The sequence below is a fragment of the Pipistrellus kuhlii genome, unplaced genomic scaffold, assembly GCF_014108245.1.
Source record: "Pipistrellus kuhlii isolate mPipKuh1 unplaced genomic scaffold, mPipKuh1.p scaffold_m20_p_2, whole genome shotgun sequence".
Taxonomy (NCBI): Eukaryota; Metazoa; Chordata; class Mammalia; order Chiroptera; family Vespertilionidae; genus Pipistrellus; species Pipistrellus kuhlii.
The window spans coordinates 70262950-70524378 of record NW_023425515.1 but is presented as its reverse complement, the minus strand read 5'-3'; the positions used below and the strand labels follow the sequence as shown (position 1 = coordinate 70524378).

At 40.0% G+C, this 261429-nt stretch overlaps 2 protein-coding genes, 1 long non-coding RNA gene and 1 pseudogene across 14 annotated transcripts; 2 read left to right on the top strand and 2 right to left on the bottom strand.

Moving 5' to 3' along the window:
* Positions 1 to 57588: 57588 nt before the first annotated feature.
* Positions 57589 to 60005, top strand: LOC123652648. The gene is made up of 2 exons (XR_006742095.1): positions 57589 to 57678; positions 59834 to 60005. It is a non-coding gene; the product is annotated as an uncharacterized LOC123652648 (long non-coding RNA).
* Positions 60006 to 62092: 2087 nt separating this feature from the next.
* Positions 62093 to 151003, top strand: DCBLD2 (discoidin, CUB and LCCL domain containing 2). 2 transcript variants are annotated; one of them, XM_036448389.2, is made up of 16 exons: positions 62093 to 62779; positions 82697 to 82924; positions 107701 to 107838; positions 119338 to 119389; positions 120285 to 120357; positions 120658 to 120791; positions 122648 to 122688; positions 123735 to 123950; positions 124739 to 124863; positions 131217 to 131367; positions 132394 to 132480; positions 132629 to 132754; positions 136191 to 136284; positions 139975 to 140024; positions 143312 to 143501; positions 147519 to 147645. In XM_036448389.2, exons 1-15 carry the CDS (start codon positions 62569 to 62571, stop codon positions 143476 to 143478), a joined length of 1893 nt encoding a protein of 630 aa, XP_036304282.1. In that variant the 5' UTR covers positions 62093 to 62568; the 3' UTR covers positions 143479 to 143501; positions 147519 to 147645. The 2 variants fall into 2 exon arrangements, with proteins under 2 accessions (XP_036304282.1, XP_036304280.1); XM_036448387.2 differs by having other exon boundaries at positions 62108 to 62779; positions 143312 to 143449; positions 147519 to 151003.
* A 1922-nt stretch (positions 151004 to 152925) lies between these two features.
* On the bottom strand, positions 152926 to 235705 carry ST3GAL6 (ST3 beta-galactoside alpha-2,3-sialyltransferase 6). Of its 11 annotated transcripts, XM_045584023.1 has the most exons (13): positions 235587 to 235598; positions 235125 to 235425; positions 211449 to 211604; positions 189725 to 189824; positions 185268 to 185318; positions 182000 to 182077; positions 176240 to 176343; positions 175134 to 175197; positions 160486 to 160584; positions 159038 to 159224; positions 158792 to 158929; positions 155212 to 155364; positions 152926 to 153977 (listed from the first exon to the last, which is right to left on the bottom strand). In XM_045584023.1, exons 4-13 carry the CDS (start codon positions 189811 to 189813, stop codon positions 153891 to 153893), a joined length of 1050 nt encoding a protein of 349 aa, XP_045439979.1. In that variant the 5' UTR covers positions 189814 to 189824; positions 211449 to 211604; positions 235125 to 235425; positions 235587 to 235598; the 3' UTR covers positions 152926 to 153890. The 11 variants fall into 11 exon arrangements, with proteins under 11 accessions (XP_045439979.1, XP_045439980.1, XP_036304283.1 ...); XM_045584024.1 differs by lacking the exon at positions 235125 to 235425 and having other exon boundaries at positions 235568 to 235705; XM_036448390.2 differs by lacking the exon at positions 235587 to 235598 and having other exon boundaries at positions 160486 to 160581; positions 235125 to 235432.
* A 13032-nt stretch (positions 235706 to 248737) lies between these two features.
* Positions 248738 to 250291, bottom strand: LOC118722973 (annotated as a pseudogene).
* Between the last annotated feature and the right edge of the window lie 11138 nt (positions 250292 to 261429).

Genomic DNA, 261429 nt, shown 5'->3' with positions numbered 1-261429 from the left:
TATTGTCTTTGTGCAATGATGACCTCTGAGCCAGTGAAGTATAATAATATGCTCACAAGTCCTCAGCTCCCGACTGAGCCTCCCTGATGAGTATGCACTCCCACGTGCACACTCGGCAGGTAGTTCTTGCTCTGACCTCTATATCTTGTTCTCAAGTGAGATGTAAGAATTGTTGAATGCAGAGGTGTTAGTCACCTGGCTCAGAAGAGAGAGTGTGTGTGTGTGTGTGTGTGTGTGTGTGTGTGTGTGTTATCTCCCCTACTGCACACATCTTTCCATAGGCAGAACATAACAAATCCTATCTAATAAAGAGGGAATATGCAAATTGACCACCGTGTTATCACAAAGATGGCAACTCCCACAGCAGAGGCGGGGTTTCCGAAACACAAGATAACTGCATGCACAGTGGAGGCCGAGTTGCCATAATGAGCCTTAACAAGCAATCAGCAGGGACTTGAGGCTGTGTGGTGCTGGGCCAGGGCAGGGGACCTCAGGCTGAGTCCCCCACCTGGTGGGGCTTGACTGGGGACCTCAAGGTGCACCCCCCACCCCAGTGCTGGGCCAGGAAACCTCAGGCAGCTCCCCCAGCCCGAGGCTGTGTCCCCTGCCTGGCAGGGCTTGACAAGGGCTGGGCCAGCTAGGTCTGGATCTCGCCCAATGGGGTGGGGCCACCTGAGTTTGGGTTTTGCGTGATTTTGAGGCACCACCAGTGGGTGAGAACTTGACTCTGGGTCCCGCAGTGTGTCCCGGACTCTGATATGAGGAAGATTTTCATATACATTTTACTAATTTTCTTTCATCTCTGACACTTCTATTATAGAGAAAGGGCAAATAACAATATTAAAAATATTTTCTCTAATTCCCTTTTAATGTGCATGAATTTTATGCACTGGTCCACTAGTATGTTTATATTTTTCTATGAACAGGGGAAAAAACTTATCCAAATTTCTCAACCTCATGCCATTCTGTAGGTGGTTTAATCAAGCCCAACCTCCAACTCCAAGTCTTGCCCCCAGAAAGGTCCAATATCCATTATCCCTCTTTTTGTTGAGGGCAAAATGGCTCAATTACCGTATTTTTTGGACCATAAGACGCACTTTTTTCCCCCCAGAAGTGGGGGGAAAAAGTCCCTGCGTCTTATGGTCCAAATATAGTCTACACATATACTTTGAAAAAAAAATTTTTTTACTTGCCCGGCTCTGTGTGGTCTCTGTGTGCTTGCCCGGCTCTAAAATGGTTCTAAATGCTGCTGTTTACTTTACAGGGTTGATTACATGTGTTTATGACTGTGATGTTGGATTTTAATGCACATAAAATATTTTAGGACACTATTTGTTTCAGAATCTTTTTTTCTTCATTTCCCTTCTCTAAAAACTGGTGCGTCTTATGGTCCAGAGCGTCTTATGGTCCGAAAAATACGGTACCAGTTTTCTCCCTCTGATGCCTCTGGAATCTCTATTTCATAACCTTCAGAAAATGTCTCATCTAGAAAACCACCTTAACTTTCTTAGAGGATGAAAGGACCAGAGTAGAAATGATATGTTGTGTGGTTTATTGACATGTAATGCACAGAAAGTAAATGGTTAGAATAAATGATGTGTTGGGAATCCTGTCTTGCCTCCTCATATTTCTTTTGCAGAAACTGAGATCCCCAGGTCAATAGCAAGTTCTTTAGACACAGGAATAGTGCTGATGTTTTGAAAATTCTATTGTCATGTTCTCTAAGTAAGCATTCTGTTTTGAGACAGAAAGCTTACCTGTGAAAAGTCATTCTAAAATATGTATTCATTTTTTAAAATGAAACGACAAAGGAGGTTTGTTTTTTAACACCACACAATTAATAACCTCGGGGCTGCTATGAGAAAAGCAATGCCTTTGAGTGTGCCAATTGATATCAGTGACAAGCTGGAAGCAAAGGCAACAAAAAAAAATGAAGGCTGTGGGATCTGAAGAGGAAAGGGAAGTGAAGGGAAAGAAAGAGAAGAGATTAAAAGAAAATAAAAAGGGAGAGGGAAAAAAGGAAGCAATGAAAGGATGTAAATGTATCCACCATAAAAATATCCTTGGAAGTTTAAATAAGCAACTGTTCACAAAGAGAGGGAGGGCCTGACCCCTATGCACAGGAAACATGACACAGTTCTCAGACCTGTGTATAGATATGGCATTATTTTTCAGTTTAGACTAAGTCTAGAGATTTGTTTCTATAAATCTAAGTATATAAAGTCATTCCACTGTCACATTACAGTTCAAACACACACATACACACACACACACACACACACACACACAAGCACACAAAAGAAATAGTCATATGTACTTATCTTCCTTCCTGAATAGGAAAGAATAACTTCCTGGATAACTCAGTTCACAAAACATTATATGGGGTCTTAGTGAGCTAGTAGTTAGAGAGATACACAATACTAAAAAATTTTAAAAATCATAGAAAGGGTCTGCATAGCAGATATCATATGCAGGTAAAGTGCCAACAACAACAGTAGCACCAAAAGAGAAAACAGATACATGGAGAGAAGAATCAGGGTCATCCACTAAATTATTAGTGTCCCAAGAGGAAATATGTGGTGTGTCAAAATTGAATAATTTAACGAGAGTTTTTATGTATACAAAGCAACATTTGCAATGATGTGAATTATGGTAACCATACTTCTAAAAGTTAGTAATAGCCTAATACCCACACTATTATGAGGAGGAAAAAGTAGTACAGGAATTCAGAGTAGCCTTGAGAGAATCATGACTCTGTTGGAGGGACAGAGCAGCTGGAGGAAACCTTGCAGAAAGAGTTCCAGAGCCTTCCCTCCTTTCCTGCCTACAATCTACTGCCAGGGCTACCCACTGGCAAAACTCAACCAGAAAACAGTGGGCATGAGTCAGCCTGTCTGGGCAGAAATATAGGTAGAGAAGAATTGAGGGTAAATGGGGGGTGGGAATAGGGTCAATGGAAGAGATCTGATATGATCTTTTTTTAATATATGAAATTAAGAATAGCAGTGTGTAGCTCTATAAAGATAACTATTGACAAGGACCTTCTATTTAAAATCTTTGAGAAAATTTAAAAAGATATACTAAGATTTTTAAAAATATATATTTTGTTGACTTTTTTACAGAGAAGAAGGGAGAGGGTTAGAGAGTTGGAGACATCGATGAGAAAGAAACATTGATCAGCTGCCTCTTGCACACCCCCTACTGTGGAAGTGCCCACAACCAAGGTACATGCCCTTGACCAGAATTGAACCTGGGACCCTTCATTCCGCAGGCCGACATTCTATCCACTGAGCCAAACTGGTTAGGACTAAAAAAAAAAAATTTAATTGAAAAAATTAACCATTCCATTCCCATTAGGTAGATCATCAACATCAAGGGACACAAAAGTCATTGGATGGCTCAAATCTGTATGAAGAAGTACAGCTGACAGAGAAAAAAAAATCTGGGAAGCAACAGGTACCTACGAGTTTTATAAATTCCCTTTTGAGAAGAATGGAAAGTAAATAGTTTGTAAATGTAATTTTGCTTAAATTATCTGTTTAGTAAACTGCATAGAGTTCTCATAACTTTATATAGACTCAGCCCTTTCCCTATACAGGTGCCCATTTTTTTTGAAAGTTCCGGTTACACCACTTCACTGTTATGAAGGACCTGCATTAGTACTTGTTTCTGATAACAAAGAAATTTGAAGTCTTTTGCTTTTGTGAAAAAAAAAAGAAGGGGAGGGGGAGAGCAAAACTAGTTCAGCACTAGATTTGCAGTTAGTGGGTACAGGGATAGTGCGCAACCTGAGCCACCAGGGTGCTGCCACCAAGCTCCTTCCCAAGAACCACAGTCAGCATCCCAGCATCACACTGCCGCAGTTTCTGAACTGTGTCTGTGAGCATCTGGGCTTTGTCTCAATTGACTTTGTTTATCCTTTCGCAAGAAGTGTCCTAAGGTTTCAGAAAAGCCTAAGAGAGCTGGTAAAGGTTGTTATGCTTAGTGTAAAACTGGACATGATTCGGCATGAATTGGGTATGATTTTATAAGTTATTTGTGGAGTCTGAGAATGCTCAAAACATTTTCCATGTAAATTACTGGTAGTTGTGCCTTGGATGGTGTTGCTCAGTGCTTAGAGTGTTGGCCCATGCATCAAAGGGTCATGGGTTTGATTCCAGGTCAAGATCAAGGGCACATATCTGGGTTGCAAGTTCAGTTCCTGGCCCCAATCAGGGTACATGCAGGAGTTCTCTTTTACCTCTCTTTCGCGCTCTCTCTCTCTCTCTCTCTCTCTCTCTCTCTCTCTCTCTCTCTCCTTTCCTCTTCCTTCTTCTTGGCCTCCCTTCCACTCTCTCTAAAATCCAATAGAAAAAATATCCTTTGGTAAGCATTAATTTTTTTAATTAATGGTAGTTGGTTCTTTGCTTTATATCATTTCATCTTACAAAAGGTTGCAAAGGAATGCTCTACTTTCAAACAGCAGGGGAATGCTGTAAAGTTTGAAAGCTAAAACCTCTCTGGGCATATAAATGTGGATTGAGTAAATTCCATCATTAAATTGCAATAAACAGTTTTTACCCCAAATTGGCAAATAAAGGTCTATTCTCAAAAAAAAAAAAAAAAATGTTGTCTTAATATAAATATGGATTGAGTAAATTCCATCATTAAATTGCAATCAGCAATTTTATCCCAAATTGCCAAATAAAGTTCTGTTCTCAAAAAATGTTGCCTTAACAAGGTTTCTTCCTGGCTGGTTGTGTCAAACATTCTTTACAGAGAAGACAACTGTAGAGAATCAAAGTCAGCAATCAAATAAATCTGTCTTAAATGTTTCCTCAAATTTAAAAACACTTAATACAAAGAAGTAAACGTTGTTTTTTTAAAAAAGTGTTCTATGATAACAATACTTTTGGTCTCTATGGTGATCTTCAATAGTCTTTATACCCATTATATTTCATCTTTATTATAATATTTTTATTTTTCTAAGAATACTGTGGAAAATTCAGAACATATTAGCCATATTTTACAATTGAAAACATAAAACCCCCATAGCTAGTAAGTAGAAGAGACAGGTTTTTAAATCCAAATTTTCTGAATCCTAATCAAGTGAATTTCCCATTATATAATTCTACCTATAATTAAATCCAGAAGTACAATGAAGCCACTTTACTTATTTTCCAAGAATACTTTATAATTCATTGTACTTGATCATAATGAGTTTTCCTCAAAAAAGAAAAATGGAGGCAAGGAGGAAAGAGAGTGAGAAAGGAAAGGAATGTATAGGTTCGTACTTAAAGGACATAAAACTAAAATTCATTTTCAGAGAGAAAGCTTTACTTTGGAAGCAAAGTTAAAAATAGCCCCGGGTTGTCTTTCTCCATATTTTTCCCTGTAGCTTCAGGCTGTGAAGGCTACTGGCCTGAATACTGTTCTGGGAACTATCAGAAAATATGGTTGTAGTGCTTGGGAAAGTCCTTGCTAACAAGATATATAGAAACGAGGCACCCAAGAGAAACAGTACTAACACAAGAAGAGGCACTTTAAAAATCACTGTAATACACCAGACACTAATATAATACTGTATTTCAACTATAATTTAAAGTATATTTTTAGGCCCTGGCCATGTAGTTCAGTTGTTTAGAGCATCATCCTAATATGCTAAGATTGCAGATTTGATCCATAGTCAGGGCATATACAAGAATTAATGCAACCAATGAATCAATCTCTCTCTCTCTCTCTCTCTCTCTCTCTCTCTCTCTCTCTCTCTCTCTCTGTAAAAAGAATAATAAAATAAAGTGTTTAAAAGGGGGGAAAAGTTCTTCAACAGGCATTTGTTAAGCTCCTGTCATTAAGGAAACGATGATGAGAAAATACAGTATCAGTCAGCTTGGAATGAAATATATTTCAGTGATAAACAACCACCTGCTACCAGTGACTTAAAATTGAGCTTATTCTGAGCTTTCACTACATGGCTGTTGTGATTTGGTTGGGTCTCTGCTTTACATCAACCCTCACTCTCAGAACCAGGCTAATGAAAAACTATCTGGAACACTGCCGGTCGCTGAGACAGAGGAAACAAGAGCAGACAACAAAACTGCATACTGCTCTGAAGGAGTCCACCTGGAAGAAACACATATCCTTCCCTTCAATTTTATTGCCCAAAGCTCAAATTGCCAAAGCACATAGCCATTCAAACTCCAGGGAAATAGAGAAGCACAACATCCTGGGAAGGAGAACTGAAAATACTTGATGAACAGAACTAATGATTCCCAGTCACCTGCATACTCCTACAGTAGCTACCAGGGCCAGGGACAATTAGGGCTCACCAACTATTGCACAGACTTCATTATGTCCCCTCAGCCTCACTTGTAATTCAGTTAGTGCCTAATGACTAGTTAAGGCAAATGAGCCATGAATAGAAGTGATAGTTATAACTTCTAGGCCTAAGGAGTTGAGAATTAGTGTGCCATTCCACCTTTCTCTTCCTATGACAGGGAAACTTCCAAAACCAAGTGTTCCAGGTGGTCGTACAAGATTAGTGAAGTCTCCTTTAATAGTTCCCTAAGTGACTATGTGGAGGACCTCACCTCTGTCTACCAGCTCTTTCTGGATGTATAATGTGAATAGGATTAATCTTTAGTTATATAAGTGCTCAGATTTCAGAATGTCTGTAGTGATAGCTAGCATTAATTATCCCAATAGAGAAACTGATACCTGAAGGTAGGGTGGTGGTATAACAAAAACCTAAAATATGTGAACCTGTTAGTGGGTAATGAACAGCATAGAAACTGATACCAGAGGTTAAAAATATGTGGTTTGCAGTGGTAAAATAGTTAGTATAACTCTTTCTGGACAGCCACCCCCCTGAGTTAAAGTGGAGAGCTATCCCCTTCTTGGCTCTTGTCAATCTCAAAAAAGAAAAAAGAAAAAAGATTTCAGATGAGTGACAGCAGCATGGAAGCAAAGCAAGCGAGATTATTAAGGAAGCAAGGAAAACAAAATTTTTAAAACAACACTTGGCACATACTGCCAAGGGGCAACCTAACAAGTCTGAGCATGCCCCAATGGAGGTACAAGGAGTTTTATACCCTTCCTCCTACAGGTTTTAACATTTTCTGCCGGATATCTTGGATAGCAGTCTAGGTTTCAAAGACCCCTTCAGCATTGCTTTGGCTTATCTTAGAATGTTTGCACATACATCTGGTCATCTTGTTTGGCAAGTCCTAAAATAGCTGACTTCTTTGTTCAGTGGGTCAGATAAAACTCCTTTCTTTCCCCCTTCCCCTCCTCCTGCCCTAGCAGCTATCTTTCCTGCCTAGCATTCCCCAAGCGATATTTGTCCTTGGGTTTAGCTGGTGCAAATAGTATTAATGGGTATTTGTTCTATTTTTTTTCTCAGACCAGAGTGATTTAAGCTACATATTCTCTGGTTTGATGAAGATAAGGTTTTGTGATTCACAAGCTGGCTGCCCAAATTGTTTGGCCTTGTTTAATTTTCTTATCTCAGTTTCTCCATTCCACTAACCCAGGAATTTTCCTAGCTTCTTACTATCCTGCCACAGTACTATAGCATGCAGAGACTTGGAAGTCATTTCATATGGGTCTTTAGTCAGGAGTTTCATAATAAAATGGTGGGAAATAGAGCATTAGTATTGTGTGAAATAGAGCATATGTATTGGTGGCTTTTTGTTGCATTTACCAAAAAGAAGTAAACTCAAAAAAAAAATAACCATTTGAAAACAGCCTTAAAGAGAATTACTAGGGGCAGACAGAAATCTGAGGTCTCCCACATTGGAAAGTCAACTGCTTCTACACTTGCAAAGTAAGTAACAGAGCTAAAAAACGCTTTGAGTGACAAATATGGAATAAAAATTCTTGGCTGATGAAAGTGCTCCCAGGCAAAGTCAGATTAAAGTTGTAATTTTCCCATTTAAATTCAGTAGTCCTAAGTCATCTAGAGAAAGAAAGATGTTTACTGGAAGTAAATAAACCAGAAGACTACTTTGTTTTCTCCAATATATTTTATTAATTTTTTACAGAGAGGAAGGGAGAGGGATAGAGAGCCAGAAACATCAATGAGAGAGAAATATTGACCAGCTGCCTTCAGCACACCCCCCCCCCCCACTGGGGATATGCCTGCAACCAAAGTACATGCCCTTGAGTGGAATCGAACCTGGAACCCCTCAGTCCGCAGGCCAACGCTCAATCCACTGAGCCAAACTAGTTTTGGCAGAAGCCTACTTTTAAGGCAATGAAATGCCAAAGAATTAGGAACATGGACAAAAAAAAATTTTTTTTTGACTTAAAGCAGTTCTTCATAATACCAGAATGAGCTGAGAAAGCTATTCAAACCCCATTTCAGATGCATGAAGAATAAAGAGAAGGGACACATCCTATAAAGATCTGTAGACAAAGAGGTTCCTCAAAAAAAAAAAAAAAAAAAAAAAGGCATCACAACCCAATGAATTAAGGAATCTTTCTACTACTCACAAGGTCCACTCAGTGGGATTTCAAAACTGCCACATCTCAGTGCTTGATGATTGTCTTCATCCTCTCCTCCTCAAATCCCTGTGTGTTCTGCTGTTATAATGTTCTGTTCCCCCCCCCCCATTGTTATAATATTAGGGAATAGGGAGAGAATGAACAAACTGTTTTGTGATTTTTAAGTCTCCAAACAATAGCAGTCACATGTGGATCTGATGAGCAGACTTCATTATGACTGCACACACTCTGAGTCACCACTGAGGTGACACAGAGAAACAGCAAAAGTCTCCACATTTTAAATGCCTTGAGCTCTCTCACTGATAGAATTTAAAACATTTGTGTTTTGATTTTTAATGGTATTTTGAGAAACATTTAGAGACTAGAGGTCTGCTGCATGACATTCATGCACTGGGGCAGAGGTGGGGGGGTGGTCCCTCAGCTGGCCATCCTGTGCCCTTTCACAGTTCAAGAGATGTCCAACTCCTGGAAGTGGGCCTAAGCCATCAGTCAGACATCCTTAGCACACTGTCACAGAGGCCAGCCACTGTGCTCGCCAGCCGTCAGCCCAGCTTGAGCAGTGCCCCCCCTGTGGGAGCACACTGACCACCAGAAGGCAGTGCCTGCATTGAGCATCTGCCCCCTGATGGTCAGTGCACGTCATAATGACCAGTCATTCCTCAGATGGGTCTATTTGCATATTACCCTTTTATTATATAGGATGGTAGGGAACCAATGTGGATTACCCCTACTTTTGTGTCCCTGATCAAGAATGATGTTTCAAATCCCAGTCTCATGCTAGATGCACATTCCCCATTGTATTACATCCTTAGATAAGGGATAACTGAGTTAAGATTTTTTTGGTTACATATGACCACAACCCAACAAAAATTAAAAGGAAGTGAGTTGAATCCTCTGGTTAGGAAGCATACTGAAATAGGTCATGAAATTGGAAGCGAAGCCACAGAAACCAATCATTTACAGACTGAATCTGGGCCCCCCAGTGCCACTACAACCTTTGACATCTAGTTCTTATTTCCATTGGTCTCTGTTTCTGTTTACATGTTGACGTCTCTCTTTTCTACTTCATGCATGGTCTCTTCATGTATCAGAGAGGATGGCCACTGACAATCCTGCTCCATATCCTTACAGTTTATAAGTAAAGAAAAAGATTCCTTTCTACCTCCAACTGTAAAGGTCTGGAGAAGAATTCTGATTGGCCTGATTTGGTTGATAAGCATGCTCTTGTAAATAACTGTCCAGTTAGATGTGGTACTATGATTGACCCAGCCTGAGTCATGTGTTCAAACATGTACCTTGGAGAGAGAATAGAGGGCAATGTTCAATATATCAGGATCATATAAAGAAGAGAAGAATTCCACCCCCCTACCCCCAGAAAGGAAATGCTGTAGCAGTAAAAAGGAAGATGGAAAAGATAAGTTAACAGAAACAAGAGCTACCAGACTCCTGTATGATAAGGATTATCATGCAATGCCCACCATGAACTGTATTAAGAAACCATGCCTCTGAGGAGAGGTACAGACACTTTCATCCAGTAATGTCTGACTTTGGTCAGTTCTAATGGCTACCCAGAATCCCTGTCACGGTTTCCCTACATTGATCCATTCCACTCTTCTGTAGAATAAACAAATGCCCTGGGACAAGGAGTAAGATTATAGCTGCCTCCTCACTATTCTTACAAGCTTGGGAGAGACCTTAGATTAAGTTCACATGCTCTTTTCAGCACTGAAAGCCACAATATTTACATAAGTCTCATATACATTATGATTAAATGATTAAGTGCTTTACAATTACCAAACACTTTCTAATACCTCTACCAGATTAATGTTTCTATAGTACTACTTTGTGTCACCTCCTTGATTTAAAAAAAATTTTTATAGTTTCTCCTAAACCTCCCAAAAAACCACTAACTCTAGGTTTCTAAAGCTATAATCCAAGCCCCAAATACCTTTACAGTCTGATCTTTTACTACTCTATCCATTTAAAATAGATAATTCCCCATATCTAGCACACATAATTTTTTCATCCCTCCTTATTCATTTATTAAATTAATACATATTGGGGGTTTTTATATGCCAGGTACTGTGATAAGTACCAAGGATGCAGAGATGAATAAAACATGAACCCTGTCTTCAAAAAACACACTCTAACTATAGAAGAAATATACATTATAAATAATTATAATTCTCTGTGAAGCATGTTTTCAGTGAGGTATGAGGAAATTGCTTAACCAACTGATTATATGGAGAACTAAGAAAAATTTCCCCTTGAATATGGTATTTAACCTGGGTTTTGAAAGATAGATGTAAGTCTGCCAGGTGAAGGAGTAAGAAAGAGAATTCCAAGTAGAGAGAAAATTGTGTGTCACAGTCTAGCAATAAGAAGAGATGTAGTCTGTTCGGGAAAATACTAGTACAAGAAAAAGCTTCCTTAATTTACATCCACTAAAACATCAACCAGAACATCAAACCTCAGGGAAGGTAGGGGACAGTGGGGTTAGGGGGGAGATATCAACCAAAGGACTTATATGCAAGCATATAAGCCTAATCAATGGACACAGACAACTGGGTGGTGAAGGCATGAATGGAAAGTGGGGGGGTAATAGGGGAATGAGGACACATATGTAATACCTTAATCAATAAAGAAATTAAAAAAACGACACTGGAGATTAAACTGTGTCAACTACTGATGGGTAGAACATACTAATGCTTATACGCTAATAGGTTTATGTTATACTTATATTCTCATATTTACCCATGGAATTCTATAATTGCTGGTTGGGTTTTACATATATTAAGTGTAAGTGGCCTCTTACACAATTGAGTTAAGTGTTATGTAAACCAGAGTTTTTCAACTTCTGCACTATTGATATTTTGTATCAGATAACTCCTTGCTATGGGAAGCTGTCCTGTGCTTTGTAGGATATTTGGCAGTGCCCTTGACCTCTCCCATTAGATGTTAGGAGCATGCTCCCTTGAATTGTGATAACAAAAAATGTCTCTACAAATCGTTAAATGTCCCCTGGAGGGTACAAAATCTTAACTGTTAGAATTGGGCCAGATTATAAAAGACCTTGTATATAAACTTTATTTTTTAGATATGCAATGAAAAACATTTAATGTAGAGTAACATATTAGCAATATATTTCAGAGGATAAATTAGAAGAGGTGAGACTGAGGACAAGGAGACCTATTAAGGAGGTTATTGTCATAGGAAAGTAAGAAGAAATAAGAGAATTGATGAATACAGTGGCAGTGATTTAAGAGGCAAACTAAAGAGAGATTTTTTGTAAGCTAATAGATGTCTTTCACTCTACTTGTAATTTCCCTTCACTTTCTCTTTCTCACCTTGTGTTCACCTATTAAGCCCAAACCATCCTCAATATTCAGCTCAAATTTCATGTCCCCAAATCAAGCCATAGGGGGAAAAACAAGTGGGGGGAGGGGTGCCAATGAGAGAAAAAAAGGGGACATATGTAATATTTTCAACAATAAATATATTTTTAAAATAAAATAAATAGACCAGTATTCAGCACTACAAGAAGAAGAAGAAGAAGAAGAAGAAGAAGAAGAAGAAGAAGAAGAAGAAGGAGAAGAAGAAGAAGAAGAAGGAGAAGAAGAAGAAGGAGAAGAAGAAGAAGAAGGAGAAGAAGGAGAAGAAGAAGGAGAAGAAGAAAAGAAAAGAAAAGAAAAGAAAAGAAAAGAAAAGAAAAGAAAAGAAAAGAAAAGAAAAGAAAAGGTCCTCTTTTGAACCCTTTAACTCATTATTTCAGCTCTCTCAGGGTACTTTGTGGCATTTTTAGTTCAATGCCTAGATTCTAAACTAAATTTTAATTCTAGGTTATAAAATTCTTAAATACAGGACCCTGTTTTCTTCATATTTGCTTTCAATTTGGTGCCAAAACCATAATTTTCATATAGCATATAATGAATATTATTAAGTGAATTGATGCACTAGATTTGTGTGTGTCCTTTAAATTCTCCAAACTATAAGCATTGGGAGAGTCTGGGCTTAACTTAACCAGTTTGAACATATTTTATTGATTTTTTGCAGAGAGAAAGAGAGAGAGGGATAGAGAGTTAGAAACATTGATGAGAGAGATGCATCGATCAACTGCCTGACTCCTACATACCTCTTACTGGGGATGTGCCTATAACCAAGGTACATGCCCTTGACTGGAATCAAACCTGAGACCTTTCAATCTACAAGCTGACACTCTATCCACTGAGCCAAACCAGTAAGGGCAGTACTGCATTCTTTATATATCTGTTTCTCACAGTTTCTATCCACTCACATTACTGGAGAAAGTTCATATTCATCAATCTTATAGCTTTTTTAAATAAATCACTCCTTGCAGAATCTTAGCAAAAGAACATCTACATGCCTTAAAAACAAGCAAACAAACAAACACAGAAATAGTAACTAGAGTCTATATGGTATCAAAGTAGAGAAAAAGATACTGAACTATGGTACATGAGATATGAATGAGTATTAAGCAAACACCCACCTAGATTTTTCTCGTTAAGTCTATCTTCCTGCCCATGTAAGTCACCAAGACCATCCTTTCAACTATATTCTTATTCAGTTATTCATAGCTATCCTCTTAGTTTCCACCAACAACTGGCAGGAAATATTAATGGTGAACAAAGCTTTAATTACATATTAGGAAATCAGGTACCTGAAAGATATATATCTAGTGATAGGAGTTAGGACAGATATGTAAAATGAAACTGAGAACTCAGCCAAAATGAACCTCAGTTGTCTTTCTGAAATGAAATGAAATGAAATTGTCCTCATTGTTCAAATAGATATTTTAAAATATGTATTATGAGCTTTACACTCTATTGGCAAAGCAGGAAGTAAAAAAGGAACAAAAGTCAGAATCTCTGTTATTAAGGATTTTGCAGGCACACAGAAAACAGATACAACTCATATCAATGGTAGCAGGAGGAATAAGGGTGGGTAGCTCTCTTGGTTTTAGCTGCTTCAAGCTCCTATTTCAACTTATGAACCTATTTGAGGTGTTACATATGTTGTCTCTACCCCACACCAGGCAACCCCCACATCCTATTTGATTTTTACCAAATTAACTCCACTCACATCATGTGTTTTTTGCATGTTGTAGAGTATCCTATATAATAAAGAGGTAATACGCAAATTGACCTTCACACTCTCACAATATGGCTTCCTATGGCCAGGCCAGCAGTGGTGTTAGTGAGGGATGACTAAATGACTGAACAAGCAGGCTGTGTGGGGAAACCAGGCCAGCAGGGGTGTTAGTAAGGGATGACCAAACAATTGAACAGCAGGATGTGTGGGGCGACCAGGCAGTGGGAGGGCAGTTGGGAGTGACCAGGCCAGCAGGGGGAGTTGGAAACAACCAGGCTGGTGGGGAGGGGGGGGGGGCAGTTAGAGGCAAGTAAGCTGGCAAGGGGGGCAGTGGGAGGTACCAGGCCAGCAAAGGGGGGACCAGTTAGGAGCGACTAGGCCATCAGGGGGACAGTTAGAAACAACCAAGCCAGCAGGGGAGGACAGTTAGGGGTGACCTGGCCAGCATGGGAAGCCAATTAGGGGCAACCAGGCAGGCATGTAGGTGAACAATTAGGAGCCAACAGTCCTAGATTGTGAGAGGAATGTCCAACTGTCTGTTTAAGCCCTACTGGGATCGGGCCTAAACTGGCAGTCAGACATCCCCTGAGGGGTCCTGGATTGGAGAGGGTGCAGGCTGGGCTGAGGGACTCTCCCCTCCATGCATGAATTTCATGCACTGGGCCTCTAGTACTAGTATAATGTAGGGCCAATGATAAAAAAAAAAATGTATAATTGAATATCAAATACATTAGTATTTTAAAGTCCCTTGGCATTTTCATCAACTTTGCGTGTCTCTGATTCTAGTCTTCTCTTCAGCTTCTTGCTTAGCTGCTCTACCTTTATTCTTTCTTTCTCAAAGGCAAAAAGAAAGAAAAAAACAACTCAAGTTTATTTTTTTACTATATAAACTGTAACCAGGGCATTTCTGCCTTTTTATTCTGTCTTTTTCTTCCCAGCTCTACTCATGGTCCTCTTTTTCACATTCATGAAGATATTTTCTTAAACATCTACAATTATCTTCAATAAGTGAAGTTCTGATACAAGATATTGAGATGACTGTTGTTGTTTTTTTATCTGTTTACATCTTAATAAGCAGTATCAGTGGCAAACTAGTGATAATCAAATTAAAATTTCAGAACTGAGAGGAAAGAAGGATAAATGGATGGAACATTATTCCAGCCTGCAAGGAAGGGCAGTTGGGGGTGAACAGACTGGCAGGGGAAGGCAGTTAGAGGTGACCAGGCCTGCAGGGGAGGACAGTTAGGGGCAATCGGGCTGGCAGGGGAACAGTTAGATGTCGATCAGGTTGGCAGGAGAGTGGTTAGGAAGTGATCAGGCTGGCAGGCAGAAGTGGTTAGGGGCAATCAGGCAGGCAGGCAGGCAGGCGAGCAGTTGGGAGTCAGCAGTCCTGGATTGTGAGAGAGATGTCCGACTGTCCTTGAGGGGTCCCAGATTGAAGAGGGTGCAGGCTGGGCTGAGGGACACCTTCACCTGAGCATGAATTTCATGCACTGGGTCTCTTGTAATAATAATAATAATAATCAGTTGTTACTATTATTATTCATTGAAAACATCTAAGTGCCAGACACAGGACAGGTTTTTGGGACAGGATCATAAAACCAAGTTTGCCAAAACCACTAATTGAGACTTTAAAAAAGTAAGACTTTTTTTTTATAGAAGGATTATTATATGCCAAACCAAGCAGAGTAACCATGGGCTATTTGTAACCATAAACCCAGGCAGTTCCATTAGGCTGGCAATAGCAAGTTGTCAGAGAGGGGTTTCTTATACATGTATTAAGATCAGATAAAAACAATCTTAATTCTGTAATGACCACCATAAACATTTTTTTAACTAGGAAATTCTTCTTGAAGGAGATTATAGATTAGCAGATAAACCAAACTAAACAAGGTTAATTACTGAAGTCCTACGGTACCATGAAATGTTTTCTAAAGAGAAGCAAACCTATTTCTCTATCATTTGCTACTGCTTTCTAACCTAATTATAGCACTTTTGTTCAGATTATTCTGGACGCCTACAGTGTACATGATGGTGTACAAATTTCACCACTTCTCAGTATATTTACACAGTAGATTAACCTTTTCAGAAATTATAACACCAGGATTCTGGTAAGTACAAACTGAATGAATCCTAAGGAGAAGGCATGAAGGATCCCTTTGGATGAGTTCCATGACACCTGCCCATTACCTTTCTAAGTCCACCCCAGTTTGGGGGTATAAGATGATGGTTTTTATCCTGATATAGATTTATCCAAATTACTATTTGACTAGAACACAAGGTGTTATGTCACTGAGACAAAATGCATTGCAATATTGGGAATAAGGCATCCTCCAGAATTTGAACAATAAAAAATGGGATTTAATTCACAGGAAATATGCAAATAATTACATCTAATGGTCTTTTGATGATCATTCAGAGAGCAATTTTTTTAAATATGATTTTATTGATTTGAAAGAGAGAGGTATAGAGATATAGAAACATCGATAAGAGAGACACATCGATTGGCTGCCTCCTGTATGCCCCTCACTGGGGTTCAAGCCCACAACCTGGCCATGTGCCCGGACAGGGAATTGAATCAAGGACCTCTAGATTCATGTGTTGATACTCTGCCACGGAACCACACCAGCTGGACCTAGCAAGCAAGTCTCTTGATTGTTTTTATTTGAAAACAAAAGCAAATGTCTTTATAGTGCATGCAAATCTAATTGTAGGATTTTCAGTTTATTATATGAAAGAGAATTATGTGATTTAAAAGCTAAGTATTTTTTAGGGTTTTGAGTGATTACTATTCTAATGGTCAGACTCTAAGAAGAGGAAAACTCTGATATGTGAAATTTATTGAAATATCTTATTCACATTAAAAACTAATGCTGATAATACACAGACATTAATTTAAATACTTTATATGTATTAATGTAGTCAATCTTTCCAATAAAACTTCATAGTAGTACATTATAATTGAAAATAAGGCCCCCCTAGACTAAACATGAGAAATTAGGTCCACTGATTCTGAAAGAAATGGAGTCACAAGAAATTCACCAGGAAATTCAGGAATTGGATTGTTATAATGATGTTCCAGAATATGATGACATGATTGTCATTGAATAAATGAGTAAATTCTTGATACTGTAGGATTCACAGTTTGTATGGTTTGTGTTGACAACTACCATACCGTATTCAAGTAATAAATTTCCTTTATTTTCATTTAACAATAAATGTGTATTGTATTCTTCTTCATGGAAAAAGAAGACATCCCCTGAAAATAAGACCTAGCACATCTTTGGGAGCAAAAATTAATATAAGACACTGTCTTATTTTCAGGGAAACAGAGTATAATATGACTACTTTGGTTCATTTTCTGTTGTGAGATTTTATCATGAGACGAATTACCAATAAAAATTTTAGTTAACACTTTAGGAACGGCTTTTTGTCCAGTGCAATTAATTTTTCTAGGATATTTGCTTATTTCAGTCCAAGAATTAGCCTGAAAACTTGTCTACTATTTTACTGTCAAATTTATTACTCTAAAACAATCTTATTTTACCATGTGAATATTAGGGGAAAGGATTATTTGCCTCCTTGTGTAGGCCCTGTGCATTCCTGGTGGTAGGCTGGATTTAGATATCAAAAACTCACTCCCCACACCATGTTTACAAGACAACTCAAACTAGTCTTGTAGTGCAAGGGAAGCTGCTGTCAGCCAAGTCTCTGTCTTTTACCCGGGTCCAGATTTGAGCTGGGCATGGGAAGTTAAGCAGCCATGGGGGCAAGAAACTCACTCAGCAGGGGTGAGGGTTCAGGCCCCTGCAAAGTTGGGGGGAGGGGTGAGGATCCGTGCCCCACCTCAATTGACCCCCGAGTTCTCTCCTGATGGCCCCTCTTCGACTGTGCCTGTCTTAGGTTGTTTCTTCCCTGAGGATTCTTATCTGTCACTGGTTAGCCAGCCATCCTCTGGGGCCAATCAGGGTGATGTGAGGTTCAGTTCTGTCTCCTTGGTATCCTATACCCCCATGGCCTCCATGTCCAGCTCCTGCCTTAGGATCCCCTTGCCTGCTGGCAGGGACCCAGCACTGATCACATATCTTGGGGAACCCAGGTAACATACTGTTTCTTCAATTCAATCCATTATTCCAATAATATTTAATCAGGGGTTGTCAGGTGTATTGCTTCCCATTTGGTCATGATTATTATAAATGGTCTTGGTGCTATCCAATCAAGAAGTCCCCTGTATTAGTCTTCTTGAACTGCTATAACAAAATACCAGAGTGGTGGCTCAAACAACAAAATTAATTTTCTCCCAGTTCTGCGTATTCGAAGTCTAAGATCTGAAGGAACCATTAGGGTTGGTGTCCAGTGAGGCCTCTCTTCCTGTGTTCTTGCTGTGCCTTCAAGTGGCCTTTCTTCTGTGCAGATATAGAGAGAAAGAGAACTCTTTTGTCTCTTCCTCCTCTGCCTCTTCTTTTCTCCTTTTTCTTTTCCTTTTTTTTTTGTTTTTTTTTTTTTGTATTTGTATTTGTTTTTGTTTTTTGTTAATCCTCACCCAAGGATATTGTTTCATTGATTTTTAGGGAGAGTGGAAGAGAGAGAGAAAAACAAAAACATCAATAAGAGAGACACACATTGATTGGTTGCCTCCTGCATGTGCCCCAATGACCAGGGCCTGGGCAGGGAGGATCCTGCAACCGAGGTACATGCCCTTGACCAGAATCAAACCCAGGACCCTTAGTTCCAGTGTCTGAAGCTCTATCCACTGAGCCAAACTGGCTAGGGCCTCTTCCTCTTCTTACAAGAAGACTAGTCTTATGGGTTTAGGACTCCCCTTTGATCTTATTTAACCTTAATTGCCTTCTGAAATCCCTATCTCCAAATACAGTCATTTTAAGTGTTGAGGCTTCAGTATATGAATTGAAGTGGGAGAAACAATTAAGTCCATAATAGCTTCCTTCTACCAAATAAGCCTCTTGATATAAATGAAATCCCTCTATTTCTGGTGCTCCTCCTGGTCTACCCTTCAACATAATGTTATCATTTTAATCATTTATACCATCTATATATTATTCCCAACTTCCAAGTTTTTCACCTCTTGGAGTAATATAGTCAAAGGAGTTTTTATCATCATCATCATCAGAGTTTCCAAAGCTCAATGCACTTATGTACACACATACAGACATACACATGTACATATTCATAACCAGATTGAAATACAAAATGGGGCCCACTCACTTTAATATTCAAATAAAATGATTCTGAGTTCTCATCCCACTTGTTGCAAGAATGTCCCTTTTCTCCTCTCCAGATCTCCCTATTTGTTATAACTCTTCCACAATTTAAGAAGGTAAGCAACTCAGTTACTGTCACCTAGAGGAGAGAAATCAGAAAATATGAGCAGATAACTGAGGAGTTCCACTGCTTTGCTATTGGAACACAGGATTCTCCAGGTTTAGAGTGGAAGAAGTATCAGTTGAGCATTATTTATGATCAGGCTAATAATATTATACTATAGGTTGGAACTCTCAGTGTTTCAGCAATTTAGTTCCTAAAGCTCTTTCAGGTAAAACCCACAGACATGTTCCTTAATACTAATCTGCAGTGCCAGGGTGTTTGGCTCCAGAGGGGTCTTCACTACTACCCTGTTTCCCTGAAAATAAGACAATGTCTTATATTATTTTTTCCCCCCAAAGTTACACTAGGTCTTATTTTCAGGGGATGTCTTATCTTTTCCATGCGCTAGGTCTTATTTTCAGAGGATGTCTTATTTTCGGGGAAACACAGTAGGTCCACCCACTCTCTCCACCTCCATTGCCTAACTCCAAAAGTAGAGAGATTCCCTCTCATTTTTTTTGTGTTCCTATACCCATCTCTCTCTCTCTCTCTCTCTCTCTCTCTCTCTCTCTCTCTCTCTCTCTCTCTCTCTCTCTCTCTCTTATGATGGAATGACATTTATTTCATGGAAGAACTCTGTTATTAGATTCAATCCTTTTTTTAAATTTTTAAATATTTATTGTTAAAAGTATTACATATGTCCCATTTCTCACCCTTGATTTCTTCTAGCCTGCCCCCACCTTCTTCTCCAGGCCTTCGTCACCCTATTGTCTGTGTCCATGGATTATGCATATATGCATACAAGTTCTTTGGTTGATCACTTCCCACCCACCCACGTCCCACAACTTCCTTCTGAGATTCCAGAGTCTGTTCTATACTTCTATGTCTCTGGATCTATGTTTTTCATCAGTTTATGTTGTTCATAGATCTCACATATGAGTGAGATTATGTGATACTTATCTTTCTCTGACTGGTTTATTTCACTTAGCATAAGTAGAGAAAGATCTGTTATTATTAATAATACTTAAGAAATAAGAAAACTGGAGGTCACAGAAGTTAAATGACTCACATGAGGCCATAACACCAGTAAATGACAACCTAACCTTAAACATCGGACCTGTGACACCATATACACTGCTCTCTGCCACACTTCATATCTCTTTTTATTGTGGGGTCCGATGTCAGTCAATCCTTCTGTTAAGTCCTACCTTTTCTCAATAAAATCTCACTTTTTCCCTTGATATTATCCCACACCTCTATACTCTGTCACTGTTAATTTTGTGAATGTAGATGGTCGAATTAAAAATTTTAAATAATTAACTTCTAACAAAATAAAATTAGCTATCAAGATCATACTTAGAAAACACTCTACATTTGATGTTATTGTTGTATGTCAAGTTTCCAAAGTACCCAGCGGACCAGGTCTATATAGCCTCTGCAGCATCACTTACCAAAGCACCATTCCATTTTGCCTGCAAAGAGAAAAGAATCTGCACACCACATTTTTATCAGGGAAAGAGCCTTTCCAACATTTTATGTTGGCAATATGAAATGCTTTTGCATGTTACTGTGATATGCTGCCTCTGTCTCAAAGGGTATGTTATCAGCCCAAAGGAGAACCTTAGAGTTTCTACAATTACAATGACCATCTTTTTTTTTTTTTTTTTTGAGTCTAATCAAGAGCTTTTGTGATTTCCACATTTGTAAGTAAAAAAAAAAAAAAAAAAAAAAAAAAAAAAAGTCTTACAAAGATATAAACACTAGGCGATTTTTGACAAGAACCCTAGATAATTTGGCTACAGTAGTCCAAACAATTTCAGTAAAAAAAAGTTAGTCAACATTATAATGTAATCTTAGTAATGACTTATTTTTAAAATAAAGAGATATTTTCAATGTTTGGCATCTTGTTCAAATTTTGGCTAATTTGCACTTCCTTAATCATTTTGGTCTGCTTTTCAGAATTTGGCAGTAGTGGGGAGCAGTAGAATTCTTTCACAATTCACTTTCAGATAATCATCCCTACTCTAAACTGTTTATAAAAATGGAAAGCTGGAACATTAGTATTCAAAGAACCACACTGTATAAATGTGATACATATTTGTTTAATGTAGAGATCATCCAAATACCCACCTGACCAAAAGTATTTACTGTGAGTCTTTCCAGATTTTTTATACACACATTTTAATTTAATTCTACAAAATAATACGATAGTTCACATATTGTTTGGTAATTTATTTTATTTAATTTATTTTTGAGAGAGAGGAAGGGTATGAAAGAGAAACATCAGTTTGTTGCTCAACTTACTAATGCATCATTGATTAATTGATTTTTGTATGTGCCCTGACCAGGGATCAAATCCACAACATTGGCTCAGAGGGACAATGTTCTATCTAACTAAGCTGCCTGGCCAGGGCTCTGTTTGGTAATTTTTCATAATTAAAATAGCCCACTCAATTTTGGATTAAAACATTTTCTTCATAATTTTATAGATGAAGCAATCAGAGGTGCAGAGAACTTCTTACTTACTACCTGTTTAACTTTTAGCAGCTTAACTTCAATAATTTGTTTCAAGATTTAAAAGGATAATGCTACTTCCATACCACTATTTATATACTATTTTAGTCTTATATCTGTATTCTCTTTATGTCCTTGTGGGTGTCTAGCTAAAATTAACACATAATTCAGTCTTGGAAACATTTTTCTTCAACTCTGTAAGATCAAATATACCATATGAAAAATAATCTATTGTCTTATCTAATTTAACTTAATTATATTCAACAAGTATCTATTGCATGCTTACTATGTACTTAAGTCTGTATTAGATACTGTTACTACAATGTGAGCATTACTACCACGTTTTTATATATTTTAATACTTTTAATTATATTATCTAATTTATGCTTCTTATACTCCAATTTCAATACATTTTCTTTTTTATTTAAATTCTTTATTGTTGAAAGTATTACATACATCTCCTTTTTCCCCCATTGACCTCTCCCTGGCTGCCTTTTTCCCCCCACCACAAACACATGTCTATGTTCTTTGGTTATGCTTATATGCATGTATTCAAGTCCTTTGGTTGCTCTCTTACTTCCCCCATCGCCATCCCCACCGCACCATCACCCTCCTCTGGCTTCCCTTCAAGGTTCAATAATCTATTTAATGCTTCTCTGGATCTATTTTAGTTCATCAGTTTATGTTTATTATATTCCACAAATGAGATCATATGATAATTATCTTTCTGCGAATGGCTTATTTCACTTAGCATAATGCTCTCCAGGTCCATCTATGCTATTGCAGATGATGATTTCTTTCTTTTTTACAGCAGCATAGTATTCCATTCTAATATCACTGGTTTTTAATTCACTCATCTGCTGATAGGCACTTAGGCTATTTCCAAATCTTAGCTATTATAAATTGGGCTGCTATGAACATAGGGGTGCATATATCCTTTCTGCTGGTGTTTCTGATTTCTTGGGAAATATTTCTAGAAGTGGGATTACTGGGTCAAATGGGAGTTCCATTTTTAATTTTTTGAGGAAATTCCATACTGTTTTCCACAGTGGTTACACCAGTTTGCATTCCCATCAGCAGTGCAAGAGGATTCCTTTTTCTCTGCATCCTCGCCAGGACTTGTCTTTGTTAATTTGTTGATGATAGCCATTCTGACAAGTGTAAGATGGTACCTCATTGTTATTTTGATTTGTATCTCACAGGTGATTAGTGACTTTGAGCATGTTTTCATCTCTCTCTTGGTCTTTTGTATATCCACTTTCAAAAAATGTCTATTTAGGAGAAACCAAGATGGCAGCATAGGTAAACACCTAACTGCAGCCTCACACAACAATTTCAATAAAATACAACTAAAATACAAAATGGACATTACCCAGAACTATAGGAAAGTCGACTGACTGGAAATTCTACAACTAGAAGGAAAGAGAAAACCAGAAGGAAAATCAGAGGAGCTGTAAAAGCCTAAGGTACAGAGACATGGTGCGCACATGGGGAGAAGACGGAGCCGGAGAGGAGGGGCGGCTGAGTGCCTGGTTGGCATTTCCTAGAGGAAAGGAGACAAAAGTTCCAGACTGTGCTGAGCCCTAGTTCGATTGCACTGAACCCCAGTTCTAGGCCAGACCCTGGGGACCCAGGCTCATTCGGAGGGAGCCTGAGCTGTAAGGTGGAAACTCAGGGGAGTGGCAAAAGGAAGTCCCGGAGGCGCTCACATTGCGCGCAGAGAACGGACAGTTGACTGTGCTGCTGGATTGCCCTAGCGGGAAAGAGACAAAAGCTCCAGACTGCTCTGAACCCCACTTCCAACCCCACTTCCAACTGAACTGAACCCCAGTTCCGGGCTCATTGGGGGAGAGCCTAGACTGTTTGGTAGCGGGCGAAACTCAAGGGCACCTTTCTCTCAGAGGTGCTTGCAGGGAGTACAGAAGGAACCTGAGGAATCCTAAGACTCAGGAACCTCATAGGGCGGGGCTGATGGAAGCCAAGGCTGTAGGCTCCACCCTGAAACTCCGCCCCATCCAAGCTGAACACAGAGACTTTTAAGGCTACCAACTCAGGGAAGCTGCAAAAATGCCGAGACAAGGAAACAGATCACAAACAAAAGAAATGGAGGAAAAGAAGTGACTGGATAGAGTTCAAAACCACGCTTATAAAATTTTTCAAGAATTTCCTAGAAAAGACCAATAAAATAAATGAGACCTATGAGGATATGAAAAGGGATCAACTAGAAATAATAAGGGATTAAGTAGAAATAAAGAATACATTGTCTGAAATAAAAAATATTATACAGAGTCCTAAAAACAGAATGGAAGATTGTAAGAATCCAGTCAAAGATTTGGAACATAAAGAGCCAGAAGACACTCCTTCGCAGAAGCAAGAAAACAAGAGAATCCAGAAAGTTGAAGATAATGTAAGAAACCTCTGGGACAACTTCAAGCAAACCAACATAAGAATATGGGAGTCCCAGAAGATGACAGAGAGCAAGATACCAAAAACATACTGAAAGAAATTATGACAGAAAACTTCCCCCACCTGGTGAAAGAATTAGACTTACAAGTCCAGGAAGCACACAGAACCCCAAACAAAAGGAATCCAAAGAGGACCACACCAAGACACAACATAATTAAAATTCCAAGAGCAAAAGACAAAGAAAGAATATTAAAAGCAGCAAAAGAAAAGCAGGTAGTTACCTATAAAGGAGCACCCATACAATTGTCAGCTGATTTCTCAACAGAAACCATGCAGGACAGACGGGAATGGCAAGAAATATTCAAGGTGATGAATAACAAGAACCTACAGCCGAAAATACTCTACCCAGCAAAGCTATCACTCAGAATCAAAGGCCAGATAAAGAGCTTCACTAATAATAAAAAATAAAAATAAAAAAATAAAAAATAAAAAAGCTAAAGAAGTTCATCACCGCCAAACCAGAATTATATGAATTGCTAAAGGGGGTTCTTTAGAAAGAGGAAGAAAATAAAGATAAAAATTATGAACAACAAACACCTAACTATCAACAAGTGAATCTAAAAACCAAGGGAATTAAAAAATCTGATGAACAATATTAACTGGTGAATATAATAGAATCAGAGGTATGGAAGGGGAGTGAACTGATGATTCTCGGGGAAAAGGGGAATAGGGGGTGCGAGAAGAGACTGAACATAAACTGTGCACCTATGGATGAGGACAATGGGGAGTGGGGAAAGGGCAGAGGGTGGGGTGGGAACCTGGTGGAGGGGAGCAATCGAGGGGGGGGAAATGAGGAACATTTGTAATAATATGAACAATAAAGATTTATTTTTTTTAAATGTCTATTTAGGTGACTTACCCATTTTTTTTATTGGGTTGTTTATCTTCCTTTTGTATGAATTCCCTATAAATTTTGGAGATTAGGCTCTTATCTGAGATAACATTGGCAAATATCTACTCCCATGCAGTGGCATCTCTTGTTTTTTTGTTGATGGTCTCTTTTGCTGTGCAGAAACTTTTTATTTTGATGTAGTTTCATTTATTTTCTCCTTAGTTTCCATTGTCCTAGGGAGATGTATCAGTAAAAATATTGCTACAAGATATGTCTGGTAGCCTTACCTGGTTTGGCTCAGTGGATAGAGCGTTGGCCTGTGGACTGAAGGGACCCAAATTTTATTCCAGTCAAGGGCATGTGCCTTGGTTGTGGACACATCCCCAGTGGGGGGTGTGCAAGAGGCAGCTGATCAATATTTCCAACTCTCTATTCCTCTCCCTTCTTCTCTGTAAAAAATCAACTAAAAATTTATTTTTTTAAAAAAAGATATGTCTGGTATTTTGCTACTTATTGATTCTTCTAAGATTTTTATGGTTTCCTGTCTCACATTTTAAGTCTTTATATATTTTGAGTTTATTTTTGTGTATTTTTATAAACAAGGCATACAGCCTGGTGGCCATGAGTTTGACATACTTGCTATAGTCTAAGTTGGTGGTCTAGTTTCGTGGGGGTTTTTTTTGTTTTGTTTTGTTTTGTTTTTGCAGGTATCTGTCCAATTTTTACAACACTATTAATTGAAGAGACTGTCTTGACTCCATTGTATGCTCTTGCCTCCTTTGTCAAATATTAATTGAGCATACTGACTTGGGTCGAATTCTGGGTTCTCTGTTCTGTTCCATTATCTATATGTCGGCTCTTGTGCCAGTACCAGGCAATTATGAGAACAGTGGTTTTGTAATACAGTTTGATGTCTGGTATTGTGATCCCTTCAACTTTGTTCTTTTACTAACACATTTTAAAAACTGAGACAATATAACTGAAGTTGGGTTGTATAGATAATTAATACACCTCAGAAAGAATAATAACAGCATAAAATATTTTTAAACTTTTCCGTAAAACATCCCATTAACTCAGATTATAGCAATAGTCAATATAAAATTGACCAGTGTTCTTAGGTTTCTTTGTTTTGTTTTGTTTTCCATTTATAAATCATTTTTATTTTTCAATTATAGTTGGGATACATTATTAGATTAGTTTCAGGAGTACACCCCAGTTATTAGATATATATAACTTACTAATTGATCATCTTGATAAATCTATACTTACCTGACAGCATACATAATTATAGAATATTATTGTCTATATTCTGTAATAACCAATTTGTACTTCTTAATTCCTTCAACCATCCTCCCAATACTCCTCCCATCTGGCAACCATCAAAATGTTCTCTGTATCTATGAGTCTCTTTCTGTTCTGCTTGTTTGTTTATTGTTTTTTAATTCAGTTTTTGATAGATATGTATTTATTGCTATTTATTTTTCATATTTTTTTAATCTTTTTTCTTCTTCTTCTTAAAGAATACCCTTTCATATTTCATGTAATACTGGTTTTCTGTTGATGAATTCTTTTAGTTTTTTGTTGTCTGGGAAGCTGTTTATCTGTCCTTTGATTCTAAGTGATAGCTTTGCTGGGTAGAATAATCTTGGTCATAGGTATTTTGAATATTTCTTGACCTACATAATTTCTGTTGAGAAATCAGCTAACAGTCATATGGGGGCTTCCTTGTAGGTAACTAACTGCTCTCTGCTTCTTTTAAGATTCTCTCTTTGCCTTTAGCCTTTGGCATTTTAATTATGATGTGTCTTGGTGTGGACCTATTTGGGATCATTTAATTTGGAACTCTCTGCACTTTCTGAACTTGTATGTCCATTTCATTCACCAAGTTAGGTAAATTTTCTGTCAATATTTTAAAAATAAGTTTTCAATTTTTTGCTCTCTCTCTACTTCCCATACCCTGGTGATGCAAAGTTAATATGTTTGAAATTGTCCCAGAGGCTTATTATACTATCCTCATTTTTTTAATATTCTTTTTTATTTTGGCTTTTCAGTTTGGGTGTTTTTTGCTTCCTTATAGGCCAAATCACTGATTTGATTCCTATCTTCATCTATTCTACTGTTGATTCCTATAAATTATTTTCAATTTTTTCCTTCATTTCTGACTGATCCTTTTTTTTATGCTATTGAAGTTCTCACTAAATTCATTAAGCATTTTTATAACCAGTGTTGTGAACTCTGAATCTAGGAGACAGCCTCCATTTTGTTTAGTTCTTTTCCTGGAATTTTGTTTTGTTGTTTCATCTGGGACATGTTTCTTTGTCACCTCTTTTTGGCAGACTCCACGTGTTTGTTTCTATGTATAAGGTAGAGCTGCTATGTCTCTCAGGCTTGGAAGAGTAGCTTAATCTAGTGGGTATCCTGTAGGGTCCAGTTTCATAGTCTCTCCATTCACCTGAGTTGGGCACTCCATGTGTGCCCCATGTAGGCTGTGTACATTCTCATGTTGTAGTTCAGCCTTGATTACTGTTGGGACATGAATAGGAGAAATTTACCTCCAGGCTGATCAGCTGCAAGGACTGGATGTGACCACTGACCTCCAACCTCTGACCACTATGGAGGATCACCTGTGCAGGGACCCACACTGTAGGACTTACTTCAGTAGCTCTCTGGTGCTCTGTTCCCTACCAAGTCTGCCCCATGAGTGTGTCACTTGTGGAAGTAGTTGGGTAGTGATGCTTTGACATAGTCTAAAGCTATTTATTAGGTGTGCTGGCCTGGTGCCTCCAAGGAGGGGCAGGCTAAGGGAAGCTGCTGCTTGTGTTTTGCCCAGAGCCATCCAGCATAAGTACAGAATGTCTGCAGATGTCTGCTTGCTACTTGTGCTGGACTTGAAGGTGCCAAAGTGAAGCCAACCTATGAACTAAGGCCAGCTGTTGCTAGTGCTGGGGCTGAAGCCACTAAATGGGATTCACAGGGCATGCTGAGGCCAGGTGCTGCTTGTTTGAGAGATTTTAGGAAAATCTGAAGCATGAGTCAAGACAGGTCATTTGTATGGAAGAGCCTCTTGAAATAGCGTGGGTGAGCCTGACAGTTGGGTGGGGTGGAGCCTCTGGAAATCACCATGGTGGGGCAAATAATGTTGGCCAGGATCTCAGATATGGTGCCTGCCTGCCTGCCAACTCTATGGCAGGGAGGACTTAACAAAAATCCAATGGCCTCTGCCACCACTTTTATCTGAAAGAAAACTACCCCCCCAGCTCTCACCCTGATTCCAGACAAATTCAGTCCCTTGCCATATATCTATTTCTGGTGCCTTTCAAACTGCAGCCTCAGTGCTGGAGCTCAGAGGAAGTGAGTCCAAGTAAGTCTGTGCCCTTTAAGAGGAACTGCCTGAGACTCCAGAAGCCCTCAACTACAATTCTCTCTGGTTTTTACAGTCAGAAGTAATGGGGACTTTTCTTCCTGGCACTGGAACTTTAGGATTGGGGGCCTGTTGTGGGACTAGAACTCCTCACTTCTCAAGGAGGACCTCTGCAGCCAAGATATCCTCCCAATTTTTATCTGCCACACGTGGGTTTGGGACCAGCTTATTCTGTGTTTCTGCTCCTTCTACTACCGTAGTTTCAGTGTGGCTTCTTCTTTATTTTCCTAGTTCAGTGGTCGGCAAACTCATTAGTCAATAGAGTGGCAAACAGCGGCTCGCGAGCCACATGCAGCTCTTTGGCCCCTTGAGTGTGACTCTGCCATAAAATACCACTGTCTGGGCAAGTTTATTTTGAAGAAGAGGCGTTAAAAGAAGTTTAAGTTTAAAAAATTTGGCTCTCAAAAGAAATTCCAATTGTTGTACTATTGATATTTGACTCTGTTGTCTAATGAGTTTGCCAACCACTGCCCTAGTTCAGTGGTCGGCAAACACATTAGTCAACAGAGCAGCAAACTTTGGCTCTTGAGCCGCAATTTGCCCACCATTGCCCTCATTGTAGGACTTCCATTCAGCTAGATTTCAGGCAGTTCTGAATGATGGTAGTTCTGTAATTTAGTTGTAATTTTGACCTCCTAAAATTGATCAGTGTTTTATGTTTAACATCTATGAAAAAAAGTTTGCCAAGCAAATTCATGTCAATGGAATCCAATACATAAAAGCAGCAGCCTCTTAAGAAAGTTGTTTTAAGGAAGCACATGGTGGTGTCATTTGCAAAAACTAGTTGAAGCCTTTAGACTTCTTAATGTATCTGAGGAATTTTGTGGCTTCTATTTTTAACCACTGGCTTGCTTAACCTTCACAGAAGAATGGAATTGCAATCATTTCAGCATAATCTGTGTCAAAACCTTTTATATTATTTCTCCCCTGTTCTCCTTTCCCCTCTTTCCCTTGTATCCTTTTCTCACTTAGCAACAGTACAAAATCATAAGATTTTTACCATATTTACTTAGTAAGCACATTACTCTGTGTGAAGTACACTGGTCTATTCAGCAAATGCATTTTGAGAATGACTCATTCTGGGAGGTCATGAGGTTATACTAGAAATAGTGAATGAAATTCACAGAAAGATAATCTTAGCTTTAACATAAGACAAACTTTCTCATTGTCGGAGCTCTCCAAAAACAAAATCACCAGCACCAGTAGGGATTTTTTTTTTCCTTATGAGAGGTATTAAACTACTGGTGGGAACATTGAAAGGAGAATTTAAACCTCAGAAATGATTGTATTAAATTATTCTTAGAGCCAAGAATGTATAATGTGGATGAGGTTGATGACATAAGTGTGAGGAGGAGAAAAAGGAGAAAGTAATAGAGCAAAAATAATTCCATAACTCATATTAAGTAGCTATACTCTGTGCTGGATGTTATGCTCAAGAATAGTGATGAGCAGTAATATGAGAGCATTGAACTAGAATAAAATTTTTCTCAGTTTAAATAATTCTACTTAAAAGTCTATACTTCTAATAAATAAGGAGTAATATTGGTCCAATTTCTATTACACTGCATGTGTGTACATGTTTTGTTGATAGGCAAATGCAGATGCAAATCATTGCTAAGTGACTTTAGACAAATTCTTTGGACATTTATGCACTGACCTCAGAGTGTCACTATATTGTTAAATGAAAAATATTTAGCACAGAGCCTGGTACATAGCAGGTAAAACACTTAGTAGTGTCTCCACATAGAAAACATTTCATAGCTGAAATCGGTTTGGCTCAGTGGATAGAGCGTTGGCCTGCGGACTGAAAGGTACCAGGTTCGATGCTGGTCAGGGGGGTGTGCAAGAGGCAGCTGCTCGATGTTTCTAACTCTTTATTCTTCTCTCTTCCTCTATGTTAAAAATCAATAAAATATATTTTTAAAAATTAAAAAAGAAAACATTTCATAAATAATGTGCATTAAATTTTTTAAAGCTAATAAAAAATACCACGTGCCACACCTGAATTTCTACAGAAAGCAACTACTTTCTAATATTTTTTCACTTCAGAATTCTAATAATGAAACAATGGCTTCATGTTTATTTTATTTTACTAAACTGTTTCCACTGCAGGATAAATTATTTATATCATATTCTGTAGGTTCATTCAGGGATGCCTAATTCCTCTAAATTTAGCTGCTGGTCACTGATTAGTTTTCAAAGTGTTAACTTTCTTATTTAAAAAAAACACAAATAATATTTTCTTCTTAGCAATCTCCATGTGGCATTAAATCAAACATAAATTTTTCCATAAACTTCAAACTTTTGTCAGGTATACAGTAAAGAAAGATAGTCAATGCAATTTGGGATTTCCAGAACATTTATAGATTATTAGAAAAATAATCATTGGATAAAGTGCCGTTTATTCAGATTATACAGAAATGTTTCAAATTTCCCTTTCTTCTTTTCCTGTGCATTTAAGTTGGGGGTATTCATGCTGCAGGCATAAGTTTTTCTCATCTCAGTCATTAAAATTAGATGGATGCACCCAAGTTCAAGGATTCACTTCTGGATAAGAATGAACACCATTGATGTCAATTAATTCAGTCAACTTTGTTGGAGATGGAGACTAATTCATTTCAAGGCTTAATATGTTTTCCTTATAGAGGTTTGACTTATATTGACTTATATTATAATATTATAACTGCTAACTCCTCTTTTATCAATTTTAATAAATTGCAGAGGCAAGACCAAATGTTCCCACTGCAGCTCTCATTCACCAGAAGGCAACCTCCCTTGCTCAACCTCCCTTATTCACCACTAAGTTTTAGCCTGGGTCATTTTTCCTCATCCCTAAAAATCCAATTGGTCTATAGATATCTCCTATTAGAATTCATCTTGACTACTTATTGCATGTGACTCAGCTCCCAGGAGTCCAACACAAACCTGGGTGTGTGGGTGAATTGTTCAATAAATGAGAATTTATAATGAGAAAACCTTGTAGTAGCCACCACCATCTCCAATATAATCTGTAGCTCTCACCCTGACTAGCAAGGCACAAATGTTTTCATTTATCCTGGGTGAAATCAGCCTTAACTATTTGCAAGATGCGAGGGACAGGCTCCACTTTTGTAGAAATGATTCACATGCTTCTGTCATCTTGACTATGCATGTTACTCATCTGGTTTCCTTGGCAGCATTTCCCTAAATTAGCTAATTCATCAAGACAGTCACATTCAGATAGAGATTTTTTTTAAATTAGAAAATGTCTTACACCAGCTTTGTACGTAACTAACTAACTAGTTGGTCAGTGAGGTCAGCTCAGTTTAAATGTGTCAGTTCGCTTTGCACGCTGAGCAGAAAATTGAGAAATTTACTTCCATATTTTTATTATAAAAAAAAATCTCTACTATAAATCTACAATATGAGGGGTTGTATGGAAAAGTAATGCACATTTAAGTTACACAACAGTCTCTAAAAAAAAAAAAGAATGACTTAATGGCATTAAAATTGTAATTGGCTATCTCCAAAGGAACTGCAAGAATCACATTTTAAACAAGGAATGACAAACTGACATTTACTGTCGTGCACTCCAAAGCTGTTTAGTATGATGATAGGGTACATTGGCATGTAACATTCTTTTCACAGTTCATTATATGACTTAAAGTATAATGAAAACAAGATGGGATGTACAGCTATTTTGTGAGCAGAAAATTTTTCTTCAAGGAGAACAAATTGGTCAGAATATGTTGATATTGTTTTAGTCTTTTTTCATGTAGAGGAAAAATTTTATTTCAGGTAATGTCTCTGTGATTGACTCTGTATTTTAAGAATATTCCTTATGCTCGTGTTAAAAAACAGTGATGCAAATGAGTCACCAGTCGGTCCTCAACTTGCTGAATAAAAGTCTTACAAATTAACTTATTGTTTTAAGCTCAAAATCCTATCACTCTCAATTAAAATGATAATAGAAGGATAAGATTAAAATTACATTAATTTATAAACAAATACATATATATAAACTAAAAAAATAATATTCAATAGGTTTGTCCTGGTGAGTTGGCTCAGTAGGTTGTAGCATTGTCCTGTACAACAGAAGGTTGCCGGGTCAATTTCTAGTCATGGCACGTGTGATGCAGGTTTGCCCTGAATTGGGGCACATATGGGAGGCAACCAATTGACATCAATCTGTTTCTCTCTCATGTCAATGTTTCTCTGGCTTCTTTCCTCTCTCACTAAAACCAATAAAAATATCCTCAGGTGAGGATGGAGATATATATTATTTATATATATATATATATATATATATATATATATATATATATACACACACACACACACACACACACACACACACACACACACACACGCTAGAGGCCTGATGCACAAAATTTGTACAAGAGCAGGCCTTCCTTCCCCCTGCTACTGGCATCAGCTTCCCTCTGGCACCCAGGACCTGGGCTTCCCTCGCAGCCCCAGCTTTGTCCAGGAGGTCGCCCAGAAGGACTTCTGGTCTAATTACATATTATACTTTTATTATATACTAGAGGCCCAGTGAATGAAATTCATGCAAGGGGGGGAGGTGGCAGGGATCCCTCAGCCCAGCCTGCACCCTCTCCAATCCAGGATCCCTCAGGGGATGTCTGACTGCCAGTTTAGGCCCAATCCCGCAACTGGCAGTCAGACATCCCTCTCACAATCCAGGACTGCAGGTCACCACTAACCACCTCTGCCTACCAGTCTAATCACCCCTAACTGCTCCCCCCCTGCCAACCTCATCACCTCCTAACTGCTCCCCCCTGCTGGCGTGATCGCCCCCCCCTAATTGCTTACCACTGCTGGCCTGATCGTCCCTAATTGCCTGAGCCTTGGCCCTTGCCACCATGGCTTTGTCCAGAAAGATGTCTGGAAGACATCTAGTCTAATTAGTATATTATCCTTTTATTACTATATACACTGAATGGCTAATTATGGTTTTGGAACACATAATAATCTGGCCATTCAGTGTATATCATTATATATAATAAAAGGCTAATATGCAAATTGTCCCCTCAACCAGAAGTTCCACCAGCAGGAAGGCTGGCCAACCACCCATGTTCCCTCCCCCTGGCCAGACTGGCCAGACCCCACCCATGCACAAAATGCACAAATTCATGCAATATATATATATATATATATATATATATATATATATATATATTCAACTAGAGGCCTGGTGAATGAAATTTGTGCACCTGTGTGTGTGTGTGTGTGTGTGTGTGTGTGTGTGTGTATGTGCGCGCGTGTGGTCACCCATGTGTGTATGTCCCTCATCCCAGCCTGCACCCTCTCCAATCTGTGACATCCCTCTCACAATCCAGGACTGCTGGCTCCCAACTGCTTGCCTGCCTGCCTGCCTGATTGCCCCTAACCACTTCTGCCTACCAACCTGATACCCCAACCACTCCCCTGCCAGTCCAATTGCCCCTAACTGCCTTCTCTTGCAGTCCTAGTCCCCTCTAACTGCCCTCCCCTGTAAGCCTGGTCACCCCAACTAACCTTTTTTTCAGGCCTGGTCCCGCCCAATTGCCCTCCCCTATAATCCTGGTTCTCTCCCAATTGCCCTCCCCTACCAGCATGGTCACCCCTAACTGTTCTCCCCTGCAAGCCTGGTTTCATCCAACTACCCTCCTTTGCAGGCCTGGTTACCCCCACGCCCCAACTTTCCACACCTGCAGGCCTGGTTACCCCTCAACTTCTTCCCTTGTAGGCCTGGTCTCCCCAAACTGCTCTCCTCTGAAGGCCTGATACATCTCAACTGCCCTCCCCTGCTGGCCTGGTCCCCCCATAACTGCTCTCTCCTGCAGGCCTGGTCTCCCCCAATTGCCCTCTCCTACTGACCTGATCACCCACAATTGCCCTCCCCTACAGACCATCTTGTGGCTGCCATCTTGTGTCCACATGGGGGCAGCAATCTTGTATGTTGGGTGACAGTCAATTTGTATATTACTCTTTTATTAAATAGGATAGTTTTATTTAGTCCTAGTGTCGGTGTTTCATTTCCAGAGATCTGATAAAAAACTTAGCCAGGTATAACTAAAGAAAATATATCCCAATCCTTCGTGCATCTCTTTCTTTAAAATGGGGGAGGGGTGGCAGGAGAGGAAGAGAGAGAGAGAAACATTAATGATGAGAGAGAATCATTGATCGGCTGCCTCCTGCATGCCTCCCCCTAGGGATGGATCCCACAACCCTGGCTTGTGCCCTGACCAGGAATTGAACCCTGACCTCCTGGTTCATAAGTTGACCTTCAAAAGCTAAGCCACACAGTTCAGGCATTAATCTCTCTCTTAATTTTTATGATTGCTTATTTTCTCATGCTAGACTGAAAATCTAATAGCAGAATATCCTTGTCCTTCTCTGCACATGTTCAATGTTCTGATGTGAAGTACAAAAAATGTTTTCTATGCCTTCTGTTTCCAAACTGGTGCAGACATCACTGGCTCAATGTGACTTCCAATAGCCCTGTTAGCTATTCTGCCTGGCCATGACAGGTGAAATTTTACTCTTTCAATTTCTCACACCTACTTACATGTGGGTACAACTGTAGAATACTATTTTTAGTATTCTAGGAGGCATGTTAGGCTAGAAATTTCCCATTAGAATTCTCAAAAACATCATTTAAAACAACTTTTCATTTTTGGGGCAATAGATCCAGATATTTTAAAAAATACTGTCATCTACATTCTAATTTATTTTTTCCCTTAATAAATGTGATCACAGCAATAGAGTTTATAATAAAGTGCATTTTAAGTTATTCTTATAAACTTGTTTTTGGGTAAGTCCAGTCTATTGTTTAAAAAAAATGGGGAGATATTTAATTACTATAAAATATATAAAAATATTCTTGAAGATATAAAAACACTTTTAAGACAATAATGAATGTTATTTTTTTGAGAATCCAGCTTAGGTGAGGAACTATAAAGAATTTCTAAGGTCCCTTTCTACTCTAAAATTATATAATTCTAATTTATATTTTATCTCATTAAAAAAATCTTTATTCAGCTTTGCAAGTTTCTTAAATTCATTCTCAGCTTGCAATCTTCTCTGAGTTTCAAAATTCAGATTACCAGCAAGATGACAAGACCTAGATTCCTGTATTCTTCAAGGAAAGATTTCAATCAAGAGACAAAGTGCAACAAAGCAAGCACAAAGTTATTGGCCACAGCAAAAACACACTTAGGACAGTGAAACAAGGAAGGGCAGAGAAGAAGCAATGGGAGAGCCTAGGCTGGGCTGCTTTGGCTCATTGGGAAGTCAGACAAAAGGGGCCCTTAGAGACAGGTTCAGGGGTTAGCCCGGACAAGCTGCCACTGTCCTCTGCTCCCTTGGTTGCAAGTCTCATGGGGTCCAGTTTTGCCTCTTGCTAGGCACTCTGGGTATTCTTCCCTGGTGACCTTCTTTACCTGGCCCAATGTCCTTGCTCTGCGTATGTCTAACTGTCTATAACAGAATCATAAAAACAAAAAATAACTTTGCCATTCATAATATCCTGTCATTTCAGAGAAAAGAAAATTCCTGAAAAACAAAAACAACAAAAAAAAAAACACCCTAGAAATAATTCATTTAGTTTTCCCAAGATTCTCAGAACTGTGGCTGGTCAATGCCCAACAAGACTACTGTCACCTGCAATACACTTCCTAATCTTCATAAGACAGAGTGATGGTTGTCTGTCCATCCTCTGCTTAGAATGACTAAATGATAGACATGGGGCTGGCACCTCCTAAAATGAGCTTTAGACAACTTTAGTCCTTAGCACAGCCTTCTCACTTTGTCCCTGTACTATCACCTTACCTACTGGTTAGATCATCTTTGAACAGCTTTTTAAAACTTTATCTCTAGTTCTCAGCCTCATATTTTCCCCTAGACCCTGAAAATAGATTTGTTTTCTTGAATTTTGAACTCTGGAATTCTTATCTCTTCTGATAGTTTGGCTCTGTCTTATCTTACTACTCAAGGGAACAGCACTGACATTAGTCAGCTTGACTGACATCCCTTCAGAAGGCAGAACAATCCATCCTGTTTTATATTTGCTCCACACCAGGATTTGTGCTTCAGCCTCTTAACCATTTTCCTAATTTAAGGTTGTCCCTTTGCAAGTCATTCTCCATGTCATCGCTATTATCATTCTAAAACACTTTAACATATCCTTAAAGTCTCATAATTCCATGTTGCTTTAATATATAGCTTACATTCCTAAGATTAAAGTTATCTCACTACCTATCTAACTGTTCTCTACAATCTTTTGTTTCAGCCACAGCTGTTTCCAGAACATACCAAGCTGCTCCTACTTTAGTATGCCTGCTCCACCTCTCTCTTAATCTTATCCAGCATTCTGGTCCTAGCTCAAGCTTACCTCTTCATGAAACTTCTCATCAATAGCCCATGTTTTCCACCCCTGCTTGAATACATCTATCAAAGGGTTTAAAATGGTGTGATGTCTGTAGTATTCATTGTGACACTTAACTAAATAGAATTTCCTTATGTTGTTATACATGGCTATCCAATATGTAATGTGAATGACCAGTTTTCCTAACAGAGGTTCCATTGAGATAAGAATAATATCTTAAAATTATTTTAACTGTTCATAATTTTAACAAGTAAATATTGGTTGGGGGGAAAAAAAACACCCAGAAATTCAAATGTCTCTCAAGATTATTGTTCTAGTCATCTTTGGTTTAGGATAAAGAATGGACTATATTATAAAATGTTTTCTCTCCCCTATTTCTCAAATAATAAACTCTCAGATTTTTATTTATGGAAGCTGTAATCACAATTTTTGCTTGCAAACAACCAGATAAACTAATATCTCAATGTATCTGCTTAATTTATCTACAACTATATAAGTTGCATATCTTGCTCTGCTTTTACTTTTTTATCTGTAAAGTGGAAATACTAATAAATGGAACTACCTTTTTGGGTTGTATTGAGGATTAAATGACATACACATTAAGCAGCAATTATGTATAGTAAACACAGCATATGTGTTAGATATTATTGTTAATGATTTCACTATAGGCCAAGAATCAAACATGGAGGCAATATTTAGTCTTGATGTAATTCTTTCTGGAACAGACAGCTGCTATCAATATTTTTCATAGTGTAGTCTGATTCACAACTTTGGAGCAGACTGAAGATAATGAGCCTGATCCTTCTTTTGGTGACATAAAGGGAAAGAAGCAAATCCCCTTATCCACATAATTCCAAAGCACAGAGACAAAGGGGGAAAGCCAGGCTGAGAGCAGAGAAGGTGGTTGTCTGGCATTTTTTGGAGGTACCCCTCCCCATGATAAGTTGAAGCCTACACAGCAGAGCACTGAGTAAATAAAACATCAATAATTTGTGTTCCAGCCATCCAGTTTTATTGGGCTTTGTTTAACTAGATTGGCTGTTGGTTAGCATTTGTCTTGTAGCTGAACATTTATTTTCAATCATATACATTAAACTCAGAGTGAATGCTAAATACAGTAAAGACGAAGAGATTGATAGAGTTAGGATCAGCAGTTACAGCAGTTCTCAGGGTAGCTGGAATGTAGCCAAGAATGATATCTGTGAGAGTGGTTGAGTGCTGTCCAGGAACCCTGACATCTATTCAGTTGCATCATTTAATCTGTGGAGAGATTAGAGGAGGGCACATGGCTCTGTCCCCGGGTGCCAAAAGGAGAGAATTCTCTGGGAACATTGAAGCAGGAACTGTGCCTTACACGATGCTGCTACAATGGGAGCAAGTAAAACTTTGGATTTCACAGAAATCCGTCTGTTTTGGTGAACATCACGCCAAGAGCCTAAAGAAAACTAAGCCGTGACACCGAGGAAGCGCAATGAACTGCCTTTTGCCATCCCAGCCAAAATGGCTCAGCACCTGAAACAACGGGCAGTCGAACACCAGAATTGTTCATTCTGCCATCTGTCTGTCCAAAGAGAATGTGATCAGCCTACCCTGGAGGCATGGAATCCAGAACTCTATGTTTCCACAAAAAGCTTCTAAGTGATTGTGATGTGTACTCAAGTTTGAAACACATCATAGGAATGCCAGTTTCTCCTTGCCCTGCTCCACCTCCACCCCACAAGAGTATCAGCCTTAAACTGCCTAGGGAGATTAGATCCAGTTTATAATTTCAGTTGGCTCTATTTTATTAAAAGAATCACAAAAATAATATGACACGGTGTTTTAATCATTATTAAAATCTTCTAAAAGATCACTATTAAAATGTAAGTATTCTTTCCAATCAATTGAGTATTTCAATAAGTATCTGTTGCTTATAGCAACTTTATCTTCCAGCTAAGTTTTGAATTAAAGAAAAAGGTAATGATAATGAATTTATTCATTTGTATTGAGAAGTCCTAGCAATATGCCATTCCAGATGTGAAAGGAAGAGAAAAAAACAAAACAAAACAATACAAAAAAAAACCCTGTGTTCTCTCCTTTGCTTATCTGAAAGTAGCAATAATTCTCCAGAAATGTAAGCTTAAAGACAGTGGACAAAAGAACTATGTATACATAATATATTTTCACCTATATGGTAAAAGGAATGATGCATCAGTCAAAATAAATTCAGCTGTAGATAGATTAAACAAGTTAGAAATGTATTTGTCCCCCACATAAGTCTGGAGGCAGGCAGTCCAGAACTCACAGTGCAGTTCCTGGTGTCAGGGACTCGGGCTCTTTCTATCTTGTGACTGCACTACCTGTAGCTTTCACACTGTGGCAATCCTGGCCCAAAGTGATCCATCGGCCATGTCTACATTCTGAGCAGCAAGTATGAAGACAAGTAAGGGAAGGACATGCCCTGCACTTAGAGAAAACATTCCAGAAACTGCCCACACCATTACTTTAGGGCCCATTATTTTTATTTACACATACCATTATTTTTAGATCCCATTTTTAGAACTTAGTTATATTGCCACATTTGGCTGTAAGAGGTGGTGGAAGAAGAAATCATTATTCCAAGAAGCCTGGCAACTAAACCACAAGTGAGAATAAACAGTGCTGCAAAGGTGTCGGGAAATGGGCTTTTTCTTTTTACATTGCTGGTAGGAGTGTACATTGATATTCTGTACTGTTTCTATGAACAATTTGGCAATATGCATCAAACACTTTAAACGTGACCCCAACACTTTAAGGAAGTTGTTCTAAAATACATATATTACTATAATATTTACTATAGTGCTTTTGTTAATTGTGGTAAAATGCACATAAAATTTATCATCTTCACCATTTTAAGTATGCAGTTTAGTACTGTTAATCATTTCACATTGTTCTGCAAACAATCTCCAGAATGCTTTTCATTTTGCAAAACTAAAATTCTACTTATTAAACAACAACTACCCAGTCCCTGCCTCTATCCCACCCCACTCATACCTAGTCCCTGGCAACCATCATTCTACTTTCTGTCTCTATGAATTTGAATACTCCAGGTAGCTCATATAAGTAGATTCACACAATATTTCCTTTTGTGTCTGATTTATTTCACTTTAAGCTCAATGTTCTTAAGGCTTGCACATGTTGTAATATGTCAGAATTTCCTTTCTTTTTAAAACTGAATAATATTCCATTGTATGTGTATATCACATTTTGTTTATCCTTTCATCTGTTGATGGTCACTTAGGTTGTTCCACCTTTTGTATTCTTTGTTAACATGCCTGTTCAAATCTTTCGCCCATTTTTAATTGGGTTGTTTTCTTACTCTAGAGTTTTGAGAGTTCTTTATATAGTTTCAATGTTGGATATGTGATTTGCAAGTATTTTCTACAAGACTATATAAGCTTGTTTTTCATTCGCTTAACAATGACTTTCACAAAGAAAAAGGTTTTAATTTTGCAAAGTTTAATTTATCAATATTTTCATTGGGGGATCATGCTATCTGTGTCTTATCTAAAAATTCCTCAAAGTCATGATTTTTCTCTAATGTTTTCCTCTGAAAGTTTTAGAGTTTGTTATTGTATAAAGCATTTAAAATATTTCTTTATTGATTTCAGAGAGGAAAAGAGAGGGAGAGGGAGATAGAAATAACAATTGTGAGAGAGAATCATTGAGAATCCTACACCACCACCACCCCCTCCCCCTGCACTGGCGATGAAGCCCTGAAACCTAGGTATATGCCCTGACTGGGAATTGAACCTTGGCCTCCTTATTCATAGGTCAGCACTCAACCACCGACCAACACCAGCAAGACTTTAGCTGTCCAATTGTTATAATGCCAAATGTTGAAAAGACTATGCTTATTCCATTGAGTTACTTTTGCACCTTTATTAAAAATCAATCATTAATACATGTGTGGGTCTATTTCTGGCCTCTTCGTGATCTATGTGTCTATTCTTTTGTTAATATTACACAGTCTTTATTATTGTAAATTTATTATATGTCTTAGAATTAGGTAGTGTGAGTCTTCCACTTTATTTTTTTTTAATTGTTTGAGATATTCTACTTTCCCCCCTCTTCATATAAATGTTAAAACCAGCCTTTTGAAGTCTATAAAATTTCTGCTTTGGGTGGTGGACACATGGTGCAATATATAGATCTTGTAAAATAGAAACACACACCTGAAACCTATATGATCATGTTGAACAATGTCACCCCCCCAAAATTAAATTTTAAAAAACCCTTTTAGAATTTTTATTGGAATTGTGTTAAATCTACAGGTGAATTTGGGGAGAATGGATGTCTTAATTATGTTTTTTGTCAATCTACAAAACAATGTATTTCCATTTCATTAGTTTTGTAAAATAATTTTTTATCATTTTGTAGTTTTTAATATAAAGATCTTGCACATCTTTTTAGATTTATATACAAGCAGTTCTTTTTTCATAAGGCTGTCAAAATGTTATTTCCAATTGTTCGTAGCTCATAGATAGAAATACAATTGATATGTTGATATTGTATTTTTAGCCTGTAAACTTATTTAAGTCACTTAATACAGTGTTTCCCAACCTTCTCTCATGATGAGAATCACCTGGTGGAGTTGTTAAAACACAGATTCCTGAATCCCAACTAAGAAGTGCTAAACTAGAATTTTTGGGAACATATAGGTAAAATTGCATACCTAACTTAGTGCTCTGTATATAAAATCTGTCTTAGAGCACTAGTTAAGTATACAATTTTACCTATATGTTCCCAAAAATTCTAGTTTAGCACTTCTTAGTTGGGATTCAGGAATCTGTGTTTTAACAACTCCACCAGGTGATTCTCATCATGAGAGAAGGTTGGGAAACACTGACTTAATATATTCCAGGAACTGTTTTTATGTGTGTGTAATTTTCTACACAAATAATCATGTCATCTATAAATAGGGTGATTTTGTTTCTTAATATCCAATTTATATGCTTTTCATTGCTTTTACTTGTCTTATGGCACTTGCCAGAACTTTTAGGGCAACGTTGAATAGAAGAGTTGAGAGTAAACATTCTTTGTTTCACTGACTTTCTCTAATTTTTTTTTCAGCATTAAGTATTAAGTTAATTGTGACATTCTTATAGATGTCTTTTATCTGGAGGCTACGTCTAAGTTACCTTCTATTCTGAGTTTTGATTAATTTTATATTAAATAAATGTTAAATTTATCAAGTGTGTTTGGTTGGCCGGCATGGCTCAGTGGTTGAGCATCAACCTATGACCAAAGGTCATGGTTTAATTCCTATTAAAGCACATGCCTGGGTTGCAGACTGGATCCCAGTGTGGGGTGTGCAGGAGGCAGCCAATTAATGATTCTTTCTTGTCATTGATATTTCTATTTCTTTTTCATTCTCTTCCTCTCTGAAATCAATACAAATACATTTTCTGAAAAAATTATCAAATGTTTTTTTCTGCATCAACTGATATAATCATGTGATTTTTCCCTTTTTTGTCTGTGAATGTAATGAAACTTATTTATTGATTTTCAAAGACTGAACCAATATTGCATTCTTATAATGAATCCCATTTGATTATTATTTATTAACTTCTTTTGAATATTGCTGGATTTCCTAATATTTTATTAAGTATTTTTGTGTATATGTTCATAAAGGCTATTGGTAATAAGTTTTTTAAAATCTTGTAATGTCATTACTAGGTTTTGATATCAGGTTAGTACTAATCACATAAAATTAGTTGAAAAGTGTTTACTCTATTTTGGGGAGAAAGATGTATAGATTTGGCAATCATTCTTCTTTAACTGTTTGGGAGAATTTACCAATGAAATTATCCGAAACTGGAGATTGTTTTTTTTTAAATTATGAATTCAGTTAAAGGATTATTCAAATATCTATTTCATACTTGGCGAGTTGTGGTTTGTGCTTTTTGAAGAATTGGTTTAGTTCAATTAAGCTATGAAATTTATGTATGTAGAGTTGTTTGTAGTATTTTTTTACTACTCTTTGATGTCTGTGGGGTCTGTGATATCTTCTGTTTCATTCCCAATACTGAATAATTTTTTTATCTCTCTCTTTTTAATGCTGTTAGTTGTATTAGAGGTTTACCAATTTTATAGTTCTTTTCAGATAACCCATTCTTTGTCTCACTGACTTTATCTATTGTTTTTCTGCTTTCAAGTACATTGATTTCTGTTCTTTTCATTTCTCTGCTTAGTTTCAGGTTATCTTGTTATTCTTTTTCTACTTTAAGATGGGAGGTTAGGTTTTGATTTTAAAAAAATTTTCCTCCTAAAATTAGTATTTATCAATAGTGTTATAAACTTTCTCTCAGCTCTGTTTTATCTGCATCCTACAAATTTACATCTGCTGTATTTTCATTTTCATGAAGGTCAATATATTTTTTAATATCCTTTGAGATTTAGCAGCATGGAAGATGTTAGTTTCCAAGGCTATTTAGTCTACATTTATAATGATTTACACAATAAATAAAATTATAAAACATATTGACAACTATTTCTTGGTAATAAGATTATGTTTTCTTTAAAATTTAGTCATCTTCTATAATTATTACCATATAAATTATGAAAATAAAAATGGGTATTATATAACTTGAGATGTTAACCCATTTTAAATTGTAGTATTTGCAATACAAAATTATTTAACATACAAAAATATTAATTTCATACGGTTTAACCTAATAATTCTTATAATGTGATACATATAGTTCTCCTTTAATAACTGACTCTCAGCATTCCATTTTACGACTTAGCATAACAAAGAAAGCAAAAAACTGTGATGCAGATCAGTCAGCAATATGACTCAGGACCAAATGAGGTCATGGCTCCCCTATGTCTCTCAGAGAAGAGAATAAATTCTTGAGAGTGAGTTAAAGGAGAAAAATTAAGCCTTGACTGGCCAGTTAAAATTTTCTAGAGTGTTCAGAAGGTCATGGTGTCAGATGAGCAATGAGACAATGTCAAAAATGAGGCCTCTGGCAAAGGTTACACACTCCATTTCCAGTTGTAGATAAATCCATTTCTGTGGCTTACAGTATAGCATTAGGCAAATTGTTTTTTAACCTGAGTGTAAATTATGGATAATAATGCCTAACCTGTAGTGTTGTTGCAGAGATCTAAGTAGATAATATGTTGAGGACCTGGCACAATTAGAAGCCAGTATATTTTAGCTCCTTCTTCCTCAGTTTCTAAGGAAGTCACTGTTTTTTGAAAACCCTAGCATTAGGAGTATATGTCTCTAGTTCAAGCACACACTTTGGAACCACAGTGCCTGTGTCCAGACCTCATTAACCATTGAGACTGTTGGCAAATTACATAACCCCTCCATGCCTTGGTTTTCTTCCTATGAAAGGGTGTGGCAGTACTATGTACATCTTAGGGTTGTTGAGAAAATTAAATGAGCCAATATAGGTAATATGCTCAGAACACTGCCTGATATATAGCAAGCACTATATAAATGGTATTTTATTAGTAGTATCAGAAAGTGGATTGGGATTAAAGAAAATTTTATTTTGAAAAGAAATATATAAGTTCCAGAGGTGGAGGAAAAAGGAAAAGGAAAAGGGTGTGGGGAGAGAAATGAGAAGAGGAGAGAAAGAAAAAGAAGGGAAGGCAGGAAAAAGGAAAGGAAAGGAGGAGAAAGGGGAAAGGGGGGAAAATAAAAAAGAAAAATATTTTAAGGCATTCCATTTATTTTTCTAAAATGTTGGGAGAATAAATCTAACATTGTACCAGACAGGATGCTTGCTACATGACATGTCTCTGGTTATGAAATCTTAGAGTATTTTTATAATTTGTTTTTTTTTGTGGGGGGGAAGAAGCAGCAGGTAATGAGGAAAGGTGAGGGGGGAAAAAGGCTTGCACAATCAATGAGTGAGACTTCAGGTAAAATTGAGAACAAAAGGAGAGGGGGAAGCTGCTCTACAGCAATGTCACAGCCAGTGTGGGTTCTGCTTCAGAGAAGCGAAATCATGAGTGACAGATAATCACTTCATTTACTTCTTAGGTCTCTAGAGACAGTCCCTGATGCGGGAGTGTCTTTGAGGAGCTCCTTAGTGATTTTCCCCCTTAATGGATTGATGTATTTGTAGTACGCATTGTAAAAATTGGTTTTGCTTTGTCTCCCAGATGCATAACCTTTTGGTTTTCTTTTTAATAATTGTTGGCAACTAGCTTTGCATGACAGCACTGAACACAAATACCACTGATGATGATGAATGGATGTAGGAATGTGGGATGCATTGCACTGAAAGGGTAACACATTATGTCTATGTAATTGCTTCATCTCCCTTAGGATAGACAAAGTTCAAAGAAATGTGAACATAGATGACTCACAGACATGTTCTGTGGAGCTACCCAGAATTCTTTTCTCTAATTACATTGACCTTTTCTCCCTTCCTCACTCATCACATGTGCACTCGCTGTACAGGGCATCTTGACAGAGTGTTCAGCCACTTAACTTTCACACTTTTATTTATTGCAGCATCTTCCTGAAGACAGAGCACTTAAAAATACTAAAGTGGATGGAAAACATCTTTCAGTTGTGCTTTCACTTTTTTTGCAAATACGTGATAAGCAGTTTAGAAGTTTCACTTTTAACAGCATTCTTTCAAATTCCATGTTAATATTGCCATCGATATGTGCTAATATGAGTTTTGAGAAGGCTGTTCTAATTTGATATTTTCTAGTTAATAATTGTGTGGGAAACTGTCTTTTGGCTTTAAATTACCTTTGAAAAGCCAGATTCCTAAAACAGCTATCTTGGAATGGTATTTCAGTTAATATTATTTCCTTAAAAAATGTGGCATTAAACAAATGGTCATTCAGAAAAGTCCTAACACTTCTATTGCCTGAAGCTCAATGTAGCCCATCAAATAGTGAGACATCCCTGACTATTATATATAGAAGATTTGAACATTTAGATGGTTCTTCTTGGTTTTAAGCTGAAATATTAACCTGGTAACCTCACAGGCCATACCTTTTCCTTAGGCTATCTGGAGACTGCTACTACATTGCCCCTTTTGACAAGCTCCTGTTTCATTTCATAAGAAGTGGTAGAAATACTGAACATCATTTTGGCTAGTATCCTACACATCTTAGGTCTGATAATGTTGTTCGTGAACTCTGACACCAGACTTAGATGAAATATTTCAGCATAACCTATTGGTCAGAGTAACTAGATTTCAATGGAACATTTACCTCCTCTCCTGCTGAATGATACTTTTCTTTGTCATAAGTCTAGGGTTATGTTAACCTTTTTAGAAGCAGCTTCTTCCTATTCTAAAACAGATTATGACCAATGGAAAACCATCCTATCTAATAAAATAGTAATATGCAAATTAACCATTACTCTGTCAGAAATTTTGGAAGAAGCAGCTTCACAAAGAAATGTGGTGGGCTACAGACATAGCAGCATAGCAGATGTAGCCACGAGAGGGCCACAGATTTCCCTCCTCATCACATAAGTTTCCTATGGCTTAAAATGGTATAGAGTCTTGGAAAGTTTCCCTGGGCTTTGAGCAAAATGATGGGTTTTGGTGATAGTACTCTAGAGAGAAAGCAAGATGATGTGCCTATCCAGAATTCTGCAGTCTATCTGAGGGGGGTGCTGCATATTGGAAAGATGTAGGCTCTGAAGTTTGGATTAGGATTTAGCTGTGTCTTTGCAGATTGCACAAGCTGGTTTGATGCCTACAGATTATCCAGTTGTCAATGAAGTGAGAGTACTACAGTCACCCATCCCAGGCACTAAACAAAAGTGTTACCACTGGAGCTAAAGGCTACGAAGGAGGACCACTGATCAAAACCCAAAAAGCAATCAGCTCTCTCCCAGTGATGTGTCAAGGCACTTGCACAATAGACCCTCCCAATCACATTTTTTGTACACCTGAGTTTTTCTGATATATTGCAATTCCATAAAATTAATACACTGCATAATTAAAGACCTCACACATACACTCCCTACACATCACATCTTTTTATACAATAGTTCTCTTTTGATCCCTAACCACTATAGAAAGTTTCAAGGATATTCCTACAATTGTATCAGAGTGAAAAACACATATTACATAACCACTGTCAATAAAGAAAGGTATGAAAATACATCATGATCCAGTTATACTGCAGTGGTTTAAAATATTAAACAACTCATTTAAGTACTGCCTAGAACTCCTCTCCTTTTAACATAATATAAAGCACTGACTCTCAAACTTGAGGGTTCTTATATGTGTTCAGATATGATTGGTTAGAAATAACCACAAAAATATGTTCAAGATCCTTTAAATGAAAACATTTATTAGTTACAAGAGAGGAAGTGCAGATGTAGGCCAGGCTCAGGATATTGTTGAACCAGTGGCTCAACAATGTCATGAGAATTCCAGTCCTTTCTATCCTTCTGCTCTTCCTTTAATTCATCCTCTCATGGCTGTGAAAATTAGGTATTAGTTCCTACATGGCATCAAAATATCCCAGATTCTACAGTACAAATTAGTTGAGTAGGCATGCTGGTGGGCATTTTGTGTACATTAAAATTTTAAATCTTGACAACTTCATAGGGAAAGTATTATTTGCCTTGTTCTAAGATCACCCAGTCACTGTACAGAGAGGTTAGTTAGCAAGAGACAGAGTTGGGATTTGAAATCTGGTTTTCATTTAACTCTAGTTCGTATATTCTTTCCACAGCCCCACCACATCCCTTGACTTGCTGTGCTCCCTTTATGCCTTTCTCAGTCTCAGTTCTGGGCATGACAAGAAAAGACATCATCTTCCCAAAGAAGTCCTTATCAATTATCTCTTGGCATTTTAAATATTTCAGATCTCATATTTATATAAAGTCATGAAAATGTCAGCTTTTGATACAGATCTCATCCTTGAATTCATAATTACATAGGGGAGGAAGGAATTGCATTCTAGTTTAGTATTTGATGGTCTCAAAATAGGAAGATTTATTTCCCATCAGTCACAAAATTTAAATTTTGTTATTTTTCTTTACTGCTTCTGGAAAGGTCTTACTTTGACTCAATAATCTAAAAGATATGGCATGTGACTTTTTAATCCTCAACCAATGATACATTTTCTATTTTAGAGAAAGTGGCAGAAAAGGAGGGAAGGAGGGGAGATGGGGAGAGAGAGAAAGAGAGAGGGAGGAGGGGGGGGGAGAGAGAAAGAGAGAGAGAGAGAGAGAGAGAGAGAGAGAGAGAGAGAAACATTGATGTAAGAGAGAAACATGAATCAGTTGCCTCCTGTGCCCTGACCAAGGATCAAACCCACAACCTGGGTATGTGCCCTGTCTGGGAATTGAATCCACAACTTTGATGTATGGGACAATGCTCAAACCGGCTGAGCCAGTTGGCCAGGGCTAGCATGTGACTTTTAAGCAAAAGATACAATAATTTTCTACTCTTTTTAGTCATAACTCTCTTTGAAACTTTCCTTTGGTTTTTCTATTCTTTTCCATGCAGACCAGTCATCATCTCCACATTCCAATCAGAGGAGTGAATTCACAGAGAGAAACAATCTTTCTACAATGCTGTGATTATGAAGAGAGACGGAGCTCTCCTTTCAAAGCTGCTCCGTAAAGAATCATAATCACACTGTAGTTCTGTGATGTTGATAACAAAACCAAATATGTTCTTCTCCTTGGAGCAGAAAAGTATCGTGCTGTTTATGATGAGTAGAAATAACATCTACGGAACTGAATATGACACACATGTATGTAGGGATGAAATAGGAAACTGAAATGGGTGTATCCACAGTCCTGGAACTGGACTCCAATAGAATGACAAAGAAAAATAGGGACTTTGTAAGGAGCAGGAAAAGTATTTAGCAACTGGTATGACCCAGTCCTCTATCAGAGCAGAGCTCTAGAGGCTTCCAGGGTTACCAGTTTAGATGCTGGAAAGGAGGGAGGTCTGTAAAGTCCCAGGGCAGTGCCATGATGGTGAGGATACATTCAGGAACATTAGCACAATGGCTACCTACTTGCTAAAGGATATATTTCAAACTATGCCTTCCAAGTTTAAAGGTGTGAACCTGCTTCTGTCTTTAAAAGTATCACCTTGGAGAAAGAAGGGTAGGTGATCAGAAACCCCAGGGGGCCCAGGACAGCTCTAGTTTCTACCTGTTATTCTGGAGCCATTATCAATAGCCCCTTCTTAGATAATACTCTTAGGTCATTGTGCCCTTATAGTAGGATGACCACACAGTATGTTTTAACGTGTCCCTAATTAGACAATATATGATGTAGTCATCCTAAGAAAAGGACTCAAAGACAAGATATATTTCTGTTTGAAACAAAAAGACATAGTCAGGGAAAGACCTTGGCATCAGAAAGGAGGAGGAAAAAAATGGTAACACAGAGAAAATCTCCTCATTAATTGCCCAACAAAGACTATGGATATGTGATTGCCAATTTTTAAGGTAATCTAGGGAGTCAAGGACATGGACAAAGACAGCTCAGGATTACAAACCTGCCAAGATGTCCCGTTGCCAAGGCCCCAGGAAACGGAGGAAAGGCAGAATACTAGTACATTAGGGAAACTTGACAAGGGTGACCTCTTCATCCACAATAAGCAAAACAAAAGACAATCCAAAGAATGGCCTGGCTGCCTCGCATGGCCTTGGAGGTTGTGCACAGCCCAGCTATCAGAGCGCCATTCCACAGACCCTGAGGTGAATGCCACCCTCTAGGGTGGAACACTGCACAGTCTACACGCAGCTCTCACAAAAGTCCCATTATTCTAGCCTCTCTGTGCCCACACATTGGTCTAACTTTTTATATACACACATTTTATTAAAATTCTTTTCTGAAGTCTGTAGAGTCTGCTCAATCATTTGGATGATATCTTCAGGTTATATGCACAAAACTCCGTGGTATTAAGTAGTTGATAACCTTGAAAAAGAGTAATCTCTCCCCACCATCAAGGAACAATGTCATAGACTACACTTGAACAATAGGGAGATGACATGGCAAACAAAGACTCTTTAGGGATTCTCCCACACCATGGAACAATTCACAAAGTGCCACTCTTATCAGTTCATGGGCTCTACCACTTCCTTTTTGTAATTTTTTTTTTTCTTGACAAGGATTGCAATTCAAGATCATCACACATTATACAATGGGCAAGGGTAGTCAAAGAGATTGCATTTATTATAATTCTGATATCATTAAAATAGGCATCTTTCAAATCATCATGTAGAATAAAGATGTATTAATATATTCCATACTCTTCCACAGACGGGGGGGTACAAATAAAGAATTCATTTACATTAATACCCTAAAACTGCAATGTCTTCAAGTCCCTAATTTCATTGCTAGAACTAAAAGGAGTAATAAAAGTTTTTCTCTGACAGAAGGGCCTGAGGTGGCAGAATTAAAATGTAAATGAAGGATCTCAGTGATCTAAACGACATTTTGAAAATTGTTGGGAACTGAAAAAAAAAAATAGAATAGTTCACATGGTAGGTAGTAAGTAACTCTGAAGTTTATACCTTGCATGCTGCCATCTTCACACCATTAGTGCACACCATTCTCTGCTCTGATAGTGTCCTTACCTTTCAACCTACTAAAACCCTATCTATTCTTTAAGGCTTTCTCTATGTAGTGTTTGAGATTCCTCCAACAAAATTCAAGGTCTCCATTAATTACATCTACACCTGTTTCATAGTAGGCACTGGACTCCCCTTTGTATCATATATATTTATTGCTTATCCAGTCATCATAAAAAGCTTCTTGAACTTATTAGAAAGTCATCCCTAACTCATATTTACATCTATGGCATTGAGGACAATATTTTTGACATTTTAGAAATTAGTTATTATCTAATTAGATTAGGGAATAAGGAATAGCAGTCTATTGTAACTCTGTAGTCTGCATTCATGAAAGGGACCATATAACAATTTATAACAAACTAAAGGCCTTATGCACAAAATTTGTGCACTGGGGGAGTGGGGGGATGGGGGCTCAGCTTGGCCTGCATCCTAGTCTGGGACTTCTTAGGGGATGTCTGCCTGCCAGCTTAGGCCTGATCCCCTTGGAACTGGATCCCCTTGAGGATCAGGCCTAAGCCGGCACTCAGACATCCCTCTTGCAATACAGGATTCCTCACTTCTTACCACCTGCCTGCTCACTCCTTACCGCTTTGCTCACTGTTTCTTAGTGCTGCTGTGGAGGTGGGAGAGGCTCCTGCCACAGCCACTGCACTGGCCAGCCATGAGTCAGCTTCTGGCTGAGCGGTGCTCCCACTGTGGGAGTGCATTGAGCACCAGGGGGCAGCTCCTGCATTGAATATCTGCCCCCTGGTGGTCAGTGCACATCATAGCAACCAGTCATTCTGGTCATCCCACCATAACGGTCACTTAGTCTTTTATTATGTAGATATTTTCAATACAAAGTTCTCTTAGAATTTGTTGAATTATATTTTGTTTTAGTGGGATTTTGGTACTGCTGTACTTCATAAATACACATAAGGTTGCATTTGGCTCTAAATAACAAAACCTAACCATGTAGAATTAACTAAACAGAGGTTTATTTTTTATTTAACTAAATAGAGGTTTATTTTTTATTTTTATCCTGTAACATTGATCTTATGATATACTAGAGGCCCAGTGCATGAAATTCATGCATGGGGGGGGGGGAGGTGTCCCTCAGCCCAACCTGCACCCTCTCTAATCTAGGACCCCTTGAGGGATGTCCAACTGTCCATTTAGAGATCGGGCCTAAACAGGAGGTCAGACATCCCTCTCACAATCCAGGATTGCTGGCTCCCAACTGCCCTCCCCTGCAGGCCTGGTCCCCCACAACTGCCCTCCCCTACAGGCCTGGTCCCCCAAAACTGCCCTCCCCTACAGGCCTAGGTAATCCCCCCCAAACTGCCCTCCACTCTAGGCCTTGTCTCCCCCCTCACCCCCTGCAATTGCCCTCCATTGCCCACCTGGTCCCTCCCAACTGCCCTCCACTGCTGAACTGGTCTCCCCCAACTGCCCTCCTCTGCTGACCTGGTCTCCCCTAACTGCCCTCCCTGCTGGCCCAGTCACACCTAACTGCCCTCCCTTGCTGGCCTGGTCTCCCCCAACTGCCCTCCTCTGTTGGCCTGGTCACTCCCAAGTGCCCTCCTCTGCCTGCATGATCATCCCTAACTTCCCACAACTACCCTCCCCTGCTGGCTATTTTGTGATGGCCATCTTGCGTCCACATGGAGGCAGCCATCTTTGACCACATGGGGGCAACCATCTTGTGTCTTGATGTGATGGTCAATTTGCATATTACTCTTTTATTAGATAGGATGCTAGTGTGATACCTAGATTCTAAACAATAAGATAATTTTTCTGAGTCCTACAGACTCACAATTCTTTCATCCATACATTATTCATTCATCAAACCTTTATCGTAAACCTATCATGGTGCCTATTTACTGTCAGAGACACCAAAATTATGTAAAATAGTCCAAACTGTCTAACGAGAAAATAATTTAGGAATTTAGGATGTAAGCATGTACATAGGAAAACATTCACAGTTAAGTTCGGTCTTAAGATTCATTGATCTTAAAGCAATGGTCTGTGAATCACTTCACAAGATTATTTAGAAATCAAGCTCCTGAAAGAGATTCTCTAAAACCTTACACGTATGCTAAGACAACCCAACAGTGTCATTCTTCATAGGCTGTACCATGCTATTCACTCACGCTGTGGAGATGTATGGGCAGACTTAATGAAGTGAGATATAGAAAACCATGTTGAAAGCATGGAAGAGTAGGAGGAGATGGGGAAAAGCAGAGACATAAACATGATTTTTGACAGAGAAATTATCCTTTTTGGGGTTATGGTAGTGACAGGTTATTCTAAGATCCACCGGTGGTTGAGAAAAAATTCCATCAGACTCAGTTAATTTTATCACAATTCTTGCATGTTTCATTACAAAATTTCACATTGTTTGTGTTGCCGAACTGGCTCAGTAGAAACTCGCTTGCTACTTCTTAGGTTAGCTTGATACCAAGTCATACATGCTCTTGCCCAACTAGAAAGTACCTGTTAAAATACAAACAGGGCTTTGTGACTCCAGGGTTATGGGATGAAAGTGTCCGCTGACCAAGCCTGGCACACTGTGACTCAGAGCATGTCCAAGCCAAAATTTAAGCAGCATGAGAAGTAGTGGGTGGCAGAATGTTACAGAATCTCAGTGAAGTTTCAGAACATGAAGTTTCAGAACATATCTATTTTTTAGATATCCAATGTGACCTGGTTTTTGGAATTGTGAAAGCTGGATGATAAAAGGGCACTAGAATACTAGAGTTCAATATATAAGTAGTCAATTATTTGTATCCTCCAATTCCATCTTCAGTTCTGATTCTTAAATTCCAGCTCTTTTGTCTCAATTTAGAAAACTCTAGCCCTTGTCATTATTGGTACATACTTTCTTAATTCTTCTAAATAATTTTAACAACATTTTTTCAGGAAGGGAGGAGGGAATATATTTTATTTTATTTATTTTTTATTTGTTTTTATTGTTGAAAGTATTACAGATGCTTCTTTTTTCCCCCATTGATCCCCTCCACCCCCCACACGCCCCTTGCAGGCCTTCATCACACTGCTGTCTGTGTCCATGGGCTATGCATATATGCATATAAGTTCCCCAGTTAATTTCTTCCCACCCACTCCCAACCCCCACTTCTCTCTGAGATTTGCCAGTCTGTTCCATGCTTCTATGTCTCTGGATCTATTTTTTTCATCAGTTTATTTTGTTCATTAGATTCCAGATATGAGTGAGATCTTGTGATACTTGTCTTTCTCTTAGCCTAATACTCTCCAGGTTCCTCCAGCTATCTCGAAGGGTAAGAGATCTCTCTCTTAAAAAAAAAATAGATTTTATTGAGTTTTTACAAAGAGGAAGAGAGAGGGATAGAAAGCTAGAAATACTGATGAGAGAGAAACATTGATCAGCTGCCTCCTGCATACCCCCTACTAGGGATATGCCTGCAACCAAGGTACATGTCCTTGACTGGAATCAAACCCAGGACCCTTCAGTCTGTAGGCCGATGCTCTATCCACTGAGCCAACCAGTTTTGGCAGAGATCTCATTTTTACTACTGCATAGTATGCCATGGTGTAAATGTACCATAGCTTCTTTATCCACTCATCTACTGATGGGCACTTGGGCTATCTCCAGATCTTAGCTAATCAAAGTCACTAATCATCAGAGAGATGCAAAGTAAAATAATAATGAGGTATCACCTCATACCTGTTAGAATTGCTATCATCAACAAATCAAAAAGTGACAAGTGCTGGCGAGGATGTGGAGAAATAGGAACACTAGTACACTGCTGTTGGTAATGCAGACTGTGCAGTGACTATGGAAAAACAATTTGGAGTTTGCTCAAACAATGAAAAATTGAACTGCCATTTGACCCAATGATCCCTAGGATTTCTAGAAATATATCCTAAGAAACCTGAAACACCAATCAGAAAGAATATATGGACCCCTATGTTCATAGCGCAATTTTCAATAGCTAACATCTGGAATCCACATATTTTTAATTGGAAATTAATCTCTCAGATTCTCTAACTACATTAGACAAAGATGAGGAATAACAATACATTCTCTGAACACTAAATTTGATCCTATACAACTCTAAAACCTGAGCATGTGGCTCGATTGGTTGAAACACCTTCTGTGTAATGGAAGGTTGCAGGTTCAGTTCCTGGTCGGAGTACATGCCAAGGTTATGAATTTGATCCCCATCAAGATATGTATTGTAGGCAACAGATGGATGTTTCTCTCTCTCTTTCTCTCTCTTCCTCCCTCTCTAAAATTCAATAAAAGTTGTAACCTTTTAAAAAATATTCAAGGCTTGAATTTTTTTAATGAAATTTCAGAAAATGCAAAAAATAAAATGGACATTTGCTAGTATAGTTTTCAAACTAGCCATTTGTAGCAAATAAAAATTTTATGACAATAAACTAATGCACTTTATTAGGTACTTGTTACCTGCTGGTAGCAGACTTTGGAAAAAATCCAGGTCAGTGAGTAATGTAAGCAAAATTCCTAGAATAACACTGAGAAGGCAGTGTGGTCAAGTGGAGAAAACACAAGCTCTCACATTAGACAGGCCTGGAATCTCAACCTAGCTGAGTTCTGGCGAATCAGTGAACCAGTGTGAGTAATTATACTTACCTGACTGAGATGCCATGAGACATCAAAATTGACATATGCACAATGCCCAGCAGAGGCGGGTGCTCACTAAACATGAATTCCCTGCCCTTTCTCTTCGGGCCAGGTCCCTAAGCATGGGAGGTGACCCAGCGTTAGAGCCCATGTTTCTTCAGTTGTGAGAGAAAAACACCTCATGCCGGTCACAAACAGCCTTCTGAGGAATCTTGGTGACAGGAAATTGTGTGCAACTAATTCCTACAGCGAGAAAGCTGTACCCTCGGTGGCAGGCGGTCTGCTTGCTGAAGACAGAGGAGCCCATTAAGCAAGCGCCACATTTGACCTGTTCCCAGGGTTTAGACACTATCTGCGGCCTGGCTTGCTGCCCATTGCTCCTTGTGGCTGTGAATCAACATTGTGACAGAGAGGGCACTAGGTCAACGACATTCCAGTAATAGATCAAAGTGCTTCATTTAGACTCTTAGAGCAAACGAAAGAGAATATGGAAGATAAAGAGCTTAGGGTGGGTATAGACTTGGCAGAAACAGATACGTAAGGATTTTAAAAATATAAATCTGAAAAAGCCAAAGACATACAGTTTAATCATCAGAATGAAATCTTCTAACTCAATGGTTCTCAACATTTTTCCATTACTGAAAGGTCACAGGTTTCCATAAGGGGCTCTCGGAACTTCTCAAGCCCCATCTGGAGATTCTGTTGGTACTTCCCATCTAAGTAGAGTAACTCATTTTATTCCCTAGTCCAAAAAATTATGTGTCACAATTTTTATGCAGTTTGTTTTTAATTCAATTTGAAAACCGGATTGTGGGGGGAGGGATAGCATTTTTGGGGTAAGATGTAGATTTCTGAGCCTCTTTGAAAATTTTTCCCAAAGGACATTTTACAGTCTCAATGTATTTTCAGAAACAATTCATATTGTCTTCTCCTAAATACGGTTTTCTTATCATTTCTTATCTACATTAAGGCCATGAAGACAATTTTTAAAGAAAGCTATTTAGCAGCTACTAATTCTTTTACAAATGTTAGGTACCTCATGTACCATTTGGGTTGGGAAAATTAAGATGGGGGTCATTTAACATGATAAAATGGAATGAGTCCCACAATTATGAAAATAATGCCAGGACTGTGAAAAAATATTGGTAGGTCAAGAACAACTTAAATTATCTCCATATAGAATATACAGATATAAAGTTGGGAAATAGCCTTTAGAAGCAAGAATATAATTACAAATGTGGTTTGAGTATAATAGTTTAGCATATCTTCAAACATGGCTTGTTTCATTTTGTTTTCAATTAAGGTACAGATGGTGCTAAAAAACTTTGTTTTGGCCCATGCATAACTATTAATTCCTTTAAATGGATGGCTGCCATAAATATGAATGAATGGCTGTATGTTTGTTCACTTGAAGAGAATTTCAATGTTCTTATACACACTGTTGTAGTTATTATTAAAATCTAGGGGTTGATTCAGCATGGCTCTTTGGTGTGTATCATTTTGCAGTTGATTTAATTAATTGCATGTGTATTCAACTAACAATATCTAGAGTCGAATGGCTATATTTATGCTGTGATAATGAAATACTGCCTTTGTATTGGTGGTTTGTCAATAAAAGAATAATAGCAAATGACAGAAAGACTAAAGTGAATCCTGAGTTACTTTATGTCTGGTAATTGATTTTGGAGGAAATAAAACCACTTTTACTGTTTTAAATCATTAAATTTTGTCATTAGATGGGGCTAATATCTGGGTGTCTTCCAAATGAGTCTCAAATAAACAGGAAATTCGTGAATTTTTTGACTCAATAGTTTATATCTTTTATCAAGGACTTCTCTCACACTATATTTTAGTCAAGTTAGAAGTATCAAATTAACTAAATATAATCACAAAAAATGAATGGACATATCTTCAGATCTACAGATGAAAACTAAGCATTGATTTATAGAGATCACCAATAATGTTAGATATGTGATGACAAAATTGTCCTATTTATTCAAAATTCTAGGAGCACGAGGCATGTCTTTTAAGATTAAAGAAAAAGTGGGATCAGGAAAATAATATTCTCCTTTATTTTTTTTCCTAGGAGCTATCTTGGTCTGCAATAAATCCTTTAAATAAAAAACACCTCTCACATTTTCACTTTTGTGCAGTATGTTAACTATGAACAAAATTATAGCATATGTCAGTCAAATGTAAAGTATTATTTATATTGACATTAAAACCTGATTATTAATGCAGAAGCTCATGGAAAGTCAGATTAATCTGAACAACACATTATTTCCTTTTGGCCCACAATCTGTTGTTTCACAAGCCATGGTTAATAGAGTGTCAAAAATAAAAGAGTTTGTTTAACTAAATGTATAATATATTCTGCATCTCATTTACATCTTATTATGTTAAAAGGCAGGCTAATATTAGCTAGTCTATGACTGTAATATCAAGGAGATGATATTCTTCTTTGTTTTTTTGTGTGTGTTTTTTTTAACCTTAGGTATTCTTTTAAAATTTCTGAATTTTCAAAGCCTTGCTATTATTTAAAATATTAGTTTCCATTTTATTGATTTATTAAATTTAAAGGCTCTAAATTAACATTTAATTAAATGATTCAAAAGGAATCATTGAAAAATGTGATCTGCACATTTTAAAAAACCTCACCTTCTATTTCTTTTCTCTTGGTTCTTGGAAAATAAAAAGTGGAACTGTTTTTTACTTGTCCTTGCTTAATAGATGGGAGTTGCCTAAATGACTCCAAACCCCGGGATAAAAACCTAGTTTCTTGTCAAGAGGATGGGGAGTTGCATGGCAGTTTACATATTTCAAACCTCTGGTTCAGGAGTCAGGAGTCTCCTACTCTCTCTAGAGTGTTTGATGTCTGTTTTCATATCCCTTCCTCAGGATGCTGCCCTTTCCATGTAGAATCAGGAAAGTGGATACTGCTTGGCTGGTATGATTCTGCAGTTGAGCATGGATCTATGAACCAGAGGGTAATGGTTTGATTCTGGTCAGGGTACATGCCTTGGTTGCAGACTCCATCCCCAGTGTGGGGTGTGCAGGAGGCAGCTGATCAATGATTCTTACTTATCATTGATGTTTTGATGTTTCTTTCTCTCTCTCTCTCTCTCTCTCTCTCTCTCTCTCTCTCTCTCTCTCTCTCTCCCTCTTCCTCTCTGAAATCAATAAAAATAAAGCTGGACACCCACCTGATTGTCCCTCCCCACTTGCATGTTCCTTCTTCCCCAAAGTTTCACTGGATCAAGCCTGTGACATGGTAAACTTAATGGAGAGTTTGGAAGGAAGGCAGAGGAAGGTTACAGTATAGCCTATACAGCAAACAGAATTTATTTATTAGCTATCTTATCTAGACAGCGTCTTTGCATTTCAGTCACTGGGGAATTTTCACTCTTCCTCACCTCTCCACTGTTCCAGCCACTGTGCTGGCCAGCTCATCTTCTCTGACCTCCCACATCTCCTTCCTGATAATGTTACCTTCCTACTCCAAGGCTCTGTTTACTTCTTTCACAAAACAGAACTGGGCTCTTCATCTCACTCCAATTCATAAAGACAATTATGGGGGTACGGGATGTGAAGCACACTCTTCAAGGTGCACTTCTGTCCAGCACAATGTTCTCCCAGAGAGGAAACCTGTAGTCACAGCTTTTTTGTCTTCTCTCTCCATTAGGTTGCAGTTTAGGCATCAAGGACTTATAATTTGACTGTGAGATGAAAGGGAGCAGTGGACGGTGAAAATTTGGAAGAATTGTCAAAACTCAAAATCTATAACAAGATCCAACCATCTTCAGTTGTAGACAAACCAAGGCCTACGAGACTTGCAATTGGTTATACAGCACTTCCAAGTGGGAGTTGGATACAAGAGTCTGATCCGGGGCTGTTTCCATGATCTCATGAAACAACAACTGAATTTCTCAGAAGCCAAACAGCATCTCAGCGCTGTATATTTAATTCCTGATTGTGCTGCCAGCATAGGTCCCACAGGAAAGAACAGCAGGAGAAGCACACAGCCATTGCACACCTAAATAACATTATCTCAGATACTCTGGTATGTTTATTATTCATTTTTTAGTTCTCATGTATAATTAATTTTCTAATGGCTTGGCATGATGTTTATGTTATGGAGGGCAGTTTTTATGCTTTCACTCAAATCTCTTGCAGCCACCATCAGAGATAAAATACCAAGCTGAAGCCTTCTTGTTCTGACAAGTGAATTACTTAAACTTTATTTTATTATGTTCCTAAAGAAAAACAAGGGGAGGGAGGAGAGGAAGAAAGAGAAAAAGAAAGATGCTGTAGAAGGCAAATGGAAAATTACCAATGTCAGTCCTGTAGTTGAAATACGCCAAGAAAATGTACGTAATTTTCACTATCCACTAGTAGAAATGAAATGTCTTCGAAAATAAATTAGGTTCCCAACACATACGTCTTAAATTTGCTATAACAGAACCTAAAGAAATTGTTTATAAATGTTAAGAAAATATGAGTAATAAACCTGAGGGCTGGATTTGACTGAAATTACTAACTGAAACAAGTTTATAAGATAAACAGCAGATGTATCCAGAAAATGTTCACAGAAAGGAAGAAAGCCTCCCCAGGAGAATTCAGACATTTAGCAACAAACTTGGCTGTAAACATTTGTCCAAACAGTCAACAGGACAGAGAAAATGCTCCTGGGAGAACAAGAACCAGATTTCAGAGTCCTGGGCTTTGAAGTTGGAAATATTTCCCCAGATATGCCACATTCTTCTTTTTCTCCCACCCCAGTAGATCACTAAAGTAAATTATCATTTGTTCCCTCATTTTTTTATCCTGTCAAAATATACACTCACTGATAAAGCCCACCAATGATTCATTACACACCATCATCCCAAGGTTTCCAGTATAAATTCCATCTTAAATGAGCCTCTTCTGTTTTATTAATGTTTAACCGACATTTAACAGCAACGATAGTGCCAATGAATTTTACCGTATCTTACCATTAAAACTCAGATGCTTCTGTATGAAGCAAAGGCCACAGGGTCTTCTCCTCTATTCTCATTTTCTTAGTGGCGGCTGAGCTGAGATTCATTTAGAAGCAGAAATAATGGGATGTAAATATTCTTTTCATATTTCTCCTTTTCTTTACAGATCAATTCCAATTTCTCTAACCCTTCACTCTTTATCTATGAAGAAAGAAAATGAGGAAAAAGGAACACACAGAAAGTGGAAATGAAATTTAGATTGAGAACCTGTATTTATATTTATCATGGAGTTAACAAATGCATTAAAGTGATACACAGTTTAATTTCCTGGTATTTTATATATATATAAAATACGACTCACATGTTCCTTTCCTGAAGCTCTAATCTTCCCCAGAGCCTTCATCTGAAGCATTAATTCATTTACCAGCCAAGGAACAGAGCTGACTATGGCGACTGCTGCAAGTCCTAGCAGACGCAGCTCCAGCAAATTCACCTGTAATCGAGCTTCCTTTGCCTTTGGCCTGAGATCACCTCCTTACTTTGCCATCTTATTTGCTACAGCTGGAATTTTATACTTACCATAATGGACTTCTTAAAATCCTTCCAATGTGGTTTTGTGGCATCAGCCCTTATCTCCAACATGCAGCTGATTACGGATGGATTTATTTAAATGGTCACCTCCCTCTCAGAATGTAGGCTCCTCTGATTGAACTTTGTATGCCCACTACCTACATTAGGCCTAAAGCATAGTAGGATTTAGTAGGCATCCAAAAAATGCTCATATATATATTTGATTTCAGAGAGAGAAGGAGAGGGAGAGGGAGAGGGAGAAGGAGAGGGAAAGGGAGAGGGAGAGGGAGAGGGAGAGGGAGAGGGAGAGGGAGAGGGAGAGGGAGAGGGAGAGGGAGAGGGAGAGGGAGAGGGAGAAACAGACATGACTAAAGAGAATCATTGATCAATCAGCTGCCTCCTGCACACCCCCCATTGGGAGTTGAGTCCATAACCCTGGCATGTGCCCTGACCAGAATCAAACTGTGACCTCCTGGTTCATAGGTAGACACTCAAGCACTGAGCCACTCTGGTGGGGCTCCAATAAATACTTTTTAAATAAATTTGATAGTAAGGTTTAATACATGAGGGACTTGCAGTGAGTTGAAAAAGATGGCCTCGAAAGTCCTTTACAATTTTCAGATTTTGAGGATATCAGTCTCTTCCATAGTTTTGATTATTACATCTATTCATGAGTTTCCCTCATTCCTCTTCCTAAGCTTTAGACCAACATGTCCACCTGATTGCATAGCTTCGCATCAGTGGACAGGACATCTCAAATTCACTATGTCCAAAATTAACTCATTTCTCCACACAACCATCTCCACTTTTCCAGTTTTCTATATTTATTAATGACACCAGACTCCTTAGAGCCCATGTGGAAAACATCCAGGGTGGCACTTCTCTCTAAAAACCAGTCCCTTCAAAGTCGGGTGGATTCAGCTTTTCCCAAACCCAGTTCTTTTTGTGACTCTATTCTGCCAGTCTCCATCAAATTGTGTGTGACTGTAATTAGCACTTATTTCATTCTGACTTTCACGATGTATTTCCATCTCTGTCCCAACACCAGATCCTGGAATTTGTCTGTCATAGGCTGCAACTCCTACAAGGCATAACACAGGTTTTGCAGGTGCTCAACTCTAGAAGGGCTGAATGATTGTCAGCATGCTAGGTTTAAATTACTTGGGCGGCATAAATCTTGCTATATCCTTTGTTTGTTTTTTGTTTTCTCCCTAATATAATATAGTAAAAGGCATTGAAAACAGGGTGCATTCATCTATTATTGTTCCTGGGAGTGGTCCCAACAATTGGCAGTAGCTTCTATTTAATAAAAAAAAAAAAAAAAAAAAGTCGCTCTGTTTTTTATAAAAGAAATAAATGGAAAGTCAGAAAGAGGGAGGGAGGGAGAAAGGGAGGGAGGAAAGAAGGAAGGAAGGAAGGTAGGAAGGAAGGAGGGAAGATAGATCTTTAGACTCAGCTCCCAGCTAAAGCCATCCAGAATCCAGGTTTCCCACCCCTTCCAGTGGCCTGATGTGCGGCGAGGGAGGAGCAAAGAGCAGGCACAGCCCGAGGAGCCAGGAGAGCGGGCTGGGGGAAGTCCCGGAAGTCATTGACCAGAGCAGACGGCCACCCCAGAGGGATCTGCTGGGGCTGAGGTCCCAACAATAACAAATCTCAGGGTCTGGCGGGGGCCGCCGGGACCGGAGCTTGGGGGCGGAGCCCAGATCGGGGGAGGCGGGTGGGACGCTTCCCAAGGCCTCAGGGGATTGGAGGAGAGAGATGCGAGGCGGTGGAGCTCGAGGAGTGGATAGCGGAGCTGACTGGTCAACTGAGGGGAGAGCGCGTTGATTGGGTGGCGCGGGAGGGAGACGGACCAGAGCTAACGGCGGATTGGCCGTGGCGACCTAGGAGGCGTGTCCAGAGCGCGCCGGAGGGAGCGCGAGGGCTCGGTGGCCCGCCTGCCTGCCTGCCAGCCAGCCGGAGCGGCGGGAGAGCGCGGCGAGCAGGGCGCAGGGTTGAGGAACGCGGTGCGGGAGGCTCGCCGCCCGGCCCCGTCGCTGCTGTCCTCCGCGCCTCGAGCACTCGCTTCCTCCTCTCCTCTCCCTCCCCTGCATCCCGGCCCGGGGTCTCGGGCGGGGGGCACGGAGGGAAAGGACCTTCGAGGAAGCGAAAGCGGAGTGAGTGAGGGGCGGAGGGGGTCCCGGCGCGGAGCGAGGCGCCAGGCGCGCGCGGCTTCTTGTTCTCGCTCCGCAGCCGCTGCCGCCGCCTCCCTCCTCGCCGGGCGCCGCGGCCCCCGGGCGCGCGGGGCTCCCGGGGCGCCCGCACTATGCAGGCGGACTGCCGGCCGCCGCGATGGCGAGCCGGGCGGCGGTGAGCGCAGAGCGCAGCCCTGACCGGCCCCGAGTCCGGGCCGCGGCCGCCGCCCCCGCAGGGGCCGCGCTCCCCCGCTCCCGCTCCGGCCCGCGCCCTCCCCGGCCCGGCGCCGCCTCCTCCCCTATGCCTCCGCTCCTCCTGCTCCTGCTCGTCCTGCTCCTGCTGCTCGAGGACGCCCGAGCCCAGCAAGGTGAGCGGTTCCCGGGGAGCGCGCGGCGGCGCGGGGAGAGCCTGCGGGGCGCCGGGGCTGCGGGCCTGGAGCTTGGTCTGCCACAGGCCGGGGAGGTGCGGGGTGCCCTTCGGGGTGCGGGCAGTACGGGCCCGGCGCTTCCCACGTTGAGTTGCAAAGCTAGGATCAGCCTGTTGTCCCCCCAGCTTGGCGTAAGCTTTTACTTTTTTTTGGCCAGGCCATTCATTTTCCTGAAAAGAGGGGAGCGACACCCTGCTATCAAGGCCTCTTTTTTGGCATTGGATTCTTTTTCTAGGGAACATCTTTTGGGAGAGAGAAAAAAAAAATGTATTGGAGACGTGACGCCTAAAGTTAAGCTAAATGGATGCGTAGACAGTAGGAAGGCGAGGTTATAAAATAGCACCTTAAACCCGTTCAAGGCAAGTGGCGATAACTACTGAAGTTCTCAGGTTCATCAGCGAATGGCATTGATTCTGGTTATCTTTGGATCTTGGCTTTAGGAAGTGCACTTTACAATCCCTGATGGTGGTCTAGGATCTAGACTAGGGATTGCCTGGGTCAGACGCTGGCTCTCTGACCCGGTGCAACCTCCTAAATGGGACGCTCCACGTTAAGCTGGCCCAGAAAGGGACAAAACTTTTTTTTTTTTTTTTTATCTACAATCCTTGGAAAACCCTATTGAAGAAGCAAGCAAAATTGTTTATTGAGTAATCACGATGAAGGAAAGAGAATGTAGAGCTGATTTCTCCCTCCACCCTTTTTGTACTATTTTCGGGCAGTGAACCGTACTTTTTGATTCAGTTTGGCATCATTATTGAACCTATTTTCCATTGCATTTCCCAGTGAGAAGGATTGTTACTTACTTCTGGGAAGTTTGTTTTTTAATTGATCCCCACGTTTAAGTCCAGCTTACTGTTGCTCTCATAGGGTTTTCAGTAGAGCATGGAATCTTGGCCATAAGCCTGCCATTATGAGGATGCTGAGACTCTGACAGGCCCATGGGAATATACTATCTCTTAACTGTAAGGAAAAGAACATATTTGCTAAACTGACCTCTTAGATTTAGGCAGTTCTATGCAATGTAGATGTTTAGCATTCAGGCTTCAGTAAATTTTGAACATTGGCCCTTAGTAAGTTAGAGTGTGAAATTCTTCTTTTCATTGAAGTCTTAGAGCCTGTGCTTGTAGTTTCCTCCTAGTAGGGAAAAGCGCACACAACAAAAAACAGGCTTATATATGGCTAGCACTTACTGGGGCTTGCTTTGTCGCAGGCACAGTTCCAAGTAGTTTACATGTATTAACTCAATCCTTACCACAAAGGTTTGAAATAGGTATTGTTATCCCATTTCAAACATGGGAAACTGAGACCAAAAAATGTAAGGTACCTTGGTATAGGAAGGAATATAACTACCTAAGCAGAATGCTCTGTTTTGCTTATTTCCAAATCAAAGTGTATATAGCATGTTTTTTTTAAAAAATATTTGGACAATGTAGAATATTACATGTCTCCCCAGAAATGAGATGATTGCCTTGGGTTTTTAGAATTTCACAAGCCTGATCTAATTAAATGCGCAACATTACATTTTAAACAATATTTTATTTCAGTTCTTACCACTAGTTTAACAAATATATGTTTGTCTTTCACAGTGTTATATTTTTTTGAACATTTTTTTTTTTCCCCCAGAGAGGGAGAGAGAAATAGAAACACTAATGATGAGAGTCATTGATTGGCTGCCTCCTGCACGCCGGTTTGAGCTTGCACCCCAGGAATGGGCCTGCAACCTGGAACAGAACTGTGATCACCTGGTTCATAGGTCTGTGTGCAACCACTGAACCATACGGGCTGGGCTCACAGTATTATCCTATATCCTGTATCTAAAAGGCTGATATGCAAATTGTCTTCTCATGAGTTTGACTGAGAAACCAGGAATTCAATTGCTTGCTATGATGTGCATTGACCACCAGGGGTGACGTGGAACATGGGGGCAATCAGCAGAGGCGGGAGGGTGCTAAGGGAGTGAGGGACTAAGGAGGCGGGGAACCTGATTGGCCCTGATCACTGGCCAGGCCTAGGGATCCTACCTGTGCACGAATTTCATGCACTGGGCCTCTAGTCCTATATAATAAAACCCTAATATGCAAATTTACTGAACGATGGGACAACTTGTCACTGTGACGCTCAAGGACCACCAGGGTGCAGACACTCAGCACAAGAGCTGCCCCCTGGTGGTCAGTGCACTCCCTTGGGCCCATGGAGAGCACCGCTCAGCCAGAAGCTGGGCTCACAGCTGGCAAGCACAGTGGCTGTGGTGGGAGCCTCTTCTGTCTCTGGTGCAGGCAGGTGGTAAGGAGCAAGGGGTCTCGGACTGCAAGAGACCTGGATTGCAAGAGGGATGTCTGACTGCCGGCTTAGGCCTGGGATTGGGGCTAAGCCAGCAGGCAGACATTCCCTGAGGGGTCCCAGACTGGACTGAGAGAGGTCACAGGCTGTGCCGAGGACCCCTCCAGTGCACAAATGTGCCCCAGGCCTCTAGTCTTCTATAAACACCAATGCAGATTAAACTCAAATAGAAATGCTGTTGATAATTTAAAAGATCTACTTTCTAGTTCTTCAAAATTGAGGATACATACCTTTTTTTTCCTTAAAAATTTTATTTTTCAATTACAGTTGACATTCAATATTATTTTGTGTTAGCTTCAGGTGTACAGGGTAGTATTAGACACTTTTGTCCTTTACAAAGTAATTTTTCTGCCCTCCCATCTCCCCATATTTCCAGTACCCTATCTGCCACCATATATAGTTATTACAATATTTTTTACTCTGTTCTGTGCTCTGCATTCATGACTATTTTATAACTGCCAATTTGTACTTTGTAATCCCTTCATACTTGTTTCATAATTTAATGAAAATGGAATGATAGTACACAGTTTTGCAAAGGGGAAAGCATAACTTAACTCTAAATGATTATCATTGGTAAATTATCTGATAAAATAAGGACCAGTTAGGTATATATCACCTGAAGACTCAGGAATTGTGTGGGATTTCAACTCCCTGATTTTTAAAAATTGTATTTTCTTATCTAAAGGCCCTTGATACGGTCTGTGGTGGAATTGTTTTTAAACCTGTCTGTGTAGTCTAACAGATGTGCTTTTAGGGGGTCCACTGGTGTTCCCTGCATAACCTGAAAAGAAGGCAATTTCAGAATGAGAAGCAGTGCTTTAAAACGCTTACAGAATTTTTAACAATGGAAGTGTTTACAAAGTATTAGGAAAATACTGGAAGGAAATAAAATGGTAACAGTTTTCTTTTGCTAACACAGTTGTGGATAATTTCTTCTTTATGAGACTTCAGATTGCCTGCAGTTTGCATGTAATCAGAATTAAAAATATGCTATGTACAATGTTTTTGTTAGATTTTTTTTTTCTCAACCAGCCGAAGTAGAATGCATGTTATATGTAGAGTGGGGCAAAAGGTTTACAGTTGTTCGTATGGAAAATAATACAATAATTAATAAATTATAATACAAGAATAAAGCCGGTTTGGTGTACTCACAATTGTAAGCCCGCTTTTGCCTTAGCACCTATAAATGTGGAGGTAGAATTGCTTCAGGGATTTTTTGGTTTGTTTTATCTTTCAGACATCATTTTGAAATAGGGATCACCTTCATTTCAATTAATGCCATACATAGCTATCCCTCAGGTTTTCTGCTGACAGAATGATACTTCTTTTTATTTGGCTCAGTAAAACTGATCAGCCTTCAAAACAGCAGAGATGTATTTTGGCCAATCTCATGTCATTAACTTATTTATTCACATCTGTTTTACTATCATGGCGTTTTACTAGTAGATATGGGTTACAGTTGTGTATTTTTTATCTGTAAATTTCATATTATGTTCCTTTTCAAACTTTTTTTTACTGAAATTGTTTTATTTCCCTGTAGAATATACATCTTTGTAAAAACACTTAAATTGGTGAAACTGATGCTGATTGCATATTGGCTACTGTAATACATTTTCTTAATGTTAATAGAAAAGCGAGGGTCTCCTATGAATGATTTATGTCTCTGATTTACATTATGATTGTAAGACTTTGTGTCATCTCAGGAGCTCAGCTTCCTCATTTGTATCATGGGAAGGCTTACCTACCTTTGGGGTCAGGATATTATTTGAATGTGGAGAGAATTTTAAAATCCATTAGGGACTGACCTGCTTATTAATATTAATGTGCAGTGTTTATAAAGATACAGATTTTTGCTTGCTAATTTAATAAACCTAAAAAACAAATCAGGCTCTTTCATAAAAAGATTTCAGTTCCACAATAGTATTTGGAACTAATGTGTGTGTGGGGCATTATGATGCAGGGAAATATTTTTGAACAATATTTGTAAATTGTTTAAATTGAAAAGCACGTCTCCGTTTGCAAAGAACATTTGCAATTACTTTTGGTATTAACATTTTAAGTTAATTTAGAATTTCCCATTCTGTCTCTCGGTGTGATAAAACATTGATTCTTTATGTAGTTTTGTTCAGAGGCAAAAATCAAAGCATCTTTTTTTCTGCTATATTATTAATTTTGCACAGTGGATATTAGAAATATAGCACATATTCCACATATGTTAATGATCAGGTTAAAATCATTTTTTAAACTTATAAGTGAAAAATTAATTTTAAAATTGCAGGCTATAGAAAATCAATATAAAAAATCTTAAAATAGTGAAGTTTGTGTAAATGAAAGTACCAGTACTAGAGTTAAAATGACAAATTAATTTCCAGAAAGAATAATGGTATTTCAGTATGACGAGGAAAAGCTAGATTTACATAGAGGTAGATTTTAAATTTAAGGAATATATTTAATAAAGTGTACCTGGGGTATGAAAACTCAGGTGATAGTATTGGGCATTAACTGAATACATGCAAATAGGTAGTTTCTATTAGTTTCTATTTCCACTTCTTGATTAGTTAGAAGGGTGTGGAATGATGAAAAATTAGGAGGATTAGGAAGAGCTCTATAGAGATAATGATACTTGTTAAATGTGATTGTTGAAGTATGAAGTGGAGTGGACACTTTGGTAGTTTTTTAAAAATTCACTTTATTTTAGGACAACATTATGGCCTTAATACTTTGTTTTTAAAATAGTATGGAGGTAACAATGATTATTACTCAAAACCAGAAAAAAAAATAATTATCCATATTCTACTCCCTAATTTATTGACCAATACTTTTTATGTTCCTTTCTAATCCATATTCACGTACCTTCAAAATCTTACATGGATGTAATTTTAATACCTGTGTGTTATGTTCTGTAGACATAGCATATGAAAGTTAATTTATGCCCAGCTGGTGTGGCTAAGTGGTTCTGCATTGACCCATGAACAAGAGGTCACTAGATTCCTGTCAGGGTTGCTTGGGTGCTTGACCCCCAGTAGGGGGCCTGCAGGAGGCAGCTGATTGATGTTGTCTCCCTCTCATAGATGTTTCCATCTCTCTGTCTCTCTTCCTCACTCTCTAAAATCAGTAAAAACAAACAAAATTAATTCATAAGCTAATATGTAAGCGTACTTACAAAATACAAGACGAAAACTTAAAAATGTAAAAATTCCTTATAAGACATTTATTATTTATGAAGTAACTAGAGGCCTGGTGCACAAAATTCATGCACAAGCAGGGTCCCTAGGCCTGGCCGGCTAGGCCAGGGCCGATTGAGGCCTTCCTTCTGTGGGCCTGCCTTCGTTCTGTACCATCTCCTGGTGGTCAGCGCACATCATAGTGAGCGATCAAACTCTCGGTCTCTGGCTGGAACTCCCGAGGGGATGCTTCGCATATTAGCCATATATATATATATATATATATATATATATATATATATATATTTATATATATATAGATAGATTACTATATTGTTCAGAACTGCTATTACATGATTTTCTTTATCCCACTTGATTAAATTCTTCACTCAGGATAGCCTCTTTGAGAAAGTACAGTAAGTCCTTAATGATGTTGATAGATTCTGCAACTTTAAGTGAAATGATGTATTAACAAAGCCAATTTTACCACAGGCTAAATTGATATAGTGTTAAGCTTTGGCATATCATCAATTTAAAAACGATGTTGAAAGAAAAAATGTTATTTAATGACCTGCTGTATGTCAGTTCAAAAATTAGTTTAGAAACATACATCATGCTAATATTCTAGATTATGTGGATTAAAGCAATATAATCCATGAGGACAGAAAATGCCTGTAGTTATTCAAAATAAAGTAGTATTTAATTAATGCTGGTGTCTGTGAAGCAGGTGGTATAATGGGTGGTATTAAAAGGCTGCTAAAACTTCAGCTCAGTCTGAAGGCTGTGTAGTTGGAGAAAAATGTTAATTAGCTACTTGAACTCTGGGGAAGACCCCAAGGTGCAAGCTCCCTCCACTGCTTTCTAAGGGAGTGGGCCCATAGTTTCCTGCATAGCTTTTTCTGAGTAGGGTGCAGGCAAGTTTGCAGTCAAAACTGAATTGCTTAGAATCGAAGAGAAGATGCTGGTGCTCTTTATCATTCTCTCATTAAGAACTGTCAGCATGAAGGAATTTCAATTACGAGCTCCCAGGAGAGTGTTCACATATGCCAGTCCAGTCCAGGGACATTCAGAGAAGAGTAATAAACATTGTCATTGTTTTCAGAGAACCTGTAGTTTGGGAAATAATCTCCAGGTTGGAATATATATAGAAATGCTGTGGGTTTATGAGGGAAGGAGAGCTCTCACACCACCTAGGAAAGTAGGGGAAGCTTTGCTAATAAAGTAGTTTTAAGTGGCTGAGGTTTAAAGAATTGCTCAATTCCTAGTCCACAGTGATGGCAGACATTTGAAGAGTAAAGATCACATCATCAGAACAGCAGAAGGTCTGGAAGCAGGCCTCTGGTCTTGGACTGCTACTTTTTTCTTGAGCCCCATGTTCTGTACCCCTGCCCATGTTTGTGGGCTATGGTACTGCCTGCCCACTGTGGTACTGCCTGCCCACATGGAGCCAAGTTAATACAACCATAGTGTGGCTAGCAGCTCTTTTGTCACCTATAAGATAAATCTAGCTGAAACCGGTTTGGCTCAATGGATAGAGAGTCGGCTTGGGGACTGAAAGGTCCCAGGTTCGATTCCGGTCAAGGGCATGTACCTTGGTTGCGGGCACATCCCCAGTAGGGGGTGTGCAAGAGGCAGCTGATCGATGACTCTCTCTCATCGATGCTTCTAACTCTCTTATCTCCCTTCCTCTCTGTACAAAATCAATAAAATATATATTTTAAAAAAAGATAAATCTAAACCTCTGCATATTACAAATATGGGGTAGGCAAAAGTAGGTCTACAGTTGTTTGTATGGAAAATATTAAATAATAAACTTACACATGCTCACACCTGTAAACCTACTTTTGCCTACATCTGTATAAGTTTTTCAGTCTGGTCCCTCTGTTTCTCTTTAATTTATTAATCTCATGCCAGCAACCTTCATGCTTTATAGTTCAGGTGTAAGACTGAACTACTTTTTATTCTCCTTATATATAATTTTATACTTTTATTTTGCTTTGTTCCCCCTTCTGATCTATTTATATATGCCATTCTTTCTACTTGGAATGCCTTTGCTTTCCTTGTCTAGTTGATAAACTCTTAATCATCCTTCAGAGATCCTTCTTTGGTCTCATTCCTTCTGTAACGAGTTTTCTAACCATCACCAAACATGCATTTCACGATAGTACTTTCCAGTTATTTTTGTTCATTCATTGACACTATTTTAAATATTTGTTCCTGGTACAGAGTTTTATTCATTTTCTTATTTTTAATGATTAGTGTGATGTCTGTCATTCAAGAAATGTATATTAAAGGCCCATTTCTAGAATTAATCTGCTGCCCTAAGCACATGCCAATCCCCAATGTCTGCTTTCTCAGACCTAGGTATCTCAAGATTACTGGAGAAAGCCAAGAGTCCGTTGTGATTAGATAGGCCACAGATGAGGACTAGTAATCAGATCTCAAATGGGAATTACTGCTCAACAGCAGCATATGACTGTCCCACTTGTAGAGCTAAACTCCTCTTGCCCTTGGCCTCATCCTTGCACAGTAGATCGTTGTCTCCTGCCTCACCTCTCCTTCCTGAAACTGTATGCCACTTTTTCCATAGCACTGCTTCATCAGGGAATGTGTGTTGTGTTTTAGTATAATTTAAATTTCTGTGGTGCTTCTTATTCTATGCTTGGAACATGCTCAAAACACCACCTGCTTTTGTACATCTTTCTTTTGAGCTGTTTGCTTTCCAGGTACCTTATATCTCAGCTTTTTTTTCAGTGACAAGCTTTCTAAAAAGTAGGCTACACCAGTGCTGTACATTTGTTAGTGTCCGGCACACAGCAGGTATTTATTGATGACTTCCCTTTTAACCCTCGCAGGCTAGCTTTTGCTGTACTGTAACTGTCACTTAAACTGTCAGTTTTGTTTTTTTCTTTCTCTCCAAATCCTGAGAGCTTTGTCTGTCTTTACTATGTTTAGCATGGTGGACTTTGAAAGTATGGCGACTTTGGAGTCAGACACACCTGGATTTAAATACTAGACATGTCAACTTTGGGATTTACAGTACTTACTCTCAGTGTTAAGTATGTAATACATCTCTCTAGAATGTCTGAGGGCTGGGATCAAATCTCTTTGGGTAGCTGGTAAATATTTGTTCAGTGAGTGAATCGATGTATGAATGAATTTTGTTTCTCTTTTTCCTACTCTAGTTAAAAATATCCATCATCAAATGTTTGCTTTCTAATGAGACCCAGATCTATTCCATCTTTCTATTATTCCCCATCCCAATTATTGTTTAGGGGAGTTCCCCTTCTAGTTCAGTGAAAGGGGTCAGACTGTGCAGTAGAGAAATATGACAGCAAGGTGTGGTTGTTATATTTTTTATCTGGCCTCTATAACCCACTCAGACCTTAATGCTGCCTTTGACCTTCCTTTTTATATCCACTTTCTTTCTCCAACTTCTGTTGATATGTTGTCAGGTTCATGGCTTTATCTCTTTGTTTATAGCATACCCTTGTTTCTAGTTGTTCATTGGATCCTTATGGGCCTGGGAGAGACATTCTGTTGCATAGGTGGAAAAAATGTGTTTTAGTTAGGACTCTCGAGGTCGTAGGGAACAGAAGCCTAAATCTGCTTACTGTGGAAGGGAAAAGTATTTGGAGGATTCTAAGATCACATTGTGGAGTCTTGGGAAGAGCTGAACCATGCTAAGCCAGGGGAAAGCAGGAATGCAGCTGGGCCTCAGGCACCAAGGATTCAGCTTCATTTTTGTCTCTTGGTTCAGTCTGGCTTTCTTTGAATGCACGGAATCATGGCTTTGGCAATCTTCCAGGCTGATAGCTTCAATGTTGGAGAGATTTTGGAATTTCCCCTAATATACAAGGTCTGGAAATTGGAGGGAAGGGTGAGTTGACCTCACATTGGCCACTATATTTTACAGAAGTTGTTATTAAATCCTAAGAGGTACCTTGGGAGATGGGAGGTGGTATCCCCATGTACAGATGAAGATATGGAGGCTTTTAGAGGCTAAGTGCCAGAATCTCAAAAGTTGGCATGGCTAGAATTTAAATCCAAGTCTGTCTGACTCCAGAGCCTGTGTACTTTGTACTAAATTACTTGCTATCAAGTGCCTACCACTGGCTTGGTTGGGTTTATTATTTTTCTAAATTCAACAGCATGTGTGAATTTGTCCTATTTCTAATATGTCCTATTTCTGTATGTATGCCTGCCTAACAGAGTTTTACAGGTTGGTATGGTAAACTGGCATAAAAATGGATTTGTTCCTGGTTGGCAGGCTAAGTGGTTGAACATTGATCTATGAACCAGGAGGTTGGTTTGATTCTCACTCAGGGCACATGTCCAGGTTGTGGGCTCAGGAGGCAGCTGATCAATGGCTTTCTGTCATCATTAATGTTTCCATCTCTCCTTCTCCCTTCTTTTCTGAAATCAATAATAAAACATATTTTTAAATGCATATGTAATTAAGCGCATTAAGTATAGTAAAGAGATTCTGGTAATAGAAATAGAAAGGCCCAGACTGTCTGCATGTATTACAAAAGAGGTAACATTGAACTTGCTAGGTGGGTGTTGTTCTTGGCAGAGTGGAATAGCATGTGCAGTGGCTCAGAGGAGAGAACTTGGAGCAAGCAGTCACCCATAGTTCTGCAGCTGGAGCAAAGAGGTTGTGGGGAAAGTCAGGAAATGAAACTGGAAGGGGAATAGGAGAAAGATTATAACAGACCTTGTATCTTTGCTGGAGAATCTGACTTTTATTGTATCCTCAGTGGAAAATAGTGGAAGGGTTTTTAAATAAGGGGCCTACATTACCCAGTTGGTGTTTCAGAAACACTGGCAGGAATGTGACAATGGGTTAGAGGAAGAAAAGATTAGGAAGTATGGAAACAAGGGACTACACTTGTTCAGGGGGACTGAATTTAGATATATTGAGGAGAGAAGGTATAAAACATAATGACCAGCTAAAGTTGAGAGAGCAAAGGTTAAGATGCTCTTTTTTAAAAAAAATTTCATTTAAAAAAAAATATATTTTATTGATTTTTCCACAGAGAGGAAGAGAGAGGGATAGAGAGTTAGAAACATCAATGAGAGAGAATCATCGATCAGCTGTCTCTTGCACACCCCCTACTGGGGATGGGCCCGCAACCAAGGTACATGCCCTTGACCGGAATCAAACCCGGGACCTTCCAGTCCGCAGTCCGATGCTCTAGCCTCTGAGCCAAACCTGTTTCGGCAAATTTTTCATTTTTGCAATCCTGTTCTCCCTGCTATCCACCTCCTTCACCCACCATGTTTTCTACCTAGTTAACTGCTATTTATCCTGCACAGACACACATACATAAAGTTCTCATTACTGTCTCGTACTCATCGTCCGTGAAAATTGTTTGCTATGTCTGTCTTACTACAATATATTGTAAGCAGTAAGCACAGAGGCTTTGCCTCTCATTTTTGTTGTTATTCATAGCACCTACTACAGAGCCTGGCATGTGGAAGATGTTCCTTGAATACTTGGGACAGGATGAGTTTGAATGCAGTGGAACTTCTTAGCAAAGATGCTTAATGTTTAAGTAGGTGACAAGTTGAGGATTAAGAGAACAGTGGTTGGAGGCTTTGGAGCTTCCTCCATGTCAGTGGTAACAAATCCCAGGAGTAGGTGAGGTTGCTCCGGTAGAATACAAAGAGTGGGGAAAGAGCTTTGAAGAGCAGCAGCAGCAGTAAGAAGCCAGGGTCAGCTAGGATGCCAGAGAATTTGCAAGGGCAGAGTTGGAAGCGCTAAGAGAGGGAAGGAGAATTTTTTTTGTGTGTGTGTGTGTGTTTTTAAAAATATATATATTGACTTTTTTACAGAGAGAAAGGGAGAGGAATAGATAACCTGTTTGGCTCAGTGGGTAGAGCATGAAGGGTCTCAGGTTCGATTCAGGTTAAGGGCATATCCCCATTAGGATGGATGTTTCTCTCTCATTGATGTTTCTAACTCTCTATCCCTCTCCCTTCCTCTCTGTAAAAAAATCAATAAAATATTTTGATTGAGGGAGGGAAGGTATGAAGGAAGGAAGAAATATGGGAGGGCAGAAGGGCCAGCAATGCCAGTTGCTGTAGAAAGATCTCAAATGATAAGTATAGAAAGGTATCCATTGAGTTTTGACAGCTCAGAAACTGCTTTAGTGAATGGTTTCATTAGAGAGGTAGGCCTGCATTTCCTAGGGCTGCCATAAATTACCACAGATTTACATGGCTTAAAACAACAAATGTATTGTCTCATAATTCTAGAGGCTAGAATTGTAAAAAAAAAAAAAATAATAAAAAATAAAATAGGGTATCGACTGGGCCATGCTTGCTCCAAAGAATCTAGGGTAAGGATTTTTTATTTTCCCTAGCTTCTGATGGTAGCAGTCTTTGGCGTTCTTTTGCATCACTCCATTCTCTGCCTCTGTAGCTGGATGGTACTCTTGTCTGTATCTGTGTCCAAATTTTCCTTCTCTTAAAAGTCATTCGATTAGAGTCTATCTTGGTTCAGTATGGCTGTATCTTAACCTGAGCACATTTGCAAAGACCTTCTTTCCAAATAAGGTTGCATTCACAGGTATCAGAAATTAGGACTTGAATATATCATTTTGGGAGGCACAATCCAACCTACAGCTGTCTGGAAGCTCAATTACACTTCATTAAAGCTAGAGTGGGAGGCAAAGAAGTAAGATATGAAGAATAAATAACTAAAGAAATCCCTGTAAAAGAAAGGAAAAGTGAAAAAGAAGATGGTAAATGTCAAGGGACACTAGGTGGAAAGTTTTTTCTTGGTACGGTTTTTGTTATTATTGCTGTTAGTATTTTAAGATTTGTTAGAGTACAGATCCTAGACTGCACTGGAGAAGTATCTTACAATGTAAAATTTGTTAAAAGAAAAAAAGCCAAATAATAATTGTTATATAATATAAAATGAACACATATCCAAGATTTTATTTAACTCATTCAGTAATGAGGGAACCAATAAGATATCATAACCCATCCAAAGTATATTTGAGAAGTTAGGTGTTTATAGGCAATTTTAGGATATGATTACTAGGCCAGATGGCTAAATTTGGTTAATGGTCACTAGGACTATAAATGGTCACCTTTGGGATTACCATTTCACCTGCACAGAAATTCATATGCATCTCTAGCAAGCAACAATTTACCAGTTAACATGTAACCAAGACTGGGACCTTTAATCAATGATAAATAGTAAGTCCAAGTAAATATTTTGCCCTAGAATTCTTGGTTTTTGGCCTCTATGACATTTAAAGGAAGTGCTGCTTTCCTTTTGTTTGTGTGTGTGTGTGTGTGTGTGTGTGTGTGTGTGTGTGTGTGTTTTCCCTGTTTCCAAGTTCCAGGTAATTTTTTAAAAATATTTTTTTATTGACTTCAGAGAGAAAGGGAGATGGAGAGAGAGAGATGGAAACATCAATAATGAGAGAGAATCATTGATTGGCTGCCTCCTGTACGCTCCCTCCTGGAGATCAAGCCTGCAACACAGGCATATGCCCTTGACTGAAATCGAACCAGGAACCCTTCAGTCCACAGGCCAATGTTCTGTCCACTAAGCCCAATGGGCTAGGGCAAGTTCCAAGTAATTTTTTGAGATTTATTAGAATTTATGGGGATGAAGGCTTTAGAACCTTAGGTGTTTCTAATGAAGACTACATTTGAGAACCACTGAATAAGAGACTACTGAGTAGTTTTAGGTACCCATATTAGATTACTCCAATGGCACGTATCTTTTGGATTTTGTGTTTCCTTTAATTCCAGTGGTGCTCAGTTCCTTGACAAAGCGAATCATTTGATTCAGGGTCGGGGGCAGGGTTGGGGCAGGGGTGGGGGGTGTTACTCAAGAAGAACCTGGTAGCTAGGAAATGAACGTACCAGAAGAGTGTAGTTAAATCCAGTGGACATGAGGTCCAGGCTGGCTAGGAAAAGAAATGAGGCCAGGACACAATTAATAGATGGGGAGAACAGAGAGATGCCAAGTTCAGAAAGCACACAGTTGGTGTAAGAGAGCTGAAAGGTCAGGAGACTGACCAGTAGAGTAGGCCATTAAAGTTATTGAGATTTCAGAAACCGGTTTGGCTCAGTGGTAGAGCGTCGGTCTGTGGACTGAAAGGTCCCAGCTTCGATTCCGGTCAGGGACATGTACGTTGGTTGCGGGCACATCCCCAGTAGGTAGATATTTCTCTCTCATCGATGTTTCTGGCTCTCTATCTCTCTCCTTTCCTCTCTGTAAAGTTTTTGAGATTTCAGAGGTGAACGCAGAGTTTGATAAGGGCAAAAGCAAAGACCAGGTTGCAGTCCTGCAAGTGAGTAACTGAAGTGAAGTAGATGTCATAGGGGACAGTGTTAATGAGAATTACTTTTTAATGGATATCTTTGCATAAGACACGCTTGAAGCTTTAAAGCTGCTATAAATTTTCTAAAATTACTAATTGCCCATTTTTCTTTTATTTTAGTTAGATTATGGCCAAGCCTGCTGGCTCTACATATGATGGACAAAGCCTTTCAGGTCTTTTGGGATGATACTAGTACTCTCAGATATTTATTGAGCACTTATTATGGGTTAGCCTCTTGATACCAGGTCTTTTCATACACTCTCCTATTTAAGTCTTACCCCATGTGGTTTGAGTTGTTAGTATCCCTATTTTTTAAAACTGAGGTTTAGCAACAATAAATTACCTTCTTAGGGTCACAGTGAGTGGTAAATAGGGCATATAAGTTCATTGTATGATTCCAGAGACCATTTGCTTCACATTCGTTCTCAGTAGTTTATGATTTGGAGGTTGAAGAGGATTTATACATGTCACATTCCTTTATGTTACTCAATTTTATAAATTATCTGTAATGTAGAGATGAAGTTGGGCTTAAAAAATAATGAAGCTGGGAGCCATTTCTTCTTCTAAAAATGTCCACAGTGACTCTCTGTAGGCTCTCAATGCATATCTATCCTAGGCAATATTAAAAAATATTGAGTGAAATTAAAGTGATACCTTGAATTATCTATTAGATAATTTAGATTTGTAGTCATGCAACTTTAAAAGTCTTACAGTAATAGACTGATATATTTCTGGCCTAAAATTTCATGGTGCTAAGTAATGCATTAAAAGTCTTCATTTTTAGTCAAATAAAAAAAGAATATATTAGTTAAGACTTGGAAGGTATTCTTTTGAAAACCTTTCTATTCTCTAATTGTCTCTTTTTCAATGTAACAGAAGTGACGCTTACTTAGAGGAAGTGAAATCAGATGTACTAGTTCACAGTGGTAAAGAAATTCTTGAACGCCCACTGGAAAAGTATAAATCTTCCATAGTTTACAGTGACTCTAATGAAAGTTACATTGCTCTACAGTTTTGACATTTGTGCAAGCTTTCTGCATTTGTATTTGCTATTGTTAAAGTATTTTTAGAAGGTACACCATGTTCATATTAACATAATTCAACAAATAAGAATTTATATTATTTATTAGTAGTTATGTGACTAATATATGGGGGTGGTTGGAGGGTCACATGAAATCAGCATCACGAACACATGTTTATCAAAAAACCTCAGTTGATTCAAAGTTTAAAGCAGCGTAAAATAAGCCATGTGTTCTTTGTTGTATTAATTCATTGTCATTTAAATGTGTTTAATGTTCTTTTTGGTTTCTCTGGGGATCAGAAGTAAAAAAAAAAAAAAAATCAGTTATTTTTCTGGAACAATATCAAAATTTGTATCTGTCTTAACACATCTGACCTTACACTCTTCAGAGGAAGTGAACACATGTGCTGTGAGTAATCCCCTGGTTAAATTTGCAGCCAAGCAAAGGAGCAGTAAGATCAAATTCCAGTGGTTTTTTTCTCCACTAAAATAAAATTCAGAAATAACATTATCAAGCTTCTACCTTTATGGTCAGTTACAGTTTTCTAGAGGAGGAGAAGTTGACAGGAGGTGTTGGTGGTGGTGGTGATGGAGTTGGAGAAGGAGTTGGTGGTATTGGAATTATTGATGAGAGTGTATAGATTGCTCCTATGATATCCATTTGGGAAGCTATGCTTCCAGGAGTAGTGATGCTCTTTTTGTCATTTCTGCCTTGTGAAATGACTAAGAGTAGATAATACAGCATGGCCATAGATCATTACTCTTCCCACTGTACAAAGCTAAGCAGAAAATTTAGTGACTATTTATTACTCATGACCTTATTAGCAACAGAAGAAATCATTTGAGGGTTGTAAACTAATAATAATTTTTTTTCCTTTATCTTAAAGAAAAACAAAGCATTCCAGTTATTTATTTGAAAAATTGGGAAGTGGAAACATAAAACTCTTTAGTATAACTGCTGACCTCTGAGGGGAAACTATTCCTGGGTTGTACACATAGCAAATAGAACAGCAAAACCCTTGGGTCAAATGAAACCCAGCCAAGAACTAACCCAGATCTTCTAATCTTTGCTCTAAGTCAGGGCTGCCCTGTGTCCTGTGCATTTTAAGATGTTTTAGCAGCATCCCTGGCCTCTACATACTAGCACCCCACCCTCTGGTTGTGACAACCAGAAATGTCTTCAGACATTGCCAAGTGAGAGGTACAATCACTCCTGTGGCAGCCTCTCTCCACTCCAGGTAAGAACCATTGCTCTAAGTATAGGATAGGGTGAGGCAAAAATAATAATACAAGAATAAACTATGTTTCTCTTACAACTGTAAACCTACTTTTGTCCCTCCCAGTATATTGGTGATTTGTTGATAAAGAATATTTCCAGGTTTTGGTTTTACTTTATAATATTTTGTCAAATTTTAAGTATTTTGGTATAGAATAGGCTTTACTTTTAAGAATTGTAAAAATAACCTGAGAGCACATTTTCTAATTTGGGGGTAAAAGTGAAGTCAAGATCTTTCTTTGATTGTAGAGTTGAACATTATGACCTATGGATGCCTAGTGCAGTGTTGTTGTTTGTTTGTTTGTTTGTTTGTTTTTCCAGACTGTACAAGGTTGGGACTCTTCAGTGAGTCAAGAATAGAGTCAAGACCCTATATGTGCTAGAATGTTTAGAGTCACAGTAACAATGTATAATAACAGAGAAAAGCATTTGAAAACTGGCCTAGTGAGTATAAGCCCAGCATTCCCCTTCTAACTGGAATATTCTAAACGTATACCTCCGCAGTAGGTGTTTAACCTGGCCAGCTAAGAGTAGTATTTATCTAGTCAGGTTAAACTTACCAAGTAATCTTTGATATAATTCAACATTCAAACTTGTTCATTGCAGTAGATTTAAGACTTTTAACTTTGGTTTCTGGTGCATATCATCTTGTTTGCAAGAGGAGGAAGCTCTGAACTCCATCACATATTTTAAAACATTCTTGGCACAGTACTTGTGGACTGCTAGTGCCCTCCCCCTACATAAGATAACTGAAAAAGGACAGCGCCATTTAATTGTTTTCTTCATCAGTGTGCACACTAACGTCATGTTTTTCATCAAGTAGTATTTACTGTGTTAACTTGTGTAGAAAGTATATGCTTTATAGAGGAGGGGACAAGAAATGTTTTGTGTATTATTGAGACTCAAACATAAATATGAACATAAAGACAAAAATTACTACTAACACACTGCTTATACTTTCTGTAAAATCCATTTTAAAATCACAACCTTAAGTAACAATCTATGGGGAATACATTAAATGCGGCAACCTGCCATTACTAATTCAAGAATTCAGCTGTTAATAGGAACTTCTTGGCTTTCTGAAATCCATCAACACTTCCAGTCACGGAAAAAGCTGCCTTAGTTTCGTTTACTTAAAAAAAAAAAAAAAAAATTGTATTTTGAGTTACTTCATTTATTCAATGGCTACATTTTAAAGATCAAAACACTTCCAGAAAGCATGTATTTATCTTTTCAATGGTAAGAGAACATTTCAGACTAGTTTCATGTTAGAATCTCTATCTTAGGGTAGTTGCTTTTTTTTTCTCTAAAGAAAAATGTTAATGATTGTTCAAAAGTTATTTATATTATAATTCATTTATTTTCACAGTGTGGTTTTTTTTTATCTTTGTGTTTCCAATTTAGATAATCTCCAACAGAGATATTCAAGGTATTTTCATGATAGTTTCAGGAAAAATTTGTGGTGGTTTTTCCCCCCTCTGATTTATATCACATTCTAAGATTTATATTTGTAAAATATCAGTGGGTGTATCACACAAAAATTGATATGTTTATTTTATGGTGCCTTTATGCATCATTATATTCTTGAGCTGCTATGCCTAGTTCTTAAATATAGGATGAAAGGAGGTGTAGAAGATAAGTAAAGTTTCACATTGATTAAAAACTAAGCTTTATAAGAGAGATTTATTTAGGAAGCCAGATTGCAAATACTGACTTACCTTTAAAAGTAGCTAAGTAACAGTAATCATATGGGTTTGAGAATAAAAATTATTTATCAACAAAGGATTTGAAGCATAGTCATCAGAATCTAGGTCCAGTGCTGTTGGTTCTACATTAAATGGAGTTTTGAGACTAGATTGAAATTATTTAATTCATCAGTAATAAAAAAACACGTAACATTCTAATTAGACCAGACAGCCTTCTGGACAAAGTCAGGGCTGCGAGCTCAGGCTGAGTCCCGGGTGCCAGAGGGAAGCCAGGGCTTGCAGCCAGGGGAAGGTAGGGCTACTCTTTCATGAATTTTGTATATCAGGCCTCTAGGAGGTTAATAAACATTAATAAAATTTTACTTTGCAACTACTACTTGCTAGATACTGTGTTAAGTTCTTATTCATAGGCCTTTAAACTTTCATCTGTTCTAGTAAATGATACCACTTCTACATTTTTCGTAAAAATAATAATTCAAGATAATGGCAAGATAATAACATTCTATGACAGCCATCTCTATTCCTATTAAGATTAAAACTCAGCGGTGTCACTTTCAATATTGTTTTTGTTGTTGTTGTTGTTGTTTGTTTTGTTTTGTTTTTTTGTGCAAGCACCAAATCATTCCAAACAATGATTTTCAATAGCTCTTTTGAAGGGGAAAATACTGTCATTTTAAAAGGATGTATTACTTCCTATTAAAAAGAATGTATTTGAATCCTGTCATTAAGGAATGCTAAACTATACAATTGGTGCAACAGCTGAAACCATTTCATCAATAATGTATGTCCCCTGCCCAGTAAAATAAGACATTTCATAAGAAAGGGAAGGATGTACATATTTTATTTTTACAAACAATACGTTAAGTTACCTGAGTTTTCATATCCAATTTCTAAAGAAATTTCTAGAACAAATAATGCTACCACCAAGATAGCATTATTTCCCTAATCTTTAAATAAGCATTTTCTCATCATTTTGTAGGGAAACAATGAAGCTTTTGCAGAGGAGTTACTAAAAAGTGAAATTTCAGTAGAATATAAAATTAAATTTCAATAAATAGTGCTTCAAGAAGGTGAGCCTTTCAGGGTCATATAGTCATTGATTGCATTATCTTTAGTATATGTTAAGTACTTTCAGAAATCACTCACCTCACAGATTTTAGAAGAGGTTTGTGAGATTTGTAAATGAATAGATAAAGCTAGTCACATACTTTTATTTTTATAGTTTACAATTACTTTAAATAATTATGAATTGACATTCTATTTTTTACTTTTTTTTTAATGTACAGAGAGGAAGGGAGAGAGATAGTTAGAAACATCGATGAAAGAGAGTCATCGATCAGCTGCCTCTTGCACACCCCCTACATGCCCGCAACCAAGGTACATGACCTTGACCGGAATCGAACCCGGGACCTTTCAGTCCCCAAGCCGACGCTCTATCCATTGAGCCATACCGGTTTCGGCTGAATTGACATTCTTTTTTTTATTTTTTTTATTTTATTGATTTTTTTTACAGAGAAGAAGGGAGAGAGATAGAGAGCTAGAAACGTCGACGAGAGAGAAACATCGACCAGCTGCCTCCTACACACCCCCCACCGGGGATGTGCCCGCAACCAATGTACATGCCCTTGACCGGAATCGAACCTGGGACCTTTCAGTCCGCAGACCGATGCTCTACCACTGAGCCAAACCGGCTTTGGCGTGAATTGACATTCTTAAAGTTTGGATTTATGACATGTATATACTTCTATTATAATTCAGATTGAAGATCCATTGAACTAAAAAATTATAAAGTTAATTAGTGATTATTTTTACCTAACCTGGCTTCTCTTGGCTCCTTTATGTAGATATCCTAAAAACTGTGTCATCTTTTTTATCTTGTGTAAAGAAAGTATTGGTGGTATAAAATATATAATAGAATGCATTTTTAAAAATCCTATGTACTTACAGTTTAAGTTAAAGATGTAAAAATAATTTATTGTTTTTTTAATTCTTTTTAAAGGTGATGGATGTGGACACACTGTACTAGGCCCTGAAAGTGGAACCCTTATGTCCATAAACTACCCACAGACCTATCCCAACAGCACCGTTTGTGAATGGGAGATTCGTGTAAAGATGGGAGAAAGATTGCACATCAAATTTGGTGACTTTGACATTGAAGATTCTGATTCTTGTCATTTAAATTACTTGAGAATTTATAATGGAATTGGAGTTAGCAGAACTGAAATAGGTAGGACATTTTCTTATAAATGTATATGTAATACATTATTGCCTGAGTTTTACAGCTAAAGCAATTTTTGATATTTATGATTAAATAACTGTTGTATGGATAATATGTGGGAAATTATTAAAAGCATGTGTGAATCTTAAAAATTTGAATCTTTTGGGAAGAGACAATATTTATCTGTTTGTTTATTTACTTTTGTAACAAGCCTGTGTTCCTACCCGTGCAACAAAATGCCACTGTAATATTTCTAAGAAGGAGAAAGTTAATTATTAATTTTTTTTTCTTTGATCATTTTATTTGCATTTAAAGAATAGAAGTATAATTCATACTTAGGAGGCAGTATATCATGGTCATTAAGAACAAGGGCTTTTGATCCAAACTTCTTGATATTTAATCCTAACTCTGCTGTTAGCTTGCTCTGTGACTGTGGGCAAGTTACCTGACCTCTCTGTTTCCTCACTTGTAAAATAGAAAATAAACTCATACATTTAAAGTACTTAGAACAATATGTAACATACAACACATACATAGTAAATATTGCTGCTATTGTTAACCTTAGCTAAGAGCAGTGGTTCTCAATCACGGCTACATATTTGAGTCACCTGGAAAGACTTTTGAGTACTACTGTTTAAATAATACCTGGTCCTCAACATGGTCGGCAAACTCATTGTCAACAGAGCTGCAAACTGCCTTAGACCCATTGAATCAGAATTGATTGGGTGGGAGCCATGCCTCAGTATTTTAAAGTTCCAAGGATAATCTACTTTGTAATCTATTAATAGTTAGGAACTTTTGGTTTAGAGAGCAGCACCTTATAAGATTGTTTAGTAAACTAACATAAAGAATTCTTGGGTTTTCTGAATTTACTTGGAAACATTTACTGGTACAAGTGTGTAAAGTATTCTTTAGACCCGTAATTGGAACCCAGTATCTTGTTCTTTGAGCATCTTATTTGTCCTCTGCCTTCCTCTCCATCTATAGTCAAATCCTTCTCTACTTTTTGACCTCTTATCTACCAAAGGAACTATTCCTTCCCTGCTTCTTTGACCATTAGTTGATAACTTCTGTTGCCTCTCAGTTAACTCTGGATTAACTTCGTAGCTTGATCACCACATGCACATTGCCGTGAATATGTGGTATCCAATAAGCTTTTAGGAATGAAAATACCCAGTGATTTAGAAACACTATTACTATAACACTAATAGAGGACAAGTGGATATCAAATGCCTCCTGAGGTGATGCAGTAAACAGTACCACCTGAGCAATCTTGCAACAACAATGAAGAAAGGTGAACCACAGTGTAATCAAGCCCACAGCAGTTTAAGGGAATAAAGGAGTTAGAGAAACACAGGCTATCAACCGGAAAGTCTGTGTAGGCATACCTTGCTTTACTGCCCTTCACGTAGGTTGCATTTTATTACAAATTGAAAGCAAGAACCTCTACTAGCAAAAAGATTGTGACTTACTTTATTGTGATTCCTGCTTTGTTGCAGTGGACTGAAACTAAACCCGCAATATCTTTGAAGTTTGCCTGTATAGAAATGCCAGTTATGAAAGGAAAGGGGAGGATGTAGAAGGAACTGTCATATACAACGTGGGGCAAAAGTAGGTTTATAGTTGTTTGTATGGAAAATAAGATAATAATGAATAAATAATAATACAAGAAAAAAATCTTGTACTCACAACTCTTAATCTACTTTTGCCCCACCCTTTATTGAGCTACATCTCCAAAAGTAATGTGTATATCTTGTTTGTATCTTGATTTAAGCTAACCAACTGCAAAAAGATATTTTTACGGTAATTAGAGATATTTTAAGAGGAATTGGGCTTTCAGTAATAGTCAAGAATGATTGTTTTTTGGTGTGATAATGTTATTTAAAGATCTAATTTTTTAAAAATATTCTGAAGTCAAATGAACTGTCTTAAATTTGTTTTTAAATATTTCAGGGAGAATAAAAGGTAGGTGACACAAGAATGACATATAGGTGAAACTGAGCCATGGACACACTAGAGTTGTTACACACTCCTCTCTCTACTTTTGTATGTATACTAGAGGCCCGGTGCATGAAAATTCATGCATTGGAGGGGTGTCCCTCAGCCCAGCCTGCACCCTCTTGCAGTCTGGCAGCTCTTGGGGAATGTCTGACTGATGGCTTAGGCCCACTCCCCGGCACTTGGACACCCTTAGTGCGACCCCAGAGGCTGAGAGGCTCTTGCCACCGCCGCTGTACTCACTAGCCGTGAGCCCAGCTTCTGGTCGAGCAGCAGCTCTCCCCTGTGGGAGTGCACTGACCACCAGGGGGCAGCTCCTGCGTTGAGCGGTGGTCAGTGTGTGTCGTGGTGACTGGTTGTTCTGCCAGCCGGTTGATTTGCATATTAGCCTTTTGTTATATAGGATTTTTAAAATTTCCATAATGAAAAGGTTTTTCTTTAAATAAAAGAAAATAAAAAGGATTGTATGCTGGGACAATAACTGCTATTACTGTTACTAGAAAGGTTGAATGATGTGAGAAACATTTTGAGCATATGTTTTAAATCGCTTACTAGGTTCTCATCGCAGCTCTAGGACTTACTTGCTGAAAGTTGACCCTGCCCAGACTTCAAATCATCCTCTGTACTGTAGGAATATTAAATGCAATAATACTTTGCAATGCTTGGCATGCAGTAGGTGTTTAATAGCGCTCAGCTTTCCCTTGTTTCCATTGTTTTTGTTTTTTTCCTTATTCTCTCTTCACCTGGAGGAATAAAAAGCTGCAGAAAGGTAAAAGGGCGGATGTAGTAGGTATACAATAATTCTCAGCTCTCCCTTATTTCCATTGTTTTTGTTTTTTCCTTTCTCTCTTTAACTGGGTGAATAAGAAGCTGCAGAAAGGTGAAGGGTACTGAGTGATGATGGTTTTAGTTTTAATCTTAACCCTAACCCTAACCCTTCCCTGTAACATCACCTCCTGTCACATACCCTGGTCCTCCATTTGGATAGCACTCTTTGTTTAGCAGGAGAAAGGTAACTACCTTGACAGTGCAGAGAAATGAAGATCATTTAAGAATAATTGTTTGATGTTTAGATTAATGTATATATGTAGAGAATTACAGGATAGAAACAATACACTGTCAGCATCATGATTCTCGTGTTAATGGTAGTGAATCTTCTTTTTCTTGTATCATCTCTTCTCAGTGCCCCTTTCAGAATGAGGTAGGCCCAAGTATGTTGTATTTCCCTGTAAAAATGGTTCCCATTTTTGGTGACTTTGACATTGGTATAAAGCTTAACTTTGTGGGTTTTGTCTATAACTTTTAATTTTAGGAATATTTGGCCCTGAGAGATGGTATTATGGAATAATAAAGAAAATGAAAAGGAGAATGGTTTCTTGAGGAATTATTTCTTCAATCCTAACAAAATTCATTGGGTTGTGTTTCAACTGATAAGGTACTTTCAGTTGTTGGACAGTTATTTCCTGTTTTCTTAGAAATGTGTAATATTTTTTTAAATAAATGAATTTATTTTGATTTTATATAACTGTTTTCTAAACTGATAAACTTTTCAGAAATCTTTGTGAAATTAACTCTTTGTGGAAGTACTCATTTCACTGACAGATAGGATGTGTTTAATGATAGAGTGCAGGTTGGCTCTATAGATCTGAATTCTGTTCTTTTTTTAAGGCAAATTGAATTGAAATGAGGACATTCCATTGCACCTTGAATATTAAATTTCCTTTTCAATTATTCTTTAACTAGAGGTTCGGTGCATGAAATTCATGCTAGTGGGGGTGGGGGGAGGGGTTGTCCCTCAGCCTGGCCTGCACCCTCTTTAATCTGGGATCCCTCTCGAATCCAGAACCACTGGCTTCAAAGTGCTCACCTGCCTGCCTGCCTGGTGTCCCTAACTGTTCCCCTTCCGACCTGATGTTCCTAACTGCTTTCCCCTGCTGGCCAGATCCCCCAACTGCTCTCCCCTCTTTGTCTGATCTCCCTAACTGCCTATCTGCTCTCCCTTCCTGGCCTGATCCCCCTAACTGCCTATCTGTATTCCACTTCTGGCTTAAACCCTCTAACTGCCCATCTGCTCTTTGTGCCTCTCTGCACTTTCATACTGCAGCACAGGAGTGCTGAGAACTCTCCACTGAGGCCCCACTCCCATCCTGACGGCCCCCCTCTGGGAGGGTGGCATGGCGGGCCTGTGTGCACCTTCTCGGAGGGGAGGGGTGGCGTGCCATGGTCAGTCCTGACACCCCCCCTCTGGACCAGACAACACGGTGGGCAGGCTCATGTCCTAGTGGCTCACCAGGCCTATCCCTGCCCACCAGCTTCTGTGTACACACAGCCTGTTGAACGGTCATGACTGGGACACTGTTAGGACCAATTAGCATATTACCTCTTTATGTATGTAGATCCTTTCTGTCTGAAACATAATAGTTGCTCTATAAAGATGGAATGTAAAGTAAAAAGTCCAATTGCTATTAATATTAACCTTTTCTATACATATAGAAATATCTGTCTCAAACTATCGATATTTTATAACATGTTTCTTTTCTCTCAATATTTAGACATTTTCTCATGTTGATTTATAAACATCTGCTAGTATTATTTCCCCGTGGAGATTAATTCTTGCCAATTAATCCAAAAATGAAATTGAGAAACAAATATTATTTAAAAGAAAAGCCTTTGCTTATTTGTAATCTTTTCTTGTTCTGTATATTTTCTTCTTCTATTTTGCTTAAAGTTTTCATTTTAAATGAAGAGAGAAGGGAGATTGTAGGTGGATTTCTAAAAGAGAAGCTAAATATTTTAAAGTCTCATAGGTATTAAAGGAAAATGCATTCTGTAGAAGAAGAAATGTAAAAGTGTGTGTGTTATGTGTATTCAAAGTTATATTTAAAGATATACATTCTATCTTATACCTTTAGCCAAAGTGTCCTTTTAAATTATGTCTCTTAAATCTTCATGATATTTATAAAGAAAAAGACTGAGGTCCTTCGTAAATGATTCCTTTACTCTAGCATTTTCAGTTTTTCTTTCTGGATCCGTTTGTCTCCTATCTCTGTAATGTGCTTAGGTCTTCCTATTTTAAGAGGAAAAGATAAATTTTCTTTCTCTTTACCACCAACCCTCTTGAAAAAGCTGTATTGATAATATTACATATTTAACCATGATAATGATAGCTAACATTTTTCTGAATTCTTATTCTATAGAAGCCTTAACTGGTAATGCATTAACTGCCATGTATGCAATACTTGCTGTGTCCGGTGCTATTCAAATCCCTTTTATCAATGAACTTACTTAATCTTCACAAGAACCCTTGAGATAGATACTGTTGTCACCTCCTTCCCCCAATTTATTGATAGGAAAATTGAGGCAGAGAGGTTAAATAATTTGTTCAAGGTCACACAGCTAGTAAATTGCTAAGCAGGATTCAAACCTTCACAGTCAGGCTCCAAAATTGGTGTCTCTTAGGGCAAGTTTTTGACATGCTTGATTTTATGGAATCCTATAAGAATTCTATACATTATTCCCATAAAACAGAAGATCAGAGAAGATAAGTAACTTGTCCAAAGTTACAAAGCAGAATTTGGACTTGAAGTCTGGCTGATATCAAAGTCCATAATCTCAGCTGCTAGGCCTTTTAGAGTAATAAATGACAGCTATTATTTCTTAATGTTTTACTGTATGTTGAAACTAGCAACTTTTAAATTTAAGTTGAGTTTTACTTGATCTTTAGAAAGAGATGAAGGAGCCAAAATAGAGAAACAAACATCAGTGTGAGTGGGAAGCATTAATCAGCTGTCTTCCACAGGCCCCTACCAGGATGGGGCCCAGGCATATGTCCTGGCCAGGTATCAAATCCATAGCCTTTTATATAGGAGGTTGCCCAACCAACTGTGCCGTACGTCAGGGTGCAGCTTTTTTCTTTTACTTGTTTATTTTGATATAATTTCAGAGTTATGGAAGAGTTGCAAAAATTGGGTAATTTACATATCCTTTCACCCATAGTTTCTAAGTGTGAACAATTTTACCATATTTTTGCACCCCCCCCCCAATTTTTATTACCCCAATTTTTTTCTAAACTGTTTGAGAATAAGTTTCAAACATAATGTCCCTGACACTCCTCCCCCGTATATCAAAATTTTTATTTCCTAGAAATTTACAACATTCTTTTTTTATCTTTATTGAGAGAATTACAGATGTCTCTCAGAGCAGTTATCAAAATAGTTTAACTTTGATATTATACTAACCTAGAGGCCTTATTCAAATTTCTCCCATTGAATAATGCCCTTTATAGCAAAATTAATTCTAAGGTTGTGTATACATTGTTTTCACATCTTGTATTTTAGAGGTTAAAGTGAGGGCAGTTTCTGTTTCTCCTTCTATTTCATGATGTTGACATTTTTTTAAGTTTAAGGTTAATTTGTAAATTCCTAACTTGGTTTGTCGGATGTTTCCTCATGATTTGACTTGGACTTTTGGCAGGAAAGCCCCAGAAGTGATGTTCTCAGAGCATTGCATCAAGAGGCACTTTGTCCCATTTACTAGTGTTATTAACTTTGATCTCTTGGCTAAGTTGGTATTCCCCAGATTTCTACACTGTAGCTATGTTATTGTTAATCAGTTCTCATCTTGTGGGAAATCATATAAATACCCTATTTACTCACCAAGCTTGTATGTCTGAATCAGCTGCTGTTACGACAGTTGTCATCAAGTGGTGATTTTCTGATTTCATCATTCCCTCTAGGTTCACGGTTTTTTGTTTTGTTTTTGTTTTGTTTTTGTTTTGTTTTTTTGTTTTGTTTTGTTTTTACTGAAACGTTGAGCTTTTCCTTCTTTTGTGTTAGTGTGGACTCATGGATTCTCATGTTAGTTCATGGTTTATAATCCTTTACTTATTATTTATTTTGATGCTCCGATTGTTCCAAATTTCCCATGGGAGCCTCTTCAAGCTAGCTCCAGTGTTCTTTTGTGATGGCCTCATCATTCTTTGAGTACTCCCTTCTGGTCTGTCATAGGATATTCTACAGTTATCTTGTACTGGCCCTGCCTCAGCCCTGAAACCAGCCAGTGCACAAATTCGTGCACCAGTGGGGTCCCTCGGCCTGGCCTGTGGGATCTGGCTGAAACTTGCTCTCCTACATCCCCTGAGGGGTCCGGATTGTGAGAGGGCATAGGCCAGGCCAAGAGACCCCACCGGTACACCATCGGGGCTGGAGGAAGGACACGGGAAGGCTCCAGGGTATGACAGGCCCATCTCTCTCAGTTCTGATTGGCTGGACTCCAGCAGCAAGCTAACTTACTGCGTCTGCCCCCGGTGGTCAGTGCATGTCATAGTGACTGGTCTACTGATTCACTGTCTATCCCCTGGTGGTCAGTGCACATCATAGAGAGCAGTTGAGTGGCCTTAGCATATTATTATCATATTACGCTTTGATTAGTTGAACGAACAACTAGACACTTAGCATATTAGGCTTTTATTATATAAGATAGGTGCTTATTTTATTTCTTTGGTGCTCTAGTACACAGAAAGTAGTTGCAGGATTGCTAACCCATGCCTCTAAATCAAAGAAGCCTGATACCTAGAATTTATATTTGTTTAGTCTTAACCTGAGGACATGTAGTCTAAATACTACATTCAGATTGCCAGGGCTAGTTTTCCTCTACCACCTTCTACCCTCCAATGGGTTTATGTTACCCATTTCTAATAAGGTTTGGTTCATTTACTTCTGTTCATATTCCATTTTAGTTTTTTTCTCTATTCTTTGTTTCCTTTTTCCTTTGTTGAGTTTCATATTAACATAGTTTTCAAAGTTAAAACTATACAAAAAGATAGTGACTTCGCTACATTACATTTCTATCCTTCTTTCCCACATCCATCCAACTCTTGTAGCTAACCAGTAACATTAATTTTATTCTACATTTCTTTTTTGTACAAATTATACATTTGTATTTTATTTTCCCTTCTTATACAAAAACTAACATAGTATTGATATTCTTTGCTACTTCTTTTCCCCCACCCTTCAACAGTGTATCTACTAGAAAGCAATACACATAAATTCATAGAGATAATGATCATTCATCTGACAGCTACATAGAATTCATAACCTGAATGTACTACAGTTCGTTTAACAGCTCTTTTATGTATGGCTATATAGATCGCTTCTAATATTTTACAGTTACTAGCAATTCTGCAATAAATAATTTTATACATAAGTGTTTTTGTGTTCTTGTAAGTATACTTTCAAATCAATTCCTAAAATACAATTACCGATTCAAAGGTAAATATATATAGCTTTATTAGACATTTCCAAATTCCCCTAAACAAGGGTTGTGCCAATTTGCATTTCCACCCTAATGCATTAAAATGCCTGTTTCTCATAGCCTTGCCAACAGAATATTATGTTTTGTCAATTGATAGGTAAAGCATGGTATCCCAGTATAGTTGTATTTCTCTTTCTATGAGTCAGGCTAAACTTCTAAAAATATGTTAAAAGTTCATTTCTTATTCATCTTTTAATTTGTTCATATCATTTCCCATTTTTCTGTCAAATTTCTTTGATCTTTATTTTCCTCAAGTATTTGGAACTTTCTTATTGTCTTCTAGTGATATTAGCCTGTATGTGATATGTGCCGCCATTTCTCTTAGTTTGCCTCCTAATGTTTTAACTTTAATTATGGAACTTGTTTATACTGGATATTTGTGTGTGGGAGGGGGACGAGGGGAAGAGGGTTGCCATGTAAACTCGAAAAAATCTATTAAATTATTCCATCTGGATTTGAGTTGTAATTAGAAATTGGGAAGCTTTTTTTTTTTTTAACTTCCTAATTAAAAAATAAACTTATCCATGTTTTCCTTTAGTATTTATGTGGTATATTTAGATCCCAGGTCCATTTGGAAATATGCTTTTGTACCATATGAAGTGTAGATCTATTAGTATCTTTTCCAGATGACTAATCTCTTGTCCCAGTAGCATGTATTTAACAGTCTATTTTTACCAGAAGGTTTGAAAGACTACCTTTACCATATACTTAAGTTTTGTATTTACTTGATTCTATTTCTGGACTTTGTATTGTATTCCACTGGTCTATTCATGTGTTAGAATTTCAGTTTTAACTATAGAGACTTTACTTTTTAATATCTGATTGAACTACTCTCTCTCTGTAGATGTTCGTTTCATATGTATATTTATCCATATAAAATTTGGATACCTGTCCAACTTCACAAAAATGTTTGTTGGTATTTTATTGAGATTATGCTGTTTATAAAGTATTTTTATAGGGTTAAGTCATCCTGTTCAAGAACAAGAGCTGCTGCTTTCCTTTTGTTCAAATCTAATTTTGTTGTCTATTAGGAGTGCTTTAATCTTTTTCTCATGTAGGTTTTACACATTTTTTGTTAAAATTATTTTAAAACTAGAGGCCCATTGCATGAAATTTGTGCAATAGTAGGCCTCTGTAGCCGCAGAAGCTTCCTCAATCCCTCCCTCGCAGCTGCAGCCGCTGCTTCAATCCAGAGGCTGGCTTGGTCTGGAAGGTTGTCTGGAAATTATCCAGAAGAATGTCTGAATGGCTGTTCGGTCAATTTGCATATCATGCTTTTATTATTATAGATATCTTCTTCATTTCTATAGTAAGTGGTGGTGCTTTTGTTTTGTTTTGCCATATATCCTTTAACTGGTGTCATCCAGTGGTCATTGGTGCAAGTTCAATGCCAGCAGGAAGACCCAATTTGTTGCACTAATTTACAATCCTACCAACAAAATACAAGGGTCCTCTATTCTCCATATCCTTACTAGTACTTATTTGTTGACTTATTGATGATAGTCCTTCTGACAGGGATGAAGTGATACCTTATTTCAGTTTTAATTTTTATTTCCCCGATGATTATTAATGTTGAACATTTTTTCATTTATTTGTTGGCCATCTGTATGTTTGTTCTCTTTGGAGAAATGTCAATTCAGGTCCTCTTCTCATTACTAAATCAGACAGTTGTGGGTTTGTTTTTTTGTGTTTAGTTGTGTGAGTTAGTTATATATTTTGAATATTACATCCTTATTGTATGTATCATTTGCAGATATCTTACTCCATTCAGTAGATTGTCTTCATTTTGTTGATGGTTTCCTTCACTGTGCAAAAACTTTTTAGTTTGATATAATGATAACACCCATTGTTTATTTTTTCTTTTGTTTCCCTTGCCCTAGGACAGTGGTCGGCAAACTCATTAGTCAACAGAGCCAAATATCAACAGTACAATGATTGAAATTTCTTTTGAGAGACAAATTTTTTAAACTTAAACTATATAAGTAGGTACATTGTTATTAACTTTAGGGTACTCCTAAGCTGGCCTTTGCTAAAAACTCAAGGGGCCAAAGAGCCGCATGTGGCTTGCCAGCCTCAGTTTCCCTACCACTGCCCTAGGAGATAGATACAAAAAGATATGGCTAAGAGTAATGTCAGAGATTTTATTGCCTATAATTTCTTTGAGATGTTTTATGGCTTCAGGTCTTAAATTTAAATCTTTAATCCATTTTGAGTTTATGTGGTATAAGGAATGGGTCCGATTACATTTTTTGCATGTATCCAGTTTTTCCAACACCACTTGTTGAAGAGACTCTTAACCCAATTGCATCTCCTTGCCTTCTTTGTTTTAGATCCATTGACCATGTAAGCAAGGATTTATTTCTGGGCTGTATTTCACATCTGTATCCTACAGCTTTACTCAATTTTTTTTTATTCTTAATAGTTTTTTGATGGAGTCTTCAGAATTTTTTTATATATGGTATCATGTCATTTGCAATAATGTTATACTTTTTTCTGATTCCGATCCCTTTTATTTCTTTCTCTTATTTGATTGCTATGGCTAGGACTGCCAATCCTATAATGAATGGAAGTGGTGAGAGTGGGAATCCTTGTCTTCTTTCTGATCAAAAACAAAAGCTTCCAGGTTTTCACCATTCACTGTTATTTGGCTATAGGTTTATCATATATAATATTTATTATGTTGAGACATGCTCCTTCTGTACCCACTTTATAGAGAATTTTTTATCATAAAAGGATGTTGGATTTTGTCAGATATTTTTTTTCTGTATCTTATTGTGATGATTATGTGCTTTTTATCCTTTATTTTTGTTAATGTGACATGACATTAATTGGTTTATAGATTTTGAACCATCCTTGTATCTCTGGGATGATTTCCATTTGTATAATCCTTTTAATGTATTGTTGAATCCAGTTTGCTAATATTTTGTTGAGAATTTATTCATCTATGTTCATCAAGGATATTGGCCTATGATCCTATATAATAAAAGGGTAATATGCAAATTTACTGAACAGCGGAATGACTAGCTATGATGCACACTGACTACCAGGGGGAAGATGCTCAACCTAGGAGCTGCCCCCAGCCTGCAGGACTTGATCACCCAATGGTGAACGGGAAACTGGGAGGGCGGGTGGGGATGGCAGTCAGGGAAGATGGCCCCAATCACAGGTCAGGACAAGAGACTGTACTCATGCACGAATTTCGTGTGCTTGGTCTCTAGTTTTATATATATGTAAATGGAATATATATATATTACTAGAGGCCAGGCACACAAAAGTCGTGCATGGGAGGTGTGTCCCTCAGCCCAGCCTGCTGAGGGATGCCTGACTGCCCATTTAGGCCCGATCCCAGTAGGCCAGCCTGAGTGATGCCTAACTTCTTCCCTGCCAGCCTGATTGCTCCTCACTGCCCTCCCCTGTAGGCATGATCACCCCCAACTACCCTCTCTTGCAGGCCTGTTCCCTCCCAACTGCCCTCCCCTGCTGGACATCTTTTTGTGGCCATCTTGTGTCCACATGGGGGCAGCCATCTTGTGTGTTGGAGTGATGGTTAATTTGCATATTACTTTTATTAGATAGGGTTTTTCAAAATATCCCATATATGTTTGAGGTTTATTCATTCAAATTAAGATGTAAAATTTCATATGCATTCAAAAGGTTTAATTTCTTATTCTGTTTAGGTTTTTTGTATTCTTATTTTTATCTACTTGATCTTTTATTAGTGTGTTTCTTTTTTGTGTGTTACTTCATCTCTTTAGGTTTTTCTTTTGTAAAGGGGACTGTTGTGCTATTGCATGGATATTGATATTTTAATGTACTCACCTCCTTTGTGAAATGTGTGGCCTTGTAGTTTGAATTCTCCTTTGGCATCAAGATCACACACACACACACACATACACACACACACAATCGTGCACACACATGCACAAATACACACACCCTCTCTCCACACCCCTCCCCATCTTATTTGGCCTTGTATACCTGTTTTGCTCATCCCTTCATTTTTAGCTTTTTTGAGTCATTTTGTTTTGGGTGTATTTTTTTATATTTAGCATATTATTGGGTCCTATTTTATGAACCAAATGGAAAATCTCTCTTATTAAGTACCTAGGTTAATCTCAGTTGCCCTTATTTATAAAATTGAAAGGTTTGGTCTCAAGTCTATCATTTTATATTAAGTTATTAGAGGCCTGAGGCAAGAGGCTCGGCCCTCATAGCCCCGGCTGCCTCAGCCCTCACATTCCCAGCTGCCTCAACCCTGCAGTCCTGGCTGCCTCGTGTCTCTGCCCACTGCCGCCTCGTCATTTCAGAAGGTTGTTCCACCATCTGGTCTAATTAGCATGTTAGCTCTTTATTATAGAAGATAATCATGAGTATAATATTTGCTCTTTTATATCTGTACATTGTTCTATCTATTTTTAAAGTTTCTTTTACGTTATAGTCAATTTTATAGCTTTGTACTAAATGTTACCTTTCAATTTATACTTTTTAAATGCCTCTTTTCCCTATTGTCTCAATTTTTTACTATCTGATTTGTCTATTTTTAATGGTGTCTTTCACACTCCACCAGTTACCTGTAATCCTATTGTTCACATAACATTCAAAATATTCTACTTTTCTTTCCCTTTCCCCCCATTTTATTTGTCAGAATATAAGTTAACTAGAGACCCAATGCATGAAATCAGTGCAAGAGTAGGCCTTCTTTACCACATTGATTGTATCACAAATGTTGAACTACTCTTGAATCTTATTCTTCAGCCCATGTCTAACTTTTCTAAATCTACAAAGAAACATTATGAATAAATACAAGTCCTTTGATTGATCTCTGCCCCTTATTGCTACCCTCACCTACTTCCCCTCTGAGGTTTGACGATTTGATAAATGCTTCTCTGTCTCTGGATCTATTTTTGTTCATCAGCTTATGTTGTTCATTATATTCCACAAATGAGTGATATTTATCTTTCTCTATCTGACTTATTTTGCTTAGCATAATGCTCATCCATGCTGTTGCAAATGGTAAGAATTACTTCTTTTTTACAACAGCGTAGTATTCCATTGTGTAAATGTACCACAGTTTTTCATTCCACTCATCTGCTAATTGACACTAAGGCTGTTTCCAGATCTTAGCTATGGTGAATTGTGCTGCTATGAACGTAGGGGTGCATATATTCTTTCTGTTTGGTGTTTCTAGTTTCTTGGGATATATCCCTAGAAGTGGGATCACTGGGTTAAATGGAAGTTCCAATTTTAGTTTTTTGAGGAAACTCCATACTGTTCTCCACAGTGGCTGCACCAGTGTGCACTCCCACCAGCAGTGCAAGAGGTTTCCTCCACATCTGCACCAGCACTGTCATTTGTTGATTTGCTGATAATAGCCATTCTGACAGGTGTGATATGGTACTACATTGTCATTTTGATTTGCATCTCTTGGATTATTAGTGACTGAGCATGTTTTCATGTCTTTTGGCTTTCCTTATGTCCTCTTTTGAAAAGTATCTATTTAGGTCCGTTGTCCATTTTTTGATGGGGTTGTTTATCTTCCTTTTGTTAACTTGTATGAGTTTCCTGTAAATGTTGGAGATTAAACCCTTATCAGTGATAACATTGGCAAATATGTTTTCCCATGCAGTGGGCTTTCTTGTTATTTTGTAAATGGTTTCTTTTCCTGTGCAAAAGTTTTTTCTTTTGATGTAATCCCATTTGTTTATTTTCTCTTTAGATTCCATTGCCCTAGGAGTTGTATGGGTGTGAAGATACTGCTACAACATATATCATTTTGCTGACTGTGGATTCCTCTAATATTATTATGTTTAAGTTCTTTATCCATGTTGAGTTTATTTTTGTCTGTGGTGTAAGTTGGTGGTCTATTTTCATTTTTCTTGCATGTATCTCTAATTTTCCCAGCACCATTTATTGAAGGGATTGTTTTAACTACATTGTATGCTCTTGCCTCCTTTATCAAATATTAATTGAACATAGTGGTTTGGGCTGATTTCTGGATTCTCTATTCTATTCCATTGGTTTATATGTCTGTTCTTGTGCCAGTACCAGATAGTTTTGAGAATAGTGGCTTTGTAATACAGCTTGGTATCTGGTATTGAGATCCCTGCTACTTTGTTCTTTTTTTTGGGGATATCTCTAGGTATTCGGGGTCTTTTTTTATTCCAGATGAATTTTTGGAGAGTTTATTCTATGACTGTGAAATATTTTAATGGGTATTGCATTGAATCTATAGATTGCTTTGAATAGTATGGACATTTTAATGATATTGATTCTACCAATCCATGAATGCGGTATGTTCTTCCATTTGTTTATGTTTTCTTCTATCTCTTTTTTCAGTGTCCTCTAGTTTTCCAAGTACAGATCTTTTACCTCCTTAGTTAAGTTTATTCCTAGGTATCTTAATTTTTTTTTGTGTGCAACAAAACCAGATAAAAACACAGTGAAAGAGAATTAAAGGCCAATATCCCTCATGAACATAGATGTCAAAATCGTCAACAAAATACTAGCAAATTAGATCCAGTATTACATTTTTAAAAAATCATATGCCATGACAAAGTAGGATTTATCCTGGGGATGCAAGGATGGTACAATATCTAAAAATCAATAAATGTGATACATCGCATAAACAGATCCACATATAACAATCACATAGTCATATCTATTGATGCAGAAAAAGCGTATGACAAAGTCCAACACCCTTTCTTAATAAAAACCCTCAGCAAAATGGGAATAGAGGGACCATACCTCAACATAATAAAAGCCTTATATGACAAACCTACAGCCAACATCATACTCAATGGGCAAAAACTAAAGCCATTTCAACTACGAACAGGAATGAGACAGGGATGCCCACTTTCACCATTCCTATTCGACATAGTTCTGAAAGTGCTAGCCATAGCAATTAGACAAGAAGAAGAAATAAAAGGCATCCAAATTGGAAAAAAAGATGTCAAACTGTCATTATTTGCAGATGACATGATACTATACATAGGAAATTCTAAAGACTCCATCAAAAGATTACTAGACTTAAATGAATTTGGATATGTAGCAGGATATAAAATTAACGCCAAGAAATCAATGGCATTTCTATATACCAGTAATGACCTTACAGAATGATCATCATTGTTAACATTTTTACATTTAGAGTTTTTCATGGGCAGAAGTTAAAGAAGTGTTATCTCATCTTAATCTTCATAGTTATTTTGCATGGTAGGTATAATAGCCACAGAGTTTCATGATGGTCCCAGACTATGAAAACATGAAGTCAGGAAAATAAAGGCATCTCATACATGTTCATGAGAATACAATAATTACTGTGGATTTTTTCATGGAGAGACTTGATGGGAACTTACACTTAAGAAGCATCATGTGGTATAGTTTGTTGCATTGTCATATACAGGAGCCATATGCAATTCTAAAGACCTTGGTGGATCTTTGTACTTTGGAATAGTCAGACTGGTTTGTGGACTGGAACAGAGTAGAAATATTGAAGCTTTGTCTCTGTAAATGATGTTATCACTCCTAAATGTTTCCTCTAATATTATGTGGTAGGTCAGTGAGGTATTGACACCTGTCCCATTTCTTGTCAGTATTCAAAAGGGTGAAACTTAATCCACTTGTATGATGCTGATGTAAGCTTTTCTAGGAAATATGAAAAGCCTTTGATATCTCCTAAGTGGTGAAAAGTTTATTTTTCCAGAAAAGCTTTGAAAAAATTTCTTGGTATGCAGTGTACGTCTCACCGGTGATGCTTGGCAACACCTCTAATTTTGCTGAAGTGTACACTTTATTATGACTCATTGTTTTTACGTTATTGTGCTTGGCATGAGAAACTCTGCCCGCTATCTTGAAAAAAATTGTCAACTTAATAACAGCCAAGGCATTGAGTCACCATCTTTTTAAGATTTTTTATTAAGAAATAGAAACAAAATGAAGCTCTCTTCTATCCCAAAGTTTGCTGGTTTTTTAGAAGTTAAGTCTAAAAACTCTCAAAGTAGAATTTAACAAGAAACCCTACTCAGAAGTAATTAATGGGGATGAATGGTATTACCTCATGGGTATTTTGGTTTCTTGAATCCTGTAAAGTTTTCTGGGAGATCCTTTTTTCATCATCCTGGATAGTAATAAAAATCTGTGCTCTTTTGTCCACGCCGCTATTTTGAAAGAGGAACTGGAGGAGGCAACTCTGCTTATAATTAAAAAAAAAAAAAATGCAATTTTCCTAAACTAAATATGCCCCCCTCCCTGTCTTTGGATTAGTGAAAAATATAAAATATTAATATATTTGGCATGGTTGTGGTGAAATTGGTACTCTTTTTTTTTTTATATTGATGATATATTAAATGGTATAGCTCACTTGGATAGCAGTCTGGAAGTATATTAAGAATCACTAAGGAAATGCTTCAGGTAGGCAGAAGAAGTTGTGCTAGGAAGATGTTTATTGTAATATTATTCACTATACAAAAAAACTAGAAGCCAATCTAAATTTTTAATAGTGATAAATTTAATAAGAAAATTAAGGTTTACCTATCATATAACCAGTTTTTGGCTATCATTAATTGTCTGCTATGAACATTCTACTACCTATAATCATAGGCCTAAATTTTACAACTCAACTCATTCTAGCCCACCAAGCACAAGGCAATGTGATCCTTGAAGCCGGCTGTACAGAAACAGTACTGATGGACATTATTTAATGACAGCATCTACTCTAAACATTTTCTTGGTATTGTAATGTCCTCTTCAGTCTCCTAGGGGCTTTAGCTGTGTGTTTGCCCTGTCCCACCACAGTGAGCTCTCTGAGGGCCACGCTGTGAACCCCGGCACATAGCTTAGTGACTGACTCTTCAGGGGCTTTGTTGGAATATATTCAATAAATAAATTTCTTTGAGAATTGCACATTTTGTTTTTTAGATTAAAGACTTTCTGTACATAGGCAGTAAAATAACTCCCTAGATATGTGTAAATTGATTAAGTGATATTCTCTAAGCAAGCTACATTTCCATCTGTCTGTTGGAGGTAGACAGGGTTGACGTACTTTTTCTCTAGCTACCTGACCTTTCTAACTTGCCACACTTGTCAGGAGGTTAAGTGCTCTTCCAGTGACTTGAGAACATAAACCACGTTCCGTGTTTCATGACAATATTAACTCCACATCGTAGTCTATCCGAAACCAGGTGCCTGTACTCTAAATTTTTGAATATAGTATATTTTTGCTTGACATCTTCCAGAATTTAAAGTGTTATTTTTCATAGACTACCTAAAGTGTCTTTGATATAGACACAGGAAAGAGGCATGAGAACCTGAAGATCTCTAAGCTCTATATAAGTGGATACAAATTCACTACCAACCGGAGTGTGACTTTCAAGGAAGACAGTGAAATACTATTCACTGTACACATTATAGTGTCAAAGAAGACAGTGAAATATTATTCACTATACACATTAGAGTGAATAATATTTCACTGTCTTCCTTGAAAGAGAAAGTCACATTACTGGCCCAGGTTTCCTTTTTTTTTTTTTTTTTTTTTTTCCTTGTGATTTTCTAAAATAAGTTAGGAATTCATACTTAATATGAAGTTTCCAGACTTTTAAAATTTTGGCAACTAAAACACATAGTTTTGAAATAGTGCATGGCCCCAAACTGTTGGCCAAGAGGCCAGGTAAAATGCATCTGTCTGATGATTCAGACCCTGAGCCATAGATTTCAGCTTGTGCACTATAGTTCTTTTAGATTTGATGATCCAAAATCAGTGTATTCTCATTATACAACCAAAGTAAATTTCTGGTTGTATTAGTTTTCTGTTGTTTCATAACATTATCACAAAGTTAAAACAACACAGTTTATTATTCTCAATGTCTGTAGCTCAGAAGTCTGAGCTTGGCATGACTGGATTCTCTGCTTAGGGTCTTGCCTGGCTGAAATCAAGATACCAGCTGGGGATGAGGATTCTCTTCCAAACTCACCGGTGGTTGGCAGATTTCACTTCTTTGCAGTTGTAAACCTGGAGTTCCCATTTTCCTGCTACTTGTTGGCCAGGGACTGCTTTCCGTTCCTAGAGTCTTCCTGGAGTGACAGTTCATGGCTCCTCCTGTTTGTAAAAGATCGCATCATTCTTTGAGATTTATCACCACCCTTCCATGCCAGTTTATCCTGGGAGTTGCCGGATCCTGGTTAGGTTGGTTGTACTTTTCAGCTATTATCTGTAATCTGCTGTGAGATAGCAGGTCCGACTCTGTGTGGACATACGTTTACATTTCTCTTGGATATATGCCTAGGAGCAGAATTTCTGGGTCCTGTGGTATAACTCCAACTCTGTATTTAACCTTTTGAAGAACTGCCAGGCTGTTCTCAAAAGTGACTGCACCATTTTACAATCCCACAAGCATTGTATGAGGGTTCCAGTTTTTCAAGATCCTTGCTGGCTGTCTTTTTTTATTCTAGCCATCCTAGTGACTGTAAAGTAGAATCTCATTATGAATTTGATTTGCATTTCCTAATGGCTAATTTTTTTGTTGTTGTTGCACATTCTATGAATTTGAACAAATGTATAATGAAATCATTGTGGAATCGTACAGAGCATTTTCACTGCCCTCAAAGTCCTCTGCTCCATTTGTTCTTCCTATCATCATGGTTTCGCCTTTCCAGGAATCCAGCAATCTGTAGCCCTTCAGATTGCATTCCATCAATTAGTAATATGCATTTTTTTTAAGTTCCTTTTTGTCTTTTCATGGCGTGATAGCTCATTTATTTTTAGTGCTGAATAATAGTTCATGGTCTGGATGTACCACAGTTTGTCCATTCACCTAATAAAGGACATTTTGGTTGCTTCCAAGTTTTGGTAATTGGGTATAAAGCTGCTATAAACATCTGCATACAGGTTTTTGTTGGACACAAGTTTCAGCTCCTTTCATTGTCTTTAGATAAATACCTGGAAGTCTAATTGCTATGTTTTACAGTGAGACTACTGAGTTTTCTTTTTTTTTTTTTTTTAAATATGTTTTATTGATTTTTCCACAGAGAGGAAAGGAAGAGGAATAGAGAGCTAGAAATGTCGATGGGAGAGAAACATCGACCAGCTGCCTCCTGCACACCCCCTATCGGGGATGTGCCCGTAACCAATGTACATGCCCTTAACTGGAATCGAACCTGGGACCTTTCAGTCTGCAGACTGATGCTCTATCCACTGAGCCAAACTGGTTTCGACAAGACTACTGAGTTTTCAATGAAATCTTCCAAAGTGGTTGTCTTCCAAAGTGGTTGTACCATTTTGTTGTCTTCCAAAGTGGCTATACATTTTGCTTTCCCACCAGCAGTGGATGAGGGTTCTTGTTGATCCACATTTTGCCAGCATTTGGTGGTGTGAGTGTTCTGGATATTGGCCATTCTAATAGGTAGATAGTGCTATATCATTGTTTTAATTAATTTGCATTTCCATGATGACATATGGTATAAGCATCTCTTCATATGCTTATTCGCCATCTGTATATTTTCTTTGCTGAATTCTCTGTTATAATATTTAATCTATTTTTAAACTGGCGTTTTGTTGTTGTTGTTGTTGGTTTGTTTTTTTAAAAATATATTTTAACGTCCCCTATTGGGGATCAAGCCTGCAATCCAGACATGTGCCCTTGACTGGAATCAAACCTGGGATCTTTAAGTCCACAGGCCAACACTCTATCTGTTGAGCCAAACCTGCTAGGGCAGGTTGTTCTTTACTGTTGAGCTTTAAGAGTTCTTTGTATAGTTTTCATAAGAGTCTTTTATCAGCCACGTCCAACAGCCAATCTGAGCAAGTATGCAAATAAACCCAACCACGAAGGCTACAGCCACAGAGAGCAGGAGGGAGGCTTGGGTTTCCCAGGAGATAGAGGAAGCCAAGCTTTCCGCCTGCCCTTGCCGGCCTAGGTCTCCACTCAACGATACAAAGTTTCAATTATAGAAGGTAAATAAGTCCAAACAGAAATGGCTGCCGGCCTCGGAGTGAACAGAAGGCTTGGCTCCACTCCAGGCTACAAAGTTTCAATTGTATAAGGTAAATAAATTCCAGATACCAGGGCCTTCGCTTGGGTCACCAGGGGGTGTGGCTGGCCTGCAAACCACCACAGTCCCCTCGCTCAGGCCACCTGACACCCCAAGGGAACCCCCACCCTGATCTGGGACAGCCTTCAGGGCAAACGAGCTGGTCTCCACCCGTGCACCAGACCTCTATCCTATCTAATAAAAGAGTAATATGTAGATTGACCATCACTCCAACACACAAGATGGCTGCCCCCATGTGGTCAAAGATCCTGTGTGGACACAAGATGGCCATCAGGGGAGGGCAGTTGGGAGGCACCAGGCCTGCAAGGGAGGGCAATTGGAGGCGATCAACCCTGTAGGTGAGGGCAGTTAAGGGTGACCAGGCTGGCAGAAGAGGGAAGTTGAGGGCAAACAGGCTGGCAGGGGAGTGGTTAGGGTGTGATCAGGCTTGCAGGCAGAAGTGGTTAGGGGTAATCAGGAAGGCAGGCATGCGAGCAGTTGGGAGCCAGTAGTCCTGTGTTGTAATAGGGATGTCCGACTGCCTGTTTAGGCCCGATTGTCGGACATCCCTCGAGGGGTCCCAGATTGGAGAGGGTGCAGGCAGGGCTGAGGGACACACAATACCCACCCCCACCCCCAAACCCCCGTGCATGAATTTCATGCACTGGGCCTCTAGTGCTAATATAAATAGTATTGCATTTAAAATTTTAAATCCCACTTTTTCGTTATTTATATATAGAAAAGCAATTGGCTTTTGCATACTAACCTTGTGTTCTTAAACCTTGCTATAATCACTTATTAGTTACAGGAGCTTTTTTGTCAGTTCTTTTATCATTTGTGAATAAAGACAGTTTCATTTCTTCCTTCCCAATCTATGTACTCCCCCCCCCCCAATTTGTCTTATTGTGTTAGCTAATACTTACAGTATGATGTTAAAGCAAAGAGAAGACCTTCTTGCTTTGTTCCTCATATAATTGGGAAAATTTTAAATTTCTTGCTATAATGTATGATGTTACCTGTAGTTTTTAAAATAAATATTCTTTATCAAGTTGAGAAAGTCCCCCTTTATTATTAGTTTACTGAGAGTTTTTATCATGAATGGGTATTGGTTTTCTCAAATGCCTTTTTACATCTGTTGATTTGATCATATGGTTTTTCTTTTTAACCCTGTTAATGTGATAGATTACATTTAGTGATTTTCAAATATTGAACCAAGCTGCATACTTGGGCTGAATCACACCTAATCGTGGTATATAATTCTTTTTATTCACTGTTGGATTTGATTTGTTAATACTTTATTAAGGATTTTTGCACCTATTTTTATGAGAAACACTAGAGGCCCGGTGCACGAAATTCATGCATAGGGGGATTGTCCCTCAGCACAGCCTGCACCCTCTTCAATCTGGGACATCCCTCTCACAATCCGGGACTGCTGGCTTCTAACCACTTATCTGCCTGCTTGCCTGATTGCATCTAACCGCTTCTGCCTGCCAGCCTGATCACCCCCTGACTTCTCCCCTGCCAGCCTGATTGATGCCTAATTGCTCCCCTGCCAGCCCAATCCCCCCAAACTGCCCTCCCCTATCATTCTGATCTCACCCTCAACTGCCCTCCCCTGCAGGCCTGGTCACCCCCAACTGTCCTCTGCTGGCCATTTTGTGGCAGCCATCTTGTGGTGGCCATCTTGTGATGATGTCATGTGAAGGTGGATTTATTATGTAGAATTGGTCTGTATTATCTTTGATTTTGGTTTTAGGGTGGTGCTGGTCTCATAGGATAAGTTGGGAAATATTCCCTCTGCTTCTATCTTCTGAAAGAGATTGTGGAGAATTGGTATAATTTTCTCCTTAAATGTTTGGTGAAATTTACCTGCTTGATGCCAGGTGCCTTTTCTTTTGAAGCATTATTTAATTATTGATTTAATTTCTTAGATATAAGCCTATTCAGATTGTTTCTTTTTCTTTTTGTTTGAGTTTTGGCAAATTGTATGTTTCAAGGAACCTGACCATTTTACCTTGGTTATTCAATTTTTAGACATAGAGTTATTCATAGTATTTCTTTATTATCCTTTTGATGTCCATGGGATCTGTAAGGATGTGTCCCCATCTTCATTTCTGAATTAGTGATTTGTGTCTTCTCTTTTACTTAGACTTACTAGAGTTTTATTAGGTTGTTTTCTTTTTTTATTTCTTTTTTTCAAATGACCTCTTTTGGTTTCTTTTCCTAGTTTCTTAAAGAAAAGAAACCCATGTTCAAATGACCTGCTTTTGGTTTCTTTTCCCAGTTTCCTAATAGCTTTTAAGCATTTTTTATTTTCCTGGAACATGGGTTTTTTTATATTAAAAACCAGTGTTTCATGGGTGTTATAGTGATTAATACTTTTAATGTTCTATATATATTCACAAAGTATTTTTTCAAATACCTTTCTTATTTAATCATGAGAAACTTCAGTGATTTCTGCTGACTTAAGAGCCATCAGCAGAACTTATAATTGTTGGCAATTAAATGCTTTATTTTTATTTAGGAGTACCTGTGGATAGCCAAACTGGGGAAATGGCATTAAAGAATTAGCAACTGTGTTGCCCAGATTAGGAATGGTTTTTCTTCTTCCTTTCCCAGAGTGTTTTGCCAAGTGCTTTGCATTATTTGTATAGGGGTGAAGCCTGTGGTCAAAGAGAGACAAGTGAGGAGGAGGAGGGTCATCTTGGCTGGGAAAAGCAGGTGAAGGCAGGTGTTTAACTTGTATATTTGAACTCATTTAACCACTTATAAGGTCAGCTATTGTACTTTCCTTTTTTATTTCTTCTGTTTTTTAAATTGTGGTTATCCTTTCTTCAGCATTGCCTTTTGAGTTTCATAGACATAAGTGATTTTAAAAAAAAAAAGTTTTGTTTTTACCACAGATTGAATTTACTCACATTTTATAGGATAAGTCCAGATAAATAAATAAAAGATGGAACTGCCATGCTAATAAAAATATTTTATTATTTTTTATTAGGACTAGAGTCTTATATAAGACTAAAGTTTTATTACATTGTTTTCTTTTTTCTTTTTTTCAAATGACCTGCTTTTGGTTTCTTTTCCTGGTTTCCTAAAGAAAAGAAACCCATGTTCAACTGACCTGCTTTTGGTTTTTTGTCCTAGTTTTATATGATTCTGTCCATATAAAAAAGGGTTAAAACTATTTTTTGCACATTGCTTCACTTTACTAATGTATTTTTATGAAGACATCTTTGTATGGCATGATCGTATTCGTTAAATAGGATCTTTTTCCTTTGTACCTAAAAAGATTTAAAAAGTCAGTTTTTGTACTGAGCATCTTAATCAGGCTTGTAATAAAGTCACACCTGCATACATACTTACATGGCAAAGAACAGCTAGTACTGATGGGCCCAGATCAAACTGTTGTTCACTTTTACAAAAGTTAATCTTGTGTAAAGATACTAGTGACCTCTCTTGCCTTTACCTATTCCCTTTGGGCTTTAAGATTTAATGTGATGGGCACTGGTTCTACACATAGTTGGGTTTGCTAACAAATTATATAGTTTTGAGATAATTAGAATAATGTGAAATATATATTACTCTATTTTTAAATATTTTATGTTCAAAAGCAACACAATATTCAATATTTATCCTCCTTATTAGACTATTTCTGAGTGGCTTGATATTAAAAAACAAGTCTGAAGATTTTATCACCTTATATATTTATATAACTTATAGTGTTATTCAATAATGTTATTTTGCTTAAATGTTTAAAATATGGATAGCCAAAATTACATTCCATATTTAGAAATAAAAGGTGGTGTGTGTGTTTTGGTTTTTTGGGTTTTGTGCAGATGAACAAGACATATTTTATATTGAAAACTATAGCATCTAAGAAAAATGTATGTTTACCTTGATGTTTGGTATTAACTTATTAAATGCTAAATAAATTAAAAAGTTATAGACTGAATTGAGTTTTTTATATAAATGATCACCTAAAGGTGTTGACCAACAGTTCAACAGGCCTTGGCAGAAGGATCATAAAAGGATTGAGAGGTATCCTGAGGCCAAGAATCTAGGGGCATCCTGTGGGGTTACTGATTTGACTGCCAATTTATTTGTGGGCCACCTGCCTGCCTGCAATGCTTTCATTTAAAAAAAAAAAAAAAAAAATTCCTGGTTATTCTTTTAAAGAGTATTCACATGTATTTCACAGGAAGTTGACTCTTTAAAAGGTCAGTTATGCTTGTACTGTTTTTTTTTCTTTTGAATCATTTGAACAGTTATTACTTGATTTTTTTATTTTTCCCTCCAGAGTAATGGGACTTTTTAAATCACTTAACGTCCTACTTATCATTTTACCCTATTTAACATGCAGAATTTGGTATATTATTCTGATTCTGTTATCTATATGATAAATATTATTGACTTCATAAGAGTCACAACAAAGATCTGCTTTTCTTCATTCCTAGGCAAATATTGTGGTCTGGGGTTGCAGATGAACCATTCAATTGAATCAAAAAGCAATGAAATGACAGTGCTGTTCATGAGTGGAATCCATGTTTCTGGACGAGGATTTTTGGCTTCATACTCAGTTATAGATAAACAAGGTAATTTTCACTTTATACCATGGCTTCTACATTTTACATTTCCTAAAAGCAAAAATAAAATTTTTTCTTTAATTACCTCTTGCATAAGCTTGAGATAGGATAGAAGGACTGAACAGTTAAGAACACTTACATAAATTTGACAAGTAAAATTCAATCAGTATTAGATCCCAATAATTTAAAATCTATTAACTTTTATATAAAGCCCATATACTTTCCTTTCCTTAGTAGAGGAAAAACTGATTTTTCACTTTTATAATATTGGAACACAATAATTACTTTAAAAAATCTGTCAACTACTGAAATGTAGTATAGCGATTTAAAGCTTTATTGTCTACATTTTGTCATTTCATAGTACTGTGCTAAAGGTTATACTATCATTTTTCTCAGAGAATAGAATCTCATACAACCAGAAGTACCATGAGTGCTATCTGAGACACTGTAAAATAAACATGTGATATTTTCCAGATAGTTAGTGTTTAGAATCTAAAGGGGAGAGGGTGACTAAAATCAAGGCTAAGTGGAATAAAATGTACAATTTATCTGAATTACTATGATAAAATGCAAGACTTGAATAAAATCTCTCATGTATTTTCACTGCTTGGTATGTATGTATTCCCCTGTTCTATTAGGACTGCCGTGGTGAGAAAAGTTAAGATATGTTGCTAGTACAAGGACATATCAAATAATCATTTAAATTATTTCAATATTGAACAGTTTAGGTTCACCATTAAAAATTAAAAATTGGGTTTTTTAATTGTATAAATAAGAAAAGTGTCCAAAATCTCCCAGGTGTGATAATGTTAGGCAGAGAAGAGTCTGCTTCCCATAAGCAATGGATGTGATGGATCAGGGTGTGAAGGCTAATCTCAGAGAGTGTAAGAAAGAACCATCATTGGATGGAAAAATGGGAAGAAGAAAACTGGAAAGTTATGCTAATGGGTAATTAAAAATTTTTATACAACCAAGAAAATTAAGGCAATGTAGTGTTTAGAAGGGGGACTTAGGTAGCCCTGGGATGGAAACAAGGTGACCCCTAGCCAGTCAGTTGAACTTAATCTAAAGCACATGTGTCAAACACAAGGCCCACGGGCCAAATCCGTCCCGCCAGGCCTTGCAATGTGGCCCACACCGCGCTGTCATCACTGCACTCCGCTGCGTTTCCATCACAATGACAGTTTATGACTGTTCAGTAAACCATTTGGCCCGCGATTTAGGCTGGATTTTAGATTTTGGCCCCTTCTCTGATTGAGTTCGACACCCCTAATCTAAAGTATATTAGTTGTGAGGAATCCTATAAAATAAAAGCCTGATGTGCTAAGTGTCTGGTTGTCCAGTCATCCATTCAACCAATCAAAATGTAATATGCTAATGATATCCTAAGACCGCTCAACTGCTCACTATGATGTGCATGGATCACCAGGGGAGCAAACAGTCAACTTGTTGACCAGACGCTATGACATGCACTGACCACCAGAGGGACGACGCTCCAACAAGAAGGTTAGCTTGCTACTGGGTCCCACTGATTGAGACTAGGCAGGATGGGCTAGACATGCCCTGGAGCCCTCCTGTGGTCCCTCCCCGGCTGGCCAACCTCCCACCTTTCTCCCCAACCCCGATCATGCACTGGTGGGGTTCCTCAGCCTGGCCTCTCACAATCCGTGACCCCTCGGGGGATGTTGGAGAGCCAGTTTTGGCCCAATCCTGCAGGCCAGGCCAAGAGACCCCACTGGTGCATGAATTTGTGCACTGGACCTCTACTAAGTCTAATACATGTGTACTGTCTGTAGTCACACATACTAGGAACAAACAAATATTAGTTTTGCCCCTTTCACCACTGTATACACATACTTATGTTCCCCCACCCCCTACCATCAAAGTAGTAAGGTAAAATAGAAAGAGATGATGATAGATTCCATCATTTTAGCTTTATTTCCTAAGAATCTTGGGCTGATAGGTGAAGGATAGGAAGTAAGCAGTTTGCTTCTTATTCTTAAGTTCCTTGGTCTTAATATCAGGTTTAATTATTTATTTTGCTTCATATGTTACCCTTCTCTATTTGTTATTTATTGAATTAAGGTTTTTGGAAAATAAGTATTCTCTCTTAAAAAAAATGTTCTTACATCATGATGATATTTAAATTATAGAGTTTCTTAATCCATAGGTGTCCTGCATTAAAGTTTCTTGAGAATTGATAAATTCCAAATAGCTATGACTTTATTTTACAACTTTCAAAGTTTTTAAAAAATTGGTCCTCAAAATCTTGAAGTTTTTATGATAATACTCTCACAATTCATAATCATCTTGGAAAATCCTCATTTCAGAGATTTCTCCTGAGTTTTTACCTTTAAAAAATACACACATCTTTGTCCCATTCATCAAGTATTTTTTTTTTTATTTGAAGTTGAGAGAATTGTCAAAATTCAAATGAACATAGGTTGAATTTCTTATTACTTACTCTTCTTGGGTGGCCTTTTAGTAATAATTTCTTATGACTCATTCATTTTTGAAGGCTGGTTGGCTTTGGTTAAGAGTCTCATTTTATTTCCATCCAGGAAACTTAGCTGCCACACTGAATTCCATGAATATTTTCAAGGAACATCACTCCATGTCCCCAGCTTAGCAACCTAGTTGAAGGTTTAGAGCATTTGGGAATGAAGATTGTGAAAAATCTTATTTCAATATCTTCTTTAATTGTTAATCTCTCACAAATGTGTTATAGAATCCTGATTTTGTGTGAGATAGATTAATTTTCATTACTTTGTGCAAGAGCACATTGGAAAATTATATTTCTTTTAATGTTTTATTTCCTGCTATATGCTTGTCATTTAGGAAATAGCAGCAAGTAATACAGACACAATCATGGGGTTTTCTGTACAGAGTTGGAAAAAAGATATCAAACATATGGTTACTTAATTGTAATGATGAAACAATATACAATTAAGTCCAGTAAGTACAATGAAGGATACATTCAACAGATAAGAGGCCAGAGCAGAATGAGGAGTAGAAAACTGATAAAGAGCAAAGCTCTCCTGAAGAAGTGACCTTTAAGCTGAGAACTGAAGGATTAATTGAAAGTTCCAGACAGACAAGGAATGAAGAACTTTCTAGGGGAGAGAACAGCAGGTATAAAGGCCTCATAGTGGGAAGGAGTTCTGGAGGAAGCAGAAAATAAGCCAGCACATCTGGGGTGAAATGCGTGCATGGTGAATAGGTCATATTATTCTGGACTTTGTAGAAAATGTAGGGGTTGAAGCTTGACTAGATTTATGATTTTTATAACTTTTATGGTTTTATTCTCTTATTTTTAATTATCTTTGAGCAGTAGTTTCCAGTATTTTATATTAACTGCTATTTTTAAAATTTTCACCTGTGAACCTCATTTTGAAAGATCGTATCTACCATTGAAAGGATAAGTTTTCCATTGCCCCATTAAGTACCAGGCAGATTCATATAAGTAGGAATCAGCACTAGTAATTATGCGAAAACTGGGATTTCTACTTGGAATTGGTATAATACCATCAAATTCCAACTAGACTCTCTGAAATTGAAAATTTCACCTGAAAATTAAAATGTATGTGGACCTTAGAAATAGTCTGGGCATCATATTAACAACCACTATTTATAAGTTCTGTAGAGAGAAACTTCTAAGTTACTGCCAGTCTTACTGAGAGAGGCAGAACCAGCCAGTTACTCAGAGGTCCAGACCTAGTAACTCAGATCATTTAATCTAGTACTAGAGGCCCAGTGCATGAAATTTGTGCACTTGGTGGGGATCCTTCAGCCCAGCCTGTGGCCTCTCACATCCAGGAGCCCTCAGGGGATGTCCGACTGCCGTGGAGGCAGGAGAGGCTCCTGACATCGCTGCTTTGCTTGCCAGCTGTGAGCCCGGCTTCTGTCCGAGTGGCGCTCCCCCTGTAGGAGTGTACTAACCACCAGGGGCCAGTTCCTGTGTTGAACATTTGCTCCCTGGTGGTCAGTGTAGATCATAGTAACTGGTCGTTCCACCATTCGGTCAATTTGCGTATTAGCCTTTTATTATATAGGATGCTGATCAGTGCTACAGACATTTCCATTCTAAAACGTAAACTTAAAAACGTAGCATTCACTCCTGGTCTTGAAAGCTAAAATAAATTTTATAAGTGAGTGATCTCAGTTTCTAATTTTGAATCTGTTCAATATTGGTCAGTTCCTAGGAAAAGCTCAGCATTTCTAGCTGATATATCTGCATTTTCATTGAGAGCTTCAAGTCCTTTATGGAAGTTTCTGTTTTTCATAAATCGGGTGGTGTATGTGTGCACAGTTGAAGAGTAGTAGTCTGATGTTTCTTTTGTGGAACATGAAATCATAACTTTAAAGGTAATTTTAAACCTCATCACTTTAGATTTCATTGATTCAGAATTTTGTATTGGTCAGTCTAAAGGTTGCCTTTATTTTTGTGAGGAGAAATCATAAATGGTTGAAAATTTCATTTGAAATAAAATGACCAGTGTAGATATTACTGTACTTCCTAATTGGAACTCATAAACACTTGTTCACTCACTCCCCTCTAACCCCTGAAGACAATGTGCTTAAGACTTGTGAACAGCTGAGCCTGGGAAATGTTTCCATTTGACAGTTATTGTTGCTATATGTTAGATTATTTTTAGAGTTAACACCAATAGTGTTAACAATTTTCTGATTGCCATATTCTTTAACTACATTTTTTGCAAATATTTTTCATTTCTTCCATCTTATATCAGATTATATCAAGTTATTAATGAAACATAGGGCAAAAATAGAGAATTTCTTTGTAATAGAGTCCAGATTTTTGTAATTATCTTTTCTTCATGGAATGTTTTTGGTTTTGAAAATAGAGCATGAATTCCTTAGATTTTTTACTACCTTAATCATACAGTAATTTTATAGAATTCTTTCTGTTTTGAGTACTATACTTAGCTAGGCTTCTATATTTAGTTTTTCTATTGTGTTCCTAATTTTTGTTACATTATTTGTGGCAAACATTTTAAAACTTTTAAGCCGTCTAGTAAGATTTTATTAATGCATCAGTTTACATACATATCATATTTATCCTTATTTACACAAAAATGAATATGTATCATGTTTGTAAACATAATACAGCATACATATAGAAAAATATCTGTATTTTGGTGTCAGTTTGTACAACAAGGGTGCTAATGAGCAAAGTGTTACCAGTTTTGCAGAGAAAACATTTATAAACAAAATTTGTTAAGACAGTGTTAACTCAAAAGAAGCAGTTCAACCTATGGGATAGAGTTTATTTCACACTGACAGATAACCTGAGAGTACCTTAATGATTTTAGAGTTTTCTATGTTTCTTTTCTTTTCTTTTCTTTTCTTTTCTTTTCTTTTCTTTTCTTTTCTTTTCTTTTCTTTTCTTTTCTTTTCTTTTACTATGTTAGGAATGCTGTGATGGGATTGGGTGTGTGTTTGTGCTATCCAGTAGATATATTAGTGATCTAGATGCTGTGTAGGTCACAAAAGAATTGTGTGCTCTTTTAATATATAGCATTTAGGTGTTGAAGGGGTTTAATTCTCTATACTAATAAAAGGGTAATATGCTAATTAGACTGGATGTCTTCCAGACGTCCATCGGGACAAAGCCACAGCTGCTGTGAGGGCTGAGAGGATGTGCCACTGCCACCCCTTTCACAGAGGGAGTGTGGGAGAGGCCTTGGTGCTGGCCGGTCCAGTGCCAAGGCCCCTTTTGCAGAGGCAGCCGGAGAGGGGGCTGCGTGGTTCCTGTCCCAGAGCTGCCCCTTCCACAGAGGCAGCCACAGAGGCAATGGCACGGGCCCGATCCCTGCACCACACCTGCTGTGCCTCAACCTCCCACAGCCCCTCCCCCAGCTGGCCTGGCCCCAGAATGCACCCTGCCAAAAAGCAAGAGATGGTGACTGGCAGCTGGGGCAGCTGGCAGTGGCAGCAGCAGCAGCGGGGTGATGGGGACAGTGTCTTCCCATGATCTGCTTTGCTGCCTTCAGAGGGAGGCCAGCCTGTGGGGGGAGTGGTCTAAGGCATTAGTAGGACATCCCCTGAGGGCTCCAGGATTGTTCTCACTAATAAAGGTAGGTTTTGATTTGTACTATGGTGGGGAAGCTTTCTCTATAGAGCAGCCACATTACCTGTCCCTATTGTGGGAAAGTGGGCTCTATGGAACATACAAAAGTGATTTGTCCTGTCTGTGCAGCATTACCTGGAGGCAGTCCTACTCCTGTCACAGACGACTCTGCGGCTCATCTTACACTTGAGCACAGAGCCCCTAGAGATTTAGATGAGTCGAGAAGTGTTCCACATGTATGCCCATTTTCCCACAAGAAGGACAGGTAATGTTGTGGCTCCTCTATAGAGAAAGCTTCCCACCATAGTACAAATCAAAACCTACCTGTGTTAGTGTGAACTGCATTGGGTGATCTGTTGTATTCATTGTTATTACACCACTTTCATAACAAGACACAAAAATTGTAATTGTAGCAAATTAAGCACGCATCTGCAGCCTTGAACATTTCCTTTTAAACATGTACCACAGCTGATACCTTCATGTCAGGACATGCTAGTTCAGACGGTGGCAGCACAGCCTCTCCCAGTTGAGCTCCCAAAGAATTTGAGAGCATGGTCAAGTGAGTTGCATACATTTGCCTGGCATAACCTGTAGTTTCAGCCCTGCATGGCCTTGTAATAAAGCCCTGTTCTGATAAAGTATATCCGTAGTTAAGCAGCATTCTGGCACATGGCCTGAAGGTAATGGGGCCAGCTGGCACTCCTCTTGTGGCTTAAATACCATGTTGGACCACACAGGTACCTTTTTATCTCAGGCTATTAATCTTAGAAGTTCAATTTTTAATCTTAGAAACTGGAAACTCTTTTCGGTAGAGCAGGAAAGTGGAAAATTAATTCTTACTAATGCGATGAAAAGATTGCCAGGAATAACTGGAGTATACGTAATTCAGTTTGCTTTTCCCAGTCAGTGAACCTGGTGGTAGTGAACCCCTCTCCAGGCACGTATCCTCTTCAACTCCTAAAACACAGATTTAACCGAATCATCATTCAAATGCCTGTGGTGTATGGATAATAACCCATATAATTGCTCTCAGAATACCACTTTTCTGTTGATATAACAATTGTTATACTCTAGTTCTTTCAAGACACATTTCATTTGGCTAACATGTTTTCTTTAGAATTGTGGAATAGCATCATCAGCTATCCTATCATTGCCATTAATTTAATGAATATTTGAGAACCATCAGTACTCAGGGATGCATGCGAGGTACTGTCTCCCTTAGCAAAGTTGTTCGCCAAGAGTTTCTATGTGAAGTCACTTACCTCCGTAGTTGCCTTTCTTCCAGGCTTTTCTCCCTATCCGTTAGCACATGCGTGGACTTGGCCAAACATGCTAACAATCACATACTCGTCCATGTATTTAATAAATGCTAATTAAAAGCTTCCTGTTGTGCCACGTGCCTCAATCTGTGAGTGTAGACCTGACATTATCTAACGACTAGAGGTCCGCACATATATGGTCCCTAGGCCTAACCTGCTATCAGTGCCATCTTCCCCAGATGCCCACAGCTGACCCTCTCCCCCCACCCCCACCCCCTGCCACCACCCACACCTGGTTCCCCGTTCTCCAATCGGTGTCTGACAGCCGAGAGAAGGGACTGAGAGGTTGACTGTTCCCATCTTCTTGATGGCCCCACCCCTATCGTAGGTGGCTGTCTATGTGTGAGGCGACCTGCAGGGAGGGGGGCCTTGGCCTGACACTACTTGCAACCCCTGCCATCCAACTCCGGTTCCTGTTCACCTGGATAGGAGCCTGCTGGACAGGGAAAGGGACCAAGAGTTGGTCAGTGTGCCGCATAGTGACTGCTCCAGTGGTTGTTCCGCTGTTAGGGTCAATTTGCATATTACCCTTTTATTATATAAGATAGAGGCCTGGTGCATGGATGGGGGCCAGCTGGCCTGCCCTGATGGGGGTCCCAGATCGGAGTGGGGGGTCCTTCCTGGGGGACAGGGAGGGCCTGGGTGAGGGGCCACCAGGGGTTTGCAGGCTGACCACACTCCTGATCGAGGTGTGTGTGTCCACGGGGTGGCGGGGTTGGCCTAGGCGAGGGGCTAGTAGTTCTGGTCTCTGGTCGCTCTGGTCATTCTGCCATTTCTGTCGCTGGGCTTTTATTATATAGGATGCTGCTTGTAACTCTGTAGTGCATCAACAAATTGTTCATATATAACACACACTACTACAAAAGCATGTGATAGTCATCAATTCATTAAAACAGACAAAACAAGCCTAGGTGCCTACTATGTGCTAAAAGTATTTAACCTGCCAAGGTCAGGGGGAGCTCCTTTAGAAAGTGGTGGTTAAGCTGAAACCGTAGAGGGGAATCAGCTTACCTAAGGCTACTTGAAAAGACTCCCAGACCAAGACAACGGCATGGCCCAGAGAAGACTAGTGTGGCCAGAAGCCATGGGCGATACAAGATGAGACTGAAACAGGACCAGGCAATTCCAGACCTTGTGGGTCATGTTGAAGATTTGTCCTATGTCCTCGGAATAGAAAGAAGCCATTGAAATGCTCCAGCCAAAAGCCACCTTTACATAGCCTGTGAGCTCGGTCTCTGTTAGGCAGCTCAGCTCTAACTCGGACATGCTGATTTCTAAATAGAATTTGTTAAGCTTTTAAAGTTTTGTTGTATTTAGGTGCTTCTCTGTAGTGTATTTAAAAATTACCTATCACATGACTATAACAGCAGTATCAGCAAAGAAACCGTAATCCTAAACAGATTTTTGGGTCCCATTCTCAGATATTCTGTAAGTCTGGTTGGTGTTCAGGAATTTGAATTTCCTTTAAAATAATAATAATAATAATAATAATAATTTATTCTTTAAAGTATTACATATGTCTCCCTTTTCTTTCATTGACCTCTCCCTGGCCATTCCCATCCCCTCAGCACATGTCCTCCCCTCCCTACTGTCTGTGTCTATGGCTTATGCTTATATGCATGCATACAAGTTTTTTGGTTGATCTCTTACCATTCCCCCTCCCCTGCCTACCCTCTGTGGTTTGATGCTTCCTATGTCTCTTGATCTATTTTTGTTCATCAGTTTATGTTGTTCATTATATTCCACAAATGAATGAGATCATATGATATTTATCTTTCTCTCTAACTGGCTCATTTCACTTAACATAACACTCCCCAGTTCCATCCATGCTGTTGCAAATGGTAAGATTCCTTTTTTTTTTTTTTTTTTACCGCAGCATAGTATTTTATTGTGTAGATGTACCATAGTTTTTCATTCCACTCATCTGCTGATGGACACTTAGGCTATTTCCAAATCTTAGCTATTGTAAATTGTGCTGCTATGAACATAGGGATGCATATATCCTTCCTGATTGGTGTTTCTGATTTCTTGGGATATATTCCTAGAAGTGGGATTACTGGGACAAATGGAAATTCTGTTTTTACTTTTTTTGATGAAACCCCATACTGTTTTTCTATAGTGGTTGCACCAGTCTGCATTTCTACTAGCAGTGAACAAAGGGTTCATATAATCATAGGAGGGGTCTTTAATACTTCATTGACACCACTATATAAATCCTCTAAACAAAAAAATCAGCAATACCATCAAAGAAACAGCAGTCCTAAATGATTCATTAGATCAGATGAAATTAATTGACATCTTCAGAACATTTCACCCCAAAGCTATAGAATAGGGGTGTCGAACTCAATCAGAGAAGGGGCCAAAATCTAAAATCCAGCCTAAATCGTGGGCCAAATGGTTTACTGAACAGTCATAAACTGTCATTGTGATGGAAACGCAGCGGAGTGCAGTGATGACAGCGCGGTGCGGGCCACATTGCAAGGCCTGGCGGGATGGATTTGGCCTGCGGGCCTTGTGTTTGACACATGTGCTATAGAATATACATTCTTCTCAAGTGCACATGGGACATTTTCAAAGACAATACATATTGGGACACAGGCAAAGTTTCTTCAAATTCAAGAAGATGGAAATCATATCAAGCATCTTCTCAGATCACAATGGCATAAAGTTAGAAATCAACTACAATTAAAACGGTGAAAAAAATCAAACACTTGGAGGCTAAATAGCATGCTATTAAACAGTGATTGGGTTATTAAAGAGATCAAAGAAGAAAGAAAAAGCATGCTGGAAATAAATGACAATGAAAACACAACAATCCAAAATCTATGGGACACAGTGAAAGCAGTCTTGAGAGGGAAATTCATAGTTCTACAGGCCTACCTAAAAAAAAAAAAAAAAAAAAAGAGAGAGAGAGAGAGAAGAAAAACTTATAATAAATTATCTAACCCTACAACTCAAAGAATTAGAGAGCAACAAGAAAAACCCAGAGTAAGCAGAAGGAAGGAAATAATTATCAAAGTGCAAATAAATGACATAGAGACATAAAAAATACAAAAGATCAATAAAATGAAGAGCTAGTACTTTGAAGGCTAAACAAGATTGATGTACCTCTAGCCAGGCTTACCAAGAAACAGAGAGAAGACCCAAATAAACAAAATCAGAAATGAAAGAGGTGAAATAATAACAGACCCTACAAAAATAAAAAGGAATGTTAAAAAAATCTAGTAGACCAACTCTACTGCAACGATCTGGACAACCTAGATGGAATAGACATATTCCTAGAAAAATGCAATCTTCCAAAAAACTCAATCAGGAGGAATAAAAAAACTTGAATAGGCCGATAACTATCTATGAAATTGAAGCAGTAATAAAAAAATAAAAATAAATAAATAAAAACTTTCAGCAAATAAAAATCCTGGTCCAGATGGCTTCACAGCAGAGGTTTACTAAATGTTCAAAGAAGAACTAAAACCTATCCTCCTCAGACTATTGCAAAAAATTCAAGAAGGCACACTTCCATGCTCTTTGTATGAATTTCTAATTAAAGTTCCCAGAAATTGCTGATGCTGCTGGTCCATCCATGGACCAGATTTGAGTTACAGTTATTCAGAATTAACTCACCTGTCTTTTGTCATCATTTTCTTGTAACCAGCAAATGATCATGTTTAGTTATACAATACCTAAAATATGTTTTGGGGGAGCTACATTTTATAGAAGCCGTTTAAAGGCTATAAATTATACTTATCTGTGTGCCTTCTATATACAGGGTGGTGTAAAAGTGGCCTTATCGTTGTTTGTATGGAAAATAATATAAGAATAAACTCTGTTTCACCTACTTGCAATTAGAATCCTACTTTGCCCAACTCTGTATATATGTGATTGAGGTGATGTAGTAAACAGCATTGGGGATGTATAGCCCAGAAATCAAGATCTTAAAAGAGAAAGAAATGTTGATTAACAAAAATTTGTAAAACATTATTAGTACTACTTTGATAGCTGTTGAGAATTTTGAAATTTAGAACAATACGATTTGGGAGTAGGAAACAGTGGTTTCAGAAAGAGTAAATCTATTACTAAACCCCTTTTTTATTTTTTTTCTAGATCTAATTACTTGTTTAGATACTGCATCCAACTTTTTGGAGCCCGAGTTCAGGTATGACCATATTTGTGCCCTCCCCCCCTTACCCCCTTAAATTTACCTTGATCTACTTTATCCTCGTTTTTCATACACTTAAATTTAATTCCCATGGTGACATAGATATTGTTCTAAGATGTCACCCAATAAACCAGAGCTTTTTTAAAGCCACTGAGTTAGGGTTCTCATGTAGATTACCAGAAGCACTTACAATGCTACCTAGCACATAGTAAGTCTATTCAAAATGTGTATTGCTTTTATTGTTAGATTCCTTCCAATTACCTTATAGAGTTCCTTTTCCTCATAGCAGAATCATAATCTAATTAACTATCTGTGTGTCACTTAAATGTCTTTCCCACCACTGGAAGGTAAACTCAGTGAGGACAAGAGTCATGTTTGTTTGGTTGACATTAGTAAACCCTGTGCCAGCACAGCCCAGCACTTAGACCAAAATACACATTCAAGTAAATGTGTTGAGTGAGTAGGTGGGTGAGTGAGTGAGTGAGTGAATGAGTGAATGAAAGAATACAACACATTTTTTTAGTTCAACATAAATTTGATAGGATGGGTAAAATATGTTTTATCCACAGAATAGAATATCATGTAGCTTTTAAATATGGTAAGTAGACTTTACAGTAGAAATATGTCTGTATTCATTATGAAATGAAATAAATGTATGTAAATAAGAGACAATTGTAAATTTGTCGGTAAAGGTGTGTGTGGGCGGATGGGAGAAAGTCTGAAAGAGCTTTTCTGGAAGTGCTGGTTCTCAGAGTGGTGAGATGGTGATACTCACATTGAACTGGAAATGGATATGTGATGTGTTTTGTTCACCCCCCCCCCAAAAAAAAAACAACAAAACAAAACACCAAGCACTGTGGTATGTGCCCTTTAACTTGTTTTTATTTCACAGTAAGTACTGCCCAGCTGGTTGTCTGCTTCCTTTTGCTGAGATATCTGGCACAGTCCCTCATGGATATAGAGATGTAAGTTGCCTATTAACTATGTTAAAGTTGTAATAGGACTTTATGTTTTTAAATTTCAGAATAGGTAAATGTGTACCTGTTGTATATTTTTGTTTTGATATTTTTCTAGGAATTATTTGTTTTTGGTAATATGTAATGTCATTATTTTTCTTATAAAAATCTATGTTATGGCATCAATAATCTTACCAGTGTTTATTGAGAAAACTGCCCAAATAAACTTAATTTCTTGAGGAAGTGTCTTATTTATGAATTATCAAAAGAAAAGAACAAAGCTGACTTTTTTTTTTTCCCTTCCTCAAGTCCTCGCCATTGTGCATGGCTGGCGTGCATGCAGGAGTGGTGTCCAACACCCTGGGTGGCCAGATCAGTGTTGTAATTAGTAAAGGTATCCCGTACTATGAAAGTTCTTTGGCTAACAACGTCACGTCTGTGGTGTAAGTATAGATGTTGTTTATAATAAGCATACTGGGCAAGGGGTGGGATGGGACTGGTAAGGCCTCAGAAATGTAACAGCTAGTGGTGGTCAGGAAATACCATTTGTGCACTTAGCTCTTATATTTTTGTGTGCTCAGTGTCTGAGTGTACTGGGGAGGACAGGCAAGGTTGTACTACTTGGCTCGTTCTCTATCCAGAGGTAGTCATTTGCAAGCTTGATTGGTTTGTTTATTCTTTTCTAAGTGTTGAAAAGCATAGAATAAAAGTCTAGAAGTATTTTGTCAAATCCCTAGTACTTCATTTTAAAGACTAGAACGCTACTATTGCGTTCCCTATAGCCTGTGTGACCCAGGATGGATTGAGAATAATTGAAACACTTTGAATGTGAATTAAATTTTGACATTAATCAGAAGTGATAATGTTATAAATCTCCCTCTCAACCTCAGATAATATTTTCAGAATGTATTTTCATCGTTCCCATGACATTGCACTATTTTACAAAACTTAGACTAGGCATAAATAAGCAGAAGTTCAGACATTAGATAGAAATGCAGTATTCCTCATCTGTGTCTGTGTATCCTAAATCTTGGGTATGCTCAGTCCTACGCACAGTACTAAGTCTGTCTGAAATCAGCTTCTCTTTGGAGGCCTTGGGCCAGTTTCCATGCAGAAGACAGGAGTAAACCACACCCTCAGCAGTAGAAAGCAGGAGTCAGCAGTTTTTCTGTAAAGGGCCAGCTAGCAAATATTTTAGCCCTTTCTGGGCCACATGGCTCTGTCACTTATCCCTTTTCTGTTTCATTTACAGCCCTCTAACCATGTAAAAACCATGCTTTGCTCATGGGCCACACAGAACAAGCCATGCCTGGGCTTTCTGCCCATCATTAGCATGCAGTCAGTTCCCTTTCCTTCTTTTGATTTCTTCTAGATGCTTTTATGCAGATTCTTTCATCCTTTCTCATGTTCTACCTTTAGACAGTTTTTTATGAATTCTCTTTCTCCTCTATACTAATAAAAGGGTAATGTGCTAATTAGACTGGGTCAACTGGACATCTTTTGGATGTCCAACTTCTTTCTGAACAGTTAGGCCAGCAGGGGGGCGGGCAGTTAGGGGATGACCAGGCTGCAGTTACAGTTAGGGGGCAATCAAGCTGGCAACAGAGGCAGTTGGGGGCGATCAGGCAGGCAGGCAAGTGTGCAGTTGGGAGCCAGTGGTCCCGGACATTCCTCCGAGTGGTCCTGGATGCAGGTCAGGTTGAGGGGTGCCCCCAACCCCCACCCCATGGACGAATTTTGTGCACCGGGCCTCTAGTACTTAAATAAGGACAAGTTGCATCCACTTGTAATGACTTGGATATTATGCTTAAGGCAGGAGCCACATACTTTGAAATTGAAGTGCAGCAGCACCATAACTTGCTGAATCCTGTAACAAATGCAGTCTCTCAGCAGTAACCTGTTTATTCCAGGAAATTGGAACCTCCTTGTCTGAGACCCCTTTCAGTGCACCTTCACCAGAAGCAGTTGCCACAGGAAAGGCTTAGGAGTCTGTTTCATGAAAAAGAGATAAAATAGAAATATATACTCAAGGTTATGAGGACACATTTGCACAATCATATATGAAACTAGGAAGTAGATACTTTTAGAGAAAGTTATTTATGCTGATGTCAGAAGTTCTGCTTAGAAATGAGACTTTCTATTTTAATTAAGAGTTAAAATAGTATCTATTGTCTAATATATAGGCAGAGAATACGCAGTTCTTTATAAGTAAAATAAAAACACAAAAAGTTTACTAAGACAAATGTGGAGAAGTCATGTGTTCTGTGATATTGTCATCAAAAATTTTTTTCTCTTTCAGGGGACACTTATCTACAAGTCTTTTCACATTTAAGACGAGTGGTAAGCCTTTCATGGACTTTATAACTTGCTATCCTTTCTAATAAAAGAGTAATATGCAAATTGACCATCACTCCAACACACAAGATGGCTGCCCCCATATGGACACAAGATGGCCAGCAAGGGAGGGCAATTGGGAGAGACCCAGCCTGCAAGGGAGAGCAGTTGGGGGCAATCAAGCCCGCAGGGGAGGGCAGTTATGGGGTGACCAGGCCTGCAGGGGAGAGCAATTAAGGGCAATCAGGCTGGCAGGGGAGCAGTTAGGCATCAATCAGGCTAGCAGGGGAGTGGTTAAGGGGTAATCAGTCTGGCAGGCAGAAGCAGTTAGGGGCAATCAGGAAGACAGGCAGGCAAACAGTTGGGAGCCAGTGGTCCTATGAAGTTAGAAGGGCATTTAATAACAATGAAATAAATGAAGTTCTGTGTTAATAGGAAAATGATCATGGAAGCAAGGAAAATTTCTAGGAAAGGCGATTTTTAAACTTGTTTGAAGAAGTAATTCCTTCATTTGACTGAAAATATTTGAGTGCCTTTCTTTATTTGCCAGGTACTGTTCTGGTCTAACAAGAAAACAATGAGCAGAATCAACAAATTTTTTCTTTCCTGGAGTTTACATTCTGATAGTGAGAGATTGACAATAAACAGTGAATAAGTCAGTTATTACTAGTATTTATGTATTGTTTATGAAATAAAATATGTAGAAAATGAAGGAGAAAGGATAGGCAATGATGAAGGGATTGATGGGATCAGGGCAAGCCTCAGGGAGAATGGAACATTTGAGCAAACACCCAAAGGAGTGTGAGTCACTCATTGACCTGTGAGCTTGTTCTGGGGAGAGGGTAATATATCACCTTTAAACTAATGATTGCTCATGAATAAATATACACAGTTCCTGACAAGACACAAAACACATGTACCTAGTTTTGAAATTTCTCTATTACAGTGTAGTTTTTAATGTGTAAAGATAAAATAGAAAATTTGTAGTGAGCAAGTTTGTATAGATTTTAAGCTTATGGCTGGAAAGGCAGTGACTTTCTTTTTTGTTTCAGGTTGTTATGGAACTCTGGGCATGGAATCTGGTGTGATTGCCGATCCTCAGATAGCAGCTTCGTCTGTGCTGGAGTGGACGGACCACACAGGGCAGGAGAACAGCTGGAGGCCGGAAAAGGCCAGGCTGAAGAGACCGGGGCCGCCCTGGGCTGCCTTTGCCACGGATGAGTATCAGTGGTTGCAAATAGATCTCAACAAGGAGAAGAAGATAACAGGTTAAGAGATGTAATTTTTTAGAACAACTTATTATTTTTATTTTAAAACCTATTGACATCTAAGGTTTTTATAGAAACTTAAGTCACTGCAAATTTATGTGGTTTTAAGGTGTTTTGTTTTTTTTGTCTTTTTTTAAACTGGTGTTAATGTTACTAAAGATGGTTTTATAAAAAGCATGACAGAGGAGAGGAGTTGGTATTTGAATCTTTTTAGCTTTTCTTATTGTAATAAGATTCTTTTAAGGTAGTGTTTCAGTAAAGAGATCCAGAAACATCTGAAATAACCATCTATTATGGTCATTAAAAGAGATTTATGTTCAAGGAGTGTACTCTAAGTACTATAAATAATATTCCGCATGTGCCGAGTGTGAATTTAATTATTTAGAGCAATCTAGCAAGTGATCAGCATAATTGGTTGGGATTGGTTTTATTAAAGATTTATTTTGCTTTGGTACTGAAAATAATACTACTAATCATCTTTAATCTGTTCATTCCTAGGAAGTCATTTTTAATCTGTAGGTGCAATATATTTTACAATGATATGAACAGAGGCTATGAACACAGGCTGCTAATATAGAATGGTTCTTTCCTTTTGTACGCTCATAATTCTCCCAATCTCTACCAGGGAACAAAGCCAAGGATTTCGGTACCATTATAATGAAACCTTGCACTTAGATGTGGTAATGTGTCATGGGCAAAAATGTTTGAACAGTGTTTATGTTTCATTGGTGAACAAACTTCAAAGATCAGACCATGAGTACTAATGAAAGCAACTCTCCATTCCTCAGGCATTGTGACCACTGGCTCCACCATGGTGGAGCATAACTACTATGTGTCAGCCTACAGAATTCTATACAGTGATGATGGGCAGAGGTGGACTGTGTACAGAGAGCCTGGTGTGGAGCAGGATAAGGTAAAATGATGAACAAGGTATTTTTAAAAACAGTTTTTTAAATGAGCCTTTGCCAAAAGTCACAGGAGCTCCTGTGTGATCTAAAACTTAAATATGGTTTGGTCTTACTCTGCCCTCTTCTGGTCATTTTAGCATGGTTAGGAAATTCTCCGTGGTTCTAGGTCACTTTTGATGATTGTGAGGGTTAAATACTTTACTGATGCTTTTTTCACTACATTTTGATTCAATTTTTAGATATTTTATTAGGAAATTCTAAAAAGGAACTTAAAATTTCTTATCTTTAAAAAACTTTTCATTTCAATACACAGGATGATGGCAAAGCCTGATTTGTTTCCAGATTTCTACTCTGGTACATAAATTAACAAACATGACAGTGCTGAAGGGGTTGAGAAGGGTTTAGAGTAGGCACAAGTGGCTTCCATCCTGGCTTCTGGCCCTTGATACAACACAAGGATCTTGTAATTGCAAGAGTCCATGTCCCGAGGATGGAAGAGTCCTCTCATTTAGAATTGATAGATGAGCACCTATTTTTAATGAGTTCTGATAGTTACATGATACTATTAGTTCTTTGAGTTTTTTTTTTTTGTTGTTGTTGTTGTTTTTGTTTTGTTTTAGTTACATGATACTACCCTGTTTCCCCGAAAATAAGACAGTGTCTTATATTAATTTTTTTCTCCCAAAGTTGCTCTAAGTATTATTTTCAGGGAATGTCTTATCTTTCCATGCGCTAGGTCTTATTTTCGGAGGATGTCTTATTTTCGGGGAAACACAGTATCAGTACTCTATCAGATATATGATACTAGAGACCCAGTGCATGAAATTCATGCATGGGTGGGGTCCCTAGGCCTGGCCAGTGATCAGGGCTTATTGGGGCTGTCTCTCTCAGTCTTAATTGGGGCCTGGCTGGCTAGGGCCTCCTGCCACCTGCTGGACAGGGCCTGCTGGATGAGGGGAGGGACCTCAGGAGATTTGCCAGCCAGGGGTAGGGACCAGGGGAAGTTGTCTGGCCATAGGAGGTTGGCTGTGGCAGTGCACTTATCACCAGAAGGCAGCTCCTGCTTTGAGTGTCTGCCCCCTGGTTGTCAGTGCACATCGCATAGCTACTGGTCGTTTTGGTCTTAACAGTTGTTTAGGCTTTTATATATGTAGATATTAATATATCTTTATTTACCACTTTTCTCATCTGTTCAAAAACTGCAGGGTATTCCTGTAGTCTCTCATATGGATCTAAACTCTTCCGCTGTTATTCAAGGCCTTCTTTCCTCTCTCCTACTTGATATCACATGAACTTCATATATGGTGAGCCTCAGTCCATTGTAGCAAATAACAATATTGTCTCCATTTCTATCTTCAAGGTAGCCCCCAAACTTGACTACCTTTTATTCTTAGCACATCCACATTTATTTGTATAATATTTATATTTATGAGGTATAGTGAATTTCTTGAAATTGTCCATATTTATATTATAAAAACTTCTAAAAACATTGAATTATATTTCTGAAAAAATATTTTTTTGTTTTCATTTTGAAAGATAATTTTACTGAGTTGAGAATTCTAGACTGATAGTTTTTGGTTTCATTACTTTAATTATGCTTACATTGTTTTTGGGTTTGTATTGTTTTCAGCAAGAATTCTGCTACATTCTTAATCATTCTTGCTCAATATGTAATGTCTTTTTTTTTCCTCGGCTACTTTTAAGACTTTCTTTTTATCATTTGTTTCAAGTAATTTGATGATGTACTTTATGTAGTTGTCTTATTATTTCTTGGGCTTTGAGCTCCTTGGATCTGTGGGTTATAATTTGCATCAAATTTGGAAAATTGTAGGCCTTCTCTCCCTCCCCCACCCCCAAATATGTCTCCTCTTCAGTTCTAATTACATGAGTATTATGACTTCTGAATATATCTTACACTTTACTGATACTTTTCATTGTTTTCATCTTTCTCTATGTTCTAGCTTAAAAAAGTTCTGCTATTTTGTCTTCAAATTCAATAATCTAGTCTGGAATGTCTGATTTGATATTAATCCTATCCTGTGTATTTCTCTTCAATATTGTGTTTTCACCTCTAGATTTTCAGGTTGGGGCTTTAAATTTTCTTCCATGTCTCTCATTAGCATGCTCATGCTTTATACAGTACCTCTGAAACATGTGGAGTATATAACTCAATGTCCTTGCCTACTAATTCTATCTACTAATATGTCCTACATCTTTTTATGTTGATTAATATTATGGGTCATATTTTACATATCTGATAATTTTTGACTGATAAACTATATTTACGTTATAGAAATTGTAAACTGCATTATTTGGTGCTAGATTTCATTTTGTGTTATTCCTTTAATTTTGTTTGAATTTCACTTTGGGACACAGATTACTTGAAAATTTTTATCTTTTCAAGGCTTGGATTTTTGCTTTATTAGGCAGGACTTGAGCAGCCTTTTCTAATTTTTCCCTACTACTGAGTAAATAACGTTCTAAATATTCAATCCAACATCCCATGTGTTTCTTCACTGTGGCTGTTCCCAGCTCCCCGTGGCTCTCAGAATTATTCTGCTGGCTCCTTTCTTGTGGTTTTTCACCGGTCCTCCCTCAGACAGTTTCTTCATAGACAGCTGAAGATGTAAGGGGAATCTTCCTTCAGGTCTTCTTCCCTCCTGTACTGTACCCTGCAAGCCCTAGCTGCCTTGGCCTCCCATGTCTGAGCTCTGTCTCCTTGATTCAGTGAAATACCAGGCTCTCTAAGCAATATTGGGCCAGGAGAAGGGCTCACCTCACTTGTTTCCCTTTTCTCAGGGATTATTGCCCTATGCTGCCTTTTGTCCGGTGTCTAAAAACCATTTTTATTTGATTTCATATAATTTATTTGATTTTTCAGAAATTTAAAGAAAAAGGTTAAATCCAATCATGGATAGAAATGGAAGCTCTGGCATGGAACTATACGAAATAACAGTCTTTTACCTAACTTATGTTAGCCCATCAGCTCCCTCACCTGCCCCCATCTCAAGGGTAACTGGTGTATTCAGTTTCACACCCTTTCAAAGCATGCAGATGTGCATGAGCACATACATGCAGATTGAGTTTTGTTTTGAAATAGGAATGTGTGTACAACTTGTTTTATAATATGTTGCTTTTCATAGTAAGCCATGTTAGTGTGTGTTAACAACCAATAAATTTAATTTCAAATGATGAGAGATAGTCATTGATCGGCTGCCTCCTTCGTGCCCAATCCAGGCATGTGCCCTGACCAGGAATTGAATCATAACCTCCGGGTTCATAGGTCAATGCTCAACCACTGAGCTATGTTGACTAGACTATAGCAAATCTATTTTACTTCTTTTTTGTTTTGTCTTGTTTTGTTTTTAGGGAGAGTGGAGAGTGAAAGAGAAAGGGAAAAACAGAGAGAAACACTGATGTGAGAGAAACACATCAATTGGTTGCCTCTTGCACGAGCCCTGGCCAGGGCCTGGGCCAAGGAGGAACCTGAAACCAAGGTATGTGCCCCTGACCAGAATCAAACCTTTGGTCCACTGGCCAGCATTCTATCCACTGTTACCCACTGTGCCAAACCAGCTAGGGCTTACTTAGTTTTTATAAAATCTATCTGTCTCTAAATTTTTTTATAAAAATGAGACTGCAGTCTGGAGTAAAATCTCAGGGATATAGTTTTTATGTTTATTTATTATTTGTTCCACTAATTCAATAAACTGTATATAATATTGCCTTTACTTTATTTCAGAGTATTATTTGAGGAAATAATGGAAGCTTACTAGTGTCGAGATTATTGTAATTTCAAAATAAACCTCTTAGAAAATGAATACATTCTAGAAATTTGCAATCTAGTGTCACGTAAATCAGCCAGGAAAAATAAATCCTCCTATCTAATGAAAGAGTAACATGCAAATTAATCATCACTGCTACACCCAAAACCCACACCCACCAGCCAATCAGGAGGGACTGTGCAAATAACCCAACCAAGACGGCTATGGCCACAGAGAACAGGAGGGAGGCCTGCCCTGGCTGGCCTAAGCCTCCACTCAAGGCTACAAAGTTTCAATGATAGAAGATAAATAAATCCAAACAGAATTGATGGTAGCCATGAAACTGGAAAGAGCAGGAGGCTAGAGTTACCCCCCTTAATGGAGAAAGCCAAGCTTTCCACACACCCTGGCCTGCCCAGGCCTCCGCTTAAGGCTACAAAGTTTCAATCATAGAAGATACATAAATCCCAACAGAAATGGCTGGCGCCATGCAGCAAGCAGAAGGCTTGGCTCCTTTCCAGGCTACAAAGTTTGAATTGTAGAAGATAAATAAACCTCAGATACCAGGGCCTCCACTTGGGTCACGGGGGCGAGGGGGGTGTGTGGCTGGCCTGCAAATCACCACAGGCCCCTTACCCAGGCTGCCCCATGCTCCAGGGAACCCCCACCCTGATCCGGGACATCCTTCAGGGCAAACCAGCCAGCCCCCACCCATGTACCAGGCCTCTATCCTATCTATAATAATACAAGAGTAATATTCAGATTGATCATCACACCAACACATAAGATGGCTGCCCCATGTGGTCAAAGATCTTTTCCCTATGTGGACACAAGATGGCCAGCAGGGGAGAAAAGTTGAGAGGGACCAGGCCTGCAAGGGAGGGCAGTTGTGGGCAATCAAACCAGCAAGGAAGAGCAGTTGGGAGGAACCAGGCCTGAAAGGGAGGGCAGTTGGGGTGACCAAGCCTGCACAGGAGGGCAGTTTAAAGATGACCAGGCCAGCAGAGGAGGGAAGTTGGAGGTAACCGGGCCTGTAGGGAAGGGCAGTTGGGAGGGACCCAGGCCTTCAGAGGAGGGCAGTTATGGGTGACCAGGCCTGCAGGGGAGGGCAGTTAGGCATCAATCAGGCTGGTAGGGGAGTGGTTAGGGTGTGATCAGGCTGGCAAGCAGAATTGGTTAGAGGCAATCAGGAAGGCAGGCAGGCAAGCAATTGAGAGCCAGCAGTTCTGGATTGTGAGAGTGATCTCCGACTGTCCCCAAAGGATCCTAGATTGGAGAGGGTACACGCTGGACTGAGGTCTGAATTTTGTACACCAGGCCTCTAGTAGCTATAATATTTGGAAATGGCTTGATTGAGGAAGTAAACATTTACTTTTCTTACCTTAACTAGTAAAAACAAACCACGCTTATTTTAGGCAGGTGCTCACTTATTGATAGTCTAGAAACTAACTATAGATGGCCTGAAGGGACAGGAGGGCTCTTTTTTGCTTGTAGAGCACTGAGCATAAATCAGAAGACCCAGATTCAAGTCACTGCTCTATCACTGGGATCCATTCTGAGCTTCAGTTTCCTGGGTTCTGCCTGATCATAGGGTTGTCATGAAAAGCAACTGAGTTAATTATATGAAATGCTTTATAATTAAGAGCTTTTCCAGTGTACGGTACTGTCATTTGCTTGAATAATTGAGGGAATGAGATGTTACTTGAAATCATATTTTTACCTAAGGGTTATATAAATTATGCATTTGTTGCTGTTTAGTGATGATCGTTAAATTAGGTAAGTATCTTGTCACTTTTCTGGCTCAAAGAGCAATAAGAAAACAGAATATGGGAACTGTGTTTATATAGTTTATCCACTAGGTGGAGGTATACATCTGTTGTGTTAGTGTATGCTCACTTTCAGTCTATTTATTGGGGGAAAAATTATGAAAAGTTCACAGTAAAGTATTTTCTCTAAGACCTCATATGGTCAGACTTTATTTTGAAAATAAAGTCAATATATTTAAACAAATATGGAATAATTGGTAATTCCATAAGGCTGGAGTTACTAATTTATTAATAATATACCATATTATTGCAGTTGAAGCTCTCTTCTCAGATTGCCAAGTTATCATTCTTGGTATGTTTGCATCATCTTAAAATCATTTTTATATTTCATATTTTTCTTTTATAAAAATGTTTGATGAAAAATGTGCAGCTTCTTAAAATAGAGACAGACTCTAGATAGAGAGCAGGCAGACAGTTCCAAGGAGTGTGGAGGGGTATGGAGGGGAATCAAGCAAAAAGGAGAGAGCTCACGGACATGAACAACCGTGTGGTGATTGCGGGAGGGAATAGGTGGAAGTGGAAGACGGCCCAGAGGAGGGGTACATGGTGATGGGAAAAATTAAACTCCTTTTTTTTTTTTTTTTTAAAGAATGTGCAACATCTTAATAGTTTTCAAAATTGTGATTCATTTATTTTCTTAAAAATTAATTCTTATTGTCATACTTTGCAGATCTCATTTAAGGCCCAAAACAAAAACATGTTTCAGTGGAGCAATTTAGCCCTGGCCTCTGTTGATGTAAAGTACCAATTTTTTGTTGTTTTTTAAAGATATTTCAAGGAAACAAAGATTATCACCAGGATGTGCGTAATAACTTTTTGCCACCAATTATTGCACGTTTTATTAGAGTGAATCCTACCCAATGGCAGCAGAAAATTGCCATGAAAGTGGAGCTGCTGGGATGCCAGTTTATTCTTAAAGGTAAAGCAACAGTATATTTCAGACATGTTATTTTCACTGGATTAATTAAAAATGCTAATTAAGTGCTGTTCTCAGAGAAGGTAGTTAATAACAACGTGTTTAACCTCTAAATTATATTATCTTAAAGGAATTTTATTTATTATTATTATTATTTTTTTTTTTAATCTGAACAATAAAGATCTATTTTAAAAAATAAAAATAAAAACTTAAAAAAAAGAATTGATAATGACTGAAACCGGTTTGGCTCAGTGGACAAAGCGTCAGCCTGTGGACCAAAAGGTCCCAGGTTCGACTCCGGTCAGGGCATGCACTTTGGTTGCGGGCACATCCCCAGCAGGGGGTATGCAAGAGGCAGCTGACCTTAAAGGAATTTTAAAAAAGAAACCGTTATCTTAAAAATTTAGACATCAAAATTATTTTCAAATTACAAGTTGGATAGAGGGCATCATTCAATGAGAAGATGTAATGAGATTGTTTTCCAAATCTGTTCTCAATCTTAATTTTTAGTCAGGTCTCATGTAATGTAACTTTCATATCACATAAACACTAATGATTGATTATAATAGTAACCTCAGTCTAAGTGACTTTTACTTTGAATAAATTAAAAGTGGGAGTAACTTCCTTCAATATTATATAAGGTCTTAATACTTTGTTTACTGTTGTCTCTAAGAACTACCTCAGTGCCTGGCATATAGGGGACCTCCATAAATATTTCTCAAATTAATTCATGGGTAGTCTATCAAAATGTAATGAAAGTTTTAAAGCTTTAGAGTTCAACATCATTTGCCTTCCCGTTTTCCTTCTTAAGAAGATTACTCTCAGACAATTTGTTTAAAAGCTGAGAAATCTCAGTATATATGTGCTTTTATATACAGAATATATTTATTCTTCTGACATATTTCTCCGAGATTTAAAATTACTGTGAAGTATTAAGTATTCTAGGAAATGGGAAAGACTTTAAATTATTACTTTTATCTATGGTTTTTATAAGCAAAGCATGTAAATTTTTTTAAACCATTTTTCCAGGTCGTCCTCCAAAACTTACCCAACCTCCACCTCCTCGGAACAGCAATGACCTCAAAAACACTACAGCCCCTCCAAAAATAGCCAAAGGTAGGCCTCCTTTGAACATGAAATGTTCACATTCCCTGGATTTATGATGTAATTTTCCATGAATATGTTAAAAAGCATTTTAAAATAACTTAATTTTAATCAAGTTTATGTAGGTAAAAGAATAAAGTTTTAAAATCTTTTTTTTAAGGTCGTGGCCCCAAATTTACTCAACCACTACAACCTCGCAGTCGCAATGAATTTCCTGCACAGACAGAACAAACAACTGCCACCCCCGATATCAAAAACACTACCGTAACTCCAGATGTCACCAAAGGTGGGCGAACCCCGCGTTCACACCTGTTATGTAGTCGTGTTTTACTGTTTCCAACTTAAGTTTTCAAGAACATTTCTAACTTTTAAACCTTTTCCTCGGACTTGTGTATTTTAAGTATAGCAAAAAAGTTGATTCCCTTTCTTGTGAAAAAACTAACTGCTTTGCTCAAAGTTCTCTTCTCTTGAGCCATGTAGAATTGCTCTTTAAATTTTTATGGATGGCTGCTGTATTCTAGGCCTCCTCTTGCAATTTTTGTCCCTATATAGCAAAACACATGGAGTCTCATACCTAGAAATATTTCTAGAGATAACTAAAAGCATAGCAGAAAACCTTTTTTTTTTCTTTATGATATATTAATTTGCTGGATAGGGAACTTGGTGGCAAAAAAAAAGGGAAGATTAAAAAACAAGTTTTGGTGAAACTTTTGTTTAGGGTTAGAGTAATAACTTTTTAATAACTTTTAAAAAATACTCTGATTTAACATTCATATAAAAGTAGTCTCTGTTCTTAAAATGTTTACTATTATAATTTTTTAGATTATCAATATAAATGTATTGGTAGAATTTACTTTCAAATTTTATTAATGATAAGGTACTAACATATACAAAACATAGTAGCTCTTTGATTTTATAGCTTGTCAAGAAACAAAATTTCAGTTGAATATAGAAAACAAAGCCTCGGTGTTCTGGAGGAATTAATTTCAGTGTTGGCAGACAAATAAAGCACACTTATTTTCAAGACAGCGCAGAGAAGAGAAAGCAATTCATCTGTAGTAACTTGTGCCATGTAATACTTGAATCACTCTCATTTTCTGAAAATTTGTCTGGATCCATATAACTTTCTCCAATTTTTCAAGTGTCAGTTTCTTTCCTATCTTCCAAACAGACCGATTTCTTTCTTATGCCGCAGGAAAATCTAGAGGGAAGCGAGAATTCTCAGAGCCAAGAGATCTTAGCATCCACAGAGTATTTCTTACAGCTTGCTGAAGGCATGCAAGAATCTCAGGCCACATGCCTGAAGGGAGGAACAGTCATTTTATTGTTCAAAATCTGATTATAGAACCTTAAAATCTCAATCTGAAAGTGTCCTTAAAGCATTATCTTCCAGAAGTAGGATCCCTGTAAGATTAAAAAGAATAACAAAGAATGTGCAGGTCTTCTTAATTGAAGAGCTCTTGTCTCCTTTTCTCTGGAAAGGTGATGTATAGACCAAATCTAAGCAGGTGGTTTAGCCTGTGATTAAATCAAACTGTATCCATATGAACCTCATTCTTCTCTCTCCAACTTCACTAATTTTAGAAATAAAAAAGCATATTTACTTTCTGAAGGTTTAATGCTGTCTAACCTGACAGGATTTGTTTTATGCACGCTTTCTCCATTTTCACATTCAGACTGCAAGTGATGACGGAGGAAAGCAGCTCATAGTCAGGTCTGTGCCACGGTAGCTTCCCGCTCCTCCTCCACAGGGCCTCAGCGGCAACCAGTAGCCTTTGTTTTCCATGTCACCTCGTCTGACTGTTCTCAACAGTTGCCTCCATATTTTTTAAACCTCGTCTGACTGTTCTCAACAGTTGCCTCCATATTTTTTAAAGATATTCACTCACTCCCAATAACCTCTTCAACGTCACAAAGAAAGTAGAAGCCATTAGAAGGAAACTCCCTTTTTGTGGACCTACAAACTCGCCTGTACCTCTGTCCACTTCAGTAAAAAAGAGGGGACTCCACATACCACCCAACACTGGTCACTTCACCTGAGCCCTGGCCTCATTCACCCAGCTTCTCAGAGGGCCCCTGTTATTGATCATCCTCTCCCTGTCCTGTTTTCGTCAGCCTTTTTCTGTCTTAAATACAATTATAAATGCATAAGGCGTGGCACAGTGTCTGGCACTCAGCCCCCAGTGGACATCAGCATCTGTGCTGTCCACATGCCAGGAGGGGTTGACAGATGAAGGAAGAAACTAATGTTGCAAATGACTTTAGGCAGCCCATTTTCTGCATCTGTGGAGTGAGATAAGGGGATTAAATGAGCTCCTCCCTGTAGGATCCAGCACTGTGTCAGTTCCTGCCCTGTTGATATACACTTTGGGTTTCTATATTTAATTGTCACCTTTCTGTATATATAAATACTGTGCCCTTGTACTGAAATTTTTCCATTTGCTGGGAATATTTTCCTATGAGAATGTCCTTACTCCTTTTCATTGTTGGGTATTTGAATTATTTCCAGAAGCAAACATCTCTAAAGACATCCTTTAATGTCATCTTTATTTTATCCCAAGAATAAATTCTAAATGTGGAATTGCTAAGTAATTGTTGTTTATACGTATTGCCCCAAAATGATACAGAACATATTATTTTGTTATTATTTTGTATTCCCATAAAAATACCTTTTCAACAATTAGTTATCTGTATGTATACATGTATGTATGTATATGTGTGTGTGTGTGTGTGTGTGTGTGTGTGTGTGTGTATTAAAAGCCAGCGACCGTAACACTGTAATGACCAGAACAACTGGTCACTATGATGTCCACTGTGGCCAGTGAACCAGCCCAATCTGGGTGTGGGGCCAGCCAGCCAACATCCCATGGCCTCTCCCTAGCCACTGACCCCTGATTGGCCCCCTCACCCAAATCAGGGGCAGGGCCTGCAGCCCCTTCCTCCAGCCAGCCAGTCCTGATTGGGTGGGTTGGCCAGCCAACATCCCACTATCTCCTCCTCTTGACAGGCCCAGCCCCAATCCATGCACAAATTCGTGCACTGTGCCTCTAGTTTTAGATAATTGCCAATTTGATAAGCAGAAATATGATCTTATTCTTGTTCTAACTTCTGTTTCTCTGATTACTAGTGAGGCTAACGTGTTGAATGGTCACTTGTTCTTTTAAATGTATTGTTCATCCTTGCCAACTTTTCAATTCTTTGTTTTTGACTTGTATATTCTGTCGCATCTTAATTATAGTAACTCTTTATCAATATGCAGAACATATTATCTTCATTTATCAGTTGCCTTTCAGTCATTGTCTTGGTGATTTAAGAAGTTACTGTGGTGGTAACTACAGTTGAGCATTGACCCATGAACCCAAAGATTGAAGGTTCGATTGCCTGTCCGGGCACATGCCCCGATTACGGGCTCACTTCCCCGTAGGGGCATGCAGCAGGCAGCTGATCGATGTTCTGCTCTCACATCCATGTTTTTCTTTCTCCCTCTCCCTCCCTATCCCTATAAAAATCAAAAGTTACTATGAAATTTTAAAAACATAATATAAAGGTGGATCAAATTGTGATAAACTTTCACACATCCATGAAAGCTCCTGAGGTTACCAACCCATGCCTACTCTCACTTCATAAATAATGCTTATAATATTTCTTGAGATAGAAACCTTTGCTAAAATGGTTCATTCTCACTGTTTCCAGTCGTAATCTCTGCCTTTGGCCTATTTCAGATGTAGCCTTGGCTGCAGTGCTTGTACCTGTGCTGGTCATGGTCCTCACCACTCTCATTCTCATATTAGTGTGTGCTTGGCACTGGAGAAACAGGTTAGTAAATAAGCAGTTCACCTAATTGGTCCTAGAAGGGGGTGTTTTCAAATGTGAAATAGAAACTAAATACAGAAGATGAACTATAATTTATCTTTTAGAGAAGGGAGCGTTAAGACAGTCATTAAAATAAAAATGTATGTTTCTTCCATATTCCTATAAAAATGAGTATGTTCAGTTACAGTCAGTTCCTGAGTACCTTTATTGCATCAAATTATGCAATGCACACTGAAATATACAGATTAATAAGAAAAATGCCTAACATATAGGTGCTTAGTAATATTTACTGAAAGAATGAAACATAATAACTATTTTCAAGGTGTTGGAAGGATTTACTGGCACAAAATGAGGAACTATAATGCAGTTTGATGAGTCTCTTAGGAAGTGTCAGAGGACACAAATTCAAGGACCATGAGAGTTTTCTGAAATTCTTAAAATTAGCTTGTTTTAGTAAAAAGAAAGACTTGGATTTGGCTAGGTTGTGGAAGGTAGAGACCACCCACACTGAGAGAACTATTTGAGCAAGGGCACAGAGATGTGGGATATGGGCAGCATCGTGAGTCATCGGACGTGGGTTGGCCTAGGAGAGCGCTGAGAAAGAACCTAGAAGTGCAGCCTGGACCAGAATCAGGGAGAGAGAGATCTAGATTGCATTCTCCAGGTGGGGAAATCATTGGAGTACATGAAGCAGATGATTAGACAAAGAGAGTCGCTGTTGTTTGCAGAGTGGATTGAAGGGGAGAGACTAGAAGAGGCAGAAAGATGAAGCAGGAAACTGCTGAGGCCTGGCAGGATCATAGCAATTCTAGAAAAAAGAGACATGAGAGGGAGAGATGTCCCAGTGGCATTGACGGGATGCATGACTGGTTGTCATGGTGAGGAAGTAGGAGGGATCTAGGATGATCTGAAGTTTCTGGCTCGTGTGGTTAGATCAGTAGGGATTCCATGAGATGAAATAATAGCAGGAGGGACAGGTTTGGTGGAGCAAGGGCATGACTTATTCTGTTCTGTTAGTCAATATTTTAGTTTCTACCCCACGCCAAGTGCTGAGCCTTGTGGTAGGAGGTCGGTGAGGAACCCAGAGTTTACAGAATGGGAGAGGATACAGTGCAGAAAACTTGCGGCTGTGGTTCCAGCATGGATCCCAGTGGATCCCAGATTCATGGTGTTGGGGATGTTGTCTAACAGATACCCAGTAAGTTAGTATGAGGACAGCAAGGAAAGAATGAGGGGAAAGTACTTTGGGGACATCTAGGAAAGGAAATTCATGTTGTTTTCAGGGAACTGGATAGCAACAGTAGTAATGATGAGAATAGCAGCAATTTTATAGAAAATTAAACTATTTTAAGCATTACTTTAAATGCTTTACATGTTTTAACCAAGCCTCAAAACATCCTGTGAAAAGGGCACTGTTGCCGAAACTGATTTGGCTCAGTGGATAGAGCGTCCGCCTTCAGACTGAAAAGTCCCAGGTTAGATTCTGGTCAAGGGCATGTACCTTGGTTGTGGGCACATCCTCAGTAGGGGGTGTGCAAGAGGCAGCTGATCGATGTTTCTAGCTCTCTATCTCTCTCCCTTCCTCTCTGTAAAAATCAATAAAATATATTTAAAAAAATAAAAATAAAATAAAATTTTTAAAGTTCACTGTTTATAAATCCCTTTTTACAGAAGAAGAAAGTTGAGAAGGGAGCATAAATAACTTGCCCAGGTTCACCTGGCCAGCACGTGGCTGAGCGGAGTCTTGGACCTGGCTGCAGAGCCTCCGCTCCTAACCACTGCTGACTCTGAATGTACCATCAATAAAGTCTAGTCCTCTGTGGTCAGAGCATAGCTATGTGGGAATGAGGATGGAAGAGTAGATTCGTTGAGAGGGAGGCAGGAAGCAAGTCTAGAATCAGTTCAGGATGGTGTTCATAGAACCCTGTAGTCATTCAGACTCCCAAGAGGCAGATGGAATACACATCTGTTCAGGACCAAAGGTCTGAGCTGCAGAACCGAAGTCACTTCTAAGCGACTTTGGTCATTGAAATTGCTGAGGACGAGCTTCACGACAAGGAGTAAAGGCGGAGATGCCATTTAAGGGGTGTGGAAAATAGTGAGGAGGAGAATAATAAAAACAGCTGCAATTTATTGAAACCTTAACCGGTGCCAAGCACTGTTCTAAGCACTTGATATGTGATGAATAAATAGCCTGCAGCTTTGTCACTGGAGAGTCTACAAAGGCTTATAGTACAGCCCTGGGTAATAATTATAACATTCAATTAATGGTCCTCGCCGTATAGGACATCTAACTTCCATTTAAGAAAGGTTATTGGTTTCCCTTTACTTAGAAGTCTTATGGGAGAGGATTTTCGAGGATAAAAAACTAATTATAGCCGAAACCGATTTGGCTCAGTGGATAGAACGTCGGCCTGCGGACTGAAAGGTCCCAGGTTCGATTCCGATCAAGGACATGTACCTTGGTTGCGGGCATATCCCCAGTACGGGGTGTTCAGGAGGCAGCTGATTGATGATTCTCTCTCATCGATGTTTCTAACTCTCTATCCCTCTCTCTTCCTCTCTGTAAAAAATCAATAAAAATATATTTTTAAAAAAACTAATTATAGAGAAGTTTTTAATGTCAATGATAAAAATATAATCTAATACTGGAGAAGAATGTTTCCAAGTAGGAAATGCATGTAGATGTAGCTTGGGCTCTTTGATAAAGCACCATTTGTGATCTTGAGCAATCGCATAGCCACCTTGTCCTCTTTTATGCACTAGAAAAGAATACCAACAAAAAAATGGAAACATCGAATTAAAAAATTATAAATTTTACAAACAACTATAAAGATTACAAAAAATATATACCGTCCCTCTCAGGGTGCAACATATATTTCAAGGGCGTATTCGTACATCCTACCCGTTCCCGATAGTGTTTACGTTTGACGTATTTATAGGTCCCGCTCGATTAACAGGTTAGATTTACATGCTTGATTCAGAAACTGTCCTTTGTAAAAGTTTCTTGGTAGATAGCAGTTCTTAGCGGAGGGATGAGAGACTTCTCCTGGGGAGGATATGTCAGAGTTCGGAGGGTGGACTGGGCAGAATCTTCTCTGTTGTACCCGTGGCTCTCACCTCCCAGGCCCGGAGAAGCCTTTTCTTCCCTCTGTGATAGACTGACTGACCCTGGGACAGTTGGGGGAATTCTGTCTATACAATGAGGGTATATGACTCTTGGAACTTCTCTGGGACAAAGGACCATAGAAAAATGGAGAAAATTTGAAATATAACAATGCAGGAGAAAACGTTGGATTTTTTTATTTTTTTTTAATTGTTCTGTGAAGTTTGTCTTTAAAACCAAATCAAACCTGACATGATTTCCCATAAAAACCCACATGTTGTGTCTGGGTCTTTGATTTAATTCAGTCTCTTTAACTACAGACTGAGCCTTTTTAATTTCTTTACTCATTTTTAAATATCTGGGTAGCCAGATAACTGTCCCAGGAGGCAGTTAATGTTTATTGAGAATCCAGAATTTATGAGCCTCGACAAAGTCAAATGAAATAGAGGCCTCCCTTGGGTAGATCAGTAAGCGGGAATGTGTACTCTTGACTAATTATTAACTTTGGTGTTTATCCTGCAGTTTCAGAGCTATCTTACTAGTGAATTCATTCTATTTGCTAACTTTCTTTTCCTGTATTTTTCCAGAAAGAAAAAAACTGAAGGCACCTATGATTTACCTTACTGGGACCGGGCAGGTAACTCATGACTTTGCATCTCTTTCCGTCAGCGGGAAGCCCCTCCCCTCCAGATGGCAGCAGGGGAGGAGTGTTTTCAGACCCACTGACATTTCCCAGCACTGTGGAAGGTGGCATTCCTTCTCTCTTCTGATCATTTTTACTCTTCTGTCAAATCTCTTCTAGTCAATAAGTAGTGAAATGGAAAGGAATTATTTTTCTTCTGGAAAACTTGTCTGGTTTTTGCCATTAAATATTCATCTTGAGGAGACCAGCTTTCTTGGAGGCCTGTGTGAACACTGTAAGAGGCAGAGGGTTTTGGTTCTAGTAAAAGTATGTGTTTGTAACTCTGCTCTGGGTATTTAAGTGGAGTCCAGAAGTTTAGGAGTCCTGAAGTCTGCCAAGTCTGCTGTGATAAGTTGTCATCTTTTGAATTCCAACTCTGTATGGTAGGTGGCAGATTGCTGCAGGTTACATCAGGGGCTCCTATGGGTCCCCCACTTCCCTGCCTCACTACCAGAAGAGCTGTTAGGAGCCAAAACGGTTCACCACTGAGACCAGGGTAGACAAGAGCAGGGTGGGAGCTAATCAGGTGCTGCTAGGATAGATCTTGGAAAGTATTTAAAAAACAACCACAACATTTTTAAACCACCCCTACCACAGATAGACTATATCTGACTAGTGATCTGCTTCTGTATATGCTTTTGATAGAGATTCCTACCATATTATGCTTAAGTGTATATCCTATCAAAGCAAAAAATAATCTTGAAAAACTTAAAGAACTAGAAGGAAAAAAAAGAATAAACTAAACCCAAAGCTACCATAAGAAAGGAAATACTATAAAGATTAGAGCAGAGATAAACAAAATAGAAAATAGACAATGAAGAAAAATCAATGAAATCAAAAGTTGGTTCTTTAAGAATATCAACAAAAGTGACAAACATTTAGATAGATGAACTTAGAAAAAAGGAGAGAAAATTGAAATTACTAAAATCAGAAATGAAAGTGGGGACATTATCAATTCTATGAAAATGCAAAGGATTATAAATCAATACTATGAACAATTGTATGCCAAAAAATCTGAATAATCTAGATGAAATGGATAAATTCTTAGACACAAAACTTACTAAGACTAAATCATGAGGAAATAGAAAATCTGAATAGACCTATAACTAGTAAAGGGATTGTGTTAGTAATAAAAAATTTCCCAACAGACAAAAGTCTTGGACCTGATGGCTTCATTGGTAAATTCTACCAAACATTTGAAGAAGAGCTAAACCTTAAAGATTCCACACATAGAAATAACTGTTACAACTAATAAGTACATTCAGCAAAGTGGGAGGATACAAAGTCAACACAAAATTCAGTTGCATTTCTATACACGAATTATCATTAATCTGAAAAGGAAATTATAAAAACAACTCAATTTATAATTGCATCAAAAAGAGTAAAATACTTAGGAATTAAGTTAACCAAGGAAGTAAAAAAACTGATACAATGAAAACATTGCTAAAATAAGTTTTAAAAGACAGAAAAGGAAACATCCTATGCTCAGGGATTGGTAGACTTAATATTGTTAATATGTAGGACTATCCAGAGCAATTTACAGATTTATTAGAAATCTCCATCAAAATCTCTGATAATTTTTGCAGAAGTAGAAAAATCCATCCTAAAATTCAGGGACACCTAATAGACAAAATAGTCTTGGAAAAGAACAAACCTGGAAGCCTCACACTTTCTAATTCCAACACTTAATTACAGGGCAATCAAAATAGCGTGGTATAGGATAAAGAGAAACGTATAGACCAATGGAATAGAATAGAAAACCAAAAAATAAGGCCTTACAAATATGGACAAATGATTTTGGTAAGGGTGTACAAACTATTCATTGGAGAAAGGAGATAGTCTTTTCAACAAATGGTACTGGGAAAACTGGATATCCACGTGTAAAAGAATGAAGTTGCACCCTAACCTAACACTGCTTACTAAAATCAACTCCAAATGACCAAGGACTAAAATATAAGACCTAAAAACAATAAAATTCTTACTAGAAGAAAACCTAAGACAAAAGCTTCATGACATTAGATTTGGCAGTGATTTCTTTTATACAAAACGATCAGATATCAGATAAAAGAAAAACTAAACAAATAGAACTTCATGAAAAATTTAAAATTTTGTGTATCAAAAAACACTATCCACAGAGTAAAAAAGGGAACCCATGGTATGGAAGAAAATATTTGCAAATCATATATCTAATGAGGAATTAATATTTAGAATATGTAGGATATTTTTAAAATTCAATAACATATAAATAGCTCAATTAAAAAATGGGCAAAGGACTTGAATGTGCATTTTTTCCAAAGAATATCTATAATTGGCCAATAAGCACATGAACAGATGCTCATCACTAATCTTTAGGGAAATGAAAGTCAAAACTATGGTGAGATGCCACCTCGAACCCATTTAGAAGGGGCCTATCAAAGAAAACAAGTGTTGGTGAAGATGTGGAGAAATTGGAAACCTTGTGCACTGTTGGCGGGAATGTAAAATGTTACAGCTGCTGTGGAAAACAATATGGTGGTTCCTCAAAATATTAGCAATAGAATTGCCATATGATTCAGCAATTCTACTTCTGTGTATACATCCAAAATAATCAAAAGCAAGGTCTTGAAGAAATATTTTCTACACCCATATTCATTAGCAGTGTTATTCACAACAGTTAAAATGTAAAAATATTAACTGATGAATGGATCTGTAACATATATATGTGCAGTGGAATATTATTCATCCTTAAAAAGGAAATTCTGTATTATGCTATAATATAGATGAGCCTTAAGACCTTATGCTAAGAGAAATAAGCCAGTCACACACACACACACACACACACACACACACAGACCTACAAATACTGTATGATTCCACTCCTATGAGGTACTTAGAATAGTTAAAATCATCGACACAGGAAGTAGAATGGTGTTTGCCAGAATCCAAGGATAGGGAGACTTAGGGAGTTACTGTTGAATAGGAATGGAGTTCCAGTTGTACAAGATACAGAGATGGATGATGGTAATGGTTGCACAATAGTGTGGATGTATTTAATATGCTGAGCTGTATACTTAAAAGTGGTGAAGATAACAAATTTTGTATTTTACCACAGTAAAAAAAAGGACGCTTGAACATAAAGGCTAGTTTGTTTAGATATTAATTATAGACATGTTAAATACAACAGGATTTTTGTTAATACATGGCTGCGGTTTCAGACACAGGTTTTCCTTTAATGGTCTCTTTTGCTTATCGCCACAATGAAGGTTGGTGGAAAGGAATGAAGCAGTTTCTCCCGGCCAAATCCGTGGAGCATGAGGAAACCCCCGTTCGCTACAGCAGCAGTGAGGTCAATCACCTGAGCGCGAGAGAGGTCACCACAATGCTGCAAACTGACTCTGCAGGTAACTCCTGGAGCCTTCAGCCCAGGTAGAGGGAGGAGCTGCTCTGCTTGCTGTGGGATTTACAGTATCTTTTATCTTTTTCATGTGCGAGAGATGAGCTATTTTCCCAAGTAGACTACTTCGTTAAAAGATTACCTTGAGAGAATAATTTCTGTGCCTCAGAAGTTCTATCTATAAAACTGAGCCATTTCTAAAAAACTACGGGCATTTTTTTGTCTCTTTAACTGGAAAGCTATTTGGTTTTATTGAGGATATATGGGTATTGTAAGAAGAGCAGGAGGAAATCAAACGTGTAATGTTTTGGTGTACGAGATGGTGCGCCAACCAACTGAGCCATCTGGCCAGGGCCCAAATATTATTCTTGACAAGCAAAAATTCTGAATAAAGGTAAACTGAATGGGTTATATTCAGAGTCAGAAGGCCTACATTTTTTAGAGAGAGAAATAGAGAGACGATCGGTTGCCTTTCTCACACACATCCTCTGGGGATCGAGCCCACAACGGGGGCGTGTGCTCTGACCGGGAATCAAACCAGCAACCGCCGAAAATGGTTTGGCTCAGCGGTAGAGCGTCGGTCTGCGGACTGAAAGGTCCCAGGTTCGATTCCGGTCAAGGGCATGTACATTGGTTGCGGGCATATCCCCGGTAGGGGGTGTGCAAGAGGCAACTGGTCGATGTTTCTCTCTCATCGACGTTTCTAGCTCTCTATCTCTCTCCCTTCCTCTCTGTAAAAAATCAATAAAATATATTTTTTTTTAAAAAAAAACAGCAACCTTTTGGTCTGTGGGACAGCACTCAACAACTGAGCCACACTGGCCAGGGCAAGGGGCCTAAATTTTTTAAAGGAAAGCTACATCCTGCCCTTTTTTCTTGTTAGAGAATAACAAGAAATAAACGAATCTCTATAGTTAGCCGAGCACAGGCAACTTCGAGTCTCTGCCTGGCTTGGTCATTCGCTGTGAATGTTTCTTTAAGCGCTTGAGCCGCCCTCCTGTGTATTGGTGGATTGGCAATGCAGTGCGTCCAGTCCCCTTCCCCTCAAGGGTCTAACCCACTCAAGTGGTTTTAGTTTTTAGTGGAAGAATCCATTGGTAACCACGGTTTTAGACTAGGTTTCAAGTCTCAGAGTTTTATAAACTTGATTCATTCTTGAAGCTGAAAAGGGCTTTTGGAGTTAAGATCTTCATTCTACTCATATGATCTCTGCTATTCAAAATGATCATAAAGCACGTGAAATTTGACTGTGCGTTTCAAAATGAAGTCAGATTTACAGATGTAGAGTTGCTTCCAGTGGTCTCAAGTACTGTAGCCTCCGCGCCCGAGGAAACAGCCGAGTGTTTGGGAGACTGTGAGCTTGTTCCTAGGGCACTGCGGCCCCTCGCTGTGAGGGCTGTTAGCTGGTCGATGGGCTGCAGCCTCCCAGGTGCACACATGGTTTGTTTTAAGACAGGGCTGTTTCTGAAAACTTGGTGTGAAATTAACAAATTTGATAGGTAAAGGGCTTAAAGGTATCCTGTGAAGAAGTTACTCCTTTTGGTGTATGACTGTTTCTCCCGCAATCTTACCCAGTTGGGTGGCTCAGCTTTTCGTAGCTTGCCTTTTCTTTGAGTTGTAACTGTACTTTGGTGGGGAGACCTAACACCCCATCTGAGGTCCTAGGGAGTGAGCTTAGTTAGAGCAGTACTATGGGAGTGCCAACACGGTGTCTTCCGTTCATTCCAGGCTTGGGAGGAGTTGAAGAGGGACAGGTGGAACTCTGTGCTGACAAAGCAGAGGTGTAGGCCGTCTGATTGAAATGCGGTAAATAGGTTGGGAGAGTTAAATTTCAGAACTCTGACTAGGGTGTGTATTTATAAGGTAAAAAATTGCTTACTTCGCCATCATGAAATCCTGTTATTTCCACAGGAAGCTCCTGCGAAGTGGTGGCATTAGAGGATGTAAGAGGTTGTGGTGGGCTTGAGGCATTTCAGACTTCATTGGTTTGTCACCTGGCTAACACACTGGGAGGGTTTAGGGTATTTGGTTTTGGTTTTGGTATTAGATAGAATTAAATGCAGAAAATCAGTTAAGTCTTTTCAAAACTGACTTAGATTTGTACTTTAATGTATGAAAGGAAAGGGAATATCAAACTTGTTTATGCAAAAATAACACTGTATAGAAAAATAAGTCTGTTATGTGTACTGATATGTACTTTATATTTACCCAATGCCTGTGCATCTTTGTGTTCCGCTATGAATTTTTGTATGAAGAACAGGCATCTAAAAACTTAAGGTTGTAAAAGAAAGATTTTTTATTTTATTTTAATTTTTGCCATTTGATTAGGTGGTGTGTTAAGGCTTCATGTTTAAACGATAACTTTAAGAATAACACAGGACCAGCTAGTTTGGCTCAGTGGATAGATCGTTGGCCTTAATGGAAGGATCCCGGGTTCAATTCTGATCAAGGGCACATGCCCAGGTTGCAGGCTCGATTCCCAGTAGGGGTTGTGCAATAGGCAACCAGTCAATGATTCTTGATATTTATCTCTCTCCCTTTCCCTTCTTCTCTAAAATTAATAAAAATATATATTTTTTAAAAATAACATATTTTGCTTGGAATATGCTGCCATCCAGAAAAAAATGGCTGCTTCTCTCTATTGTACATATGTATGTAGTGTTCATTATTAGATGGTAAGCTCCTCCAGGGCAGGAACTGTCTGTTTCGTCTTGGTACTTCCAGCAGCACCAAAGGGCAGGTGCCCTGCACAGGAAAGTGCTCATGATCTGTAGAGGGAGTGAGGAACTTCCTGCCACCTTTAAGATGGAGCATGGGCCGGGACCGGTTTGGCCCAGTGGTAGAGCGTCGGTCTGCAGACTGAAAGGTCCCAGGTTCGATTCCGGTCAAGGGCATGTACCTGGGTTACAGGCACATCCCCAGTAGGGGGTGTGCAAGAGGCAGCTGGTCGATGTTTCTCTCTCATCGACGTTTCTAGCTCTCTATCTCTCTACCTTCCTCTCTATGAAAAATCATTAAAATATTCAATATATTTAAAAAAAAAAAAGGGGGGGGGGGAGCATGGTTCACTTTTCCCGGAGTGTTCGAAGCTGCGAGGAACCTCATGACCAGAAGAGGGTCAACTTCTTTCTTGGGTTTGAACTGAGCTTCTTGGGTTGAACCACGCTGTGTCGTATCCTCAGCATCATTCAGCCTTCCTTTCCTGAACTTAATGCGCAAGCGAACTGAGGTTTTATCTCATATTAGGGCAGAAATTTCTGGGCAAGTTTGAAGTGGGGCAGATTTTAGGAAAAAAGTAATAGAAATCTCGGAGGGTGTCTGTCAATGTGTAGCCCTGTTATTACTAAAGGAGGTGTAACAGGCCCTCTGTCTTTCCCGTCAGCTGCCGGCCAGCTCTCTAGCTAAGGAAGCACCTCTGGTTTCTAGCTTTTCTCCATTTTGGATTCTCCTGTTGCCCATCTGATTCTGGTTCTTAGAGTCTAATAAAAGTTGCTGCGAATATCAGGTGCAGTATGTAACGACAGTTTTGTAAAAATGTGATGACATAATCTCAAATATGTTGTGTTTTGTATGCAGAGCCACTAGTATTGTTATCCCGGCCAACTTTTTATTCAAAATAAATAAATAATAGAATTACTTGTTAAAAAAAACAAAAAAAAAAAAAACATAATAAGACTTACAGTACTTATCATATTACCCTGGCCTGAATTTATTGTTAAAAAACATTCCCTCGTATTTGGGGGACAAAAAAACAACTCTGAAATTATATTCTAATACTATTCCATCAATGGAAAATTTCTTTCCTATTGAAAGACTGTATGTATCTGAAGAACATATACAAACACTCTTTATGCAAAATTCCATGAACAATGAAGTTTTCTGGCCTATTATTACCATGATCCACAAGATAACACCTTGTAATTTTTGAAGTTGGTCCTTACAGGGTCTGTGTTGATAGCAACAAAAGTTCCATGGCGAAGTTTTCCCTTTGGTGTAAGACTGTAGTTTGCACCCTAAGTTATATGAGGCCTGTATCAGAGCGGTAACATTCCTGTTGTCCCTTGTGATACCCGCAGAGTATGCCCAGCCGCTCGTGGGAGGAATTGTTGGCACGCTTCATCAGAGGTCTACCTTCAAACCGGAAGAAGGAAAAGAAAGGGGCTGTGCCGACCTTGATCCTTACAACTCCCCGATGCCAGAAGTGTATCACGCCTACGCTGAACCACTCCCAATTACGGGGCCCGAGTATGCAACCCCCATTGTCATGGATATCTCGGGGCACACCCCAGCTCCAGTTGGTCTGCCCTCAACGTCCACTTTCAAAGCCACAGGGAACCAGCCGCCTCCTCTGGTGGGAACATACAACACTCTTCTCGCCAGGACTGACAGCTGCTCCTCGGCCCGGGCCCAGTATGATACCCCGAAAGGGGGGAAGCCAGGTCCCAATGCGCCAGAGGAATTGGTGTACCAGGTGCCACAGAGCACACAGGAGGTATCAGGAACAGGGAGGGATGGCGACAGTGATGTTTTTAAAGAAATCCTTTGAAGGTGATGCTGCTTTTTACAAAGCATCGTTTTAAAGCACATGGCTTTTTTTTTTTCTTCTTCTTTTTTCTATTAGTGGTAGTAATATATAGAATGTATTACATATCTGTCACAGATGTAGTGGGGGAAGTGTGATGACCGAGGTACAGGAAACTACTAATCTTGCCATCTTGCTTTAGAAGTGTTGTAGCTTGCCTATTAAATTCCGAGCATCCTGTTTGTTACTACTGTAAAACACTATTTTTTAATACAGAAGAAGCTCCCTACTATGCACTTCAAAGAAATTAAAAATCACTGAGTAAGTATTTATTACCAATGCTGCAGGTACATTTGATGAACTCGATAAGGCTTTGTAAGCCTGACTGGCAATAATGCATGGTACTGTTCTTGAAATGTCTAATGGCTTGAAATTCTGCTTCGTGTGAAGGTGGGTACTATCGTGATTTCCTCCTCTTCTATTCCTGTATTCCTTTCTGGATTTAAATAATAATAATTAATGACACTTAGTCATTGTTTTGATTGTAGTCACACACACTTCTCCGTTTTTCCTTAGGAAGAGTTCCGGTGAGAAACCCCAATGTAAGGAGCAGGGTGATTGTCACTTTTTGACACTCAGGAGCTTTGACACCCATGGTACATGCCTTGGCCTGGTCTCTGCTTATTTCACCTAGGGCCTGGGTGGCCAGTCCTGTTCTTGTGTTTGTAAAATGTTCTGAGTTTTTTCAGTGGGTTATACTTGCTCTGTCAAACTTCATGAATTCAAATCCTCTAATGTGTTTAAGTTTACTTCTCACTGTGGAAACAGGGACTTTGCAGTTTAAAAAAAGCTATGAAAGAGATGCTCCTCCCCTCCAACTTTATTTGCAGTGGGATCTTTCCTAGGAGGGTTGTGAAAAGTTGAGGGCTTCCAAGTAGACGCTGTAAACCTGCCCCACTTACATTTATCACAGTGAAGGCAAAATCATTCTTCAGAAGTCCTGTAAATTATCTTTAAAAAAAGAGAACCAGAATTTGCCCCCCTTTTAAATAGGTAGGTAGATTTTTTTCCCCCCTTTAATCTCAAGGTATGTTTTTCTTTTTAGTGTTTTAGTTTTCCAAAGCAAACTGTAAACTCAATGTGCATTCTTCAGCTCTGGTGTTTGTGCCTCCTCCCTGTGTGAGAGAGTGAGGAGTTCTTATCTCATTCGTAGGGAAGAGGTGTTACAGATCCTCACACATGACTTTTCCCCAGGGCACCTTGTTACCATTTACCCAGGACAGAGCTAAGTTTAGATGGTGAGATAAAAATCATCTGTAGTTTTATCAGCCCACAATGTAAAAACCATGGTTAAAAGTCTTTAGGCTGGCAACCCGCCATAAGCTGCCCATGTGATTAAAATTTGAAATCCCTTCTGTATATTTTAATTTGCAGTCTTAATAGACATGTACCTTTCCATCGGGTCCTACTCATTTCTGTTGGCCTGGGCCACCAGATTTTGATGTTGCCAGAACTTGCTAAATTTAAAGGTGAACAGCCTTCATTTTGTTGCTTCCACAAGTACTCATCAGTAATCTAAAACATTGCTTCCAAATAGAACTATTTATTTCTACAGCCTCCCGCCCTCTGCTTGTATGATCTGTTCATTTTCTTTTCATTTGCTTTTCCTTTTCCATACTTACTATAATTTTATTCATTGAAAACCCAATACATATTTTGTTTCAAAATATTTGAAACAAAAAGCACAGGTGTTGAGCTTTTATTAGAACATATGAATGTGTAAAGCACATGTATTAATGCAGCCATCCCCTTTCAGGTGGGAAGAGAGTAAACCAATCGCTTTATTTTTTTATTCATTCTTAGTATAGAGAGAATATACCTTTCCTAAAATCATATACCTGTTTGAAGCTTTAAGAGAAATGTTTTCAATAACTATTTTGTTTTCCCAAAGATGCTTGCTATTTTTGTGTAACTGTGTGCACCTCCTTTTCCCATAGAACCTTTTTTTTTTCTTTTTTTTTGAGAAGCAAATGTTTTCTTAAATGATGCATGTTTTAAGACTTGATTCAAAATGCCACTGTGCTGTCCTTGAATTGCCAATGATTTTTACAAATATCTAGTTTTTACTACTTTTATATATTTTACTTTCAAAATGAAGAGCTGAGCCTAGTAATACAAAGGGTTGTTCTGGTTTTGAACTTTTTCTTTTAGTTTGTTTTCATAGTAGTTTTTTAGTTTGGGTTTTGTTTGTTTTTTTGTTTTACTACATTTATGTCTGATATATATATACAGCTTTGGAGACAATCAAGTAACAACTGAAAATGTGAAAGTAACCGTTTTTTACAAAATGTCCTTGAATTTTTATTTTTTGCTTGAAATATGTAAAAGACTTAAGTCACTGTGGTTTATTGGTTTAAACTCTTTTCCTATTAATACAAGTGTAAAAAAAGAGTCAGACAGTGGTGCAGCCAGTGTAGCCATTACATGTTTTGTAAAATTACACTGACTTCGCTGTTACTTGATCTTAGGAACCAGCACAGTTAGAGGTAAGATATTGTGAATGCTGACTTACACTTTATTAAAAGCTATAAATCTAAATAGATCCTATTGTATGCAGGGTCTAGTCCAGTTATTTAAGTTCATGTTTCACTATTTGCACTTTGCATTGAACAATGGGTTTAGTTTGCTGATGAAATAGTTCGAGTAGAGAATTTATACAGGAATTGAAATTATGACCTTGTGTAGGTACTTGCCCTTCCTCCCACAGCAGGGAGCAGAAAATGAGCTACTTAAATGTGAACCAGCTCTAATTGTATGGAAAGTGATAGAGCTTTAAGGTACTTGCCTTGGCTCCTCATTGTCACCTGGAGAGCAGGACTGCTATAAAAGCACCATGTCAGGTGATAGGATTAAAAAGAACAGATCGTGCTTTCCAGACCTTTTTAAGAGAAATTAATGAACAAATTACCTATTAGCTTTGCCTTTCAATTCTAAACTTGAAGTCCCTAAACTGCAAAATTTAAAAAGTTGGATGGTTATTAAAGTACTTTTTAGGTCAAGTGTGGCACCAATACTCATTTAGTCACACTAACTCGTGACTAGTTTCTTTCTCTCTCTCTCTTCCCCTCTCCCTCTCTCCCCCCCCCCCCCCCCTTTTTTTTTTTTTTTTTTTTGGCATTGGGAAGGGTGGAAACAAAACACATATTGAAATACATATTGGAAACAAAAAAGGCTTAAGTGTCAGTAAAATTCTCCCAGAATGTACTTTTCTTACCTCGGCATGTACTGTAGTCACTCAGTATTTGTATATGTTGCTAGAATTTAGATTGTATAAATAGTGAGATTTTAATGTGTTCATGTGTTTTTAATAAATTGTATATATGTGTCTTGCTCAGATTTTTTTTTTTTTTTTGTGGGGGGGCTTAACTAAAACCACCTTGAGGTTTATAGCCTTTTCTTATACTACACAAAATGCCAGATTCCTCAATTTGAACATCAGTCAGAACATTTAATGGCCAATGTTATACTATTCACAGTAACATTAGGGAATGCCACCATTGGTTTTGACTTTGATCTTTACTGTAGCCACAGTATCCTTTTTGAAACCGGAGTTACTTCCCATCAAACTCAACTCCCGCAGCCCCACGGCAGTCTCTGGCTGTGCAGTGGCAGGGAAAGGTCACTGAACAGGGCGACTTCAGCCTGGCTCCTGCCTATTCCCCCTCAACTTTATTAGAAGAATCAGATGAAATTGGTCCTGCGCAAACGTGTGCTATTAGGAGGACATCATACTGTGAAAGAAAAAAACCACATGCTGACCTGACAAGCTCAGGGAAGGCCTGCGTGGCAGTCTTGCAAACCCAGAGACCTAAGATAACCACAAAAGATGGTTTAAAAATTAAATATCTAACAGGTTGTAGCAGGTAGTCATGTCCCAGATGTTTTCCCAGACAAAGATCAACTTTGATCTTTTTACTGAGCCGGTTTGCCTTTTTGCCTCTAAGATAACATATCTGTGAGATGTCTGGGTAACTTGTAACTTCCCTTTTTCCAGAGCCCCAGGGGAACAACCAAATGTGGTGGGCACCAGGGCAGATGCCTCAAATTCCTTCGTTACCATGTTAATTGTTCCTGCACTCACCTGAGTACCCGTCCATCATTTTACTTCTTATCCAATCCCAGGAGTTTCCCACCGCTTTGCTTTCTCCTGCCTCCTTTCTCCATCACCAATGAATTTCATGTAACCCACCTATGTCCCTCCTTTGATTTCGGTGTATAAATGTAACCCGCCATCCTTCGGAGCATTATCTCAATCCATTGAGGTTCTGCTTCCCGGCATATGTCAACAGTTTTGGCTCAAATAAACTCATAAAAAAATTCTTTACAGGTTTCAATGTTTGTTTGTTTTTCATTAACAATCCATATGTAATGTCTAATCTGGATGAAATCGACTACTGGTTTCCTCCCCCGCGCCTGCTTTCCAAGTACCTTGTTTATTCCTGTTTCTGGTCTACTCTTCCACCCTTTCTACACTTTCTTTGGAGAGGCAGGTTGGTTGTCAGTAACATCCATGTCTCCCAGTGATAATTATTCAAAAGATGGTAATTCTTGCCCGGCCAGCGTAGCTCAGTGGTTGAGCACGGGCCTATGGATCCAAGAGGTCGAAGGTTTGATTCCCTGTCAGGACACATGCCCAGGTTGCAGGCTGAGGTCCCAATAGGAGGCCACCAATCAATGGTTCTCATTGATGTTTCTATCTACCTCTCCCTTCCTCTCTGAAATCAATAAAAATATATATATATTTTTAATTAATTCTTCAACTCATACCTCTTCTGATACTTTCTATTCCATCATTCTTACACCTTCTGTTCTCTTCCTTTATCCTTCACCATGTACTCTATCCCACCACAGCCCATAGAAGATAGTTACATTCATTAAACTGGAAAGGGAGACCAGCTCACCACAGTTGTAGGAACGAGTTTGTTTGCATCATAGGATTCTTCACTGGCGTACCCTAGATTGTGAGGTGAGCTTTCCATGTAAGAGGAGAGATGAACATACCATCTAAATCCAAGAACACCTTGACACTAGTAAGGATTTATTTACTTGTGTAATAAATTTTTCATCTTTCTTAATTTACTTCAAATAGTAGTTTTAAAAGTTAATGAATTAAACCAGACAAAACATAAACTATAAGAATTTTCTCCTTGAGCATTTCTTACTCAGCTTTCTTTGTATGAACTTTTTAAAAATTTCTTCAACATAATGCAGTCATCAGACTTTAGTAATTATACTCTTTGGTTATTTACTCATCTAGATAAACTTAAAAACAAAAAATACTATCTTCATTCTACCTAATTACTCATCATAATCGTGGTTTAGTTAATTGCAAAGGGGGAGCCTAATTATGCCAGTATGACCTTAGATTTCTATAACCGTCCACACTGCGGTATTCAGAGCTGGTTTAAACTTCCAATCAGATTCCTTAAAGACACTAAACAAGTCAGCCGATTATAGACCTGGCGTGCTTCCAATTTGCCAAATCAAGTCACAACCACGTGCCAATTCCCCACCATTTTATAGTAGCCAAATATGTCATCTTATATTCAGATTTGTTGCAGTCAACTTAAATCCCCTTATTAGGAAGTCACATCCTTTCAAAAGTTTAAAATGAAAAAACGGAAAATATTTTTAAAAACACAATGCAATTACAACTTTACCCTGACATGTTAACTCAGTATATCTTGGTTTTCATAAATTATATTTACAGAAATTAAGCTGGTGATTATGAAATCACCAGGCAGCAACAGACTTAATATACATAATTTCTTGACAAGTACACCCAACTTTTTTTTAAAATAAACTATAAATTGCCAGTATAAAAATAAAACTAATACTGTCAGCATTATCTTCTCTGTCCGTAGGGTCAATCTTGAGTCAAATTGATTACAAAGTTCTTTTCTATAATGTCCTTCAAAAAGAGCTGCTCTGCAGTCACGTTGTGATATGCATTCTAAAAGATAAAAATAAACTAAAATCACCACTTACCCCAATCGCAACAACAGCAATAGAATCTAGAAATTCTGAATGAAAACTTCAAGTATAACAAGTGTCATGGACTTCCGTTAACCTTTCTAATTTATTTGTCTTTGCTCATTTTTGTGCCAGAGTCTTTGCTCATTTTTGTGCCAGAGCTTTCCCTAAAGCCCACTCTTTCCACTCAACCCAGCAGGTAGGTAAGAGGTTCCGTCACATCATCATCTGGTCTGCTGAATCATGTGGAAGAAACCAAAATTGTAAATCCAAACAGGTTGATTGTTGTTACAAATGCATCACCTGGAACTCAAGTTCTAAAAAAATGATTCTATTATGTTGACGGGCATCCTAATTTTAGGAAGGTGTATTAGCATGTTGTTCTGAAGATGACTAATAATGCCAAATGTGCTGCAGGAGAGATTAGGGCTGAGGGGAAGCGAGCCTGAAGTCTGTCCCAACAGCTAACTCTGCAACTACTCAAGTCTCTGCCACACGTTGTGGGGAAGACACAAGTCAGTATCATGATCTACCCTGACATAGCACTGGGTGATGATGATTTCCGGGTGGGGGGGGACTGGGATTTCATGGGATACAGCCATATACATTATGGAAAATCATGTTTCAATATTAAAGATAATGTTTTAATCCTACCACTTGTGCTGTGCCACTAATCTAAGATAGAATTCGGAAAATAGAAAGTTCCTCCCCAGTCAATTAAATTAAAAATCTGAAGGATCCTGTCTGCTGCCACTGATCCTTAATTCAAGAGAGGCATGAGCTAGTGTCAAAGATGACAACCTTTCTGACCATAAAGTTTATTTCATGGGGTTAAAATGTTATAGACCTTGTCTACTTAACTGGAAAAAAAAAATACATGAAAATTATTATGACATGGCAATGCTTTTAGGTGAATATGCAATATTTCCAATAGGCTATGTGTATATTTAAGTTGTGCAAATAGGACACAGTACCTAAGATAAGGCTTGATCCCTGTGTGGGTTGTCAGTACTTGACAATAACTGGGATTCTCCCAAGGGTCTGAGGCCTACAAATTGGGAATTGCTGTAGTTGAGAACGCTGGACTTGGTTTTGGCTTTTGATAGCTCTGTAACCCCTATCAAGCCCTCAATCTCTCAAAAGTTCTTTGCCAGGTAAAATGATAGGGTGAGAAGAGAGAAAAACCAACGATTGTAACAAAGTATCTGTATTACCTTGCTCATCAAGGACATGGTGGCGTTCCCATAGTAGTGCAAAGGACTCTTGAGGTCAGAAAAGTTGTATCTGAAGCCAGCGAGATGGACTTCGTGACATATGTGGAAGGCCAAGGTGATGGCAATAATTCCTGTCGTCGGGTGTTTGGGTTTCTGGGGAAAACGAAATTTTTTCTCTGAAAATCCAAATGAGGTATTTGTTCCCAAGGCATATATGGGAGGCCTAACCTTATGAATCTTGTCATTCAACTAGTTCTAGGAAAAGGCTAACTTTAACCAAGTAACTGCAGTGATAAACTGTACTACCGTTTCCCCGAAAATAAGACAGTGTCTTATATTAATTTTTGCTCCCAAACATGCGCTAGGTCTTATTTTCAGGGGATGTCTTATTTTTCCATGAAGAATACAGTACACATTTATTGTTAAATGAAAATAAAGGAAATTTATAACCTGTATACGGTACGGTAGTTGTCAACACAAACCAGACAAACTGTGAATCCTACAGTATCAAGAATTTACTCATTTATTCAATGACAATCATGTCACCATCTTCTGGAACATCATCATAACAATCCAATTCCTGAATTTCCTGATGAATTTCTTGTGACTCCATTTCTTTCAGAATCAGTGGACCAAATCTCTCATGTTTAGCCTAAGGGGGCCTTATTTTCGGGGGCATGCCTTATATTTCACTCAGAAGAAAACCTGTAAGTAGGTCTTATTTTCGGAGGATGTCTTATTTTCGGGGAAACATGGTAGCAAGTACCTGACTGGACAACAAGGATTCCAGATATACACAGAGTGTTGTCATCAGCCTCAACTGGATCCCTATTCATTTACAAACAGAAATTCTACATCCCCTTCACATGTGCAACTACTAAGGGAAGTGCTGTCTCAGCTATTTGACAGGAGGATCTTGGCATTTAAAGTTGTTATGCTCAGTAGGATGGCCTTCAAAGGAATAAACAAAATATGTCAACGTTTTATCAACAATTCAAGATTTCCTTCGGTTAAATATTTTTCAGATCCCACAGACATTATATTTGATTATGGTTTTGAGGAAAAGAAAAACATTAAAAATCAAGTAAACAGCAGAAGGCAAAGAAAGCCTGACAAACTTTGGTGTAAGTTTTCTTGCCCCGGCACTATTGTGAACAGATGCTGAAATAGGAAGTTAATGGTTGGGTTAAAACCTAGGAGTCACCCAGCTCACTGATCCATTACTGTTTGGGGCTCTTGTACCTCTTAATGCAATATACTTCCTCTTACCACTCCTTAGAGTACTTCATGGTTATAATCATTTCCTTACGGAGACAGACAATTCTCCTGCAGCTGTCACCCACAGAACCTATATTGTTGCCTGACAATCCTAATCCTGGATAAAGCCACACTCAAGCAGCAGAAAGAGCGAGAGAAAACATCTTACTTGCCTGATTGCAAGACATACTTGCCTGGTTGCATGTTACATTTATGACCAAAGTTTTCCCGAATAAATATCCATGACAATTGTATACCTCTCTATGCTTAAACAGCCCTAGCCTCCTTCCTACTTCAACAATCGAACCCTCATTTTTCTAAGAAAACGAGCAATCGCACAAAACCTACATCTTCCCAACTCCAAATCTACCTTCATCTTTACCCAGCTTTTCAGGATTCACTTCTCTTACAGGGACCGGATGGCCTGTTTCTCCCTACAGCCAACTTCTCATGAGGGCACTATACCACATCTTTCAACTAGTTTGCTTCTACAGTTACCCATTGTCTGCCCTCAGCATCAATATTTTCTTTTACTGAATCATTTCCTTCACCATAAAAACATCTTAAAAAAAAAAAAAATTATCCTTGATCTTACGTTCCAATCATTTCTCTGCTTCCTTTTCTAGCAAAACCTTGTTACAGATTTGCCTCTGCTGCTATGTACATGTTTTATTTAATCCATATCAAACAGGTTTTCTTCCTTTCTTATTCTTCACTCATATGACCTCCATGTTTCCAGAACCAGGGTTTATTGTTTATGCTCAGCCTCTAAACGGCATCTGACACCATGTCCTACCAGAAATTTAACAGATTACAACTAGTCCCAGTACCATCTCTAAGTAAAACCAAGGTCTTCCTCTGCTTTTGGAGTTAGGAGGCCACCTAAAATAGAGATAATGCCTTGGCTGGTATGGCTCAGTTGGTGGTGTCCTGTGTGTGCATCAAAAGGATGCTGGTTCGAGTCCCAGTCAGGGCACACACAGGGGTTAAAGGTTTAACCCCCCAGTAGGGGGCATGCAGGAGGCATCCAATCAAAGTTTTGCTCTCATATCAATGTTTCTCCCTCTCCCTTTCTCTCTAAAAATCAATAATTTAAGAAGAAAAAAATTTTAAAGAAAAGGGTTAAACCTGATCATACATCTCTTAGGAAAATTATCTTGCCTTTTCACCTCAGAATTACTAAGAATCTGCTTTTTTCTCAATACTAAGAAATAGGGTTTAAACATAAGATATTTATGGTTTTTTGACTTGGGAATTCACTTTCAAGCAACTATCCTACAGAAATCATATAAGTGTGCAGAAAATCCCTTAAAAAGCACATGTATTTTCATGTCACTTATGAAAGAAAAAGCTGGATGCAAACCTAAATGTTCTAAACAGGAGAATTGTTAATTAGGTGGAGGGGAAAATAGCAGAATATTATCTATTGGACGGGCAAAATGTTATGTTTTTAAATGCATAGTAAAGTCTAGAAGGATATAAAGCAAAAATTCTTGTGAGATAATGTGAGTTATTGAGGAAGGAGAAATATGTCCTTTTAAAAATATTTCTTAGTAATTTCATTTTTAGCCTGTAATTCTTTAGAATTTTTTTATTGTGCTTAAAGAAAAGATACATGAGGTGTGTTTCTTGGGCCTTTCCCTGATTACAAAAGTAACTTGATTACACAAGTTACCCAGGCTTCAAATGGAAAGCATCTCTGCCACTGGACTGATCTAGTCATTATTGTTTTCTAGGTGTTATAGACAAACAGGCCTGCAAAAGTCACAGTCAAGAGTTTTGAGATTAGTTGAGATTTCTCTTAACTAAAGAGTTGGGAGTTTTAAGAACTGTCAATATTGCTGTAACTACCATTTGCTGAGAATTCAGTGCCTGTATCTCCTGTGACTGCAGAAGTATTTCTGGGCTACCTTACTGTCCTTGCCTTTCCTCTGGTTTCCCTGCGGGGTTTCTATAGCAGATTGCTTGAGACCACTCCTTTTAGCTGAAAGCCATGCGTTGTCCTGACACTAGTCCTACTGCTCAGAACAGCCTGTTCCTCAGTCCTCTTCCCTCCCCCTTGACACCCCTCCTCTCCCCACCTCCTGCAGAACACGGGAGAGTTGCAAGAGATGAACCACCTGGGCATGCAGATGGAGACCCCAGAAAGGCCCCTGCAAGGGCAGAAAGAAGCTTCACTAAAGATTCTTGTTCTTGCTAACTGAAAAACATGAAGGTAATATCCACAGGTTCCTAATCTCACTGACCCAGGCGAGACCCCTAAGGTTCCCCTATTCTACTCCAGCAGGATCCTTAGTTTGAAAATACCAAGGAAAATACATACCTGATTTTTGGGAAACACTTTTGGGAAATTAAGCAGTTCATAAGCTGCTGTTCTGATAATGAAAGGATCTAAGATTCTGATTTGATATGGTTTATAGATCAGGTTTAAGGCTGGTTTTTTCCAAAAACCATTAGTGTTCTGAAATAAAGCAAGAATACAGAAAATAAAACACTGTGGTTGTCTTTTGTTACAGAAAAAAAAATAATAATAAGGTAATCAGAAGGGAGATCAGTTTTGCCGACTTACTATGTTGCCACCCGTCAACAATTCCCACAACCACTTTAAATCGTGCGGCTTAAAAGCTATGAGAATCGCTGTGGTGTTAGGATCATTGTGTTTGGGATCTGAAAAAACAGATTCTGGATAAAAAAGTCGGAAGGTTGTCCTTCTCCCAACTTCCTCTTCGTGTCCTAAAACGGGACCATTATTCATCCTGTGGACAGAAAAACACAAGATATGTAGACCAAGCGCAGTCTGAACCATTTCCACCAGTTCCCAGAGGTGTCTGTCCGACAAACATTTGCCATGTGGCCTTTGCTCTTATGGCACAGGGCAATCAATCAATCTTCTACACATAAGGGCCAAGGAAATAATTCCCTTTCATAGATCAGCTGCTTGATCAAAGCAGAAACTTGCATTTGTATTTTAAAATTTGTTTGGCATTACTGGTAATTCAGTCTTACCTCCAGGGAAACTAAGGCAAATAAAAATGGGAACATAACCACAATAGTAGGGTTAAAACTCAGAAGGAGGTATCCCTGGTTCCTTTATCCCCATCTCTGTTCATATCTAATACACTAACAAATCCTGATAACACTACCTCTAAAACACGTTCCGTCTATCCAACCTTTTACCTCCTCTGCCCAGACCACCGTGATCCAAGTCCCCATCGTTTACCCGAACACAGCAGCCTGCCTGGCCTCTTCATTTCCACCCTTGTCCCTCATACTCCACTGTTCAGGCCTTTGCCAGGCTCTTAAAGATAACCAAGTCAAATTGCTTTCCTGCTTAAAAATCTTCAAACGTTTCCTGCCGTACTTAAAGTAAGATCTAAGCCCTCATCCTAGTTTACAAAGTCTAAGCCCAGCTTACATAGCCTGCTCCTTGCCCACCTCTTGAGCTTCCGATGGCACCCCTCTTTCCCAGCCGGCAGCCCTTCCACCTCAGTGGTTTTCTTGCTACTTCTCTCAAACCCAGATCACAGCCTCCCGAGGGACTGTGGTAAACATTCTCTGCCTGCATTGCCTTTCCCCGAGCTTCATGGGGCTGCATGGACTGTGCACTCAGTCCAGCTTAGAGGTCTCCTCCTCAGGGTGCTCATCCATCTTAAAGTAGCCACCCAATCCTTCTCTATCATCTATTTTTAATTGTCTCTACGGCATTTATTATTATATTTCCTGATTCAATTACGTTTTTCTTCCTCTCATTAGATTGTACGCTCCACAGAGAAAGAGAGCCTTGTGTATTTACTGCTGTGTCCCCTGGGGCCAGAACTGCCTGGCATATGAAGGGGATTTAATGAGCATGTGCTAAGTGAATGACCTGAAGTCTTGAGCCAACAACCGAGAGACAAGGTTGTGTAATGTACTTAGAAATATCAAAGCAGCTCCTCCGCCTTTTAAAACACAGCTGTTCTAAAGCAGGAAGCCACGTTTTGAAACAATTCCAGTTTAGCAAGTGAGAAATATATTTACCTTATTATTACATCATAGGAGTCAATTCTTTCTCCTAACGTCTTGTTCTTCAAAACTCCTCCATTACCAACCACCACACACCTTTTACACGGCACACTGTTGGGCAGACAAGGGGGAGATTGAGCCATCTGTGACAGAATGAGTGATTCCCACACCCATTCATACTTTCAGAAACCCAAAGCCACATTGTACTTGTTACACAAGTAGAAAAAGAGCCAATTATGACTTATATAGGTCTAAGGATGTAACACAAAGGTACAAGACTCGAGAAGAACATTGCCTAAGAAGTGCATTGTCATCAGCAGCTATTAACCCTTATCAGCCCATACACATACAAGTTCCCTCATTTGAATCTCATAACCACCCACAGAGATAAGTAAGCTTAACAGTTCCATTTAACAAATAAAGAAGTTCAGAAAACTAACATTTCAAAGTCACACTCCAAAGAGAGAACTTTGGATGGAATTTGGATACAGGTCTTTGAACTATAGAAACCTCCTTAGACACATATTTTGCATGTGATGTGAGTGTATTTGTTACCTATATATACATTTTTTGTCCTTTATTTTTTTCTGTGTCCCTGGGGTTTTTCTTTATTAAGGTATTACATATGTGTCATTATCCTCCCATTGCTCCCCATCTCCCCACTCATGTCCTCACCCCCCTAGTTTCTGTGTCCATTGGTTAGGCCTATATGTATGCACACAAGTCCTTTGGTTAATCTCTCCCCCTTCCCCCCATCCTCTCCTGCCTTCCCTCTGAGGTTTGACAGTCTGATTGATGCTTCTCTGTCTCTTGATCTGTTTTTGTTCATCAGTTTATGTTGTTCATTATATTCCACAAAGAGTGAGATCATGTGATATTTATCTTTCTCTGACTGGCTTATTTTGCTTAGCATAATGCTCTCCAGGTCCATCCTTGCTGTTGCAAATGGTAGGAATTACTTCCTTTTTACGGCAGCATAGTATTCCATTGTGTAGATGTGCCACAGGTTTTTAATCCACTCATCTGCAGATGGTCACTATGTTTTACCTGAGATTCTAGCTCTTATTACTGCTATATCTTGTAAATGTGGAGACAGACAGATGGAATCAGATGAGGGCAGTGCAACTTCCTTGTACCTGCCCATGCTCACTTAAATTCCAAACATGTACTGGTTGTTGGAGCTTAACCAATACAAACTAAAAATTCACTCTCTGTTCCTGGTGAAGGGCTGAAAAGCAGGACATGAAGTGGGACTTCTATTGCTGGCTGGGATCGGCCGAGGACCACGTATTGTGTACCGTCAGCTTTCCACAAATAGCCTGTCCCACCTTTCTCCTCCACGCTGCCCACCGCCCAGACAGACCTGGAGAAATGACAAAACAGATCGAGCCCTTCTCCTCTAGGGGACAAAACTACGGAGGGGAAGACTGGTGAGACTGCCTTCATGACATGGAAGTATAGAGAAAAAATTTCTTCTAAGAACTAGGAAATCAGCAGACCAGATGAACTGGTATCTGCCAGGCCCTTAGGAAATTCATGAGAGCAAAACTGCACAAATGCTTAGAGTAGTTAACTGCAGAGAATGCAGAAGCACAGGAACCACTGCAGAGAGCCAAGCATTGGCCCTGTCAGGTTAAGAAGAAACAATACACATTCCTATATGCGTGAGATTACCTTTTTGACTGAGAATTTATTTAGCTCATCTAGTTTATGTTTCTAACGCTCCATATTTTAAGACTATTTTTACATGTTTTAATTTGAAACTCTTAGCTCCCAAAGTTAGAGTCATGTCCAAATCAGTGTCTACTTTGTCACAAAAACAAGTATTGCGGCGTTTCACAGGCGGGGAGGTCTGATGGGCGTGCCCAACAGGCTCGAGGACCTGCCCCACACCTCCACCTGGGCATGCCACAATGCATTCTAGGGATGCTTCTTCTAGAACTGTCTGCCTTTAACTGTGAAAGTAACGCCTCCAGGTGCTTTTCTATGCACGCGTGACATTCATCCTAATTCCAGGAAGGCAACCTCATGTGCAGCAGGTGGAGGAGCTGGGAGCCCCGGTAAAGGGAGCGCCTCCTTTTCCAGGCGAATGGCCGTCGTCCTCCCCAGGTCCTCCCCATGAATGCTCTGCACGGGGCAGTTCCCATACACAGGCTAACTGGCCTTTCCTTCCGTAACTTCCGGGTCAGCTTAATGCAAATTGGAGGCTGAATTTTATTTTATTTTTTTAAAAATAAAGTTTGATTCTTTTACAGAGAGGAAGGGAGAGGGAGAGAGACTTAGAGACATCCATCAGCGGAAACTGGTTTGGCTCAGTGGATAGAGTCGGCCTGAGGACTGAAAGTTCCCAGGTTCGATTCAGGTCAAGGACATGTACCTCGGTTGCAGGCACATCCCCAGTAGGGGGTGTGCAAGAGGCAGCTGATCGATGATTCTTCTCTCATGGATGTTTCTACCTCTATCCCTCTCCCTTCCTCTTTGTAAAAAATCAATAAAACATTTTTTTTTTAAAAGAAAGAAAAACATTGATCAGCTGCCTCCTTTACACTCCTTACTGGGTATGTGCCAGCAATCAAGACACATGACCTTGACCGGAATCAAACCTGGGATCCTTGAGTCCGCAGACCGACGCTCTACCCACTAAGCCAAACCAGTCAGGGCTGGAGGCTGAATTTTAAAGCTGGCTCCACCACCCCAGTGGAATGCTGAGCAGACAGGCCGACGGGGAGGAAGTGGCTGGGAATGGACAGGATGGAAATGACAGCTCTCTTCCTGACAGATAACATCCAGTGGGGTGGAGGCGGCTTCTCTACAATGATGGTCACTAGACTAGTTCTGTCCTTTGAATGAAGGCTGGAGGCCACTTCCCTGTCAAAGGCCACCTAAGGCCAGGTGGCCTGGGGCTACCCTTTGGCGGTCTCTTTTTAAAAATTGATTTTAGAGAGAGAGGAAAAGGAAATAGGGGGAGAGAGAGAGGAAGAGAGAGAGAAAGAGAGAAGTTGCCTTCTGTATGTGCCTGACCAGGGATCGCACCCCCAATGTAGGTATGTGCCCTGACCTGGAAACAAACCTGAGGACCTTTTGTGATACATGATGGTGCTCCAGCCAACCGAGCCACCGACCAGGGCTGGCATTAACGGCTTCTCTGCAGCTGGTGTTCACAGTGCCGCCAAGACTAGGAAACGTGTGAGATGCCCGTGCATGGTTTGAACCACACACTTTGCAGCTCACTGCTTCCCTCTCCCCGGCAGATGCCCATATACGACTAAAGGAGTGGTTCGTCCTCTGCTCGGCTTCATCCAGGTGGTCCAGGCTCCCGTTCTTCCTAATTCCTGGGGTGTGAAGCCATAGCGTGCAGTGTCCCTGGAGTGACTGTGTAACTTCACCACATTTAATTAGCACGGCCTTCATGCACAAATAGCCGCAGTGAACCTGAGTCTCTAGGGGCCAGAATGGTGTCACTTCTGTTTCTGTATTCTCCGACCTAAGGCATCCGACTCACAGGCTGTGCGGTTAGAAACCGGTTTGGTTGTTACATTCAGTGTGGCGGTCACTGTCCGACTTTTGAGACTGGAGAAACAGATAGCGGTTCCTCCTTTCCCCATCCTGGAAGCAGGGAGGGAGAAGCACAGGCCCCAAACCGCTCATCTGGAAAGCAAACTCACTCCAGGGGGCCTGGCCCTGCTAATGGAAAACCCGGGAAGCTGCTGATAGTGCAATGTCAGAGGTTACACTCCCTCAGGGGAGAGGCCGATCCAGGAGAGGCACCACCTCACGCAGAGGGAGACGGCAGGAGAGAAAGCGAACTTGAATTGCCCATTTCACATGATCTGTGGCCTTTATTTTTTGACTGCTTCCTGGTATTCATTTTCCCCTTCAGCAGCATCATATGATGATTCGCATACATCACTCCACCTTCAACAACCTGTGGCAGTTCCCACTGCCTCGTGCCTTGCTACCGAGCCCTGCTTTCATGAGCCTGCCAATGGTTGGTCTAGAGGTGGCCCTGGGACCCGTCCCTGGGCGGTCAGACATAAGGAAGTCTACTGGATGCTCTGGAAAAGATTTTACTCCCAGCAAGAGAATGACTGAGCAGAACCCCTTCCTTTTATCCACCCTTTCCTTTCTGCTCAGAAAACACTGTGTAATGACATCAAGTTAGAGCAGCTGCTGTTTCTTGCAACGAACAGGAAAAGGCAGGGAGTGCCAGAGATCCTGCCACCTCCCAACAGTTACCCATATCTGACTAAAGAAGTGCCCACACCCACAGCTGCTCCACAGAGGTGCAGGCTGTCCGCAGTCCAGCTGTACAATGCACCATTCAGGCGCTGCACGTGTGAACTGGTGTCCCAGGAGCCCGCAGCCCAGTCTGTGCAGCCCTAAGCAGCCACTCCCTTCCCCTCCTTACCACCCGCCCCACCTCAGGCCAGAGGAACCACAAGCCTGCAGATCCAGGAACCACATACCTATGCGATGTGGGAGTTAAAGGTCTGCTTTGTTTTCATCACATTTACTCAGGATGATAGTCACGTGCAGCCCAAAGATCCCAAAACACTGTGCAGTGCCCTGCGGGTAGAGCCCTGACTGCTACCGTGTTTCCCCGAAAATAAGACATCCTCCGAAAATAAGACCTAGCGCATGGAAAGATAAGACATCCCCTGAAAATAAGACCTAGTGCAACTTTGGGGGGAAAAAATAATATAAGACACTGTCTTATTTTCGGGGAAACAGGGTAGTTGTGCTCCCCCTCACAGCATCCCCGGGGCCATGGCCCCGTGACCTCCTCACCTTTCACCCCAGGCTGCCCTTTTGTGAGTCACGGAGGCCTTCAATGTTGTTATTCCCTTGCACGGGACCATTTTCTCCAGCACGTGTGTGGGATGGCTACAGTTCTGCAACAGCTGGCTGCGTCATTGCCGCGCCCTTCACCACACACACTCCCCCTGCTGCTAGAGATTCCCTCCTCTCTCACGCCCCTCCCGGCTGCAAGTGCCGCCATGACAAGAAACCCTGCGCACCAGCAGGGTGTCCGGAGTTGGATGCAGGTGTGGATGCCTCTAACAGAGCCCGGCTCTTTTTAATATATATTAAATACCCAATAGGTCGTTTCTTTTTAAGTTGTCCACAAGGCCATGTGCTCGCCCCGGCTGGCTACCAATCTAACCAGGCTCTGCTGACACTGACCTCATGGATTCTGCCTGGCTAGCAACCTGGAAGCGTTCACGAAACCCCGCTCATTTAGCACAGGTGCTTCCGTTAGCGGAGATGTTTGTATCTGGTTACTCTAACCACCTAGGCAGGACTCAGTCTTCTGGGACCCGGCATGCTTCCAGGATGGGATGCTGGTGGCTGAGGGTGAGGACCATTTTCCTGCCTTTTAAGTGGGAGCTGAGACTGTGTGATTTGGGGTTGCTGCTGCTCTGGTTGTGGGAGAATGTACTCCCACCGAGGAGAGCAGCAGTCCCGAGGACCAGCGTGCAAGCTGGTGCTTAGAAGCTATTGGGTCGGCAAGTAAGTAATTGCGGGTTTCACACATATATGGCTTCAGTTGAATTTTTAGGTTTGCAGACGTAGTAAAAATGTAAAACACATTTTGTTATTTGATAGTTGGCTATTCAGCTGTTAATCAGTAAAAAAAGTTTTTTGATCTGTTTTGTAGTTTTCATTTGGCGTTCGTTGAAAAATGGAAAATCAAAAGGAACATTTTCGTCATATTTTGATTTTTTATTTCCACAAAGGGAAAAACGCATCGCAAGCTCATAAAAAGTTATGTGCTGTTTATGGTGACGAAGCCTTAAAAGAACGGCAGTGTCAAAATTGGTTTGCCAAATTTCGTTCTGGTGATTTTTCACTCAAAGATGAAAAACGCTCTGGTTGTCCAGTTGAAGTTGATGACGCCCTAATCAAAGCAATAATCAATTCGGACTGTCACAGTACAACACGTGAGATTGCAGAGAAGCTTCATGTATCACATACATGCATTGAAAATCACTTAAAACAACTTGGCTATGTTCAAAAACTCGATACATGGGTTCCTCACGAACTGAAAGAATCACAGTTAACGCAACGCATTAGCAGCTGCGATTTGCTAAAGAAACGTAATGAAAATGATCCATTTTTAAAACGACTGATAACTGGCGATGAAAAATGGGTTGTTTACAACAATATCAAGCGGAAAAGATCGTGGAGCAGGCCAGGTGAACCAACTCAAACAACATCAAAAGCTGATATTCATCAAAAGAAGGTTTTGTTATCAGTTTGGTGGGATTACAAAGGAATTGTCTACTTTGAACTCTTACCACCCAACCGAACGATCAATTCTGATGTCTACATTGAACAACTAATGAAATTAAACAATGCAGTTGAAGAAAAGCGGCCCAAATTGACAAATCGAAAAGGTGTTGTATTCCATCATGACAATGCAAGGCCACACACATCTTTGGTCACTCGGCAAAAATTAATGGAGCTTGGTTGGGATGTTTTGCCACATCCACCATATAGTCCTGACCTTGCACCATCTGATTACTTTTTGTTTCGATCTTTACAAAACTCCTTGAATGGTAAAAATTTCAATAATGATGATGATGTCAAATCGTACCTGATTCAGTTTTTTGCTAATAAAAACCAGAAGTTTTTTGAACGTGGGATTATGATGCTGCCTGAAAGATGGCAAAAGGTCATTGATCAAAATGGGCAATACATTCCATAGACAGCCGGGGAATGCCAGGGCCTTGCAACATGGGCACATTTTAAGAATTGCTTTTCTGTGATGCGGGTCCCTTAATGCCATGGTCGGCAAACTCATTAGTCAACAGAGCCAAATATCAACAGTTCAACGATTGAAATTTCTTTTGAGAGCCAAATTTTTAAAATTTAAACTTCTTCTAATGCCACTTCTTCAAAATAGACTCACCAAGGCCGTGGTATTTGGTGGAAGAGCCACACTCAAGGGACCAGAGAGCCGCATGTGGCTCGTAAGCCTCAGTTTATCGACCACTGCCTTAAAGTATTCCCAATCTTTAGTTACGTTTTTTAAAACAATATTTTTATTGATTTTAGAGAGAGAGGGAGAGAAAAAGGAGAGAGGGAAACATGGATGGGAGAGTGAAACATTGACTGACTGCCTTGCGCATGCCCCCCCACTGGGGATGGAGCCCACAGCCCAGGCATGTGCCCTGACTGGGAATCAAACTGGCACTGGATGATGCCCAACCAACCGAGCCACACCAGCAGAGCAGGAGACAGGTAAAACGTCAAGGGAACTAGAGCTGCGTCACTCCAAACGGCTTGTCCCAGGCACGGCCGCTCGGTGCCCTCTGAACAAGGTGCTGTCGAGGCTAGAAAGGAAACTAGGTCACCATCACCACCAACCTCCTTTTCAAAAGCTTTTTGTCATTGAAATATAATTCGCATGGCATAAAACTCACCATGAGAAACAACGAGATTCAGTGGGTGCTGGCATATTCACAAGGCGGTGTAACCACCACCATCAAACACGGAGCGTCCACCGCCCCCAGAGGCCCCGGGCCAGCGGCAGGTGCGCGCCTCTGGCAGCCACTCCTCTGCTCTGTCTCCACGGCCGTGCCTGTTCTGGCTCCTCTGCACGGAGGGAATTGTATAACATGTGGTCCTTTGTGACTGGCTTCTGTCATGGCTCATGTTTTCCAGGTTTATCCAGGTCGCAGCATGAGTCAGCACCTCATTCCTTCCCACGACTGAATGACAGCCATTACATTTGTTTAATTTAAATGGGCATCCATTAGCCGAGACCGGTTTGGCTCAATGGATAGAGCGTTGGCTTGGGGACTGAAGGGTCCCGGGTTCGATTCCGGTCAAGGGCATGTACCTTGGTTGCGGGCATATCCCCAGTAGGGGGTGTGCAAGAGGCAGCTGATCGATGACTCTCTCTCATCAATGTTTCTAACTCTCTATCTCTCTCCCTTCCTCTCTGTACAAAATCAATAAAAATATATTTAAAAAAAAAATAAATGGGCATCCGTTTATTGACCTGCTCTGCAGTGGTCGGGCATCTGGGGCTATAATGAATGCTGCTGCTTTGAACACTATGTGTTAAGTCTTATGTTTCCATGTGTCTTCAATTGAAGCTTTCTATTTTGAAATTATTCCAGACTCACAGAAAGTTGCAAAATAGTCCCGAGGAGCCCCGCATACCCTTCACCCACTTTCCCTGGTGACACTGACTGAGCTGTTTCCTATTGAAATTGGCATTGCTATAATGCACATGCGTGGTTCTGACCTCCCTCTTTTGCATGAAACTGAGATTCAGAAACTCAAAAACGTGCCCAAGGTCACAGAGCAGTGAGTGCTTCCCTCACCAAGTAGCAACCCCTCCTATTTAGAAGGCTCCATGCCCCCACCTCCTCACCCTCACCCTCTGCCATAAAAACAATAGCCTGTTTTTCAAGCTATCCTTTTCTAGCAGATTTTCAGTCCCCTGCTGCCAAAGTTCTGGTCTGACAGCTGATCTTTAATAATAAAAATATAATATGCTAATTAGACCAGACAGCCAGAAGACCTTCCTGGACATTCTTCTTGACGATCTTCCGGAAGCCAGGGCTGTGAGGGCCGAGCCCCTTGCAAGAATTTCATGCATTGGGCCTCTAGTATATCCATAAAAGAAGGAACATGAAAAATACCCCACTATAATTGTTTTTAAATAATTTAGGTGGTGGTAGAACAACATTGTGAACATACTAAATGCCACTGAATTGTTCACTTTAAATGACTTATTTTATGTTATGTAAATTATACCCCAATTAAAGATATGGTTTGCCAACATTTCTGGAAGACTTGTTTTCTTTCCCAAACTGGGCAGGACCGGCTGGCGCAGAGGCAGCCCTGGGGAGAAGGCCAGTTCGCACACTGACTCTGCCCGCGCGATCTTATCTGCAGGGTGAGAGCTGAGGGGGAAAAACAGGTTCTGTGGTATCTGTTCAGAGAGGAGTCTATCAAGATCAGGCATCTTCAAGGGGATAAAGAGAACCTCTTTAACATATTTGTGTTTTCAATGAACTGGCACAGGTACTCTGGGGATGTTTTAGTTTAACCCTGGGTAAACATGTTTAACATCTGGATAAACATGGTTTGAGGCTGAGGAGGAAAGCATAAGCTACATTCAGTAATGAATGTGGCAATGGAATGCCCTGAAGTCCTAAAGAATAGGACCAAAAGGATGAACAATTTCCGAATTCTCTTCCCCTTCCGTCTCAGGACGGTGCTCGGGTTAAGACAGTCAATCGTGGGGTCTTTTCTCTGCTCATTAGAATGTGAGGGGGCGCTGGATGCCTCTCGCCTCGGATTTCCATGTCACCTTTCCCGACCTCAGTTCTCATCGCTAACATGTGGAGGCTGAACTGGACCATCCCTATCTGTCCTGCCTCGGACCATCTCTATGAGCTCACAACTTTGCCTTTGGGTCTGACCTGTTCACAGAACACATCAGGGGCAGGTCAGCTCAGGAATTGTGATGCGTTAGGAAACAGGTCAGCAGCCTAATATTGACCTTATCCAACCTGCTGGGCTATTGCTTGGGAGAGAAACTCAGAAAGAATATAAAGGAAAAGGCCCAAGATTGCATCCTCCTATCATGCAATAGGACATGTCCATTACCTATTTTATTTTGTTCTATTTTGGTACAAACATATACCAAAGAGATTCATTAAATTAAATAAAATGGGTAATGCACATGTCCTATTGTATATCTTTTCACATAGAACAGATAAAAATTAGGGGGAAAGGCAATTTTCTAAAATGTGAATGTTTTTCCAACAGAGGTGATTACTAAAAGGAAGCAAATTATTATCATTACTAGGTGACAAAAAAGCTTTGGGGGAAAACACACACACACACACACACACACGCACGCACGCACACACGCACACACGCACACACGCACACACGCACGCGCGCGCGGCTTTTGTTGAGGTTATTTGGGAGGGAAGTGGGGAGTGGCTGTGGAAGGGAGGAGGTGAGAGCAAAGAACAAGCATGGAATTGTTTCAGCTCCAAGGCTCTTTCACACCGTTTTTGGCCAAACACACACACTCCTGTTCCCTTCGCTCTTTATTTCTGGCCCAAAGTTCTTCATGGTCTTAACTTTAGAAAAAGGCTCTCTCTTTACTACCTTACAAAGATGGCATAAGTAAAATCTTCATGAGAGATGCCACCTCAAAATGGTTTACAACCCCAGTACGTTTCCACAGTCTGCACAGAGTATCCATTCTCCAAGGGAGAAACCACCGTCGGCTGCTTCCAGCACCAGGCTAGGCTGCTCTCCAGTTACCAGGTGACTGACTCAGAATCCTGACGGTTCCCAGGTGGGGACGAGGACAATGTGGAGAATGCTGATGAATGCTGCTAGTTGTCCTTCAATAATCACGTTTCTTTTGTTCAGTAAAATAGGACTCTTCGGTGTGTTTTTTAAGGTGGGCATACAGCCAGGTGGAATAAAGGCTACAATTCCCAGTCATATTTACAGCTAGATGTGGTTTTGTCATTATATTCCTAGCCAACCAGACATAATCAGCGGCTGCTACTAAATGTTTAACGACCAGTTCTCTTTGGGAGGGAGAAGGGTGATGAGAGAGGCCAGGGTTTGGGGTGTTTGTGTCTGTAGTGTTTGCCAATCACCATGGCATAAGTCATCCCACCAAAGGTCATTTCAAGCTTCTACCCTGATGGCACGGAATGCGGCATTGGGAAGACCTGCAGCTCTCACAGGAATGCAATGAAGTAGTATATGTGATTTCTTTCATTTTTTATTTTTATTTTTTTATATTTTTATTGATTTTCCACAGAGAGGAAGGGAGAGGGATAGAGAGCTAGAAACGTCAATGAGAGAGAAACATTGACCAGCTGCCTCCTGCACACCCCTACTGGGGATGTGCCCGCAACCAATGTACATGCCCTTGACTGGAATCGAACCTAGGACCTTTCAGTCCACAGGCCGATGCTCTATCCACTGAGCCTTACTGGGTGGGGCGTGTCTTTCCCTTCCCTCCTCCCTGCTGGCCAGAATGCAGACCCCAAGGAGGAAACCCTAAGGAGGAAACTGTGTATAGAGAAATCCAGAGTCACAATGGAGAAGCCTCGGTCCCTGATGCTCAGCTGCTGGGCTGGTCCTGGAATGTTCTTTTGCCAACTTAACATTTACACAACAGCTGTGAGAAAGAACAAAACTCCTGTCTTGTAAATGCGACTGGTATTCGGAGTGTTCCCATTTCCCAGTGGAACCTACAACAGCTGAGGGCATCATGCGCGCTAAATAAGGTAACTAAACAAAGCTAGGGTCATATCTGGTGGGATCACAAAGGATCCAGATTTGAAACAACAACAAAAAGAAATGGAGGGAGAATCACATATGGGTGAAGAGAGCAGCCAAAGGAAAAGGGATGAGCAAAGATGGCTCTCGCCTCTCCACACCCCAGTCCCTCCTCTCCGGCCTGCAGACCCAGCACAAAGAGTGAGCGATCCCAGGCCAACAAGGCTGCCTCCTCACACCCAGGGGCCAGCCTCCACATACAGGCAGCCAGAGGGGACGACTCCCCCACCAGGGGCAGTCAAATCCTCTGGCTGAGAAAGAGGGCCTGTTCTCAGATCTCCTTTTCCAGAGCAGTTTTGCAAGGTCTGGAGGAGAAATGGTACATGCAGGTCACTCAGGGGACAGTCTGAATGGACTTGGGCAGCAGTAGGCAGGGTGGCATACCTGCCTTTCTGGAATACATTTGCAATGTATTGCTCAGGCCCAGGCTGGCCTGTTACTGTCTTTGTATTGTACAGTGGGATCCAGACAAACATTGAATGACTTTCTTAAAACATAGGTAAAATTTATTACCTGTTCTCAAAAGTTAATATGCAAAGAGAAGATAATGTCACAGGTATATTCTTATTGTGGGCAAAAAGGGGGCTCTACAATAAACCTGACAGGCTCAGGGGGCCACATGCAGGCCTGACAAGCCCAGTGACCAAAAGTAACCACACAGGATGGTCCGATCCCAAATCCCTAACTGGGTAGGTCACAGCAGGTAGTCCCGTACCAGGCCTACAGCTTCCTTAGCAAAGGTCAATCCTCACTTTGTGGATCTCTGTCCACTGTTCTTATGCATCTGGGATAACATACCTTTGAAATGTCCGAGTAATTTTCTTTTCTTACCCTTCAAAGACACAGGCACCGGCACCAGAGCACCAGACCACAGAACCCTCATTGTCATATTATTCCCTGCATACCATCTGTATGTGCCATAAATGTTCATTATTAACTATCCTGCACCACGAATGCAAAAGTATGTTTCTCCTGTCCCCTTAATCTACTACTAATGGATTTCATGCACCTTTCTTAGATCTCCTTTATTTTTTTTTTATTATTAATTTTTTTTAGAGACAGAGAGAGAGGAAGGGAGGGAGGCATGGTGGGAAGGAGGAAGAAGGTAAAGGAAGAAGAGGAGGAAGAAAAGGAGGAGGAAAAGAAGAGGAGAAAGAGAGAGAGAAAAAAAAGAGAGGGAGAGAAAGAGAGAGAAAAACATCAACCCATTGTTCTGATCATCTATGCATTCATTGGTTGATCCTTAGATGTGTCCTGACCAGGGATCAAACCTGCAACCTTGGTATATTGGGACAACACTCTAATTGAACTACCCAGCAAGGACAAATCTCCTTTGATTGTAATGTATAAAATAAACTGCAAGAGTGCCCTTCTCCAGACCAGCTGAGATCTTGCTCTCCAGCATCTGTTGTCAGCTTGGCAAAATAAACTCATAAAAATTCTCTGCAGGTTTGGGCATTTCCTGACTCAGCCAACATTATCAAATTTCCAAACATCGTCTCCAGGGAACAGGTGTGCACATGTCAAGCAAGCAGCTCAGCAATGCTGAGTATCTGAGTGCATGGCTATGCCACTCTGTGGGGATCCAAAATGGAGTTTTCCATTCGCTCTCCACCTGTCGAGTCTCTGTCTGCATTTATTCGACTTCAGACTGAAGGATTCTTGTGCAATCTGCATGACTTCCAGTCTCTCCTTACCAACATACCCACCTCCCTCCCAACACTGGAGATGCTATGAACCCGAGTTGGAGGTTGGAGGTGCAGGGGGGTAGGGGGGGAGACACTCGCAGTGATGGGGAGGTGAGGTGGGAGAGGGAGGTGGGGCAGAGTGACAAGCACAAGTCAGCAGAGAAGCAGCAGCCTGCCAGTGCATACGTGATAAACACCTGTGCCTGAGAGGTTCTGAAAGCAACTCAAGCACATTCTAGTTCTAAGATAAAAACAAAGCAGAAAGGAAACTTTCATTCACATACCCTCCGGTCTCCTGTCAGTAGTTCACATGTACAGGGCCAAGAATCTTTTCAAATATCCGCAGATACTTGCTGCAAATATCTGAGGAATGATCATTATCACTTGTAAATCAGAACTCTAGGCACTGGATAAATCAATCTAGGTCACATCCTGGCTCGGGCATTTAGCAGGTGTAACAAACACATACGGTTGTCTGCCTAGCCTCAGTCTCTCCAGTTAAAATGGAGATCATCAAGGGTACTTTTCAGGGTGGTGGTAAAAATTAGAGAGAATTGACATAAAGCACAGATGCATGGCCAAGGTCTACACAAAAAAATATTCTACAAGTGAGAGCTATCTAAACATTAGGTGAAAGGAGAATATATTGGTTGTTGTTGTAGACAATCAAACACCAAAACTGAGATAGTTTGATGGCATCGTAATTGGTACAAACTGAAATGAACCAGCATATAGAACATAATCCGCACATCAATAATCCGGGTATCCAACAGAGGCAGGTGAGATGAACTCAGTCAAAATCTAGCATTGTTCCTCCCTCTCTATTATGTAAACTCTATTTTCATTTTCATACCACTGTCCACTAACCTATTTCTGCACCGCCCCTTTCCCCCTCCCCCCCACATACACACTGCTCCCAATAGCACCTCTGTTCTCTTGTGCAAGAAGGGAAATTCTGCATTCTACTTTTGAATGGAGGTCAGACCATTATAGACTATACATATCATCCCTCTGTAGCTTAAAACTTTGTGTGGGGGGGAAAAACACACTATAGATTACACTGACAATTCAATTTCTAGGGGGTGAACTTGACATCAAAATTTTCTAAAAGCTAAATTATCGTGTGTAGTCAGAAAATGTGTATCTAAGCAAGCTGTTTGCTTTGCTCAAATATAATTCTGAATAAAAGAAGAGAGCTGCTTCTGAAACCCAATATTCAAATGAAACAGAAAGGTCCCTGAGGAACAGGTCAGAATATGTACGGGAAGGGGTGTGGGAAACAGCCCGGGAGTGAGGCTGTGAGCTGATTAACGGGGATGAGAGTTAATTCTTCAGGAACAAGTTAGCAAAGATGAATGTGGGTTAAAAACACCCTGACTTTGCACTAGTATCGCCCATCGTATGACTTCTGCAAAGGTTTGAGCCAGCCAATTACATTACAAAGCTTCTAAATTATTTTTGTAGTTTGTTTATTTCAAGTGTTGTTTGTTTATTCAAGAAACCACTTCTAGGTGTCTTAGTTATGTACCAATGCTGTGGAATTTTCCCAAGTGATGACATTTTACCTCGGGGTGCATGTTTTGAACCACTTCAGCTAAAACTAAAAGTCAAACAGAGGCAAGGAAATGAACTCACTTGTCAAACTCATCAAAGAGGTCACAGCTCTGCAGTTTTGAAAGAGCAAGTCGAAAATATTCCGCTAGAAAACAAATGAAGTTCTGTGAGTGAAAGGAATCGTGGCTTCTTGGGTACATAGGAAGCCACCTTTTCCTCTATTTGTTCCCCAAAGCCATTACAACTGGTGTAGCTACATTTCATTTCTCCTGGGATGAAGATTCATGATACAACTGCATTTAGCCAGCACTACTTAATAGGCACATCACAATGGTCAATGCTCTGAGGACATGAAAAATAAGGGGCTTTGTGGGAAAACAATCATAAAAAGTAATCCCCAAATTAGCAGAATCAGATAATTCTGAAACTAAAATCAGTGTAGAAATCAAAGGCAGCAAATTTATCCTTATTGAATTACCTATCAAATTCTCTGCAATACCCTTTTAAAACACACATACACACACACACACACACATACACACACACACACACAATCAATCAATCAATCAATCTATCAATAAGCAAAATTTAAGTCAGAAAACTGTAGGCTTGTCACCTTCTGGGCTTTTAGAGTCTCCCCAAAATGGAGAACATAAAGTTGTGTAAGCCAATCAGGTATCAGGCAGAGGGGAAAGTGTCTCATTATTAGTGGATGAAATATTTCTCTCTAAATTTAGCAAAAATAAAACACCCACTGATTAAATTTTTAAAATTTAATCTAGCTCTTCAGTCAAGGAGCTAGAACTTGCTGATGAAGTAAAAGAAAACTCACAAGTAAAGAGGTGAAGTGGGAGATGGGGAGGAAGTTAACACACAGAGTTGTCCTGCTAATTCTAATTGGAATAAGATAAGGCGTTGGGACTCATTAACAATGCGGTGGCAGAACAAAAGTATAAATTAGTGTCTTAACAACAACAATAAAAATCTACCTTTTTAATCCTCTTATTCTATCCTGCCTCAAACGGAGTTCTATACTAAAATGGATTCCCTCTTCCCATCCCAAAATAATATTCTTTAGAAATCATTATGAAACAGAAAGATCAAACGGCCTATTTTTATATAAACACGCCGTTCACATCAAACACCGCTCATTTTCAACACGGCAAGGTGAGAATAGCTTTACCGACCTGATGTCCTCGTCCCGTAGGGCAAATCAAACTTATCGCTACCATATAAGGAAGCGAGCTTTCTAAAATCGGCTGCACAGAGAAAAGGGTGAAACTGTTGGAACCTGGAAGATAAGGATAAGAAATGATTTTCCCAAGTGCACATGACATTGGTAGGCTTTTGAAGTCACAACTGAAAATAACTGTAGCATATTATTCATGTTGTTATATTGACTATATAAATGTATAATTATTTTTTAAATTATCTAAAATCACCTTAAATAGTATCTAAATGTTACATAGAACAGGATATGCAATGGAACTACATGACCAGCCTAGAAACACTTTACAGGTAGTGGAACCAAAACTACGTAACAGCAAAGGGGGCGGGGCTTGGGGGAACAAAATTTTAAAACAAACCAACACCAAGTGATAAAATGTTAGCTGCCATACACAGAAAGAAACAAAGGAACTAATAAGGGAAAATAAAAATATGGATGCCAACCTATTCCCAAAAGTAAAGGCACTGTACGTATGAATGTGTCAACCATGAAAATAAAGTATACATTAACATTAGATATAGCTAGAAGTAAATTCCTGATGTCATTAAATTAAGTTTAACTGAAGAACAAGAACCCCAGGCATTTTTCTATTTACTGCCTGTCTGTCCAGGTGCTCTCTCACAAAAGAATGTTTGATGAGGGTAGGGGGTGCCTCTGCTTTTTCTCACTTTTAGTGGCTGGCACAGAGTAGGCAGACAACATACATTTAATAAATGACTGAATGAATTCAAACTTTAAAATAATTCTTTATGTAACTATTATTTAATAAAATTTTTATAAGTTTTAATTAAAGAAAAGGAGTAGATAACATGCTATTTTTTATCTACTAGAAGGACTGAATGCTACAGAGCAAACCAAGCTAATCCTCCCCCCCAATACCCACACAGAGCCCCCTCTGTCCAGACTCATCACCTTTACTTTCTCCTACTCTAAAAACTACAGGTGGAGATCAGAGTGCCCCTTACAGTATATTTCAGAGGCTACAGACAGAATGGAGTAGGGGTGAACTGGCTTCAGGTTATCCTGGCTTTGCCACTCATGTGCCACTAACTTTTTTCAGAGCTGAGCTAAAACCTCACATGTACTCAGGCTAAGGAAACAGGTGGGAGACCAGCCCTTCCTGCTTTACACATGATGTGTTTCCCAGATTTAGTTGTCATAGTGATAGCAGCCTTGCAGGTCCAGCCAATCTTGAAAGGTCCTATGGATACCAGGATGGATGCCTAAGTTCAGGATCTGCTCTGAGATGAAGTGTCAAGTTACCTGACGTAAGATTGAGAGGAGACACAAGATCTCCCTAACCTGGGAAAGTGAACCACAGATGACTTTGCATCCAGAGAGCAAGGCAATAAAGGACTTTGTTCTTTGGAGTCAGTAGGGGTGATGATATGATGACCAATGATTAATGTTTATTGCCAGTCAAACCTTGTGCTAGATGGCTTACATTTTATTTCTAAATGAAGTAATAGTTTGGCACTATGTCATAAGCACTATATATGCTCATGATTAGCCTTATCTGTAATAATTATATATTATATAGTAAATCAAGCATGTTAAATTCAAGGCCCACAACAAATTTTTGCGACCCTGCGAATATAATGGTATGTAAGAAACATTTTCATAGGAGATTAAAAATGGGGGCAGCCCTAACCAATTTGGCTCAGTGAACAAAGTGCTGGCCTGCGGACTGAAAGGTCCCAGGTTCAATTCTAGGCAAGGCCATGTACCTTGGTTGCAGGCACATCCCTAGTACGGGGTGTGCAGGAGGCAGCTGATCGATGGTTCTCTCTCATCCATTGATGTTTCTAATCTCTATACCTCTCCCTTTCTCTCTGTAAAAAAATCAATAAAATAGATTTTAAATAAATAAATAAAAATGGGGGCAGAGTAAGTGGATGCTGCATAGACAAGCTCCCAGGATTAAACTGGTATTATAACTAAAATACAGAAAAGAAAGAAGAAAAAAATGCTAAATAATCAACAGAAAACTCGCAGGAGAGAACCCTAATACCCAAGAACTGAAAGTGGAGACCACATATAGAGACTGGTAGGAGGGGCTGAAGTGCAACACGGCTGGCCAGGCACCCATGGACAGCAAATGAAGTCCAAGAGAGATATCTCAGCTGTGAAGGGTTGCCACTGAGAACTCTAGGATCTAATCCCCAAGCTGTCCCTCCTCCTCCTCCCCTCTGCCCCCTCCTTCCCCCCCCCCCCGCCCCCCAAAACTGAGGAGAGTACCCACATGACATCTGGCTGTGAAAAGCAGCTGGGGGGGGGGGGGGGTTTGCTGCTGCCTGCCAGAGAGGAACAGCTGAAAATCCAGGCAACCTCTTTAAGGGCCAACACACAAAATTCCCGGTGAAGCCACCCTCCTTGTGCTCCGGCAGGAGGAGCATGAAGTGGACTGGAGCTGTGAGAGCAGAAGCCATGACTAGGGTCTTGGAGGATAGAGCTCAGAAGGCAGACACCTCAAGTTTTCTGGACTGGGTTATTCCCTCACACAGCAGAGGACATCTTTCCCACATAGACATCTACCTTGCCTGGGGAGAAGACAGTCCTCACACCCTATTGGAAAACACCTTGCCCTGAGGCCACTTAAGAGATTAAAATTAATTAGCCTCTGGGCAGAAGCAACTGTCCCAACCTATTGAAAACAACTCTCGCCACACCTGAGGATGATTGCCTAGAGGGCAATTGAAATCAGAATCCTATCAGTCTTGTAGGCAGAGGTAGTCTCTAGTCTAGAGGCTGCGTCTTCTCCTGATCTAATCAGTCAGAAACAGCCTTAAACGCTGTCCTGCACTAGAGATTGAAAGGTGTAGAGAAGGTGATACATAGTCACAAACCCAAACAAAAAGGCAAAATGAGGAGTTAAATAAACAACCCGCAAGTGAAAGAAGTAGAGAATTCTCCAGGAGAATAGATACATGAAGTAGAGATAAGAAATTTAAATGAATCAGAGTTCAGAGTACTGATGGTAAAGATGCTCAACAGCATGAAAAAAATATATAGTAACTATGAAAAAAGAACAGTCTGAGATAAAGATTGACATAACACAAATTAAGAACACACTGGGAGGAATACACAGCAGATTAGGAGAAGCTGAGGATCAAATCAGTGAATTAGAAGACAGAGTTGAAAATATCAATCAGACAAAAACAAAACAAAACACCAACACAGGAGGACAGCTTAAGGGAGCTGTGGGACAATGTTAAATATAACAATATTAGAATAGCAGGTGTACCAGAAGAGGCAGAAAGGTAAAAAAAAAAAAAAAAAAAAAAAAAAAGTTATAAAGAAGGTGGAAGGTGATTTCTCATAAGAAACCCTACAAGCCAAAAGGGAATAGCATGAAGTACCCAAGGTAATGGAAAGCAAGGACTTGAGACCAAGATTACTATATCCATTAAGACTATCATTTAAAATAGACAGGCTGGTGGGGAGGGGGGGGGGCAAGAGTAGGGGAGGAAGGGGCAGAAAACTTCCCTAACCTGGTAAAGGAAAAAGTCACACAAGTCCAGGAGGCACAGAGAACCCCAAACAAGAAGAACCCAAACAGGCCCATGCCCAGATAAATCTTAATTAAAATGTCAAAAATTAAAGACAAAGAGAGAATCTTAAAGGCAGCAAAAGAAGAAAAAACTGTTACCTACAAAGGAGTTCCCATAAGGCTGTCACCTGATTTCTCATAAGAAACCCTACAAGCCAAAAGGGAATAGCATGAAGTACCCAAGGTAATGGAAAGCAAGGACTTGAGACCAAGATTACTATATCCATTAAGACTATCATTTAAAATAGACAGGCTGGTGGGAGGGGGGGGGGGGCAAGAGTAGGGGAGAAAGGGGCAGTAAGGGGCAACCAGGCAGACAGGTGAGCGATTAGGAGCCAGTGGTCCAGGATTGAGAGAGGGATGTCCGACTGATGATTTAGACCTGATCCCATATTGGGCCTAAACCGGCAGTCGGACATCCCCCGAGAGGTCCGGGATTGAAGAGGGTGCAGGCTGGGCTGAGGGGACGACCCCCCCATGCATGAATTTTGTGCACTGGGCTTCTAGTTATATTATAATGTATCATTATTACATTATATTTCTGCTATTGTTACACCTACAAATGCTTGGAAGGGCAGGTAAAGTCTATGAATCCATTTAGAAACTGAAGCTATGAGAAGTGAAGTAACTAATTAACTGCTTACAGCACTGCAGGCAACACCTCCAGGTTTCTCAGCACAGCTGCTCCTGATTCCTCCTTGCAGAGGAGATCACACTGCCCCCAGTGAGTACAACTCACAGGACAAGTGCCAAGTCTACTTGCCCATTACACTGTGGACTTCTGAACCTGCTGAGCAAAGCTACATAAATGCTTTAACCCTTTAGGGTTTTCTCAGAAAGGATATAAAGTTGAAGAATACCTTGATTCTATAGTAGCATTTTAAAGCTTCGGTCTGCCAACCACAGGTGGTTCATGAAATCAATTTTGTGACTCATGATCACCTTTTTTTTTTTTTTTTTTTTTTTTTTTTTTACTGATTTCTCAGAGAAAGGGAGAGAGAGAAAGAGATAGAAACATCAGTGATGAGAGAGAATCATTGATTGTCTGCCTCCTCCATGTTCCCTCCTGGGGATGGATCCCGAAACCCCGGCATATGCTTAAATCGAACCACGACCTCCTGACTCATAGGTCAAACACTTAAATAGTCTCTTTACTATTTTTTAAGTAAATAGAGCAGAATATAGGGCATCTTGAGTAAGAAAAGCAAAAATTCTTCTCATTGTAAATATGCATGTATACTAAATTATAAAAGTAAAATGTACTTCTTCATACAGGTCATGGTAAAAAAAAAAAAAAAAGTATAAGATCTTCTTCAAGTCTTTTAGTGGCCCTAACCAGAGATCTCCCATGGACAGAATGCAAGCAGTGGTGGCTCACCTATAACTGTATGCAGAAGTAGTTTATATATCTGCAGGTTTCCAGAGATTTTAATGAGATCTGCAGCTTCCAAAAGGTAGAGAACTAGTATCGGAAAGGTGCAATAATATAATAAAATAAAAAAAAAAAAACAGAAAATGTGATTTTTGTCCTAATACAATAGATAAGAAGTTTTTTTAAAAAACAACCTCATGCCTATTTTATACAATTAATCATGCCCAGACTAGATAATTATTTATTGTTCCTTATCTAGGATCATCTTGACTAGCTTATTAAAATTGAGGTGGTAGAGGCAAAAAGTTATTTGTGGATGGAAGAGTAAATTCCCTACAAGTCCTGACAACCATGATGAACAGTCATCATTTACATTCTATATAGATGAATGTGTAGTTCATTAATAGTCCATGCAAGTTTTAACTGAAAAACTTAACCTACAAGGGAGGGGGAAGAAGCCACAAATAAGGAAGGAAGATAAAATGGGGACAGAAGGTGGGGGGAATAAAACCCTAAAACACGGTTCCCTTTTCTATGATCAAACCAAATAGACCTCTCTAATCTCACCTGTGCAAAAGCAACACTGGTCTGATTGCGTCCTTCAGTGACTTTTCTTAACATGTATGCAGGGCTCTGACTAACGCACAAAAGGAGACGGGAGCTCCAAGCTCTTCCTTAAATGTAGGGCGTCCGCATTACAGCGCTAAGCTTTGTGTGGGAAGGAAGGAAGCCAGGTTAACTGGAAATGATTGCAAACACATGCCAAACACTTGGCATGCCACTTTGCATGGGTTTACCTCAGGAGAGAGGCAAATGCTGGCTTTGATGAACACTGCTGGATCTTATTTCTTCGTTTCATTTCCACAGGTGGCACCCTGCAAGACAGAAAGCATTGGTCAGAAAGCAGAGCCGGGCAGCGGGACTACAGGGAAGCAAACGCCCTGGGAGCTCGGTGCCACCACTGAGCCGCCTCTCAGGCAGGAAACAAAGGTCCTCACAGCAGCCCCGAGCTGTGACAGCACCTCCTCCAAGTCCTGAGCACATGTGAAGATTTCCGGATGCATGGCAAGGGAGATGGGAAAGGTACTGAGCGGCCCAGGGTGAATTGAAGGCACTCTGGAAGGGCCTAGGTTACTGTGCTGTGGAAGCCACAACTGGCTCTTTTCAGACATCCCCCAATGCCTGAGAAGCTCAGTGGACCCTCAGCGCACACGGCTATATGGGTCCTCCCTACCACTGTGACAGGAACACGGGCCTGAGCAGGTGGCACTCACCCTGCCTCGTGATCCGGTGACTCCGCATGTCACACTGCTCAGAGTCACGCCTAGCTCTCCTCCGTGCCTGGCACAGGTGAGGCCTGTGTGTCTCCTGAATGGATCACTTGTCTCCACAATTTGAAAGGGCATTGTGAAAGGCAGAGAAAACAAAAACAAGCGAAGGGGATAGGGTGGCAGGTGCCAGGCTTCGTCAGGAAAGCAGAAAACAGCTTACTATAAAAACATTCATGGCCATCCATTATGTGATGAATTAATTAATCTAACAAGAAAACTAATCCATCTTCTTCTATAATTCACAGGACTGAGTAAAACAACAGCCTGCACTCCTCATGGATAGACTCAGTTTTCAATTTTGAGGCAATACCAAATCCTCCTAGCTAGCACTGCGAGGTTCCTGAACTCTGAGGCCAGTAATATCCTTATGCAGAGGGGCACTTTTGTGAATGCCGTAAGTGGCAGGAATCCCTTGACTTATATGTAAGGAAGATAGATAAATATGGTAGACTAGCACATCAGGTCATAAAAACTTTATTCGGAGGACAAAATGAAGCATACTGCTTAATTTCTAAGGTTACTAAGAGATACAGACTGAACTGTTTTAGATCATGAAGAAAAATTTTGGATGACTTTTTTAAAAAGACAATAATCTGTCTTAATAGTTGTGTGTGCAAGTGTGAAATCTTTTTATCATCAGGGCATTCATTACACCTTTTTCAGAACAAGTATAATTTTCAGAAATTATACGAGGCAATGTTTTGTTAAATATCAGCATTTAGCAATGTTTTGTTTAGCTGGAATGTTATTTCAATTATAAAAACTATCTCTGGGCACAAAAAAATAATCAAAAATCTTATTGAATTTCACTTGCTTTTACAAATGCCCTAAGAAGAAGTCTTAAGCTAAACAAATTTTAGGCAGAAAAATACTTGATTTTTAAATAGTTTTGTATACTATTTCTGTGTTTTATGTACATTTTCACCTGGTTTCTTTTATAGAAAACCTAACTAAAAGTTTATCACATTAATCATTGTAAAATAAAGGCAAGAGCTAATCAACTTAGAACAAAAATACTCTATAAGCAACAACTGCAAGTATAAAAGATCTTTTTTTAACTGGTTTATAACTAACTGCTACAAAATATAAAACAAAATACATTTACTGGATCACTTTTCCGAATGCAGCTGCTCTCTGCCTCCCAAAATGAGGATTTACCATAAATAAAAGCCGCAAAGTAATTCATGTGGTGGTTAGTTCAGATCAATGCTTCCCCCCCCCTTATTGTTCTTTTCTTCTTCCTTACCGCCCAAATAGCACAATGCACCCTATTATTAAAAAACCTGGGATTTGTAACTCATATCAAGTCATTATTTGAATAGTTTCAAATGATGAACAGCTCCTAATGTAAAAACAATGTTTTGTGGTCACAATTACTTAAAAAGTAATTCTGTTCAAACAACCTGGCATATCATGCCTTCGCAATAACAAAACCATGATTTTGACACGCGGCCAATTATAGGTTAGGTCAGTGGTTGGCAAACCGCGGCTTGCGAGCCACATGCAGTTCTTTGGCCCCTTGAGTGTTGCTCTTCCACAAATACACGACCTGGGCGAGTCTATTTTGAAGAAGTGGCATTAGAAGAAGTTTAAAAAATTCGGCTCTCAAAAGAAATTGCAATCATTGTACTGTTGATATTTGGCTCTGTTGACTAATGAGTTGGCTGAACACTGCCCTATACTGACCTCCTGAAAGACACCCTGGGGAGGAGAGCTGGAAGTGACTCATTTTAGGCTATGAGGGGGTGGTTTGATAAATTTAAGAAAAGAAATGTTTCCTATATAAAGAAGATTAAAACAGGGAATCATGTGGGGGTCTGCAACCAATTAATTCAGTTTGCATTCTTTCTACTGAGAAAAAAAAATGATTCAGTTTCAAACAAATTGCTTCTTGAACAGATTTCCAGGATGAATTAAGTTCGAGAACCAAGGTTCCACTGTAGTTTTTAAGGAAGCAAGTTCACAGCAACATCTATTTGAGGTAACTTCCTACTGTGCTTTCTGCGACTGGAGTAAAGCATTAACTCAGGAGTGACATGAACATTCCTCAAATCCTGGTTATAAAAGACTGTGCTGGCCCTAGCTGGGAGCTCAGTGAGTTAGAGCATCATCCAGATATGCCAAGGTTACAGGTTTGATCACTAGTCAGGGCACATATAAAAATCAACCAATGGACCCTGTAAAATTATGCCACACAATTCTGCTCTCTGAGATCTTCTGAGGAAATGCTATTTAAGGAAATCTCACTGAGAATCACTGGAGGACTCTCGAAGCTGAAAAAGTTGACATTCACAGAAGGTTTTGTAAGAGCAATACAACAGCTGGTGACAATGCACAGCCGGGAAGGCAGAGGACACCTGCAGAATGGTAGGATCAGGATCTGGGCTGGAGGAAGTCTCGTGAGCACCAGGACGAGAGGGTTAGAAGGAACCTGCACTGCAACAAGTCCGTGTCCCTTGAGGAGAGGCATGAAACCTGACTGTGGAAAGAAGTCCACAGGGCTGACGGTGGCAGGGGGTTCTAGATCTAAGCCCATAACGGCAAGAGGCTGAGCCCAGAGGGGTGGCCTGACTGACGGCCAGAGCGCCGAACAGTGCTGGGGTGTGTGTGTGTGTGTGTGTGTGTGTGTGTGCAGGGAAAGAAACTAGCAGTTGCATGGTTGTTTTGCCTCTGTTTGGTCTTGGCTTTATTCGCTAAACCCAGTTCATAGGACCTTTCAAATACAAACACTCACCCGTGGCTGTGGTTCAGGTGGAGGTGCGGACTTGTGGAGTCTGGGGAAAGGCTGTGGAGGAAAGTGAATCAGGGAGAGTTGACCAGAAATCCAGGACTGGGACATTCCTGACCCTCCAAACCAAAGCAGCCATTTTTCTCCGAAAAGCCAGCCCCTCCCAGCAGCCTCAAGGGAGATAATACAGCCACACTGAGACTAAACCCTAAGTGGAACAATGGACACAAAAAAATCTGAATAGACCTGAAGAGTCCTCAGGGACTGGATTGAATAGAGGTCTTTCGGTCCCAGAAAGTGATACAACAGTGTCCCTAGTATAGCCCTGTCAGAAACAGTCACTTGAGAGATTAAGATTGACAGCAGGGAGACAGGCTAAGTGGGAAGCCTGGTCCCACCAGGTTGCAGTCAAGGCTGTGGAGATAGAAACAAACAGAGGAGCAATGTGGATCACTTGGAACTTCAGCACAGTGGTGACTACCTAACAGGAAACTGAGAAATGGCAGACAGAACAGAAGAGTGGGATCTTAAACCAGTCCCCCATGGGGCATTAAAACTTGGCTGAAACAAATGAGACTTCACTTTTTCATTTTATTTTTTCTTTATCTTTTATTAAATTTTTTCTTCTTTATTTTCTTGTTCATTCTTTTTTACTGTTTTCATATTTTTTCTTTATTCTATTTTTATTGCTATTTTATCTTAATTTTTCTTATTTTATTTATCTTTAAATTTTCCCCCTTTCTTTTTTTTCTTATCCACTCATTCTCTTTCTAATGCCTCTATACTGAACTGAGGTCCTCCATCTATTCATTCAATTCCTTAACTTTACTTTCTGTATATAAGTTCTCCTCTATAGATTCTGCCCCCCTCCTTTTTTTTTTTTTTTTTTTTCTGGATATTTGTTGTTTGTATTTTTTTGGTTTATCTGTTTATTCTGTGTGGGGGGTTTTTCTCCCTATATATTTTTTTCTTCCTGTTCCTTCTTTCTCTTTGCTGTCTTACCTTTTTCCTTTTTTTCATATTATTTCTGCTTTCTTCTCACTCTCTTAATTCCTTTTCTCTGGTGGTCATTTATATTAACCCTTCGCACTCCGAACCATTCTGGACATTGGCTACCAGCTACTTGACGCTACTTTGCGGTGGAAACTCAATTCCCCGTAATCACTAATAAACTGCAATCTCCCCTGAGAGGGGACATCCGAATGATATGCTAGAATTCCGATGTCCCCTGAGAGGGGACAGCGGAGTGCAAAGGGTTAAGTTTATTAGTTGTGAGTATATTTGTGTTTTGTTCCCTTTGTGTCATTTTTGTCGAGTTGTATTTTGTGCTGTTTGGTCAATGTGATAGAGTGAGCCACATAATCAGACACTCTGAGAGAAGACTCCATCCACAACAGTACAATAACAATCAAGACCCAACTACACCAAGAGAATCCAAAATCACAAGAAGGGGCATCCCTAGATTATCCAGCCCAGAAGACCAGAAAGATTGTACCACTGAGTCCCACAAAACATCTACTATATAAGACAAACTCAAAAAATCTGGGTGGCATAGCAGTTTGATCTACCCTGTTTCCCCAAAAATAAGAGTGTCTTATACTAATTTTTTCTCCCAATGTTTGTGCTAGGTCTTATTTTCAGAGGATGTCTTATCTTTCCATACGCTAGGTCTTATTTTCGGAGGATGTCTTATTTTGGGGGAAACATGGTAAAACATAGTAACAATCACAAAGGAACAGCAAAAATGGGGAGACAAAGAAAAACCCCCATATGAAAGAAAAGGAGTAATCACAGGAAAGGAAATAAACAAAATGGAGGGAAGCAATATGTCAGAGAAAGAATTCAGAGCAATGGTTATAAGAACACTAAAGAGGATGGAAGATTAATTCAACAACATGTATAAGAATCAAGAGGAAATTAAGAAGAATCAAGAGGAAATGAAGAATGGCATAGTTGCAATGAGGAACGCAATGGAAAGTTTCAACAGTGACTAGAAGAAGCTGAGAATTGCATCAGCGAGTTAAAAAAGAAGGTATAAAACACCACCCAAGCACAGCAGGAACTGGAAAGAAAACTTAAAAAGCAGAAGAAGGGCCTAAGTGAGCTTTGGGACAATGCAAAACAATACCACATCCATATAATAGGGGTTCCAAAAGGAGAGGAAGCAAAGAATAGAAAACCTGTTTGAAGAAATAATAACAGAAAACTTCCCTAATATTGAAAAGAAAAAAGTCATACAAGTCCAAGAAGCACACAGGGAACCAAACAAGATGTACCCGAAAAGAGTGACACCAAGACAGAACATAATTAAACATCAATGACAAAGTGAGAATCTTAAAGGCTGCCAAATAGAGACAGAAAGTTACTGACAAGGGATCTCCATTAGAATATCAACTGATTTCTCAACAGAAACACATCAAGCCAAAGGGAATGGAATGAAAAATACAAAGTGATGCAAAGCAAGGGACTGAATTCAAGAATTAGTATCCAAAAAAAGGCTAAGGAAGTTTATTACCACCAAGAAAGCAATGCAAGAAATGCTAAAGGGACTGCTGTAAAAAGAAGAAATTTAGGGAAGAAGAAACACAGGCATAAAGAATGAAAATGGTAACAAACAAGTACTTATTAATAATAATCTTAAGCGTAAATGGATTTAATGCTCCAATCAAAAGACATAGGGTAGCTGAATGCATTAGACAACATGACCCATATATTTGCTATCTACAAGAGATCCACCTCAGAACAAAGGTCTCACATAGACTGAAAGTGAAGAGATGGGGGAAAAATTTTCAGGCAAATGGAAATTAATAAAGAGCAGGGGTAGCAATACTTATATCTGACAAAATAGACCTCAAAGTGAAGGCCATATCTAGAGATAAGGAAGGCCACTTCATAATAATAAAGGGATTGATACAATAAGAGGATATAACTCTGGTAAACATATATGCACTCAATATAGGAGCACCCAAATATATATATATATATATATATATATATATATATATATATATATATATATATATATTTCTGTAATATATCAAGGGATGAATCTACAGCAATAGATTTATATAATCATAATAGGGGACTTTAATACCCTACTGGATAAATCCTCTAAACAAAAAAATCATCAAAGAAACAGCAATCCTAAATGCCTCACTAGATCAGATGAAATTGACATCATCAGAACACCTCACACCAGAGCTACCGAATGTTCATTTTTCTCAAGTGTACATGGGACATTTTCAAGATAGACCACATATTAGGACACAGGCAAAGTCTCTTCAAATTCAAGAAGGTGGAAATCTTAAGCATCTTCTCTGAGCACAATAGCATAAAATCAGAAATCAGCTATAATTAAAACAATGACAGATGAATTCAGACAGTTCATTGTCTTCACCATTTCTCCTAGGACAGCAATGTATTTGGAAGTAAATATTGATCTAGTAAGCTTTCTTCTCTTTTGTTTTTGTCTTTGTTTAGTAAGTGTGGGACAGAGACAGTATGTGGTGGAGATGGAAGGAGATTCCTGTGGCATAATTTTCATGTAGTATATAATCAGACTAAGTTCTCTAGCTAAATATTTTAGTCCAAAGCCTAAAAAGTATGGCTAAAGCCATCTACCTAGCATTGGGGCTCTTCTGGTGACAATTTATTTGTTTAACATCCTTTCATGAAGAGTATTACAATTGTTTTTCAATCAACCAGTGATGATTAAATCCAGAGGTATCAGTTTATGTTTGTATATAGTAAACACAGGCTAGAAACATGATCTAGGATCTACTATAGAAACACTTGCAAAAAGAGCTAAACTTTGTCTAAGACAGGAAGTTGTTGTGTGGTTTATTTTGATAAAATATATTACCATCCATTCTGGATTTAAAGGTCATCAATACTTTTTTCTCAAAGGACTGAGAATGCGGAAAAGAGTAAAAATCCTATTAGAGGAGTTTTCTTGGCAATAAAACTACCTTTACCTTTTCAAAGTTTTATATGTGACATTTTAACTCAAAGTTGTTAAAAAAAAATACACAGATATTATCATTCATCAAATATTTTCAAATATTTTCAACAAAGGAAAACATATGAAGTATCTACATTTTGTCAAACAATCTCATCCAAGCATTTCAGGCAGAAAGGTCGAGTATCTCTGAGTACAAGAATCACTCCATCAATTCAAGAAGATGAAATATTAGATGAAGACAGTTATATCCCAAAGATGGTCAACACCATGGCTTCACTAGAAAGTGAAGATAAGCCGGTGTTTGCTTATCATTTTTTAAAACTATTAGAGATAAAACATACAGGGTACTATTATAGAATGATAAAACTCTAGTTTATAATGGAAAGCTTAAAAAGTTTCAAAATGTTACAGGCGATTTTAATAGGTCCCTCTAATATCATTTGTGTGTCTGTGTGAAAGACCAGTTTGGAAGTTATTTTTAAATAGCAAAAATTAAACTTACCAATAGACATTTGTTCCCCATAATATACAATGCAGCACGTAGTAGAGGAAGACAGCACTCAGGAATATAGCCACGAGGTAGCCTCTCATGGCTGGCTCTCCTGAAACACAAGTCCAAGGGCAAGACTGTTACACAGTGTTTTTCCAATGGCTCAAATATAAGTACTTGTGAATAAACATATAAAAAGAGAAAATTAGAAGAAAACGGTGTAGGCAGATTATTTTCAAAATGCCCACTAAATGTGCAGAAAGAGAATTTTGCTCTGTCCTTCCTCAGTCTCTTTTATCAACACAACATAATGTATGCGTAACCCAATAAACAGCTAAATTGTTTCAAAGCTAGTGGCTCCTTACTACTTTCTCATGTTGGATAAGAAAGAAAAACATTCACTCAGAACAAAATTTTATACTGAAATTTGAAAGCTTTTTTCAGAAGCATTAATGAGTATCTATTTTTCTCTCTCTCAATAGAAAGTGAATGTATACCTTAAGATGTAAATATTTTTAGTCCTTGAAATGACTTTTAAGTGTTATGCATTACAATTTTTACAATTCCTTTTTCTAATTTTATAAAATATGGATAAAAGTGCTATTAAAAGTATTTCCCATATCCTCAATTTTGTTACACCTTTAGATGCACCTATGTGATTTTTCAATATCTTAGCACAGGTAAATTCAGCTAATTACGTGCTTTGTATTAAATGTCGTATGGTAGTTCATCACACATTTGTAGACAGAAAAACCTTGATATAATCCTTAAATTAAAAAAAAAGACTTTAGAGAATATACATATTTTTAAAACCCAAAACATGTTTATGTAGTTCCCACTTTTATTTCAAAGATAGAAATAAATAAGTCCTCATTTCCACATGCAATTAAATGCAAAAGACAAACTTATTACCGTATTTTTCGGACTATAAGACGCACTTTTTTCCCCCCAGAAGTGGGGGGGAAAAAGTCCCTGCGTCTTATGGTTCAAATATAGCCTACACATATACTTTAAAAAAAAAAGTTTTTTTACTTGCCCAGCTCTGTGTGGTCTCTGTGTGCTTGCCCGGCTCTAAAATGGTTCTAAATGCTGCTGTTTACTTTACAGGGTTGATTACATGTGTTTATTACTGTGATGTTGGGTTTTAATGCACATAAAATATTTTAGGACACTATTTGTTTCAGAATCTTTTTTTCTTCATTTCCCTTCTCTAAAAACTGGTGCGTCTTATGGTCCGGAGCATCTTATGGTCCGAAAAATACGGTATATACTAGAGGCCTGGTACACAAATATGTGCATAGGTTGGGTCAGGCCGGCCCACCCCAATCTGAGTCAATTGGGCCAGGCCAGCCAGGAGAAGGGGCTGAGGGTGGTTGGCCCTGCCCCTGGTCGAGCTCCTGGTTGAGGGAACAATTTTGATTCTAGCCTTTTATTATATAGGATGGTTCCACAATAGATCTTTTATTTCAATTATTGTGACTTTAAACAGGTATACTATCTCCCTTTCATCTCTTAATACATTTCTTGTTCATCTGGACAACTGCATGTACCGCTCCTCTCACTCCTACCCTCAATCAGGATAATGCAGCGTAGAATGTGCAAATGTGGTTGCATGCATTTCCAAATAATGTAATATTGCCTCCCTTTTCATGGTAAAAATAAGTGTAAATGGAGCTCTTAAAATAAATCATCCCTGAACATAATTTAAACTTTCCTTGATAATGAACATCTTCTTAACAAATGTCATAATTGTGCTGTGCTCTATTCGAGTCGAGACCTCTGGAATTACTGAGCACGTGGGCTGTGTGCTAACCTGTAGGGACTATCCAGTCAAGGCTGACAATCTTGCCTCCCAGTGGCAGCTGGTGTTTCCCACTGCTATTAAGACAGCCACCACCCCACATTCCACTGTGATAAATTAGTTAAAAATGAATGCTATGTCTGGGGAGAGCAATCGTGGTTTACACAAACTTTTAATTTAGTATACATAATCCCTGAGCAGCATCAACATCGGTTGAAAATCAGAAGACAGGATTCATGGCCCAACTCCACATAATTCCCAGCTGTGGGGACCTTAAGTAACTCTGTCCACCTCTTCCAACCTGGGGGCCAAATATGCATTTATCATCATTCCCCACATATTTTTAAAATGGAGGAAACCACATGTAGTATCTACATTTTATCAAACAATCCCCTTAACTCATGTGTTTACGCTTGAGAGCACACCACCAAAATGACAGGCATCTGTCACAAATGGCACAACACAGGACACAAAAACACGTGCTGAGCATGTTTGGGAATTTTACTGTTGTTTGTTTTCTAACCGTACAGTGTGGCAGAGAGACTGTCCCATAATTACATTATTTGGACGCACAAGCTGGACCCGGGGCCGGAAGAGGGAGGCTGCTTACTGCAACCACTTAGAGACTGATGGGAACTGATGTTTATTCTGACATAAATCAGCATCCCTGCCCCTGCCTCCACTTCATGATAGTTCCTGGAACAGGCTGCTGTCCTGACATGGACAAGCATGTGATTGCCCACACCTGCTGGCATCCGCATACCGTACTGTGACTACCCTCGCCCCTGCCCCTCTTTGCTCTATATAATCCTTTGGCACCTGCCAAGTGGCTGCAGGAATCGATTTTGCCTTGCAGCCACCCTGGTCATGTCTCCAAGATTAAATTTCCCTTAATAAACTCTATTAATTGCCAAACTGGAGTGGCCAGCCTATTTCTTTGCCTTTTTCTCTGTCCTCCACTTTAGAGGTACATTTTCTTTCTCTGGGCTTTTCCAGGGTTTGAGTATGACTAACAATTGCAAGCCAGGCAGCAGACAAAACAAAAACAAAACAAACAACAACAAAAAGCGGGCTTTGGGCCGAAGCCGGTTTGGCTCAGTGGTAGAGCGTCGGTCTGCGGACTGAAAGGTCCCAGGTTCGATTCCGGTCAAGGGCATGTACATTGGTTGCGGGCGCATCCCCGGTGGGGGGTGTGCAAGAGGCAGCTAGTCGATGCTTCTCTCTCATCGACGTTTCTAGCTCTCTATCTCTCTCCCTTCCTCCTCTCTGTGAAATATCAATAAAATATATCTCTTTAAAAAAAAAAAAAAAAAAAAAAAAAAAAAAAAAAAAAAAGCGGGCTTTGGGAAAAGGGCATCTGTAGGGGAAATCCCAGGTAGGACATATACTAGTACATTCATGTGGGGTGGCCCCTATACTCGATACATGTGTGACTACAGTGATGCCCCCAAAATGCCAGATGGTCTCAAACATCTGTGTCAAGGCAGGAGAAGTTATGGCCGTAGGCTGGTGCCTATTATGGGTGGTTTGACTGGCCACTGTCACCCAGCGAGAAGCCAGAGTTAGCAAAGTAGGAGGAGAACTGAAACTAGAAAAAGACACTGGAATGTCTACACTCTGTTAGCTCAGGATGGCTGACAGAGGTGAGGGAGGAAAGACCCTCTGAGCAGAGCACACTCTTCTCTGAAAGCCAGGAGGTCTCTGTGTGCCATCTGTTTGTATGTTCATGTATGTCTATACACATGTTGTATCAATATTTGTGTGGTATTTTCTATCTTCAAGTGGTATTGCTGACTGGTAAAAGAACTTTAATTGGTTTAAAGGATTTAAGCACTAAATTAAGAATTGAATATTCTAAAATTGTCAGAAATATAGAAACCAACCTAAATGCTTTTCATGATCAAGAGACTTAGGAAAATATCTGATATTAAAACTACCTTAAGTTTGCTAGTTTAATTAAAACAAATATATCTTTACCTTTTGTTTTACCTAGGCTTATAAATATATCAACAAAAAATAACTTATAATGAAGGCTGATTTTATCTAAAGTCTCATCAAGTTTTGTGGGTAATCTAAATATAATTGTTAAGAAATAATAAAATAGATTTAAGTAGAATAAAAGGCCTTTAAGTGATTGCTTTAGCAATAACTGTAGAAGGTTTATGAAAAGAAGCTTTTGAAGAAAATTATATTTAATGTGTGGTCAAGCTTGCCAAGATTAAAATGGATTTAATTAAGTAACAGAGTTTGGTTCTCTTTTTCTCAGTTAAAAAGACAAAGCTTTTGTTTGTTTTTTGGGTGTTTTTGTTTTGTTTTGTTTTGTTGGATTTGGGGTCTGCTCCTGATATTATAAAAAGTTTTCTGCTTAGAAAACAAGGATTCTATATTTTTGCAAAATAATTTTCTGGCCCAGCATGCTAAGTGGTTGAGCATCAACCTATGAACCAAGAGGTCATGGTTCAATTCCCAGTCTGGGCATACGTCCTGGTTGCAGGCTTGATTCCCAATGTGGGGCATTCAGGAGGCCACCAAACAATGATACTCTCCCATCATTGATGTTTCTATCTCTCTCTCTCCCTCTTCCTTCCTCTCTGAAATCAATACCAACGTTTTAAAAATAAATAAAAATATAATTTTATTTAAGTTGTTTTAATCAGGTCTTTGATTACTAAAGAAAATGGAATCTTCTCAATAGTAAAAGTTAACCTTTTGCATTTGAAATGCCCTGGACGACTTTCAGCAAAAGGAAGCAGCAACATCTGTAAAGATTATGGCACATACGAAGTCCACCCTGCTTCTGTAAAGATGCCCCCTCATTGCCAGACTTTTGCTGTCCTGATGTCCTTGTAATATGGCAGCAATCTGCTCCTGAGTCAGGGAAGTTAAGATGGGCAGACAAGGGTTGTCCATCAAACGAATAGTCAGAACTACGGAAACCCGCCGGCTGGCCGCTTGGTTCTCCCTGGGAAACCCATGTCTCAGTGTTAGTGTTCCTTTGTTCACCCTGGTGCCTTTAAGCAGGGCTTAGTAATTCACCTGCAACTCCATCTACCTGGATGGCAATTACCATCCAACTATCCAGCAGATGCAGTTGGTACTGTTTTTCCATTACATCCTTGTTGGATGTATATCTTCTGGATGGGTTGTAGCCTTTCCTTGCTGCAAGGCTGATACCCTCACAGTGACAAAGAACTGGGAGAAAATGTGTTCCCACTTGGGTCTGCCTTCCAGCTGCTCCCTCGCCCCACCGTGTGCCCTGGGATGGTGGCTCTGGACCTGCACCGTCTTCCTTCCCGACCTCTGTGAAGGGTGCTCATATTGATGACCTAATGCTAACCTGTGAAGATCTGCTTTGCGCAGAAAACTTTGCAGGCCTTCCTGAACCACCTACAGCAAGGAGGATGGGCAGGGAATATGCAGAAAATTCCAGGCCCGGGCGCTGCAGTAAAGTCCTTTAGTGTCGTATGAGATCCGCAATGTCACAAAGTACTAGCCCAGTGGTCAGCAAACTCATTAGTCAACAGAGCCAAATATCAACAGTACGACGATTAAAATTTCTTTTGAGAGTCAAATTTTTTAAACTTAAACTTATTCTAATGCTACATCTTCAAAACAGACTCGCCCAGGCTGTATTTTGTGGAAGAGCCACACTCAAGGGGCCAAAGAGCCACATGGAGCTCACGAGCTGCAGTTTGCCAACCCCGGTACTAGCCTAATCTGCCAAAAAAAAAAAAAAAAAATGTGAAAGAGAATTTTTGTGGAATTCTGGGGGACTGGTAAACATTTATGCCCCATGTAGCAGAATGCCTTCAACCATTATATAGTTAAGTAGGGACATATGTGGGAATAGGGAGCCGAACAACAGGCTGCCTTTGAGAAGATAAAAGTACTAGTCAAAGTCCCTAGAACGTCCCAGGCAGGATTGGAATCTGAGTTAGATGTTCAGTAACCCTAGAAGCATGGGCTGGGCATTCTGGCAAAAACAGCAAAAGGAAAGAGTGTCCCTTGGATTTGGGTCCCAATTATAGAAGGAACAGATATCAGATGTACCCCAATAGAACAGCAACTATTGACAGTGAACAGTGCTCTTACCAAAGAGCAGCCAGTCACCATAAGAACTTCCCTTGGCATTAAGGGCGGGCAGATAGACAACATCATTCTTGGAATGGGCTCTTCCACGGCTCAGACTCCCACACCCACTGAATGGCATGTTTACTGACAACAGAGTAGCACCGTCAAATAGTCCTCTGCCTTCAGAGATGCAGCAATTAGTAGGCCCTGTTCAATAGACAGACTCTCCAAATGCTCCCATTCCCATTCCTGAGTCAGCCCTGGCCATCTGCAATATAGGAAGTTCCAGCTGGAGCTTGGTAGGGCTCTAGGCAGGATAACCCTTCTACCAGGAAGGCAGTTACCATCCAACCATTCACCCATCCACCAACACTACCTGCGTGGAAACAGGAACAATGGCTGGATTAGGTGCTGTCTAGTTGGTAATCATGCATGAACCGTGATGGCTGATCCTGTATACTGACAGGTGGGTCATTTAAAGGAGTGCCTGAAAAGCACAATGGCAATAAAGAAGAAGGTGGATAATGAGCAAACCTTTATGCGGACAAGAGATCTGGACTCACAAGAGGATGAAGCAGACCTTGTCTCCCATGTCCCTGCCTAGAAGGCATCCACACCTTGGTAACCAGGAATCAGATGCCTTGATACACTTTAGCAAGTGAGCCATCAGTTGGGTATACCGGAAGAGTGGGCATAGCAAAGAAGCAGGGTTGCCCTTAAAAATAGTGACCTGGTTGCCGAAACCGGTTTGGCTCAATGGATAGAGCGTTGGCTTGCGGACTGAAAGGTCCCGGGTTCGATTCCAGTCAAGGGCACATACCTTGGTTGCGGGCACATCCTCAGTGGGGGGTGTGCAAGAGGTAGCTAATCGATGATTCTCCCTCATTGATGTTTCTAACTCTCTATCCCTCTCTCTTCCTCTCTGTAAAAAAATCAATAAAATATATATTTTAAAAAAATAAAAATAAAAAAATAGTGACCTGGTCAATAGAGTTATTGAATGGAGGTTCCATCTCCTATATCAGTGATTTTCAACCTTTTTCATCTCATGGCACACATAAACTAATTTTACAATTCTGTGGCGCACCAAAAAATTTTTTTTTTTGCCAATCTGACAAAAAACAAAAAGGTATAATTTTGATTCATTCACACCGGATGGTCCAACAAACTATGAAACAGAGCACCAGGCCCTGTGGCCCCTGGACCTGGTACAGTGTCTGCAACGGGATGTTCCTGTTACTTCCCTGGATGAGTCAGATACTCCCCAGCCTTGTGTGGGGAGGAACTGCTCAGTCTCTGGAGGGATCCTGTTATCCTAACGCAATGAGGAGCCAAGGAAGCATTATTGAAAGAGGGGAGAAGGTAGGAGCCCTGGTCTGACATGTTCCTCCCTATATTCACCTCCTCAGGCCAGGAAGCACCACCTCCCCTCACCCACAGGTATACACAGCCATATTAACATCTAAACACCGGGCCACAAGTGTCATTCTCACAGAGGAAGATCTCCCAAATTCAAATCCCTACTAAATCTTTTTCTTTCTTATCTTAGACTTCTGCTGTTCTGGTGGCATCCAGTTTGTCTTCCAACAGCCTAAAACATGGTAAGTTTCCCTGAATTATCTCTATTAGTTACCAGCCTGGAGTGGCCACTCTGTATCTTTGGTCTTTCTCTGCCCTCCACGTAAGGGGGAAGTTTTCATTCTCAGGATTTTCCCCGGGTCTGTGTGCACTAACACAAAGTCAGCTGTTCTCTTGGTACACAGTTAAAGGCATGGGTTTTGAGGAAGCCAAACTTGGCTCATGCTTGATGCGGCCTGTGCTGCATTCTTGTTGGCCTGACAGGAAGATGCAGTTGGGTGTTGCTTTGGCAGAAAGCCCAGCATCCGCTGATGGCAAAGGGAACAAAGCCTGTGCCCCCCTTTGCACTTTGTTCCGTCTTCCTCACCCACTGTAATGCATGCTATCTTGATGTAATATAGGATATTTTTTTAAATGAACTTAAATTTATTTTAGTATTAAGCAAAAAATATTTTTTTTTTTACTTATTAAGCATAGTATTGACTGGGGGGAAGGGAGCATGGTTCTGTTTATTGAGAAATCATTAGTAAAATCTGAGAGATGGAGAGAATTAAGGTTTGGGATTATCCGAGTCAAAGTTCAAGCCAGTGAGGTGCTTGGGATATTGTACACATCACTGAAGCGGCTAACCAATGGCTCAGACAGACTAGCCAGCCCAGAGACTGGCCCTTTTAATACGTGCAACAAATGTTAGCTTTCCTTTCTCCTCTTGTGCTGGATGAGCAGAAAACCGTCAAGGAACTGACCTCCAGCCTGGTTCTAAAAGGCAACTCACTGTGTATGTGAGAGAGGTGAAACTAGCAAACACTTTGGCCAGAGGCCATGAGCCACGCTTCATAATGACAAGATAGGACTGTCAGTGTGGACAGGGAGCTGATGTGGACTTGGCTTATCTCATGCCAAAGACTGAAGGCAAATTTTATTTTTCAGCCCATGGAGGTATCACCCAGATATGAATATAGGATATGTTTAAGACTGTCTTGAAAGGCATTATACTATGGGCCAAAACAGTCACCAACTACTTAAATACTAAAAATTAAATATTTAAGGCTCCACCCCAAATAACATCATTTATGCAAACATCCAACAAGGATGACACCAGTATCAGCGATTTTTTAAAGACATATTTACATCTAAATAAGATAGCATATGACATAGAGAAAAAGTTCAATATTTGCATTTCAATTTGTTTATCTGTCCCCCAAACACAGTTTTGGGGAAATTTATATATTATTCCACAGAGCTCAGAAGTATGGGTAACCAACATTTTCATTCACAAATGTGGTTTAGTTATAAACAAAGAAGTATGAGAGAATGTTCTTTTTTTTCTTCAGAAAGTAAAATGAGCCTACTCTTTGAGGAGCTGCTGCGTACACCACCTAAAAAATTTAGGAAGCTTAGGCACTATGTTGTATTTCATAGACAATTCAAAGCATCCAGATTCAAGTTGCAAAACAGACTGGACCAACCAGGATACCCCTGAGATAAACTATAGTTCCTGTTTGCTCACAGAAAAAATCTCCCAGAAATAAACAAATTCTCTAATTATCCTACCTAATAAAAGAGTAATATGCAAATAACCATCACTCCGCTCCACAAAGCCACGCCCACCAGCCAATCAGAGCGAGTATCCAAATAAACCCAACCAAGATGGCTACAGCCACAGAGAGCAGGAGGGAGGCATTTTCCTGGCAACGGAGGAAGCCAAGCTTTCTGCCTGCCTTTGCCAGCCTAAGCCTCCACTCAAGGCTACCAAGTTTCACTTATAGAAGGTAAACAAATCCAAACAGAAATGGCTGCCACCACTGAGCAAGCAGGAAGTTTGGCTCTGCTCCAGGCTACAAAGTTTCAGTTGTATAAGGTAAATATATCCCAGATACCAAGGCCTCCACTTGGATCACTGGGGGGCATGGCCAGCCTGCAAACCACCACAGGACCCTCACTCAGGCTGCCCCACAACCCAAGGGAACCCCCACCCTGATCTAGGAGACCCTTCAGAGCAAACCAGCTGGCCCCCACCCATGCACCAGGCCTCTATCCTATCTAATAAAAAAGTAATACAGTGGTGCCTCGCATAAAGAACGCCTCGCACAGCGAACGCTGCACACAACGAACTTCATTTCATGATTCATACAACGAACTTCGTTTCACACAAGGAAGTTGCCCGAGCTTCCACGACTGCTTCGCCCGAGCTTCCACGATCGCTGCCGATGTATTGCATCCTTCCGCGCAGGCACTGCAGGCAGTCGTTAGTCACTGCGCTTAACTTAAGCACGTATCGCGGCAATCGTTCTTCATTACGAATTAAATCACGCACGTATCACGGCAGTCGTCCTTTTAAGTTAAACTCAATATTTTTTTTATATCATGATGTATCTAAATAAAAATAACAACAAAAAATTTATCTTTTTTTATGTCATCTTAGCATATTTTATGCTACAGAACGAATTATTTTTTTTAACATGTATTGTTACGGGAAAACACGTTTCACATAACGAACTTTTCGCATAACAAACTTGCTCCTGGAACGAATTAAGTTCGTTGTGTGAGGCACCACTGTATGCATATTGACCATCACTCTAACACACAAGATGGCTGCCCCCATGTGGTCAAAGATCCTGCCCCCATGTGAACACAAGATGGCCAGTCGAGAGGGCAGTAGGAAGGGACTAGGCCTGCAAGGGAGGGCAGTTGTGGGTGATCAGGCAAGCAGGGAAAGGCAGTTGGGAGGCACCAGGCCTGCAAGGGAGGGCAGTTGAGAGGAACTAGGCCTACAAGGGAGGGCAGTTGAAGGCAATCAACCTTGCAGGGGAGGGCAGTTAGGGGTGACCAGGCTGGCAGAGGAGAGAAGTTGGGGGCAAACAGGCTGGCAGGGGAGCAGTTAGATTAGACATCCATCAGGCTGGCATGGGAGTAGTTAGGCATTAATCAGGTTGGCAGAGAAGTCGTTAGGGGGTGATCAGGCTGGCAGGCAAAAGTGGTTAGGGTCAATTAGGCAGGCGAGCAGGCGAGCAGTTGGGAGTCATCAGTCCTGGATTGTGAGGCATTAGGCCTGATCCCACCTGGCAGTCAGACATCCCTCGAAGGGTCCCAGATTGGAGAGGGTGCAGGCTGGGCTGAGGAACAACCCCCACACACACCCCCATGCACAAATTTCATGCACTGGGCCTCTAGTATTTTATAAATGGAAGGGTGATTTTGCTTTGAGCAAAAGTATTCAAAGGAAAACTAGTTAGAATGCCTGTTTTTGTGTTGTGTTGTGTTTTTCGTTTGTTTCTGTTTTTTTAATTTATAGCCCTGGTCAGTGTTACTCACTTGGTCAGGCATTATCCCACGCACTTAAAAGGTTCCAGGTTTGATTCCCAGTCAGGGCCAGGAGTCAGCAGGGCAAATGCCTGGGTTGCAGGTTTGATCCCCAGTAGGGGGCATGCAGGAGGCAGCCTATCAATGTTTTGCTCTTACATTGATGTTTCTCTCTCTTCCTCAAAATCAATTACAGGTCTTCTTCTTTTATTATTATAAGGTCCTTCAATATAGCTTCATTTACCAAAACAAATAAGTTTTCCAGTTCTTGACACTAAACATGACAGATGCCAGCTTCTTGGCTGCAGCAGCTCCTGAGACCAGGTTCTCTAAGACACCCTTTACAGTTTATATCATAGAAGCCATTGTTCCTCTAAAGTGTGACCAGAGGCTCTCAAGGGAGAGTAGGACTTATTGGCAGAGATCAAATGTTTATTTCTTAAATTATATTTAATCCAACATATGAATAACCTACATCTGCAAAAGTGAGCTCAATCCTGGCAACGGTTTTTCCTTCTCTTTAAAAATAAAAGTATATTCTATCTTGTGCAGAGCTTTAAAACACTTGTATGTTTTATCCACTTCACTTGAGGGTCAAAACAAGCTTGGTAAGTGGGTGTATGGGCATGACTTTCATGCGTGAGGGAACTGAAAGTTTCTGAAGTGAGCTGACCCAGGTCACACAGTCTGGGAGACAGAAATAGACTGACAGACCACTTGTGCTTCACGGTTCTATTCCTGGTGCCATCCTGTCTCTCAAAATAAAAGGCAGGAGGGGAACTCAAAAGAGAATTCTAATGTATAACTTCCTGACAGTGCTCCGCTGGCAGCTAGGGTTCCAAAGGGTGAATCAGATACTGGTGGAAGGGGAGGGGCCCAGGGCAGCATTCTCCAAACTGACACGGCAGGTGCCTGGCTCAGCACCAGCCGGGCTAGTCAACATTCCCTCCTTGTTCTGAATCCCCTCAAGTAAGTGCTTTGAAACAAGCACCTTCCGATCTGGTCCTTATGCCTGCTGAAGTGTGAGAAACGCTGCTCTGGGTCATTAGAGCCGGGGAGGGAAAAAAGATTTACTCAAATACGAGACCAGAGCAGGTATTAGAGTGGTTACCCCAGTGGACAGAAAGCTCCAAGAGCAGGACTGTCTGTCTTGTCTATCATTTTGTTTCCGGCACTTCTAACAATGCCTGCCACATAGAAGATAAGCAGGCAGTTGCTGAAGATAGTTGCAAATACTACAACTAGTTGCTTTGGGTTAATATTTTACCCAAAATGCCCCATGAATAGTGGCAGATGAGAATCTTAAGATATATGAGTGCTTAGCATGTGCAAGGCCTGTGATAAATGCTTGTGGCATATTATCTCATGTAACCCCACAATTGTAAAGGGTGTGGTCCACTTACAGCTCTCGTTTTGGGGTGAGGAGACTGAAGCTCTGAGAGCAGCAGTCACTTTCCTGAGCTGATAAGCAACAGAACCAGGATCAAACCCTTATTTCCTAGAACAGAGCCAGGTCTCTCTCCCGATGCGAGCTTTTGTACAAATGCACAGCCTTCTGATATCAGACAAACATCACAGAATGTTTCTCTAATTCATCTATCCCATCAGCTCCCTGAGCAGAATCAATTCTCGGGGTTGGTGAAATAGAAAGCTTATAGTCATAAACTGTGCTAAAATAAAACCCGATTACTCCTCCCCACCTCGTTTTTCCCAATCCCATTCCTCTGGAATTTAGCAAATCCATTAATTAGTTTTCTCCATGGTTCTGTTGAATGTCCTAGACCAGTGGTTCTCAAACTATAGTATGCATAAGAATAAATTAGAGGGTGCCTGGTTCAATCCATGCATACGCCTGAGTCCCATGGCAACCATGAGAGCATTCCTTATAAAAGCAAACAAGAAAAATAGCCTATAAAATGTCACTTGAAAATGGCCTTATGTTTAGGCCCTCCTAATGCTTCTTTCAACAACTTCTAGGACAGTGGTTGGCAACTGCAGCTCTTTGGCCCCTTGACTGTGGCTCTTCCACAAAATACCACAGCCTGGGCAAGTCTATTTTAAAGAAGTGGCTTTAGAAGTAGTTTAAGTTTAAAAAATTTGGCCCTCAAAGGAAATTTCAATCGTTGTACTGTTGATATTTGGCTGTGTTAACTAATGAGTTTGCTGACCACTGTACTAGGAAAAGGGTATATTCCGCAATAAGTCTGGAAGCATTGTTCTATTCAAGTATAGAAACCCTGCGGGCATCTCAATATCATGCAACACCAAGGAAGAAAAGCCCCTCAGTTTCACGCTTCACGAAGCTGAGAATGTATGTGCACACAGACCCAGCAGACCTGGCCTCTCTGTGCCAGTTTCCTCTAGACCTGGTTACGGGCGCTTCCTGATGCCCACATGCAGTCTCGGCCCCACTTCCAGCTCTGGGGCTGATCCTGGCCCAAGAAAGGGAGCCTGAGAGCCCTCAAGTAGCTACTCAACAGGTTGGTCAGGTTCCTGCTGACTCCACACTGACTTTGGACATACCCGCTGGACCCGGGCTGTCCAGGTCCCTAACCTAGAGCATCCTTCTTCAGTCTGCATTCCTCTCCTTCAGCCTCCCAGCAGCTCTGCAGTTGAACTTCAAATCTGTTAATAAGATCCAAAACCATGTCCTCATCCACTCTGTCCCCATAGGCTCTCTGCTTCCTCCGTGACAGATGTCCTGCTCTCCTGACGCTGTCTCCTTTCACACCCAAATGCACTGCTGCTCAGCAGCAATACCCAGTAACTTGCAAAGTTGTGCACATTAGAAAAGGATGTGCCCTCCGTTTTCACATGGCCCCATGGCCACATCATCTTGGCATGGGCAGGATTTCAGCCACAGCTTTCCCCTTAGCCAGGTGGCCCTCTCCACCACCTTACCAGATGGCCTGCTGACAGCCTATGTCCATCCGGCCCTGGGAGGGGGCCTTCTCCATTCAGGTCTCCATCAGCTCACAATGACCTCTCCCCAAGACTGTCAGAATTTGGCCAACAGAGCCTACATCCTGCCCCCCTTCCTCTTTGTATTTATGACTCTGTTTATGACTGGCCTCTGCAATCACATGCCCATGGGAGCATTCTCTCCAGCTCCAGCTGTGCATGAATGTCTAGATTCTGGTCCAGCCCTGTGGGTGTCCTAAGCCCCCCAGACCTAGCCATCTTCATACAGACAGGCCTTAAGGGAGACACAAAGGGCCGAGCATGACAGACGTAAAGGCCTCGGTCCTCCTTCACTCATTTACCACCCCTCTTTTAGGTGTAGGCCTTATTACTAATTGGATGACCCAATGTGCCCATGACCTCATTTCCATTCCAAGGACCTCCACCCTCTGGTGCTGATGGCATGGGCCATTGAGTGCTTCCTAAATGCCTAGTACCACAATAAGCCTTCGCACACACAGTGATGACAGCAGGGATTCTACCGCCCCAGGCTGAAGGTGCTCCGTTCCCAGAGCAGGCACCAGAACTCTAGCTCAGACCTGTCTGGGTTTGCTTTTTTTTTTTTAATTGTACACTGTAGGAAATTATAATTACTGTATTTTTAAACTATGACATAATGAATTTAATATATTCACTTAATAACTTTTTAAATATATTTTATTGATTTTTTATAGAGAGAAAGGGAGAGTGATAGAAAGTTAGAAACACTGATGAAAGAGAAATATCGATCAGCTGACTCCTGTACTCCTCCCACTGGGGATGTGCCCACAACCAATGTAGGTGTCCTTGACCGGAATCGAACCTGGGACCTCCACAGGCTGACGCTCTATCCACTGAGCCAAACCGGTTTCAGCACTTAATAACTTTTTGAAGTAAAGTAAGAGAATATGTGTTAAATGGATGCATTTATTAAAATACACTTACTTAGACATATTATAATATGAAAAACTGTTCATTTCACAATAAAAGAGAGAAATCTTAGTGAATCGGTACTCTAATTAAAGGGATTTTGCTAGAAGAACCTGAAAATGCTCAATAGGGCATATATAAAGAATAAAATAGCACATATAAAATTAATATGTGATATTACTGGAAAAGCTAAATTTAAATATGAGGTGTTGAGCTACTGCTATTCGATAAAAATTAAGGGAGGGGGGGAGATTCTGACATTGCTGAGTAAATGGAAAATTATAAGTTGATTTATGTGCCACTCCCCCACCAAAAAAAACCTATTTGTATAATATCAACAAATTGGACCAACTGTACACATTGTCTGGTTTCTAAATACATTATTATTTTTCTTTCTGCAAGGCAGAAAAACATATATAATTAATTTACTTTCTCTTCTCTTCCCCCAGTTCTGCTAATACAATGATAGGCAGCTAGTATCTATACACATACATATACACCTTCTCTTTCAGTGTTTGAAGAAAGCCAGTGCTTTTACTAGACTTTCATAGACAGATACGTTCATCTGATTGAAGCTAAGCTGTCACTGTCAAAGTAGATGACTGAATCTTCCCTTGAAATCTGGATGTGCTCACAGCAAAGAATAAAAAAAAATAAAAATGTTTCAACAGAATTTTTTCTTTTAGTAGCACAGTGGGACACACTCAAATCATTCAACTAATAGCATACTATTCTGGGGTGCTAAAAATAAAGTGGAGTTCCTGTTTTTGAGATATCTCCCTTTAGATCCAACTGCATTGAAAATACTCAGAGAAGTTTTTAAGGAAACTTCTTCTGTTCCTTTTGTTTCTTCATATTTTCTCCTAGAGGCAATATTTCCTCAATTACCCACTAATAAGATAGCCTCTAAGGAGTATTAGATATCCTTAACAGGTTAATGATTATGGCCAGTTTTTCAATTAACTTTACTGAGATAAAAATTTTCTATAATAAAATTAGCCACTTTTAAGTGTATAACCTGATGAGTTTTGACAATTGCATATGATCATGTAACAACGATCAGAATCATACTTAACATTTCCCTCACCCCAAAAGTTCCTCTTTGTAATCAGCTGCTTTCCCCCAGTTCCTGTCTCTTGATCTGTTTATCACTGTGGTTTCTGCTTTTTCTAAAAGTTCATATAAATGTTTTTCTGGCTTATTTCAATTAGTATAATTGGAAAAAAATGTCCACATTGTTGCTTCAACAAGAAATTCATTCCTTTTTATTGCTAAGTAATAGTCCACTGTGTGGCTTTACCATAACTTATCAATTCACCAGCTAATAGACATTTGTTAGTTTTTTCAGTTTTTGGTTACTGTAAATAAAGCTACATTGGCCAGTCTTTGGTTGGGCATATATCTTCATGGGTCATTTGGTAAATGTATATTTAAGTTTATATGAAATTTTTATATTGCATTCTGATGCCTATTTCTAAACAACAGATTTGCTTCAATCTCTCAGTTGAAAGGAAAAAGCCCCTACGTATAACAATTAAAATTACTGAGATAATCGAAAACCGCATACCCCTGGCAGGGGTAAGAAATGATCCATCCGTTGATATCTATTGCTATCTAGCCCTAATTATGCACATGTACTCATCTGCTTCAGGATATGGGGAACAGAGTCTAGTCTGGCGAGGGAGCCAAGTTACAGTTTCAGACCGAGTATGATTATGTTGTGAGAAGAAAAGCTAAATATTGCAAACCCTGCTACTCCAGGTGTGGTCCATTGACAGCAACATTGGCATCACCTGGGAGCTGGACAGACGTGCGAATCTCCACTCCACCCCTTTATCTGCTGAGTCAAACCTATGCAGGGGTCCTCAAACTTTTTAAAGTGGGGGCCAGATCATGGTCCCTCAGAGAGCTGGAGGACCGGACTATATGAACTACTAATTCCTACTGTAACACCTTGGCTGCGCTCACTGCCCAAAAAACCTGGCGGGCCGGATCAGACTCCTCTGCGGGCCGCATGTGGCCCGCGGGCCGTAGTTTGAAGACGCCTGTAAGGAGATTCCCCAAGTGATGGGTGTGTCCAAGGACCTCCGCTGGAGATCTGAGGGGAAAGGAACAATGTGCCACTGAGCGGATCAGGGCTTCACCACAAATAGTTTTTTAGAAGAACTGGAGATTGTTCTAAATCCCATGCTATCTTTTTTTTAAAGTTCTTTGGGCTTGACCTTTTAAAATTTCCAATCAACAGAATTTTCTTGGAAGACATAGTGAGACTCTCAGAAAAGCCACTTTCACCATCTAAGGGCTGAGTTTTCTTTGTAAATTCCCTAGTCATTTTCATTTCTGTCTTGTTTTCAGTCTTATCCTCCCATGTACGACCAGTATCACTGTGACACTATACTGGTATTTTTGAGAGGAAACACAGAGGTGAGCAACATTAGGCTTCTAGTTGCTCATATGGAAACAATACTAATTAGTAAGAATACACGAGCCCTAACCGGTTTGGCTCAGGGGATAGAGCATCGGCCTGCAGACTCAAGGGTCCAAGGTTCGATTCCGGCCGAGGGCATGTACCTTAGTTGCGGGCACATACCCAGTAGGGGTGTGCAGGAGGCAGCTGATCGATGTTTCTCATCGATGTTTCTAACTCTCTATCCTTTTGCCTTCCTCTCTGTAAAAAAATCAATAAAATATATTTTAAAAAAATAAGAATAAACTCTGTGTTTCCACTGTAGACCTACTTTGGCCCACCCCCGTATAGGACACCTTCACTCTCTGCATCGCCTTCTGACTTGCCTAACAGTGCCAGCCCATCACCAGCCACACCTTGACACCAACATTTCCAACGACTGCTGTTCACTATGTGGACCCCAGAATTAACAGATCCCAGAGCTGGAAAGACTGCAAGGGCTCAGGCCATTTAAACCGAGCAAGGTCTTCCTTAAGTCACCATAGTCCAGAACAGGCAGCCAAGCTTCAGAAGAATTTAAACTCGCCAAAGGTTACCTCACTTCGAACAGCGGTGTCTGCGGCACAGGAGAGCATTTTCCCGTGGATCCTCCTCCAGAGCAACACCTGCCTCCTCATGGCTGCACGGTAACAGCCTGCTCATTTGTGTTTCATTCGGGGCCTCTCCGAGCCCCTTGGCTTTCCCTTTCTGATGCTCCTCCCTTCCGTGGCCCCCCGCACGGCCTGGGCCCCACCCCTCCAGCTTCTCCTGAGCTTCTAGGTCACCTCTTCCCCCTCAGCACAGCCTAAACACAGGTGTCCTCAAACTCTCATCTTAACCCTGTTTCCCAAACCCACGTTCTCACTGCTTCTCAGCTACTAGCAATCCTCTCTAATCTCACTTCCCTTTAAGCCAGCCCACACGCTGCAACTGGCAGGAGCTCGGAAAGCCCAGCTCTCGCTGTGTCATCTCCGGTGGCTTTCGCTTTCTGCCACATCAACTAAAACTCCTGAGCCTGGACTGCAGACATCTGTGAGTTAGTGCTTTCATCTTCTCATCCTCTTCTTTTATTTTTTTAAATATATTTTATTGATTTTTTTTTTTTTTTACAGAGAGGAAGGGAGAGAGATAGAGAGCCAGAAACGTCGATGAGAGAGAAACATCGACCAGCCGCCTCTTGCACATCCCCGGGGTGTGCCCGCAGCCAACGTACATGCCCTTGACCGGAATCGAACCCGGGACCTTTCAGTACGCAGACCGATGCTCTACCACTGAGCCAAACCGGTTTCGGCTCATCCTCTTCTTTGCTCAGTTTCTCCTCTGAAAGAAGCAGCACGATGAGGTGTTAAGGTTGCCCACCGGCTATCAGCCCTCCTAGGTTTGAGTCTCAGCTCTACCGCAGTACAACCCTGGGAGGCTGCTTCACCTCTTTATGCCTCAGTTGCCTCTCCTGTGAAAGGGGAATAATGGTGCTACCTAATAGGGCTGTTGTAAGTAGTACATGTAAAGCACCCAGGTCCATGTTTGGTACATGGTAAGGACTCCCATAATCTTGTTTTAAGTCTTCTATTAAAACAAAGGAAGTAAAAAATAAAATAAAGTAAAACTAAGGAAGTATTAGCTGCCCATACACCAAGCCTCACTAAAAAACATCCTTCATCACATGTGGGAAAGACCCTACAGAATGCATGGCATCGTGTGAATAACAGCTTCCAAACACTGAGCTGCCACTACAGTGCGGGCTTTCATTCTGCACATGCATTTCAACATTTCAAAGTATCTGTGATGGGATACGTGGAAATGTTACTCATTTTCTTCTGAATATAAAATGAAAGGCACTCAAGTTAGTAATAATTCACTCGCAAAACTCATCTTAGAATTAGACTATTTCTGGCTCTAGAAGCCACACCCTTTTATGCTTTTCATAATAAAAGTGTTCTGGATCTTCATACAAACAAACAAATAACCCAGGTTTGTAATCAGCATATCAAATTGAAGCAAGAAATAGAATCCAGAACTCTACAAATAATCGGACTTGAAGAAGAGGTTTTATCTTTCACTCTTATTTGGATCCATTATGTTGAGAAGGATTCAAATACTATGTTCTGGGCTCAGAAGCAAATCCCAGGGAGAGTGAGCCAATGTCTAACAAGGTAAGGAGAGCTGGGTGTTCACTGGCCCTGGACTAGAGAATGGGGGCAGAAGAATAACTACTGCCATGCAAGGCAAGGAAAAGAGTGTAAATTTTCTGAACACCATGTGACAAAACTATTTGAGATGCTTTAAATGTATAATTATTTTAATCCTCAAAACCACCCTTTAAGAAAGGCACTAGTTGTCATCCCTACCATACGGATGAAGACACTAAAGCCCAGAGAAGTTATAATGAACCTAAGAACATCCAAGAAGTAAGCGGCTGGCATTTGATCCAGCACACACCAGAACCCATGCTTGTCACCATCCTATATAATCAAAGGCTAATATGCAAATAGACCCAACGGTGGAACAACTGGTTGCTATGATATGCACTGACCACCAGGGTGCAGATGCTCAATAGCTGCCCCTGGTGGTCAGTGTGCTCCCACAAGGGGAGCTCAGCTCAGCCAGAAGCTCATGACTAACAAGTGCAGTGGCAGTGATGGCAGCCTCTCTCACCTCCATGGCAGTGCTAAGGATGTCCAACTGATGGCTTAGGCCTGCTCTCTTGGACTGCAAGAGGGCACAGGTGGGTGCAGGCCAGGGTGAGGAACTGAGTGCACAATTTTTGTGCACCAGGCCCCTAGTCTTATCTAATAAAAAGAATATGCAAATTGACCATCACAGTATAACAGTCAAGATGGCTGAGTCCACAGCAGAGGCCAAGTTCTGATAATGAGCTTTAATGAGCAATCATCAGGGACCTGAAGCTATGCCTCCCGCCTGGAGGGGCTTGACAGGGATCTCAGGCCGTGCCCCCAACCCCAGCACCAGGCTGGAGGACTTGAGGCCGTGCCCCTTGCCCCAGTGCCAAGCCAGGGGACTGAAGGCTGAGCGCCTGCCATGCAGGGCTTCATGGGTAACCTCAGGCCACTCCCCTACCCACAGGGCTTGACGGAGGGCATCAAGGTGCACCCCATCCCCAGTGGGGCTTGAGAGGCATCTCAATGTGTGTCCCCTGTCCCAACCTGGGCCAGGGCACCTCAGGCCATGCACCCTGCCCCGAGACCTAAGGCTGTGCCCTCCACCCTACAAGGCCTGACCGGGGCCCTGAGGTTATGCCCCCCACCCAGCAGGGCTTGATGGAGGACCTGAGGCTGTATCCCCTGCTCAGCAGGGCTTGACAAGGGTGGGGCCGGCTGGGTCTTGATCTCACCAATGGGGTAGGGCCAGCTGGGTCTGTGTCTCACGTGGTTTTGAGGTGCTGTGGGTGGGCAGGGACTTGACTCTGGGTCCCACAGCACACCCCAGACTCTGACAGGAGGTTTTCATATACATTTTTACTAATTTTCTTTCATCTCTGACACTTCTATTATAGAGAAAGAGCAAATAGCAATATTAAAATATTTCCTCTAATTAATCCCCTTTTAATGTGCACAAATTTCATGCACCGGGCCACTAGTTATGTTAGAAAGACTAAAATATTTCCATGTTCCTGATGCCAGGAGATGGAATGGCTGGCAGGAAAGGCAGTTTCACAAATCACCAAGATGATTTCAGCCCCAGTTCCACTACAGTAAGATGCTTCTGGCAGTGAGAAACCTGAAGACCCAGCCCTCCCTCCATCCCGGTTCAGTCTTAGGAGTTCTGAAGCCCAGTGGCTCGAGACACTGGGGGAGGGCTTTGAAACCACTCATGAATAATTTTGGTTTGAAAAACGAAGAGATCAAGAGAATCTCCAGAACTAAATCCCAAAATCATTATAAATGTCCACATTCGCCAGTACCACTAACGCATCAAGTTCTCAGTCAGAAAGTACCCTTCCTAAAAGGATTTTCAAATGAAACAAATCTGCCACTAGATTAACTGTTCTCTGATGAATCTTAAACCAGAAAGACTCTATGGATTCATGGATAAAACACCGTGCTAATTCCTGGTGGACATTTGAGCTTCAGAGCTTTCTCAGAATGTTTGTAAGATGAGGTTCCAGGAATACTAAGGAAAATATGCCCAAAAATCACATTAAGGGACTTTAATAAACTTATTATGAATTGTAGTATTTAAAGATAGAGAGAGAATTCAAGGTCATCCTATTGAGAAAACAAGGCACAGAGTGGTTAAGCAACTTGCCCAAAGCCACACAGCTTGTTAACAGCAGTTTCTACAATAGTTGTGATGCATGTAATGTTATAGTTTCAACTTCAGAGTTTTCTTAATTTTTTACTTCCAGATTGGTTTAAAACATCCCCAAGGAAGACCCCTTCATTATTGAGAAAAAAAGTAGTATTTAAAACTTCCCTAGCTCAACTTTTGGGTATGCTGAAGAGACACTGGTTATATTAACATGAGACACTGGCCTCGTTTAGACTCGTAAGAGGTAAGTTAACAGGCAGGCCTACCTAGACAAAGCAGGGGCTATTTTAAAGTCACCTGCTAGAGATGGAAACATTGTCCCATTGCATAAGAACGTTTCCACTGTTCAAACTCCCATCTGAAAAGTCTGAGCCAGCGGCAGTGTTGCCTTTGCTTACCTGCACTCTTAAGGAATCCGTTTCCCACAGGTCCTCTGGTCCTTACGGCCGAGAATGCGGGAAGGCTGCTGGAGCTTCAGGCAGCTGTCTGCCCAATCGCCGTACCACCAGCAATTTTCCAAGACAAAGGCCGCGCTGCTCCTTCACGTGTGAGTCCTGAAATGAAGCACAAAGGTGGCATGCGTGTAAGAATGGCTCGTTACCTGAGAACATCTTTAATCCATGAAGAACATTTTAATGAAGATTATTTTAGCAAGCTCACTCCTGACCTGTCCCCAAAATACTTGACAGGATGATGAAATTGCCACAAAAAAAAAAAAAGTATAATAAATAAATCCAACAGCACACCCGGCAGCACCTATGGCATTACTGTCGTTCATGGCTGGTTATCCACAGGATCCAGCTCCGTCCCCTTGAAAAAAAAATAACATATCCAGCTCAATTAACCCAAAGCAGCCTGGGAATGAAAGGCCCATCTGTCTCATTTTCCAGCTTCGCTCCGCACACACACAGCTTTATTGTTCCATGCGAAGGTGAGAGAAGGAGCTGTGGCTCTGAAAACCCTCTGAAGCGGGATCGGGAGGAGAGCGGGGAATGAGGAGGAGGTAAGAGGAGTAAAACAGCAGGAAGAAATTCGGGGAAAGAAAGCGAGAGGGATTTAGTAAAAACTGCAGCTAGTTTAAGAATGTGCTGTGGCCACTTTCTCAAAAAATTATTTTTAAAAAGAATCTTAAAATACTCCTGTTGTAGCTTTTCTTACATTGTTTCAGCTTTTCTTACATAACCCCGATACAAAAAAAGCTGCACCCCTGTACTTCCTGTTTAGTAGAAAATGTTATTTTTTAAGAAGATATATTGATTAAAAAAAAATGTGCAAACCTACAAAAATATGCCACATACTTTATTTCAGAAGCCACCCATGAACTCTAATGTCCTACAGATAGAAATAGGAATGCTTTATTATGAAATTCACAGAGTAATACGAAGAAAAAAAATGGTGAGATTCTACCAAGCAAGGAAAGAAACATTTTAAAAGCCGAGTACTCTAAGGTTATTTCTGCGTGTTCAATGCGCGTGCGAACACATTGCTGAAAGCCGTTAGAGAACAATGAAATCAGGTGATGTGCTGAGTTGTGGATTAAAGATAATTTTTTTCTTAAAAGTCTTTTATTAAAAATTTTTTCTTTAATCTTAATATAGAATGCAATTCTTAAGACTAAAATCTTAAATCTTAAACTGTATAGAGGCAGAAAATGCTTATTTTTATATGTTCCTGCGTGCCTTTCACTTCTGAAGTGCTAAGTAGTTGGCACATTTACAAATTAGAAGGCAGGCAGTGGCACTCTTTAGTGGCTATTATTGTAATAGAAGTCTCCTCCATGAGACAGAATTGTGAACTTAAGGAAATTATGGATAATGATAAGTTTGTGCCTCAGCAGCATTCTCCCTGAATGTATAGATATACAGCTCCTGAGTTTCTATCATCTCGTATCCACTACTACTTATTACTAGCTGATGTAAAGGTGCAATCACAATACTGAAGTTGAAAGGGCCCTTTAAGATTTTCTAGTCTACATAAGTGAATAAAGAAACCTTGATGTTGTAACAGGAACAACTGGGGGAATGGGAATTTAATTATATCTGGAAAAGCTTAAATAAAGGGAAGAAATAAGAGAGCCCATTCTTGTGTTTAAAGCTATTTTAAAAAATATATTTTATTGATTTTTTACAGAGAGGAAGGGATAGAGAGTTAGAAACATCGATGAGAGAGAAACATCGATCAGCTGCCTCCTGCACACCTCCTACTGGGGATGTGCCTGCAACCAAGGTACATGCCCTTGACAGGAATCAAACCTGGGACCTCTCAGGCCAACACTCAGTCAACTAAGCCAAACCGGTTAGGGCCCAGTCTTGTGTTCAGATGACCTTCCTCAAGAAGAGGCATTGGCCAGGCTCTGAGATTACCAGTGGGTAAGCCATGTCCCTTGAATGTAACATTCAAAGAGTTAGGTTTGAGTTTGGTACGGAAGAACCTGCCAATGAGAAGGCTAACCCCTATTTTGTAAAACTACTGTTTGAAATTCTCTGCTATTTAGATATCCCTTATTCTGTCAAGTCAACTCTGCTATTTTTTAGACAGTCTCCTATTCTGGAAAAAATAACTTTGCTTTCTAGCCTGCTTTAGCCTGCTTGAATAATAAGGAAGATAAACTTAGCTGTCTGACCTTCTAGGCCAGAGACTAGATGTGCCCATACTCTCAAAACCATGTGCCCATACTCTCAAAACCATGCCAGATATATTTTTTAATTGGATAGAACTGTGTTGTTTTTGAGGCCACAAGCTTCCAGCGAGATAACCACTAAGCACACATAGGGCTGGAACTTAAAAAAAAAAAGAAAAATTCTGCTTGTTGCTCTGCCTAAAATTTGAATTCATTTTTCTCTAAGCCCACTGGTGTATATTAAAGTGTAACTCCAAACTCTAAGCATTGCTTGTTTTTCCCCCCTAGTCTTCTGCAACACTAATATTTAGGTTGCCTAAAGACACTGCATGCTGCATTGCTGGATAAGGAGTCACTTGTTACTAAAGATATGCTGTTCTGAAAGCCACTGGGGCTCTGGCTAGTGGCCCAGGTGGTTGGAGCATCATCCTGTGCACTGGAAGGTTGCTGGTTCGATTCTCTGTCAGGGTACATACCAACGTTGCAGATTCAATCCCCAGTTGGGGTATGTACAGGAGGGAACCAATCAATGTTTCTCTCATACATCAATGTTTCTCTTTCTCCCTTCCCCCTCTCTAAAATCAGTAAAACATATCCTCAAGTAAGAATAAAAGAAACAACACTTGGGGATTTACCAGTGCTTACTAAACTTTTTAATGTTTATTGGCTTCACTTGAGCATCTTGTTAAACTTCTGATTCTGGCCCTACCTGGTGGTTCAATGGTTAAAGCAGCTGCCCACAGTGGCACATTTGATTCCAGTAGAGGGCACTACCTCAGTGCAGGCTTGACCCCCAGCCCGGGTGGTCTGGGAGTATGCAGGAGGCAACCAAAGGATGTTTCTCTTTCACATCAATGTTTCTCTGTGTGTGTCTCTTCCACCCTCTGTAAACATCAATGGGGGGGAAAATAACCTTGGATGAGGATTAACTAACTAACTATCTTAATTAATTAATTAATTAATTAATTCCGATTCTGATTCAGTAGGTTTGGGCAGTGCCTGGGAATCTGCATTTCTAGCAAGCTCCCAGGTGATGCCAGTGCTGTGGGTCAAGACTGTGGATCAGTCAAGAATGCAGCTTAATTACAAGCATTAAAACGTTATTGAAACCAGTGTTTCCCAAAGCATATAAAGTCTTCTGGCCACATGATTTCAAAAGTCCTCCTGATTATCCCTGATGTCTGGGCAGGTGTTTAATAAATAAGTGGTTATAAGCAGGGTTTTATGAGTCCACACATTCAAATCTCCAAAAAAGAGATGGTATCTTCGTATCTTGCAGTACACACTAGGTCATACTTCTGAGCAATAACCAATTTTGCACAATTCTAAAGAAGAGATATTTTACCTCCTTTTTAAAAAAAATGATGCTTTTACTCCAAGATTGGCATATAAATAAGCATGTTCTGATGAATAAATGAATGAACGAATATATGCATTCAAAATGCAATTATTTATGATGTCAGTATACTACAGTTAACGAGAAATAGGATGTAAAAAAATGTGGCTACAAAGTAATTTTTCCCAGTGATCTGTGTTATATAATCTCTAAAAGTCTCCCAAAGCTATAATTTATAGAGTTCTTTATCAATGTAGAGCCTTGCATTATTTTTCTAACCCTGGAATTTCACCTCCCTAGCACCCTTCTGAGTCATACAAATTCCTTCAATGAACAGAAAACCCCCATTTCTTGCTGGTTCTCCTCTCTCACTTAGTGAATAAATTCCTGCTTGCAATCAGTTCAAAATCCCATGTAATTTCTTTCCTAGATAAATATGCTAATATTTGAACACAAAGATTTCCTTCCCAGAGAAAATAAACATACAACTAAAGGGAACTAGTTTCCTGCCTTTGCTCCAACTCTGAAGGCCCCCCTTCCACTGGGTTTACTGTTTTCGTTTGCTTAAAAGTTAAGAGCGTTGTACCGATATGCCAAAGTTGTGAGGTCGGTCCCAGTCAGGGCACATACAAGAATCAATCAAAGAATGCATGGATCGGTGGAGCGACAAATTGTTCTCTTCCTCTCCCTCTCTAAAGTTAAAAATTAATAAATTATGTATTTTTAAAGTTGTAACATTCTATTTGACTTACAAAAGCCCCTTTTTAAAGTCCTGATTACTTCAGTTCATTCTGATTGAGCCTAGCTTATTCTGATTCCTGGGAAATATCATCTTCTGTTAGTCCCTCTCTTGCTATTTTAAAAAGAAAAAAAAAGCGTGAGTTAAGTGGAGTGCAAAATATCAGATAACCTGTTAACCGGGGAATTCCCTTTTTAATTGCGCAACATATAACGGGCGCGTACTCTTTCACTAGGACGTGTTAGTATGTTACGCCCGGAGGATGTAATTTCATATTATTATTTTCTTATTTATACTTAAAATAAATGAAAAGACTATGAAATATATTTTTTTCATTTATTTATATATAAAGCAGAAAGGAAAATACAAAATTACAAATAGAAAAGAATACCAACAAAAAAAATGGAAACATCCAATTAAAAAATTATAAATTTTACAAACAATTATAAAGATTACAAAAAACATATATTTTTTATTTCCATACACAATAAAAAATATATAAAAGTTAACAATTACAGAACAATAAACAGAAGCACACAAATAAAATAGAAATATTGAGTTTAAAAAATTAAAATATAGAGGTAAAAATTCAAAACTCAACTTCCGTGTGATATATTTTAAAACAATTGTTGATACAGCCAAAACCGGTTTGGCTCCGTGGATAGAGCGTCGGTCTGCGGACTGAAAGGTCCCAGGTTCAATTCCGGTTAAGGGCATGTACATTGGTTGCGGGCACATCCCTGATGGGGAGTGTGCAGGAGGCAGCTCGTTGATATATCTCTCTCATCGATATTTCTAACTCTCTATCCTTCTCCCTTCCTCTCTGTGAAAAATCAATAAAATATATTTTTAAAAAATAAAAATAAAACAAATTGTTGATACATAGTGCTACCTTACAATCCGGACACCAGTATGTAGATTCTTTCCTAACACCTTTTTTGTAGCAAACTCGGCATTTCCTGGATTTAGTTTTTCCTATATAGCTTTTCATTTGTTCTGGAAAACGCCTTTCAAGTAAGCGTGATGGTTTAGATGTAGAACTGTTGTTGATATCTTTGGGTGGGTTTTCACTATGTTGTTATCTACCAATTTCTCTACACACTCTATCAAAAAGTGTAATCGATCCAAATGATCTTTATCTTTTTTGTATATAATATATGCATTGAAGCAGCACATAGCAATGAATCGTAGAAAAAAATTTTATATAAAATTTTTTTACCCTATTTTGGGCAGCCGTGTAGGCCACCATAACTCCATCTCCCAAATCTATGCCGCCCATATTCTTGTTATAATCCAAGACAACATTCGGTTTTTCTTGCCTTCTTCCTCTCTTTTCAGTCATTGTCTTTTTGTCATTATGAATAGAACTGAGCATCAATACGTCTTTTTTATCCTTCAATTTTAAAACCATAAGTTTGTCTTTGAATCTTACTACATGTTAATTTTTCTGTAATTTTTTTGTTTTTATTTCACTGAGGATTCCGACTCTGTTTATCCTCATTGTTCCAACAATGTCTGTATTGTTTTGACACAAGAGTTCAGCCAAATGAATTGACATATAGAAATTATCTAAGTAAATCCTATACCTTTTATTCAGTAAGTCATGTGTTAACTCCAAAACAATTCTTGTTGAACACGTCCACCACTCACTAGCGAAATTACACTGATTCCCTCCGTGTCTTAAATTCATGTGGAGACATGTATGGATGACTAATACCTTTGTTGTTCAGAAATATATGTCCCGCCCGTTTCAGGGCGCAACATATATTTCAAGGACGTATTCATACGTCCAATATTGTTTAAGTTTGATGTATTTATACGTCCCACTCGGTTAACAGGATAAACGAATCAAATCTTAAGATTAAAGTGCTGGACATTTTCCTGCTTTCCACAGCAAATGCAAATATATGATTAACTTATCCTGCTATCAACCATTAGATGAGCCTCTAAACCTCTCACATTACACAGATGATGTATTCTGCATTTGGGGTACCTTATAATTTATTATTGCAAATAAACCAATACATGCGATATATATTTTTTATGAAATATATAATCCTAGATTTTATTTTCTAACTCACTAGTAGGTTAATGCATTAGTCAAAGTACATTAAGTACAAATTCATTTCCTGAAAATATTAATTCTGAAAGTTTTCACCTTCTGCAGTAATGTTGTTCATTTAGTCAAAAAATAATTTCCCAATGCCTACTCCAAGGCAAAGAGTGTTCTAGGTACTGAAGATACAGTACTGAAGAGGAAAAATAGTTTACAAACCAGGAGAGAGGCATGAATGAGCTGGTAGTTCACAAGTAACTTTTACAGGACAATTATGGTTTGAGTAGGAACTGACCCAGTAGGGGAAGACTGGGGAGCTTCTCTGAAGAATTTGAGAGAATTCTCAGGAAACGCCTCCAAGAAAGATTTAGCCAGATGAAACTAGGGATAATCCAGGCAGAAGGAGCAGCATTAGCAAAGACTCAGAAATGAAAATGAAAATAGTACACTAAAAAATTTGAGGCTGCCCACAGAAAGTAACAGCTAATTTTTGTTGCATAGCTATTGCATGCACAGACTCATCTAACCTCACAAAAGCACTGAGACAGGCACTGTTAGTCTTATTCTTTGGATAAGGAAGCTGAGGCTTAGATACGTGACTTGGCCAACACCTCAGAGCTAGAATATGTCAAGGCCGGGTCTGCTGCTGAGGTCTCTATTCTTCACCTCTAAGCTGTTATAGCTTCCCAAGAGCCAAGTCAGCTGGGAGGTTTCCTTGTGTTCGGATTCACTGTGTCACCTTTCATTTTTCACAGAATAACATCATTTACTATAGATGCATTAGAATAGTTTCAGTCTCATTCCCAGCCTTGATAAATGTATGGCTCCTAGTTGGAACTTATTTCCTGAGGAAATAGTACATGAAAATTTTTATCATGAAAATGTTAATAGAAGTCCAAATGTCAATATAATAAATGTCCAGGAACCCCCAACCAAAATGAACGTCTTTTCAAAGATTTTTTTTTCAAATGTACATTTAAGTTCCCCTCCCTATTCCTGATACTCCTCTCTCAGAGGCAGCCACTATCATGAATTCAGTAGATAGTCAGTCTACTTTTTACTTACACACAGGTACAAATACACATTCATAAGCATTATATGGCATACAACATTGTCTTCTGTGATGTTTATCATTTACATAAAAAACATGTAATATTCTGAAGTTTGTGTTTCCCACTCTACACTTTCGGTGTTCAGGTCCATCCATATTGATGAGTAAAGGTCTAGTTCATACTTTTTGAGTTCTGCATTCTATTAACAAAATATATTTCAAAGCTAACCACTCCCTACTGATAGACATTCAGCTTGTATTCAGAGAACTGCTTATCTGAATGTCCTTTTGGAGCCAAATTACTTTTTTTTCTAATCTACAAAAGGCAGTTTATAAATTGCTTTATAAATTGCTAGAAATAGTTTCAAAGAGAAATTTCATTTTAAATAGAGAGGATTTTTCCTAAAACAAACACCTTTAATAACGGAAGTCGTATAAAAATGCCTAGCTATTTGAGATACTGTAAATCTCTGAAAAGGGAAAATAAATAGTATTTTAAATGGGAAAATAAATTTCTAGTTAAAGTAAACTTCTAATAATCATTTTGAAACAAAATATACTGAAGAGAAAGTCGATGCAGAAAATAGTCTTCTTACAACCGCTTTCTCTTCCTGATAACCATATTGACTGGGCAAAGAACTCAGTGTTTGAGCAAGTAGATAAACCAAAGGCTCCTCCAGAATGCTTTGTTTTGTTTTCTGGCCAGAAAATAACCCAGGCCACAGCCCCACAGGAAGATCACTAATTCCTTTTTTTAGAATCAAGGGGTTGGGAGGTGCCTACTATAGTATATGCCAGAGTCAATATTTGCTAAGACAGACAATTAACCAAAGCAATATAATGCTAGCCTTTGATCTTGAAATGGTCACACCTTTAAACCATTTGACTAGATACAACGTTCTTTGCATTATTGAAAGTTTTTAACTCAAGGAAATCATAACGAGGTTTATTATCTAGTGTAAACTAAAGTCAAGTCTACAAATATGTGAACACCCATATGGAATTCCTTATATTTCTTTAACATTATTTCCTAGAAAATAAAATAAAAAAGAAACTGAGGAAACTTCAAAAGGCAGATTTTTTTAAAATATGGATAACTGTACTAACAGCTGTGTGCTTCATACTTAAAATAACCTACTCTAGAAAACACCAAAGGAAATTCAAATAGGGCCATTTCTCTTTGGAGGGAGAGAGAAGTCTCTCCTAGTAGATTTCCAAAGAAGGTACAGCATCCCCTAGAGGGTAATTTTTTTTTTTTTTTTAATCTGGGTTTCCAATGAAAGCAGTAATTCCAGCATACTGGGAATCACAATGAAAACATTCTGTTTGGCCCATTTTAAAAAATCACTAGCCAAATATTTTAGCACATTCCATAGGCAAGCCAAAGAGATATCACTGCTTCTAGATTCCTGGCCTCCAGCCCACAAAAATCCTCCTAGGTTTAGGAAACACCTCCCCAGTCCCTCCCCCTCTCTTACCTCCCTCCCAGGTCCCCTGCTCTCCCCACCTCCTGCTCTTCCCTTCCCCCCATCTTACTTCAAGAGGCAGTCGTGAATTCAACTGAAATTTATCCAACCAATAATTCAGTGAAATTGCTGGCCAAGAAGGTGAAGCCACACTATCATCCATTTATCCATCTGTCCATCCAGCATCTATCTATTTAATACAGGTATTTATTACTCATTCTTCCCATGGCACAAGATCTCAGGGTGCAAGGACTGTCTGAGCTGAGAGCAAGGTGTACAAAAAGCAAACCTATATAGCCACATATTTAAGCACAGACAATTAAGGCCTGGGGGGAAACAGAGAGGGGAGGAGAGGGGTCATCTGTAATACTTTAAAGAACAAAAGTTAAAAAAATAAGCAGACAAACACAACCTTTTGCCTCAATCTAACCTCTGAACTGCAACCTCAAGGTGCACTGTTTTATTCTTTTTCAATTATATAATAAGTCTGTTTTACAGAATACATAATTAACAGAAAACATGCAGGGTTTTTGTGTGTGTGTTTTTTTGTATTTCCCCAACAGAGGGCAAAATATAAATATTAATATATTGCAACTAGGAGTTGAAAGAGGGTTAGCAAGAAAATAAACTACAAATAGACCCACAACAAAAACTAGGATTATTCAAGACTTTGAAATGTCCTACGTTGGTGATATATGTTTTTTAATGTTTGAAGACTTCCCTCTAGTTGCTAGCACTGAGCAAAGGCTTCTGTAGTGAAAGGAAGGGATGACTTAGGAGTGCATGTCCATTCACTCTGCAACTGAGCCCGGCGCTGGGTATATGAGGCAAGGGGAAGAAACTGTGCCAAGAGCATTTTAGGACAAAAGCCACCAGCAAGTCCCTAGGTCCTGAAGGAAGGACACAAAAGGACATAGGAAGTGGCCTGGGTCAACGGAGTAACCATGGGGACATCACAACAGTCTGGTCCTTGTGGTTATGCTAACACCAGCAACTCAGCCCCTGTGGGAGATTGGGGGGGGGGGGGGGGGGAGGCGGGGGGCTTGTGAGGAAAGAAAAGACTCAGCCATCTACCACGCTCCCCAGAGCTCCTTATTACTAAAGCCGAACTGTGCTGCTTTTTTGACCGGGCTTTCTTACTATCTCAGTTGAGAACTGGCCTTTGAGATGCCTAAGTACACAGAGTGAAACCTTCATCTACAACACGCCAAGGCTATTTGAAAGCAGGTATTTCATGTAAAAAATAAAGTTGGATTTGTTTTCCTATTAACGATGATTCTGATCCAGAGGAACTGGGGGAAACCACATGGAGTGGCCCCTGTCTGGGTCTGGGAGGATGGGCAAGAAGGATGCAGCAGACACCCAAACAGGCAACAATGGGAACCCACAGGAAGCAGAGTTTCAAGGTCTACTCTGGGGCCATGGAGAAACCAAACTGGCTGCCTCTGAAAATGCTAATAAGGGACAGAGTGAAGAAACAAAGAAGAAGCTGTAGCATGGCAATGATGCCTCTATCTTCCGATAGGGCACATCACAGACGTGGAGTGGCCAGGGGCAGCGGAGGGCATGCTGTGAGCCAGTGCAGACAGGAACAGCGTGGACAGGGACAGCCAGGGCAACGTCAGGAGCAAGGCACAGGCGTGCTCTGGGGGAAGCAAAGCTGAGGGATCAAAGCACCAGGCCCAGGCAGACCCTCTGTGCTCCTCCCCTCGGGCTATGAGAACAAAGGGCCACAAATGGGGTGGCTTACAACAAAAGTCTCACAATATACTTGCCAAGCAACACACAGTCTTTGGGGCTTAAAGCTCCCAGGCGCTGGCAGGGCCATGCTCCCTCTGAAACCTGTGGGAGTGCCCTTCTTTGGCTCCTTCAAGCTTCCGGGGGTTCGCGGGCACTCCCTGGTGTTCCTTGGCTTATGGATGGACCCCCCACTCTGATCCTCCGTCTTCACATAGTGTTCTTCCCGTGTCTGTCTTCACAGGCACGCTTCTTAGATGAGCACCAGTTACATCGTACGAGGGGCCCAGCAGGACCCATCTTAACTCATCCCATATGCAATGACCCTCTTTCCAAATGAGGTCTCATTCTGAAGTGCTTGGAGTTAGGACTTCAACACGTCTCAGGAGAGGCTTCTACGCCATTCTAAGGCTTCTTCACTCTGCCCTTCATTAGCAGTTTCAGATGCAGCCAGTCAGCCAGTTTCCTTTCCTGGTGGCCCCAGGATAGACCTTGAAACTCTGCTTCCTGTGGGTTCCCATTGTTGCCTGTTGGGGTGTCTGCTGCATCCTTCTTGCCCATCCTCCCAGACCCAGGCTGGGGCCACTCCTCCGTGTAGTTTCCCCCACTTCCTCTGGATCAGAATCATCGTTAATAGGAACAGCAATCCAATTTTCTTTTAAAAAATGAAATACCTGCTTTCAAATGGTTTGGCGTGTTATAAATAACACCTGGAACACCCTCCCTGAGCTCCCAGTCCTCGCCCTCAGCCAGAAGGTCTCTGATGCTCTGGAGCCACTCAGAACACCTGGCTCTGGTTCAAGTTAAAGAGACACAGAGAAAAGGGTCTGAACAGTGGCTACCTCTGAGGAGAAACGCTGTGACTGGGTGGACTCCCTGGGGGCAGGGAGTTAATGTTCTAATTCCTCATCTGAAGGCAGCTTATGTGGGCATGTCCACTGGGAGGAAATGTACGAACTACACATATGGTTTGTGGATGCCTCTGTATGTCTGATACTCCTATAAAAACTGTACTTAAAGAAAAACAACACTAGAGAATATGAGCTGCCTAAGAAATAGGGGTCTTGGCAGCCTAGGCAGACTCTCAGACAGGGCATGACCTGGGAAGGACCACAACAAAAGAGTTAGCTGCTCAGCCCCGCTGGTTCACAAAATGCCATTGGTTCATTTCCAATGAGAAAACTGTGCCAAGGACTGATACCTTTGGACTGGTAGACTGGCAACCTCTATAGGCAAATCCATGGGTGATCACTAAAAAGTCGTTTGATAACCACAGACCCACATTAAGGGCACTTCCTCACCTCAGCGGTGCTAAAAACATGCTAATCTTGGTCGGCAAAGTGCAGCTTTCGAGCTACATGTGGCTCTTTGGTCCCTTGAGTGTGGCTCTTCCACAAAATACCACGGCCTGCAAGAGTCTATTTTGAAGAAGTGGTATTAGAAGAAGTTTAAGTTTAAAAAATTTGGCTCCCAAAAGAAGTTTCAGTCGTTGTACTGTTGATACTTGGCTCTGTTGACTAATGAGTTTGCTGACCACTACGCTAAGACACTTCTTGCTCTGCCCTCTGTGTTCCTGGCTCCTTGCAGACCTCTCCCACACATTCCATTTTCAGGCTCATTACAGTTCAAGTAAGCTTCAGTATTTTGTGTTTTTCTTTCATATCTAATTCTTCTTTGGAAATTTTAAACTCTGGTGGTTAGCATGTTTTGGATACCACTGCTTACTTTCTTAGTAAGATAAATCAACTCAAAAAATGGAGTTAAAATATACTGGACACCACTCAGACATAGCAGAAAACATATTTTGAAGTTAAAACACATAATATTTCCTAGAATTAAATGTAACTCAGATATTTAACATGAGCTGTTGCATAAACTCTATTGATATGACATATTAAAAACTGAGTGACACCTTAAAAATGAGAGAGCAGAGGGGAAGGAAGTCAGAACTGTATATCAGAGCAAACAAAGAAAAATCAAATATTGATGCAAAGTTGACATATAAATTGTCAAGGACACATTACAGAAAATGAAGCACTTGGCCTTCTGTTCTGTAAAATGTGTTAGGGAGACTCTGAGAAGGCCAGGAATTCACAGTGGTCCCCGTGCCTGTTCTCCTTGGGTGTCTCTGTCCTGCTGACGCCCATCGCTACTCTCAACTCTCATAGAGAAACCCAGTCTTCAGAGTCTCAAATTATATTTAGTATTTCTATGGTGTAGACACTTGGGTTATTAAAAATGAGAGCTCTGCCCTGACCAGTTTGGCTCAGTGGATAGAGCGTCGGAATGCCAACTGAGGGGACCCAGGTTCAATTCCGGTCAAGAGCATGCATGTACCTTGGTTGCGAGCACATTCCCATTGGGGCGTGTACAGGAGGCAGTTGATCGATGTTTTTCTCTCATTGATGTTTCTAATTCTCTTTCCCTCTCCCTTCTCTCAGTAAAAAATAAATAAAATATATTTTTTTAAAATGAGAGCTCTAACATCAATTATGCATTACCATAACTAATGTTTTCATCATTTTCTTAGGAAAACAGCAAATGGAAGACACTTGGGAGTCCATGCCACATGTAAATCCAAGTCCAGCCTCAGAAGCAATTTGCAGAATTTGCTTGTTATAAATTGTCTGTATAGACCCACATCCTATAAGGCGCATATTTGGCCTCAGGGAGACATAAACAGGGATGTCTAAGTCTGACGGAGCAGACTCCTACATTCTCTCCTGCATCACCTCCTAAAAGACTTGACTTAGAATGTTAGGCTCTAAGAGCACCAAACTTCTAGTAGTTCTCAATCCCACCCTCATGCTTCAGTGCCTTTGATCATGCTATCTGAAAGGGTCCCTTCCCGCCTCTTGCCTCCCAGCCTTCCTGCTCCCTGCCAAAAATTAGGATCATCTGTTGAGATTTAGCTCTTAAAGAAGGACTACTTTCCATCTCCACTTTACATTTGGTTAAGGATAGATGAGTATCTAAGGAAAAAGCACACTTAAAGCTGTTTCAAGAACAGGGATAATCCTAAATTATAATTTTTAAACGTTTGAGAAAAAACAAAAAAACTAAAATACATCAAGTTTTTTAATGGACATCGGAGTAGAGTAGTTTTTGCTTCTTCACTGCATCCCTCCACTGTGTGCCCACGGATCCCTATATAAACATAGACATCCATACTTATAGATTCTTGTGCCTGGCACAAGATAGGTGCTCACATATTTGTTGCTATTCACTGAAGAATAATTTTTTTAAAAATACAACAACATGAACAAATGAATAGAGTCCATAATGAAGATAGGTGATAAAGGGAAACAGATTTCAAAAAAAAAAAAAAAAATTAGAGCTACATAAGGTCAAAAAGAAAGGCATTCTGGAGAAAGTTAACTTTTAATATTTGAGGAAGAATATGGTTATAATAATAGAGTTATAATAATAATAATAATGGCAAGTAACATTGATTAAATGTTTGATATTTGGCAAAACCTATGCTGAACTATTTATATGTATTTACTATTTTTATTTTTTTTATTGACTTCAGAGAGAGGAAGGGAGAGGGAGAGAGAGAGAGAGAGAAACATCAATGATGAGGGAGGGTCATCCATAGGCTGACTCCTGCATATCCACCCTGGGGATCGAGCCCAAAACCCAGGCATGTGCCTGGTTCATGAGTCAATGCTCAATCACTGAGCCATACTGGCCGGGATCTTTAAAAAAACTCCGATTATTATTATTATTTTTTTAAGAGAACAGTTCAAATTAGAATTCCCCTGAGAGGAAAACCACATTTGAAAATATTTTATTGTTTTTAGAGAAGGAGGAAGGGAGAGGGAGACAGAGGGGGAAAAAACAATGTGAAAGAGAAACATCAATTGGCGGCCTCCTACACAGCCCTTACCAGGGATCAGGCCCGAAACCTGGGCATGAGCCCTGACCCGGAATCAAGCTGGCAATATTTCAATGCACAGGAGACACCCAACCAGCTGAACCACACCCGCCAGGGACATATGTGTTACCTTTTTAATTATTGTAATAACTCTAATGAGGACACTATCTCACATTTATAGATAAGTAATGCCCAGAAGTTAGGCAACTTGTTCAGAGTCAGGCCATTATAAGCCATAAAACTAGAAAATAAATAGCGGTTATAATCTGGCTTGGATGAGGGAGTGTGGAGTGGAAGGAAAAGGTACTAAGTGTCAAAAGAACATCCCCAGCTGCCCTGGCTGGGTAGCTCAGTTGCTGACAGCACCATCCCAATACCCTATGGTTGTGGCCCTGGTCAGGAAACATACAAGAATCAGCCAATGAATGCACAAATAAGTGGAACAATATCTCTCTCTCTCTCTCTCTCTCTCTCTCTCTCTCTCTCTCTCTCTCTCTCTCTCTCTCTTTCTCTCTCTCTCTCATCAAGTGATCAATCAATAAATTAATTAATTAAAAACAAACAAACACCCACAGCTAAAACATTGAAAGGCTTGCAGTGACTATAGGCTCAAGTGGGAGAGTAAAATGAAGTCAGCAACATGAAATGGCAGGAAAAAAAAAAAAAATCAAAACCAGGGAAGGGGGGAATTCTCTGGATTTTTTAGCAGAAAAAATATTTCCCTAATTAAAACCACACTTTGAAAGATGTTATTATAAGAGGTGCATGGGCAGGAATATTGAGCTGAGGTAGAACATTTTTATAAGAACACAGTGACATTATTTTATGATTAAAGCAGAAGCCAAATCTGTAAAAACAGGTGTGTGTGTTTTGCTATAGATGGGCCAGATTTGTCCTCCAAGAAACTCAGTGCCTGGGAAACATTTTTAAGTACTTCATGGTCAGAAAGTACACAGAGCGCCTAACATCCTACTTAAGAAAAACCCAATTATTTCTAACTTATTTGTAGCATAGCTGGGATCTAACAGGAGTGATAAGCTAACTTGTTTTGACATTTGCCTAAAATATTCTATTGGAAATATTTAGGCCAGCATCATAGAAAGTACTTTTTTTTTTTTTTTAATAGTTTATTTGCGTCAAACTAACAAGATATGCCAGGGAACAAGATCTTGAATGCTCCAGAACATGCTGCTTATATTAAAATAATAAAATAACACAAAGTAAAAATAATATAATACATAAGCCCTCATGCACTGCTGGTGGGCATGCAGACTGGTGCAGCCATTGTGGAAAACAGTATGGAGCTTCCTAAAAAAAATTTAAAAATGGAATTCCTATTTGACCCAGTAATCCCACTTCTAGGGCTATATCCCAAGAAACCAGAAACATCAATCAGAAAGGATATATGCACCCCTATATGCTTAGCAGTACAACTTACAATAGCTAAGATTTGGAAATATCCTAAGTGCCCATCAGCAGATGAGTGGATCAGAAAACTGTGGCACATCTACACAATGGAATACTACACTGCTGTAAAAAGGAAGGAACTCCTACCATTTGCAACAGCATGGATGACGTGGAGAGCATTATGCTAAGTAAAATGAGCCAGTTGGAGAAAGATAAGTATCACATGATCTCACACATTTGTGGAATATAATGAACAAATTAAATTGATGAACTAAAATAAATCCAGAGATGTAGAAGCATCAAAGTGTCAAACCTCGGAGGGAAGGCAGGAGAGGGTTGGAAGGGGGGGGGGGGGGGAGAGGGAAGCGGGGTAAGAAATCAACCAAAGGACTTGTATGTATGCATATACTAGTAAGCATAACTAAAGGACACAGAAAATAGGGGATGGGGACATGTGCTAGGGGTGGAGGGGGGAGGGAAAGCCACTGGGAAGAGGTCAATGGGGGGGGAAAGGAGACATAGGTAATACTTTCAACAATAAAGAATTTAAATTAACTACTTTTGTTCAAACCTTTACATCCCCTTAGCAAGAGTCCTTTGTGCATTAAATGATGGAGGAGGCAGAGATAAGGGGATATGCACATTTTCTATGCTCAGTAGAGCCAAAGAATAAAAAAGGATTAGAAATTTATTTTCAAATTCCTTGACTCCTTTTTATGGTTAATATGAAGTTCATTCAAATATAGATAATGTAATATATAATAATGATCCTATTTAATAAAAGGCTAATATGCAAATTGACTGAACTTCTAAATGACCCGTCACTATGACGCTCAACACAGGAGCTGCCCCCTGGTGGTCAGTGCACTCCCACAGAGGGAGCACTGCTCAGCCAGAAGCTAGGTTCATGGCTGGTGAGTGCAGCAGCAGTGGCGGGAACCTCTCCTGCTTCTGCAGCAGCACTAAAGATGTCAGTTGGGCATCCCCCAAGGGTTCCTGGACTATTGGAGGGTACAGGCTGAGCAGAGGGAGCTCCCCTCGAGTGCACACATTTTATGCACTGGGCCTCTAGTAATATAATAATTTCCAAATATCCACCACATTTTGAGAGCAGTGTCCCTTATCTCACAAAGATAATTTACAAGAGCATTCCTTTGACTTTTAGAATCTATCAAAATAAAAGTAAATAGTCCTAGCCAGTTTGGCTCAGTGGATAGAGTCGGTCTTCATACCAAAAGGTCCTGGGTTCGGTTCCTTGGTTGCCGTCAAGGGCACAGACCTTGGTTGCAGGCTCCTCCCCTGTTGGGACCCTACTCTGGGCTCACGCAGAAGGCAGCGAATCTTTCTCTCTGTCTTCCACTCTCCCTAAAAATCAATGGAAAAATATCCACGGGTGAGGATTAACCAAAAAATGTTAAATTAATCGCTGTGACTGAAAAGCAGTTAAAAATCCACTCAAACTCTAGTTGAATCCCCGAGTTATTACCCCATTGCTCTTGTCTCACTGCAACTGAATAACCCGTTCTCTAATTTTTAAATGCAGTTTTGTGACATTATATTGTTTCTATTATATTATAATTATTATAGATTACATTATCTAAATCTTATATGAGTTTTATATTAAACCTGAAAAGGAGTCACAAATTTAAAAAGAAATCTTTAATCTCTTTTTATTATTTGGTTCTGAGCACAGAAAATGTACATATTCCCTTATCTCTGCCACCCCAAGCCCTTAATGCACCAAGGACCCTTGCTAAGGGGTGGATGGGTTTGAATAAACACATTTAATTAAGTATTATTTCATTTATTACATTTTATATTATACGATTTTATTTTATATTTTATTTGATTATGTTATTTTATTATCTTAATAAAAGCAGCACCTTCTATAGTGCTGGCCTACATATTTCCAAAAGAAAATACTTCCTAAGAAGAAAAGTCCACCAGCCTGACAGAAACGGTGGGCTGATAACCTCTCTGAGGACTAAAATCTGATAGGGTTGGGGGAGAGGAGATGGGCAAGAAAAAACAAATCTAAGAGGCAGAACCTTTACATACTTAGGAATATCTCTGATAACCAAGAGGACACCTCCTGGAGAGACTGTTCCTCCTCAGAAACATTGTCATCAGGAGTCTCACCAAGAGCCTGCGCGGGCCCCTCTCTTGTGCCACCACCCCTCTCAGTTCCCTCGGCGGGCCAGGGCTTCTCCCCACTCCGCCCAGCTCTCCTAATCTTGCTGAGGAGAGCTTTGTACCCGAGGGCATGTTTGTGTCTCCAACTAGGTTAAATAATACCCATTAGAACCAAAAATAATAATAAGTGTTGGAACTGGAGCAAAGCAAATCTCTGCCTACTCAAGGGCATGAAATTGTGTGTGTAAAGATGGCTGGGTGCTATTAAAGAGGGGATGATGTTGTTATTCGCATTCTTGGCACACTTATTTCCTCAGTAACGTAACCACAAACCTGACTAACCCAACTCAAATTATCATAAATTACAAATTATGAAAACGAATTGAAAGTTTACTGTATATGAAAACAAATTTGAGTATCCAGCTGATGACATTTTCAGACCAGTTTCTTACTCATCAGCATTAATACAGTGTAATATTTTCAAAAAGAAAAGACTTTTCAAAAGCAGAAGCATTTTAATTAATATATACAAATCCACAGGGGTGAATTCACCTTTCACCTGTTTTCTCCAGTGGGTAAAGCTTTCGAAATGAAAACCTGATCATCTTAACAGTTATAAAGATGACCATAGTATTTATAAAGATCTTATAACTGAGATAATATATAATATATTAAGATTGTGAGTCAACCCATGGACACTGGATGAGTCATTTGGCAAATATTTGCTCAATCTATAATGTTCTGGCAATGCACCAGATACAGGGGACACCTGGATGATAAGAGGAGACAGAATCACTGCCCTCTCCAATAGAAATGTTTTCCAGAGTTTATGCCACCACATCAATCACTAAGAAACAGATACAAAAGCTGAAGGAAAGTTATTGTTATATACAGGTGGGGCAAAATAGGTTGGCATTTGTGAGTTCCCGAAATAAAGAGTTTATTCTTGTATTATTATTGATTAAGTATTGTGTTATTTTCCATATGAACAACTGTAAACCTCCTTTTGCTCCACCCTGTGTAGTAGTGACGGTAAGTATGTAAGTTAATAAAGGAACAGAGCATCTGGCTCTAGAATCTCAAAAACAATTTTCTCTCTAAAGAGTGCACCAAGCTTCCCAGAGATTAATATACTAGTGATGATGAACTATCCTGGAATCAAAGACTAATTGATAAAATGCTGGGGTCTGCTCTTCATTTCTGATAAACCAGCACTATTAGGATTTATTGACTTGGACATAAACTTTCATGGTTTTAAGAGCTATCCCGTATTTTCCAGTGTATAAGACGACCCCCTAATTTTACAGTTAAAACATAGGTTTAGGCCTATATTCGCTGCATACGACTGCCCCCCACTTCAAAGAAAAGACTTACTTTGCCATCAAGATCTGCAGGTAATTTTTGCGCAATTTTGGTCTTTTGCCCCCGATTTTGGGTTGACTTTTTTTCGGTTCAAAAGTCGTCTTATACGCCGGAAAATACGGTACTGTAAGACTGCCAAGAGCCTCTACAAAGACCAATGGAAGTGAAATCTCACAGACATAGCACATTACCACGTGAAATATTATGAGTCCTGCACATGACCACTGAAACTGCACTCTAAAAAGGCCACGAGCCTCCCATAACCGACTGCACAGAGGGCAGCCTGGGAGAGGGGGTGGGAGCTCAGGAAAAGGCAAGACTTGGGGAATTTTGTATTATCGCCTCTTGCAACAATCACTGTCTTGCAAAATATATCAACTATAATATAGTTCACTAAACAATTAACTTAATATTAAATATCTAGCTTCAGATGTCACCAACCAACCCAGAGACTTCTTAGAGACAACTAGATAATCAGTCTGGAGAGCGGTTGAGATACCAAAGCTGGTGATAGAGGGTTTTGTGCATGAAGATGACCCTGAATATGTGGATTTATTTCAGAGGACAAGAGGAACACAGTGGAGGGTCCTCTGAGCCCTGCCTACTTCTCTCTGTGGCTATGCCAGCGCCCTAGGAGAGAGGGAGGAAAAAAAGAGAAACAGGAAAACACATTGCCCACGAGGTAAAGACTGAGTTAATCTTGAATTTAAAATCCTCAGGGTCATCCCCTTCTAATGAAAGCACAATTCAAACTCCTTTCTAAGACCTGAAGGCTTCACACAAGCTGTCTCCTACCTACCTCACTGACTGCATCTCAGCACCCCTCCCATTATTACACTCTTCTTCATCTAGTTCTTCAAACACTCCAAATTCATTCACGCGAATTCACTCCTCCGGCACTTTGCAGTTGCTGGTCCCTCTGCTAGAATGCTCTTCCTTCTGCTCTTCACTGGACTGGCTCCTTCTCACCATTCACATCTCAGCAAATACCACCTCCTCAGAGAAGCTTTCGGATTGCCCTAAAGTACCTATCCCACTCCCTTTCCAGTATATCCTGTGTTGTATTGTCTTCATAACACTCATTCTCTCTGAAAGGTGCTTTTTCATTTATTTGCATTTTGTTTAATGACTCTGTTTACCACATAAGCATAAGCTCTATAAGATAAGGGGCTTAAAAAAAAAAAAAAAAAAAAAAAAAAAAAAAAAGATCAGGGGCTTTGTTTTGTTCAACACTGCACAGCCTAACCCCACCACCAGCACCTAGAGCATCTGTTACATGGTGGATACTCAGTAAACTGGTTGAATCTCAAGTGCCACCTTATGGGTCACCATACAGAAAGTCACCCAGGATCCACGGGAAAGCCACTTTCTGCTCCCTTGGCAGGCCCACCTCCTGGCACAGTGACTGTGACCCGCAGCCATACCAGCTCCGCATCTGCTTCTGCAGCCCCTGGAAGGTGCCAGCGACCCCGCTTCCCTTGGGAGACTCTCCAGCTTCCTTCTCATCTTCTTATTGGGAGGCCTTATCCTTCTCATCTCCAACAGGTCTTCCCATTGTGGGAAAGCATTGCTTAAAGAACCCTTCAAAGACCACCGTTACATGCTACTGAATAAAATGATGCCATTTGCACACTAAGCCTGAGGTATAAGGGGGAAAAAGAGAGACGAGGTAAGAAACCTTTTCACTCAGGTTTCCAGTGTTTATGACAAGAAGATCACCTAAAGGTTGGCTGCTCTCCTTCCCTTCTTTCCCAGTGGTCCGGGAAGAGGAACAGCCCCTGGCCAGGTCCAGAAGGTTGTGGCAGTAAACAGTAGGCTGGCGATCCCCGCTGGATAACCAAAAGCTCTCCAAGAAAAAGATATACGAACAAGGGAAAGAGACTCAGATCCTACTTCTCCTTACTCCTTTTATCCTCATCCCCTCACTCCAGAATCTCATCCCTTCTTATCCTAGTAGCATGGCAGCCACGACACTACTGATTCCCACGATGAAGAATGGTGCCTCTGAAACCCTGGTATGAAACCAAAAGGACAGTTTCTATCAAAACCCTGTATGGTCTAATGCATCCTTTCCATTCCATACATCAAGCTTGCTCTAAATCAAATACATTTTTATTTTTAATCCATAAGAGTTTACTTGGAAACTGGGAGATGTGCTGTTATCCACTGAAGTTGGGGATAAACAGATGTTCTTATTATCTGCAAGGGTGAGGATATAGCCATAGGAAGATTTCTTCCAGGCAAGAAGAGTATAATAGGCACTATATATATGTTCAGAATGAAAAGAACTTTTGGAACACAAACCATTGGAGATGACACATACGCTTGAATTTGTCCTGACACAGACACCTAAGTGGCATGTCAAAACCGTGGAGAAGACAGAAGACACCTAGCTGATGAAAGTCCGAAGCGGTCAGAAGGGAAGGCAAAGTATGCAGACCACCAACTGAAGAAGCCCTGCCTAAGGTGTAATGAAGAAGTTTATGCTGACCAGCGGGTAGAGACGTTGAACGTGTAAGGCGAAGGAGAAAGAGTCGCACACAGAACGAAAGAACTTGCGAGTCACGTGGCCCATGGAGGCTCCTGGAATGGTACAGGGCACAGGTGAAGCAGACCTTCATGGGATCCATTCTAAGTCACTTAACCTGGAGTAGTCTTGGGTTTTTAACTATAAAATGGGACTAAACATGCCTATCTTACAGTGCCGTTGGGAAGATTGAATAAAATAGCTCCTGTGAACACACTGGGGGTCACAGTGGTGCCAGGGGGGTTTGGTGCGTTCTTCGCCTCCTGGTTAATCACAGCCTACAACCAGCGTTAAACAGATCTCTGGTCCCAGCCTTGGGTGGGATCGATTTCCGTGGAAGCCACGTGGTAATATGTATGGTTAGCAAGTGATGCTTATTAGAGAGAGATGGAAAGCCGCATGATTTCGTTTCTCTGCCACAATGTTCCACCTGCTGTGGATTACACATCTCCAACAAAAGAAAACAGCTGCCACCAAGTGCTGGAATGAGAAACCTTGAGAATTACAATATTCACAAACGACAGACTGATGTCTTTTAATGGTATGTCTCACTATGGCATTATTCTGCCAACACGTCCCTTTCTGAGCCTCAAAGGTTGTTTCTTGTTTGTTTTTATTGATTTGGGGTATAAGAAACAAATTGAATCTGAAACAGTCAAGATAGCATTTTCCCTTTGCTGAACCATTATAAGGCAACGGTGCAGTCTGCGGCTGAGACCGGAAGGTCACCTATCCAGGCCTGCGTCCATCAGGGACCTGGAGGTCAGCGTGGACCTGAGGCCTTGGAGCCCCAGAGCGCCGAGCTTCGGGCAGGCCCGCAGCCTCCCCACCCGGCTGGGCTGCCAACTCACAGCGCAGGGACCTTCCTCTCAAGCACCGGGCGACTTTTTTAGGAGCTGCGGAGTGGGTGGCTGCTGATAGTATTCTCATGCGCACTCCCACACCATCTTTAAATATTGCCTTTGAACAGCAAACAACATCCTCCCGCTCCCAGCCACTCTCTCTCCCCTTTCTACTGAAGATCATAAAAGAAGGAGCATTGGGTGGCTTGGTTTTTAGTTTCTGGAAATCCGTTTATATAACATATCGTTAAAGGCAAAATAACAGCACACAAGGAAGGGGGCTGAGATCTCTGCCTCAAAAAAAAAAAAAAAAAAAAATGCCAAGTTACTGCTCCCTGCCTGAACACTGCAGCTTTCTTACCGCCACCCTCTCCCCCAAACCGCCTCGGAGCTCGCTTTGTTAGGTCTAGTTCTATTGTGGCGGGAAGAAGGGGTTTGCGGGTTGTTGTTTTTTAAGGTCAAAAGACCAGATCCTTGCACTCTCCCCTGCTCCTATACAGACCTTACACAAAAGAACAATAGTGAGCGAGGAACCCGTCCCCTCTCAGGTGCCCAAGCTCCCCTGAAATTAGAAATTGGGTCCCGAGCAGAGTCCTCTCCGCTCTCTGCGCACCTCGCTTGCCAGCGGGCTCCTCGCCTCTCCCGCCTTCCCTGGCGGGCTCGGGGTTCCCAGCGCCCCGCCGGTGCCCCTCCTCCTCCCCCTAAACCCAGAATTGGTGGACGGTGGCGGGGGAGAGAGAACCCTTGCCACCCTCTAGGGTTTGGAGGAAATGCAGAGGAGCAGTCGGCTCAGCGTGGCCCCCACCCCCGACCCTCCGCTTCAGAGGCGGTAAAACCTGGGGATCTGGGCACCCCGACCAGCACCCCGACCCTCCCTCACCCCGCAATGCACACCCACCGCGAGCAGCCCGGGATAGTTACCCGCCGAGTCCCAGGCGCGAAGACCGCAACACCGCACGGGGCTCCGCGGCCCGGGTCCCGCCGCGCTCACTCGGCCGCCGCCGCTGGCTCCGCGCCGGCTGTGCCTCTCCCGCGGCGCCCGCAGCATCGGGCCGCGGACACCGGGGAAAGGCGGCGTGGGTGAGGGGCGGCGTGGGCACCACTGGATCCCCGGGACCGGGCCGGGGAGCAGGGAGGGCGCAGTGCCGCCCGCAGGCCGGGCACCCAGGCCGGTGCGCTGCCCTCCGCGCCCGGGTCCAGCTGCCCGGCGACTACGGGGAAGCTCCTCCCGCTCGGCGTTGGCGCCGGAGGGGCGGTGGCCTCGGCCGCCCCCAAGTTGGCAGAGGAAGGTGCCCCCCCGGTGGGAGAGGCCAAGGGGCTCCGGGTCCCGGGACGGCTAGGCATGCGCGCAGCCGAGCCCCTACCTTTCGGGCCGGGCGCCACCGCCGCGCGCCCTCGCAGGGCGTTCCGCACCGAAAATCACCGCGGGGAGGAGGCCGGGTGGGTGGCTTCAGGACAGGGGGAGAGGATCTAGTTCCACCGCCAAGAAGACACTCCCATGCCGCCCGGTGGTTTGTTTGGAAAACTGCCCGGTAGACGGAGAGGGGCAGCCGGGCCCCCGCCCCTTCCCCGCGCCGGCAGCGGCGGAGTAAACACACTGGCCGGGCGCTCGCCGAGGCTGCTGTGACCCCGGGCGGCCGGCCCCTGGCCCACAGGGACGGGTGTTGGGGAGCTGAGAATTCACGGACTCTGATCTTCAAGGGCAAACCTTAGTGCTTTTTTTTTTTTTTTTTTTTAATCTTTCGGAGATGTTATTTTAGGGAGAAGAACGACGAAGGTGGGTCGTGCATTTTCACAAGAAGCTCTCCCTTGAGAAAAACATATAATGTCCTCATCCTTGGATCGCTCTGAATATTTTTTTTAATTTCAGTGTGTGAGATAATTCATTGTCTAACAGCATTCAATTAATAACCCCAGCCTTTGGACGCTGAGCATCATAATCACATGTTATCGGATGACACTGTGGAGAAGAGGCTTGGGCTTGGGGGTGATTCAAAGCGGGCACCCTGTCACGAGCTGAAACCAAGTCGGTCTGTGTTTTAACAACGGTCCCAGGAGGCAGCACTTGGTATTGTCTTCGTTTTAGTTAAAAACAAAACAAATAAACAACCTCCCCCCCAAAAAAAAACAACAAAACTGGGAGCTTTCAGAAAGTCCCTCCTAGACCTTTTCCTTTCTAGAAGTTGCCTTTGAAGTAACACACAGATATTGTCATCTTAGAGGTGGCTCCGGAGACATCAGGGCAGTGAAAAACATTCAGGCGATTTGTCCTTCTGGGCCTGTGTTTCTTGAGGCTACTTTGCTCTTTTGGCTTCTCCTGAATTCCTCAGTATCCTCAGTGATCATCAGAGTAAATACCGCGGAGCAGGAGGAACTTCCCTGCAGCTCCGGAGGGGCTCCGCCAGGTCTCTTGGTCTCTAGGCCCAGCGGGGAGGGCAGCGCACAGGCTGGTGGCGCCAGGCTTTTGGCGGCACTGCGCCCTTCCCTGCTCCCAGGCCTGGGACTCAGCTATGTATTTGCATATGTAAATAACCATCCTGTTGATTTCCCCAGTACTGAATTATGAGTGCGTGAAAAAAGAATTCAGGTTTCCCAGGAAGCTTACTTGAAACTTTGTCAATAATAGTATCTCCATATTCTATTCGTCCTGTCCTGGCTTCACTGGTGTTAGCAGCCTCATCTCAGGGGCTGCATTTTCTCTCCTTCCAGGGGCTGGAAGCGTGGTGGGAGGGTGGGACTAGAGATCAGTAAGTCCTCAGCACATGACTGTGTAAAATATGTCTTTGATGGAAGCCATAATTAAGACAAATGAAAGAAAATAATTGCAGCATATTATTCAAGAGGGTTAATATCCAGAATATATAAAGGATTCCTATAGACCAGTTTTTTTAAAATGACTATTTAAAAATAAGACCCTAGTCTATAAAGTAGGCAATTCACAAAAGAAATAAAATAGTGCACAAATATGCACAAAGATTTTAGTGTCTTTTTATAACACTATTTAGGAAAATGTAAACAACAATGAGAAATCAGATTGACAAAACCTAACAAGATTAACGAGATTAATGAGTTTTGTCCAAGGTGTCAAGGAAGTGTAAAGTGGTACATCCTTTTTAGAGAACAACTTGGTGATGGCTATCAAATTTACAAGGTTCTTTTGGGTTTGAATTTCAGAACCTTAATTAAGTTTCCTTAACTTGCTTCCTTTGAAGACAGTTTGACTTCATGCCGAGAAGCAAGGTAGGAAAGAGGACAAGGAAGGGAAAAACAGGAAATATCTTAGCAATTCCCTGTACAAAACACACACACACTGATGGGGGTTCCTCGGGAGCTGGGAAGGGGTCAGTCTATAAAACTGCCCTGTCTTGGAGCAGCTTGCTCATTCCCTCATTCAGTCATGAGCAGTGTTAAAAGCCTGGACCCCAGTCCAAGCTCTCCTAATTTCTACTCCAGAACTGTGATGGACAATTCCATCAAAGCATTACAGATAACTTTATTCAGCCCATTTCTGTAAGTACCACATTAGCTAACATCTTAGTCTCCTTAGGTGGTTTGCAGAGAGCTATACTGTTGGGAGTATACTTCATGTGAGTGTTTTTAGAGGATAGATCTCTAAAAGTGAATTTCTGGGTAAAGCCTATGTGAATCTCCACTCCAACAATTTCCTAATTTATTTTTCATGTTCATAAATGCACACTTTTAAAGAACACTCTTTCCACCGTGCTCCTGAAGCAGAGTGCAAAGCGGAGTCACCACGGTGAGCTGTAAGCGGTACAAAAGCTTCTTTACATCTTCCAAACTCCAGTCTGCTACGAATGCTTGTATCCTTCACACCAGCAGCTTGCTTTTCTAGGACTCCACCCTGTAGAAATGATTACATATAAACACAAAGATAGACATAGGGATGGTCACAGCAGCATTGCTTATGTGGGGAGGAACAAACTGTCCTCTACCCTCAAGGTTCTTCCCGGCCTAATAACCAAATAGATATGAGAAAGACTAGCAAAAGAAAATAAACAAATTTAATACATACATCTGTATGGGAAGCCCATGTCCACGAGAGAGTCAAAGACCCCACATGCAGGAAAGGTTCAGAGATACAAAGGGCACGTCGGTATATAAGACATCCTGAGCGAGGGGTGGGGTGAGATGCCTTGGGAATTTGGAAAGCAGGCCTTGTCCTGGCTGCTATGGCTCAGCTGGTTGGGCGTTGTCCCACGCAGCACCACGAGGTCTCTGGTTCCATTCCTGGTCAGGGCACATGCCTGGGTTGTGGAGATCCCCAGTGAAGGAGGCAGCTGATTGATATTCCTCTCTTTCTCCTTTCCTCTCTTTCTAAAACCAGTAAAATCACATTAAAAAAAAATAAGAAGAGCAGAACTTTAGTACATAGAAGTTTACCCTGCCCTATAGCTAGGTTAAAAAAAAGTTATATCTGATAATCTCTTATGGCCTTTAGTTCAAATTCTTCTAGGGAGTAGGCCGTAGGGGTGTCGAACTCAATCAGAGAAGGGGCCAAAATCTAAAATCCAGCCTAAATCGCGGGCCGAATGGTTTACTGAACAGTCATAAACTGTCATTGTGATGGAAACGCAGCGGAGTGCAGTGATGACAGCGCGGTGCGGGCCACATTGCAAGGTCTGGCGGGACGGATTTGGCCCTCGGGCCTTGTGTTTGACACGTGGAGTAGGGGGGAGGGGGACTGAATTCTCTCTTGAGCCTTCTGCTAAAAGTTGCCCTTAGCTCAGTGTTTCCCAAAGTGTGGTATGCATACCCCCAGGGGTATGGGAAGAGTTTGGTGGGGATATGCACTGCACTGTGCTTAGCTGCACCTAATTCTACGTTCTCAGCGTTACGAAAATTATAAAAAGGGTACACATATGTCAAAAGTTTGGGAAACACTGCCTTAGCTCAGTACATTCTGCATACCACAAAGAAACATCTTGGGGTGACTCATTCTGGACCCCCACACTTGGAATTCTAAAAAACAAAAACAAATACAAAAAAACAGGAAAACAGTGCACAGGAATACAGTGACTGATTATGGTATACCCTACTACTGAATGCAGCTATTGCAAAGCTATTATACATGTACATATACATATATTGGGATGATAACTACTGTATATTGGTTTTAGAAGTTCTACATTTAGGAAATATTTACTGTGTGACTCATGTAGATCAAGCAGAAAAATAAAGAACCAGTGATATGTGTGGATATATTTGTGAAAATATAAGAAAAGTTTCTGAAAGCTACACACCAAAATGTTGACAGATATTTCTTCTAGAAAGTGGAATTTTAGGGACAGAGAGGAAGTGATGAAGGACTTTTGCTGTTTACTCTAAGTATTTCCAATAACTTGAGCTTTTTATAGTGTCCATGAATAACTTTTGTAAGTTTTTTTTTTTTTTTAAAGATGTGTTTGGGAAAATAAAATAAAATGAAAATGAAAATGCACTGGTGTTTTGGCAACACTTTGAACTCTAACGTGGTGATTCTCTATCTGCATGCTCATCATCTTATATAATGCATTTTTTCCAGTCAAGAAAGATCAAGATAGAAATACCGGGTAAAGACAAAACAAACTAAAAATCTTACAGCAACATTGAAAGAATAACAAGAAAATCTACATGAATCTTGTTTTTATTTTGCAGTGGGGGAAAAAAAAAGGTGTGAAAGAAGCTTGAAGAAAAAGGTAAAACATTTTACTTCATAAAATTGAGTTTCTAAGGGACAAAACACACCAAGAAATAAAAAGACAAGCTGGAAAAAAGTATTTGCAACACATGGCAAATTATTAATTTTCATAATAATATGAAAATTAAACCAAGAGCTCTTTGGGGGAAATAATATAGAATGTAATAGAAAATAGAAAAATAGGCCAACTACATGGACAAGCAGCTCTCTGAAGAGAAAAATAATATAAATATTATTTAATTAAACATATATGTATACCTACTCTGTTTTAGGCACTGTTCTAAATACATATGCAGCAGTAAAGGAAGAAAACAGATAATGATTCTTGCCTCCATGGAATTTTCATTCTAGTGGATTTGAAGAGTGTTTGCTTCACTAATCACATTTAAAATTATGTATAACTTGCACTTATTGGTAAAAATTATGATTATTAAAATGAATTGTGGCCCTGGCGGGTAGCTCAGTTGGTTAGAGCGTCATCGCCATATGTCAAGGTTGTGGGTTAGATCTCCAGTCAGGAAACATACAAGAATCCATAAAAGTGGAACAACATATCAAAGTTCCTCTCTCTTCCTATCTCTCTAAAAATAAAAAATGAAAACTTTAATCTCATTGTGGAGATACAGGTACTTTCCTGTGCCGTTGATCGGAGTATATATTGGTGCAGCATTTTTGGAGGATATTTTAGCAATTACAACTTTAAACATTTATGTACTTTGATACAGAAACGCCTCCAAAAGAAACTTCTGTAACAATTTCCTTGCACAATTATACAAAATTGTATATAAGAACTACCATTTAGATATTGCTTCTAATCTAAAGGTAAACTGAATCTAAATGTAATCCAGTAAAGGGTTGGGATTATAGAGTACACATATACCATAGAATTCTGTTTAGTTCTATTCCTAATGACTTGGAATAATGTCCAACATACTATTAAATTAAACAGAATGCTATGGTAAAACAGGTTGCCTAGTAATCCTGTTACCTGTAAATATAATAGAAACAATCATGATAGTTATAATGAAGCTTACGTTAGCACACAAACAGACCATATCTGAAGGAACATACACCGTTGTTGAATTTAGCCACTTCTAGAGAATGCACTCAGGGGAGAGTGAAAATTATACATTTCTGAATGTTTTATTTCCACAAAAAGCACCTACTTATTTGTAACTGTCAAAAAGGATTTTTAAAACATTTTAGGTGTTAGGAATTTTCACATGGATTGCTCAGAGATATACCCAATTGAGCCTGTAGGGGAGTGGGAGGTCCGTGGGTTTCCTGAGAAGGCGTGGCAAAAGCTATGTTGTAAAGGGCTGGTTGTGCACCATCTTCATCCGAGCCTTGATACAGTGACAGTGGTTTTGGTTTCTACTGTGCTCAACCTCAGAATGAAAGGAAATCCCCCACTGCCAAACTTCACATCACCAATAGGTATTTATGAGAGATTGACTTGTTGAGCCAAGAGACATTGGGATACAAACTTGGTTCTGGAGAGCCCACCAGGATCCACTGCTGGTGCATACCTAGGAACCTGTCCTTTCCTTTTGCCATTATACCTGAAGATAAACAGAGGGGCACCAAGAGAATAGGGGAAAAGAAAGGCAATGTAGAGGCCACTGGATACACTTAAATGTAAGCTCATATTAATTACTAGAGGCCTGATACATGAAATTCATGCAAGGGTAGATCTCCTTCCACCGGCTGCTGGCACAGGCTTCCCTCCAGCTACTGGCACCCGGGACCTGGACTTCCCCCAGCCTGGCCTGGCACTGCCTGAGTTCGCCATAACCCCTCCTCTTTCCCTCTCAGTTGACTGCCCTGCCAGTTGGAAGCCTGGGCCTCTCTCTGTGGGGTGATTGTGAGGCGAAGGCGGGGCCCCCAAACCAATTGCATCATACCCGCCTTGGCTGGCCTGGCACCAGTGTGTGTCATAGTGTGGTGGACTGGAAAGTCATCAGGGGGGTTGTTCTGTTGTTTGATAAATTTGCATATTATGCTTTTATTATTATACTAGAGGCCCATTGCATGAAGATTCATGCAATAGGCCTCCCTTCCCCTGGCTGCTGGGAATGGATGGCACCCAGGACTTGGGCCACAGCAGAGCCAAGCCTTCAGCTTTCCGGCTTGGCTCCTGCTGTAGTAGAGTCAAGCCTTCAGCCTTCAGTGGAGCCAAGCCTTCAACCTTCAGGCTGGGCTCTGGCCACAGCGGAACCTTCAGTCTTCAGTCTTCGCTTGAGCAGAGCTTTCAATCTTCACTCTGTGCCTGTATATGCAAATTAACCTGCCATCTTTGTTGGGTTAATTTGCATACTTACTCTTCATTGGCTGGTGGGTGTCAAGGAGGTATGGTCAATTTACATCTTTCTCTCTCTCTCTTTTTTTTTTTTTAAATATATTTTATTGATATTTTACAGAAAGGAAGGGAGAGAGATAGAGAGCTAGAAACATCGATGAGAGAGAAACATCGACCAGCTGCCTCTTACACACCCCCTACTGGGGATGTGCCTGGAACCAATGTACATGTCCTTGACCGGAATCAAACCTGGGACCTTTCAGTCCACAGACTGACACTCTACCACTGAGCCAAACCAGTCTCGACATACATCTTTCTCTTTTATTAGTGTAGAAGAGTAGAGGCCTGGTGCACAAAACTCATGCTCAGGGGAAGGGTGGGGGGAGATGGGGGTTCCTCAGCCCAGCCTGCCAGCCTGCACCCTACGGGATCCCTGTGAGATTGGGCCTAAACCAGGAGTCAGACATCCCTCTTGCATTCTGGAACTGCTGGCTCCTAACTGCTTACCTGCCTGCTTGCCTGCCTGATTGCCCCTAACCTCTTTCCTGCCTGCCTGATCGCCCCTAACTGCCTCTGCCTTGGTCCCCACTGTGGTGGCTTCATCCAGAAGGACATCCAGAATGACATTGGCTATCCAGTCTAATTGGCATATTGTGCTTTTATTATTATAGACTAGAGGCTCAGTGCACGAATTTGTGCATGGGTGGGTTCCCTCTTAGTGGTCTGTAGAAATTGGGCCCCAGCTCACACCCCCAACCTTGAAGCCCCAGCTGGCACCACCAGCCTCACAGCCCCACAGCGCCACCTGGCACCCTGCCTTGGCCTGGTGCTGGCCCTTCACCTGCTCCACCATCTCTCCTGTCATAGCAAGCAGTTGAATTTCATTTCCTGGTTGAAGGACCACCCGAGGGGACAATTTGCATATTAAGTTTTTATTATATAGGATACTCCTGCCAGACGCTAATTGATTTTATATAGGTTATATTTATTAGACACAGCACCCCTATGAGCTAAATATCATTATCCCCATTTTCCAGATGAGGAATTAAAGACTCAGGGAAATTGCATAATTTGTCCAAGGGCTTAGAACTATTATATTTCAGTGCTGGGATTAGAACCCAGAATACACAACAAAGCCCTGTTTTCACACCAGGCCATGATGCCTTCATCTCACTCAAGAGATGAAGGATGTGAGAAAATCAATGAGTATTATTGCTAGGGTGTGACTTTTTGGGCAAACACAACCATGATAAATGAAATGGGAATTCTTTGGAAACTTAATTTAGCCTTTTGTACATGGTTATCAAGTTAGTGACTGGGATGGAATTGCAGTCAATTCCAGGCCCCTTTGTTCCCATTCTGGTTCCCCCAAACCAGAATGTTTTCTCTAGGGATATATACAATAGAATGTGGATTCCTGAAACATTTCTTCAGGACCCCAGTCATCATTTCGCCTCCCCGTCTCAGCTCTCTCTTTTACACCTGGACTCGCTTTGGGGGATAGATGTCCCATTTTTAGGGAAATGATAGCCTCAGAAGCAGTGAAATGGCATCAGGATCATCACAGAGAAGGCATCTTCAGCAGCCTTCCCAGAGCAAACTCAGCACTTCAAGTCTTCATTCATCTTCCTCATCAGGAAGAGCTTATTACACCGCAGGACACCATGAACGCAAGAGAGCCAGTGAAGAGCTATAGATGCAGGAAGCTCTTAAGAAGAGCTGAAGTAGACATAAAACAAAGAGTTAAAGCTCACTAATGTTTCCCAGTGGTTTAAACTAGTAATCTGTTTTACTACAATTTTTGTTTTTACAATATCATTTTATAACCTTTTAGTTAATTAATTTATATTCTGTGGTCAGAATGCCATATTGGCAGCAGATTTTCCAAATCTTGCACATTGATGACAATATACTAACCATCCAAGCAGCTATCTGCAGTGCTTCAAAGGTTATATAAAGTAAATACTGATAACCTTTGTCTTCATCATCAGGTTAGTATAATTTCATAAAACTGAGATCCTTCTGAATCCCTGCCTACGGGACTAAAAAGAAGCAAGTGTAATTTTGTTTTTGCTTGGAGAGCGGGAAGGGGTAGGCAGGATTTAACTGTATGCCTCTGTGGCTATCACATGACAAATCAATTTAACCAAGACTTGGGGTTCACAAAATTTTGTGTAACTTTTAAGAGCTTTATTGGGTATAGATTAAAAAGCTTAATACCATAGACTTTCCTGGGCCCTGAGAACTGAGTCCTGCCACGGAGAATCTAATTTCTCATACAACATTCTAATCCACAGGCTGGAAAACAGTAAAACTCCAATACCAAATATTTGAAAGTTGTCCCTAAAGTTTACTTAATTCCAAGATGATCCACAAATTCATTTGTACATTGCTTCAAAAAATGTGCAAACCCCTTACAGTTCAGCTCCCTCCCCTCACCCCCCCTCACCCCCACACATACTATATCTGAGATCTCTCCACTCACCACTTCCATAGAGGGACTTGGGAGTCTTACATTTCTAGCTCTGACTACTTTTTGAAATCTGTCTTTTTTTTTTTTTTTTTTTTTTTTTTCCAATAGCAATACGTTTACTTTTCACACAAGGTGCCATTGCAGGTAACCATCAGAGAACAGTTTTTCAGGCACACAGAATCAAACAAAGGCATTTTAGAAAGCTGTCTCATGGTACATGGAAAGCTGGGAGACATATCCAGATACAATGCCTAGGAAATAAAATGGGCTAATGCCATTTGTTAGTATGTTTATGAATCACTCAAGAGTGTTGTTATAGGCTGTCCTTACCTGAAAAAAGAATTGCAACTACTCTGACAACTCCTAAATTCAGGTCTTGTGAAGGGTACAACAGGCAAGCAAGAGACAGATACCATGTCCCATTCAGAAGAGAGACTGAATTGCCACCTGGGTTGGCACATTTTAAGAGTTGATAAAGCCATCTTAATAGCTTCAGGTTGAGTTTCACTTGTCCCATAGGTTGGCAATCAGCATAAGTCGGAATTTCTGAAAGAGTAGATGAATAAGTCTAGGGTTTTAAAAAACAGTGTCCATATGACAAAATTGCTATTTTACAACTTAACCCAATTTCTACCTATTGTCCTGCAAAAACCTCTTATCTAGTGAATTATAGTGAAAGCCTCTAGCAACTGTAACAAATGTTTCCTAACCCAGTTCTAAATCCTAAGTATCAGAAGCATTTCTGGTTTGCGTTCAGAGATCATAATAATCTGGCCACTCAGTGTGTGTACTAAGTACTTTCTATATGCCAGGCACTGTTGTAGGTGCTAGGAAAAGTGTAACAGTGAGAAAACAGACAAAAATTCTTGCTCTCCTGGAGCTTATCTTCTAATAACTAAGTGTCCCGAAAAAGAGTCCTCAAACTTCAACTGTTGAGCCTTTCATCTCCATTTCACCTGTGCTTCCCTCCCACATAGCATTCACTCAGCCCATCCCAGGCCCAGGTTCCCTGAGCCACCGCATCAGACATCCCAGACCTAGAACTGCTCTCTGTGATAATAGCTGAGGACCCATGACTCACTCTTCCACTTCACATTCTTGGGCAAATCTCCCAAACTCCACTCAGACTTCCTTCCCTTTCTCTCTAGAACAGCCTGCTTCCCTGCACCCTACCCCCCAACACAAAGACAGTAGCGGACTTCACCTTCCCTGCCTTCATCAGTCTAGGCTTTGAAAACTAAAGTGACATAGGGTAAGTTCTCATCTAAGGATCTGGTCTATGTATGCTTTCCCCTGTGACGAAAAAGGCATGAGCCAACAGAACACCAAAGCTTGGGTTCCTTCTTTAAAAAAAAAATAAAATAAAATAAAATAAAAAAAAAAAAAAAAATATATATATATATATATATATATATATATATTAATATATATAAATAAATATATATTTATTTATTGTCTAAAGTTTTACATATGTCTCCTTCCTCCCCTCCCCCTGCTTGACTTTTCCCCTACCCCCAGCCACTCCCACCCCAGGCAAGCCCCCTTGGGTTCCATCTTGAGATGAAGGAGGGATTGATAATTAACAGCAGGGGTCCAATGGGGAAACATAAAGAGGTTTAGGACAAATGCTTACTAACAGGGATCTAACAAGGCAGAGTGTGGCAGCCCCAAATGAATAAAAGCCCTAGACAGATGTGGAAGGTCAGGTGTAGCAGAAATAAAATAAAGTTTGCTGAGCATTGAGGAAGGGTTTTGTAATTATTCTCACATATAATAGTAACAAACCTGAGAATTAAATATTATTAAGATAAAATGGAGATTTAAAGAGATAACAAATCATGCCGAGATAACAAAATCATGCCGAAACCAGTTTGGCTCAGTGGATAGACCGTTGGACTGAAAGGTCCTGGGTTCGATTCCAGTCAAGGGCATGTATCTTAGTTGCGGGCACATCCCCAGTGGAGGGTGTGCAAGAGGCGGCTGATCGATAATTCTAACTCTTTATCCCTCTCTCTTCCTCTCTGTAAAAAATCAATAAAATATTTTTAAAAAAATAAATAAAGAGATAACAAAATCACATTCAAACTTGGATCTGGGCAGGTCCAAAGCCCTTAACCATACATTCATTTGACACAAGGAGAGGGATCTAATGCTTTTGATAGAAAATCTCTCAATTGACTCTGACATACACCGTGAAAAAAATTTAACTGAACAGAACAGATAAAACTTGATTCAAAATTTTATGAATTTTGATAAAATGATTCATTTATGTCTTTAATTCTTTTTAAAAGTTTTTAAACTAATTTTCTATTATATTCACATTTTATTTTTTTTCTAGTACAAATTATGCTCTTCTCACTGCCCTTAAAAATTAATTTATACTTTGATTTTACGACTCGGTTGGAGTGTTGTTCCATATACCAAAAGGTTGCAGGTTTTATTCCCAGTCAGGACACATGCCAGGGTTGTGGGCTGGATCCCCAATAGGGGCCATGCAGGAGGCAGCCAATCAATGTTCTCCTCTCACATCAATGTTTCTCTCTCCCTCTCCCTTCCTCTCCTCTAGAAATCAATAAAGTGTTCTTTAAAAAGAAGCAGAAGCAGAAGCAGAAGCAGAAGCAGAAGCAGAAGCAGAAGAAGAAGAAGAAGAAGAAGAGAAGAAAAAGAAGAAAAGTGGAGGAGAAGAGAATGAGCACCAATTATTCATTCACTTAAACATTTGTGAGGAATTCACCATGTGCCAGGCACTAGGCAAGGAGACCTCAGAATCGGGGGCAGATAAGAGCTCTAAAGAGTGTTGTGCTTATGAGCCAGGACTCTGGAGTCTAATCACCTGGTTTTGAATCCTGGCCTCATCATTTAGTCCCTGTGTGACCTTACCAAATTGCCTAATCCAGTGGTTCTCAACCTTTCTTGTGCCGTGCCAGCAGTCAAGGGTTCGGTGAGCCTGAGTGGGGCTACGAAGGATGGAGAAATGATAGACAAAGAGAAAAAGTTGGGTCTAGGTAGATCTTCTGTGCCTGGCTGAGGACACAGAACAGATCCAGACTGCAAGCTGATGGTTTACTTAATAGTCAGGGGCAAACAAGGTAGTTTGCAATGTTCTTATAAGTTTCACTTGTTTTGACAGCACTTGCTGCCCCTTCCACAGCCCACTAGCTACCCAGCCAAGATCTAGGGAGCAGTCACGAGATCAAGGTTAATTATGCTTAGAGGGCTGTGCCCTTCAAGCCAGGACTTGTTGGCGACTTTGCCAGCACGTCAGTCTGAGGCTTAACCCTATAACCTCTTCCTACACTTTCTAATGCCGAGACCCTTTAATACAGTTCCTCATGTTGTAGTGACCCCCAACCATAAAATTATTTTTGTTGCTACTTAATAACTGTAAGTTTGTTACTGTTATGAATTGTAATGTAAATATCTGTGTTTTCCGATGGTCTTAGGTGACCCTGCTAGCGGTTGAATGGCTACACAACAACACTGCACTAAGGTACAAGGTCCAGCTGGGCTGAGGCAACATCCTGGTGGGAGACAAGCAATCCCTGAAGAGGATGTTGCAATAACCTGTTAACCATTCTCTGCTATTCTTTGTTGAGAAAGGTGAGAGTGTGGGGTGAGCAATAAATTATGCTCTTCCTTCTTCAGATGAGTAAGTGTTCCAGGGTGGGGTTGACGGTCAATCAAGCAGTAGAAGAGGGTGAAATCCAGGCTGGTTATAGACCTTTGTGCCTATGGAAAAGCACAGTGCTGATAGAAGAGAAGGGAACATTAACATGCCCACAAGTAAGTACAAGCAGGAGAGCCTTCTTTCTTTTATTCTTACTGGTAAGTAAGATCTGAAACAGGATCTTGGTGTGTTCCTAGTTGCAGTGGCAGCAGCTGCGCTGGCTTTTACAAAGCACGATTTCTGTAATGTGGTTAGGCAGCTCAATCGGGAGCACAAATGTAAGGCTGGCCATCATTGCTAGAACCAGGTCTCTCACAGAGGCTCGAAGGCGTATCATCGACACCATCAGATGCTTCGGTTAAAGCTTCTGGAACATTGCCATGGTGTGGTTGACAGGTGTTTGGCTGGAGATACACAGATGAGGAAGATTTTGGTTTAGAGAGCCACAAAGTTCTCTGCACCAGCCACAGATGCCTCTGCCTACTTCCTTACACGTCCTTTTGCTGAGAAACCATTCCAATGCTGAGGTTAGGTGCTGTGGTGGAGAGAAATGATCTGCCCACCACTATGCACCCTCCCTCTTCCTCCGTGTGCACCTCCCAGCAGCAGAGGTCGGCAGGGAGGTGGCCTCTGCTTCCTCTCATCAGGGAAATTACCCGGTGACCTGGTGAATGGCAAGCACTATAGCAAGCATTGCCGGAGGGGACCTCCCCTGCCACGAAGATGCGGCCGTCCATTGTCACGTAGACGGAGAACTCATTGGTCAGCCGCTGCACCTGCTCACCTGCTCGGGCTTCCGTCATGCCAATCTGGTGGGTGATGTGGGAGGAGCCCTCCTTCTGAGGTTGGAGACCAGCTGGGCCCGCATGCTAACGTTGGGGTCTGCCACGCCTTTCACTTCTTGCAACCATGGCTTTCGCAGACCCAGATCGGGGCTTTTTCAGAAGGTGGAGGTGATCCGGCCCGTGGACAGGAGGGTTGGAACACACATGGGGAGAATCAAGATCTTCAACTGTGACTCCACCTGTTTGGCCTCACGGGCATCTTTGCAGACCGCAGTGAAGGCTCACTGCATAGGCCCCTGTTCTCGGCACAGAACTGGCCGAGGCAGACATTGATACCCCTTTAGATGAAGTGGCGCACAGCCCTGCCATCCTTGTTTCCATCGCCGCTGGCAAAGCCTGGGTATGCCACGTCAAAGGACGTAACGAGATTGCTTTTCTTCACCGCAGAGGCTATCTCCTTCCACTGCTTGGGGCGAGGGTCCACCACGTGGGGTGTGGGCAGAGGTGTGCAGGGGGAGAACGCTGGGCTGTGTGGCATTTTGGAAATGTCCTCCGTGGCGCCCGTGAAGTCAGAGCCGCACGTCTGGGGGTCCCAACAGCCATCGCCCTGCAGCTGCAGGCCAGCGTCCCTGGAGATGGGCATGTGACTCCCCCAGATCGGTTTGGGCAGAAAGACATCTTGGCTGAACTTGGAAAATCTTTGCAGGAAACTGGCTCTGAACCTTAAGGCCCGGTTCCAGACATGGTCTGCTCAGTGACCCACCGGCCGCTTTTCAGCACTTCGCTGTTCTCACCCAGGGCCAGCTCTGCAGACGCCTTGCAAAACTCGGCCAGTCCCCCGATGGCAGGTGTTCCAGGATTTTTGCAGCAATCTGGCCTCTGCCTTCCAGATACTAGGGAGCACATAAGGCTTTCCATAATCATCCCCGAAGGTGCCAACTCCCAGATTCATCTTTTCACTGTTGGTGTCTCTTGGAAAGGCTTTGGTGACTCCCAGGATGGGATCTGGGGCACCCATCTCCCCACATAGGCCCACCAGGAGCTGGCTGGGGCAGAAGCCACCCTTGTGAGGCCTGAGTGGAAGGCTTCGGGGGGCCAGGACAGGTAGGTCAAGGCTGGGGTGCAGCAGGGCCATGGTGGGCACACAGGCAGTGGCAGCTGCAGATGGGAGCCAGGGCGGCCTCTTTTTCTTTAATTTTAATTTTTTAAAGGCAGAATCTATTAGGTTCTTGTGAAGATTAAATGAGACTCTTGGTAAAGCCTTTGGCACGATGACTGGCACGGAGAGTACCGTAGCTGTTGAGCCGAGGAGGACAGTAGGAGGCCTGCACACACAGCATGCAGGACCTCATGGCCCGGGAAGATGCTTTGCAGAGCGAGGTCTTGAAAACAGAGTTTTTTGTGGCTGGTTGAGGAAAGAGGAGGGATGCGAAGGAGAAGGCCTGGTGCAGGTGGCTGAGGAGGCTGGGGGAATTCAGCTGGGGGTGAAAAGGCTTAGGAGCTACACAACAGCTGTGTGTGAATACTGTGCTTGGGCATTTGACAACAACAAAAGACAATAGACTTACTTTACTGCTGCCTGGAAAATATCCAGGCCCAAGTGGAAATGACAAAACGACATTCCTCTCAATATTTGAATGAACTTGTGAGTAATAAGGATTTCCTTTTTTTTTTTTTTTTAGGATGATATGGCTCATCTCTGAGCACCACTGCCTGTCAAAACACACTGCCTTCTTCATGGGTGGTCTGTCTCACATCCACGTTCCCCTTTACCTTTGTTAGAAGAAACCTGAGTATTTTCAGGAATCGGTGGGCATACACTTTAAGGGAGGCTGCTCTTGCCCCAGCTCCAGGGTTATAACTCAGGATTGCTTTGAGCCAACATGGTAAGCACGGCCTTTGTCACTGATCAGGTTGGGGGTGGACAGCCACACAGTTCTTGCCAATGACACGTTTTCCTGATCTCTTCAAGAGATAAATGAGGGCTCTCCCTTTCCCTCTTCCAGCTGGGGAACACCACCGGGTGAAGGTGGGATGCCTGGAGATGTGGCTTCGTCCTTAAAACAGTCTGGCAGGACACAAAGGAATGTGAGCGACAAGGGGGGGAAATGACGAAGCCAGTTAGGTCGCTGTATTCAGGTAGATGATGGGGACTTGGAACAGCCAAACCCAAGGATGGATGAATTAAGGGGACAAATAATAAAAATCAATTAGAGTAAGATGGACCCAAGATAAAAGTAAGATAAAAGCAAGATAGAAGTGAAGCAGTAATGCTGACCAAAGAACAACCCCAAACTCCCCTACATGCTCATTTTGATGCATCCAGATATTAAAAACCTACCTGGGAAGCTGATGATTGTTCTACTGAAACCCTCCCCCAAGTTTCTCCCTGAAGAAGAGAGAGAAACACCCTCAAGGCAAAGGATACCAGCGCTGGCTCGTCCTGGAGCATGCCCATGCTTCTTCTCGTGCATGAACATGTTACTTCCTCCTCAACTGTAAGGGTCCCCAGGAGGCTAGCAACCACAGGAACAACTGGCAGTGGCAGCTCCTCCGGGGCTAACTCCTAAAGCTGTCTCCAAAGCCCCTTTTCTCTGACTTCTTAGTGAGGTAACCGCAGCCCTGCCCCAGCTCTCCTCTTTCCTAGAACGTTTCCAGGGGGCCAAAGCAGGGCACCACCTTGGCTCTCTGCTGTGGCATCTCCTACCCTAAGTCCTTCCTTGGTCTCACTGACCCCAGACTTAATAAGCATTCTCTCAAAGTCACCTGGACTCTTTGTATGAAGTCAAGTCTTCCCTGAACAAAGTCAAGAACCCACACGACCACCCGGCCCGAGGCAGACTTACAACGGCCAGTCCCTGTATAGTGATGTTTCTGTAGTTTGAAAATGTTTGTTGCCTCTGTGTTTCTGGTGCCCTAAGGATGTATTTCATCTGCCTTTGGATAATTCAGTTTTAACTGAGCACCTACTATGCAAAGCCCTGTGCTTTGTGCTGGATGATGCGATAGGGTGACATGGCAATGAATGAGTGGGGAGCTTCTTAGTTAGGTTACCAGAAAAGGACTTTCTGAGGAGGGGCCTTTTAAATTAAGGCCCAAATAATAAGAAGCAAGCTATGCAAAGATGAGTGAAAGGAGCAGTCCTATGTAACTGCAGAACCAGCTCAAAATGGCTCTATCCTGCTTCTAACAAGATACCGAGTTACTTCTCTGATAAATCAGACCACAGGTGCAAGACATGCAGCTGAAACATGAGCAGAGGAGAGAACTTGACCTCTGACTGCACCTGGAACCAAAGTCTCACCACTCGCGATCCCCTCTCCCCCCAATAGAACCAAAGGACCAGGACATGACCAGAACGTGAACTCTGGAACCCTTTAGAAGCGAAGGATCCATTGTCCAAGAAGATGGTGCTGAAGCACCTCACCATATCTTATAAATGTACAAATCCCAAAGCTTCCAATCGAAACCTGCCTGGCCAGCACTTTCACACACCAGCCTGCTTCCCTAACCCCTTAAATTCATCCCAAACTTTGTGTGGGGGAGACAGGTTTTAGCAGGATCTCCCGTTTCCTCACTGGTGACCCACAAATATAATAAAGACTCTTTCTTTCTCTTGAAATCATAGTTTCAGCTTCTCTGAGTATTGGGCAGCAGGTCCTTGCTCAGCAACACCAGGAAGCGGAAGTCAAAAAGAATCAGGATCCTGGACATCAAGTACCCGTATTTTTCGGACCATAAGACGCACTTTTTTCCCCCCAGAAGTGGGGGGAAAAAAGTCCCTGAGTCTTATGGTCCAAATATAGCCTACACATATACTTTAAAAAAAAAGTTTTTTTACTTGCCCGGCTCAGTGTGGTCTCTGTGTGCTTGCCCGGCTCTAAAATGGTTCTAAATGCTGCTGTTTACTTTACAGGGTTGATTACATGTGTCTATGACTGTGATGTTGGGTTTTAATGCACATAAAATATTTTAGGACACTATTTGTTTCAGAATCTTTTTTTCTTCATTTCCCTTCTCTAAAAACTGGTGCGTCTTATGGTCCGAAAAATACGGTAGTTTCCCCATCTAGTCAGGGAGACTGACAAAACCCAGCTAATTGTAACACAATGGTTTCCTGCTGTACCGCCTGAGAGCAGTGTCCTGAGAACCCAGAGGGAGGGGTAATTAATCAGAATGAAGAATTGTGCAAGGGCTGTGTCAAGCATGGTCTATAAAATGCAGAGTAGCACTTGTGAATATTTTAGTCCTGCCTTCAGATTGCTGGGCTGGGCTGTCTGGAAATCTATGCGTTTAATATGCACTCTACTGATGGGAAGAAATTTTGGAATTCTCTGGTTTAGAGAAGAGGCGTTGGAATTGGAAAGATGCCCCAGACAAATGGCTTAAGTCTTACTTTCCTTCTCTGTCAAATGAGGGTAATAGTACAGTCATTCTCAGTGAGTAACTCTGAGGATTGAATGAGATAGTATTTGTAAAGTCTCATCTATTATGGCTATTGTAAGAACAAAACTTTTGTCATAACTGAGTAAAGAACTGACTGGGTGTCCCAGAGCTCACTTAACATATCTCAGGGGGAATGACAGTGGCAAGGTCACAGCTGTTGGGCCGAGAGAGGGGGACTGGAAAAGCATCAGTCAGGCTGGGCAGAGGCCAGTTTCCACTGAGGAGAAAGGACAGTGAACAGCTGCGAAGTTGTCAGAAGTTTGTAGGAAACAGCTGGCTTGCTTCTTCATTGTTTTTCTTTTCTGCTTTTGCATTTCCTTCTTTCACACGGGAATTGTTTCATTGTCATTCCCTCCCTGAGACCCAAAGCTAATTCTTGGCTGAATAGAAAGTCGTCTTGCCGAAACCGGTTTGGCTCAATGGATAGAGCGTCGGCTTGGGGACTGAGAGGTCCCGGGTTCGATTCCGGTCAAGGGCATGTACCTTGGTTGCGGGCATATCCCCAGTAGGGGGTGTGCAAGAGGCAGCTGATCGATGACTCTCTCTCATCGATGTTTCCAGCTCTCTATCTCTCTCCCTTCCTCTCTGTACAAAATCAATAAAAATATATTTAAAAAAAAAGAAAGTCATCTTGTTTAAAGAAGAAAACCCCATGTAATACTGAATGTCAAGTGTAATTAAAAAATACAAATTTTTAAAAATAATTTAAAAAAAGAGAATCCAAGTATAAACAATAATATAACAAAGCCACTTTATAATGGGCTGGGAGCTGCCATGCCAGAGAAACTGGGATGTTTAAAACAAAAAACAAAAAATAGCCTGTGGACTAAGCCTAAGCAACTTATTTCTCAAGAACAGTTGGCAAAGCCAGCAGAAAAATAGTTACTATGACCACTAGACTGATGGACACTGGCCTGAAAATTTAAAACATTGTTTAGCACTAACATCCCTATGTTATGCTACCTGCAGCAATAGAACGTCTTCCTTCTCATGATGTAACCATTCCCATTCCCATAAATACCCACTTTTGCCTCCTAATTGGAACATTATTTGGGTTTCTGCCTAAATCACTGATTTCTGAATAGTTATTCTTTGATCTCAAATAAATGCTTGTTTGACTGACACTTTGAAAGGCCCTTTTATTTTTAGAGGAGTTAGTTTGGCCAAGGGAGGTCAGAGCTGGGAAATAATGAATTGACGTAAGCCAATTCAACAGCACATGCCGCCTGGGAATTGCTGCCAGCAATTGGCAAGCTCACCCCCTTCCAACTGATTTCACAAACCTTGAGAAGCTAGGGACACAGTGGTATCAACACCTCCACCTTTCCCTACCCTTAACTGCAGTATTGAATCACATAATGTCAAGGATGGATGGTCCCATAAAATTATACTGAAGCTTAAAAATTCCCATCACCGAGTGACATAGTAGCCATTTTCATAAAGTCACAGGGCAACACTCTTGTGCCGATGTTGGTATCAACAAATCTACTGTGCTGCCAGTCTTATTTAAAAATGTATAACATATACAATGATGTATAGAATATAATATTTGATAATGGTAATAAATGACTATGTTACTGTGTTATGTGTTTACTATACTTTACATTTTATTATTATTTTAGAGTGTACTCTTCCTACTTATGAAGAAAGGGTTTGCTGTGAAACTGTATTCTGTTACACAGCAGGCAGCCTCATACATCTGGTGCTCCCCGTGTCTCCACCTTGCATCATTTCCCCTTATGCTTGACTTAATCTTATGTTATTTTGTATAGTAACATGCTGTCCAGGTTTGTAGTCTAGGAGCAATAGGCCATACCACACAGCCAACGTGTGTGATAGGCTACTCCTTTTGGGAGGCGATTTCTTTTAAGCTCTACCTTCCTTCCATAGTTCTGATAGTAACAGATTAGTTTCTCAATATTGACGTGAAAAGGGGAATGGGTTCCTGGGGTCATGGCCCACTAAGGTGAGTATCATTCACCAGGTAGACAAGACTGGCTAGGAGTGGAATGAGAGAAGAGAGGACAAGGAAAACACGGGTGTATCATTAAAGAAAGTGGTGAGCCCACTGGTGTGTCCCATGAGAATGGAGGAAGACTCTGTGAAGGGAGATGCAAGCAGACTATTGATTTCCCAGAATATTTCAGAGCATGAATAATAGCAAGTAGAGAATTTGGAGGTTTTTGACAATGTGGTACCTTTAAAGGGTTTGTGTAAATGAAATGGCTCACTCTGATCTATATTTTTAAATAGCTTCATGAATCAGCTTTTACCCTTGCTCACCAGAAGATAGTTACAGTCTTTGGGTTATGGGCAGGCAGAAAGCTTGGCTTCCTTCATTGCCAGGGAAACCCAAGCCTCCTGCTCTCTCCATGGCTGCAGCAATCTTGGTTGGGTTAATTTGCATACTTGCTTCTGATTGGCTGGTGGGCATGGCTTGTGGATGCACCAGAAGTATGGTCAATTTCATATTACTTTAAAAAAATATATATTTTATTGATTTTTTTACAGAGAGGAAGGGAGAGAGATAGAGAGCTAGAAATGTCGATGAGAGAGAAACATCGACCAGCTGCCTACTGCACACCCCCTACCGGGGATGTGCTCGCAACCAAGTACATGCCCTTGACCTGAATCGAACCTGGGACCTTTCAGTCCGCAGACCGATGCTCTATCACTGAGCCAAACTGGTTTCAGTGCATATCACTCTTTTATTAGATAGAATATATATGTGTGTTTGTGTATGTATGTATGTATGTAGTAGTGACCTGGTGCATGAAATTTGCGCATGAAGGGGGATTCCCTCAGCCAAGCCTGCACACTCTCCAATCCAGGCCTAAACTCCAGGCCTATACTGGCAGTCAGACATCCCTCTCAAAATCCTGGACTGCTGCCAGTTAGAGAACCACCCTAACTGCCCCCCACCTGCCAGCCTGATCGCCCCTCACTAGCTCTGCATACTGGCCTGATCACCTCTAACTTCCCCCTCTGCTGGCCTGGTCACCCCTAACTGCTCCCCCTGCTGGCTTCGTTACCCCTCATGGCCTCCCTGACAGCCTGGTAATCCCATGCAGCCTGCTGTTCAGTTGTTTGGTCATCCCTCACTAACCCCCCCTGCCAGCCTGGTCATAGGCAGCCATTTTGTGAGGGTGTGAGGGTTAATTTGCATATTACCTATTTATTGTATAGATGTAATACTATATAATAAAAGGCTAATATGAAAATTGTCCCCTCAGGGAGGGTAGTTTGGCCAGGGGCAGGATCAGCTGGCCAACTTCCTGCAGCATCTCCCTCTGGTTAGCCCTGCCCTGTCCTGATTGGCCTGGATAGGGGTGGGTTGGCTGGACCCCACTCATGCACAAATTCGTGCATGGGGTCTCTAGTGTATAATATACGTGATATATAACACACAAACATGATATATTTATAACATATAATACATATAGTATACATAACATATATCATGGTGTATATATCACATACATGATATATCTCAACATATTAAAAGTCATATATGACAAACCTACAGTGAACATCATTTCCTCTAAGAACAAGAACAAAACAGATATCAGCTTTCACCAATCTTATTCAACTTAGTACTGGAAGTTCTAATCTTAGCAATCAGACAAGAAGAAGAAATAAAAGGCATCCAAATTGGAAATTAGGAAGTAAAACTCTCATTATTTGCAATTGACATGATATTGTACCTAGAAAAACCTAAAGACCCCATAAAAAAAGCTACTTAGATTTAATAAAGAAATTAGACAATATAGCAGGATACAAAATTAACCTCTAGAAATTAATGGTATTTTCATACACCAATAATGAATCCTCAGAAAGAGAAACTAAACAAACAATCCCATTTACCATTGCAACAAAAATTTTAAGATACTTAGGAATAAACTTAACCAATGAGAAAAATACATGTACTTGGAAAACTACAGAATATTGAAAAAGAGGTAGAGGAAGATATAAACAAATGGAAATAAATATTGTATTTGTGGACTGGTAGAGTTAACATAATTAAATTGTCCATATTATCTAAAGCAATTTACAGATTCAGTGCAATCCTATTAAAATACCAATGGCATATTTCATAGACTTAGAACAAATACTTCAAAAAGTTGTATGGAACCAAAAAAGACCCCAAATAGTTTCACTAATATTGAGAAAGAAGAACAAAGCTTGAGGGATCACAATACCAGATATCAAGTTATAGTACAAAGACATTGTAATCAAAACAGCCTGGTACTGGCACAGGGATAGGCATATAGATCAATGGAACAGAACCAAGAACCAAGAACTTGACCCAAGACATTACACTCAATTAATATTTGACAAGGGAGGCAAGAACATATAGTGGAGTCAAGACAGTCTCTTCAATAAGCGGTATTGGGAAAATTGGACAGATACAAGTAAAAAAAATAAAACTATACCACAAACTTACACCATACACAAGGCTAAACTCAAATTGGATAAAAGCCTTAAATGTAAGACATGAAACTATAAAAATTTTAAAAAACCATAGGGCGCAAAATTTCAAACATCTCTTGTAGCAATATGTATACAGATACATCTTCTAGGGCAAAGGAAACTAAGGAGAAAATGAAAATATAGGACTACATAAAAATAAAAAGCTTCTGCACAGAAAAAGAAACCATCAACAAAATGAAAAGGTACTGTATGGGAGAACACATTTGGTAATGATTCATCAGTAAAGTTAATGTTTAAAATTTATCAGGAACTTATACAACTTTACAAAAGGAAGACAAATAATCCAATTGAAAAATGGGCAAAGGACCTAAACAGACACTTATCCACAGGGGACATACAGATGGCCAAGAGACATATAAAAAAGTGCTCAAAGTCACTGATCATCAGAGAGATGCAAATTAAAACAATGAGGTATCGCCTCACACTTGTCAGAGTGGCTACCATCAACAAATCAACAAATGACAAGTGCTGGCGAGGATGTGGAGAAAAAGGAACCCTTATGAACTGCTTGCTGGTGGGAATGCAGACTGGAGCAGCCACTGTGGAAAACACTATGGAATTTCCTTAAAAAATTAAAAATGAAACTCCCATTTGACCCAGTGATCCCATTTCTAGGAATATATCCTAAAAGACCAAAAATACTAATCCAAAAGAATGTAAGCACCCCTATGTTCATAGCAGCACAATTTATAATAGCTAAGATCTGGAAACAGCCCAACTGCCCATCAGTAGTTGAACGGACAAAAAAGAAGTGGTACATTTATACCTTGGCATACTATGCAGCAGTAAAAGAGAATGGTCTCTTATCTTTGAGACAGTATAGAGGGACCCGGAGAGAATAAGCTAAAAGAAATAAGCCAGTCAGAAAAGGACAAGTATTACTCATATGCTGAATCTAATGAACAAGATAAACTGATGAATAAAATAGATCCAGAGACATAGAAGCATGGAACACACTGGAATCTCAGAGGGAAATTTGGGTAAGATGGGCAAGTGGGAAGAGATCAACTAAAGAACTTGTATTCATATATACATAACCTGTGGACAATGACAATATGGTGGTAAATGCTTGGGGTGAAGATGGTGGGGGCAGGTCAGAAGAGGTCAGTGGGGAGAAAAGGTGGACATATGTAATACTTTCGACAACAAAGATTTTTTTAAAAATCATTGCTAATTTGTATGTCAAGTAGTTTTCCACCTTTGTTTTCTTCTAGGAGTTTCTGGTTTCATGTCATACATTCAAGTCTTTAATTCACTTGGAGTTAATTTTTGTGTATGGTGTTATTCAGTGGTCCAGTTTCATTATTTTGCATTTTGCTGTCCAATTTTCCCAAAGCAGGGAGAAATTAGTTTTCCAGTGTCACCCTATATATTGATGTGATTTAAGATCAATTGGGAAAGCTGCATCCCCACTCGCCTTCTGTTCCTGTCAGTCCATTATTAATAATGCATTCCTTCAGGTCAGGTCTTCTCCATCTCATCCCTATTGACATTTTGGGCTGGATAATTCTTTGTTGTGGAGGACTGTCCACATTGTAGGATGATTAACGACATATTGCCCTCTACTCACTGGATGCCAGTAGATGTCAATTTTAGCAAACAAAACTATCTTTAGTCAATGGTAAATAGAGTAACCAACTACCTCATTTTGAAAAAGAGTAAAGAAGTTCCCAGGATCTAAAAATTTCAGTGCTAAAATTGGGGAAACCCTGGTCAAACCAGGGTGAGTTGGTCACCTCAACTTAGTGGGTAACACTTTGAACCTCTGACCCTTATGATCCAGTCTGTGGATAAAGTCTTATTCATAGAAGCACAGACCAAATATCTTTTAGTAATAAAAATGGAATTACATTCTAATTTTTGTGCTTTAAAAATGTGTTAAAGTTGATTCTTTAACCATCCTAACAACCTTTTTATATATTTTTCCATTTCCTCCAATTATCTTATACCCACACTACTTCAGTTCTTTATTTCCCCGATTTTACAAAATTCTCATTTCTCTTTATTTTGAAAATAACCTCTTTCCTTTCTCCCCCCACCTCTCAGATTCTATCTTTATTTCCACCTTTCAACATAAACTCTGAGAACTGACTTGGCAGTAACAGAAAGGACACTTTCTGGGTGGGTGGATGTGTATTGCAGAAGAGAAACTAAGCTGTCTGGGTCACCATTCATTTCAGTGCAGGAAAAAAAATCCCAGACTATTTGCATGTAATATCAGATTATTTGCATAAACTCCTTCCTAATAAGAATAATTAAAAATGGAAGCAAGGGAACGAGAAAAAATCATAGCAGTTGAGTTTTGATGGGATGTAAAGATGGAGAAGAGATTTATCCACGTAAAGGTTCTGCTCAGAGCAGCTGTGAGGAGTTCACGAGGTTGCCAGTGCTCAGTATTAGTTCTTGAGTATTTCTTAGCAAAAAGCAGAAGTCAAGGGTAAGGTCATCAAAGGGGAATACATTTGCTATTTCACAGCACTGGATAAAGCCAATGTCACTTTATCTTGGTTACACCCTTATCTTAAGTTAATTTCTCCCATCATTGAGTCCCTGAAAGCTTAGTTACCATTTGCCCAACTTTTGCTTTTCCTTCAAATGTTTTGAAGTTACTACACTATCCACCACAAAATCTTTTTATTTAGCAAAAGTGTCCTAAAACATAAGGCATAAGTTCTGAAAGGAAAATATTAAACTATGAGGTCCTTGGTGTAATAATAAATGCCATTGAAATGAAAAGAAGATGAAAATACTTCTCATGTATGCACTTTAGAAAAAGAGACAGGAGTTCTAGACTCTTACTCTGTGAACATAAGTGGTTTGTTGCATTTCCTACACATAAAATGTTCCCTCGTGATTCATATTTTGAATGCATAAATTCCGAATCATTAAAATCACTTCTTTCACATGGGGCAAAGGATCAAAGATCTGAAAGACAAGGAAGGAACTGATTAAAAACAAGGGCATTTATATCTATTTATGGGATTCTGAATACTGCAGAATGCCCGAAGTCATTTTCATGTTCACGTTCATAGTGACTCAGCGCTTCCTTTTTCATAAATGTCATTGTTAAGGAAACTTGCCCTGCCTTTCCCAGAGGCCGATGGTGCTTCTCATTTGATTAAATCCAATTCAATAAGTAAGAATGTATTTGTTGATGAACTCCTGAGTAGATTAAGTACTAGTTTGTGCTTTAGCGTAACATTTATTATAAAATTATTATATCAACTCCTTAGCCATTTCCATCTACAATCCTTTATTTAAATAATCTAGAAATAACCCTTTGATAAGGACTGCTTAATTTTGATGACAGAGATAAAGTTCGGGGTCTGGTGAGTTGGGAGGCTAGTAGCACCACTCCCTTCATAGT

Coding starts and splice junctions, on each gene's coding strand:
- DCBLD2 (XM_036448387.2), top strand. CDS start 62,569: ATGGCGAGCCGGGCGGCGGTGAGCGCAGAGCGCAGCCCTGACCGGCCC. Junction 120,358..120,657: donor TCCCTCATGGATATAGAGAT/GTAAGTTGCCTA, acceptor CCCTTCCTCAAG/TCCTCGCCATTGTGCATGGC. Junction 124,864..131,216: donor CTGGTGTGGAGCAGGATAAG/GTAAAATGATGA, acceptor TGTTTTTTAAAG/ATATTTCAAGGAAACAAAGA.
- ST3GAL6 (XM_045584024.1), bottom strand. CDS start 189,813: ATGAGAGGCTACCTCGTGGCTATATTCCTGAGTGCTGTCTTCCTCTAC. Junction 159,225..160,485: donor TCCTATGATGTAATAATAAG/GTAAATATATTT, acceptor TTCTGTCCACAG/GATGAATAATGGTCCCGTTT. Junction 155,365..158,791: donor AAGTGTTTCCCAAAAATCAG/GTATGTATTTTC, acceptor CGTTTTCCCCAG/AAACCCAAACACCCGACGAC.